Source organism: Notolabrus celidotus, chromosome 21, assembly GCF_009762535.1.
Source record: "Notolabrus celidotus isolate fNotCel1 chromosome 21, fNotCel1.pri, whole genome shotgun sequence".
Lineage (NCBI taxonomy): Eukaryota > Metazoa > Chordata > Actinopteri > Labriformes > Labridae > Notolabrus > Notolabrus celidotus.
The window spans coordinates 22595897-22884254 of record NC_048292.1 but is presented as its reverse complement, the minus strand read 5'-3'; the positions used below and the strand labels follow the sequence as shown (position 1 = coordinate 22884254).

General features: G+C 41.3%; 8 protein-coding genes and 5 long non-coding RNA genes across 31 annotated transcripts in view; 9 read left to right on the top strand and 4 right to left on the bottom strand.

The window, feature by feature from the left end:
- osbpl8 (oxysterol binding protein-like 8) overlaps window positions 1–11393 on the top strand; it is a 140720-nt gene extending 129327 nt beyond the window's left edge. For 4 of the 11 annotated variants that reach the window (XM_034673251.1, XM_034673244.1, XM_034673252.1 and 1 more), the window contains 6 exons: window positions 117–253; window positions 496–681; window positions 2610–2763; window positions 3958–4060; window positions 4855–4960; window positions 5978–11393. In XM_034673251.1, the coding sequence (XP_034529142.1) occupies window positions 117–253; window positions 496–681; window positions 2610–2763; window positions 3958–4060; window positions 4855–4960; window positions 5978–6107 (816 nt within the window). In that variant the 3' untranslated portion in view covers window positions 6108–11393. Of the gene's footprint in view, window positions 1–116; window positions 254–495; window positions 682–2609; window positions 2764–3957; window positions 4073–4854; window positions 4961–5977 lie in introns of all 11 variants that reach the window. The other 7 variants (XM_034673249.1, XM_034673242.1, XM_034673250.1 and 4 more) reach the window with 3 other exon arrangements.
- Window positions 11394–12520: 1127 nt separating this feature from the next.
- On the top strand, window positions 12521–23310 carry LOC117805410. The gene is made up of 3 exons (XR_004629422.1): window positions 12521–12755; window positions 17165–17271; window positions 21811–23310. It is a non-coding gene; the product is annotated as an uncharacterized LOC117805410 (long non-coding RNA).
- Window positions 23311–51099: 27789 nt separating this feature from the next.
- nap1l1 (nucleosome assembly protein 1-like 1) lies at window positions 51100–83315 on the top strand. Of its 2 annotated transcripts, none has more exons than XM_034674131.1 (15): window positions 51100–51245; window positions 59114–59152; window positions 60632–60720; window positions 64514–64616; window positions 68725–68866; window positions 70410–70490; window positions 70876–71004; window positions 71161–71232; window positions 71311–71450; window positions 72975–73120; window positions 73212–73231; window positions 75009–75131; window positions 75476–75508; window positions 76417–76467; window positions 81619–83315. In XM_034674131.1, the coding sequence occupies exons 1-15, from the start codon at window positions 51115–51117 to the stop codon at window positions 81655–81657; spliced, it is 1338 nt and encodes a 445-aa protein (XP_034530022.1). In that variant the 5' UTR covers window positions 51100–51114; the 3' UTR covers window positions 81658–83315. The 2 variants fall into 2 exon arrangements, with proteins under 2 accessions (XP_034530022.1, XP_034530021.1); XM_034674130.1 differs by having other exon boundaries at window positions 70410–70502.
- Window positions 83316–85508: 2193 nt separating this feature from the next.
- phlda1 (pleckstrin homology-like domain, family A, member 1) lies at window positions 85509–91100 on the top strand. Of its 3 annotated transcripts, XM_034674151.1 has the most exons (3): window positions 85509–87007; window positions 87339–87397; window positions 88162–91100. In XM_034674151.1, the coding sequence occupies exon 1, from the start codon at window positions 86199–86201 to the stop codon at window positions 86649–86651; it is 453 nt and encodes a 150-aa protein (XP_034530042.1). In that variant the 5' UTR covers window positions 85509–86198; the 3' UTR covers window positions 86652–87007; window positions 87339–87397; window positions 88162–91100. The 3 variants fall into 3 exon arrangements, with proteins under 3 accessions (XP_034530042.1, XP_034530040.1, XP_034530041.1); XM_034674149.1 differs by having other exon boundaries at window positions 87339–91100; XM_034674150.1 differs by having other exon boundaries at window positions 85509–87397.
- Window positions 91101–94874: 3774 nt separating this feature from the next.
- On the top strand, window positions 94875–108981 carry LOC117805223. Of its 2 annotated transcripts, none has more exons than XR_004629374.1 (3): window positions 94875–95141; window positions 106412–106493; window positions 108005–108981. It is a non-coding gene; the product is annotated as an uncharacterized LOC117805223 (long non-coding RNA). The 2 variants fall into 2 exon arrangements; XR_004629375.1 differs by having other exon boundaries at window positions 106412–106554.
- Window positions 108982–117447: 8466 nt separating this feature from the next.
- LOC117805480 lies at window positions 117448–190722 on the top strand. Of its 3 annotated transcripts, XR_004629435.1 has the most exons (7): window positions 117448–117548; window positions 118227–118402; window positions 142555–142673; window positions 163833–163960; window positions 190040–190126; window positions 190225–190306; window positions 190529–190722. It is a non-coding gene; the product is annotated as an uncharacterized LOC117805480 (long non-coding RNA). The 3 variants fall into 3 exon arrangements; XR_004629433.1 differs by having other exon boundaries at window positions 190225–190722; XR_004629434.1 differs by lacking the exon at window positions 163833–163960 and having other exon boundaries at window positions 190225–190722.
- Window positions 160427–161114, bottom strand: LOC117805481. Of its 2 annotated transcripts, none has more exons than XR_004629437.1 (3): window positions 161045–161114; window positions 160674–160936; window positions 160427–160559 (listed from the first exon to the last, which is right to left on the bottom strand). It is a non-coding gene; the product is annotated as an uncharacterized LOC117805481 (long non-coding RNA). The 2 variants fall into 2 exon arrangements; XR_004629436.1 differs by having other exon boundaries at window positions 160680–160936.
- Window positions 190723–190997: 275 nt separating the features above from the next.
- Window positions 190998–207614, bottom strand: LOC117805479 (cAMP-regulated D2 protein). Its single transcript, XM_034674208.1, has 9 exons — window positions 207294–207614; window positions 206257–206780; window positions 204802–205003; window positions 204288–204421; window positions 204041–204168; window positions 203736–203854; window positions 203103–203243; window positions 201979–202151; window positions 190998–191450 (listed from the first exon to the last, which is right to left on the bottom strand). The coding sequence occupies exons 2-9, from the start codon at window positions 206743–206745 to the stop codon at window positions 190998–191000; spliced, it is 1839 nt and encodes a 612-aa protein (XP_034530099.1). The 5' UTR covers window positions 206746–206780; window positions 207294–207614.
- A 492-nt stretch (window positions 207615–208106) lies between these two features.
- LOC117805478 lies at window positions 208107–220459 on the top strand. The gene is made up of 19 exons (XM_034674207.1): window positions 208107–208230; window positions 208312–208370; window positions 208459–208519; window positions 208882–209036; window positions 209122–209186; window positions 209279–209372; window positions 210032–210295; window positions 210571–210864; window positions 211192–211443; window positions 211834–212148; window positions 212369–212490; window positions 213345–213564; window positions 213647–213802; window positions 215029–215219; window positions 215980–216131; window positions 216236–216493; window positions 217413–217566; window positions 218644–218776; window positions 220315–220459. The coding sequence occupies exons 1-19, from the start codon at window positions 208199–208201 to the stop codon at window positions 220437–220439; spliced, it is 3102 nt and encodes a 1033-aa protein (XP_034530098.1). The 5' UTR covers window positions 208107–208198; the 3' UTR covers window positions 220440–220459.
- A 2243-nt stretch (window positions 220460–222702) lies between these two features.
- On the top strand, window positions 222703–233066 carry krr1 (KRR1 small subunit processome component homolog). The gene is made up of 10 exons (XM_034673641.1): window positions 222703–222841; window positions 224401–224576; window positions 224720–224854; window positions 225021–225146; window positions 226501–226584; window positions 228280–228336; window positions 230481–230651; window positions 230906–230983; window positions 232410–232506; window positions 232610–233066. The coding sequence occupies exons 1-10, from the start codon at window positions 222766–222768 to the stop codon at window positions 232750–232752; spliced, it is 1143 nt and encodes a 380-aa protein (XP_034529532.1). The 5' UTR covers window positions 222703–222765; the 3' UTR covers window positions 232753–233066.
- Window positions 233067–233352: 286 nt separating this feature from the next.
- glipr1a (GLI pathogenesis-related 1a) lies at window positions 233353–237646 on the bottom strand. The gene is made up of 4 exons (XM_034673642.1): window positions 237391–237646; window positions 234811–235044; window positions 234600–234718; window positions 233353–234333 (listed from the first exon to the last, which is right to left on the bottom strand). The coding sequence occupies exons 1-4, from the start codon at window positions 237559–237561 to the stop codon at window positions 234165–234167; spliced, it is 693 nt and encodes a 230-aa protein (XP_034529533.1). The 5' UTR covers window positions 237562–237646; the 3' UTR covers window positions 233353–234164.
- Window positions 237647–241241: 3595 nt separating this feature from the next.
- cmah (cytidine monophospho-N-acetylneuraminic acid hydroxylase) lies at window positions 241242–281937 on the bottom strand. 2 transcript variants are annotated; one of them, XM_034673094.1, is made up of 15 exons: window positions 281778–281937; window positions 268520–268730; window positions 268193–268284; window positions 258784–258893; window positions 254747–254937; window positions 252350–252430; window positions 252151–252217; window positions 251281–251362; window positions 250882–251019; window positions 248957–249092; window positions 248479–248622; window positions 246049–246223; window positions 243882–243998; window positions 242137–242252; window positions 241242–241634 (listed from the first exon to the last, which is right to left on the bottom strand). In XM_034673094.1, exons 2-15 carry the CDS (start codon window positions 268723–268725, stop codon window positions 241517–241519), a joined length of 1773 nt encoding a protein of 590 aa, XP_034528985.1. In that variant the 5' UTR covers window positions 268726–268730; window positions 281778–281937; the 3' UTR covers window positions 241242–241516. The 2 variants fall into 2 exon arrangements, with proteins under 2 accessions (XP_034528985.1, XP_034528986.1); XM_034673095.1 differs by lacking the exons at window positions 258784–258893; window positions 281778–281937 and having other exon boundaries at window positions 268520–268537.
- LOC117804748 lies at window positions 243266–244780 on the top strand. The gene is made up of 2 exons (XR_004629239.1): window positions 243266–243376; window positions 243874–244780. It is a non-coding gene; the product is annotated as an uncharacterized LOC117804748 (long non-coding RNA).
- Window positions 281938–288358: the final 6421 nt, after the last annotated feature.

The following is a 288358-nucleotide window of genomic DNA, read 5'->3' as shown; positions in this document are numbered from 1 at the left end:
AAACTTTGGGTCCGGTTGATTCTAAATTCTTGAAACACACAACAGCTGAATAGTCTTCTGATTTGTATCCAATGTGATTAAGCGATTAAGGAAAGCTTCTTTCTTTTCTCTTACAGGACAGTGAGATCTTCATCAACGACAAGAAGACGGGGACGTCGGACACATTTTGGAATCCAACTCCAGACCTGAGGCAGAGTCGACTGACGCGCTGCACCGTCCCACCTGAGGAGCAGGGAGACCTGGAATCAGAAAGGTGCAACTAGGATTACCTTTTATAAGAACATAACGTGTATAAAAGTCACTTTACTGTTGTTTTATGTTTTTATGTTTGTGTCCTTTTGATGGGCTCTCTGTTCAGTTGTTTTTTCACACGTCTGCTCCATCACTCTGGAGTATTTTCATATATTTTGAAGACTCTCCTGAGTTGACTGTATTTCTTCTTCTTCTGAATGTGCCGATAAACCTTATGTCGTTTGTTTCCTCTCAATCCTTCAGACTGTGGCAGCACGTGACCCGAGCCATCAACAACAAGGACCAGACCGAGGCCACCAACGAGAAGTTCATCCTGGAGGAAGCTCAGAGGAAATCAGCAAGGGAGCGGAAAGCCAAATGCGAGGATTGGATCCCCGCCCTGTTTGAGCAGGACCCGGTCACCGGGGAGTGGCATTACAGATATGCCGAGTGAGTGACACCTCTTTGAAACCGTCTGTGAGCGTGTGAGGTTTCAATCAGATCAGAGTACAGTGGCTAGGAAAGAAGGTAGTTTACGTCAAACCTAGGACCTCAGACAGACAGAACGTAATAAATGTTTTTTACATGTCAGATTAGCCTCCTTAATACCGGATTTCAGGGGCTGATACAGATTTATAAACAGACTGTAAACTGAAATTTAAAGAAACTTAATAATGATATAAAATCTTAAACTAGTTTTACTGCCACATCAAACATCGCCCTTCCAGATTGAGCGATTTGATTGAGATCTCTGCTGCACACATTTTGTAAAGGAGACAAAGTATACCCTAAAAAATGCTGTATACATGGTATGACTTTGTGCTTTTAAACGCTAAGATCTTTGTTATTTGTTGGTTTGCTGGTATCAAAAAGCACTGAGGCTAATTTTAAAAAAGCAGCTGGTTGGTCAACAGAGATAAAGTGAAGAAAGTGAGCACTGGTAAAGAAAAGAAAGCAGTGAATGTTAAAAATAAGACGTTTCACCTTAATTAACTTATAAACACGTCCACACCTCTGCACAAACATGTAAGAAGGTGTTCGTTTGCAGCTTCCTCCTGCCTGCTCTGTGTCTCTCTGCTCCGCCCTCCTTCACAGGCACCACACAGATAACTCTCGTCCTTCACATGTCGACACACCTGGTCCCTTTATGGGGACATTCACAGCACCGCACAATGATTGACGCTCATGAAATGATCACATTAATAAGAAAATTTGAAAATACAGACAGAGGGGAGACTCAGTGCAGATACATGTCCCATGAGAGACCTCCTCTGAACTATGACTGATAAATACAGAGATCAGAGGACATATTTTATTCTGGGTTATACTTTAGTTCTAGGAAAACTCTTTTTATTTTGTCTTTCTATTTTACTGATAACTGTTTGTTTAATGTTGATCTGACTTCTGTGATTTTTTTTACCAGCACTGTGCGCAGGCTGAAATTCAAAATTAATAAAACTAACCGTCTTGGGTGCAGAGGAGTCACAATATTGTTACCGATACCTCTCATTATCACTGGACCAAAGTTGTGGTATTGTGACAACTCTGGGCCGAGGCATCATTGGTGAAATTTCTTGTGTCTTGTTTCCTCAGTTTGTGCAGATACAGTTAGTTTTTTCAGCTTACGTTGGACATTAGTGTTGGTCTGCTTGTTTACTGGTCAGGCTCATCTTACAAGCAGGAAACAAAAACTCTAAAAAAATAGAAAATAATGATTTGAAATATCAAGTAGCAATTTGAAAACAAAGAACAACAGTGGAAAAAGATAGCATGTCATTTCATATTCACCAAACATAAGATGAATATTCCTCCCCCTCCTTTTTAAATCGAAATTCAGGACGTGTGTAAAAAGCAAATAGGAATAAAATTTGATGATTTGCAAAACTGAAACCCCAAATGCATTGAAAACAGCAGAGACAGCATGTCAAGTGCTGAGACTGAGCAATTGTTGTTGTTCTCTTCCTCTTGGGAACAGACAGCAGCACTTACATGTTTGATAAACTTAAAGAGTCTGGCTGATTCTCTCTTTAGAATGAAAGAATAACACTTCAGGATCTAAAAGACAAGTCTGCTTTTTTAAATCTTCTTGCTGACACCCTTACTAGGAGTCACTTCTTTCAAATGGTACTGCAGTAACCAGTGTGACAGGGTGTCATCTAGTGCTGCCTCTCTGTAACTGCAGCTTTGATAAATAAGCTGCCACAGGAGTGCTGACATGGCAGCAGCTTTTAATTTATAGTAAGAGTGACGGGTTGGTCTTCTACGTAACAGAATCTAATGATTAATGATGCCTGTGTACATCTTCTGTCTTTGCTGATTTATCGGCCTCTTTCTTCACACTGTATTCATCTTTCTTCTTCTCTTCCTTCTCTCTCCAGCACAAGGCCCTGGGATCCGCTCAACGACCTGATCCAGTTTGAAAAAGACGGCTGTATCCAGACCAAGGTCCGACACCGCACCCCTATGGTACGTTCTGGCAGTCTTATTAGTCTGAGTAACCAGGCGCCGCGGAGGGACAATTGCAAGTGCCAGGTAGGTCGTCCCGATCGAAAGCCGCCTAAAAAAAATCGAGCCCGCCGCCTCAGCCATCCTCCACGCAGCACTCACTGCTCCGTCTTCATTGTCGCCTCTTCTCTTTGTGTCGTCACCGTGTGCCGCCATCGCCACTGTCGCCTCTTCTCCTGTTTTGTCTCGTTTTCTTCTTTGTGTCTTGTTTTCTTTCTCCATCCTGGCACCGTCTGTTCTCTACGTATCTCACACTGCATGCTGAAGTAAGTGGATAACCAAGGATTCATCTTGCTTTTGCTAAAACCTCAGCAGTTATTGACCTTTTTCAAATGTCTTGTTGGCTTCATCCACTCCTGACGTACAGTCTGTGGGCTTCACCTGCAAACTCTCATGAAATCATAACGAACCACTGAGACGGTTCAGGAATCCTGCAAGACTGTGTTGCTTAATATTTCTGCTTTCATGCAAAGTCCAAAGTGAAGAAACAGCTCCATCCATCACTCCATCAAACAACCATCACTAATGCATGGTCACTCCAGAGCGTCAGCCACACCTTCCTCACCTTCACCTCTTCACCTCATCTTCATTTCTTTCTTTCTATGTGAATCCTTCAATCGCGATTTCCTCTGAGCTGTGGTGCAGTCCGTTTTGTCACTGCTCTTATATCTACTCATTTATTCACCTCTGTAGTATGTGTTTATATCATCCTGTGTGTTTGAAATAACCACCTGCCAAGTGCCCGCTCTTTAAAGCCTCTTACAGGTCAATGCATGAACCTTTTTGCATTTTGATGAACTTTAAAACCTTGTTCAAACCCTGAAAAATGGCATCACATCTAATAAAGCATTAGAGTAGGAGCTGCAGTTTAGTCCCTTTGAACTGAATGATTTTAATGACCCAGCAGCTCTTGGCAGGTATGGTTAATTGTGTGTGTTTTAAGTGGATGGGCTGACTGATGCAGCAGCATGCTTTGCACACGCCAACAAGCATGATCATGTTTTGGTTGAAAGTGTGTGTGTAATTATCATGACATGTGAGAGTTTATCATTTTATGTTGAATCTGAGCACTTGCTGCGTTATTTGAGTATTTTTGTGTGATTTGTGTTCCGCTCTTGTTTGTACCTGGCATCCTTATCTGACTTGTTTCTCTCTGTGTGTGTGTGTGTGTGTGTGTGTGTTTGCTCCTCTGTGCTGGTGCTTGTGTGTTCATGCATGTAGGTAACGGTGCCAAAGAGGAAACACAAAAGCGACAAGCCCAAAAGCCCGGAGAGCGGCTGCTCGTCACCTGAACCCGACCGACAAGACTCGTCTGGCAGTGAACGTGAGTTCAAAGGTTTTTCGGATTTTACTTCTCTTTCAAAAACACTACACACACCACACTTCAGTTTACAGCAGGTCCTGACAAAATATAAGAGACATGGACACTAATAAAGAAGCTGAATAACTTTCTAAATCTGTAAAACAGCACAATGTTTCAGAGTGGACTGAGACTTTTATTCTAATCTCTCAATTTAACGCCACTCTACAAGTGTCTGTTATTCCCTCTGTGTTTCTAAATGGTATAACAGGATTTTGCTTGCATTAAATATTAAATATAATTTGGCATCTTGTTTGTTAGTTTAAAACAACCCAGAATGACAAACTCCAAAGTTTTCAGGTGTTTTTGGAGGAAGAACAAGCTTTGAGTTGTTTCTTTATCCTGAGAATCAATGTGATCTGAAAAGTATGAAGAAGACACATTTTATTACAAGTACAGTTAGTAATTATAGTGGGACCACCAAGAAATGTCATAACCCTGATATGTTTATATTATATTGAAGTTGGACGTGGGTTATGAGGCCTTTGTTTGTTTGTTTTTTCCATCCCAACTCCAGCAAATCCAGTTACCGCAGCGAGTATCAGAAGTAGAAGTGTCCCTTTAGTCACAATGAGCAACAATGAGCAAAAACTTTGGTTACTCATTTTTTTTAATATTCTTTATTTGTCAGTTTCCTGCTGCTTATCTTTGTCACGGTCATAAAAAAACAGTTGATCTTATTATACCAGGAATATTGGCTCTGATATTTATGTCTAACATGTGGTTTAATGAGACTTGTTTGTCACACTTTGTTTCAGGACACAAAAGCAAGCATAACAGCCGTCTGAGGAAAAAAGGAGCAGACCTCAGTGAACTTCAAAGTGCCATTGAATCTATAAAGCAGACGCAGGAGGACATCAACAGGTGAGAGGGTTGATATTCACATCGTATATTGATATTATCTCCATTTACAGATTTTAAAACTGTTGAATTTGTAAGGTGCAGTCTGGATTTAGACATGGGCAAAAGGAGGATAGAAAGACTTCAAAATGTTTGTCGAACAGAGGTCGGATTTATCACTCCTGATGCATTCCAGGAAGTCACGAAATCTAAACCCTGAGGGGCTTTGACACTTTGACGACCAGATATGCTGATTCAGTTGTGATTACTACAACTATGATGTAGAGTGGATAGTTAGCTGCACTTGTACACTGATATCTGTTAATAGAGATGAATAACAGCCAAATTCCACCACATCTGTGTCCGGTCCGTCTCTGATCCGTCACAGCACTGGATCTGATAGGTTTCTATTCTAGTCAATGTGTTAACTTCCACTGGATTCACTCTGTTGCGTTCTGGCTGCGTCTCTGATCCGGCAGGTCAGAGTCCTCCGGATCAGATACACAAGACTTCTATTTTTGCCAGATGCCGGAGCACGACGCATCAATCTCAACAGAGCAGACGGAGCGGGACAGGAAGTCAGGCACCAAAACAAAATGAAACTTTACAGAGCTGACATTTTTACTTTTCATGAATTTACACCATGGTTTTTATTTTTTTATGTCAGCAAACTAAAGACAGATTGATTCCATAAAACACGAGAAAACAGGTCTCAAGCCAGAGTGAAGCCTCTGTGAAACTTAGTTTTTACAGTGAAACTGAGACTCATCAGAAATAAATGCTCTGGGACTTTTCCAGAAATGTAATGAGACAAAAATGAAGGTGTTCATTTTTATGAGACATATCTGGAGGGGCAAATTTGTCTTTGCTTTTAATCTGAACACACGGTCACTTCCCATTTTGTTAACTGGACTGTGAACAAAGCAGTGCACAGAAAAGGACTGAAGTCGTTTGTCATTACCAGCTGGCTACACTACAGTGCTCGAAAAAGTTCACCTCCACTCTCAGAGTGTAACATATTCTCTGTGTGTTTTCTTTCAGGAGCATCAGCGTGCTGCGGAGCCGCACAGCAGGCCGGGCGGAAGGCAGCTCTTTCCTCCAGCAGCGCGACTACGTCATCATCGTGTTCCTCGTTCTCCTTCAGGTCCTGATCAACTATGTCTTCAAGTAGCAGCCATACCCTGAAAGAGAGAGCGTGGTGCCCTCACACTCACACCCCCCCCCTCCTAACACGCTCGCACCACAGAGGGGGGACTTAGAGAGGTGAACTTTGACCTCCCATAACCACAAAAGTCTCCTCGAACTCTCTTCTTCTCTGTCCTTATTGAGTCCATCTACACACGTCCAGAAAAGTGGAGACTGACTCAGATAAGAGACTTTTTGAAACTTTATTTTTAACCAGTTCATTCCAAAAACTCTGGGGAGATCCACAGATTTCAAAGAGGAGACGAGCGGCGATAAGGAGGAAATGTGGGAGGTGTGATAAAGTCTCGACTGCCACTCCGGAGCTCACTGATTTGCCTTGACGTAAGAGGCAGAAACAGCAGCTGTTTTTAAAGCTGTTTGTTTGTTTTCTTTGATTCACATTTCACCTCAAACAACAGGGAACCTTTTAACACGGAGACGAGTGCTACGACTCAGATGGTAACAGACTTTTTAAAGAAAACCTTTAATTTTAATGTTTTTTTATGGTTTCGTTTCTTTGCTCTGTGTGTCCAGAGGTCTGCTCGGAACAAAAAGCGGCGATAAGGGAGATGGAAACAAAGTGGTCCAATCTATGTGACTTTTATTTTTTTATTATCTGATAACTTTCTTATTGGCTCGGGGTTTCCATGCGTGAAAATGAAAGAGGAAGACAATAACATAAGTGAAATATCAAAAGGAACAGAAGCTATAATTTCCGCTGTAAGTAAATCTGAAACTTTTGCAGTCGAGTGTTTCAAAGAGAAAACAGATGTCTGAAGCGTCATTGTAAACTGTAGGTAGCATGTACAGACAGAGGAGCCTTAGGACTTTAGCCCGATGTACAGTATTTTGTCTCAAGGCACAAATGCACTGGAAATGTTTGTGTTCTTTAAACAGTCATCATTTTGAGTTCCTGAAGTGGACACTGAGACACGTTCATGAAACATTAGAGGGACTCGTGCTGAGCTCAGAGACCGCTGCCCCGAGGTCAGGTGATGCGTTTTCATTCAAAGTCTGCAGAGCTTAGGGAACATACTGCCATCTACAGACCACAACTTAGAAAACATGGAAGATTACGTAATCACTTTTTCAGCTGAGAGTGAGATGAGGAGATGAATCTCATATACATCCATCTAATGCAGCAGGTAGCTGGTTTGCTCATCTTATATAAACACTGTGAACAGCCTGCATATCTAGAGCTCTCTGGTTAACACAGCTTCTGTGTTTGTCCACTTACTAGTTAATCTACGGTCTAAAGTGGACCATGGCTTACAAAACGAACACCACACTGCCATGAAGCTAGTGTTTGAGACAAAAAATAGTGACCTGCATTCATAAATCAGTTAGTAAGTCATTTACTAAACTTCTTTTTGCTACCAGTGGTGCTGCCCCCTGGTGGCAGTACGATAAACTGCAGGTTTAGAGCATTTCTACATTTTGAAACTTTGGGATAAGTCCACGTTTCTTAGACTAGCTCTTTAAAGTTGTTATGCTAAGCTAAGCTACCTGGCTACTGTCTTTGGTTTTACAGATACTCCCACAGACAGACAGAGTGCATCAATCTCCTGATCTGACTCGAGGCGAAGAAGTGATTCATTATTCCTGAATCAATCTCCAAATGTTAGTGTAAAATTTGTCAGCGATGAGATGTGCAGCCACAGAGTAACAGCGTCTACACGTGCTGCCTCACAGAAACATCTCCAAATTTAAAAACAGAGAACAAGCCATGAACGGGAACAAGCCTAAACACTCCCACCATCAGGGCTGATCAGAGTCAGCCATCACTTCCAGTGCTTTTGCGCCTCAGGTGTCCACCAGGAAACTAGAATAGAAACTTTAGTAAGCCACTAGCGGGAGGAGAATATAGACCTTTTCTAATTACTACTATCACCATAGTGAACCATTCCAAATGTACGCAAGTACCAGCCAAACTCAGTGTGTAGTATAGGAGACGGCCCTGTTCACTGTGTAAATAAACAACGGGCTGACTCGTTCCTCACTAAGAAATCTACAGCGATACAGACACTCCACGCTCTGTGCACAAGCCAGTCTTTACAATCTTGTGTGTCTTTCTGTCCACTGCTCTGTAGATACACATGGACAAAACTACAACATGTGAGCGGGGTACACCGTTAGACTTTCACACAAAGAAGTCGCTCTCAATCAGAAACAAAGGAAATGTCTGTCTTGGAAACGTTGTCAGTATGTTCTGATGTTCACGTTTGTTGCCTTCGTCTTTTGGAATGTGGATTCTTGAAGGTTTTACTCTCAGTCATATCTGGATATTAATATTAATTAGACTTAAAACAGAGCTTCAGCTCCATGGACTGTATCTAAGACTTGGGCCGAGCCTCTTTGACAAACCCAGAGTTTTAAAAACAATCTATCTGACACTTTGATTCAGGCAGCATGCCATCTTGTTTTTTAAGAGCCAAAAGAGACCATAGAGGGATAAACTAGTTACCTCTTCCTGTTTGAGAGGAGGCAGAAATGTATTTATGGCTTCTTTATAATGTTGCAGCCTCTTTAGGCATTCCCCGCTTCATTGTGTATTTAAAGAAGGTCCGACATGCTGCCTCCAAAAAGACCCCAAACTAGTGATTGAGCTCATACAATCAGAAGGACATTGTTTACTGAAAATAAAGAAGAAGAATAAAGCAGTGGGATCTGTTTTCTGTAGACTCAAACACCATGGTGGCTTTAGTTTTGATCCACTTCTTTCATACAGTCAGTCCTCCAGTGTCAGCAGACTTGTTTTTAAACTGAGTGTATCAAGGTTAAGTTGAAGGAAGCAAACCAGAACATCTGAACCACACGACTCAGAGAACTAAGAAACTTCTAATTGAGGCAATTAAGAAAAGAAAAAAAAGCTAACCACTCCAGGACCATCATCATGTCACGTCATGATGTCAGCCTTGTCGACGTTTACATATCTGATTGCCTCGCCGTCAGCAGACTGTTGAGCGATGAAATCTTTGTAGAGCTAACACCAGGTGTAAAGAGAGACTTGTAGCATGGTCAGGAGCCAGCTGTACCCCCTGTGAGTTACCCGGCTGGCCCGTGTGTATCTGAACGTGTATTTTTTGTGTACCCTCATTGCCTCGATTGCTCATCTTAAATCCAGATGTAAGAATGTGGAGAATTACGTATTAAACAGTGCCTTCTAGAGTCGGACTGAGGAGGGGGTAGATCGAGGGTTCAGGGGAGGTGAAGGGAGGTCAGCGGGGGCGAGATGTGGAGCGTGCAAACATAGCGGGAGACTTAAAGGGACGGTGTCGGTCTGTGAAGAGAGGTTGTATGAGGTAAAGCCGGTATACAGTAGTGGAGAAGCTTTGCCGTGTTTCTTCCTACTTAAGGAACTTAAAATTTCACACTTTAAAAAAGCATTGCATTTTAAGTTTTCAATATATTTAAGGATATTTTATCTGCTTCACCCGGACATAAACAGTCCTTTCCTTCTGCACTATGTATTCATCGGTACAGCAGCCCTCCTCCTGCAATGCATCAACCTGTAAGTCAGCTGTTTGAATCAGCAACTCTGTAATCAAGCTTCACTTTCATGAAGATACCACAGTTGGTGCATGCTCGTCTTTTTCAAGACTGTTAAATCATAAGAGATTTATAGTCACCACACAGGTAACACTGAATTCTGAGAAGATAAAATTACTATCTCAGCTCACAACTCCAAGTCTGCACAGATGGCTTTCTCTGGAGAAGATTAAAACAAACATCTGATAACAGAGAACTTTATTTATAGAGCACATTTCTTTTTACAAAGTGCTTCAAAACAACAAAAAAATACAGAAAGACAAAATTAAAGGACGCTTAAACCTGCACACAAAAGAGAGAGAGAACAAAAAATGCATGGGATGAGAGGACAGATGAAAGATGCAGGTGTTTAAAGGATGCCGAAAAAGCGATCCTGAAGATGAAAGTTTTAGAGAAGATTTAAAAGAAGGTAAAGATGAAGACGGACTTAATACGATCAACAGAGTCTTCAGGCTGAAACTTCAAAAGTTTGATCGTCTTTAAGAGCAAGCTGGGATCTAGAAACATCCAGCACAGATGCATCCACTGATCTGAGAGAACGCCACGGCACAGATCTGTGTTACGTTTTGAAGCAAGTCCTTTAAAGTTTAAAAGTAATCAATAAAATCTTAAGAATCAGAGTCCGTATTAACAAAATACAGCAATTCCTCGCCGTGTCTTGATTTGTGACTCCAGTGAATGCACTGAAATCTACTTTATGATGTTGACTTTTTGCACCAGAGTGGTCTTAAACCATGACTCAGAGATAAACAGCTTCAGACTGTTTCATCCAGAGATCTGTGCTGATTCTTTAAGTCTGAAATCACGCTCTGCCGGCTTTCAGATGTGGCTACCTGCCGACATCAGTCTGATCAGCTGCACCTGCATGCTTAGCTCCTAAGTGTTAGCTCAAACTTCAGGTACTCTGATGGTACTTTAATTTCCCCTCACACAAAGTTCAGATTACTTTTGACTCATCTGCTGTAGGTAACACACTTAGTATTGACAAAGTACCTCATACAACCTCTCTTCAAAAACCACAAACTGTCCCTTTAATGTGAGAAGGGAATGATCTGGATTATTATTGGGGGGTGTTTGACATGGTCGGGTCCCCTTGCGTCGGCGGCTGTAGTCACCGTAGTGTTTTTAGCAGACGTGCCATACGAAGCCTTAGAGACAAGTCTCCACAGCTCTCCCCCCGACCCGGCTCCCGCCTCCCCTTCTGAAGAGTCAACATAGCAGCTCACCTGTAGGTTTTTCCGGATGCTGAATCCTGCCACAGGAGGGAGAGAGAGGGGCGAGAGACCACCACTCCTCTGCATTGTTGTCCCCGTCCCTCTCTCGCTCTCTCACACACCAAATTCAGAGGGAAATAAACGTCTCTGCTGTGTGTTGTTGTTGCTGTTTGTGTAAAATACTTTTATTTATTCCTCTTTTGTATGTGGGTTCATGTTGTTTTTTCAGCTTTTAGCATCACTCTTCTTGTTTTTTCAGTTCTGATTTTAAAACAACACTCAGTTGGTTTTTACTACACTTAATGTCACACACCAAGCGACTGTCCTCAACTTGTGCACACCGTCAATGTCCCCTCCCTCCCCCCTTGGATTTTCCCTCCCCACACACCCCTTCATTTTTCCTACTCCAGTACCTGAATATATTTACTGTATCTCCTGGTTACTACAACTTCCTGGAAGTTTATGGTCACATGTAACATAACACAGAATAAAACAAATGACATCCCGGGGTCCTCTGTCTGTGTGTGTTCAGTCCTCTGCATGGAACATTTCAATCACTCTTCATCATAAAGTTTAAATTAACAGTCATAAAATAAGCAGGCATTACAGTTTGAGGTGAGGTAACTGCAGGAAGGTCAAAGCGAGTTTACATGGGAACTCTTCAGTCTGACAATTTAACAGAAATGAGGCAGAGTCTCAGAATGATGCCAGAGGAGAATCTGAATAACTTCAGAGAAAACAAATCAAGAAAAATAAATGAAAAAAGTTTGAGAACAAACCTCAGTGTGCATGAAGGAGAGGAATGGAAAAAGAGATTTGATATGTGTAAATCAAATTTTGAGTTTGCAGGATTTGTTTGTTTGCAGCTTATCATCAGTGAAAACGTTTTCAAAGATTTCTCATCTTTCATTCTACTTCCAAAACCATATGCTGCTCCTATCTGAAAAGCTCTGTGCTGACTAGATGAAAAACAAAGTCACTTTTTTTTATTCTCCTCTTTTGATCAGGTGGCAACCTCCAGCCACAAGAATTGAAGCCAATGAGGAAGTGTAATAAACTGCATGTTTACAGCCTGGTACAAAAACAAGTGTAGTCTGGATAGCTTATTTCTTGATCGGCACACACTGTACGGGGGGGACATTTTTTTCTAATGTGGCAATTTCAAAGATATTAAGATTACGAGTTTTCCATTATGAGAGGCACAGCTGACTTGATTGACAGGCGGGAACACTGTAGCTGTTGGCGAGGAGGCTCAAAGCCCGCCTCTTTTCATCACACTCATCAGAAGTTAGGTTGAGTTCAGCATTTCCAATATGGCTGCTGCTGACGATTAGCTTCAGAAACAGATGGGTGAGACTAGCATGCATTCACAGGTAATCATTTGAGCAACAGTAAACATGACTTTGGAAAATTATGCTGAAAGGTCTCTACAATAATTACTCTATCCTTCTGATGACATGTCATGTCTGCACCACTAGCTCCTTGTAATCAGGTTAATGTTATTAGAATATTAAAATCCAAAAGCTACCAGCTTTCTTTTGTCATTGATCGATACTCCAGAGCCTCTTCAGTGTTGATTGTAAAACATCTCGCTCACCTTTAGAGGGAGGTAGAGTCTTCTTCAAACTCAGCCCTCGTTACTCTGAGCTGATCTCACCTGTGACTGGTGTTACCTGAACCCTCTGTGTTTGTGTCTTCTCCTCTGAGCTATGTACCTCCACCCAGGTCGACCATCGTCTTCTGATGATCTCTCTGTGCTGTGAGGAGATTTAAGTCCTTCCAGGCTGGACTTTTTACATCCATGGATCACTCGTGCAGAACTTTTTGAATAGCCTGAGTGAAGCAGCAGTTACTGTGTGCAGCAACATGAGGTAAGAGAGCAGCTTGAGGTGATCACTGTCCCTCTTGGTTCAGTCTCACTTTACTCATCAAGTACTCAGTCAGAAGGAGAGGGAAACATTATGCAGATGACTAATAAGATAGAGGACACTCGGTCTGTGACATATTTGTTGGATCATCAAAAAATAAGTCATAATATAAACATTTAACTAGTTTTTAGCTACAGAGTACTGCATGGTTGTATTAAATAAGTAGAGCTAGCAGTTAAGATTAGTAACTCAGTAGGAAACTGTTCTAAGAGGTTAAAAAAAGTCAGAGTAGACAATCATTTCAAATCAGAAAAGTCTCCCCCTGCTGGTCAGTAGAGGTAACAGGTTTGAGACACTTCCTGTTTGGCATTGCTTTATGTTTCTGATTATGTATTTGCTCAATAAAAAAAAATACACACAAAAAGAGCAAAGATAAATAATATAATGTGCAGGAAGAGGCAGGAAACTCAGAGCTTATTTGAAGCCTCCATCCAAATATCAAAGTTCTAATATCAAGAGTTAATTTAAAAATACTAAATTGACACATAAACACAAAAAGTTGTTACTGAAAACAAAATAAATAAAATTAACAATTCATATAAATACAGTTATTACATCAACAGAATTCAAAAGAACAAAATATGAATATGATGTGTATGGACACATGTCTATGAGTATGTGGCTGAGCATAATGAGTATCATTGAATAACAGTGGTTAGAAGTTTTTTCAAGCATCCTTTATAACATTTTAAGACAAACAGTTTTTCGCCACATTGGAATAGATATTCCAGAATTTGCTGCCCCTGAAACGTATCGAGGATTGACTTCTGGTAAAACATTTTGGAGGATGAAGAAATAAAGTTTGACGAGTTAAGTTAGAGTGGACCTGTGAATTTAATTTGAATTAAGACTTGAAGAGATCAGGGATATTCCCTTCATGTTGTATTTTATACAAAGAAACACATATTTCAGAGATATTGATGTTATAGATATTAAGAAGCTGGAGTTTCTGAAACAAAGGAGCAGATTAAACGTGTGGCTTCGATCAAGTTTCCATCTTACCAAAACGTTTCTGAAGGAGCAACATTTTATGGAGAGTGGTAGGAATAGTACTAGCCCAAACTATATTACAATATAACAGATATGGACAAATGAGGCTGTACTAAAGAGTAAGAAGACGGTGGTAACGAGATGACTAATCCTTGTTATAATACCAAGAGATTTATTCGTTTTTCTGCTAACCCACTCAATTTGTTCTTTCCAACTCAGATTCTCATCAACAAATCTCTTTCAAAACTTAGAAGCTGAAAGGTCACACCGACTCTCCTTCAAAAAGTCATGGACTTTATTTTAATGATCACAATTAACTCTTCAAAATGAGATGATTTATTTTCCTGGGACAAAGTGAAACTCTTGAACTCTCTGCACATTTTTAATTTCATCATTTCTGAGAGTGGTGTCCAGGTGAGCCTGATCTGCTCCAGGCTGTGTAGACAGTAGTCTGAATCCGTCAGCAGGGCGATCCCCCTGTGTCATTTCCTCATCCCACGACTTTGACAAAGGTTGGCAGAGAAGAGCGGTCCTTCCTGTCCATCTCAGATAACAACCAAACATCTGATATCAACCTTCGCTCTGTCCCTTCCAGACTTTGCATCAACACTCTGCTGCTGCAGAGGTGGAGGAGGGAGAGAGGAGTTACTCTGAGGGAAGGAGGGAGAGAGGGGACAGGAGGGAGAGAGGAGTTACTCTGAGGGAAGGAAGGAGAGAGAGAACAGGAGGGAGAGAGGAGTTACTCTGAGGGAAGGAGGGAGAGAGAGAACAGGAGGGAGAGAGGAGTTACTCTGAGGGAAGGAAAGAGAGAGAGAACAGGAGGGAGAGAGGAGTTACTCTGAGGGAGAGAGGGAGAGAGAGAACAGGAGGGAGAAAGGAGTTACTCTGAGGGAAGGAGGGAGAGAGAGAACAGGAGGGAGAGAGGAGTTACTCTGAGGGAGAGAGGGAGAGAGAGAACAGGAGGGAGAGAAAAGGCAGAGCAGGAGGACGAATTACCAAAGGGATGAAGCAGTGAATTGTGACTTTTGAGTAGGGTGGTATGAATTCACACATATGAGAAATTATTATTGAATGATTATTATAATTTATCTTATCTTATTATTTATACAACGTTGTGCAATATTACCAAATATTATGCAAACATCTTTATTCTTTCTAAGTTCCCTATTTTGTCATGTTTACCTCTTTTTACCTGTGCTGTGCAGCATGTGTAACCTGCTTTACTTACCTTTTTGATTCTTTGCTGCTGTTGACAATGTAAATAAAATGTCCATCCATCCATCCGTTTTCTTCCTGCTTATCCGGGTTCGGGTCGCAGATGCAACAGTCCCAGCCGATTGACCCAGACATCCCTCTTCCCATCCCAGCTCCTCCTGGGGATTCCCAAGGCGACCCCAGATCTCTAGGGATATATAATCCCTCCAACGAGTTCTGGGTCTTCCCCGGGGCCTTCTCCCAATTGGACATGCCTGGAACAGCTCTAAAGGGAGGTGTCCGGGAGGCATCCTGATCAGATGCCCGAACCACCTCAGCTGACTCCTTTCAACGCTAAGGAGCAGCAGCTGTACTCCGAGCTTCTGAGCCTCTCTCTTAGGACTTGCCCAGCCACTCGTCACAAGAAACTCATTTCAGCCGCTTGTATCCGAGATCTTATTCTTTCGGTCAAGACCAAGCGGCAACCTCCAGTCTCAAAATATGGACACTTCCCATGCGGAAGTGTTAGAAACTGCAATACATTGAGCGTCCGCTTGAGGCTGGCTGCAGAAACACCGGAAACCACATACACACCAATTCAAAGAAGATGATCTTTGCAGCAGAAATAAACATGTTTACAGTCTGGTTCAAAAAACGGCTTGGCCCTACGCTCATTTCTCTATCAGCACACACTTACGGGGGTGAATTTCTTTCTAACGCAACGGTTCAGAAGATATTAAGATTACGAGTTTATCCCAAATGACTGACTTGACTGACAGGTGAGAACACATAGCTGTTGGCTAGGAGGCTCAAACCCGCCTCTTTACCTCACACTAACTTTGGTTGTGTTCCGCATTTCCAATATGGCTCCCACCGACGGTTGGCTTCAAAACAGCGCTCAGGAAAAGATGGGTGACATCACGGATACTACGTCCATTATTTATACAGTCTATGTTCATGACCCACAGCTCATGACCAGAGGTGAGGGTTGGAATGTGGACCGACTGGTAAATCAAAAGCTTTGCCGTCTGGCTCAGCTCTCTCTTCACCATGACGATCTGGTACAACGTCTGCATCACTGCTGACGCTGCACCAATCCGCCTGATGATCTCACACTCCATTTTACTCCGACTCGTGTATAAGACCCCGAGATACTTAAAGTCCCCCACTTGGGGCAAAGACTTGCTTACCACCGAGAGAGTCTTTGTGAAGAAATGTATCATATCTTATTTGCACAGTTAAAAATGTCTTCAAATACAATTAAAATTTTTAGAGCACAGAGAAAGATTGTGTTTAAAGTCATAGTGCAACATGTATCACACAGTTCATAAAGTGTCTTGCGGTTTTTGATCCCTCTGTGAGATCTGATCCACGTCCTCCATGTTTTTCATCTGTTTTTAATTTTGACATCAACGTCAGGAGATTTTATCGAAGTACAAACCGTTTAATAAAAAAGACAAAGTCTGGCATCAGCTGCTGAGCATTACCTCTCCTCACTCTCCTTCCCCTCCTCCTCCTCCTTCCCCTCCTTCATCCAAAAATTAAATTTGGTTCATCCTGATGCCGAATGGGCGGGATGTCACTGTTGCTAGGATACATCACCCTGATGGCTCGCTGCTTTCCTTCTAGGATGGAGAGGAACGAGGGAGAAGGAAATGAGAAAGGACACCGATAGAGGGATGGAGGATGTAAAGCAGCCGAGGGTACTAGGAATCAAGGATGTAAAGAAGGATGCTGGAACAAAAACAAAAGCTGAAGAGTTGAGGAGGGGAAGGAGGGAGGGGAGAAAAGAAAGGGAGGGAAAGATTTAAAGGAAGGAAGATAAGGGGAGGAAACAAGGTGTGAAGCAGAGAAGGAGGGATAGCAGAGTAGAGGACAAAGAAAGGAAAAGGGAAGAGGGTTGTGGTAAAAAAAGATGGAGGAGAGGAAGGGAAAGAAAGCAAAAGCTAAGTAAGGACAGAATAAGTGAGACACAAATCAGAAAGATGAAGAGATGAGAAGAAAGGGTCAGTGAGTTCAGGTACAGGTGAGGAAAGAGGAGAGAGAGAGGAGGAGCAAATAGTAAAGGAGAGTGACACACCACAGTGGATGATCCGGGAAACTCCTGGTGTTTGTTTATGATTATGTAACCTGCTCTCATCTCTGTTATGTCATCATCTGTTTCTCAGACTCCGCCCCCTTGGCATCATCTTGGCAACGGGCGTCGGACTGATGTATCCAGGCGTGACTCTTCAGCTGTGTTATTCAGCATCAGCAGCACGTTAGACATAAAGAGGTCAGTTCAATAAGCTGCATGCACAGACACAGAGAGGAGTGTGAGCAGAAACATGACATGGTTTCACATCACGAGGAAGAAATCTACGTCCGAGGCACATCAATATTTACATCCTTTATACTGTGCTTTCTCTTAGAAGCATGTGAGCCGTTACATAACAAGGTTGTGTCAAAACACTGATCTGCATTCAACGACACTTTACGTGAGGAGTCCCAGTTATCATGAGCAGAGGAACAAGGTTATTGAATTATGGAGAAGGCATGAAAAATAGAGCTGAAAGTGCAGTTAATGGGTTGCATAAGGTGATTGATTGTTCTGAGGTTAAGTTGTTATGTATCAGTGTGAATACATCTCTCCTTGAGAGCTACATTTAAAGACACTTTAGTGATCTGCTGTTATTAACCGACCCTCTTCCTAAACAACCAGCTATGTCCATACTTGTTTCATTCTTCAGTATATTTTTAGAGGACAGGGCCGAGGTTAGAGAAGGAAACTAGGAGAGAGAGTGGGTGGTGACATACAGTGAAAGGCCGCTCCCTTCAAGGACTGTAGCCTCTATACATGGGGCGTGCAATTTAACTACATGGCCAAACAGGCACCCTGAAATACTTGATTCTGATTGGTCAAAACCTGAACAGTAATGTTTCTTAACAGAAAATGCCAAATTAGGGACAACCTGATCACACACGTCACATCAAATCAATATGCAGAAAGGAGTCTGGCTCATGCCCCCTCTGCCTGTTGACACTGTGATGAAAACGTTACAATAGAATGTTCCGATTGATCAAAGCCAAATAAAAGCTGTGATTAATTCTAGAACCAAAATGTGACACAAGAGACAACCTGATCACACAGGTCCTATAGAAGCGGCAACCTCAGGCCACCAGAATTGAAGCCAATGCGAAAGTGTTAAATACTGCAGTTCCTCGAGTGTCCACTTGAGGCTGACTCCGGAAGTACCGGAAACCACATACACACCGATTCAAAAAAGACGATCTTTACAGCAGAAATAAACATGTTTACAGCCTCGTACAAAAGACGAGTGTAGTCTGGATACTGTACACTGTACAGGGGGAGAAGTTTTTCATAACGCTGCAATTTCGGAGATATTTAGATTACGAGTTTTCCAATGAGAGGCACAGCTGACTTGATTCACAGGCGGGAAAACTGTAGCTGTTGGCTAGGAGGCTCAAAGCCCGCCTCTTTACGTCACACTCCCTCAACAGAAGTTATGTTGAGTTCAACATTTCCAATATGGCTCCCGCCGACGATTGGCCTCAAAACAGTGCTTCAGAAACAGATGGGTAACGTCACAGATACTACGTCCATTATTTAGACAGTCTATGGTCATATCAACACAATGGGCAGAAAGTAGTTGGTCACATCCCCACTCTGCCTGTTGAAACTGTGGTAAAAACTTTAAAATAGAGCAGAATGGAATAGAGTGCTTCTGATTGATAAAAGTCCCAGAACAACTGTGATTAATTCTCAGCAAGACAATCAATGTCAGGAACAGGAACGGAACACAAAGAATAGGAAGCTTCTGTTTGGTCAAAACTCTATAACAAAAGTGATTTATTCTCAACATCAGAAGCGATGCTTGAAAAAGCCTGATCACACGTCACCTCAAATCATTCCACAGAAAGTTGTCCGTCTCATTCCGCCTCTGCCTGTTGACACTGTGGTAAAAACATTAGTGTGGTCTCAGGCTGGTCTTGAGAGTGGGGACATACTGACAGTTAGTGGGCACAGATGTGAGAGCAGCCTGAAGAGCTACTGGACCCCAACCATTTCTGATAGGGAAAAGAAGAGCAACATCCTGATCTCTATAAAGTTACTTACAGCAGAAGAGGCAATGCAGTTACCAGTGTGCAGTTTGTCAAGCACCATCCTCTTTTTAAGGAGCCAGAATGATGATATTTGGTGAGTGGGCGGAGGTGAGGAGCTCCAAGGGGGGCAGCAACCAATTAATTATTAACATAGAACTAGATTATGACTTCTGGAGCCACTGAAATAGACCTGAGACTAATCATTTAGACCATACCAATAAAAAACAAGAAGAGGGTTTTCTTCTCACAAACGTTTACACCACTGCATCTGCACTGACATGAAATCTTCTTCTTTTGCACTCTTCTGTCATGTTTCTTCTCTCCGTTTGGAGATTTGGTTCTATCCGTACTTCAAAGAGTATTTTTTCCAAGCGTATGAACGATACATTTGTGTGGAAACTAGAAAGCCGGATTCTCCAGCCTGACCAACAGAGGGTGTGTTACATCACCTGAACCCCTCTGCCCACTTTGGCAGCCATGTCTGGCTGCAGGCTTAAACGGGTTAACAGACATAACATGAGGTAATGTGCAGCGCTTGCAGTGCTTGCAGTGCAGCGGGGTTGGTGAGGTTGCAGTGGGTGCTGGCTCAGCGTTGTGTTTATCCCCCTGTGGAATCGACAGAGCATAAAAGAACTGCTGCAGCGAGCCGCTCTCATTCACAGACGGATTAGTGGAGCGTTTAGTCGTCGTTTTATTATGATTTTCTTTTCTTTTTCTCTGCCTGCCCTCCACAGCACAGACATGAACACTCTTATCGAGCGACCTGGCTGACTCTCAGGGCACTGCTGTCCATAAAGCCGGCTCTCTACTCTCCCTCCCTGCCTTCTCTCCTCCTCACAAACATCTGGGTCAGAGATAAGAGGAGTGTGACATGTAAAGGAGGGAAAATGCACCATGCAAGAGCAAAATCCAGAGTACAAACACCTCCTGTGAGGTGATTCTTTGGTTGATGTTATATACAGGTGTGTTGTAGACTTCAGGACAGGTGATTGTCTCAGTTTAATACTTCACAACATGCTAACAGCAGCTACAGTAATAGTTTGCAGAGAAACGTCTTCCCTCCTCTCTTCAGTCTAACATATGCCTCAGATGATGATAGGTTTCTCTGCCCTCGTCCAGGTTGGCAGAGCTGCAGCTATTTTTAGAAAGAGGAATTGCTTTGGGGAACCCCTATAAGTACAGCTGCCTGCCTCTCCGTCTTCCCCCTCTCTCTGAACACTGCACACACTCTCATACACACCTTGAATGCAGATTTGCTGCAGCTCAGGGTAACTCCTTCCCGGGTTTTCCTCACACTGTGCTGCATGTATATTTTTGTAGCCGGAGTCTTGTGCACATTTACATTTTCTCTAAAAAGCCCGAAGAATAGAACAAAAAGGAGAGCTGACAGCCGGCTCTACGGCTCCTACACACTCTTCAAACAATATGCATCTGCATGTGGAAATATATGCATCCCCTAAAGACCATCTGTTTGGAGGCAGCGCTGATTTTTATCCTGAATATGAGACATTTTTTGCAGAATGAGCTCAGAAGGCTGAATAGCTGTGTCTCTCTCAGAGATTAACTCTACCACAGGAGCTGCTGTGCTCTGACATTAACATCACCTGCTACACGATTTGTGTTTGAAATCAAAACAACCTCAGAACAATGCTCCAACAGTTTGTTAGAGAATCAATCACACATGCCAAACATGACAGGATCAACAAAGGAGGGCTTTTCATTTTCAGCATTGTGAGGGTTTCCTCGGTGCCAGACTGACAGAAATTAAAACATTGCTCCAAATGTGTCATTGAGATTGTTTGTTAAAACTTTGTGTCATGTCTCAGGTCTGCAGGTCTCTGGATTTAAAGTCATCTGAATGTTGAAGAACAGAAAGGTGAAGTCAATCTCAGTAAACCATCTGATCCACCATCCTGCCTTGTTACCATTTCAGTGACTTGCACAGTGCATTGATTCAAACAAGGTGGTGTTGTCCACAATCGAAAACTTCTGTGGTGCACTTACCAGACAGAATCCTGAGATGTCTTTGCCCTGATATTTTAAAGCATGACCCATATCCACACTTGATATTGTCTGGCCACAGTGTTGTAAAATGTCATATGTGGAGCACATCTGATCTCCAGAATGAGACCACTTTGATTCTATCAGAACAGGACTGCTGATGTATTTTGAATGCCACACACGTGACATTTCTGAGGTCAGTTCAGTGTTTGTATACTTCAGTGACAAAGAGTGATGATACAGTATGTTATGGATTTAGAACTACTGCAGCCAAATACTGAGTCCATTTATCTCAAGATATGGCATGGGGATATGAGAGAAGTTCTCTAAGTATATGTCCTGATATAAAGCACATCAATAAATCTTCATACATGATGTGGATATGATCCAGATTATTGCAGGAAGTTTGGGGTTTTGGTGCAGCGTCATCTTTCATCTTTGATTGATTTTACAAACTGAAAGTCAAAGGTGTGATGAGGTAATATTTAACCCCCTCCCACTTGATAGATGCTAGGATGACGGACTACTTTCTGTGTAGTGATTTGATATGATGTGTGTAATCAGGTTGTCTCAAGCATTGCTTCCGATGTTGAGAATGAATCACAGTTGTTCTGGAGTTTTGACCAATCACAGGCATTCTATTCTTTGTGTTCCATTTTGCTTTGATCTATTCTGTTTAATTCTAACATTTTTACCACTGTGTCAACAGGCAGAGGGGGAATCTAGCAGTGTCCCAATCCAGGGGCTGCAGCCTTCGAAGGCTGCATTTGAAGACCGATTGCGTCACATCGGCGCGTTGAAGGCTGTCCCAATTCGAAGGCATCTCCAGATGCGACCGACAAATCTGTCCTACTTTTCCACGGCTGCGAAGGACACATCCGGTGAATCCTTCACAACCTCACATATCCCAGCATTTATTGTGCGTGAATTCAGGATGACAAACAGGATGGCAGACGAGAAGGACACACCGGAGGATTTCACCTTTAAATGTGAGGATTTTGTTTAAACATGAATGAAACAGCTTGCGATACAGATTTTAAAAAGGAAAGAGGCATTTTTACTCAAAATACAAGATGTTACAAGTTACGTGATCTTAGTATTATTAATCAGATAGCTAACAGGAGCTACTACAACTATTGCAGTTTATAGCTTCAGTTGGATAAAGACACCCAAACTGTAAAACGTTAATAACGTTACAAGTTAAAACAAATAAGCTCTGTCTGGTTTGCATACAGTTCAATATCACCTAAATACAAAAAAAGATAGATTTCACAGGTAGCCTGAGCTGAATTATTATTATTTTTCCACATAGGTGTGTTTGTGAAGTGCATTGATTTGATGTGACGCTGTGATCAGGTTGTCCTTGACGTTGCTGTTGAGACGAATCACTATTGTTATGAGGTTTGGACCAATCAGAATCAAGCATTCATACATCCAGGTAATCAAATGAAAATATAATGTAACCATCGCAATCCTCTGGGCATCATTGCTATCATCACCACATGTCAGACAGTGCATTCAAAAGCTGTTAATGTATAAATCTGGGCGTACATTTTGTAATAATTTGATACTGTTATTGATCTGAAAAGAGATGATCAGTGTTTTTTTTTAGCTGTGACTCAGGTCTGTATGCATTAAACTACATCACCATCTTCTCCTCTTAATCCAGAAACATCACCAGACAAGCTCTCTGCATACACCGCCCCGCTCTGTATCATTAATAGACTCCCTGGCCCTGTCTCAGGTTTCCCTCACTTAGCTTAGCATTGCCATAAAAACAAAAGGCCAGATCATCAAGAGTACAGCGTGTTCAGATACAGTTTCACCCCTGCAGCAATTCTAACACAGTGAGGCAGGCCTTCCTTCACACCCACAGACGGGGTATTGTTTGTCTGGTTTGGTGACCTTTGACCCTTCATAGATGGTAGATTAAACAGAGATATTGTCAGGAGACTGTCACGTCTTGTGCTCTCGTTGTTTATTTTTGTTGTGTACAGCTCAAGATCAAAAGGATTCGTCTCTCAGTGCCTCTCTTCTGTTTCATTGTCCTGCGGTCGTCTCATCCAACTGTCTTTTCTTTGTTTCCTCCACACTGTAAACACGGACAGATTACAGATTTCATGTGGGTGTCTGTTGTCTGTTTCCTGTGAGATATACTCCAGCGTTACCAGCCAAGGACCCAATTAGAGTTTCTGAAATCTACCACCAAAACATTTCCAGAATAAAGCACACAGAGAGCTCCTCTGGAGGATTGTTCTGTAGTGTTTATCACACTCACAGTGATAGTAATATTAAAAATCAGCAGCTTTCATCCTTTAATTATACCTCTGTGATGATTACACTTCTAAACAAGCTGAATATCCTCACCAGTCCTTATTTTTACATGAACAAGGTGAGATTTATGAACTTGCTCACCTTGAAAATGTAACAGCAGCAGGAAGCAGGAAGATCCCCCCCAGCACAAATGACGTGTGCCTGAACTGCTTGGCCATGGCATGGGATACTTTTTTAAAGAATGCATTCATTTCTGACATTAACTGCACTGCAATTGCTGTGTTAAAGCTGACATCATTAGTTGTATTTCATAGACAAGGAGTTCCCAAACTTTTCAGCCCACAACCCCAAAAATATAGGTGCCAGCCCCCACTGTCCCTCAAAGTGATTTAATGTGGCTTCATTTAGCTGGTCTGCAGAAAATTAGCTTACCTATGTGAGCATGTGTCTGTGATTCCTGTGCCATTATGAATTAACCTACTGCTACTGATGCTTTTGATAATTAACTGTTCACTAACCCTAAACTTAGGAGTCATCTGGCAAAAAGAAAGGCAGAAAACTCATTACATTTTAAATTTTCATGGCTTTATTTAAATTTTAGCAACTATTTGTGTCGATATTTTTTACTATAAAGGGTAAAATGTGCTATATCTAGATAACTTAAAACAAACATTCTGGAAGACATCTCACAACACCCCAATAGTGTCTTGCGACCCCACAGGGGGTTCTGACCCACACTTTAGGAACCCCTGCCATAGACTGTATAATAAATGGATGCAGTCTCTTTTACGTCACCCATCTGTTTCTGAAGCTGAGTTTTGAAGCCTATCATTGATGGTTGAATACCATATTGAAATGCTGACTCAAGCTAACTTCGTACGAGTATGACTAGTATGACTCAAAGCTGTGGAGTTGAGGCCTTTAGCCTTTCACTAACAGCTACAGGATGCCCGCCTGTCAGTCAAGTCAGCCATGCCTTTATTTAGGCAAAACTTGTAATTTTAATATCTTCAAAAATAAGGAGTACTAAATCAGTTCACCCTGTACAGTGTGTGCCAATAGAGAAATTAGCTATTCAGACCTAAACCGTTTTTTGAACCAGGCTGTAAACATATTTATTTCCGCAGCAAAGATCGTCTTCTTTGAATGGGTGTGTATGGGGTTTCCGGTGTTTCTGCAGCCAGCCTCTAGTGGACACTAGATGAACTGCAGTATATAGCACTTCCGCATGGGCTTCATATTTTAAAGCCCGAGGTCGCTGCTTGTTGTAACCACAACAATCCAGAACAAATGTTGTGTGGAGCATCAGTGATGTTTTCAAATTAAGACTCATAAATATATAAAAGTCTGTACAATACTTCATAACTCAGTGACATAGTTTGAACATGGATTCTGTCCTCTTGTTTCTCGTCTGCAGCCAGATTTTTTTCTACACCTTCAGGTCATATCCTCACCTGTTTCCACTTTCCTCGTTAGCTCTGCTGCTCACCTGTCGAGCTCTGAGATATTTGAGGCTTTATTTTAACTGATGTTTTCCCAGACTTTGGACTCTTATCTTGGGACCAATCCTTTGGACAAACTGCCGGGTCGACCTGCTGACTCGTGTCTGGCTCATGCTGCTCTGCCTACAGACCTGCGGTGAGTGTTTCAATAACTTTGAATTCTTTATATATTCATTCTAACAAATGTTGGTTCGACTCATGAAGCAGACATTAATTGAAGGGCTGATGTGTTTGCAAATTTCTCAAAGTCAGCATGTTCTTGTTAATGCTACTCTACATATTTGATAAATCTACATGCTCTGACATTTCACTGAGAGCGAGTATCTGTGGTACAAACACCCTCTCATGTCTCCCTCTTTATTGTCTTCTTCTTGCTGCCATCTCAGGCTGCATTAGAGCAGCTATAAATAGAAGCCTCACTTTCACATCAACACTGAGTCCTTTTGTATTTGAGTTGTCGTCTTTTATGATCAAGATCAGGAGATTTTCGTTTCACCTGTACGGGCGTGAATCATCACAAATGCAAAAAGCAGAATTCTTCCTCTAATGTCCTGATTCATACTCCGCTCCAAGCATTTAGCCTTCTGCACCAGAGAAGCCCACAGAGAGTTCCCCTGTCGTGCAAAAACAGACATGAACTCTTCTCTTGCAGCTAATGAACCTTTAGAACGGCCTGGGTTGATGGAACTCGTGTGATTTTGGAGGTTGTTAGCTGTGTGCGAGAGCTGCCCGACTCCTCGCTGCTTTATTTGCATGTGCTGTCACAGAGACTGATGGCTGAAACAACAGAGGAGGGGATGAGGAGGAGGAAGAGGTGGAAGAGGAGGAAGAGGAGGAGGAGGTGGAGGAGGAGGGGGAGGAGGGGGGGGGAGGAGGGGGAGGAGGAGGAGGAGGAGGAGGGGGGAGGAGGAGGTGATGGTGATGGTGATGGTGAATGTGAAGAAAGGATGGGGTGGGGATAATCAAAGGGAGCTAGCGATGACTCAGAGGTTTTAAATCGTGTCTGTCTGTCTGTCTGTCTGCCTGCCTGCCTGCCTGCCTGCCTGCCTGCCTGCCTGCCTGCCTGCCTGCCTGCCTGTCTGTCTGCCTGTCTGTCTGTCTGTCTGTCTGCCTGCCCGCCCGCCTGCCTGCCCGCCTGCCTGCCTGCCTGCCTGTCTGTTCATCTGTCCATCCTACAATCTGCTGACTCCTCAGCTTCTTATCAGACACCTCTGTTGATCTCTGCTCACTGTGGTCGCACTCCGTCATGAGACACCCAAACAGAAACGTGACTTGAGGGTTTACGGTCAGATAAACTTACGCGAGACTGTTTCTGTTTAATCACACATATCCATATTTTGTCAAGCGTCATCAAAGGTGAAGGTGAGACTAACAGAGAGCAGAGTCCAAGGTCATTCCTGTTGTTTTACAGTCACCCTTTTCAGCCACTGCTCAGTCTGACATCTCTCCTTCAATCTGAACGTCTCTGAGGCGTGATGCTGTGACACAGTCGTCCAATCAGAGGTGGTAACAGAGGCGTTACAGAAGCGAGACAGGATCACAGTGAGCCAGCAGAGCGGGCAGGGTGGAGCAGCTCTATATGTGTGTTTGTGAAACGAAAAACTGGGACACCAATATTACGCCGATGCAGGATCAATAAGAAAGTCATGGTGATGGCAGAGCTGCATTCATAGCTCTGTTGTAGATATTATCTCTATAGTAGACATACATCTATGTAATCTGTTGCTGCTGTCCTTGTCTTTCTTGGCCCATGTTGTCACAGCAGACGGCTGTTCAAGATGAGTCTGGTACTGCTCAAGGTTTCTGCCTGTTTGAGGTAGTTTTACCTGCCGCTGTTGCCAAATGTTATCAAGTTCTCACTCATGTTGGGTGGGTGTATTAAGTATTACCCAGAGGGGAGCGTGTCTATGTTCCCACATTTCTAGGATTTTGTATGTATGTCTATGCATATATGCAGCGTGAGATTGTATTACATGTACCGTATGCGTATTTTTACTTATCTGGTTTTGTTTGTCTGACTTAAAGAAATGAAAACAAGGATCTATAAGCTCTGCTTCAGCCAAAACCCTTTTCGATCAGCCTATTTTATGTTTTCTTGTAATGATTGTGATTGTGACGATTTCTGCTGCTGATCGAAATAAAATTACTCATTCATTCATTAATTTATTCATTTATTTACTATAAAGTGCTTCCAAAAAATCTTGTGGGAGGATAGGGGCTAAATTGAAGGGAAATGTAAGAACACAAGACCTAATTTGAAAATGTCCTAGAACATAGGGATGCTCATGATGAGGCCATACCTCATCATAAGCTGAATGAATCTACGATTGGGGGTTAGCTTCTCCAGTGTGCAATATTTCAAATGTTTAAGATTTTATGTAGGAATATTTAACATATAACTGAGAACTAAAAAGTCTCAAACCCTACAACATGACTGTGACCTTCAGATCCTGCATTCAAATGCATCTATTTATAAAGACGTCTGTCTGTGTTTGCTCGGTTAGTTGTTTCTTCCTGCTTTAAATGTTTAAGCTGAACTGCGATCATTTTCTCTTGATGGTAGCTGCATTCACTTCTAACGGATTTGAATTGATCTTCTCAGCGTACGATTTGTCTTTTTCAGAGTGTTTACCAGAATGTTTCAGTGAGAATCAGCTTTAGTTGTTAAAGCATAAGAAGTATTGTAAAGGATAAGAGGCAGAAGGCTCTGGTTGAAAACGTGATTAAAATCTGTCTTGAAAATACAGCTTAGTTTTGTAATTTATCTACACATGCATTTGAAGTCTGGCCTTGAATGTGGCTGCCCTCTTTAACTACGTTTTCATGCCTCAAGTCAGGCTGTAAACTTGCACCAATAAGCAAAGGCAGGTGTAAACTCTGGCTGCACTCAAAGCCTGGAAATGTGCTGGATCCCCCGACTCACCATTTGTACATTTCTTTTTGTTTAAAGAACAAATGAGGGAAAAAACATGATAATAAAAGAGTTTCAGGAGTGTTAGCAGGCAGCTGATTTGACCTCTGGACTCCAGTGCTAGTCTAAAGGCTAAACTAAGCTAGGTTTTCTCATGCAAAGGTGTTGTGTGGATTGGATTGGAGACAAAAAAGGCAGGACCTGCATGGAGGTAAAAGGGTTTGATGAATGTTGTGTATAGTGTGCACAGAGGGAGATGGCTTAGCCTCCATGCAGGTTCTCAAGCTTGAGTATCCTAACATACGTCCATCACGTGCAGTTGGTAATCCACTCACTGTTGAAACAATCCTTGAACAAACCTCACTTCAATAAAAGTTCTGCAGCGTGTTAGCTGGATTGATGGGCGCCTCAGAAGATCACTCTTTGCTTCTTGATCATCGCTCTGCAGCTCAAGTTTCCTGAAGCGCTCAGATCCCCTGACTTCAAAATGAACGAATAATGAGGTGAGCAGTGAACCCAAATGTCAGCATCAAGGTTCCTTAAGCCAACGTGCAGACCACGTCACAGACTGCACGCCTGCGTCTGGCTCGTTCCACAATGAAAGACAACGAGACGTTTTCCTCCGTGTGTTTATTCACACCTCAGAAGCTCCAGCGTCACTGATTGAGTCGTGTTGTTATCATTTCCACCTCTGTTTATGTGACCGAGCTGACAACCTGTGAAAGCAGGAAATGGTGTTATTCTCAGCTCTACACAGAGGATGACATTTCATTCTGCTGTCTGAGCTGTTTAACAACAAACCCCTGCCCTCGTCTGCATCCCAAATCACAGAGGTTTTTAGAGAACTTTGCAATTAACAGGTTAGTGTGAGCGCTTGGTTCCACTTTCAGCTTCTCAAACTGCAAAACAGAAAAGAGTTAATTTAACCTTCCTCTGATTTACATTTTTAAAACTGTCAGAAGATTTAATGAATCTAATCTTTGCTGACTCTCTGCCGTCAGGCGATACATTCTGCACAAAGGATGAAAACACTTCAGATGTATGATCCGCACAGGCAGAGATAAAAACAGTCCATCAATGAAAGTGATAAAGAACTCAGGATGACAGAGACTTCACCGACTTTATTCTGTCAAGCTGCTAACTATCATCCTCACATCCACGATGTGTCACTCCTCTATTTATAGCAGGTGCTGTAGCCTTTGTGCAGGAGCAGCCTCAGAAACTTTACACTGCAGGAGGCTGAACGTGGTACAGTTTTAAAGAGGGTGGGGTGACCAGTTATGTAAGAAAACTGTATAAAACATATCAGGACATGAAGGGGAGCTGCAGAGAAGAAGGGAGGCAGCACAAGGTTATGAAAGTTTTGCACAGTTTCAAAACTAAAAAGACATTATTTAAACCAAGAGGTGCTTCATGCTATTTCATCAATGCACAACAGTTACGTAAAATGTTTGCTGTTAGCACTAAACGTGGGCAAAGTTTCAAATCTTTTGGTAAAGGTGTGTTGAAGTAATCCAAGGATGAGGCTGCAGGCTGCTCTGAACAGCTTGCTCCAAAAGTCACGTGAGAATTGAGCGACAGGGACACGAGATTTGCTTAAATCCAGACATCACCCATAAATGCAACATTTGGTAAACAGAAACATCCTGCTCTGTTCTTTGTCACTGGGTTTTTTTTTTAGTCCCTTTCCAAATGTTACAGGTCAGATTTAGGGTCCAAAACACACTGCCACAGCAAGAAGGTTCCTGGTTTGAATCCCGAGCTGAGCAGGAGCTTTTCTGTGTGAAGTTTGCATGCTTCCCGGGTACTCCAGCTCCCTCCCACAGTCCAAAATCCTGCTTATAAGGTCAATTGGCCACTCTAGATTATCCGTAGGTGTGAGTGTGTTTGTGGATGCTTGTTTGTCTCTGCATATTGGCCCTGTGATAGGCTGGCAACCCATCCAGGCTCCCAGCTAGCTGGGACCTGTATTGCTCAGGTCATACATAATAATTTAAAGCACATGCAATAAAGAAAATATAAATGTTTTTGGTTATTTTATGCCGAGGGTAAATGTTCTGGAATGCAGCAGCAACGTTGTGAATCAGAGACCGGGAGTTTGTCCGTAAAGGAGATTAGAATAAATTAGAAGAAGACAGAAAAGCATCTTATGTTAAAGACGGATAAACAAATGAGATGTAAAATAAGTCTCTGGCGTTGTTGGTGGAGCGCTGTAAGCTAACAATCGATGACAGGATGACTCAGTGGGATGGAGGAAGTCCATGTGGGAGGAAAGGTTAAGAGAGGACGCTGCTGAGAGCTTTTGGACTGGGAAAGCTTTTCATTACTGAAGCTCCAGATGCTTCTCATACGGAGCACACCGGTTACATACTGCTCCACCAGCGCCTGGATTAAAGAAACCAGAGATTCATCTGATTAAAATCAGCTTCTTCTTTTTTTAACAGCAGATGTTGTCGACCATCAGGAAATGTGTGTAGAGCGAGAGTTTCAGGTTGTATTAATCACCAAGATGGAGCTGATTAGAGGAAAGGTCAACACTTCCTGTGAGGGAGAGTAGATCCTAAAGACGTCCAAGTTTCTTGGAGCTGTTAAAAAGGCGGCCGAGTCTACGTCAGGAAGAGACACAGCTGACGTCTTTGGAGCAGCAGTGTTTGGAGGAAGTGGGTGATGTGTGCACGTCTTTAAATCTGTGTTTTAGCGGATGATGTGGGCTCTCATCTGAAAGGGTTCCAGGAATAAATATGGCTACTTCTATTATACTGAAGTCATTGTGGAGGTCTTAAAATAACAATATGCATGAACAGAACAAACATGAAAACCCACAACCTCCATGTATTATCTGTTCAGAGAGAGGATACATTCTGCATGTTGTATGGTGCAGTTCTTAAGCGTGTTCTTTTTCTTTTAGGAACGAAGTCAGTTTGCCATTTTTTTATGTTTTCAGTTTTACTATTAGCTTTTAAGTTGCTGTAGGTTGTAGAGTTGACATTCCCAGGAAGAATCACAGGAAGCATCCTTAATCCAGCTGTCGTAGATTCCCAGTGTTAGGAGATGGGAGATGTCTGCTGTGTTTGGAGTAAGCTGTTTCTATGAGTGACCTTAAAAGTGTGAAAAAAAGGAAACTGCCGAAGGCGTCACTTCAAACACAAGTGCAAAATTCACAGAAAGGACACCAAACAGACAAATCTATCAGTAAGGCTAACTGCAGTTACAGCTTGCTGCCACCGGTGGCACCAAAGAGAACCAAACAGATGTTTAACATTGTTTCGTCATAGTTAAACATAGAGGTTTTTTTTTTAATACACAGAAGATTTCTCCTCATCAATATCATTTTAGTACTTAATAACTATTATATTTTTATTTTTTCATATAAACCTTTTTATTTTTTAACTCCCCAAGGTTGATTATACGATTTATTCATTTATTTATTATTTATCATCAGATTGTCAGCTTCTTTATCCTCTTTTAAATCTCTATTAAAACACATTTTCATTCATTTGTTTTTACAGTAGATATAACCTGAGTGTGTTTTAATCAAGAGTTTTTTTTATTCTATTTCAATTAGTAACACTGACACTTTTATAATTTTTTTTATTTTATATTTCAATATATTGATATTTTTCAGATTTTTGAATTGTTTTAATTTTTTTTTATTTATTACATTTTTTCCAAAATTGTTTTATTTCCTTTTATTTGTCTTCCTCACATTTATCTTTTTATTGTCTTTTAGTTTTTGTTTTTTTTTGTAAAACACTTTGTAACCCTGTTTTGAAAAGTGCTATGAAAATAATAAATATTATTATATTTCATTATTAATTTATGTTTAATATTTCAACAGTACAAAGCATGGACTCACTCTTAGTAATCTTTTTCATACTGCCATTTAAAGGAGTGATATCTACACCCCTGTCACACCTGGCCTTTAATATGAGGCGTGATGATCAGTCGTCCCACCGCTTTGCTGGCATTCCCGGTTACAGAGGGGAGACAGGATCACTGAGAGCTTGATACACACACAGCTATGCCTCTATCCTGGTCCTATAGTCAGTCACACTTAGCCGCGCCCCTGTTTGATCATAATTGACTCCATATGGGGCCATCAGGAAAATGTTCAGTGATGTTTTAAATAATGTTTTTGTAGAGCATGTTTTAGTCATTGCATGTGTTGTATAGCTGCTTTATTAAACTCTTCATACTCTGAAGGCTGTATTATCTTCTACTCTGACCAATAATAACAGTGATGATTGTCCTCTCTGTTTATTACATGGATGATAAGAGATGTTGTTGTGAGGAGAAAGCCTCGGTGAGCAGCGGTGTAAACAGTGAATTATTTTTTCCACTTTGACTCTGGGCTCAGATCTACATCTCTACCTTTGTTTGTGTCTTTGTTGTTCATTGCGTGCTGTATTCAGTTTACAGTGTTTAAAAACCTGTGCCGCAGCCTGCAGGTTCTCATTGTTCAGCAGACACTCTGGATGTATCATGAGAGCGCTCTGAGAGCCAGAACTAGCGGACACAGGCGTGAAAACAGCTTCTGATGATGACCCCGCTCTCTCTGTGCCCAAACCAGCCGATGTGGCGTTTTTCATTGAACGTGAGGATTAGAAGCCAGTTGTCCCTCTTCTCCTCAGAGGCCCTGCCTGCTCTCTCTGCAGTCAATCGCTCTCACACTGACACACAATACTGCAATGTTGCAGTTCAGTTTAGGTCAAAGTCATAGTCCTGTGATGAAAAGGTTCAGAAGCTTGAGGTGCAGTTTAATAAGAGTAAGAGCCGTGATAACTGAGCATGACCAGTGAGCGTACGGTATATACTGACGGTCAAATTCCACCAGATCCGTGTCTGGTCCGTCACGGCACCGGATTTGATAGGTTTCTATTTCAGTCAATCTGTTAACTTCCACTGGATCCACTCCGTTGACCTGGCAGGCCAGAACGCAACGGATCAGATATGCACGACTTCTATTTTTGCCTGATGCCGGAGCCCGAAGCATGAATCTCAACAGAGCAGATGGAGCGGGACAGGAAGTCAGGCACCAAAACAAAATGAAAACATCCGGTTAATTTTCAGAATAAAACACTCTGTGTTATCACCAGATCGTATTTCACTTAACTACAACAACAAACTGTCATGATGAGCAGAGCCAGGCCTGGAGTCAACAGGTCAGAGGTTTTCAGAGGACCAGAAAGACAACATGGATGAGGAGAGGAGGAGGAGAATCCTTGATTCAGTGATTGCCGCAGGAAAACCTCAGTCACATGACTCCAGCTGTCCGGCGGTCCTGCTCAGTGCTGCGTTCCAAAAACGCAACCAGTGGGTGTTGATGGACGAGAGAGCACGTAGCAGATCGGAGATAGACCGGACACAGATCTGGTCGAAGTCCCATGTCAGGATGGAAGCTGACACGTAGAGCTGGACATCTCTTTGAGTCTGTACACGTGATGAAGCTGCTCCCACCGATAACCAGAACACACATTTAACTCGGAGCAGACACGCATCGTTATACAAAGCTCAATGACTCTTGTGTTAGCTTGTTACGTCTCCTCCTGCTGTACCTCCTCTACTCTGCTAACCTGGTGCACACAGCCCCACAGGAGCCCCATGTGTCGACAGAGCTGTCAGTCATGGCGTTATAACCCCTTTCCATAGCATCAAATTAATAATTCACACTACATTTCTCAGACTAATGAACACTTGACATAAATCAGCATGATTAGAAATGATCCACACTTTAGCTAGTCATTGGGGGAGTGCTAAATATTGTATCTTCATTTTTGGAAAGCTTTTACGTTGTCCATCTTTATATCAAGTTTACCTGCATAAAAGTATTTCCAAATCCTAAAACGTGTACACTCCAGTGTGCTGCACTTTCATGCACGTGGTGCTCTGGTGCATGCCCCTCAGCTTACCCTCAGCATGCACATCAAACACCACCGACACTATGAATGCATCATTTTATTGCAGAGAACTTTACAGCATGACAAAGTCTGAGTTATATCCTTTGAGCTGGACGTTCTGATGATGTTGTTCATGTTGTTCTCAGCTCGCATATATATATATATATATTTTAACTCTGGTTGAGGCTGTGGATGTGACAACATGACTGTTGTATGAAGCTTGTCCTCCTTGTCTTACATACTCTACTCAGGCACCACCATCACTTCCAGTTGACAAACATAAGATTCAATCTCTGACTGGTGCTGAAAGAGTAAAACCGGAAGTCCATACAGTCCGGGTTATGAGTTTGTGATTAGACTAACAGTTTCTGATTAACACTGTAAATAAATAAAACATAATTTGTTGTATTTAATCACAAACAAAACTATTGGATAAATTGAAATATTGACATGATATGGTGCTTGACTAGTCAGAGTTAGATCTCGTAAAAACATCAACAAAACTAGTGTAATTTTTGTAATTTTAAGATTTTTGTTCTTCCTGCCTTTATGTTTTGTTTGAGTAATGTGATATTAATGATTCAGGAATTATCCACATCCAGGTAAAGCGAAGGCCAGCTGCTGTTATTGTCTTAGAGGTTGTGAATGGATTCATGTGCCCGTGGAGCTGCCGAGCCTTGGCACTCCGGCGTTCACAGCTAATGGATTCACGAGTGGCTCTGTAAATAGGCCATGGCACAGGAGCTGGCCAACGCGGCCGCCAGCTCATGAATTATGCATGGAGGTAAATTCGAAAAATCACTTCTGGCTTGGAGGAGGCTTCACTGAAACTGAAAGCTTTGGAGAAAGTCAGACACACATCCTTCATCGGAGCAGAAATATTTAATTCAGCTGGTTCTTCAAAGCTCTTGAAAGGAGTTTGTGTCCCATGGCTTCCTGTCGTCAACAAATGATTCCTGGCTTCATTTTCTTCTTCTTTATTAACACTGACGGCTTTAGAGGGACAGACATCTGGAGACTGAACCTCCAGAGCTTTTTTTAATCCTCTTTGAGTATTTGCGACTCAATATTCCTGTTATATCTGAACTGGTACATTTTGTGCATTGCATTTAATGAAATACATTTTCATTCCAGTTGTCATTTTAGGAATCTGAAGAAGTCATTTTATGTTTTCATCATGTTCTGCTCTCGGTGACCTGCAGGCTGTGTTCACTCTGCAGCTCTAAATATCCTCACTTTGATTTCCACCCTTGAGTATGAGACATTCTGCATGTGTTATTAAGGTAACAGTCGCATGGATGACACATTTTCACTCCTTCATGTTGGAGGTGTATATGCATTTAAAAAAGGGAATCTCAAATGGCCTTTGAATATTTCCAGAGTCATCCTGAGCAGCCTGTGTCACAGATAATGTCAGAGGAGGGAGGTTTACAGCAGCGATGCTGGGTTACTCCACTGCTGGTGAGTGTGGCGACACATTGTAGTGACAGTGGTGAATTGGATTATGGAGCAGCTTGACGGCACCGACCAGAGCTCTGGAAGAGAACCCTTTTCAATTCACTGTAGAGCTATTTATAAGCGAGCACAGACAGACAGACAGACAGACAGACAGACAGACAGACAGACAGGAAAATTCAGATATTATTTTAAAGCGGTGAAAGAGAAAAATCAAGCCCCTCCTGTTTCTTACTCTCCGTTCCCAGCACAAGGTTTCACACACAGATTTTTCTGTAAAAGCTAAATTTTCCCTCTCATTAAGTCAGTTACTGTCTGTGTGTTCAACCCCGAGAGCTTTGTTAATATATACAGAACTCTCTGCATGTACCTTGTGGTATCCTTCGGAGGATCTGCTGCAGAAAAACTGCAGATAAATCCATATTATGTGCTCAAATTAGATCACGTGTTCAGTTGTTAAACGCCTTTAAACACAAAAATAGAAGTTAGTTTCATCAAAATGCAACAAAACATTGTCAGCAAATAACTGTACACTCTGTAAAGACTTTAAAGATGCCATTTTAAAGCTTCCACGAAGTACTGTTGAGATAGAGGACCGTGGAAACTGGGAAGAGAGGATGGGGAGTGGAGAACAACAGCCTTTGTAGATGGGGTGCATGCTTTCACCACTAAGCCAAACTGGTACCTCAGTTAAGTCATTTTATTGCAAACGTCTTGCATCTGCACGTCTGATAAAGACAAAATTAGATGTGAAGCTATCCTAAATTAATTTCTTTAAAGTATTTTTATCCTTTTCTTTATTTGAATTGATGGAGGCCAGTTTGAAGTGTTGTGTTTGCTTCAGTGGTCCTTTGAGCTGCAGGTTTCTCCTTCACTAAAGCTCAAGGCAAACCTTCCCCTCGGGAATAATGAAGTATATGTTATCTAATCTAATCAGAAAGGTTATATTCTTCGGATTGATTTTTATAGCAGGAAAACATTTAGAATGACTTTGACTCATCCTGCACTCCAGCTGCACTTTCTTTGGTTTGTATAAAATCTGTAAGTTACAGTTCAGAGTACAGTACCAGCCAGCAGCTGGTTCTTACTTCAGCTCTATTTCAGTGATATCTGCAGCAAAATGCCCAGATTAAATAAGAAGCCAGCTACATGTAATTTATTGCAGGATTATTAGAGCATGGCATTCTTTTAGTAAAACAAATAAAAACCGACAACCATGACATGTTTCACCAGTCATAGAGTAGAAACAGAGAGGAATGCTCTACAAGATCTGACGACCCAGACCTCTGCAAACTCAACCATTCTTGACGTCTGTGTTGATGAATGTAAAGAGAAAATAATTGAAATTGAAATTATACAGTACAATTCTGGATCTGAACCACTCATCAGATATATTTATGGTTATCAACAATATGTGCTTTCCTTGTCACATGTAGAGAGTCATTTGTTTTTATTTTATTCATCAAAACTTCCTGTGGAGATATTAATGACTGCAGCAGTTGAGTTCAAGACAAATCACTGCAAAGGGATGTTCACTGGCAAGGACTACACCATCAACAAGATGTAATTTGACAATGATTTATTGATTTAATTAGAATAGTGATTCTTCATTTGACCTAGAAATTCTTGCTGTTGCTGATTTGGAGAAGTTAGGGGGATCCACCGCAGCTCCCGGGCATGATGAACCCTCGTTAAGAGCCCTATGTATAGACGAAAAGAAAGAAATGGAAAGAAAAGGGGAGGGAGGACAGGTATGGAAACTGAGAACAAAGGGAAGGAAAGGGATATGTTTGTATGTATAAGAGTGCCAGAAGAGGTGTGATTGAGGTGTGATCCTGCTCCTGAAACTTTGCTATACAGCATCACAGAAGTGTTGCATCGTATGGTATCGTACTGTACAGTACACATCGCATTGTGTCGTGTCGTATCATGTCACATCGTATCATATTGTGTTACGTCATATCCTGTCACATCGTATTGTATCATATATCATCGTATCGTGCCACATCACATCTTATCCCATTGTTTAGTGTCGTATCGTATCGTGTCACATCGTATCCAAGCGGCAACCTCTGGTCTCAAACGATGAAGCCCATGCAGAAGTGTTATAAACTGCAATACATCGAGAATCCCCTTGAGGCTGGCTGCAGAAACACCGGAACCACATAGACATGAATGGGAAAAAGACGATCTTTGAAGCATTAATAAACATGTTTACAGCCTGGTTCAAAAAATGACGTGGCCCTACGAAGCTAATCTCTCTATTGGCACACACTGTACGGGAGTGAATTTTTTTCTAACGTGACGGTTCAGAAAATATTAAGATTCCAAGTTTTTGCCCAAATAAGGACATGACTGACATGACCCCGGTCGGGAACACATAGCTGTTGGCTCGGAGGCTCACACTACGTCACACTCTGCCTTGATTTCCAATATGACTGCCGCCGTCGATTGGCTTCAAAACAGCTCTCAGGAACAGATGGGTGACGTCACAGATACTACGTCCATATATTTTATCCATTTTATACAGTCTATGATCGTACCATATCATATTCCATCATATCCTATCCTGTCGTATCGTGTCACATCGTGTCACATCATATCGTATCTTATTATATCATCAAATCTTATCATATATCATATTTTATATTGTATGGTATTGCATTGTATGGCATTTCATTGTATTGAACGAATCTAACCAAATCCAATAATTTTGCATCATATAGTATCATGTTGCATTGTACCGTATCGTGTGAGATAATATTGTATTGTACTAGGTCAAATCATATTCCGTTGCATCATATCATATTGTCCTGTATGACATCATATCATATTGTGTTGTTTGTTATCATAATGTATTGTATTGTTAAAAGAGAGTGAAAAGTTCTTACCCCTTTTTAGAATCTCATTAATTTAACATGATGTTATAATGGGTTTATAATTGTATCTTCAGCAGATGTTAGGTTTTCACTCAGCCACCCTGATGTGTTGACTGTGTGAGAGAGAGAGAACAGAGTGCCACATCATCCAGGACACACATGAGGCTGTGACGCAACATCAGATTAATATCCAGAAGATCACCCCTGGAAGCTTCACACAGACAAACAAGAGAGGGAGGATGAGGAGGATGGGGGTGTCATCTCACAGATAGTATTACCCTTACCTCCATCCCTCCCCTCTGACCTGCACCCTGCTGTCAGCCTCCCCAGCCTTATTCACTGCTTTGTTACGCAACAGGAGGTTTGTGCCATGTGCTACAGGCTAGTTAAGTATTTATCAGACCTCTTGTGTAAGCTGGGGATGGCAGGCGGCTGCCCCTCGCCTCTCGCCTCTCCCTCTCTTCCTCTCTCTCTCTCCCCTGCCAAGCTTGAACTATTTTCTCTACCGTTTACTGTGTGTGTGCTCACAGGAAACCCAGATGTCACGACCAGCTCTCTCCTGCGTGTGTGTGCGTGTGCAAAGATTCAGGCGTGACATTTGGTGATAATGCTTGATTCTTATGCAGCAACATAACTTAGCCTCCTGTTGTCCCCTGAGTGATGCTCTTCGCTCCTCCTCATCCTCCTCCTCTTCCTGGGAGAAAACAAAACGAGTGCACATGCAGCCGTTTATCACACGAAGACACAGGCTGAGGCAGAAAATCAAACATGCAGTGATTGAGCTCCTCCTCCTCCGCCACAAAACACTGTCACAAGTTTTACAGTAGCACTTTGTGAGTAAAACCCCATCTTGCTAATTAAACTGAAATTCCCATGATGCATCGTGGTGGCAGACAGACAGCGCAGGCTGGGATCCAGTCTGTCCAGTATCTGGTGGATTACACCCATCACAGTGTTGTCAGCAGACACATTTGCAGGAGGGCTGAGCAGTGAGGGGAAAGGTAACTTACCACCTGGACACTTGTGTTTGTGACTCCAGCAGCCACTCAGGATGAGAGCAGGCTGTCAGGGTGAGTCGAAAGTGACAAATTGAGGAAATACGTTCTCTTATTCTTATAATGCAGGTATAACCTCAGCAAGATTATATTCTATGTATAAGAAAGAGCCGTGGCCACTATTACATTACCTATTACTTTGTGATCTCCCCTCTTTAAAGCTTTGAGTTCTGTTGCTCCCTAATTTGGTTGGGTTGGATTGCAGCATGAGGAGTGGTCTTGCTTTCATTTGTAGTATGTTTGTAGTCTAAGTAGTATTTACCGATACCCAGGTTTGGTGTCTGTAGGAAAAACAGTCTGCATGGAGAGCAAAAGCGGGCAGGATGCAGTCCACCATCATGACAGCCTGGCCCCCAATGACTGTAATCTGATGACACTTTATTTATCCCTAACATATATTTGCATGCAAGTGCAGCTTGCAACCTTACCTACAGTAGATTAAACATTTCAACTTTTCCAAAGCTGTTAGACACTGTAATGCCGAAGCCAATCAGGGCTTTGTCTCCCTGACTTCCTGGGATGCATTAGCAATGATCGATTCAACCTCCATTCAACAAACATTTTAAAGGTTATTTTCTTTTTCTTTTGAGGACACAGACAAAGATTGACTCTTAAATTCTAACAAATCTGAATCATGATGTTATTATTTTGGCAAACTGAAGGGAGGTCATTTCAGAGTACATCACCAGAAAATGTAACGCTTTATTTTCTTCACATCACCAGTAAGCCAGAGTGATGCCTAAGGGAGGAACTCACAAACAGTTGCACATCATTTGCGCCCACAATCAGTTCTGTCTCGAGATCCAATTCACAAAGCATCTGACCCTTATTATACTCAAGTGCAAAAACACCCACAAAGTTGGCTCTACTTATGGTTAACAGATGACGGTTAATCTTCATTCACAGATCTCTGCATGCAAGAGCTGCTCAAAATTTGCTTTAGATTCACACTTGTTCACTGACTCTTAATACAAATTTCAACTTGTGAAACATCTGCTTCCTGACGTCTTGGAACACAAAATTGGACCAGCCTTTTGTGGCCAGTCGAAGAACTGCAGTTCTCCCTTTTGAGTGCATAGGATGTAACTTTATGATGACGATGGTCACTTTAACGTGGCAGAGTCTGAGTAAAGTAGAGATATTTGTGGCTTACCATAACAAGGTGTGATACATTCTGGGAAAATGGCACTGATGAAATATCGAAACTAGTTCTGTGATGTTTCTACATCTTCTTTCCTTCTTATTTCTGGAGCATGCTGAGGAGGCGAGTTACAACATGCACACAGCTGGAGAATCTATATTTAAACATGTGGATTACATTTTTAATCAGTGCGTAACAAACCCAGTCGATTTGAACAAGGAAAACAAAGAATACACACAGAATCCTCTTTCGTTATCAGTTTCCCTCCAGGTTATTTTTCACTCTTGGGCTGCTGCTGAGCTAACATCGGCTAATATTAAACTGAGACACTGAGACGAAACATTGCTCTCCCTCCTCATTGCCTCCTGCTGTGCTCACTCAGTCATCAGAGGATTGCAAACACCTTTAGTCTGATTCATTTTTATATGAGAGCAGACAAGAGAGGAAACTTTGGAGCGCTCGTCCCTCAGGAAATGCTTAAAAAAGCACATAGCTGCCATTAATATTTAAATTTGGCACCTCAGCTGGTCATCTCTCCTTACAGCTTCTAAGAAGATGTCGAGTCACTGCTTTGCAGTGGTTGATGATGTTGTCATCAATTCTGTTCTGCAGAACCTGAGTGAAATACACTCAGATTTGATCCTACGTGGTGATGGGCTGTAGACCTGTTTTACAAAATGGTGTTTGGTATTTCACATGAATACTTTCTATGTTGGTACTTGAGCTTTTCTCATGTGTGTAAAGTGGGTGGGGTTAAGGATGAAAAAAGTAAATCCAATCTTCTGTGCGACCTTTAAAATTAAGTAAAATCCACAGTCTAACCAATCAAAACACATCCACACATCTCTGAAGAGGCTGATTGGCTTAGTTTTCTGCCTTGCTATTACTGTGCGCCTACAGGAGTGGCATTGTTGGTCACTTATGTACAGCTGATCAACAACTCAGTGGACTGGTATGTGATTCTGTTCACATAATGGTCCGTAGTTTTGAGTAAAATATCTTATTCACCACCAATACTCCATCTGGGCTCTTGTTTTTCAAGTTGTCTATACCTCACTGTAAACAAGAAGTGGAGGTAGCCCAATGTAGTGTCATCCATTGGTTTTCAGACCAAAGTTCAGGAGCTTCAAGTCCAGAAATTCTGTTGTCACTTTTTTAAAATTCAAACCAGAAGCAACTGTATTTTACAAAACAGTGTTTAGTGTTTGGTTAACTTTTAGTAGGCGTTATTTTTAAGTCTCCAAAAGAGCTGCATGATCATTCTCTTTTGCATAATGACACACTATTCGTACAGGATGAGTATCTGGTAATTTGTGAGTTATCTCTTGACGTCAGGTCGGTGATTTGCCCTGAAATTTTACTTCACAAGTTACAGACACAGTCGATTTTAAAGGATTAAAAAACAGACATCCTTGAAAATTATTACAAATGAACAGAGGTCGTCGGTTAACACTATTCCTGTGTGCATGGTGCATTTCGTTGAGAGCTTGTTATACTGACGTTAGCATTTAGCTAGAGTATGTCTATACCCTGGAGCAACCTTACAGAGCTGCTAGCATGACTGTGTGTGATTAGGCTGCAGTCAGACAAGCTGTTGCTATGCAGAGTCATCACACACATCCAAATGCACATTTTTCATTCATCACTCGGGAACATGATGGATTTTAGTCTAGCATTTATCTCATTCTATCATTACAGTAAAAGTATTTTAATTTCCTCATTTAGTCTTTAACGTTTAATTGAGAACAAAATAAATGTTTCCATGTTCTCTCACCGAGGTGTCCTTCACTGAGATGTGAAAGGAGGAATATTTTCCCCGGTGAGAGAGATCAGAGGGCTGAATCTGAGAGCAGACTGTGGCCAGATGGTGGATTACTGTGACAAGACTACTGCTAAATATTACAAATGAGAAAAAGCTCACAGACACGGACACATACACATAAGAAACAGTTTATGTAGCACCTCCGATTCCAGCTATCGATCAGCTGTACTGTGAGTCTTCAGTGATGGTAAGTGTGACACAGTGCTTATCAACATGCACTAAATTCCCCCTGTGACTCCCTCAGCGATCACTCCAGAGCCAAATGTTATGTCTACTCTTGAATGGAAAATTGCAGAGGTGGAATATTCACCCACACACGCTCAGAGGCTGAATGCTCTGCCTGGGCGCCCGAGAGTCACAACTGAGGTCCCATTAGCATTTGATGGTCTCATTAAACAGCCCATTAGGGAGCCTCGCTGTGAGGATGGAGGCTCTGTGTGGTGGTTTGCGGTTTGATGGCTACAGGGTGATGTTCTGCATGGTGCCCTTAAGAAATGTAACATTTCTACATTGTTTTTGTCACTGTTATTGAGTCTGAGGTGGTGTTTCGGGCTGCAGTGTTGTGTCAATACTGCAGCCTACTGAAGATGTTGTACCACCCAACCCACATTAGTCAATATGTTGACGTTATGGCTCCTTTTAAGGCTTCGGATTATAATTCTTACTCCTTTTTTCATACAAATAAGAAAAATGAACTTTTCCTAACTATTTTAGATTGAAGCCGTTATCAACAACACAAATAGATATAGATGGGTTACAGGTGAGAGGAAAAATATTAAAGGTTAAGAAAAAGTAGAGGCTGATGCTTTCTCAGAGGGACACCAAGGCACGATCAGGCAAAAATCGGAGTTCTACACAGTGTGCAGCGTGCAGAACTGAAGTCAAAGAAATATTTCAACATGAGTATCATATCGAACCATATTGTGCTATGCCGTGCCATCAGTGGTGGACAAAGTACACAGTTTAATCACTTAAGTCAAAGTATAGATACTCCCGGTCAAATATTACTCCAATACAAGTGAAAGTTGCTCTGTCAGATTATTACTTGAGTTAAAGTACTGAAGTACTTGCTTTTAAAAATACTTAAGTATTCAAAGTACTTCTTAAAAAATCTCAAAAAGTTGTATTTTCACAAAGTCTGAGTGTAGTCAAGAATACATAGGAGTACATTCAGTTACATTATGTTTATCTAGAAACCATTACTTGAAATCTCTAAAAACTATACCATGGAATAAAAACAGAAACAAAGTTACTCCAAGCACAGACAGCTTAGTTTGAAATGTTCATCTGGAATGAAACAAATGTTCTGTAGCTCAACACGATTTCTCAGGTTGGACTATGAATGTTTGTATGTTTGTGCAGAGTGGGAAACATGGAGAACATTTAAAACGATACGTATCATTCTTCATTTCAACAACCTCTAACACGGGCTGTATGGATATGGTCATGGTTGCTCAGGTGCAGAATTATAGCCATCATTACCACCTCTACATGAACTGCCTGATCTGAGTGAAATTTGCTCTGTGTTTGCTCCACGTTCAACCGTGGAGACGCACGATATACAGGTACGACTAAACCACTGAGACAAACAGAACTACACAAACACAGTTTACTGTTCTAGGATCAGATTTCAGAAAAAAAGAAGGAAATTCATGAGCTGACTTCAAAGCAAAGGTAGTGAGTAACTAGAGCATTGTTAGAAATGTAGTGGAGTAAAAGTAATAAGTTCCCCCAAAAGATAATACTCAAGTAAAGTGCAGAAATTATTTAAGTACGGTACTCAAGTAAATCTATTCTGTTACTGTCCACCACTGCGTGCCATGCTGTAGTGTTTCGTTTCGTTTCATATCCTATCCTATCATGCTGTGCTGTATTGTATGTATCGTGTCATGCCGTGTTGCATGGCATCTTATTGTTGTCTCTTCATTGACTGCTTCCTCAAACTATTTTGATTGACTTGAATGATGTCATGACGGACGTGGCTTTTAATAGTACATTAATCTTGCAGGGTCGTGGGAATGTCACCCACATACAGTAGTTTCTCAGTAAATTGGATTTACCTCTGCACATCAAGTATCCCTGATGTAAAACTCAATGGAACACAAACTGAGAATTTGTGCCATCCAATCTAGAACATCATATTTTTGCAGGATTTTGAAAATTGAATGACATGATATTTGCATGATTCAGCAAAATGTATTTTCTGTAACAGTAACTGAGAGATACAGTCCATACAAATGTCATGTTTGCACACAGGTGGAAATCATGAATGAGTGACCTGCTCAGAGATAATTTTCAGGCCGACTAATGTACGTGAACTCAGAGAAACCACCATAAGTAACTGTGAAGCTGGTGTCCAGAAAGATGGGAGAGATGTGATTGGAGGGAAAATGTCTTTAAACTAACAGGTCTCTCCAGTGTGTGCAGCCATTCAACAAGGAGATCTCCTTCCATAACAAAGTGTCACCTCTGTCTTCTGGGTCACTGCCTTCCAATGGATTCAGGAGCTGCTGAATCAACCACAGGGGTCAAAGTTCACAGAGGAGTCAAAGTGCACACCACAGGCGGACTTTTTAGAAAGCAAAATATCCCTCTCTGTCAGACTTAAATGGACAAACCGGTTAAAAATCTCAGGAATGGTCCTCCAGAAGCTTTTCATTTCAGCCAGAAGTAATTATATCCTGCTCGCTAGTGAGGAAACACATCACAGTTTTCACACGCTGTCAACAAGTTATTCTTGATTTCATGCTTAATTGGCTGCGGGAGCTCGCAGGCGTGTCTCTCCTCGGTAGCAGAGTGTCCTCCGTCTGTTAATAATGCAGAGGGATGGTGAAACTTTAATTTTCAACTCCAATGCATTTGCAGTAACTATCGGGTGTGCATTTCTCCTCCTCTCATCGTCAGGTCACTGTCTCACTGTGCAAACAAAGCAGCCCTATTTATACACTTCAAACCTGATAGCTCTCCTGAACAGTTGTGAACAATGTGATAGAGGATCCTTGAATGGGACCCCACGACTGCAACAGAAGGCCTGCGACATTAAAGATAACATTTAGAGGCATGGCTAATTAATATGAGCAGAAGTGTGTTTTCAAACCCAGACCACTTTGCAAATTCCAATTTATTTTCCAATTATTTCAAAATCACCTCTCTCATAATATGCCTGACTTGCTTTTCTGTCTGCTAACTCTCAACTTTCCTTTCCAGCACGACCCCTGGAACGTATTCAGGCCAATGAAGAAAGTTTGAAGCTGAAATGCTGCTTGTTTGATCTATCTATAACTCTATAACACTCGACTGATGTTCAACTCAACTTTACTTCAAAAGCACCTTCATATTTTTAAGCTTGTAGCTCAAAGTGCTTCAAGGATCACATAGACAGAAAATTGGCACCAATAGATAGTTAATATTTATGACTTTGTGTCTCAAATCTTATTTAAAGCTCCAGTGGGTAAATTTGGTTTGTGTTGGTTTTGGTACCCCTTGTGGATGAAGCAGATTTTGGTGATTTGGTCCGGTACATAAACAATCTCATCCTGTTTTCTTTTAACATTCCAATATTAGTTGGTACATTTCCCCTCTGTCTGTTGACACTGTGGTAAAAATGTTAGTATAGAATGGAACGGAATAGATCAAAGAGGAATAGAATAGAATGGAATGGAACAGAATAGATCAAAGCAGAATAGACTGGAATGGAACGGAATGTGTTATATCGAATTAGAATGGAATGGAATGGAAAACAATAGATCAAAGAGGAATGGAATGGAATGGAACCGACCAGAATAGATCAAAGCAGAATAGAATGGAATGGAACGGAATGCATTATATTGAAGTAGAATGGAATGGAATGGAAAAGAGTAGATCAAAGCCCAATAGAATGGAATGGAACCGACCAGAATAGATCAAAGCAGAATAGAATGGAATGCTTCCATCCTTGAGGCAACCTGATCACACAGGCACTATCAAATCACTCGACAGAAAGTAGCCTGTCATGTTCCCCCTCTGCCTGTTGACAGTGTGGTAAAAACATTAGTGTGGTCTCAGGCTGGTCTTGAGACCACATCATGGGGAAATAATGGCAGTTAGTGGGCAGAGATGTGAGAGCAACCTGAGGAGCTATCGACCATCCACCCATCCACTCATCCATCCATCCATCCATCCATCCATCCATCCATCCATTTTAGTGACTTTTAATGGAAATGATCACTGTAATTATAAATCAATGTGTTGTGTCAACTTCTCCATATCTTTAGTTGTTAGCTGTGTAAAAAGTCGGATTATGTATAGAAAGCAGGTTGTTATGAAAATAAGAATCCATCCATCCCACGTCAGGGTCTTCTCTCACCCTGTCTGGGATCTGCATAACTACCTGCTCACTATACCTGCTCCCTTACAGGAATAACTAAATATCAGTGAAATAAAAAAGGTTTTCTTTTTAACCTGAGCTGCTCTTTGACGCTATGATGATAGCTACAGCTCCCACCGTGACTGAGATTGCATGGTTAGAATATCCTCCCTGAAACCTCCCCTGTCATTTACTTCACCGTTTATTCCTGAGGTATGGGCCGTCATGACTCAGGGAAATATTCACTTTTGACTTTCTGACATGGAGACACACGTGGGAACGTTTCCTCTGATGGGGAAGCGTAGGATGACAGATGTGACCTTGGGGCTCGCGCCAGATATCAGAGCTCAGAGAGAGATGAGGGCGAGCAGCGCGCCTGGTGTTAGTAACACTGAGGCTGATGGATGAATCACACTGAAATCCTCACAGTCTCTGCCTCTGGCTTTGTTCAGGGTCAACACAGAGACAGTTTGTACGAGTCCATCTGAGTTTTTTAGATGTGTCATCACTGAAAATTGTATTTCTAATGTGGCTCAGGAGTTTTATCCATGCAGTAAAAACCTTTGAAAATCTGCCATAGTGTGAGGCTGAGCACAATGACTGCTACAGAACCCTGCGTGATAGACATTGATAATTATAGAAGTCAACCCTGACTCTACAGCAGTCACTCCTTTGGTTATGCTTGTTTTGACAGGTGAGAAAGTGCACTTCAAATAGAACCAAATAATGCTGTGATTTACCTGAAGTAACCTTTTGTGGCAGAGACTGAAACCTTCAAGAATTCAATAAATGATTACAAAATAGGTGAGATGTGATTTTGCAAAAAAGGATGTGTTGTGCTCCGTATCCTGCTGTGCCATCCTGGACGAACATTTTGTTCAACCAGATTTCTTAGTGCTCCGGTAAGTTTGAAATCACAAGTGTTGAACTAAATCCTCTGTAAAACTTAAAGAAAATATCTTAGTGTATCTTTTAATGAGTCTAAAGAGATCATGTGAAGGTAACAAGGTGTTAATGCAGAAAATGCCAGGACAAGGTGATGCTTCTTGTGTGGCCCTGAAGGGGTTTCTGCCTGCTTTAATTAACAACTTACATAAAATAATAAATTATTTTCATTGCAGTACAATTCCTAAGATATATATGGTTGCAACATCTCTCTTACTGATGGTCACCTCTGAAGCTTCTTTAAATTAGACTACCTATCCACTGTAACTTAAAAATTGCATGTTTTGGGCGTGGACTTAGCCTAATGGTTAAGTTGCGTGCCCATGAAGCCCGGGTTTGAATATAGCCTGTGGCCTCTTTCCGCATGACATTCCCCCACTCTCTCCCACTTTCCTGCACTATCCACTGTCCTCTCCTCTACAAATAATAATAAAAAATTGCACGTTTCAAAAGATTGGAAAGCAGCACAAGGAGACAGGTTGCATAAATATCACCTGATTGAAGTTTAAGTAAGTCTTTAAACTCTGTTATGACCCATGCAGGGTTTATTTCTTTCAGGTTTGCTGCTCAGTTTCCAACTTTGTATATCTTGTTTTCTTTTATGCAGCATAAACTGGACCAGACTTCTTCCTGTGGAGAGAATCCCATCAGGGTGTGCATAACCCTGACTCACGTTTTTGCCACAGTATCAACAGGCATGGTGAAATGTGCCAGACCCCTTTCTGTGGATTGATTTGATATAAGGGTGTTGCTTTTGCTGTTGTGAATTAATCACCATTAAGGGGTTATCAAGCTTTTAAAGGCCCAGTGCGTAGAAATAGGAATATTTAGTGATATCTGGCGGTCAGATTATAAATTGAAACGCTCCCTTGCTCACCCGCCTCATCAGTGAAGTAATGGTGGCCTTTGAGGATAAGAAGCTCCTGTGATGCATAATAAGTATGATCCTTCATTTGTCAAGGTTTACCATCAAAAACTCCTATCACTCTCTTTTTCTTCATCTTCCAATGGGTGTATTTTGCTGAGTCACAAAAACATGACTGTTACTAGTTTGTTAGTTAGTAAGACTTATCAGCTGTTTCTGTGTGTGAACATAATGATTATGTCATGACAACAGAATAGTATTTTTATGTCAAAGATTCATATGTCCTCCATGCTTGGGTAGAGGTGTAGTGCCACACTTGCCATGGATTCCCCGAAACAGAGTCCAAAAATGAGGCTGCTTGTGATTAAAATCGTTTTGGCTAAAGAACAAAAATACAAGACACCAAATTCAAAACAGAGAGTGAGCGGTTTGTGTGATAGCACCCAAGTTAATCATCGAGTTGGCTGTCAGCAGCTGGCACATGCAGCATTTAGACGAGAGCAGGATAATTATTTTACTATGTTTGATGAATGTGAGATGAGTAGCTTCTTTTAGACTGACAGGAAAATCAAACAAATAGACAATCACCTCGGATTAGCTGAATCAACTTAAATTTTACATGCCTACTGGTGTTTAGTGTTTCAGGGAAAGATAATACAACTTTGTGAAATGATGATGTCAATTCTGACATCTTGATGGATTTCACAGCACACAGAAGTTCAAATTGGTATTGAATATTTCCATATGAAAGCCATTTTATTGACTTCATTTCCCCATGATAATAAGATCAATTCCGCTGTTCTCTTGGGATCTTAAGTTAATGTCAGACGATCGTAATTTTTCCCCCCGGAACTGCAAATTCAAGAAAAGAAAACACAGGAATCTTAGTAGAAAATGAAAGTCCTGCTAATTATTGATGGCAATTGCAACATGGCATGTCGTGGCTGATCACAGCTACCAGTTATTTTGTTTTCTTGATCATCAGAAAATAATTGTGTTATTAAAACAAGCTTGTTATCCCAACATGAGATAATCATCCTTCATAATGTGAGCACCAGTTTTGTTGTTTTGAGATAACGAGACAAATGAGTCGAGATATTGAGCAATCACCTGGAAATTACTCATAATGACAGGCCTTGTTTTTGGAGACATGGAGATGAAGAAGTTGAGATCTTGAAAAAACAGCCAGAAAGTACTCATTTTGATGGTCAAACAGAGGATTGAAAATGTATGGATGTATATTAGCTTATGGCTTATGCATTTTTTCCCACAAAAGTGTGATTTTTAGTTGCATCTGAAGTTTAAATCTAAGAAACTGACTGAAAGCTGCAGAAATTTTGCAGTTGCAACTACTAATGATTGAAAGAAAAGGAGAAATAAAATCAACATACACACTAAGGAGTAATAATTTCTGTTCTTGTTTCATTAACATGTAAGGATGTGTTATATTTATACGTATGTGAACATAAGATAAGATAAGATACTCCTTTATTCATCCCAAGACGGGGAAATTCACATTATGTACAAAAAAAAAAAAAAAAGTGAATACGCCTGTATAAGTATGTCTATTCATATATATTTTTCCTTTTCTTGATTTTTTATTTTTCTTTGTTCTTTATTTTTTAATAGAAATCTTGGTATGGGGATGAAGGTGGGAGGGTCGATCGCCTTTGATTGAGAGAGTGGAAAGGGATTATATTGTGAAGCAGCTATACACAGATATAGATATGTCCACTCATGACGAAAATTGAACTGTCATGTTAACTTAAACATGAATTTCATAAATGTATATGCTGAATAAAACAATAAAAATAAAGTAAACAGAGTAAAATAATAAAATAGATAAACTGTGCTATATTGACTAATTATGTTTAAATACATTTTATTGAATTTTTATTGACTTATTAAAAATGAACTGAAAATATATATTTATTTATTTATTTTTAATCTGCTTTGGCAATAACTATACTGTTCATGCTATTAAAGCTATCTGAACTTGAGTGAAAGAAAGCAGGGGTTCCCAAATTGTGGGTTGGGACCCAATGTAGGCAAAATAGTGGTTACATTTGAAATAAAACCCTGCAATTAAGTACATTTCATTGGTTTTCTGCCTTTCTTTGTTGCCAGATGATTCCTAAAGTTAGGGTTAGCTAACAGTTAATTAACAAAAGGATTTGCAGCAGAAGGTTAATTCCGCTGTAGAAATATAAGTCCAATGCGAAAGTGGTAAAAACTGCAGTTCATTGAGGATCCACTTGAGGCTGGCTCCGGAAGTACCAGAAACCACATACACACCAATTAAAAAAAGCCGATCTATACAGCAGAAATAAACATGTTTACAGCCTGGTTCAAAAGACGAGTGTAGTCTGGATAGCTCATTTTTCGGTCGGCACACACTGTACGGGGGGTGAATTTTTTCACAATGCGGCAATTTCGAAGATATTGAGATTACGAGTCTTCCAATGAGCTGACTTGATTGACAGGCGGGAACACTGTAGCTGTTGGCGAGGAGGCTCAAAGCCTGCCTCTTTAAGTCACAATTGCTCAACAGCAGCAATATGGCTCTCGCCTACAATTGGCCTCAAAACAGCGCTTCAGAAACAGATGGGTGACGTCACAGATACTACGTCCATATTTTATACAGTCTATGATTTGAACTTGAACTTGAGTGAAATAAAGCCTGAAAAAGTCCAATAAAAGGATGAACAGTTAAGACAATTATAAGAAACAAATGTTGACATCCTTTGGGGTTTATATGGCTTTGTTTGCATACAGCTTTAGAGATTATTGACTGTGAAATGAAGCCAGTTAAATGAAAAGATGATTAATAAAATGTTGTTTTTGTTCTGAGGGCACTCTAGCTGTAGCCCCGCCCAGGAGGAGCGTTGCCTCGGCGACTGCCGGTTTACGTGATGACGTCGGATGTATATGAGCGCAGGCGGCGGGATCTCTCTCCCCTTTTACCGCCATCGGAGCGGACTCTCTTTCTTCCCCGGGACCTCTTCACTGCGCAGCGCCGCCACACCAGCCCAGCCTCCGGACACACAGCGAAGGTAAGGGGGGACAGGACTCGGACAGGGGTTCGGTGACAACGCCCCGGACTTGTGCGTCGTGTCAGAAGTTAAATATTCGTCCTGCTGGTTGAAGAATCAGAGAAGACGGCGGCGCGCTGCTAATGCTAGTGAAGTCAGACAGCAGCAGCAGCAGCAGCAGCAGCAGCCATTGAGCCTGTCTCCACCATGATGTGTGGCTACACGAGATTAAAAAAACTATAAAACTAGGGTTGACAGCTTAGCCCGTTCTCCTTGGATCGTGTTGGCAATCACTGCGTTTAAAAAAAGATGGATGATTTCGTTTCATGTCGGCGTTTATCCACATTTGTTGACACGTGTCTTGTATCTTGTATTTTTTGGAGTTGACCTTATTTGTTGGAGGATGATACTCAGGGTGGGGAACTGTGGGTACGAGGAAGCAACAAAACAAAACTATTAGTCTGACGAGAAAGCCTGTTCATATCCTGAGCATGGGCAAGTGGAAACTCGGTACCACTTCCTAACTGGCCCATATATCCGAGCCACAGCACCGTGTCTACAGAGGCTGTCTCTGCAGGGGCGCGTACAGAGGGGTGGCACGGACCCCCTTTACATCTCATTTAAGACCTCCAAAAATCCCAAACTAGGATTGACTAATCAATATGAGGGAATATGTTATAATTGGCTATTTAGCCAGGGTTGCAACAGGCTGCTTTCTTTTGCATTTTTAACATTAAAATCTAACCTTTTAGATATCTACCATATCAGACAGGTGTGTGTACCACATGAATCGGTCCATCAAAAATATAATATAATAATTTTCGCAAATGCATATCATAATAACATTTAATAAACAAGACCACATTTAAAATAACTTTATTTTAAGTTGTGCTAAAGGGGTCAAGTTAGGGATGGATGAACAGAAGTGGAGGTAGCCTCAACTGTGAGGACCTGGCAGGTGTCCACTTGCATCTGGTCCAGCATCCCCCCCTCCGGTTTCTGTGTTCAGAGGATGGGAGAGAGAAGAGTAGACCTGTGACGATCTTGAAAGAATTGTCTAGGATGACCTTAATACATACGCACAGGTGAAAGAGCGACAGGTGATTAAACTGTTTTCAGAGGCATGGCCGTGCGAGTGAACTTGTGTCATACTATCCTAAAAAAAATATTTAAAGTTAGATTTTTGGGCTTTTTTGCCTTTTTTATTTGATGGAACAGCTGAAGAGGGACATGAAATGTGGGGAGTAGAGAGTGGGGGAAGACATACAGTGAATGGTCGACCAGCCGGGAGTCGAGCCGGCGACCTCTGCAACGAGGACTATAGCCTCTATACGTGGGGCGCGTAGACCGTTGGGTCACCAGCACCCAATACTATCCTAAAATTTTGTAATTATACTCAAGTTAAAATCTAAAATTAAAAAGTCTTAAGGTTACTTTTACAGTGTGTGCAAGTTACCTTGCAATATTTATTTATTTATTGTTGTCTAATTTTTGTTGTAATTTGTGAAGTTATATACAAACATAGATTACCAAGGGTAATAGAGAATAAAAACCAAAACAACAAAACAAACAAAAAAATATATTTTAAGCAATATTTTAAAATGATGTTTGAATTTTTTTTTATTAGAGTTTTGAATATTTATTTTGTTATTTTGTTGGATTACTTTTTAAATGAATTAAATAAATCGAACTATTGTATGATACTTAAATGTTAATATTAAAAGTGGATATGATGAGTAGAGGCTGAATAAGTAGATAAATGCTTCTTCATGTGCCATGAGTTGGGCCACCCTCCTCAGAGAAGTCTGACGCGCCCCTGTTGCTGCTGATTCCGTGTAGTGCGCATCCATGTTGCGCATAGAGCTAACCGCACATGCTAGCTGCACTGGAGCAGATCTGTGACATTCCCGCGCTGATGTCGGGTTGTTTGTAGAGAAAGCTTGTGTTAGTTCCTGTTCCACCTCTGATGGTGGGTGTTTCGCTCACTTTGGTTGAATAAAGTTCATGTGGCTCCACAGTGAGCAGGCTGGAGTGTCAGCCTTTGATGGACGTGAGAGTGCAACACGTGGTCTCTGGGCTGGATTAGGAGGAAAAGCCTGTCCGAGGAGAGAGAAAGAGAGGACTATGGAAAAACTCCTCACATGTAGTCTGAACTAACATGAATGATCTGATGGGTGTTGTTTGTTTTTGCGGGATGATTAAGATTATTTATGTGTATTTCTCTATGCATAATCAGAGATGGAAGGTCGTAAATGACGAATATTAAACTGCATCCTCAACTGAATTTTCCACCACGTTGCTCGTAATTGACCTAAATACATATTTAAAGAAGAGTCAATAAATAAAATAACCCTCATTTAGTCAACCCTTAAAATTATAATCTTTTTATTGCTTCTCTTTCGCCAAAACTTGAATGAATGCCTAGAAAGAGTGATGCATTTATGAACTTACATCTGGAGAACATTTCGCCCTGTCTTTGTGCAACACCCCCACATGGACGCTTTCCTCTTTTTGTCACAGGGCTGATGACTTAAAGGTCTTATTAATAAGTATGATCAGTTATTAGGAAAGGAGAAGTAACAACTAGAACTGCAACTCTGGCTAATAGTTGGTCTGCACTTACATTGAAGGATTTTTCTCTACTGTTTTGGACTTAATTTGTGCACCTCTGCCCTGTTCTTCTATCCTGTGACGAACCACCCATTATTTTATTATCTTCACATTAGGAGAGCATGCTTTCGTATCCGGTTGAAGCACCTTGCTTTATGCAACACCTGTACCCTGGTTTCTGCATGGCTGACCATTTGCAAATCCAAAGCTGACATTCCTCACATTCCCTGCGGTTAGAGGTTCTTTTAATTATGGGGTCATTTCCTTTGTGTTGATATGACTATTGAAAACAACTGTATTATGTTTTCCAATCACGTGCAAATTTTAAGGTGATTATTTCCCCCTAAAGCAGTATGAATGTATTCTTCTAAGTAGATTTAGTTTGCATGCTATCAAGTCGCTTTTTCTCAGTTTAAATTCCTGAAGTGTGATGTCATTGTTGTCATTGATGTCAAGAGGCTTTCACTGCACTGTTTGGTAGTTACATTATGGACTGAAATGACCTGTCACCTTCAGATATTACATCATGTAATGCTTAAATGTGACTGTATTACTTCCTGTTTCATGCTCATGCACTCATGTCTCCGTAAAATCAGCATTTAGCTTTTTAAAAACGTATCAAAGAGGAGTTTAGTCCAAACTGCTTTGTCTACCCAGCAAATTTCTGTCCATTTGAAAGCAGCGATTGACCTTAACGTGAAAGAGCCTGTTATCACATTTTACGTAACCGTATATTTGAAGAATATGTTCTGCTGCTAAGAGCTTTCTACGGTATGCTCCCATCAATAATTTGAGAGAATAATGGAGAACACAAGACGGCCAGGGTTAGCGTTTGTCACCTTAGATTTTTGCAGGGTGATATGGTACATGCTTGTGCATTTACATTGTGCCACCATGGAAGCCTTAAAGTGTCTCCATATTTAAAAAAGGTAAAGCATGTAGGCTTTGTTTGAGAAATGCAGAATGTAAAGCCACAAATCAAAGTCAAAACACAGACAGCTCTCCTCATCAGTTATCCTCGTATGGAGGAAAACAATCTGATCTGCCACGTGACGCTGCACAGCTCTCGCTGAACTGTCACATCAGCTCTGTTGCTGAATAATCTTGCTGTATTAGCTAAATGTAGGCCAGCTAATATACATAGAGAGATGCTGTTGATATGATGGCTCTGTTGAACAGAGGCTCAGTCTGGAACAATCGGAGACCGCTCCACTCGGTTTCGGTTTTATCTGGAGCCGATTTTCTGATCCTGCGTTTCAGTCTGGGTCCGGAGGCCTCAGATCTGTGCATCTGCGTTAGTGGGATCTAATAATGGGCTGATATCCCTGCAGGAAGACAGGTGAATGCAATTAATGGCTCAACAGGAGGCATGTCAGCAGGAAGGTGGCAGTCAAAGACCAGTAATAGTAACCTTTGCCACATTGTTGAAGCAACATTTTCATATGCCGCAGCTGATTTCTGACAGACTTTGTTGTGGGGCGAGATCCTCGTAATGAGTGTCTAACTTTGAAGTAGGTAAAATCCTGATATCCTTACATGTGATGCATAAATGCAAAGGACAAATATGTGAAAAAATACCTGCAACTATTTAACTGAATGAAGCCTTTTAGTGCGACTAGCAAACGGATAGTTGGGGCTGCAAATTCAATTTTAAAGCATTAAAATGTCCTGATATGACAAATAAAAAACGCTGAATTAGCTAACTTGCCCCTGAATCATTGACTAAGTAAAGGGATGTCATGCGCTATGACACTTGTGAGTTTCTAAACATTATCCAGCCCTCCTCTTGGTAAAGGTCATCTCTGTTGTCCGAGTAGAGCTACCTTTTGTTTGGTTGAACTTACCTGCAGCATTTATCTGTCTCTGGTGTTGCACTTTTACCTTCCTGAAATATTCCAAGAGGATTGATTTAATGGTCAGCTGCACACTTAGTCGACTCATCCCTAAAGAAGGCTTGATGTTATGATGCATTCCCAGTTGTTTGCATACATGGAAGCATTTCTATAACTGCATTTGGATTGCAGGTTCCCAAAATTGAAAGGTCTAACTTTTAAGATCTGCAGCTTTAAATCGTTCAGTTATTGTCCTCTCCAACCAAGCAGTAATGACACCATACTTAGGATAAAGAATAAAGTAATAACGAGTATAAGTAGGTTTTTAGATTTGCATAATGTTCAAAAACATTGACCTTAAATGTGCAATTTAACAGGATACAGAAAGGATGCTGTTATGACTCGGTTGCAGGGAATATGTGCATTAATGGAATCTGCAGCTGCAGCCATTAAGAGTTCCAGGATGTTCCAGTGAGAAAGATCCTCCTTCATTACACAGTGTCTATTGTTCTTCCTCATGGTTGTGTATTTCCTTGTTTCCATGTCAGGGATTCTGGTGGTGGCTACTTCTCTGGTGACTGCAGGGAGTGACAGGTTTGGTGGTTTGATGGTGTTGTACTTGTCAGGTAGGGAGAGACAGGTGAGGCAGGAGAGAGCCAGACTCTTGGCAGGGGAGCTTTTTGGTGGTTTGCAGAGTTTTCACAACTTCTTCACTTCCATCCATCATCTTATTGCTCCATGTGCAACCTGTCACATGTGAGAGCCACCTCCAGCTCCCTATGTGAAAGACTACTACACGTATCCATCTCCTACAAAGTTAATTTTGTAAGACTTGAAGCTACATTTTGTTGTGATTTTAAGCTACTGTAAGGAACGTTTTTTAAGCAGTATTAAATGGTCTGAAATTAATACTGATGACCTTAAAATTCAAATCAGGCCATCAGTGACGAAGCTGATGATATCTGTCTTGTTATAAAGCATGAAACAGCTGCTGCAGGGTCGGTGTAAGAGGAAGTGATCAGCTGGATGCTCCAAAAACATCCTTTTTTAGAAATCTTTTACAGCACATATTCAGAATGAGTGATATATAAGACTTTATGAGAAAGAAGAAGGGATGAACCAAAGCTGCTTTTGTAGTCCCGATACAGATACCAATAACTTTTGTTCATAGACAATTCTAACTATTCTGCGCTTTTGTATACACTTTATTTAATTTTATTCCATTGATTTGATCTTTATTATTTTATTCTGTTTTATTTGATCTTTATTTAGTTTTGTTTATTACTCTTTATTTGATCTCTATTTTGTTTTATTCCATGTATTTGATCTGTTTTATTGTATTCCATTTTTTTTATCCTTATTATTTTATTTTGATTTCATCTTTATTTCATTTTATTGTATTTATTTTATCTTTTATTATGATTTTATTTTCTATTTATTTTAATTTTTTAAAATTGTATTTGTATTCAATCTTATTTTATTCCTTGTATTAATATTTGACCTTCTTACATACTGTTTATAGGAGCTCTGTAATGACCAATTCCCGTCCCCGGGATAAAGCAAATATTTCTGATTCTAAATCTGGTGTTTGGTATCAGAATGTGAGGATGAGACTGGGAATTGTGCTTAGGCCACATTGGGCTTTTCTTACTTTGTGAACTAAAATTAGAAAAACATATTTAAACTGACTGAATGACTGTTTATTATTACAATTCTAAATTTGCACCCACAATTTGGTCAGTAAATCTAAACTAGCAGGGATTATGATTCATTTGTAAACTTCTAAATACAGCAAACAAACCTCTGGTCAAGCATCGTTGACTGCAGACAATTTGATTCTGGATAACTACAGCTCTTGGGTTACTCTGGTGAGCAGTCTTACAGAAAATACCCTTTACAAACCCTGCAAGTGAAGTGAAGTCAAACAATGGATGACAGAGCTTAGATGAAGCATTATATTCCTGCTGTACCGCTCATTTTCAGACTTGGGTGTAGTTTGATCATCTTAAATGAAGTCTTCCTCACTCGTTCCTCTAAGATTTTTTCCTGCTGCAGCCCAAACTCCCCTCACATGTTGCAGCTGCTGATTTTCTCTCTTTACTGTTTCATGCACTCAGAGTCTCAGAGTCGTCTGCGTGGAGCTGAGTCAGGCTGCATCCTGGAGAAACCTTTTTATGGTGACAGCCTGATGTGTTTTTTTATATAGTAGCAGCAGCAGCGCACTTTTAAAGGAATGTTTCTGCACCGCTGACATGACATATAAAGTTTGTTGAGACGGTCTCAAAGAGTAACTTGTTCAGCTGCCTGTTAGGTCCCTCTCTCTTTTTTAATAAGGAAACTTCAGCTTTGATCTCATTGGACGCAGTGTTGAAGTGTTGGCGGCTGGATAGCACTCTATTTGATATGTTTTTCCTTTTCCTCTTTTGTAGGAGTGCACCCAGTTAATGCACACATTTAACACACGCTGTAACACAACAGGAACGTGTTCTCATCTCACGGTGGAGGCTGAAGTTGGTGCAAATAAACGCTAATCCCCTCACTGTGTGGATTGTGTATGTGGGCTCCTTTTTTGTTAATGGTGCCTCACATGCGGGCGGAGGTTCTAATGCATACTTTGAAATGTAATCCTTCTGGCTCCCCCTCTGTTTATCTCTTTCCTCTGCAGCCCCGTCCTCTCCTATAGGACACTACAGAAACATTGAAGCTAACGAGAGCTGCTCTGTTGCATGTTTTATGGGTGGCTGCTGTGTCTCACGCTCAGGTGGATGCCTCCTCTCTTTTTCAAATGCTGGAACACAGAGAGGGCGTGCAGCTGCTTTAATCTGCCACAGACTTAACAGTGGACGAGGGTCTTTTTGAGGTCAGATGCTGCTGAATCCAACATATTTCAGTGCTTCATTAAGGAAGAATAAACTTGTTGATGATGTTTTTAAGCAGGTAGAGCCTCGTTCACCTGTTCCTATCCCTCTGATATCAAGTGTCCAGTCTGTCTGTCGTATACAACTGTAGCACTCTTTACTTGAGCAGCTGAGTCGAGTATAGGGAGCATTATAATGGTTTCAGCTGCACAAACCATTGAAATAGGCCACTTTTGGCCTTAATATAGACGCGTATAATCAGCTCTGGACATCTCCAAACATGAGGAGGACTCTGGGAAGTAAAAGACAAACACAGTGTTAAAAACGAGCAAAGCTCTGCAGCACCCAGGAGGAGCTCTTTGTTGTTGTTGTTAAAAAAATGATGAGGCAGTGTTTAAACTGTCATTCTTATCCACAGCTAACTTTAGCATCACCCCGTAGTACTCTCTCTAAGCAGCTTAAAATTAGCAAGAGAAGTTATTTGCAAACGCTGTTTGACCCAGATCTGGTGGCAGTCAAATGTTAGTCAAAATTTAATGAGTTTGTGTCCTCAAGTAAACTAATTACTTTCTCCTCTCTCTCCCTTTAGCATCACTCGAGACTCAGCTAAGATGGCAGACATCGACAAGTAAGTAATCTTCTCCCCGTGCTCCCTTGAATCAAACACCCGGCTGCTCTCTTGTTTCCTCTGTAGGTCCAAAGCTTGTAAAGCCGGGGACGCCCTGCTGTGACATGACTGGTGTTGGCACGCTTAGATATACAACATGATTAAACCGATAGAGGGAGGCACAGCAGGCTCTCCCGGCATAAGAGAGATCGTTGTTTACTAACTCATAGGCTGTTTGGGACGCCACGCCCGGGGACGAGGTTGCAACTTCACTGTCACAACACTTCAAACAAAGCAAGAGAACACAGCTCCAACAGGAGTGATGTCCTCTCCCTCACTCTCACACATGTTCGTCCTGCGTCTGTGATTGATTCTCGCCTCGCTCAGCAGACAGACAGGAGGCTGCGTCTGCTGCACTACGTCTCCGAGCAGGGCGTCATGTTTCAGAGCTTTGAACAGCATCACAGGCTGGAAAACAAAGGGCTGCAGTTTTGATTACTGCTGGAGATACACTGGAGCCTATGGATGTTTAACTGCTGAGAGTGGCAGTATTGTTTGTAACTGAAGGAGGTCAGTCTTATTCCCTGCACAGTCAAATGTGCCCTCCAGTGAAGCTTTTAAGAAAGCTGCGGCAGAGCTCAGTTGAGTAGTGACGGATCATTCTTATGATAACTTTTTAAAAAGCTCTGAGTCTTTATCTCACTAATTTAAGAAGAAATTCTCAAGGTAGCACTCTTCTTGGACTTCCTTTCAGTCATCTCAGGTGATGCTGTGCGCTGTAACTTTCCCCTGCTCGGTTCAGCTCAACACCAAACTCCTGTATCAGCTTGACAAACTTGTGTTATGCCTGTAAGATACAAAAGATGTTCAGCTCACCATCTTAAGTGAAAGTGACGTTTAATTTCATCAAACAAAGTTTCAAAAGATCACAGAGAAGATGATGAACCCCAAGTTTGTTGCAGCTCAGCTCGTAGCCCCTGAAACACCACTTTTCTGCACACCACACATGACTTTCCTGGTAGTTTTGGAGAGAAACATCCCTGTAGATAATCTGTCTTTTGGTATAAATCTTAAAAATGAACAATAAAGAAATCCTAATCCTTAAATAATCTGAACTCTTGATTAAAGCTGGTGTAAGCTCAGTTTGCAGCCTCTCCTAACACCATCTGTCAGAGCATTGTAGAGGCCTAGAAGATGCTCTTTTGAATCAGTTTAAATCAGCATGCCTCTTATTTTGAAAGAACAAGAGAAAGTGGTCATTTTGAGGCTGATAGCAGCTGCTGCTCCTTCATTTTGCTAGCAGAAATGCAGCAGCAGCAGGTTGTAGATTCAGACTTGATGTTTTGGTGTCCTGTGGAAGCAGCTGGCAGGGGGGGGCAAAGATGCTCGCAGCCTCACACTTAACATGTCAGGATGAGTTTGGTGGTGGTATTAATTATCTGCAGTCATATCATGTTTTGGCTGACCTTCCCTCCTCCCTTGTTGTGTCTCCCCGAGCAGCAAAGACCAGGCTGAGATGGACCCAGCAGATATGGAGGACGTGGAGGAAGTGGAAGAGGAGGAGACGGGGGAAGACGAAAACAGCAAAGGTCAGTGTCCCATTACAGAAATCATTACAGATCTATAATGAAGTAAGACGTCACCGGTGGTCAACAGTTTGTGTTTGTACATGTGAGGAGGGGAAGATGATTTCAATCAATCTTTATTTGTATAGCACCAAATCACAACAAATGTTATCTCAAGACGCTTTTACAAACAGAGCAGGTCTAGACCACTCTGTCAAATTATGAACCGAGACCCAACACCAAGACAGGATAAGACTCATTCCTCTCCCACCTTAATCCACCATGAGCATTGCTCCTTGCAGTATTTAGCTCGTTACAGCGGCGAGGACAAACTTCCTTTAACAGGCAGAAACCTCGAGCAGGACCAGACTCGTATTAGACAGCCATCTGATGAGACCGTGTTGGGCCTGGAAAGAGGGATAGAGGAGAATAAGAGAGAGGGGGAGCGATGATAGTGATGAGACGAGTAGTAGTAGCTGTTGCTGCTGGAGTCCAGCACATCCGTATCAGCTGGAGTCTTGAATGTCCACAGTAGGAAGACGTCTATGGCAGCTCAGAGGAACCTACGAGACAAGGGAGCTCAGGGACTCCAGAAAGGTCTATGGTTAGTAACTTTAATGGGACAGGTAGAGTTAAAGTAAGTGATGGGGGGGGGGTTGGGGGAATCCAAATCAGAAATACTTTATTTATCCCAGGGGAAACTCAGTTGTTACAGAATGCTCTTATACACAGTATGAAAAGTCAAAATATGAATAGAAAGGAGGAATAAAATAAGATATAAATATGAATGAAATAATATGAATTGGATTAATAAGTATTTACAGAAACGTAGAATTGTTAGTTAGCTATGTACAAAAGCACCTGGAATGAAGGTATTGTATACAGGATGTTACAGTGTCAGGGATATTGCACAGTGTATTGCACGTTATTGCACAGAGTACAGGATGTAGTTCAGTCATCAGAGGGTGGAGTTGAACAGTCTGATGGCCACAGGCAGGAATGACTTCCTGTGGCATTCTGTGGTGCATTTAGGGGGAATCAGTCTTGCGCTGAATGTGCTCCTGTGATTCATCAGCACGTTGTAGAGAGGGTGGTGGATGTTGATGAAGGGGGTGAGACAGGATCCCAGTGTGTTTCAGGTGATTTCTGCAGGAGATTCATCAGTGCATGATATGTCTTTATTTTAGGATCTTGATGCTCCTTTTGATGCAGAGTTTAAGATCTGGACAGTTCCTCTCTCTGCTCATCGTGGATAGTTTATAGATAGCCGCTTGGCCGTCTTTATTTATAGCGGGTCTGATTAAAGACAGACTTGAAAGAAGGCTCACTCCGCCTGCCTACGACTGATCTGTCATCGAGACCACACTCTGTGTATTACTCATGCATTTATAATCTCCTTCCAGACCTCATGTAAGGCTTTCCTCGGTCACTGCCTGCCAGTGTGAACATGCAAACTCTGATTAAGAGGCCTTACGCCGCTCATTAGGGCTCACATTCAAACACTCTGACTTTAAAGCACCTGTCAGGAGGTTTTATCAGTGATTTCTCCTGATCTTTGGTGATTTCTATCGTGCATCTTTTTTACTTCCTGTCACTGCTGCAGTAGGGTAGGTGTCAGTAAAGACTATTTAAAGCATGCTTCACTTTCTTCACAGCCAATACAATAAGTGAGAACATGGCTGTTAAAAGTCAGCAGGAAGCACACCGTGTACACATGCATGAGACAAAAACAGCAAAGAGATGAGACCTGTGCTTTGTTCTCTTTACAGGAAGTTTAGTAAGTGTTATATTTCTTAGACCTCAGCCTCACAGGATTCATTATAAGCATATAAGTGCAAGGGGTGGTAGAAAACATTGATGCAGCAATATATCATTGTCCTGACCTGGTATTTTTAGGTTCTCAACATTAAATGAATAAAAACATACATGCTTTTAGAAAGCCAGAGTGTTTTCCAGAGTTGAAACTAAACTGATTCATTCTTTAGCATTGCCCTAACCCAGAGTTTATGTTGTTTACGAATATGGAATTAACTCCCGTGTCTTATCAGAGACACGCTTGGTTTTATTCCACCACAAATTTCTAGGTCGACACTGTGAAGGCTTAAAATGTCACTGGAGCAGGCTCGATTTTTCTGCCTCACAGATCAAAGTGAGGCGCTGCGTTGAGCTCAAATCCTGTTGCTATTTGGAAGCTTTTTTTTATATATATATACTGATTGAAACATTTTTAAGGGTTAATTAGAGGCAGAAGGGAGAAGCAGAGTAAGGCTCACATGGCTCTGTGGACCGTCACTGCTGAATCCACCAACAGAAAGATTTGCTCTCAAACATCCAGCACACAGCTTGTGTTGTGTGAATTCAGACGAGTGTAGGTGTGTTTATTTGACTGGATGCTGCGCCTTGGACGGCTGCTCCATGCTAGCTGATAACACATTACAAGCAGAACGCCAGCGGAGAGAAGTGACTTCCAATCTCTTTAATCTTCTCACCTGCCAGCAGCGATCTCACTGAGCTTTGAGAGGTGCGAGCAATGTGTCGGACGCTGGGATTGTACCATCTGTCACCTGTCTGCTTACAAGAAAGAGAGCAGACTTTTGTTGCTGAGTCAGTCGATGCGATTTCTAAAGCAGACTCTACATTCTGGGTTTATTTATTTACTTCAGATTGCACCACAGGCGAAATAAGAAGGAAACAAACATGTTTAATTAGAATAAGGAGATGAGTTAGCTCTTGTGAGCAGGGAGCTGCTCGTGTACTCTGCTCCACCTTACTCAAATGCTCTCACAAGAACACACTGCAGAGATGTGGTACGAATGTTATACATTACAGGATGAATGATGCCATTATAACACCTAGTAGAGCTTCAGATATCCTGTTCATGCTGCTTAATACAGAAGGAAAACATAAAAATGCCAGGTGAAAGCAGCCTGTGGTTATGTAAAGAAATTGAAAATTCAACCACAATCATACTTTGATTAACTCGGGTCCTGAAGTATTTTTCTTGCGGGGTCCAGCCCCAGACTTCACCTTGTGTGCTGCAGGTGTGGACCAAGCGGTAACCTCCGCTCTCAATGTATGAAGCCCATGCAGAAGTGTTATAAACTGCAGTTCATCGAGAATCTGCTTGAGGCTGGCTGCAGAAACACTGGAAACCACATAGACACCAATTCAAAAAAGACGATCTTTACAGCAGAAATAAAAATGTTACTGTCTGGTTCAAAAAACGGCTTTGGTCTATGCAGCTAATTTCTCTATCGGCACACACTGTACGGGGGGGTGAATTTTTTCTAATGAGCCAGTTCCAAAGATATTAAGATTTCGACTTCTCTCCAAATAAGGACATGACTGACTTGACTGACAGGCGGGAACACATAGCTGTTGCCTAGGAGGCTCAAACTCTGCCTCTTTACATCACACTTTGACTGGTTGAGTTCAAAATTTCCAATATGGCTCCCGCCGACGATTGGCTTCAAAACAGCGTTGCAGAAACAGATGGGAGACATCACGGATACTACATCCATTATTTATACAGTCTATGGTGTGGATTAATAAATGGAAATTTGAAATTCAAAGCCCATCCCTATTATGTATCTATGCATGTATAACACATCATTTAACTTCTCCCTTCCAGGATACATTTCAGAAAAGGGTATATCTGTTTTTTTGTGCAATAATGTGCAGCTATTCTAGAAAAGTTGTCGTCTTGTAAGGCCGGTGTTTCCTGTCCACAGCACAGTTTAAACCCTCACTCATGCTCCTGAATGTATCCCTCAGGCCTGATGAAGCTCTTCTAACCGTATTGTCTTGGTGTCCTCAGCTCGTCAGCTGACCGTGCAGATGATGCAGAATCCACAGATCCTGGCAGCGCTGCAGGAGAGGCTGGATGGTCTGAACGGCTCACCGTCGGGGTACATGGAGAGGTGAGACATGAACTACTCTGAAGTCATCATTCAATCCCAGAACACAGCTGAGTCACCCTTTATAGTCTTCATAGAGTGGATGTTCAGCCTCTGTTAGGACTCTAAAGCTGTAACTACCTGCATGTTTCAAACCCAGAGAGTTTCTGTCTCCACGATTACTCACAAAATACATTTTTCCACCTCTTTCAAACTGATATTTGGAATCCCACTCTCGAGCACAGTCTCTGTCGGCTGTCACTCATAGGTTGTTATTTACACACTCATGGTAGGTGGGTGTTTTTGCTTTCCAGTCTGTTATTTACATGATAATTAGTTAAAGTGGTACGTCTGCCTCGTTGAGAAGCAATACTTTTATGCAAATCAAGTTCAAGAGGAGTTTAGTCGTGTTCATATTTTTGTAGCAGGATGCTGGAATCAGACAAAACTGCTGCAAGGACGCAGAAAACTTTGCAACCTGACACTGAGAATCTACACAAAGATTTCATCCTGGTACTGCGAAACTGATCACATGAGTGTTGTGTAGTTTCAGCCCACAACTGGTCGGTTTTTTAGCATGTCAACAGCAAAGAAGCAAGAGGACAAACCAAGTGGGAACCTCAAGTCTTGAGAAATGAAGCTGATGCAGAAGTGCTCAAAACCGCAGTTCCTTGAGGGTTCGCTTGAGGCTGCAGAAGCACCGGAAACCACACACACACCCATTCAAAAAGCAGATCTTTACAGTGCAAATAAACATGTTTACAAAACGATACAGGTCTATTAGTGAGGAGGCTTAAAGCCCGCGGCCTCCAACAAAATTTCGGTTGAGTCATCACTTCCAGTATGGCGACTGCCAACGATAGCCTTCAGGAACCAATGGGTGACGTCACAGAGGCTACGTCTGCGTATTATACAGTCTATGGGAGAAACTGCTGCAGACTCACAGACATCACTTTGCACAGAACAGCAAATCAGACAGGCTGTTAGACACTCAGGCATTGTGAAGCTTCATTGGAGTACAACAGATGAACAACAACAATAAACATACTTTAATGTTGTCCTATGGAAGTTGCTTTATGGGGTGTTCACACCAAACGCAAATAAAATCCTTTGCAAATGAATTCCATGTAAAGTCAATATAAAGACATGAATAGAATTATTCGCAAGAGTTGAAGTATCTGAACTCCAGCAAATCCATCATGTCGCGATAGCCAATCAGCGTGCAGATCACCTGGTGACGTGGGTTGTGAGACATATGGACCAGCAGAGATTCATTCATCTGGTATATGTGGGACACTTGGATTCTATCTCTGTGTAGCTTCCCTAAACTCTGTGACTCTTCCTACTTTTTACGGGATCAGGAATAAACAGGAGCTCACTGTGAGGACAGAGAGTGAGGAGGATTATCTGCTGAGTTGTGAAAAACTTTGTCTGTCACTTGAATCCTGCTATAGGTTGTAGTAGGAAGTTGGCTCTGCCTCCTTTAGCATAACAGGCGTCCCCATTAAATGTCCGCGAGCTCAACCTTGTTTGATAACGGACTAGTGTGGCGTGGGAACCTCCCCCCGCCCTCTTGCGAAAATCTTGGGCACTAGTATACGCCTGATTTTGACGCGCGAATTGAGCGAGTAAATGCAAAACATTCATGCGTTTGTTTCGCGCAAATAGCGCAATCGTTCCCATCTTGTGTGAACGCGACATTAGAGTTTGAGGTGTGGGGTTAATTTATAAAGCCAGCAGGTTTTAACCATTTAACCATTTAGCCCTGAATGATCTGAATCTTTCACATGTAAAAGCAAAACCAGAATCCTCCTGGAGTTAACTCTGTGGCTGTAAACACCTGCTGTGTTTATCCTACAAAACTGCAGCCTGCTGGATAACAAAACAGCGACATAGACTTTCACTAATGGTGTGATAAAGGGTGTTTTGTCTGCAGCGAACCTGTTGCACTCGTCATGCTTTCAGAGCTTGTTTTCGAAAATGTACCTTTTGCTTGAAACTTTGTCAAGGAAAGACTCTCAACAGGCTGAGACCTCGAGCAGAACCAGACATCAGCACCTACTAAGAAGTGATGGGACAGTTAATTTTACAGAGGTATCTAGAGGCTGTTAGATTTAACAGAGTCTTGGTGTATCACCCTCCAGATGGGAACGGCCGTTATTGTTCCTCTCTCTGGTGTGATTCTTTTCCTGTAACGTTTACCGTCTCTGGAGATGAACACGTCCTGAAGGAGGGCAGCTTGGCCTTAATGCCTCTTTCCTGCCGTCCGGAGAGGTTTGGATCAGTCACCAAACAAGACAGGAGCAGACCGCAGACTGTGATTGATGAGTGGAGAACAGACTGGATCTCTGAGGAGTAGAATTAGATCAGCAGCTCCTCGGGCAGGTTGAACTTCCTGAGCTGCTGCACAGAGAACGTCTTCAGCTGGACGTTTCTGATGATTATGCTGATGCTGGACGCCCACCTTGTGCCCTGAGACTTGTTTCCACTGCTCAGCTGCAGGTTGTTGTGATACATTTCTAGCTCTTATGCAAACCTGTCATCATTCTGTAAACTTGAGTTCAGCTGACAGTCTAATGAGCTGCTGCCGTTCGTATCCACTTCTCCCTTTTTAAATTTAAGTTTACAGACTCCAGGAGGAAGTGTATATATGCCTCATATGATAATCCTACTCATGCATAAACTGAATGCATGAGATAAATGTTGAAATAACTCAAGAATAGAGGTACAGTCTCTGAGATTGTGTGTCTTGGCTGCAGGGCTGTGCCACCCACTGATTCCCCCCCCCCCTCCTCAAACCCATCACCATGCAGCTCTTTGATCAACTTGTCAAGAGTCTGGCACCGACCAACCCGCCCCTTACGACACCCCGGCACTTGGGACCAAACATGTATTCGCACGCCAGGATGGTGCGGGTGTTTTTATTTCCCACAGTGCAGCGGGACTTGACTCTGTGCAAGCCTGGGGAGCACCATCATATAAAAAATATACAAAAAAATAAATGTCTGCAGTAGCATGCAGTTCTTCATCAAATCTGGAGCCAACATGATGAATACTTGGAGTTAAAACGGTGAAGTAAGGAGTTATAGACCAGAGGACAAACAACTTTGCAATTCATGCACAGACTATTCCTGCACGGGCCACCCAGCAGAACAAAGCCTTCACCAACATGCCAAGAGCAGGGTCACCACACATGCTGAGGAAACCACACACGCATACAGAGATGGAAAGAGATGTCCTCTCCTGGATGCATTAATTCATGAGATGTGTTAAGTTGTAAATAAACAGGCCAGGGACAGTATTTTCAACGTTTTCGGTGCATCTGTTGGTGTAAGTGCAATTTAATGTCTTCTTAGTTTCCTGATTGGTTCCACACCCTTTTGTTAAAAAAAGCCTCGTACACACCTGACTCAAGATCCCAGGATAAAATGTTGAAATTGTAACGCATATAAATGCCCGTCAGTCGAAGGTGAATGATTGGTTAACTAGGGCTAGCGTGTTCGCCTAAGCCACACCCACATGGTCTGTAGAAATGATCTTAGAACTAGAATGAGCTGTTCGTTATCAGGTTGTCTTCTACTTCTGAACATTTACTTCACTTTAAGTTTTGTGGATGCTTAATGTGACTCATCTTTGACGACACCGTCACCTCCAGAGACTTCACCAGGAATCACTCTCCAAACCTCTTGATCTGACCATTAAATCTGTGTACAAAGTGAGATGTAATTTCTTCACTCTGCAGATCAGTGAAGTAGATCTGGATATGAGACCTGTTCCTGGCATGGTTAGTTTGTTTACAGTGTATAAAAGGCCACCCTGACTTAGTTTAGATCCTCTGGGGACAAAGCTGCTCTGCAGCGTGTTTCTCTGAACTAAAGCTCCCAGCAGATTAACCTCCGAGGTCCCCTCTGCTCATATTTTCTCCCCATTAAGCAGGTTATGTATTGAGCTTTTAAATCTAGAAGGCAGGAAGCAATACATAACAAAAAGATGGAATTAAAGTGTATCTTTATCTTTGTATGAAGAGCAAACAATCAGATGGTATTACTGCATATTGACTGTACTCCTGTAGCTCTGTTTGTCTTTCCAGGATTGTGCTCACACGTCTCTCTGTTCTGTTGTCGTCCCACAGTTTACCAAAGGTTGTGAAGAGACGTGTGAATGCCCTCAAGAACCTGCAGGTCAAATGTGCCCACATCGAGGCCAAGTTCTACGAAGAAGTACACGAGCTGGAGAGAAAGTACGCTGCCCTCTACCAGCCCCTCTTCGACAAAGTACGTCTGACTCTGTGTTTTGACTTTACATGCATTTAAGCATCTCTAGTGTTTCTGTGCATCAGTTTACAAAAATGTTTTTAAGATAAATAAAGAAATAATAAACCTACTACTACTAATAATACTTATAATATAATAATTATAATTATCATAATGATTAGATTTATATTAGTACTAATAATTATGATAGAAATTATATTAATAATATTAATACAAGTAATAATAATAAAATAATATAATATGGATAAAATAATACTTAAAAATAATACTTAATTATAATAGTAAATAATAACATATTAATGCATTTTTTTATATAATTGATTAAATATTAACAATGTAAAAAACTCAATACAGTTCAAAGGTTTTACAAGAATAAATGCAAATTAAACAGTAAATCATTGTTATAGAGGTAAAAAAACAAGAATTAAAGGACAATGAACATGTTTTAAGACATCACATCAGAGAGAATACAAAGATAAAGAACATTCAAATAATAACTGAGGAAATAATAAAACATTTAATAATCAAATGAATACAATCAAATTAGTTAAATTAAATTAAATATAGATTAAAAAGGTGATGTCACAGAGCAAGTCTGTAAAAGTGAGTCTTAAGAAGAGACTTTAAAGATGTCACTGACTCTGCAGATGTGTCGGTTATTTGAGTAATTAAACTCATGAACAAGAGGAATTTTATAAATGCATCGTCATTCAGTACACTATATGTTGTTGAATCATTCTCCCTCTAAGTGTTTCTCGAGCGAGCCGCCATCTTTAAGCTCTTATGCACTGCTTCAATGCCTCTCTCCCAAATACACAACATACCACCTTTGATCTACAAAGCAGCCTCAGGATTGTGCAGCAGCTTTACTGACTCCTCAGCGGTGTTATAAAAGTGTTCACAGTGAAGCAGAGGGCTGATTACACTTTAAGAGATCCAGATGATTTTTATTTTTGCAAGTCAATCGATACCTTTTTATGGAAATCGCTTAAATAAAACGAGCTGCTGATTTCACACTTTGAAAGCATCATCTCATGACCACCTGATAAAGGTATCCTCCTCAAACTTTCAGCACCTCCACCTGCAGGCTCCTACTAGTGTATCAAAGATGTTACCTCATCACTCCTGACATTTTTGCATGTGAAATAATTCTGTTAGGAGGGATGAGGTTGGAGCATTGGGTGCAGACACAATGTTCTCCTGCTTTAATAAACATTTCCGATCATCAAAATGAGGAAAAATGTTCTCTGCAGTTTCCCAAAAGCCAAGGTAATGTGAAGCAAAATTCAAAACTTGATTAAATCTGCTCCAATTTAAATCCAGTTTCATGCAGACATCACCTGCATCATGCAAACGTAACTCAATGTGCTGAGCTTTCCGTGCATCCGCAACAGCACAGGTTTTGTTTTCATGTAAACAAACTGGAACATGTTCTCGCCTGTCACTGGAGCAGCTCACACCTTTTTTAAGGAAAAACAAATAACAACAAAACAGTATTTTTTGATGCATGTCTCACCTTTTTTTTCTCCTCTCGTTCTTCCAGAGAAGCGACATAGTGAAAGCAGCATACGAGCCCACAGACGAGGAGTGTGAATGGAAGGCAGATGAAGAGGAAGAGCTGACAGTAAGTAAGCAGGTACAGGTGACGTATACACCTGCATGCTTCCCGTCTGACTCAGCACTTCGGTTTTTTCTCCTGGTGTTTCCTGCTAGTTTCAGATGTCATGCATGAGAAGCCCAGCCACAACAGAATTCTGCATCAAAGAGTCGCATGAAGACAATTTAGGGAGACTTAATTTGATTCACTGACCTCACTTCTTTCATATATTTGTTATTTATTTGGTAATTTTGGCCACTTTTGTTCAGATTTCCCTCTTTTTTTAATCTCCTCTTCTTCGCCTCATCTTTCCGGGTGTGGATGGTGAAAGCTCTTTGTGTCACATGAGATGTGTGGAAAGAAAAACTGTCGATCAAGCGTTATTTTGAAGAGAAAATGTCTCCCTCATCAGGATGAGATGAAGGAGAAGGCCAAGCTAGAGGAGGAGAAGAAAGACGAGGAGAAGGAAGATCCCAAAGGCATCCCAGAGTTCTGGTTAACAGTGTTCAAGAACGTGGATCTGCTCAGTGACATGCTGCAGGTTGGTTCTTCCACATCTCGGAAAATAGGTCACTAACAGTGTTTGCTCATATACTGAAAAATCAGGGTCTGCTTCCACCTGCTGGTGAGGCTGTGAAGTGGATTATGACAAAAATATGAAGGATGTTTTTCTGAACGTTGTTACTCTCTTCCTCAGGAACACGATGAACCAATCCTTAAACATTTACAAGATATTAAAGTAAAGTTCTCAGACCCAGGACAGCCCATGGTGAGTGAGCTCAACTGATGTTGAATTGAAAAGCAGTCTGTCTTTTCTCATCATCAAACCGTTCGTTCTCCTCTTCAGAGCTTCACGTTAGAGTTCCACTTCGAGCCCAACGACTTCTTCACAAACACAGTGTTGACGAAAACCTACAAGATGAGGTCAGAGCCGGACGAGAGCGACCCCTTCTCCTTCGATGGACCAGAGATCATGTCCTGCGCAGGGTGGGTGCAGATCATCACTTCGATTCTTTGCTTTTGTTGTTAACAGATGTTTTCTGGAAAGTGAGAGCAGAGAACACAGACGTTTAAGCTTTAAGGCTGATTTATACTTCTGCGTTGCCCCTACGCAGCAGGGGCTGACGCGGACATGAGCACCACATACTTGTGCACCGATGTGTCTGTGTTGCACAGCAATTCTCCGCCGAAACGCTTGAGGGCAGTGTGGTCTCTCTGATAGCCGGTCGCCTGATAAACAGCAACATGTTGCTGCTGGAAGCAGACAGAAGATGAAATACATGGCCGATGAGCGTCTGATGAGCGGGGTCCCCGGAAGTGTTGTAACTGCGGGAAATACAATGCAGCTGAGCGGACCAATCACAGGGCTTGCGGTCCGAGTCGATTCTATGCGTAGTTACATTTTGGAGGAGTTGCACGTCTGCTACTATGCATAGGCCTCTGCGTAGGTACGGGGGCTACATGGACCCCCGGCGTAGGCTACGCCGCCGATTCGACGCAGAAGTATAAATCAGCCTTAAGTCTACGAGGAATCTGAGCCACTGATGTTTCTATAGGGTGCACTGTCCACCAAAACTAAGAGCCAATGAGTTTAATCGTGGAAAATTAGATGTCATTCTGCAGGATTTCACGCTTTCAGTGGACATATCTGAGAATTGAGCATGAAAAGCAACCAGGAAGTGACTAAAATACAAAACAAAGCCAAATAGTGACGGCTGATGCAACACCATGAGTCCTAAAACTTCCCTGCAACATATTTAAAGCTGACCTTGGAAGCATGTCGTTAATGCACGTTGGATGTCTCTCTTTTAAAGATGAACTAAGACATTCAACTTAGCAGTCCAAATTTATAACCATGCTGTGTGATTTTCAGACCCTCGCTGTAAAAAACATTCCCCCAGAACACTTTTGTTTTCCTTCTTGGCTCTTTTTCTCCGTACTCATTTCAATGTAGAGGTGGGATGAAGTATCGATACGGCAGTGATGCAATCATTAATCCACTGGGGCAAAGTATTCTTTTAATCAAGTAGATAAGGCGCCCTGCCAAGTAAACCGTATCAGTTCTCATGATGGCAAGAATAACATGAATGAGGGCAATGTGAACAGCAGCTAGTTAGCAGAAAAGTTGATGTCTGCATGATATCAGAAGAAGAACGTGGGATGACAGAGGTCAAAAGATGCTCAGAGGTGTGGAAGTCACTTTAAAAACAAAACAGAATAAAGAGAGAAAAGGAGGAGGATTTAATTGGTCCCATTTAATATACAAACACTGCAAACTCTCAGTTCTGTAATTTCTTAGAGTGGAAAATATTCAAACCACCACATCCTCCCCTCAGTATCTCGACTATATCTGACTCCTTCCCTCTGAATCATCTCTGAGTGGATATCAGCGGCCTCCCCGACCTTGCTCTGAAAATAAACTTCAGTTGTCGTTTAGATTTGACATTTAAAAAGTTCAGATACTGACCTTGCTTTCTCCTGCCGCTGCCCCCTCCTCGTGTTTCACCACAGTTGCACGATCGACTGGACGAAGGGCAAGAACGTCACGTTGAAAACAATCAAGAAGAAACAGAAGCACAAGGGCCGCGGCACAGTGAGGACGGTCACCAAAACAGTCCCCAACGACTCCTTCTTCAACTTCTTCACCCCACCAGAGGGTAAGGATGAGCAACTACCCGCTTCATTTAGCATTTCCTCAAACGATGGCGTGCTGTTTCACTGACCTGAATCCTCTCTTCTTGTTTACAGTTCCAGAAAACGGAGAGTTGGTAAGTCAGTGCACTTTAACACTCACTTATGCATTTCAATTTTTCATCAGCTCATTAATTAGTCAAATCAACCAAATGCTTTCCTCCCCCGGTTATCTATCATTCAGTAATTAGTAGCTGAAGGTTTTTATCCTGACTCACTCTGAAGATCCGTCTTTAAAAAGCTTCATAATTTAAACGTCCAAACATTTCATTATCTGGCTCTGAGAGTAGTTTAAAGGATAACTGTGGTGTTAAATAAGCTTTTGTTCTTGTCAACCAAACCCATGAAAAGACTAAAATACCAAGAAACATGTTCTCCTAATGAACACTGTTTATACAAGCTTAATACATATTTCTCCTCTGGTTAATAGAGCCATTCAAAACACATCTGTGAGTCACACCTCCTCTGACATTTTGCTGCAAACAAAGAAATGGCATAGCAACTAATTCCTGGTGGTTTAGATGGAAATTAAAATTATGACTAACTGACGAGTCTAAAGATAAGAAACCGCTGAAAACCGTCAAACTGGATGCAGAGTTTGGCTACAGCTTGCAGGTCCAGATGCCTGTGCTGGTTCCTCATTGCTCCGGTCAGGTGGTTATGATGTATGTCTCAGCCTACGCACAACTTTATCTCCATTTACTTGATCATCTGTGTGTAGTTACATTCAGGTAGTAGAGCTTTATGGAATTAGTAGACAGTAACCAGAGCTACAGCCCCACCTAGTGGTAGATGGCTGCACTACAGCTTATACACAACACATAACGGCATTTTGGGCCTTACAGAGAAGTAATTCTGGTGCCGACCAAGCGGCAACCTCCGGTCTCAAAATATGAAGCCCATGTGGAAGTGTTCAAAACTGCAGTTAATCAAGCATCCACTTGAGGCTGGCGGCAGAAACACAGGAAACCACAGACACCAATTCAAAGAAGACAATCTTTACAACATGTTTACAGCCTGGTACAAAAAACGTCTTGGCTCTACGTAGCTAATATCTCTATCAGCACACACTGTACAGGGGGTGAATTTTTTTTACAACACAATGGTTCAGAAGATATTAAGATTTGCCCAAATAAGGACATGACTGACTCGACTGACAGGTGGGAACACATAGCTGTTGGCTAGGAAGCTCAAACCCCCGCCTCTTTACCTCACACTAAGTTTGGTTGAGTTCAAAATTTCCAATACGTCTCCCGTCGACGATTGGCTTCAAAACAGCGCTCAGGAACAGATGGGGGATGTCACAGATATTACGTCCATTATTTATACAGTCTATGATTCCAACTAGTGAAGGAGACAACATTTGATCGTTTGTTGATTAATTGCACATTTTATTTTCATCCATTCATGGCCCGAACGCTCTAAAGAATCTGTTGTCGAATAATCTTCCCCAAAATGTGCCCCCTACTCTCCTGTTTGAGGGTTGTTGGATTAAGTAATATAGATTCCAGATGCTTTAGAAAAAGACTGAGCAGTAAAACAAAAAGCCTGTGCACTACAAAGGGTCAGAAAATCAATTAAAGACAAACACATTACTATAACTTTTTAAGGGGTTTTGAAGAGAGAAATACAAAGTAAGATCATCATCTTTTCAGGCAAGTGAGATCCCAATCTTTGTTGATTTTTAGAAGGCCATATAGAGAAAATAATGTCAAGCCTCAGCCATATTCTAAAGAAGAAATAGTCTATTATAAATCTCCATAAAGATATTAGTTTGTTTTTTCATTCGGACTCGGTGATTATAAAAGGACAGCGATGAGTAAACTGTTCACGTGTTGACCTGTGTGTTCCCAGGATGAAGACTCGGAGGCGGTCCTGGCTGCAGACTTTGAAATCGGCCACTTCATCCGTGAGCGGATCGTTCCTCGAGCTGTGCTCTACTTCACAGGAGAGGCCATCGAGGACGATGACGATGATGTGAGTGTTGGCGTCTCGGCTCCAGTTTGGCAGCCTCTGTAGTTTAGTAAACACACGCCAGCAACTTCTACATTTCACATCACGCTGCCTGCTGTAATGTTAAGATGAGTTACCCAGAATGCTTTGCTCTCTTTGATTTTAAGGAACTTTCTGCTAATGTTTTGGAAGACATTTTTTTTGTTGCTTATCATTTCTCTGACTTCATCACTAAGATGATGATGAACTGTTCTAGAAGAGGTTTCTTTATTTCTTAACACTGCAACAGTCAGGATTGTCCTCAGGAAAAAGATGACACTTGTCATGTCTGAAGACTTGTTGCTAACCTTCATGTTTGTGTTTTGCAGTACGATGAAGAGGGAGAGGAGGCAGATGATGAGGTGAGACTATTTACAGCAACATTTAACAGACGACACACAGGAGATGTTTGCAACAATTTTTTATTCTTATTCTGCTGTTTTTTTATTTTTATTTTATATTTTTATTTGCTCCTGAAATTTCTGCAAGTTAATCTAAAAGGTTCTGCAATAAGGTGCTCTAAAACTTCACAACATGAGTTATTTTTACATAATACCAAAAGCACAGAAGTTAACAAAAATGCAGATCTACACTCAAATGTTGAACCCTAAAGCTGCCACGAGCAAAAAAGAGAGGAGTGGTGATCGATAGCATTAAAGACGCAATTATGGGTACATAAAGTGAGAAAACTCAGAGATGAGATGTAATCTGTAACTGTGTCACGGTGGTAATTGTCTAATGAACTTAATTTGAAATTCACAGCGCCGTGCTAAGATGTTGGATTCTATTTATTTACTTTTTTTTTTCTCCAACCTGGGCGCCGTGTGTCTCTGCTCCGCTCTGCTCCCCTGTCACACCTGAAGCTCTCAAACACAGTATTCAATCTACTGCTCGGTTAATGCTTACCTGCCCGTTAGGTTTCTGTCTCTTGCAGAACGACTAAGAGCAGAGGTGAGGGACAGTGACATCACCTCATCCTGTTATGTTACCTATCCTGACCTGCAGACTGTCCAGAGCTTCACTCCTCTGCTCGATGATTGAAACTGCAAAAGATCAGAAATATAAAACTTTGAAATGCCGAGAGAGCACCAACTTTCTGCAGACACAGAACACTCTTCACCTGACTCATCAACAATAACTAAGAGGGAATAGGAGTCTTTAAGTTATTGTATTTATTACATCTCTCTTTACTTCATCAGCAGGCCGGTTGTTGCTCTGGTTTGTTCGTGTTGAGTTGTCAGTCTGAAGTGTCTCTGTGCTGTGTGTGCAGGAAGGTGAGGAGGAGGCTGATGAGGAGAACGACCCTGACTACGATCCCAAGGTGAGATCACCTCTCACACTTACACACTCTCTCACACTCACTCACTCACACACACACACACACACACACACACACACACACACACACACACACACACACACACACACACACACACACACACACACACACACACACACACACACACACACACACAGCCCCTCCCCCTTTAAAGATCTCAGTTGTCTGTATAAAGACCTGACTCAGCTCTTCTCTACTTGGTCGGCTCAGGATGTTTCCTTCACAGAGTAAAGCGGCTCCTCTTGAGGTCGTTGATCTCAGCTGAATTTAAATGTTTTCAAACTCTTCAGGAGTCTGAGCTGCAGGCAGAGAACAGCTGTCAGAAAATACTTTTAAGAGTTCAACATACAGAATACATACTGTCAAATGCATCTCATTCTACACCAGCTTTGGTTTGCTTCAGCTTTTATTTGATTCTTGTGATCTTAATTTGGCGTCACGACCAAAAAAACTCAGTTAATATTTTCCTTCTTCACCTTTTCGTCCCGAGATCCTGAACTGTGTTTGAACGGTGAACTCTGACTCAGCTGCATGTTACTAAAATTGAAACTTTAACCTCCACCCTGCATAATACACAGATCTCGTAACCCTGAAGCTACCTTCCCACGGTTCTCTCTCTCTTTTTTTTTTAAACCCTTGAACCTTCCTGAGTTTAAAATTAGTGTTTACACTGTTACTGTATTTAACAGCCTCGAATTGAGACCTGTGAAATCACTGCGGACTCATTTAATATATCAAACTCTTGTTTTTGTTTCAAGTTGCACCATTTACTATAAAACATGAATGTTGTCTCAGCAGCTGCAAAGTCATAAAATAGACTATCTCAAACTAACGTTAGATCAATATAGAAACAAAGAGGAGTTAAGGCGTGCATTAAGCCTCCTATGATGTCCAGCTAACAGTCGGTGCCCCTTAGAATGCACAGTAATACATAATTCTCATGACATCCACACCTATCTGATCATTTGTTTACGTTTTCAAAGAGATTTAGGTCACTGAAAATGGAGATTCCTTCCAAGGTGGAGTTTTTTGACAACCCAGTTTTGTCTGTGCACAGCCTAAATGGACGTTTCAAGAAACACTGACGTACCTGCACATGGCAAATGTTGATTATGTAAATGGTGCATGCACCAAGATAGCAAGCTACCGGTTTGATTAAGTCTGCTCAGTGCTGTTAGGTTTAAATGAAATTTAAGAAAGTAACCCTTCTGTTTTCCATCGTATTACCGCGGCATGACGGCGAACAAATATACCATGCTCAATAGTTTTTAATTCGCCAATCCGTGCACAGTTTAAAAAAACAAGTTTTACAATTGCTGCTTGCTCAAGAGGACGCTCAACACATGCACAATGTTGCTTTACGGTGTTTGACGTGACAGACTGAAAACATTTCATCACCACATATCGGCTTGGCACGCCTATGCAGACGTTTTCAACCATTACTGCAATGTTGTGCAGACAGAGAAATACTCATAAACACCTTCAGAGCGGACAGGATTATATATTAATACAGAGGTAAAAATCTGTTTGAGAGAATCTGTAAACACGCTGACGTAGCATTCATCTTAATATCTTATCCTTTATCTCTGTTATTTTCTCTACTTAGCAATATACGTGTTAAACTCTTTGGTAAAAATGGGTGATTTAAAGTTCGACCTAATAGTGATTCTTGTGCTTTTGGAGCCAGTCTCCATTAGACCCTCTAGGGCCTGCAGGTCTTTTCAGGACACATTTTGAATGCCGTTCATATTGAGCTTTCAGGAATCCGATGTTTTGGACTCATTCAAATAAATACGTTTTGAGGATCTTTGGCATTTTTAACTATAATATGAAGTAGTTTGTTTAGATGAAAACTTGTCCACAGATTCCAAATCTGCAGAAGCTTATTTATCACTTCACATCCTCCTGATTGAGGTGATGCACCAAGAGTAGATATGGTGTACACAATAAGAAAATTAAAAGTCTGTTTGAACATGACGCAGTTAAAGCGTTTTTACTCTGATACTCCGGTTCAGCGCTAGTGTTCAGCGCTAGTGTTCAGCGCTAGTGTTCAGCGCTAGTGTTCAGCGCTAGTGTTCAGCGCTAGTGTTCAGCGCTAGTGTTCAGCGCTAGTGTTCAGCGCTAGTGTTCAGCGCTAGTGTTCAGCGCTCGTGTTCAGCGCTCGTGTTCAGCGCTCGTGTTCAGCGCTCGTGTTCAGCGCTCGTGTTCAGCGCTCGTGTTCAGCGCTCGTGTTCAGGGCACATTTATCAAGTCTTTTCTTTCCCCTCCCTGGAGCGGCTTCGTCAGTTTGACACTCTTCCAGAAAAACAAGCATGACCTTTTTGCTTCTTTGCTGAACAGAAAACGCCTTTGACATTCTGTATTCTGCTAGTTTTTGCTTTTTTTATTTTCTCCTATTCATTAATGTTTCTTCATCTCCGGTCACTTTGGCATCTTTTGTCAGCTACTTCTTTAAATTTTTCCTCACTAGGTTTAAGTGGTGACTGTAGAAAAATAACCCTATCCTGGTAGGTACAGCTTGTGACTTTGTCAGCTTACTACCATCACAACCCCGCCCTCCTCCTCCTCCTCCTCTTGTTTTCCACCCCTCCATCTTTCTTTCTGTATCTCCTTCCCTCAACATCAGCACCTTCCTCTTCTTCCTCCTCCTCCTCCTCCGCCGCCGTGCTGCACCTTCCTCAGTTACTAACTCACCGGTTTGTTGTTGGTTTTTTGCAGATTAACCCATAGTGAGTTTTGCATTTGCACCTGTATTTTTTCTGTATGTTGAAGCTAGTCCGACCTTCCTTTTCTTTTTGTCTCCATGTCGACGCCCACAAACTCAGCCTAGTGTCAGTTTGTAGGATAAGGATGTCCTCCCATGAATCCTGTGATTTGATGTCATGGATGTTTGTTTTTAAAAACCCATTTGAACATTTTTTGTCCATTTGTCCATGACTCTTCTCCTCCTTCCTGTTGACATTAGTCATCTTCAGCTGTCCTCTCTCTGTAGTTCTGCTTTAAAGCTGACAGGACGGCTTTTAGTGTTTAAAATAAGCTCTAACCTAAATCTGGCCAACGATCAAAATAGAATAAAAGCCGACAAACTGTGATGTCTCCCCGCGGTGCCGTCTTTGTCAGCTGGAACATATTTTGTGTATTTCATGAGGAACCTGACGGCCTCTGCAGATAACGATCAGAGCTGTTGAAGGGGTCTCTGCACAGATGCTTCATTACAGCTGAGCCGTTACTTCTCACATTTTGGTGAAAAATCATCTCGCACAGGAAACTATTTTTAGTCTGCAGCCAAACGTATTGCACAATGACCAAAACGACCTTACGCTGCTCAGTCAGTGTGGCATCAGGCCATGGAGAGCAGCTGCAGCGTGCCATCACCTTCAGAAGTGTCTAATGTCTGCTGGAAGGACGCCCCCACCCCCTCCACCCCAGTATGACGGGCTGTTAATGATCTCTCTGTGCACCTCTCATCCTTTATTTACTCCACTGTTTCCTTTGTTTTTGGCAGCTAATTGATTTTAGCACAATAGCCTGAGGTTCTGTTTGAAGTGGTTCCATTTATTCTCCTGTAGCAGCAGCAGCAGCAGCAGCAGCAGCGTGATATTAAACTCAGTTAGTCGGCTGGTGAGCAACAAAATAATAACAGCACAGAAAGTGAGAGGTCTGAAACGCTCTCTGCAAACTGAACTGTTCAGAGGTTCAGCTTGACCTCACTTGATCACATAGTGCTCTCTAACTTCAGCTTTAAATTGTGGATTTTAATGATTAAAGGAATAGTTCGATAATTTGGGAGCTGCACTTCATTGATTCGTTGCAGATCATGAGATCAGTCGTACTTATGTCTTAATAACAATGCTTTAGCAATCTTTTTGGAAGCTTATTTCAAAAGCAAAATGTCAAAGTAATTGTTAACCTGCAACAAGGAGTGAGAAGAAGCTCATGAAATTAGAATGCAAGAATCCTGCACATTGTCCAACTTAAAGATAAACATTTTGATGGCAACATCTGGAGCTTCATCAGGCAATCTGCAAAGACATGCAGAACAACTTAAAAGGGTGTGGCTATCAGTCTGCGCATAATCATTATTGCAGCATCTATGAGGTGAAAAAAACCCAAAACAGCTGTTTACTTAATTGAAAGAATAACTAAAAAAAAGACAAGCAATCTTCTCTGATCTGTCACGGCACAGGATTTGATATTTTTCTATTCCAGTCAACTTCCACTGGATCCGCTCTTTTGCGTTCCGGCTGCGTCTCTCATCCGGCAGGTTTGAACCCTCCGGATCAGATACACAAGACTTCTATTTATGCCAGAGCACGATGCATCAATTTCAACAGAGCAGATGGAGCGGGACAGGAAGACAGGCACCAAAACAAAATGAAAACATCCGGTTAATTTTCAGAATAAAACACTGTGTTATCACCAGATCATATTTCACTTAACTACAACAACAAACCGTCATGATGAGCGGAGCCAGGCCTGGAGTCAACAGGTCAGAGGTTTTCAGAGGACCAGAAAGACAACATGGATGAGGAGAGGAGGAGGAGAATCCTTGATTCAGTAATTACCGCGGGAAAACCTCAGTCACATGACTCCAGCTGTCTGGTGGTCCAGGTCTGTGCTGTATTCTGAAAACGCAACCGGTGGGTGTTGAAGAGAGAGCAAGGAGCCAGACTGCAGTGGATCAGAGATACTGATTGGGCACAGACTGGTAGCCACACCCATTTTAAGTTATTTTGCGTGACTTTGCAAAATGTCTGTTGGATGAAGGTCTAGTACCAAAATGTTGCCATCAAAACATTTATTGTGCAAGTTGGACAATGTGCGGGATACTTGCAATTCTAATGTTTGTATATGTTAAAAGAAAGGATTTTAAGTATTTTGAAACTGCTTACACAAGCTTTGTTCTGACGTCTTTATTTCAACATGTAAATAAAAACCGAAGCTTGAAGAGGATGCTGATGTTTGTGTTGAAAGTTGTCTGGAAACTTTCAGGTGTTCTGATCTTGTTGCAGCTTTTGAAACGTGTTAGTCGTTGGATTAGCATTGCTGTGTGTACACCTCCTTGGTCAGATTTGTGTATGCGTGTGTGACCGTGTGTGTTTTTGTTCTAACTGCCCCTGCGCTCTCTTGCAGAAGGATGCAGCCCCCCCAGCTGAGTGTAAGCAGCAGTGAAGCCCGGCCCGGCTGCCTTGAGGATCAACTGCACTGTAACAGCTTCAAAAATTACAACAAAAAAACAGATTAAAAAAATAGTTACTTACCGCCTTATAATGTTTTGTATTTTTCTTGGTAGAGAATTTGAAGAAAAAAAAAGTTTCAAGATTTTTGTTACAAAAACTCATGGTAATATACTGAGAGCTGTGTCGCTCGCTATACATAGTATTTTACTAGACCTGTTTTTCCTTCTCTTCCTCCTTCTCTGTACAATAACTAGATAGAATACAGGAAAAAAAAACTCCCTCAAACAGCATGAACTTGTTTCTTCACTGCTAAAAAAATAGTTTGGGTTCTTGTGAAGTCTTTTGTTGTATTTGCTCTTAGACAACAGCTGTGGTTTAGACTGCATCGTGTCAATTCATAATAATCCCTCCCTCCTCCTCTCCCTCTTTGTCCTCCTACCAAAGCTCCGGGTTGATCTGTTCTGGTTGTGTTTTAACTCTTAGCGGGGCCTTTAAGCACTTGTGAAAGCACTGTAGCATTTCCAGGTCGAGTGACGGAGGAGAGACAGACGGGTGACCTGCCGCCAGTCGTCTATTCCACTATCTAATCTTGCTGAGCATGGGATCTGGAGTTGGTGTTTTTGGCCACTTCCTGCAGCACTTGTGCTCAAATACTTTCCGCTCTTGATACATTCCAGTAAGCAGACTGGCTGGCTCTGTTGTTATGGATCCACTTCTCTATAACTGGACGTTTAAATTGACAGTCAAAGGATTTTAACGCTCCCGGGGCTTTGGCACAGCCTGGTCGAGTCTCTTTAACATTCCGAAAAAAGCAGGTCGACAAAACGGTAACTTAGTGCTTCAGGCTCCTCGTAGGCTCGCAGTGGCATTGCTGTCGTCTTTTATAGCACCTTGTACTAGCGCGTGGTGTACCAGTGGCGTCCTGTCATCGGTTGGCTGTCTGAGTATTCCTTGTGAGCAGCACTTTTGTTTCACGCCCCCTTGTGTAAGGGGGGGGGGCGGGGCTGTAACTGCGCTCTGTGGAGAGGTCAACTTGTGCTCCCTGGTTTTTGAAGCAGCGGACGCACACTTGGCCTGTTCAGAGAGGCTTCAGAGGGCAGATGTAGCACAGCAGAGACGAGGAAAAACAGAACCCCCCGTATTATCAGTTTACCTCTCATGTCGTCAGTGTGACTCACATGGACCCCCGACGGTCTCACTCATTATTAATCACTGTGAAAGAAAGAGAGGGGGTGTGTGATAAGGCCATCATGTTGGCCAATGACCCACCACCCTTCCTAAACCCAAAACCCCTCTTCCTCTGTTACCCAGAAGGCCACAGAGAAGCATGTCAGAGCAATACTTAACGCCAGGAGGGGGACCGAGAAGAAACCGTAGCCTGCCCTCCTCCCTCCCTGTCCATCCTTCAATGCCTTTTTGTTTTAAGTCTTGAACACAGCCACGTGTTGGTTGTCCACAGTGGAGAGCAGGGTACTTCTCATTCTGCAGGGAGTATTCACATCATGTTCATTGGAGAAAAAAAAAAAGGACGAGAGGGTTTCTGTCGGGTCCTTCTGAGCAGCTGTTGTCAAGGCAAAATGCTATGCTACAAAAATACTAATGTACTCAATAACTGTACGTGTATGTTCATGAATAAATTGGTTAAACATGTCTGCCGTGGTCGACTCAGTCTGTCCCTCATCTCTATAACACTCATGATGCTTCACAGTAAAGTTTTAAAGCATCAGCATGAAAGTATACTCATGAATAACTTTTTGGGAAGATTTGAAGCAATGATTCAGAGTTTGGTAGCCTTTAGTTACAGCTTTAGGAAAATCTGAAAACCTCTTAGAGAATATTTAAGAAGGCTCTTCTGGGTTTAGCGGACCTTTGAATAATTAAACATGGTCATGTGAAGCTCCTGAATGTTAAAGTTTAAAAAAAAAAAAAAAACAGACAAAAATTAAATTAGTTGATTTGTTTGATGAATCTGTGATTATCATTGCAGTAACACTTCAGACAACTGAGAGCTTTTAGGAAATCTAGATGAGACAAAAGAGAGGTGTTAGAGAATCATTGGAAGAAAGATATTGACATAAAAATGAATACAACCAATTATTCCTCTCGTCTTGGTCTTCAGATTTAGTTAATCACCAGCTCCTAAACTGTGGATCCAGGGGATTCAAATATGTCAGATATTGCATGCAAAACAATGTATTTCATGCAGACTATTTTAACTAGCATTAAAATCCAAGGTACATAAACGCCTGGATTATTTAGACACAACAAGCTGTTAGTCTAGTTTTATACATATTTTAATTCAACCACTTGCCATTAGAGGGCGCCATTGCAGTGAGATTGTACAGCTCTTGGCACTAAATGACCTCCATGAGGAATATGGTTTGTAATGTTTTAAATAGTGACCACAATTAATGACACACACACACACACACACACACACACACACACACACACACACACACACACACACACACACACACACACACACACACACACACACACACACACACACACACACACACACACACACACACACACACACACACACTGAGAGAGCCGTTTAGTGAACCTGACCCCAGAGAGGCCAGCAACAGTGGTGCAGGATAAAAATACAACATTAATTCTGACATAGTGATACTGCAGTAATTATAACAACTAATGTATGATTGTAACACGACTATTAAAGAGGTTTGTCTGATAGAAGCTGCCTGACTACAGAGCTGTATGCTGTTTATATCTGCAGATATTTCTTCTATGATGCTGATCTGAAGATAAAACTTCCATGAGTGATGTTTTAATCCTTTATAAATTTAAACATGTAAATGAATCTGCTTCGTAGATGTAGTGGAAATTAAATGGAAGTGAAAGTACGCTGACGCTTTATAAAAATGGTACAAATAGACTTATGTAAGGCTTAACTGATGCATGAGTCATCGTTATTAGATTCATGAATTAATGCAGGATGTGATGATCAGGTCACCTTCATTTAATGTGAGTGGTTCTGTTCATGGATAATACTTTCAGGAAGGTAATTCAGTTCATACATGGACTCATTCATAAACTTGAAGAAAGGTATGTAAAGGACTATTTGTGCCTTTAAAAAAAATATATGATTTATTGTCTGATAAGTGCTTGATTTTAACAAAGTATCGTATTTCAGTGAAAACATGTTTTTTATTTTGCTTTCAGAGATCCTGAGTGAGTATTAGTGTTTACTGTAGGGTGGACTCGAAGGTTGACCGCAACATTTCTAAAATACATTTAATCATGAATAAACATTAAAGAAATCACATGGTGCAAACATGTTGAATGAAATTAAATACAAAAAAATGCAAAAGTATTCCATTATGCACAACAAAAATAACAATGCACAAAAGTATTTCATGAGACAAAAAGAATGCAACATATTTCCAGAAACTCAAATACAAATTCGCAAAATATGAAAATATTTAATGACAAAAATGACATTTTGAAATAACTAATGCACCAAAAAAAAACACACATTGTAAAACTAAAAATGAAACTCAAAACCTTTTAATACGTTTTTTTTTTAAATTTCATTATGCACAAAATAATTAACAATGCACAAAAATATGAATTACACAAAATGCAAAAATGTTTTCAGAAACCCTAAAAATATTCACAAAATACAGACATGACAAAAATGGCATTTAAAAGTAATGTATGCACCTCAAAAAATCACAAAATGAAAAAAAAATAATTGAAACTCAAACATTTGATTAACCGCAACTATCATTTCATTTTTTTTCAAAAATCATGGAAAGTAAAAATATTGTGTGTTATGTGAAATGTCTGGGGTTTAGTTTAAAGTATCTTATGTTTATTAAAATGCTTTTGTATATTGTTTTATTGTGCATAGGTTAGCAGTATTCACATGAAAACATCAGGACTTGATCTTTTGTAAATGTGTGAAGTCTCAGAGGTCCCCAGCTTTGTAACCACAGCTGTGGAATATAGAGTCAGCATAATATAGAGGTTATCCAGTTCATCAAATGCCAGAAAATGCAGCTTAAAATAGAAATTGCTCTAATCTCTCTCAATGAACATGGTCATCATCTTTATTTGGAATCACATAACATCATTACTGTGACTCCCTATAAACCGGTCCTACAGTCCCCATAATAATAATTTTAAAATCCTCAAATCTAATTTTATAAAAATGAAGTAGCTTCCTTTTATAAGTATGATCTTGTTAGTGTGCAGTTCTTGTTGTTGGTGTCCCAGGGGGCTGAGTGTCACTGAGGGGGGCGGTGCACATCTCCTTCAGACCCCTCCCGCCCCCCTCACACACTGAGACCAGCAGCCAGACAGTCAGACAGGCAGGCTGCCTCCTCACTACAACCAACGACACCGCTACAACCACAGCATCACAGCAGCGGCTCATGCCTGCACCTGCTCCGGGGTAAACCAAGCTTCATTTTCCCGTCCCTCCATCCCCCCGTCCTTCTATCCCTCCGCCCGCTTTGTGAGGCAGCAGCCGGGAAGCTGGAAGCCTGACGCGTCCAGGTGAAAATGCTGGAAAACGGCAGGAAGGTTTTCAAAGAGGGTCTGCTGGAGAAGCGGAGCGACGGGCTGCTGCAGCTCTGGAAGAAGAAGCACTGCGTCCTGACCGAGGACGGCGTGCTGCTGCTGCCGCCCAAACAGCACGATCCGCCGCAGCACCACCACCACCACGGGGACGCGGGGAAAGTCAAGGAGCTGCACTTCGCCAACATGAAGACGGTGGACTGCGTGGAGCGGAAGGGAAAGTACGTGTACTTCACGGTGGTCATGACGGAGGGGAAGGAGATCGACTTCAGGTGCCCGCAGGACGAGGGCTGGAACGCGGAGATCACCTTGCAGATGGTCCAGTACAAGAACCGGCAGGCAATCCTGGCCGTCAAGTCCACCCGGCAGAAGCAGCAGTTACTCGTGGTGCAGATGCCCGGACAGAAGACGATCCGCAGCGCGCCAAACGTTGCGTGACCTGCGGCGAGTCCCGTGGACGTTGGTGCGCCATTAGCGGTAAGACGGCTACAGAGAGCGCGTGATCGAGGAGGGGGTCCCCAGGTCCGGGGACCACCTGGGGATCCCCTCGCATAATAAAGGACCCCATTTCTTCTGGTTCTATTTTACTCCCTGGATAGCTGTGCCATGAGAGAGGACGTCTGCTTCCACCACAGCGTTCAGTCCCTACAGATCAAACACTGATATTCTTCCAGGAGGGGACACAATGTGGATTTACCTTACGAAAAGAAAAGTTTGGGACCTTTCTGTATGTTCCTACTCATGGAGGTGAAGTCCTCTTCAGGAAAACATGCCGGTTACCCATCCTGAGGCAGGTGTGACATTTATCAGAGGGGGGCTCCTCCATATCAAACATGTTTGGTTTTATGCACAAATTAGTAGATCCAGAATATAAAGGATAGGTAATCAGTGGTGAGGGGTTTATTTTTCTCCTATAATCCATTTGAAGTAACATTAAGTAGACATTGGACATGTTTAAGGCACAATGTCAGAGCCTAGATCCGAAAACAGGTGAAAATATGCATAAGGGACTCAAATGAGGCTCAAGACGCACAAAAATTGGTTGCGTCCAAAACAGTTTGGATTTATATACATTTACGCAAACATGTCTCTAAATGACATCTCACACTCTAATCTGTACTCCAGCCTCAGCCTCATCACAGGCAGTGTATGCAGAGCCACACTCCAGCTGAACACCAGAGCAGGTAATCACTCAAACTCGAGTAAATTGGTGGAATGAGCTGCTTTGTGTACAGATTTCTGTGCACGTGGTTCTCTGTGACACGTGTTGATTTGTTGTCACCCTGATGTTTAACCCAGTAACTCAACAAAGGACTAATAATTCATTACATTACAATGAGGTGGTTGTGAGCATAAGTCCCCAAACATAGTGGAAACACTGGATGATTACCACTCTGACTAAATATGACTGTTCCTTTAAAAAGCACAACATTTCCATAAACAGGTAGTTTGAGGTAGATGTATCAGTTTAAAGCTACTTTAACAGAAACAGGCCGTGGGAAGTGTCCTTAGTAAGAGGAGTTTTCTGAAGTCTAGGTGAGCAGCAGGGCCGTAGCTACACTCGAGGTCAGAGGTCATGTCTTCTAAGGATTTAGAGGATTTGAGCAACTCTGAAATCTGTTTTATCTTCAGCTCACACTTGTTTAATTTCCAGCTTTTATAAAAACAAACTCTTATTATCACCTGCTCTCAGTTTGCGGACTGTGCTCAGATTCATTCTGGACATTTGGACTTAAAACTCAATATGAAGAAGATCCTGTGATATATTTTATTCTAAGCACAGAGCTTCTTATCCCTTATTCTTCATTCGGGACTTAAAGCTCCTCTGTGGGTTCGAACTTTGAGGAGGTCCCAATAATGCCTTCATGCTTCAGGTGACTTCAGATCACCTGTGCCCCCCGTGTCAGGCCCATCAGTCTGCGGTCCATCTAATTGAATGCATCTGCAGGTTAATGGACACTCAGCAAGAGGACGAACATCAAGTTGGGCTGCACATCCCCTCCTCCTCTCTCCAGGAGACCTCCCTCTTCCATGTAGTGGTTTCCACTGACCAGCGCCCCCTTCTCTCTTTCCAATACAGAGACTTATCTCACAAAGACTGACGGACTGAAAGCATGTGAAGAGACGCCTGTATTCCACCGTGCGATGGGTTTATCCCTTATTTATTATATGTGTATATATATTTTCTATATAAAACGTTAAACTGTTGGTGAATGTTCAGTGTGGTTGTTGCTAGAGTGGAACAAGAAATACTCATGTGGAGGTTCTAGATTATACGTTAGACACAGAGTCCCCTGAGGAGGAGCTTGCATACAGTATAGCTGGGAGGCTTCATGTCAGATCATTTAATTGCAGGTGTAAAGTGTGTCAGTGTTCACATTTCCATTTCCAGACTGAACCAAAGAATCATTTCCTGACCTTCTGTCTGTTGCAACGTGACAGCTCAGAAGATTAAGAACTCAAACTGTATACATATACAGTGTGAGGAGTTCTCTGCATGACCTCTACCTGCTCTGTTTGATCTTTGATTTGAATCATAGCTATAATTTTACATCATTTTATTTGGTTTTGATTGTTACAAGCCATCTTCTTTATTATAGAGTCTTAAATCTGAGTGAGAGGCCTTCATATTACCCATACTGTTTGATTTCTGCTGTCATAGGCTGTCTGTGCAAGCAACCTCTTAGGAACATTGACCGTATATAAAGATGGACGACATTACTCCCCCTCCTACCATTGTTAAAAAGTGAAGACAAAATACCCCCACAACTGGTGCTAGTATCTTGCAAATCGGAGCCTTTGTGTTCAAGCTCAAACTCTTCCACTAAAATATTTAAGTTACCAATGAAGCAACAAACAACCCTAATGTCGGGACGGTTTACAGCAGAACAGGTTCTTATGTTGACTTGAACCAGACTCTCACAGTAATAGCAACAAAAGTGTGATGACTCTTATGTCATTGTTTCTCCTTTACTCTTCAAAACTGGTGAACAAATGGTTGCAGGAGCGTAATTTGCCAACAGAGCTGTCAATCATAATGTTATACCTCCCTTTTAAAAGCATTAAATAACTAATTTAAGCTAAACTTTGAGGGAAAATGAATATTTGAACAAGAATCCGCATGATGAGAAGTAACTACAATGACAGACTCCACATTTGAGAACTATTTTGTCGGCCTGTATTTTGATTTTAAAGTTTGATCCATGTCCCATTGGTTTCAATGGAGGAGGCAGGCTTTAAGACCTACGCTGCAGTCAGTCAGGCGAGGGAGCTCTGAATGTTTCTGCTTCACTTTAGGGTAGCTCTCATGACGTCCATCTTTCATGCAGTCTATCATGATGACATCAGTATAAACATACTGATGTTTAATGTTAGACGAGGACCTCTAGTGGCCACATTTATAATGATATGAGCAAAACAGTACTCAGCCTATTTAACCTGCGTTGACCTACTTATTTCAAACATAATTAATTAGTTTTATCAACCAACTTCATCACAATGTTAACGTGCAGTTACATGTTTTACACCGTCACTAGTACTCCCTGATGGTCATACTGTTTTGGGAGTGATTGGTAGTTGACCTGATCTAACATTTAGCTATGAGGACATGCTCCAATTTCAGGAGTTCAGCTATAAAGATGATATAATTTCTTGACTGTTGACAACCCAGTTTACTTAACCTTTAAAAACCTTTACAGTTTAAAGTTTGTTGACATTCAGAGACTGTTTTTGGAGAAGAGGAAAGCTGACATGTTGGCAAACTGGTCGGAGTATTTTCCTGACAGTCTAACCTGTCAGCTACAACACTCTGCTATCTAGTGCCATACATAGTCCCAATGTATTCAAGCTTAAAGAGACATATTTGGTGACAGTGTGGAGTTAATTTCTGCATTACTTCATGTGGAGCACGAGTCCTCCTTTTTGATTATCTTCATTCCTGTTGTTGACCTACACATTAACGGCACAGTAATACTTCACCTAAAAAGCTCAAATTTTTGAATTCCAGAACCAGCTTCAGAGTTGAGGTGCTAAAGGAGATATATTGATCTTTTTTTAAGGTGTTTGTATTCTTTAAGTCTCCCTGGCTGTGTCTGAATGCTTCACACTTGAACAGACCATTAGGACAATATCTCTTCTCAGTAATGAGGCTGTTCTTGGCAGTTTTGTAAAATTGTGAAAAGGTTACTGAGCTACCTCGGCTGATGTTGTGATCTTTAAATTTTGAATTGCAGCAGTTTTCTTGTTGAAGGTTGGAAAGTTAAAACTCTTCATACATTCTGTTAGTTTTGCCATTCTTACAAAGGTTGCATCGTGAAAATTCAGGCCTTCCAATTTGCTAAATTAAGCTAATTTAGACTTCTCTCCACTTTTTGATATTAACTCCAGTTGATTTTGTCCTCAGTAGCAGCCCAGCCTTTCAGGAACTGTCACAAATATCGCAGTTTTCTCACTCATGGGCAGAAAAAAACGGATTGTACAAAGGACAGACTAAAGTGTGTGATTACTGTGAAGCATCTAAAGGTTCAGGAGTGGCCTCGGCATTGTTGTGTTCATTATGGAGGACGTCTTGCTGTCTGAAGACGTTTTCTCTCTCTCTGGTTCATGCTATTTCTCGTTGTCTGGAAGTGTTTCCCACCGCTTTCTCCTCTTGCCAGTGTATCACAGCCATCCAACACATGCCTCAGTGTTGTTGTCATCTCCCACACAGGGTAATAGCTGTGCCCTTTATCTAATGCGACTGGTGTGATGCTTCTCTGACATGCCTGCCTGTTGCCATCATTACACACACAGTTATAGCTCTGCCCTCGTCCAATTTCTTATTTCAATGTGAGATCTATTTTCATACCTCAAAAAGAAACATTCCATTAAAAAGAAACAAAAACAGCACGCTGTGTGGAGTGTTTTTTTCCTTCCTGTGCACAGATGGATTTCTCAGCCCTGCAGGGTCAGCGGGGTCATTTCAGCGACCTGTTTAAGTAGCTGCTGCTCTGTCGGCCTCCAGCCTTTCATGCTCTACAACCACTGAACCTTTCACCTCCTGTTTCCTGCTCTAAAAGTAGCCGCAGCGTGTAGAATTGGGTTTCACTGCCAGTTGTTGCCGCTCAGATAAACTGCCAGCACGTAATGTCAAATGCACGCGTGGCTCCGGCCGCTCTCCTGTCTAAAGCCGAGCTAATTCAATTAAACGCGATGCACATGATGGCATCCTCTCTGACACATGACAGGCTCACTGCTGCAGGAGAGAAACATCACTGTGTCAGGAGGCAGATCGTCTCTGTGAATATTAAAACCTAGACTACAGAGTCACGTTCTTCACGAGTCCTTGGATGATGCTTCTCCTTTTGTCTGTGCTTCACAGAAAATCACAGAGGAAGGAGCGAGAATAAGAACGCAAAGATATTTGAGACATTTAGCAGATCTGCCAGTATTAAATGTTCCTCTAACATGCTTATAACACAGCTTTAATACTGAGAAATGCATGTACTAATAATAAAGGCAAAGGCCCTATTGGAGGGGTGAGTCCATGTTATGCTTTAAATGTGATTTAAAGTATCTTAAAATTGAAATATATTTCAAGAAATTACACTCATTGTAAGTCGCACTGACCTGACAGATGATTCTCCTTTCAAGATATTACAAACAAAAAACAAGGCCTAAGTATCTGCACAAAATTATTTCACCTCTCAAGGAAATTATACCTGCAGATATTTTTACTCTTTACAAACACTTAAAGGTACAGTGTGTAGAAATGGGAATATTTAGCGATATGTAGCGGTCAGATTCTGGATTGAAACGCTCCCTTGCTCACCCCTCCAATCACTGAAGTGATGGTGGCCTTTGAGGACAAGAAGCTCCTGTGATGGTTGGTAGGATCCTCTGTCAAGTCTTTACCATCAAAAATGTCTATCAATAGCAAGCGGCAACCTCCGACAGCGAGAACGGAAGCCAATGCGGAAGTGTTAAAAACTGCAATTCCTCGAGTGTCCACTTGAGGCTGGCTCCAAAAGTACAGGAAACCACATACATGCAAATTCAAAATCAAAAAGCTGGTCTTAAAAGCAGAAATAAACATGTTTACAGTCTGGTACAAAAGAAGAGTGTAGTCTGAATAGCTCATTTCTCTATCGGCACACACTGTACAGGTACAGTGAATTTTTTCATAACGCTGCAATTTCGAAGATATTAAGATGACGAGTTTTCCATTATGAGAGGCACAGCTGACTTGATTGACAGGCAGGAACACTGTAGCTGTTGGCTAGGAGGCTCAAAGCCCGCCTCTGTACGCCACACTCGCTTGACAGAAGTTATGTTGCGTTCAACATTTCCAATATGGCTGCCGCCGTCGACTTAACAAAGTTAACAAAATAAAAGAATTGTCAGGTCAGTGTTGTTTATGTGAAGTCTAATGACATATTGGGATGCGCTGTTCTAGGAAAATTTCATAATGGACCAAAAACAACATGCGGTGACTCCATCTCCTCTTTTTTCATCAGCACATGAAGTGAAAACATGTTTAGGGTCATCTTTAATGTGTTCACATGGACTCATGTAAGAGGAGAAAGGCTCAGCGAGGACATGATTGAGTTACGGCCTGTCTTCTTGTTGACACTCGTCAGTCATGGCCATGAGTCTCTTTGAACTCCAGCAGCTGCTCTTCAGAGGTTACATAAGAGTCCTCGCCCGGTCCGTCTTGGTATGCATGCTGACCGCCAACTTATTCCTCACATCTTCATCTCTCTGTGATCAGGAGGAGGAGGAGGTAAGGACCTGTGAGAGCAGGTGTGTGTCACTTTTGAAGAGTGGGATGTTAGCTGAATCCTGACTTCATTTCACTATCACAGAAAATAATCAGTTTGGTAAATTGACCACCGAAAAGAGAGTCAAGATCAATTCAGGGACTTGTGCTCTTAAAATTGTTATTTTCTTTATTATTTTGAGGTAAGAAGGAACTTTACTAACTACTCTTGAATTTAATATACCAATCATCTAACATTTTAGCACCTTAATCTGAATGTTGACTTGTTTTAGATTAAATACAAACATCCTTTCTTTTTTTTTATATACTTTTTTTATACTTCAATATTATACATACATGAGATACATTTCTTACAGGTTCAAACCTTTTTAACACAACATTTTGTGACCCTCCATCCATACATCATGAGTGTTAATTCTGAGACTTCGCGTTGACCGGCACATGAGTGATGTTACTGTGAGAGAAGCTCTTCACAGAAAACCTTCATACGTCTCAAAAATTGAGCTAAATTAGGGTTGAAGGATGTCAAGTTATTAAATAAATTTGTGGAATGATATGAATCTGAGATCAGGAGTGCGCACGCAAGAGCTCCGGGGTAAAAACTAGACAAAGAAAACACACGTGTCAAACAAATCACAGCAAGAAATGGAAGTGAGTAGCCTTGAACAAACCCGGAAAATTCTGCTGATGGACTTCAAAGAAGATATCTCTAAGCATATCGGCGAACTGCGACTGGGTTTTGAAAACTTTCGCTGAAATTAAAGAAAATACAGGAGGATGTAAAAGAAATCCGCTTCAATATTGGAGAGGCTGTCGGTAATATTGAACACGCCGAGCGAAGAATTCATCAGCTGGAAGAGAGAGAGAGGTGAGAACAGTTAAGAACCAAAAGCAGCAGCATGTTTATGACTTGATACTTCTCGCCTCATCTCATTGAATAAACTCTCTGAAGCTGTCTCCTCCATTTAGATCATTGTATCAGACCACACTGGGGCATTAATGCAACTTTTACTCAATCAAGACACAGGTATGAATTGCTTGACACCATTAATACCAATGTAAAAGTCAGCACTTGTTCCAGCTTCACGCAGATGCTCAGGCTTCATTACCGAACAAGTATTTTTGACTTCCCTCCCTGCAGCCTCTCTGGATGGATGGATGGCAGGCTTGTTACGTCAGCTGTGGCCGGTCTGGGTGACAACAGGCCATCATGATGAAGTTATGCTAACAGACATGCCTCCTCTGAGCCAGTGTGTCCTGCTCCTCTCTGGGCACACTTTGTTTGCATCAAAGTCCCCGTGCCTCATTCCTCCCCCTTCTGTCAGTGACGTCACACATCACCTCGGCCTCCCTCTGTCTTTGAGTTACTTGATGTTCAATTTTTAAGTATTCAAAATGAATCCAACAGAAGACGCTGGATAAAATCTGAGACAAAGTGTGTGGTGAATGAAGAAATAAACCCATCCCCATAAACAGGTCATTTGTATGTACGGCACAGCTCCGCCTGTCAAACGGTGCATGAAAGTTGTCATGCCTTGTTGATTTAATAGCACGGCATTCATGTGTTTAGAAATCTCCCGATACTGTCAGTGGTCAATAACCTTCCAGGTCCCATTGTGTCTGATTAGGCTGCATGACATTATGAATGCTGCAGTACAAAAAGCCTCAGAGGATTATTGATCCATAAATGAATAGAATTGAAAGGTGTTAAGGTGCAACAACCTTTTCTTGGTTTCGACTCAAATGCATCGAAGGCTAACATTAAGAGGGTGTTCAGGCGCTGCTTGAGTTAGCATCAGACTGTTAAAGGCAAACAGTATGCCTATCAGTCTGTATGCTAGGTTTTTACTGTTTGAACATTACAGCCTGGTAGATAAGAGTCTCTGCATGGAGCCGGTCTGTCTCGTTAGCCTCTGATGCAGCACACCTGGGAGAGCAGACCAAGTGAGCTTCTCCATGCACAAGCGTTCCTGTACGGTTGCATTGGTTTGTTGTTTTGGACGGTGTTACAATCTAGACCACATCTGCACCATTTTTCATCCTGATGAATAAAACATAAGCTGCCTACAGTGTGGAGTGGGGGAGCGAGCCAAAGCTAGAAGAAGCCACAACCACCAGCTTTGCAGGAAGACGTCATGTGGGTGATAAAGAGGCCCTTCATGCAGAAACAGGTGAGTCAAATGTTTACCTTTTAGGATGAAATTAAGAAGGGAAATATAGTTCAGGGTTAAATTTCAGAGCTTAGGCTAATCTCAGAGCTTGCAATCAATACTGAAGAACATCCATCTTTTTAAATTCTGCTCAGATTTTCCAGCCTTAAAAAAACAAATCAGATATCACAAAGACAAGGTATGAAATGTGAATGCTATATTTGGTTCTGTGAGTGATTTACATTTTATTTTGTTAACTATTTAATGTTGTTCTGAGGCTGCATCATTAGGAGGTTTATGAGGAAAAAGACTGCAAACAAATGTCAGTTTACACAATGAGCAATATTGGCATTTGTTCTGAGTCTTGCTGGAGGGTTACAGTTGAACCTTTATCCTCCTCTTACGGCCGATCAGTGTCCGGTCCATCTACGATCTGTCACGGCACCGGATCTGATAGGTTTCTATTCTAGTCAATGTGTTAACTTCCACTGGATCCACTCTGTTGCGTTTCCGGCAGTGTCTCTGATCCGGCAGGTCAGAGCCCTCCTGATCAGATACACAAGACTTCTATTTTTGCCGGATGCTGGAGCACGACGCATCAATCTCAACAGAGCAGATGGAGCGGGACAGGAAGACAGGCACCAAAACAAAATGAAAACATTCGGTTAATTTTCAGAATAAAACACTCTGTGTTATCACCAGATTGTATTTCACTTAACTACAACAACAAACCGTCATGATGAGCGGAGCCAGGCCTAGAGTCAACAGGTCAGAGGTTTTCAGAGGACCAGAAAGACAACATGGATGAGGAGAGGAGGAGGAGAATCCTTCATTCAGTGATTACCGCGGTAAAACCTTGGTAACATAACTCCAGCTGTTCATTGGTCCTGCTTCGTGCTCTGTTCTGAAAACCCAACCGTAGGGTGTTGATGGATGAGAGAGTACGGAGACAGACCGGACAAGGATCTGGTAGAAGTCCGATGTTGGAGAACTTGCAGCACGTTTTGTGAATTGCAATCATGTTATCCTCCAACAACGAAAAACATCCACACCAGCGATGCTATTTCAACACTCTGGCAATCTGCATACTACCACCAATGTGTGGGCTTGTTAAAGTAAATAAAATAAATGTTTATTGGTTGTTTTGATTGGACAAAATTAAGTTATATGAATAATATTAAAACGTTTGGATTATCAGCCTATTATTTATAAGTCTGCCCTTCTTTAAGCACCATCTTATTTATTATGCTTTAATGGTACTCTTCATAAGAGTTAAGATAGTATAGCTTTATGGTGTATGTATACAGCCTCCTCCAAGCTCCCATTTAAACACACCACGCACAGCCGGCTCTGTGGAAACCTCATTATTTCCCTGGAGCCAGAGCAGAACCTCTCAGCTACCTGGCCCCAGGTTTTCTGCGTTTGAGCTGAACCCGTCTGGTTCACAGTGATCCTCAGGTTGCCTGGTTGGAAATCCAGCCTTGATTAGAGGCTTTACACGGAGAGCTGAGCATACACACTTTGCTAATGTGTTAGCATGATGCATGAAATGTGTGGAGGAGTTGTGTGTGAGGTATGAGCCTCATTTATTAGACATAGAGCTTCATGCAGCATGTGCTGAAACATGGAGGTTATATTACACTCTGCTGAGGTGTTAGCTGTATCTGACATTTATTTCTCTGTTTCTGTTGTAATTTTTTTATGCAGCTTATTGAACCGAGCAGTGTGATGGTCAGAGATGCCCTCCTCTCTGCTAATGCATTGCTTTCCACATGCATGATTGGTTGCAATCCTGACTTTCGGAGAGACTAGCAAGATAATGGTCTGATTTGTGCTGGTTTTACACTCTTATGTTTGTTCTCTCTGTTTTATGAAAGTTTTCTGACAGCACACGAGTGTTTTGAACCGCTGCATAAAAGCTATAATCATCTTCAGGATGTTCATTACTGGGATTACAGGGACTCAGCTGCTGCTCTTATCGCCATCATAACCGTAATCATAGATGGCTCAGAGATGTGGATGTAGAAGCCCCTCAGATCTCATTTAAAGAGGCTAGCAGACAGACAACAGGTACACCAAAGAAAAGGAGCCATTATTCAAGGACATCTGGTGTCAGTGTGACTTCACGGACTCCATCAGACGCTGAAGCAGCTCATCAGCACAGAGAAGAAGAGCAGATTGTTCTCACTCGCGCTGCTTTGTTTCTTCCTAACTGTGTAGGCGTAAGATAGCTGGGTGTAAAATCGCTTTGTGGTGCTTTATTAAGGCTGTGCCACAGAATCAAATCCAACTTGTTTGTGCATTTTTTGTGAATATCTGATTTAAAAAAAAGAGCATAACTGTTTCATTATGCTGCAGTCGAGGATTACAGGGCTCATGAAAAGAATAATCCCGTACTTCAGTCCTCCATTCTCACTCTGCTGCATTATCTAACCATTATACTTCACATAGTTAGCCATTAGCCGGCTGTGCAGTGTGATATGAGGATATAAAAATCCACAAATACTCAGCCATCTGCTCCGTAGTAAAGCGTGTTGAATACTCTCAATGTAAACGACCCAAATGGAGAAACAAACTGAATGTGATGAGAAATGCAAGCTGGCGTTTGGAGGAAGTACTTCACCTTGTCGTTTTGCCAGTTTCACTCAATGTTAGTGTGTGTGTGTGTGTGTGTGTGTGTGTGTGTGTGTGTGTGTGTGTGTGTGTGTGTGTGTGTGAGGTTGTCGACTGGAATACAAACATGTCTGGGAGGCAGAGCTGCTCTGGTGCACAAGGTCATCATCCACCATCTCTGTGATTCACGGACGCAGGAGCTTGTTTTCAATTTCTCGGCTACAAATGAAAGAATATTCGACACAGTCTTCGTGATTTAGAGACTTAATAGGTTTTCAAAGTGGTCAATTTGAGCTCCTGTGAAAAGGAGGAGACCGGGTAATTGTTACCGACACCTGGTGCTCTCGCTAATTGATGCTAAAATTGAAGCTGAGGGGCTGCTGCACAAACAACGCTGAGATTCATCTTTACATGGACACTTTTTGTACTTTCATTATTTTACTAGATAAAACAAGATTTTTAAGCAACAAGGTTAGCATCAGCCTCACGTCATCTCTGTGTGCAGCATGAAAAGGGTCACTACCAGAGTTGAAGTCACACCCGACTCTACAGCTCCTCTCAGCCCTCGAGTGTTTTAGTGTCTTTCAGCTTCCAGTTTTAAGATTTCCCTCATTTTCAAACTCAACTCATTTTCATTTATATAGCACTTTTCATATATTCAAGCATGCAGCCCAAAGTGCTTCACAAAAAAAGACACTGAAAACCACAATAGGTTAAATGATACAATGATAAAACAAGATAGTGGAAAGTAATAAGTTATAGTTTAAGTTTAAAAAATTAAATCAATAAAATAAAATCAGAAAAATACTAGAAAAATAAAATAAATTCATTACGATAAAATCAATCAAATACAATCAGATAAATACCAAAAATATAAAATAAAATAAAACAATAAAATAAAAAAAAACATAATAAAATCAATTGAATAAAATGAGATAAGTACCACAAATATAAAATAAAATCATTACAATAAAACCAAATCAGAAAAATACCAGGAAAATGAAATGAAATAAAAATAAAATATTAATTAAGATAGAATGAAATAAACAATAAAAGTGATGCTAAAACAATGATATAGTATAATGGCAATACTGCAGTCCAGGCTATAATTACTCCAAATTAAAAGCAGGAATCAAATTGTAAGTCTTTAGGTTACCTTTAAAAACACCTAGAGAGCTCGCCATTTTAATGAGTTTGAGTCGGAGCGTTCCACAGTTTAGGGGCATACAATGCTTTTCTTCTTATTCTATATCCTTGACAAGTATTTGTTGAATAAAGTCAAGCTACAAAGTACGTTGTGTTAACTGATCCTGTTACAGGTGATACTTCCTCTTGTGCAACTCCTCCTCTCACTCTCTGCCTCTCTCTTTCCCTGCCCTACTGGTCGAAGGACTGATTCCTGGTCCTGACATGATGTGGTGCATGTCATTCTCTCCTTCTCTCTTTCCCTACACTTCCTGTCTCAAGCTGTCCTATCAAAATAAAGGCATAAAAGCACATGAAGAAAACATGTCTTCAGATGTTGAAGCTTGCAAATTCATCCAATCCCCCCCAAAAGAAGAGTGATCCCATTTTTTCAGTTTAAGGATCATGTTTGTATTTCAACATCAGCCCTTAGCAGTGCTACAGTTACAGTTTTCTGTGTGTGTTAAAGATTATGTGTAGGGTCTGGAGTGTGAGTGCGCTGTATGTAGTTCTGGCTCTCCTACATCCCTCTGCCCTCTGACCCTCACCATGCTTACTGGCTTTAGTCCTAGACCACCTCCTGTCCTTCTACACACACACACAGACACAGACACAGACACAGACACACACACACACACACACACACAGACACAGACACACACACACACACACACACACACACACACACACTGCAGCACCTGTTGCCAACCCTCGCAGCAGAGGTGGTGCTGCTCAGCTGGCTGATTAGAGCAGGAAGTTGTTGATAAAAGGAGAAGTGTCACCTTGGCTCTGCTGGCTCTGAAACTCCATAAACCCCTCGCAGAACGCTCACACGCAGCACCGAGCTCTCTGTAAAATTCTGATTTATGAGACTACATTTTATCGCCGACCTCTCTTTGAGAGTTTATGAACGTAGTTGATGTGAGGTGAAAATCCTCTCCACACAGGTTGGGATCCTGAGTAATGAAAAATTAGCCACCAAGTTTTTTGCCTCATTAGACATTTACACACTGACTGATAACATGTGCTGGAATGACCTCCTGACTTTTAGAGCACAGATTACACAAATTAGCCAAACCTCAGCTCAGATCAAATACTTTGACCATGCGTGCAAAGTTTGACTTCTGTTTGAGGTATTCAGTGGTCTCTATCTCTCTTTCTGTTCAGGGTTTTAGTGTACTAATTTGCATGATTGGCTATAAAAGCACAAGACTTCTTAAGATTTTAATAGTTTTTGATTGGAATGAGCAATATAAGAGGTGCTGGGTGAAAAAATAGATAACGATACCAGATTACTGAAAGGGACTGTTCCTGGTTTGAAGAGGGGTGGTATGAGGTGCTTGTATTCAATTCAATTCAATTCAAAGGTTTTTATTGTCAATTTTCACTGAATATACGAGACATACAGGAAAAACGAGATGCTGTTTCTCTCTTCCAGCTTTTAAATATCTAAAATTTAAATATAAAATACAATAAAATATAATAAAATACAGTTTTATAAAATTGTATTGCCCTTTGTTAAGAAACTGTTTCGAGCAGGGGTTCCCAAAGTGTGGTTCGGGACCCCCTGGGGACTCACGAGACACAAATGGGGGGTCGTGAGATGACTCTCAGAATGTTTTTTTTTTTTTTTAATATCTATTATTATTATTATTATTATTATTATTATTATTATTATTATTATTATTATTATTATTATTATTATTATTATTATTATTGTTATTATTATTATTAATTAATTAATTTTGGTTGTTGACTTGTTTTTGTATGTGTATCTTCCTTTTTGTTTGTACTGTTAATTATTATTATTGTTTATTATTATTGCTATTATTGTTTTTTTTGTATTTATTATTTTTTTCTTCTTTCTGTTGGTTTTGGTGTTACTTATATATAATATGTTAACTTGGGTTGAACAAAGAGATACTTAAAACATGCAAAAAAAAAAGTTGAATGACAAAATCTAAAAATAGTCAATTTCACTGATTTATTTATTTAAAAAAAAAAACCCCAGCAAAATTAGAAGCTAAACCTGAAACAAAACCTTGAAAATTGAAGATGTAATGAGTTTTTTGCCTTTCTTTTTGCCAGATGACTCCTAAGTTTAGGGTTAGTGAACAGTTAATTATCAAAAGCATCAGTAGGAGTACAGAAAAGAGCCACATGCTCATATAGGCTAATTTTCTGCAGACCAGCTAAATGAAACCACATTAAATCCCTTTGAGGGACAGTGGGGGTCGCGAGTCTTTGGCAACTATATTTTGGGGGTCGCGGGCTGAAAAGTTTGGGAACCCCTGGTCTAGAGAACCAACATGGAAGCCTGGCTACAAACTGCGACCTTGGGTTTCTTGAAAGGCGCTATAATAATCCCAGCTATTGTCATTAATATCATTATTATAATTGCTGAAGAGGGGGTCAACTCCAACACATGATTTTGTCTTTAAGAGCCAGTTAAACTTGTTACTTAGTATTAAACATGTGGAAATCAGTTTGTTTTTGGTTTATACCACTGAAGTAAGCCAATTTGAAGCCTCTGTGTACCATACCATTTACACTGAAACTGAGAATCCTCAAAAACAGATAAAAGGGCGCTTCTCTGAGGATGCAATGAACCAGGAAATGATGGCATTTATTTTGCAGCGATATCCAAAGGGGAGAATTTTGCAACGATTTTTATCTAAATTAGGGATGCAAATTTTAAGTATTCTCTGTGATCAATCTTTGGAAATGTTAACAATCAATTAATGATTACTCAAAAAGAAACTAAAAAAAGTGTATTTTCCCCCCTAAATCGTATTTTCCACAGCAACAAAATGCATATAACTGACAGTATTGAAAAGTTACAGATCATATAAAGGCATACAAAATGTTTAACATGCTGAATATCAACGTGTGGAGCAGGTTCTTAAAAAGTATCTCTGCGTTTATAAAGTCAAATAAAGTGAAGGCTCAAACTACAATATGTGGATTTGCTGCAACAAGAGAACTAAACAGAAACATATTCTAGACTCAGTGTCTAGTTTTCTGCCTTCTTGTTCCTAATAAGTATGTGTATGTGCTGTGGTCAGGTGTCAGTTTGGAGCACAACCAGGTTATAATCAGTCCGGCGGCAGAGAACACGCTCAGATGGCTCTGATGTTTCTGCTCTGCAGACATACAGTACTAGCCTTCCAGCAACATCAGTGCCATCTCGCAGTCTATTGGCTTTGTACCTAAAGATGGGGAGAAAGTCCTGTGTTAAGGACTCAACCTTAGTGTCTGTGTTGTTGTTGGTGGTGGTTGTTGTGTATTTATGTTTCCCTTAAAAAAAGACGGGGGGAGAACTGGCGCACACCTTAAACTGATTCATCTTGCAACAACTTAAAACACCTTGCTGATAGCTGAATGAAATACTGTATGAGACTTCTTGACTTGAACTGTAAACAATGAAGCACACGGAAAAACGAAAGCTTGGCTCGGAATGATTTTTATCGTGAATTGCTGGCTACAACGGAAGCTCTGAAAAGTTGACAATCGCTCTAAGAGGATTGCTGATGAGTTGTGGGACTAGAATTATTGTACCTCAGCATGTAAAAAGATCTATAACTCAATAAGTAGTTACGATTGCTAAGCTATAATTATGAACTCATTGTTCGGGGATGTTGAGTTTGAGAGCGAAAGCTGACGTTTTTGTGCTAGCTTGCATTCAGAACATTTCCATCTCTTCACATCTGCAAAGTCATTTAAAAAAGTCATTAAAAACATTATTTTGTGATTCTAAGGGTAGCAGTCTTATTTTCAAGAATGAATATTAATCAATTCCCCAAACAATCTAAAGAAAGAAAGTTGTGCCTGTATAGAAAAAGAGCAATGAAAAATGTGTGTTTAGCTGGAGGATACTTTGCAGAAGCGTCTATTAACAACCGATTGAAAGCATACAAAACAGCTCATTAAATGTGCAAAGTGGGTGTAGATTTGCATGCATTCCTCAGGCTGTTTGTGAGAGCACAGCGGGTATGAGAAGCACCTCACACAACTTTTATTTCCCTCTGTTTTTCTCCCAGAAATGTTTCCTTTGTTGTCAGGAGTTGAGGTCGGCAAACCAGGAAACACACCGTGTGTATTTATGACCTACAAACTCCCTTTCTCAAATAGAGGACCAAATTTACTCCCAACACACACACACACACACACACACACACACACACACACACACACACACAGACACACACACATAGAATATCCTCTCCCCTATCAGTATGAATATGCAGGTGGTGTATGCTGTAAACTCAGGCACGTAGACAAGGACGCACACACATCCAGATATCCGCCCACTCGTCTGCATACACACACACACACACACACACACACACACACACACACACACACACACACACACACACACACACACACACACACACAGGTGATACTGTGTCTGCTGATGATAACAGCAGCCGGACAGCTCAGTGGACTCGACTCTCCTGCTCACTCAAGGTCACCGATAGGCCGCAAGCAGCAGGGACAGCTGTCTCTCAGCCAATCAGTGACCTCCCTGTGTTTGTGTGAAAAGCTCAGTTCCTCTTTTGCATGAGATAACACGCTGCTGTTACACTGGGATTAACTTCTCCCAGGAGCCAAACAGCAGTTAAAAACAATGCAAATGAAGAAGGCGAGACACTTTGCAGACAATTTAAACAGAAAATGGAGTTTGTTAGGACTCTTTATTTCCATTTATTTCTTTCCAGCAGCAGCAGAGTTTAGTCCCAAAGAAAGGACCAAGAGAGAAAAAAGTTAAATCAAAGTTAAGTGGGATTCTGGGTTTTTCTAAATGCACTAAATCAAAAGATTCTTCATAATTCATCCTCAAAGTTTATTCTGACTCCATATTTTAAGGCTGAACAGCAGCTTAGGAGATCTTCTCTCATGATTTAATAGACTTGAAGATTTATTTAGTATTTTGCTACTGATCTCAACAGTTGCATGCACACTTTTACGGTTTTATTCATAAAGTGTCACTAGAAATATAAAAATAGAACACTGAAGGTCTCGCTCAGTTTCATAAACATGCACTCAATGCTGCATATACACATGGATATAAAAGACAGAGAAACTTCACTTTATCAAGAGTTGGAGAACAAGGGCATGAGTCACTGTTGCAAAACAAAAGTATAAGAACTAAAGGCTGATTTATACTTCTGCGTCGCCCCTACGCAGCAGGGGCTGACACGGACATGAGCACCACAAACTTGTACGTCGATGTGCCCATGACGTGCAGCAATACTCCGCCCAAATGCCTGAGGGCAGTGTCGTCTCTCTGATGTTGCCTGCTTCCGGCCCCGCTATGATCTCTGTTTACTTTTCCACAGAGATTCAGAGCGTGTTATGTTAATCTACAGCTGATACATGTTGCTGTTTATCATACAGACATGATTACATGAAGAATAGAGAGGAGGAGATGAAATACACAGCCAATGTGCGGGGATCCTGGAAGTGCTGTAGATGCAAGAAAAACAGGCTTGCGGCCTGCGTCGATTCTATGCGTAGTTACATTTTGAAGGAGGTGCACATCAGCTACGTGCGTAGGCCTCTGCGTAGTTATGGGAGCTATGTGAACCTCAAGCGTAGGCTACGCCGTCAATTTGGCGCAGAAGTATAAATCAGGCCTAAGCCTTTAAAAGAGATCACCTGTGTAGAGCTTACCTTTAACAAGCATGATGAACAAACAGCCTGAGACAAAATGGGGACATAGAAAGGGGTCTGCCCAAACTCAATTTAAAAAAGTGAGGGAAAGGGACACAACTAAGTGAACCTAAATCCTCCTCATGAAACTGCAGCACTTGTTAACTTCCAATCATCTGCACCAGCCTTAGCTTTCAAAACCCTTGGTCACAACTTTCTCTAAACTAGTAGTTTCATTTTCCTCAACCAAGTCATTTTTTCACTCATCCATACTGCAACCTCTGGTGTTGACAAATGAAGCTGGTGTAAGTGCAAAAAACTGCAGTTCCTTGAGTGTCCACTTGAGGCTGTCTCCGAAAGCCAAGAAACCCCCTTTAGCTCCAGTGTTTCAGAGCAGATTTTCACAGCAGAATAAAACATGTTCACAGCCTGGTATAAAACACACTATAAGTCATGTATTATCTGTTATAGAATGCATCCTGTCATGAGTCACTTCAGTTTTATATTCCTTTGCCAGGTCCTGTTTTATTTTTAATTTTTTTGCCTTTGCTTCCTGTCTTGTATCAGGGGAATTGTAGGTGCTAAATGACAGATTGTTAGGATGCACAAACAAATGTCACCAATATGATGAATATATGAATGAATAATAATTATATTAAGAGTTTTACTGAAGAAGGATTTGTTCACTTGTGTTTCCATCTCACCTTTAAAAAGCGTGCGTAGGTCTAGACCAAGAGTTGATCGTTCGAGCTCCACTTCAGTGTATTTCAGAGTTTTTATATTTTGCTGCTGTATGAGCACATAAACTTGGGAGAGCAGACAACCTTCAGCCTTAAGCTGCCTCAGAGCGAAAACTGCCTGAGCAGAACGGACAGAGGCCAGTTTTATGACTCCAGCTCAGGTGGCTGCAGGATCACTTCAGGTGAGGACTAGACGGGAGTGAAGACTACAAGAAGTCAGAGGGTGGGGTGCTGGTGGCCTAGTGGTCTAAGCGCCCCACGCAGAGGTCGTCGGTTCGACTCCCGGCCCGTTGACCACTTGCTGCATGTCTTACCCCGCTCTCCACTCCCCACGCTTCCTGTCTCTCTTCAGTCTCTTCTGTCCTGTCATAAAGGCGAAAATGCCCAAATAACATAACTTTAAAAAAAGAAGCCAGAAGGTGGTCTGGCATCAGTCAGCTCTTATTTCTGAAGCTATATAAAGGGTTACAGTGGAGGTACACGCAAGTTGCTTCCTCCAAGAAACCAGCCTTGGCACAAGAAATAATACTTTAACTCAATTCATGTTAAAGCGACCATGTGTTGGAATGGCAGTCTGGCCCTTTAGCTCTGTTTGTATAAGAGTAAAACTGAAAAGAGCTCGAAGCACTTGATGCAGAAGGACAGATTCTTATTCTGATTGAGTGTTTGTGCAGGAAAGAGCTCGCTCAAATCTCCACCTAACACATAAACGGATGATTCACGTGAGATTTCTCTGGTAGTTGGTGAAATGGTTGAGCAGAGAGGTGAATTTCTAGCCTTTACCTTCCTGCTTAAATATATTTTACACAGAAAGAAAATGTTTTATTTGCTAACCTTTGATTTATTCATGTTTCTATTCCCTGCCTGCGTGTGTTTGACCTGGTTCACTTAATGAAACGTGTGTTTGATCAGACAGATTCACACACAGAAGGATCATGTGCTGACGCGTCCTTTCCTCTGTGGCTCAGGGACAACAGTAGCTGACATGACATTTGCAAAATCTGCACAAATACACAACCCTTTGTCCTTGAAAGGCAACTGACATTTTCCACTCAATCCTCTCCAATTACACATAATCTTTATCTCCTTTCCCGACAGGAGGCTCCTCTCTGTGATACGCCCCCCAAGATAGACTCAAACACTGTTCAGTCTGCAGGAATGTGAACCAGCGATCGACACAGTGAGTCAGCACCCGGCAGATGTAACACAAGTCAGGCTGCGGCTTTTATCTGCGTATGCAGGTACACCTGTGATATGGGTGTGTTTGTTTTGTGTGTGTGTGTGTGTACTGAAAATGAGACGCCTGCCTTTGACATTGTCGTGTGCCGGTTAAACAATGTGGAGACAGAAAAAAGCCTCAGGACACTTTTTATTTTGTTTTCCACCTCTTGTTTGCTTTCCCTCCCTGATGAAAAATATATGATGGCAATTATCGCTGACATTTTCATATGAATACACGTCCGTTAAAGCTGCAGCACGCCAAGAACAAAGGTCTTTAAAGCTCAATGCTCTATTTAACTTTTAGAAAGTAAAAACCTATTCTTGGTCAGGGCCCAGTTTTTCAGAATACTTCTAAAAGGGGGTTGATCCAATAAAAAGGATTAAATTACATTTGATAACTCACATCATCCAGCTTTGGTTTTGATCAGGGACCTTAAGACTGTGTTGTTCAGAACTTTCAATAAAACTAGATTCAGGATTAGGGTCACATTTGGGTTGGAATATTAAACACAATCTATTACGTTTCAAAACTTGTAACAGTGACTTGAAGGAGAACAAGTTTTGCTGGTTGATTTCCAGTTAACAGCTGGAGTCTTTCTTGAACATGCAGAGGTGCAATTGCGTACGGGCCTAACGCTGTGTCCGCATCCAGGTGCTCTTGTAGAAAGGCCCCAAACAGGGATGTGTCCCTGGAACCTTTTTGCTGTGGGGCATAAATGCTGGACCTGAAGCCCACCCTGTTTAAGTCCCTGCATGGATGGTGCGCCAGAATACTGCATGTGGACCTGAATATCTATTGGAACAGTCATGTCACCCTGAAGAGGCTATATTGGATTACCATGAACAAGTGAGACAATAGCATCCAGGAAGACGAGGCTGGCCGGTTACTACAAGAGACATCGGAGCTCCCAGCTAGGATACTGATGCTGCAGGAGCCAAGACACGAGCACTGACCATGAACCACATCACAAATGAACATACATGGAAGTTCTCAAGAGAGATACAGGGGCAGAAAGCTTGCCAGACATGGAAGATCAGGATGTCTGGAAAAGTCATGTGATGGTGTTCTGGCCCATGACCGCAACAGCACTAGCCAGCACTTGGTGGTGAAGAACTCTTGCCTAGGACCTCTTGGTCCATGTGTTGCCGTTGTTCACAGTCCGACTGACAACTTGAATAGTGTCTAAGAGCAGACCGTTAGCTGCATTATGTACAGATATCTGTTTCATAGAGATGGATTGAAGCTAAAATTACCATCACATGATCACTGGTTGGTTCGCATATTGCAGAACAGCCAATGCGTTCCAGCTCTTCAACACAGACTGTGTTCCTGTGTACAGCCAAATCCTGCTGAGACCTGCCAGTGGGCAACAGTACTTTGACTAATAGAAACCAGAACACATCTAATACTGAAAGTTTTTCATGTAATTGCAGATTCATTTGATGCCATTTTCTGTCTGACTTTTGCAGGAAGAACTCTCCGGCACACAGCAAAGCAGCACCGAGATATAATATGTTTTTTAAGGAAAAAATGACATGACCTCTCTCTTCAGTTCAGGCTGTCATACATCTGTCTAAATCTGCCTTTTAGCCAAACTAGTAAAGTTACTCTGAGGCCACATTGGAGGAGTTTCAAACACTGCAGATTGACTGAGTTCAGCCGAGCAGAGCACTAATGTTGACAAGTAGATTAGCTAGTGTTGACTGTAAACAGAACAATCCTCATCGCTGATCCCTCTGACAGTAAAAGGCAGCACTTTCCTATAATGAGGTTCAGTCACATGTTATTAAATTACAAACTGGATTAGTCATGTGGTCCTGATGTCAAACAAGTTGATCTTTGTGGGCGGAACTTTGTTCGAACACTGGCACCAAATTTGCCAGGATGTTTGTTCCATCATGTTCATTTAAAAACATAAAAACTTACACTAAATAATTTAAATGATGAAAGTACATTTGTTTATTGTCCATCAAACCTCCATGTGGTTTGCACGTTGATGAGGTAATGTGGTAAACACTTGAACTCCATCAAGGTGAGAAATACAGCTTGGTTCTGCTCGCCCTGTCAGGATTGTAATCTGCATTATCACCTGCTCCCTCTACATTATCCCTGACATAGAAAACTGTACACTATTGTTGTATTTTCACCGTTAATTTACAGTAAATGGCATCTTGGCTGACTGACAACACTATCTTTTCAAAATGGCTTCCAGAATATAATTTTGTTTCCGTTGCCGCATCCCATACTCAGTTGTCAATTTTGTAGATTTTTCCATAGTAGTTAACTTTTTTTGCTGTCTCTAACCTCTCCTGCCTTTTCTCTGCTCATTCGTTTATCTTCTTTATTTTTCACCTGAGTCTGTGATGAGAGCCGCATTCCATCGAGACATTAGACACTGTTGCTACAAATTGTCCCTTTGTCCAATCAGAGTAAAGAAATGAACCCAGCTTTGTGATCATACATGTTATTGCTCCATTCTCTTCACCCTTCCTTCCCCTCCATTATTGTTTTTCTGACCTCCTTCCATTTTTGCCACTCCCTCCCTCCTTTCCTTGAGTCCTTCTCTTCTCATCCTCCCTTCTTTATCTATTCCATCCCTTTCTTCATCTCCAATTGACCTTTTATTTATCTCCTTTCCTGGCCTCTTATCTCCTCACTCAACCATGTAACCTCTCTCCTCCTCTCCTTTCCTACTTTCTCATTTCCTCTTCTATCCTTTCATTTCCTCTCCTGTATTCTCCTTTCCTCCCCTCTCCTCCTCGTCTGTCAGCTGTCCTCTCAAATTCAATTCACAGCCGTCTTCTTCTCCCTTCCCCCGTCTTCCTCTCCCCGCTGTGCGGCGTTGCGGCGAAGGACAATCATCTCATTCACATCCGCCTTGGGAAAATGTTTGTGACACTCTGGAGCGCTGACGGGAACTCGTGCGCTGCCACCAGGCGGCTGGGGGACCCTCACAGACGTGGGCGGGTGGGTGGGGGAGAGTAGGGGGAGGGAGGTGGGTGATTTGTGGGGGGTGAGGAGAGCAGTGTGAGTGAGTAGTAGAAGAGAAGGCTGAGCAAAAGAAAAGGGACAGGGAGGCTTGTTTCAATGTCACCCTGTAATCTAACACACTTCATCACTTCCTCTTTCTGTCATCCTCTCCCCCTCCTCCCTCCTTTATCTCACTCCCCCTCCTCATCTCTCCCTCTTTTCGCTCTCTTACCCCCTGCCTCTTAATATTCGTTCTTGCAGACAGGTACATGCATTTTTCTCCCAGGAACGATACTGTCACATTTATGAATGTTTCAGAGGCTGCAGAGAGAGAAAAGAGAGACGGAGGGAATTTAAATTCTGTGATTGTCGGTTTGGTTTGAGTTATAGCTTACCTTTTTTACCATGCAACCATGAACACAACTAAAGAGTAAGTTAGAATGAATGTATGATGTCCACTTCAGATGCCGTCCCAAGCAGCAGCCAAAGTCTCTTAATGTTGATTTGTCTTTTTATTCAATTTCTTTTAACGGTGTCTTTACTTTTAACCTTTCTCCACTCAATATTATTATTGTGCACATTCATGTTTTTGTAGTTCATGTTTATTTGATGCTCTTGTACTCATATTTTGTAATGTTGGAGCAATCTGGCACCAGTATTTCTTTCGGGAGTATTAAAATTTGTTTATGTCATAGGCAGAAACCGGCTCTTTCGATTAAAGTGATGAAGACTATCTGGTCCAACATTGCAATATTTAGAGCTGCACCTTTTTAAAGTGTGAGGTTGATCTTGCTTTGAAAGACTCACAAAGGCAAAGCTAAAATGCTACTGACCTACTCTGCCTCGGATTTGGTTGGGCTTCAAGGGTCAGGTTGGTGTGACTCATGATGACTGATGATTGGCTAAAGTAGGTCACAAGGTAGATGTTTCACTATTTCCTTGACGTGCATCGACAGGAGACTATGGTAATTGTTGATCCAGAGAGAGGCTGAGATGCCGCTGAGATCTGCCCAGCCAGAGTGCCTGTAGAGCAGACAACCTTCTTGGGAAGAGCCCCTGTCAGTATGTTTTCTCTCCACACTTGACCGCCCATGACCACAACTGGTCTCAGAATGAAAAATACCCTGGTTTTTTTCCATTTCTGTCTCTTGATAATTCTATTTTTTGATAATCTAAATAGAAAATGAAATTAAGTTTTTGATTGTCAAACTTGTTTCTGAAAGGAAAACCCAATGACCATAAGATATACACGCTGAAAATGCATCCCTAGTCTGAGCAGTTGCCAAATGGGATGATTTTGTCCTGTCAGGTTTTTTACAGCTATTGGTGTATGCTTTCTATGGCATGATGGCAAACATTCTGAACCTCACTAATATTTAAACCCTGGTTCCAGTCCTGCTACCGCTAATGGTTTAAGTGACTTTGTCGAGATCACTCCATTCCATTCTCTTTTTTTCCAATCCATTCTATCCCATTCCATTCCATTTCATACCATTTCATACCATTTCATACCATTTCATTCCATTCTATTATCTTTTATTCCATCCCATCCCATTCCATTCTATTCTCTTTTATTCCACTCCATTCTATCCCATTCCATTCTATTCTTATTACGGGTGTGAGGGTGAACCCAAAAGCAGCACACTGGAGCCCGGAGTAAACAGCAGGTAACAGTCTTGACCACCCAGGTAGCATAAAGTCTTTTGAGATGCTGGCTCTCCTCAGCAGTAATGTGATGCATCTTCTCAGGCTGTGTGGAGGAACAGGCTGGAAACAGACGAGGAGCAGGCAAATCTCTTGGTCGGGGACAGAAGGCTGAGGTAGTTACCAGGGCAGAAACGAGGAAGGAAGGTCGTGGACGGGCAGGGTCGAAACTGGGAGATCAATCCGAGGAAGAGTGCTGGAGAGTCTTGCATCGCAGAGAACAATCTGGCACTGAGTGAGCTGAGACCGGGACTTAAATACTGTCAGCAGGTAATGAGGAACAAGTGATTTGAGTTGGCATAATGAGGAGAGTGTGGTTCAGGTAAAACAAGGGAAACTGAAGGGGAGTGGAAATGTACTGGGCTGAGAGGCTGAGCAGTTGATAATTGTGACAATTCTCTTTTATTCCATTCCATCCCATTCCATTCCATTCCATCCATCCTCACCAACTGTGAGTACTGTTACGTAGCAGGGACCTCAGGGACGACTGATAAATGACCTCTTGTAAACAATGTGACAACAGGTGAAGATTTTTCCAGTAGAGCTACAGCGCTATCTCACAACAATGTATTTCCAGCAGAAATGAACCACCTACAGAACTACATGAATCAAAGAGAGGCTCGTTTTTTGAGTCAACAATTACACATGGGCTGAAAATCTAAATAGTTGTAGAATGATTCCCTTTCTCTTTCCTTTTAATGGAAAATGTCACGAGCTCAGTGAAAAATGTGCAACAGAAACCGGAAGGAACAATGAAACACTGAGCTTAACCTACACCACAACCATTAAACAGTCTGTATCAGATGTTGAATTTTGTGTCGTCTTTTAAATCTCGTAGGAGCAATGAAGTGTGGGACTGCAGTGTCTAATTTCTTTTCAAAGATTGTGCTGAGTAATACAGAATAAAAGACAGAGGAAGTGATGCTTTTCTTTCCAGAGTTCAAACATCACTTATCACAGCTGACACTGGGACAATGCTCGGTTAGAGGCATTCACAACAAACCAAAAAATTGCATGCCAAAGTCTACAGCAAAAAACTTGATTCATCAACCCTCAACAAGGCAAAGACAGTCTCTGTAATCTTCAATCCCTCCCCAGAAAACATTTCTGTTGCTTTCAACTCAACAAAATACAGAAGAACTGCAGTTCACATATACACCCTCAAATAAATGCCAAACGTCCGCCCTCGTGCTGAGTTTTTTTCTTGTGCTGTAACCTTTTGAAACAGTGATGACTCTAAATGGTAATGGCAATTTTCTTACAAAATCTGAAACATTTGGGAGTGGGAGACACACTGTGATGCAGTCAGCACGCACACGCTGAATGTATAATTTATCATCTCTCCTCTGAAGTCTCTTCTGCGTGTTTCAATCCAAAATGTTGCAAAGCTCAGAACATCCTCAAACTCTGCCTTAATTCTAAAACATGCCGTGCTGATGAAAAGTCAACTGCGGCTTTGTTTCAAACATCTTTGTCTTATGATTCACATCACTGAAAACAGAACCATGGATTAAAAATGAACGATAAACACCTTTGATGATAAGTATTTGGTAGTAAGACACAAATCTGCCGCTCCTGTTGAATCCATGTCTCTTTCCCACCGTTGTCTTTGTTAAACTGTCCACAAAAAGCAGTCAGCATCACAGAAAACTTTTGTTTCAACACTCTAAATGATTCACTAAGATGAAGTCATAAGCCGTATTGAAAATAGAAAACCTCAGGGCGTCCGTGGCTCAAAGGTAGAGCAGGTGGTCCGATCAGAGCATCAAAGTTCAGCAGTTCAATCCTCGGTCCTTCAGAGTGCTTTCAAATTATTTACAGGTAAAGTGCGGAGCCGCAACTCGCTCCTGAAGACACAGCCTTTAGTGTGTGAGTGTTTATGAGGAAGAAGCAGGTGATGATTTTGCTTAACATTGCTCTTAATTCCTGTAAGTATGGATATGAAATTTGTGGAAGTTTCTTCTGGTTGGAGTCGAACTCAAGCCATCCGCTCTGAAGACTGTCGACCGGTTGGCTCTAAAGCCTGGTTCATGCTTCTGCATTGAATCAATGCCATAGCCTATGCAGTAGGTCCACTTAGCTCTTTCCCTATGCAGAAGCATTTGCATGTACCCTGATGTTTACCTCGTTCAGCCATGTCAAAACGACGCAGAGTGCAGACCCTGTGATTGGACAGCTGGGCAGCATCGCATCGCAGAGTACAGATGTAAGTTCAGTCCATTTATTGTCTACTGCATGTTGAAGGTCTCAAGGTTGGTTTATACATCTGCGTCACCCCTACGCAGCAGTGGTTGACGCAGACATGAGCACTCCAAACTTCTGCATCGATGTGTCCGTGTCATGCAGAAATACTCACCCAAAATGCTTGAGGCCAGCGTGGTCTCTGATAGTCACCTCGTCTGTTTCCAGCCCCGCTACATTTTCCGTCTACTTTTCCACAGCAATTCAGAGCGTGTTATGTTAATCTACAGCTGATACATGTTGCTGTTTATCATACAGATATGATTACAGGGAAGAATAGAGAGAACAAGTCGGTGGAGATAAAATACACGGCCAATGTGAGGGAATCCCAGAAGTGCTGTAAACGCGGTAAATACAATCCTGCCGAGCGGACCAATCACAGGGCTTACGGTCTGCGTCGATTCAACGAGTAGTTACATTTTGGAGGAGGTGCACGTCACCTACTTACATTGGTCTCTGTGTAGGTAAGCAAGCTATGCAGACCTATGGCATAGGCTACGCTGTCGATTCGACACATAAGTATAAATTTAGTTGGTCTATACCTGCTCTCAAAGTTTGACCCATGTGACTCTATGTTTAATTTCCGCGTCTTGACTGGGTCTCCTTCAGTTGCATTTACCTTTACATCTGCAGAGGGGGTCTGGATTTTTAGATTAGTAAGAGCAGCGTTCAGGCCTCTGCATGAATGATGTTAGTGGTCCTGCTGGTGTTGACCAATTAAGTCTCTGTGGGCTTTGGTGAAAGCAGGAAAAACAGCATATGACTGAATGCCATCTGTTGTATTGATATTTTGTGATGGTGACTATCAATGGTACTTTGATGACATGTTATCTATCTCTATAAATGGATGTCTTCATGCAAGAACAGCTAACAAGCCTCATATACTTGAGTCTGTGGGAAAAGACCAATTTGTCTTTAGTTTTCAAGACTTCTAGGAAAACTAATCTTTATACATTTGATTCAGTAATATAGTCCAAGTAGTGTTAAGAAAACCATGTAGCAGACTTGGGGAAAGAGTTCTTTTGGAGAGCGAAAGGAGGAGGAAAGAAATCCACTGTAATCTGACAACAGTTTGATTAACTCTATAAATATCTGCATGCAAGTGCAGCTAACAATCTGTTCAACAAAGCTGATCAACGCTTAGATTTCCTGACCTTCTTGAATGCATCAGAAATTTGTAATCCGTTTGAAGAGTTGTTTTGCTCTCTGGTAAAAGTTGTCACAGGGTTAGACGCTCAAACCAGAGGTTGAGCTTTGATACTTGATGATCTTCTCCACTTTTGTTGCTGTAAATGTCTCGACCCATTGTCATGTCTTCACTGATTGGCGATTGGAGAGTATGTCTGTGATCACATAGAAAGAAGACACTCGTTATAGAAATTGGGACAGCTGACGGTTACATCACAACTTCACACGTTGGAAAATAAAGCTCCAGGGAGGACAACAGCATGCGAACTCTCTGCGGCGCAACAGTATATATGGTACCTTTTTATTTTTTGTAAATTAGCTCTCAGGCTACAGCTGCGCTACATCTGTGAACGTGTGATCAAGATGAAACCAGCCCACTCTGAAACAGGGGCAGAACATTCATTATTGATGACCAAATCCCTGTGAAGATGCCCTAAATAGACTTGTGTGGTTGCATAACAAATGTGTAGCTTGTTGAGCTGTTGATGAGATTTCTCTGTCATTAAGGGATTTTATGAATGAGAGCAACATGTTACACTGAGCTTTCAGAGAGTCTGATGACCTTATGTTTGAAAAGGAGCTTATTAGATTAAAAGAAGTGATTAGTTTCAGCTTTGTTTGTCTTTAGCTCCCTGCTAGTTTCTCTTCTTTGAAAAACACATTTTACAACACTTGAACATGAACTTTCTTCACATTTAGAATTCACTTTGCTTTTATACTCACTGCACTTCTCCTGAACTTTCCCTGCTTTCCTGTAAAGTCATGTTTAATTGAAGGAAAACAAAGCTTTTCTTCTCGCTCAGATAGCTGACAGGTTGATAGGTACCGTTGCTTTGATTGAACTGCAGCCTCCTAAAGAATCCAGATGCCTGCAGCATGAGGATAAATACACGACAGCATGGTGTCTACCGTTGCACTGTGAAGCCTGCAGTTGCTTCACAAGAGATTTCATGACTCACAATGGAACTGTTTTCATGTGCTCTGAAAATTAGCAACAGAGTTAAACTTGCTCCCTGTGTTTTAATACAACAGGGGAAGGAAGGCCTGTAGGAATGTCAAGATTAGAAACGGCTTGGACTGAGTATTTAGACCACTTTACATCATGCAGCGGGTACAGAGGGTGAGTCCTGCTTTGGAGTTCCCCACAGCTCCAGAGCAGGTTATTATCAAGATACGATATCGCAATGTTCTACCCCAGTGAGAAGTGAGCCACCTTTGTAGTACAGGTGTTTGAAGTTAGCTTGTCTGATTAGACCCTGTATCACTCTGATGGTGGGCTCACGGCCAAATTCCACTGCATCCATGTTCCGTCCATCTCCAATCTGTCACAGCACTGGATCTGATAGGTTTCTATTGTTGTCAATCTGTTAACTTCCGCTCCGTTGCGTTCCGGCTGCGTCTCTGATCCGGCAGATCAGAGCCCTCCTGATCAGAGACACAAGACTTCTATTTTTGCTGGATGCTGGAGCACGACGCATCAATCTCAACAGAGCAGATGAAGTGGGACAGGAGGTCAGGCACCAAAACAAAATGAAAACATCCAGTTAATTTTCAGAATAAAACACTCTGTGTTATCACCAGATCGTATTTCACTTAACTACAACAACAAACCATCATGATGAGCGGAGCCAGGCCTGGAGTCAACAGGTCAGAGGTTTTCAGAGGACCAGAAAGACAACATGGATGAGGAGAGGAGGAGGAGAATCCTTGATTCAGTGATTACCGCGGGAAATCCTCGGTCACATGACTCCAGCTGTCTGGCGGTCCTGCACCGCAGTGGATCGGAGACGGACCGGACACAGATGTGGTGGAAGTCCCGGGTTAGACCGCTCTTAGATGAGGTCATGTAGGTGGAATAACTTAAACACCTGGGTTCACTCACAAGACTTTAAACAGGAGACAATATGATTGATCACCACTGGCACTTCAAGATAAGATAATACTTTATTGATCAACAAGGGGAAATTTGTTTGTTGCAGCAACACAGACATAGTAGCAAGAGTAGTAAAAGAATAATAGAGCACAAATAGAGAAAACAATTCAAATAAAGTTAAAAAAATAGATAAATAAAAGAAAATAGAAATGTAAAGGTGTATACAAATGTTACACATGGTATAAACAGTTGTAATTATGCAGGCAGTTAGGACATGTAATACAGAAGTGACAGGTTGACATGGTGTGATTATGACTGATGGGTCGTTCCAAGGTGATATAAATAAAGTCAAATATAGTGTGCACTGTGAGGCAGTTAAAGTGTAATAAGCGATAGGAATAAATACATAAATATATTTAATATGTCTGTATACAGAGAGACTAGGAAAAGGTATTGCATAATATGATCAGCTGTCAGTTTGACTCTTTATTTTCCTGCTTTGACGTGTTGAACATCTAGTATGAAAAAACCCATGTATGTCTAAGATGTGAAGCCTTGTGAAGATCTGAAGCTTATTTCAGAGATTTGTTTTTGATGTAACAGCAAAGAGAAGCTGCACATTTTCTTCAAGCCTGAGGTTATACTCAGTTCCTCTGAAGTAACTGTCATGAGTGGCTTTGGTTTAGTTTGTATTTTCTGTGTTTTGTAGTCTGTCTTTGATTTTCTGTTTTTATTTATTTTTCTCTCTCTTCCTGTATTATGAGTTAGATCTTTCTTGTGTTCATGCCTTGTGTTGTATCTTGAGTCAGTTGTTTTTCCTGTTTTATTTTGAAGTTCTTGCTCCCTGTGTGTCCAGTTAATTTTACTTCCTGCCCTTGTGTGTGTGATTACCTTCATTAGTTTCACCTGCGTGCACACCTGTAGCTCGTTACCTGGTGTGTATTTAGTCTGTTTCCTCCCTTGTGTTGTTAGATCTTCAGGTCTTCCCTCCTGTTTTCAGTTGGACTGTTTGGATTTTATTTGCTTGGACTTTTTCAGTAAGTTTAATGTTTGTCTAAATATACAATGAATATGAAAGATATAAGCATAAACGTTGTTCTATATTGCAAAAATTGTATCAGATATGACAAATAACCAGGCACACATATTAAATCTTCTACCTTTCTTTCATCCCATCCACATGTGAGCTCCTTGTCTTGTATCTGATGCCTGTTTGTTTCACCTTCTCCAAACTGTCCTCTTCCTGCTTTCATTTCCTTTATTTCCTCCCAGATGAACTTTCGGCTCTTACTTTTTAATGGGCCATTAACATCTGAAGTAGAAGCTGATCATGCAATTCCCCAAGAGTCTTCCACAGACTCTTTAAGACGTGACATTTCCTCTTAATTTGCCCTTCTTCCACAGTAAAGTGGCAAAAATAAGCTCATAACTTTAAATGCTGCAGACTTAGTTTCAGCTCTTTGTGGACTCTTCAGTTCCTGGCTGTTTAGTCGTCAGTGTTTTTATTGTTGCTGACTTTGGGGAAGTTGCATGACTAATGAATCTGTTTTTGGCTGTAATTACTTCATGCTTCAAAGCATTAACAAACACAAGAAGCATCAGGATGTGACACCATCCCATAAACCCGACCTCTGCAGCATGAAACAACGTTCACCTCGCTCCCTCAGAGAACACAAACATCCTCTAAAGCGTGTCTTCTGTCTTTGTTTTTGCAGCTCTCGCGGGTAGGTGTGGCCGACCATCATACCCCTCACTGTCCTCTTCCTTTGCGCTCGCCTGTACTTTTCCATGGCTGACGGTTTCTATGGCAACAAAAGTGGATGAAGACGAGGCCGGGGCTTGACAGAGCGCTGTCAGGCAGACAGCACAGGGCGGCTGGGAACCTCATGAGGTAGGAAAGAAAACCCAACAGGAAAGAGATGGGAGAGTAGAAACCAAACTGCACAGGCGCTGACCCAGCTTTATTCTTAGCTCTACAACTTTTTCAGACATTATGCTGTAACAGTTATAAATATAAGTCTTAGCAGTTTGTACTCCACTCTCCTGACTTTCTCTACTCTAAAGTATATATAGATGAACCCCTAGTTCAGGTACAATCTAACCCACAGATTAGTCCGTCAGAAGAGCAAATAACTTGAGCTCTAATGCTCACACTGACATATTCAAACTCTTTCACTCAGTTGTCGTTGTTGTTGTGCATCATACATTTGTATTAATGCAATTCCTTTCCAGTTGTCTTTTCTGATACTGTGTTCATGGCAAAATGGTGTTGTATCATCTAGGGATGGTCAATGATTTTCGAATATTCGATTATTGGTTCACTTTGTAAAAATCAAAGAGTTACTTTGAATATTCTCTCATTTTAAAAGTAACATTTTTCATCATTTTTTTACTGGCGTCTGGTTGTAAAACAGTATTCCCACCAGACGGTGGCTATAGAGCGTCTTAAAGCTGTTTGCTAACCGCATTAAATAACAGAAGAAGAAGAATGCTAACTGTATGAAGTAGCAAAAGAAGAAGAAAACATTAGCAACAGTCACTGTGATTTTCTCCGTTTCTGAATCTCACACTACTACACACGAATTTCCAGAGACTGAGCATGACTGGGGGGGGGGGGGATTATTCGAATAATTGTCGTATAGATGCCAATGATTATCGAGCAGTATTTTGGCTTGAAATGCCCATCCCTAGTGTCATCGTGGTTGATTTATAGAGATTAGAAGAAATCTTATGATCATCTTTTGCAGACAACTTGTAGTTTAAGAACAGTTTTACAAAAGTGGCTCTCCAGGAAATGTTTGAAAACCCTCCGGTGTGTCCCATTCCTCCGTCGTGGATCATTGCAGCCATCAGGGACTAACCAAGATTTGGATGGTGCTCCTGTTTACCAGTTTTACAGCAGCAGGATGGTCCCTCTCCATGGCAGACAATTTGGCTCGTCTTAACAGAAACAGCAGAGGGGGAACAGTCTTCTTTTTGATAATGGCTCAGTTCCATCGAGTGTCCCGTACCCAGCTTGGTGCCAGGATGCCATCGTGCAGACTTCCTGCACCTTCAAGCTAGAACATTTGTTTTAATATCATCAGTTAAACCTGAACTTCTCCTGCAGAATTCAAACTGTGAAAAAGTTATATTTCCCGCATGAGTTTCCTCCAGGAGAGTCGGCCCTCGATGATACAAGTTCAGCTGCTCAGCTCAAACTCTAAACTAAGTTGAACTTGCAGCAGAATCAAACCTATCGGGTAAAACACCTGTCCATCTGCTGAGCTGTCAAACTAACCTCAGATCTGTTTCTGCAGTGCAGTGAGGGAATTATTTTTAACACCGTGCATATGGTTGTGACTGAAGAAGCAAGTAAAGAGTGTGAAGCTCTGCAGGAAACCTTTTATCTTTCACACAAGATAAAACCTTTTAAGATGTCCGTAGTGTCCACTTTGCATAGCATGAGAGTCTTTTGTTCCCTGCCTTTAGCTTTATGGAGGTACACTCCAAAGTCTTTGTAAACATCAACCAAATGCTCATCCTGCACTCACAACCTTATCCTAAAGCCTGCACATCAAAGAACATAAATGATCTTCATCAAAAAGATCTGAGAGATTCAGAATTCAGAACCAATTACGCCGTTAACTCAGAGGCTGCTGAGACATCACATTTTTTCAGAAAACCACTCCATCATGTGAGTGTCTGCATTTAAAATAAAAGTCACATCCTGCTGAAGGATGGAGGGCAAGAGACGGCACTTAATGCAAAATGACTTACAGGCCTTTTCCATGTCCGCATTTCCATTTCTTACGTAATTCAGTCGCAAGGACGGCACAACAGGTTAACAGTTTATGGTGTGGTATGAAGATGATGATGCATGATATTTGAGGATTCAGACTTCTTGTTTTCAGCATTTTGGGGAAGCTTATAACACCTGGGCTTTTAGAAACCCCTCAGGGCTCTTCCAATAGGAGGACAGAAATGAAAAAGGTTGACAGAGGGGGGCAGAATGTGAGAGCCGAAGAGATGCAGAGAGGATAAGGTTTGAGCTTTCAGCTGTCGTCCTGCTTTTGAAACTTTGCTCATAGTACGTATGGCAAAAGCATCATCAGGTCAGAAATGCTTTGCATTATGTTTTGAATTCTTTCACCTGATAACCTGTTCTCAAAATAATGAGGAGGCTTGTTACTGAATAATCACCAAAAAATCTGAATATCAGGATATTAAAGCTTGCCAGCAGTCTGAAAGCTCTATTCTACTAACATTCACGCCAACATGAAGATGAAGCCAGCATGCATCCATCACACACTGCACATGCAGCCAGAATGAGACGTATGAGCAAGTTGCACGATTCAAGACACGACACAAACAAAGTGACTTAAATGAAATCCACTGCAACAAATATCTCAAAGACAGAAGTTGTGTTGCGTTATAATCTCTGTCATGAGTTTCACACACAGTCCTCCAGACCTGTCAGCCTCTGAGGAGCTTTAACATGAACAGGAAGAGAAGGCAACATGTGACAGCCAGCGGGCAGCGGGCGGCTGTCAGAGAGCAGCGCTGAACTCTGTAGAATTAGATCAGAGAGAGCCGACACACGCTCATACTTGTGCAGCAACACACACGCATACACAGAGAAGAAAGGAAGCAGAGGACCGGTCAGATCATTTCCTCTCTTGCTGAGTGGGCTAATTGGGAAGTGAAGTCGTTAATCTGCTCTCCAGCTCTGGTTTCAGCCTCTATAAAAAGCCTGCTGTGTGTTCACTCAAACGTTTTGTATTTCCACCGCAGCTGTCTCTGTCCATCAACACCAACCAGACGTTTGTGTTGGCTGGGAGCATGGTGTTGCAGTGTTTGACAGGTAGAGAGGGAGGGAGGAGACGGCAGATCTGAGGAAGCCGTCCACAGACTGAACAGTCAGTGAGATTATAACCCCGGGCGCTGGAACACAGCCTATAGCGCTTCACTAGCAGTCATGAATGCAGCCTGATACATCATAGATAAGAGTTAACATCCCCCAGGCTATTGCCGGCACTTAGTTCTGGCTGAGAGACGTCAGAGATCTGTTCTGAAGGAGCTCTTCAGGGATCTTATTGAAAGATCCATCATTTAGTTACTGTAGCTGTGCAGCGGTCAACAGAGGCCGCGCTCCGATCAATACTTCACCACAGTCCTCCATGAAGCAAAGTGTGGGTTACTGTAATAAAGAAGCAGTTTACTCTTTTCTCTGAGCTTTTGTCAAATGTGATCGTGATCAGAATCAGTCTGGTGCTCACCAACAGGATCAAGGGTTCAGAGATAAGAGAAGGAGAGAACAGAAGTATAACCTGGTATCACCCTTTCCTTTCAAACATACTGGTTATTATAAAACTTTGAGGAATGCATCTCATGTGCCGTTAAAGGGATAGCTGTTTTTTTAAGTTATATATTTGGGCATTTTCACCTTTTATTTGATAGGGCAGCTAAAGGGAGAAAGGAAATATGGTGAGCAGAGAGAGGGGGGATTACATACAGTAAATGGTCGAAGCTGGTGGTTGCACCAGTGACATATGCGACAAGGATTGTTGCCTCTGTGTATGGGGCACACTTAGACCCCTAGGCCACCAGTGCCCCAGATAGTTTTCCTTTAAGTGTGGTTGTATGAGGTATTTGTCAACGGTAAGTCTAACCACAGGAAACTTGGTCAGGTCAGCCCCTTTATTGAACAATGAGCAGAGGTGAAGGTGTCAACCTCCAAAACCTAACCCTTTAATTCCTAGTGAAAGTGTACGCTTTTTTTAGAAAATGTACAAGTTACTTAGTTGTCAGAAAGACACTTTGTTGCACTATTTTTCGGGCGTAACCAAGCAGCAACCTCCAGTCTCTGAAGCCCATGCAGAAGTGTTATAAACTACTGTTCATGGAGTATCCGCTTGAGGCTGGCTGAAGAAACACCGGAAACCACATACACACCCATTCAAAGAAGACGATCTTTACAGCAGAAATAAACATGTTTACAGCCTGGTTCAAAAAATGGCTTGGGTCTACGTAGCTAATTTCTCTATCGGCACACACTGTGAGGGGGGGTGAATTTTTGTCTAAAGCGATTGTTCAGAAGATGTTAAGATTGCGAGTTTTTGCCGAAATAAGGACATGACCTGACTTGATTGACAGGTGGGAACAAGCAGACATCACGGATACTACGTCCATTATTTATAAAGTCTTTGTGCATAACACATTTGTTTCCCTCGTCAGCAAAATTTAGTGAGATGCTGAAGTTACTTAAACTGTTGATAAAGTTTCTGTAGCAGCAGATGGGCTGCAGGTATTATTGTGTTTGAGTTCACCTGCAATGATCCCACCACATTAGAATCAATGAGTGCGTAAGTTTAGTTTTGTTAAGAGAAGCGTGGTGTTCCCTCATGTATCTTGGTTACATTATGAATCGATACTTTATTGCAAACCATGTTTTTCTTCTGCATCAATCATTTTTTTGGTTCATTGCAGGCAAATATTTAAGATTTTAAAAGTCAGTTAAAACTTTCCGTTTTAATTCTTGCTTTGTTGACATTTTATTTATTTCTTTTAAGACGTTGCATATTTCTTAACACACACCTGACCTGAGAGCATTGCATGTGCAAAACTGATGCTGCAGAGTACCTAAAGTGTCCCATCTTGAAGTATGGGAGCACTGACCAAGCTGCTGAGGTAGAACATGTTGCACCAGCAGATATACGATCATTATCAACCACAGACAGATCTGTGTTGTCAGCAGCGCAGGCTCAGAAGCTTCTCAGTGTTTTTATTCGTGAACAGGAGAGAAGATAACGGAGACTGTAATGAGACTGAAACTGAATCAGAGTGGGTTTTTTTTATCTCGGCAGTGTCTCAGACTCCATAAAACCAGCAGCAGAGTGTGTGTTTATAGTCACTGTCAGCTGGAGTCATAAAACATGTGGACAGCAGGCGTCCTCTCCCCTCGCCAACACTCCCCCACGCCTCACAGGGTGCAGACGGCTGGGTGCCACATTGTCAAAACATGTGTGTACAGTATGTCAGCGTGGAACCTGACCTGATGCACAATATGTTTAGAGGCAGATATCATTTGTCATGTGATATCAGAAGTATAGATGACACTCAAGCAGATCTTTTCTTCTTTTTCTTTGAGGTAAAACCACAAACCTAGAGTCAGATTTGACTTGATAAGATCTGCTTTATTCAGGAGACTCTTCTAAGTTTGACTCATTCCTTTGTTCTGAGCATCGACTCCTCCACAGAATTTTTTTTTATGCAACAAACTCCCCCAAAATGTGAAGAGCGTGGCTGACAGACTCATGGAAATGCTGAGTGTGCTGCTCAGAAAGGATGAAGGCTCCCTCTGACTCACCCGAGCACTCATCTCTCGCTCCTTTGATCGCTCAGGAAGTACGCAAGCCTACACTTACTTTATCACCCTCATTAATTTCTTATCAGACGCACATGCGGCCACCATAAATCCCTCCGTTTTCCCCGCAACAGAATTACAGAGCAGGCGATGACTGATGAGGATGTGGTCACTGCTGCACTTGTGTGGCAGAGTCCTGTGAAGGGGTAGCGCTCAGTGATGGACTGCAGGGGACAGATTGGGAGGAGCTATCAGTTTGGCCTCAGTGAGGAGCAGGGGACCTGGGGGAGACCTGTTTCCTGCCAGAGGTCAAAGGGCAACTGGAGAGAGTGAGGAAGTGACAAGGACGAATGATAGTGGAAGGTTATATGTTATGTACAGGCTAATACACGCTGTCCTCTGCTCGTCATATCAGGTGAATCACAATGACTTAATCAAAAGATGAACGAAATTGAAACCTGCTGTGACATGTGCTGTCATCAGAGTCCATGCAGCACAGATCAGCTGGTGGAGCCGCCATTACCAAAACAAACTTTCAACTTCCCTGAGGTTGATACAGACTGAAGTTCCTTGTTCCTTGAGCATCCACTTGAGGCTGTCTACAAAACCCCAGGAAGCCCCATTTAACCCTATAAAGCCTGAACCATCAAATAATTGCCAGAAAATTCAAATTCTTTGAAAATAGTGTTTATTGGAACTTTTTGATAAATAATAAAAAAAGAGAAATGAAATATCAATGTTCATGAATTTGTATCATATGTGATACATCAGGTTTTTTGGTGCAAATGTTTTGCACAAAGTTTATTTTTTAAACATACATAAAAACAAAATTTTAAGACTATTAAACTTTGTGTTTCCTTCAAATTTTAACCCAAGTAATTTCAAACATAGAAATGATCTTATTCCATATTGCATGACAATGTCATACATATTCTGTATCTGCTACACAACAAAAATAACTAATTAATTGTATATTTCTTCTCTGAATCATTCAATTTTTTGAGTAAATCAATGAGCAAAAGACTATTATTTACTAGGGAGTCATTGTAACATTCAACCAGTCATCAATCATCATGATACAGCAGGTTGCATCTATAAAAATACAATATACATTATAAATATCTCAATTTCTACTCTAAATTTGCCTAATTATGACAAGTAAACATGTTCTTAAATAATAAAAAGACTGTATGTTGCTTCATGGAATAAATAATGTATGAAATGTAATAGAATTATGATTGACAGGTCTCCAAATAAACAACCTTATATACCTGCTGTAACAATTTTAATACATACATTTTCAACATGGTTTGAGTATAAATTAAGTAATGAAATATTAATTAGTTTTACATTGCATCAATCCAGTAACTATTCCTCTTGAAGTTTCAGGAACAATTTGAAAGTTTTTTCATCCAAACTTTTTCAAAATTGTCAGAAATATCCCTGAAAAACCTTGAGTGGGTCTCTGATCCACAGCTGACATTTTGGATGTCTAAAGTGACGTCCTTCTGGTGCATGAATTACTCACACCTGGTGGATTATCCATGCACTGCATGTATCTGATTGTATAGATCATTTTTTTTCGAAAAAAAAATATCACACTGATGATGTAGAGGTCTCAAAAACTGATGTATCAAATATGATACGCTTGGCATTATAGGGTATGTAAAATGACCTAACTCACAGCAGAGTTACACATGTGTAGTCTGGTGTCACAGTTTTAACCTCATTTCTTTATTCATGCACACTGTTCAGGGGGTAGTTCTTTAAATAACATCTGTTTTGATCTTATTAAGACGTAGAGTTTTGCATACATTTGCATGATTAGACATGTGACTGAACTGACACACGCGGGTGCGTTGTGGCCTTTTACCAGGCGGTTTTAGGCCAAGAGTTGAAGTGTAGTATAAAATATGTAAAGGATACTGGTGGAGGGTTATGGGAAGAAGAATCTCAACAGGCTGAGACAAATCCCTGACTCAAAGTAGAAGCAGATGTGACGGTTGGTATGCTTTCAACACAACAGCTTTCTTATCAGCCTACTTGGGGGTTGAATTAATATTAAATTCAACATTTTAATTCACATTTAAGTCTACACATCATTGTGATTTATTTTAATAAATAACATTAAACTGAACATCTTTATTTAGGGTAGAGTCTAGTTGTTGTATTCACAGTAAAGTTGATTTGATACGTGTGACATGTATGATCTGGTTTTCCCTGGCGTCTCTATGCTATTCAGAATTAATTACCACTGTTAAAGGGGTTTCAACCAATCAGAATCAAGCATTAAATAAGCTGCATGGTTAGTAAGAAAGCTGGGTAATAGATTACACTTATCAGTATCAGTGTCAGACTTTTATCACTGCCTAGAAGGCCTGCAGTATGTTTGTGTGTGTGCATGATGAATAGCATTTATATACCCCTTCCATCTTCACTTATAGTACTTTAACTACTGGCATTTAAGTATCCAATGGATGTTATAGTCCGGGGTATATTTCGTGATGAATTTAAAAGGTTGCAGGACATCGTTGCAACGTTTAAATCATTTTAGTCTCTTCTACGAACAAACAGTGGTGGATAAAGTACACAGCCTCATTACTTAAGTCAACGTATAAATCCTCCTGGTCAAACATTACTTTGACTTATTACTACAATACAAGGGAATGTTGCTCTGCCAAATTATGACTTGAGTTAAAGTCCTGGAGCACTTGCTTTTAAGAATACTTAAGTATTCAAAGTACTTTTTAAAGTATCTTGCATGCATGGGTGTACATTCTGCTCCGTTCTGTTTATCTAGAAAACATGATTTCATATCTAAAAGGTAAACCATGAAATATTAACTAAGTTACTACAAGCACAGACAAGTTTCAAATGTTCATCTGGAATAACCAGTGTGTTAGCTCCAGACCTCCACATGCTTTCTCAGGTTAGATGCTGATGTTTTGTAGGCTGCGATGAAGTTTGTGTGGTTAACAGATCAGAGATTTACAACAATACAAACAATCATTCTTTATTTCAAAACCTCAAACGTGGGTTTGAAATATGGCCGTGGTGCTCATGTAGAGAATCATCATCCTTCTCAGTAATAGCCATCATCACCACGACTAAATGAACGCACTGATCTGAAGAACGTTTGACCTACGCTCAACTGAGGTACGGCTACACCACTGAGCCAAACCAAACACAAGTACACCAACAGTTTACGGTCTTTGGGATCTGATTTCAGAAAAGAAAATTAATCAGCTGACTTCAAAGCAAAAGTAGTGAGTAACTAGAGCTTTGAGAGAAATGAAGTGGAGTCAAAAGTATATCTTCCTTAAATGTAGTGGAGTAAAAGTAAAAAGTTCCCAAAAAAAATAATACTCAAGTAAAGTACAAATACTCAAAAACTGTACTTAAGTAGATTTATTTGTTAATGTCCACCATTGCAAACAAAAGGAAAATATGCAACATTGAAATAAAAAGAAAGCTGCAAGCATGACAAAAGCAAACTGCCCATCATTGTTTGGGATTTGTCGGTGACCACTGGGGTGTCCAATCAGATTTGAAGGGGGGGCCATGACCACTCCCTGGACCCAACCCTGCTTATATTCACAACCAGTTTCCTTTCCTTTAAAAATGAGAGCAGAATAATTCTTGAGAGAGAGAGAGAGAGAGCGATAGAAGTTGACAGCTACTTTTATCAAAGTTTCAGTGTCTGCAGAGTTTTGGTGACTCAATTCAGGAAAGTTTTTGACACTAAAGACATCCTTCTGTCTGGTTTTGGTGTCCGGTGATGTCATTTCCCATTATCTGCCTTTAAAGTCTGTTTACTCCGTGTGTTTTCCTCTCATTCTCTGCCAGCCTTTAATTTTGCTGTCATTTTATTCAGCTAGCGTGTTGATGTGGACTTCAATCCTTCCCTCCCAGCAGAGAACAGGAAACAAAAGCCGTCTTTGTGCGTCGTGAAGCTCAGCTTTGATGTTCAGGCTCTCGAGTTCTGTTCAACAGCTGCCGTTCTCTCTTTTCAGTCTGTCGAGGGTTAAATTTTCTCCATTAGGACCAGTTTCACAGACTGGTTTTAGAATTTGGCAGATTCCAGATCCATAGAAGAAGAGGATTATTATGTCTCCAGTCTGCAGAAATGTATATGCTTTACTGACAGGAGGAAGTGACATAAAGCGTCAACACAGAGATTAATAATTTGATGATTGATGTGCAAAGATATAAATGCTTTAATAATTCAATGGTGGCCATGTTTCAAAGAGTCAAAAGGGTTACATACACACCAGAGGGGAAGTTACCAATACAAACTCTAAAGTTAAGAGATGCTATGAAGTTTGAGCTTGGAATCCTTAACATGAATGTGTGGTTTGTTTAATTTAATACCATGCTGTGTGCACTTTTTAATGCCACTGACAATGAACACAGCATATTTTGCTGCGTACGAAACTGAGGAAGGAACAGCCTGCTTAAGATCTTCAGCGAATGTACTTTGACGGTCTGTTCTTCACATCATACATCACTGGCGGATCTCCTTGCTGATTGGCCATTGTGACGCAAATGATTCCCTCAGGAGCAAATTTGTCCAAGTCTCAAGAATAACTGAATGAGGAGAGTAGAACGTTGAACATGTTGCAAGCTCACTCCATTTGCTTAATTCACATCGCCTGACAAGAACTCATCTTATCGTGTCTTTACATTGACTTTACATGCTATTCACTCACAAGGAGGAAGGGTATTTGTGCGTGGTGTGAACACTGCATTAGGATTGATTAACATTAAGTAAACTTCCAGGTTAGACAGAGCAGATCATGACTTTGTATGGATCTAATAGTGAAGCAAAAACTATTTGTAAGTGCCCAGATAGATCCACAAATGCACACACAAATTGAAAAAGATTCACAAATGTGTAAGCAGATTTACAAAGGATACCCACCTCTGCAAACATGCAGACCAGTTTGTAAATGCATACATAGTTAATAATGACTAAGTGTTTTTGCTCCAGGAGACTACAGTAGGCAAGGCAAGTCTATTTATAGAGTACTGTTCATACACAGAGCTATTTAAAGTGCTTTACAAAGGTAAAACAAAAACTGTTACATGAGTTAAAGAAATATGTCATAAAATATGAAACATCTGTAAATATAAAATACACAAACATCAGTAACAGCTGAGGAGATTCCCTCGATTGGAGCAAAAGTCACATGTACACGGACAGTGAATCCTGCCTTGTTAAGATCTGCAACAAATCTGACACAATCCACAAATGTGTGCAGTGAGGGTTTGCTCGCCCTAAGCTCAGGCTCACCGTGTCTTACTTTAGTCCGCCCAGCATCACTGGTGACTTGTTGGCGTGAACTGAGCAGCCATGTCATCACATCAGCTCCCTACAAGGTTGAATGATAGGGACATCATGAGAAAGCTAGTTACAATGAAGCATCAAGCTTTTGGTCTCTCACATTCTTCCAGAATATGCTAATGCTAATCTTACTAATCACATCTGAGAAGTTTCTTTAATTCTGGTGCTGCAGCTTCTGCTTCATTGGCTGTTTTCCCAAAACTCTACATTCTCTGTATCTAATATTTCACCATCCATACACTCCTTGCTTCTCTCACAGAAGACCTGATGAGACTGTGGAAGTTTCCAGAACAGTTTGTGCTTGTGGGATGAGCCATGCTGTCTCTGGTTAGTAAATCACTGCCTCCAAAAAATCCACAGAGCAGAAACGATGAAGCAAAGAGGCAACGACAGCTCTCCAAGTGTGTGTGTGTCTGTGTGTGTGATGTGTGTGTGAAGAGTGTCTGAATGTGGCTGGCGAGGTAATTAACATTTCCCTAGCATCAGCGGCTGGTGCTCAGGGCTAAAATGATCCGCGGAGACCTCGTCAAAGCTGTAATGAAGTCCTAACACTTCTGCACTGACAAAGAATAGAAAAGAACAAAATGAAAGTTGAAGAGGATGAGCAGACAGTACGGCTCAAATCATCGAGTGTGTGCTGAATACTGCAGGGAAAAAAGTTTGCCTGAGAAGATGTAGAAAAGTTAGGCTGAAAAATGAGATGGGTTTGTTCACATCATACTTTTCATTTCATTCTTTTCACAGCTCAGTTAAAGGAAGCAGAAAAAAAAATGATATTAAAAGTGTTGAGTCTGTGAGAGCGGCATGTCCATACTGAATCTGAAGCCGAAGAACTCACTCACTGTCAGGACAGTGTCACTGTAGTGGAAGAGAGCTCAAACATAAGAGCAGCTGTGACAAAAAGATGCTTCTGCTTCATTACTCATTTAACTTTTGTCAATCAGTAAATTATTCTTTATTGTTGTAGCACCGCATCCCAACAGCAGCTATCTCTGCCTCACAAACACATTTTGCACACTAGTAGGCTTGAAGGCACCATGGTGGCAGTTATGGTCAAACCATAGATTGTATAATACATGGACACAGCCTCTGTGACGTCACCCGTTTGTTTCTGAAGCTGAGTTTTGAAGCCAATCTTCGACGGTTGCCACACAGGAAATGCTGACTCAACTTAACTTTTGGTCAACCTAGCATGAGGCAAAGAGGCCGAGTTGAGGTGGGCCTTTAGCCTCCTCGCTCACAGCTACAATGTGCCCACCTGACAATCAAGTCAGCCATGCTCTTATTTGGGCAAACTCGAAGTTTAAAATTGTATTCACCCCCTGTACGGTGTGTGCCTATAGAGAAATGAACTATTCAGACCTAAACCGTTTCATGAACCAGGCTGTAAGCATGTTTATTTCTGCTGTGAAGATCGTCTTCTTTGACTGGGTGTGTATGTGGTTTCCAGTGTTTCTGCAGCCAGCCTCTAGCAGACGCTGGCTGAACTGCAGTTTTTAACACTTCCGTATTGGCTTCATATTTTAAGACTAAGAGATTCCTGCTTCGGTCAAACATGTATTAAAAGGAGAGTTCAGCTCAGGTACTGGTCAGTATGTAAGTTGAATACCTCCCGGTCAGCTCGGCCCCTTTGTTGGGAAAGTGGTCAGAGACACAGAACGGAAGTTAGGCTATCAACCGCTGCAGACGTGATCAACTCTTCTGTGTGATTTAGCTAATTTTAAGAAACTACAACCTGAAGAGTAATGTTGAGGTGAGTGTATGCATTATTCAGAAAAGTTTTACCAGAAGAAAAGTCTATTTTTGGATGCAACACATATGAAATATAGTGCCACTAGTGTAGGGTGGTAGGATTAGTCGAATCGCTGTGGACAGTCCGGTAAGAACTCTAGCGTTGCTTTCTCAGAGGTAAATCCAATGACCAGGCCTAGCTGTGGTAAAATTGTAAAATTGTTTAATCATTGAAATTGTGAGTGGTTTCTGGAAAACAAACAATACATGTCAAACTTACTTATTCTATCTTTAAATAACTGTAACATCTTACTCTATCTGCTAACGTAACTCTACAAGCATGAAGCCTAAATGTACGAACACAATACAACAACCTCAGACAATTCTGACTATTAAAACAACTTACTGTTCAATGGATGCACAAATCTGAGATAAAACATTGCAACTGAGAACAACTGAATAAACTCTCTATCATCGATGCAGCAGACAGGCCGGTGTGAGAGATGTGTCTGTGCAGCTCTCTCTGCCGGCCACCGATTGGCTGATCACTCTCTACCGTCTTAAAGCGACAGGCAACACGCAGCCTTTTTTACAACATATGTGTTCCTCCGTCTGACTGTGCACTGATCAGCTCTTCTGGTCTGCTTTTGACAATATCTCTTCAAACCCACTTCAAAGATTAAGTGTCTCTTTAAGGTGTTATTAATGTAAAACAAACACCAGGAGCATGATGAGAAATACTGTCAGTAATGTCAGTGAGCTAATCGTAGTCACATTTATGACCCTGAAAGGGAGTCAGTCATATTTCAAATGAAAAAGTCCTTCACCTTGTAGAAGATACTAATCGGCTTTTGTCTTAGATGGCTCACTCTGCAGCTCCACACTGACTCAAACATTAAAAACCCTTCACTAAATCAATAAAGTCAGCTGAACTATTGATCTGTGGATATGTTTAATTTTAGTTAACACCAGCCTGAAGTAAGCACAGAAGAAAGAGGGGAAACAAATGAACCATTAGAATGGATCCATACCTGTTAACACAAACTCATTGAGCTGAAACTTTCTCTATAAAAACCTGTTCAGTTCCAAACAGTTTATTTGTGATGTGCTGAGGGTCTGTGTGGATGTGTTTTTGTCACACTATCCAATTAAAATGATTGTGTTTATGTTGGATTTGACTTTAACATTTATAGATTTACTCCATTATACTCTTGTGTTTTTTTTGTAATGTCAGTTGTAAGTTGCTGTAATTTAATATGGACTGGGCACCCTTTTGTGTATATCACATTTCAAAATAAGCTATTACTACAACTGCTACTGTACCTTTTAATGTCTAGCTTTAACCAATCTCAGAGCCCATCAGCTATTGTGTGATGATGATTTACGCACCTGGTAAAGTGCGAGAGCTTTCCTATAGACAACGTCAAGCTAAAGCGTCCTTCTCAGTGCACCACTTTGTTTACAGTCCGACTTGCAAATTGTAAACTTGTGTGTTAAGATCTAAAGCAAAGCCAAACTCACACCCCTGATCTGTCCGCAAAAATAAAAACCCTAATTTCTTGGTTCATTTTACCCCCTGAGGCTGCACTCTGGCACACCAAAGGAAGAGAAACATATCTATTGAGCTTTACTGTGTCATTAACAGGTTTTAAGTTTGCTGAAACAAAAACGTCATGATGCAGATTTGTAAGAAGTATAATGAAGAAGAAACAACTCTTAAAATGTTTGTTAAACGGAGGTTAGATCTATAATTTTTAATGCATTTTAAGAAGTGAGAAATCTGAATGCAAAATGACTTTTTGATGAATCTGAAACAACAACCAAACTTTTATTGAAATATTTAATCACTATAAGACTAACCTGAGAATTATCCAACATCAGCTGGATGTTTTTTTTTTTTTCTGCAGTACTTGTTTTTTTTTTTTTGGCAGTTTTCATTTATTCTGCTTATCTGTTTGTCTTCAGGTCAATCATTTCTGGACAATGAATTTATTCCACAGCAACAATAATCAAAATCTGTCAGCTGACAATTCCCTGTGACTCCAGGCCGTTTGCTTGGTTTTGGCCGAGAGCTCCACTCGTGTGTTTTTCCAGCCGCGGGCCATGATTCCCGTCGTCGAGGTCTCACTTTCACATCTATCATAGTCTGTGATAAATTATTTAGCAGGGCTTAGTTTATCTGAAGGTGACCTCGCCTCACAGTTTCTGCTCTTATCAGCCTGTCAACTCGGGGATCGTTTTTCAGTCTGCAAGCTGGCAGCAACAAAGCTTCAGTCATTTTTCACCCACTGTTGTTTTAGTAATATTCTAACAGTTCAAAGAGAATTTCAAGATAAATACTTTCTTCTCATGTCAAAGTAAAGCTCAGCAGGGTGCTACGGTGGCTCATGAGGTGGCTTAGATTACACAAAGGAAACATTGAGTATTATAGTGAGTTTTATCATTGGTGCAGCTTGGATCATTCTCACTACCTTCACAACATCACCTTATTTAAAAAGCTGAATGTTCTACTCAGTCAGAACTATAGTCTGTTTATAAAAAATGGTTGACGTGACAACTGCCCAATAGTGAAGCCAAACAGTTTGGAGCTTCCTCTAATGACTAGCTTCAGTACAGGTCATAAATCCTGCCTCCTCTGCTAAACCTCCTGAGTTTACCCCAAAATCTTAGGGGCACGGGTAATATCTGAGAGGAGCTGGAGATATTGAGACTTTTAAATTTAAACTGAAAACATATTTATTCTGTCTGGCTTTTATGTAGGGTTTAACAATTTTATTCCTGCTTTTACTATTATATTGGTTTTAATGTTGCTTTATCATTTTATTAATTTTTAGCCTTTATTTCATTTTAAACTCTTATCCCTACCCTTTTTAAAATGTATTTATTCTAAATATTTATATTAATAATTTCTTTATATCAATATGATGCTTGAACTTATTTGAATTACACATATTTTATCGTTGCCGGTGTGCATTAGTCTCTATTTTAAAATCCATTTTTGTTTTTACTATGTCTTGCCATTTTTTAAATTCTACTTCTTTCTTGTTTTCAATCGCTGTAAAGCCCTTTGGGTTGCATTTGACTTGTATGATAGGTACTATATGAAGAAAGCTTGATTGATGGATTGAATAAATAGTTTACTTTTTTGCATTACAGTTTTTGAGTTGCTTCAGTGTAATGTGCTTTGAGCCATGTTACAGGCATCTAGAGAAACATTTGCTACGGCTCCTCTGATTTGGGTGTTAACTCTTATTATTATTACCTGGTTTGAAGACGCTACATCGTTAGTTAAAAGTCCCTTTGAGTCTTAATTACTTAGTCATTTCATGGCCTCTCAGTGTCTGCTTATTGCTCCTCTCATGGTTTTTTACATCCCTGTGGTTTAATTGGCACATTAAAGGGATCAATAATAGATGACAGTGATTATCAGTCTGCGTTTGGGAAAGGCAAATTATTCAACAGGTTAACATTTAATTTCCAATGTTTGATGGATGCTTTAATATGTAGAGCAGAAAGAGGGATGTCTGGTAATGGTCAATCTGAAGGAGCCACAGCTGATTGATACATGCCCACATACAATCTCCCTCCCACTGTAGCATGAAGCCAGCCTGAAAAAAGAGAGCTGGGTGATACACCCAGTACACTCCAGTATACACCCCAAACATTTCTTAATTTCACCTGTTAGTGTACCCAGACTTTATACCAGCTGCCAGTATCCTTCCATGTCCTCTCCATACTACAGTTTCTCTTCTAAGTAGCGCCAGAAATACATTACCAATGGTGCACTACTACCAGCATCCATCCCCAGGCATCACGTGACACTCTCATGTCTGAAGCAACATCAAATGGACACAAACTTGCAAGTATCTCTGGACGGTGTTAAATAAACAAAGAAAACTGGAGTAAAAAGAAGACGATAGCAGTGTTGGGTGGGTTCCAAAAAGACACATAGAAAGATGCAAGCTAAAGAAAAGCTGGATGACACAGCTCTTCTTTTATCTTATATTAACTGTAGAATTTTAAAACTTTATATTAATGAGTTACTTATACTGGATGCGAGATATACAAGTCAACAAGTGAATAAGGGGAGTACTGGCACTCATTTTCCCCCCTTTTAAGCATCAGAGGGCATCCAATGGTGCAACTTTTTGGCATCTTATCATATAAACAAGTTACGGCATGTAATACAAACACAAGAAACTGTAAATCTGAAATTAGAATAAAATACAATTCTGCATGAAGTGGGCACAACATTTCTGCATTTGCTTGCTGCAAGAATTCAGGATGAAACACCAAGTAGGGTGGATTATTTGTTGCTGACTGTCTCTCTTGGGGGAGTCTGCATTCCTCTGAGAAAGCATGTTTACTGCTGCCTTGTTCCCAAAAGGAGAGTGATCAAAAAATCAAAAAGGTAGAAAAGGAACAAAAACATAAAAACAAAGAGCTTGGCTGTTGTGAAAGTTCTGGATAAAAACTGTCACCAGGGTTTCAAAAATTTCCACCACATTTCTCTAACACTCAGCATGCCCTGCCTGCACTCTGCATTTCATACACCTCAGAGCTCTTTAATTAACTGCAACACCGCCTCAACCACAAATGCAAAACAGCAAGGCACTCTGCTGCCGATGTGTTCGACAGTGACTCGGCTGCAGACACGCGACTACATCCATCTCCCCCGAGGCCTCGCTGCTGAGTTATCTAGCATCATCGATTGGGCACGGGGGATGAAGCCGCTGGGGGACCACCCATTTGTTTCCCTGCAGCTGATGTTTGCGATCAGTTCAGTCCCTCACGCTGACACACATGCTCATATCATATTCACACACTCACAGGCTTCTAGTCCCCCTGAGGAGTGTAGATAGAGGCCTACTCCAGGATAAGTGACACTGAGCACTGAGCTGGGATCCGTGAGTGTGCATGAGTTTGAATATATGTGTTTATATACCTTTAAGTGAGCACCTTACAGGATTCTGTTAAGTAGAACTGAAGTTCAGTCCTAGATTTGCTGAGAAATTACATTTACAACACCCTCTGTGTTTCTTTTGGCTGATGTACTTCATGGCAAGGCCCTCATGATGCGATGCATGTCACGAAACATGGAGGAGTGATCTTTTTTCTCTCTTGTGCTCTTGGTCGGTCTGCAACAGGTGCAAAAATAATAAATGCATCTTGATGAGAAGGCAAATGGGACTGTTTGATGTCTGCATTTGCAAACCTGCTGTGTGAGAGCTGCAGGTCTGACGGAGAGCAGAGCAGAGACACACAGCAGGCAGTATGAAGGGCAGAAGCATACAAACACAACTTATCTCCTTCTTTTATGTTTGTTCACCGCTATGGACTAGGGATGGGCATTTTAAGCCAAAATACTATTCGATAATCATTACCCATCCCTACTGTGGACGTGTGTATTAGTTCTTCAGATTGTAACTGCTGTCAAAGAATCTAAAAATAATGTCTTATTTTTTTGATTCACCACTTTGTTTTAAGTAGAGGCGCTAGCTTACTGCAGCTTTATGCTAAAGTAGCCAGCATATTAGCCAAACAGCATCATCTACGGACACAGATGTTGTTGTGGTTACAGAAATTTAAAGGACTGAAAAATACTTTTTTAATTCATTCGTGTACCAATGTCACGTGTGTACATGACTTTGCTCTATCAATATCGTTGCACAGCCCTAATGTGTGCAAGAACTTTAAGTGCTAAAGCTAGCTACTTTCCAACAGTAGGTAATGATTTGTCATGTTGTTTTACTTATTACTATGGTCTCATATCTCTCTGTATAAAATAGTTGAACTTGACTGCAAAGCAACAGTTAGTGGAATTCCAACTTGCATTCTGGAGAGCAGCAGTTCATCATTATCCTTAAGATAAAGGGAATAACTTTGATGAAAATATATTAAAGTTGAATTTTGGCGGAAATGTGGGATGTTAAGGGGCTTAGGTGTTCACATTGACACTTGTGGCTTATCCCATCTCTGATGTGAGGATATCAATTTGCAGGAACTGAAAGTAAAGTTGAATTAGTGTGAATCAGTGCAAACATAGCAAGCAACATTAACTAGCGAACACTTTCAGAGGGTTATCTAGAGAGGGTTTTCTAGATTCTTTCAATTCTAGTGTGAAAACTCTGATATCCACTCCCTTTTTCTGTAAATATTAGGGGTGTAGTGTCATCTCTAATCTATTGTCTTTCCTTTCTCATACTTGATTCTTGTCTCATCTTTGGTCGAGCAGACACAATACTATTTGCAGGGTTGGAGTAAGGCATGTTTCTTAGACGTATGCACTCTATTACCCATCAACAACTATGAAAAAAAAGACGGGTCACATGGAACACAAAACAAAAACGACAACCTACCTGCACACCTGTTTTACTCGGGGTGGCTCTAACTCAGATGCTGTTTCACAAATATGCCCAAAGCAGTTTTACATAAAGAAGGACAAAAACTACAGAGTCATCTTCACTTCTATGATCGTAAATAAAAAGTGAGCAGAATTCGAATTTCAGATGACTTAAATCTGCAAGCATGTGTTTAAGTCTTTATCCTAATGTGAAGCTTCCCATATGAATCCCCGTGGGTGTAACTATATGGGTATTTTGATTATTTCAATAGACAGGTTTTACATAAATGTGTGAATGTGAGTAACATGTTGAGGTCTTGAGTCTGTGTATGCATGCATTTGTTGTTTTTGCCATATTGAAATGTCAACGGTCTTTCTCTGCCTGTGTGCATGTCCGTGACTGTTCATATAGATTCTGTGTGCACAGAGTGTGCGTCTCAGAGGACTGACAGGAGAGCGAGGGCTGAATTTAAATGCAGGTCATTGTGCAACGTGTACATCCAGGTTTTGTCTCAGTCACTCTGTGCTCAGGGTGGAAATCCCTCCAACACGGCACACATACCGATAAAATCTAATAACCTCCTCCCTCCTGCTGTGATCGAAGCTCGTCAGCGTCGTGGGGACTGATGGTGCACCCAGAGGAGTCATCAGGTGATGCTGCACGCTGCCAGTTCCCACACTTTGATGTCTTTGAGGGGGAGTGGGCTCCACTTGTTTTGTCCGTTCCTACAGGGACAAAACTGACAAGGACAGCGGGATAATTGGATTGATGTAGGAATGTGTGGCCATCAGCTTCTTATTTAATTCCTCTGACTCACTCATTAGACTTGGAAGAAGGTCTTTAATTAATTTCAGCACCGGCTAATTAAGGATAGAGGTACGGTGTGAATGAAAATAAATGAAGAGCAGGGAAGAGCTGGTGCTTGTTGATGGCGCAGTAAATTTTCCATTTCAAAAGAAGACCTGGGATGTGACTTCTTTGATTAAGAAGTCAAATATATGGAAACATTTCCTCATCTGTATACATAATGCAGGAAGACAGTGACACAGAGGTGCAGCACGTCTCGCAGGAACTCAAAATGAATGCAGCAGCGAGTGAGATAACAACCAATGGGTCTCTATAATCAATACAGATCAAAAACACTGAATCCTACACTACCCATAATGCAATGCTCTCTCCTGGTTTCAGATTCAAACCTATGCCTCCAGGATGTATCTCAGGCTTCCTGTTAATGATAAGTTTGTCTGCTTGATTGTCTTTTGGTTGGTTATACCATAAGATCGATGAACATTCACTCAAAATAATTCCTCCAGGTTTAAATATCTTAAGAAGAAGTTACTAGCAGTGTCCATAAAGTTGAGCTATAACTACTCATGATAACACCAGGCTATACAGTCTATTTCTTCCATTATGCAGAGGACTGTGGGAAGGAATCGTAGCCTGTATCACCCACTGTTTTTAGGGAGATGTGTCGACCTGTGCAGCAGGGTCTTGTCTCACCCTGACACTTCCACAGTGGCTTCAGTTTTCTACACCACGGTTTGCTGCTTAGTCAGAATAGCCCAACGCTTGCAAACTACAAAGTTTGGCCAGGGGCTGGAAGATACGTACATGTATTGGCACATAGAAATTTCTTCTTGTTTCACAGCTTATAAAAGTTACTCGTCATGCTACAAGATTACTGCCTTGAAATAGAGACATATTACGCTAGTGAAAAGTACCAAAAGTGAAAACCCCTTAGACTTACAACTCATTACACATATCGGTTATCTTGTCCAGATGTTGTGTAGCCTGCTGCATTGCGTAACCTAGTTTAATCTAATCTTAATCTCTAATCTTTACTGCTCTTTATAATGGTGACAATCTAAACAGGTGTGCTTAACACTGTATGCCTCTGCCCAGTTCGCTGTCAATGAAAACATTGATAAACGGGCTCCTAATAGTCTCCAATCATGTTTCAACATGCAACCAGTGAACCCGTTAACTAGGCCACTACTTAAAAACATTAAAAGTTCAAATATGAGTAAAGTGCATCAGCTTTTTTAACACATACCTGAATACAGACCATATACAGGACAGGACATATTCCATCCTCTGTACATGCAAAAGAGTCTCCTCAGGTAACTGATGCAAGCATTGGTAGAGCTTGCAATTCCCCAGCAGCGAGGGCACGGCACTCAGCATCTTTTCTCCTCCCTATAAGCTGAACTCAAAGCTAGCCGTTGCTGTTTTGGAAACCAGCATCTCTCTCCTCCTCAATGGACCTCCCCACCGGTGATGTGGATCTATGTTTGGTTTGAAGATACTGCTTCATATTCGGAGTAAAGTTCTGAGCAGTTGATAAGCTCTTATCCTCACCGTGATTTTGTTTTTGTTTCTTTCGTGCAAAATCTCCAACTAAAGGGATTGTTTCCATGACGTAAACACTGTCCTCTCTGTCATCTCACTTTAGCATGAGTTGAATCAACTAGCTACGCATGCGCACTCACATGACTGTAGGTTTATTTTCTGCAGCTGCCTACCATGAAGTAGGATGGGGACAGACACTGTGCAAATGCAAATTTCAGTTTTGTGGTGACAAAAAAAAAGTAATGGATCACTTTTATTGCAGAAGTTATGCATTAAAAATATGACTAACTGATTACCTTATAATGCATCACCCTCAACACTGCTCTGACATAGAGTAAGCAAAGGTTAGTGTTCAAGTTAGAAGTTTGTTTGTCATTTAAGGAAATTTGTTGGATGTCATAGATGAAAAGCCCAACAAGCATCACCTTACACCTTATCTTTGTGTTCTCTGGATTACATGCCCCACTCAAAGTCGACATTTTGTCAACTTTCAACAAACTTCCTGTCTTCCTTCTTGTTTTACCCAAACTAATCAGGAGTAAGGTACTTCTAGTCACGTCATTTATAACCTGATAGTTGCCCAATTTCTCCCCTGCCTGCTTGATATTGGTTCCTTCTTCACTACAGCCAAGGAAACATCAATCACTTTACTGCATGTAGTATTTCATTAAAGAGTATCAGGGCTCAGTTGGTTTTCTTATCTTCTTTCCTGCCCATGTCCTGCAGTGACATTGTGATCTCAGATTCAAAAAAGCTCCACCGCTCCTTTTTTTACAAACACAAAGAAATCACGTTGCAGATCCTCTGTTCCCACAGTGCATAAATCCACAGACTGACACTTTCAAATCCCTTTTGATGTGATATTCACATCTGCTAAGAGTAATCCTCTGAGCAGTATCTGCAGAATCTCTCCTCCACAGACGTGCTTTTATCCAGTCTGCTGTTCATAACAAAACCTCCTCGCTTTGGGCCCCCTATTAGGCAGCTTAACTGGCCTGTGGCGAACAAATTACAAATTACCTTCCATGGTCTGGACGGATTTTAATTTCTGACTGTGCCTTGGTGGTTTCAGCTCAGCGGAGGCCTCACAGATTAAGTCCTGCTGCATTACACTGATGAATAATGGAGGCTGTTTACCCACCAGTTTGTTTACTTTAACCTCAAACGCCTCTGCAAATATCTCATTGTTTGTTTCGACCCAGCAGTCGGCTAAGTCTCGTGTTTTTTTACGTAAGACTCGAAATGTAATTTTGCACGGTCAGTGTGGCAACATGAGGACACACACTGACAAGTAGAAGGTCAAACCACAGGTGTGAGTGTGTGTGCACAGGCTTTTATTTCTGAGGTTAGTGAGTTACTGGCTGAATCCGTTTGGTCGGACCTGAAAACGTTCAGCAGATGGTTTAACTGTACTCTGCAGCCTTCCCTCATTTGAAGTGCTACACAGAGCACCGCTCACCATTTGGCCAATCTGCCGGAGCTGTTGATCAAGCTGCAAATAAGAGTCTTATTGTCCTCTGAGCTCGGTGTGTATGGAGTGTTTCATCATGAAGGCTGCATCTGAAGACAACTGGGCTTTAATTGCAGCGATGTGAGGTGTGGAGCTGTTCTCACACCAAGCTGGAGGGAGTTTGTTATCAAATGATGCTGTGTATGTACAAATCATCACCCTCCTTTGTTAATGCTCAGCCCCTCAAGAGCCCTATGACTCACATAATGTATGCGTAGCACTATGTGACTAACAAGTAAATATATGCATAACATTTTTATTTGCAGTATTTAGTCTATTCATCTTCATAACACAACAGATAATGTATCACTGAGGAGGATCCTCGTCACGAGCTGATTTGCATCGGTGGAGCTGCAAACACACAGAACCATCAGTAACTTTAAATTTGGACACTTTATAGAAATTGATACAGAAAGTGTTTTCTCAGATTGTGTTCTTATTTCACATTCGAGCCATCACACCTACATCTGCTGTTTTGTAACCCAGCCGTGGGTTACTCCCACAGAATCTTTGTGAGCTGCATTTTCAGACATTTAGATACAGATCAATTGTATTTCTCCACCTGCAGGCATTTCAAATGCTTCATTTTGTCATTTTCCTGCATAAACACTCGTATCGTAAACCGGTTAACCACATAAAGTTCTGTTTAGTGAGTATGAAGCATTTTATTTTGAGCCACCATTGTTTACAGATCTGTAACTTTCTAGCAGACTCCTTAAATGTTGCTTTAAAACTGCAACATTTTGTGTCCTTGAAGTACTTGTATGAGCACCAGATGCTAGCAAAGAATAGTGTTCAAATTTACAGAAGTTGTAAAGACTCATGCAACAAACTCTTATAAACATCCCCTATTTCTGTGCGTGTGCATGTGTCTGTGTGTGAAAGCAAACAGGAGCAATTTTCACCTCAACTTCACCCAAATCTTTTCCTGCCACCCTTCTTGTAAAATTTCTGCAAGAAGGTGTGAGCTGATGTGGAGAAACAGCAGGAAATATTCAGGAAAATTCACCTTGAGCTAGCTGTGGGCGGGGTCAATGACACTTGTATCATGCACCTTTTGCAAACCTGAAAGAGTGACACGTAATAGGAAGAAAAAACAGTATAAGGAGAATCATTTCATAGATGAGAACAGTGAAGCTATCTGCACCTCCGTCCGTTTGCATGTAGAAGAGATATAAATGCTAAGAGATTACATTGTGGCTTTTAAAGCGTACTTTTGACATCATGTCTCTTCAATGTGTGACATTTTTAAGGGCGCATTTGTGTAAGAGGCCAAAGTTGAAAAAGGTGTCCCATATCTGAGGTACTATGAGGTTTCAACATTAAGAGATGGAAAATCAGTTATAACAAATCTGCATGAGGCTGAGCAAACAATCGACTGGCTGAAAAATAGTAATGTATTCTTTCCCTTTTATTACAGATGTAACAAAATGTATCCACCAAACTCAGCAGAGTATTTTACAGCATCAATGGATATTTCCTGATCTGGAAATGAAGCCAGGATGATCTGCATCAGCAGAGTAACCAGTCAGCTCACAGGTCAGTTCTTCTGTTTGCATCTAAATATGCACAGAAGCTACCACCTTTACTGTGGAAAATTGCATGTCATGGTTGTTGTGAAGGCTGCACAAGATGAACACTTCAGTTTTAAAGATTTGAAAGCATGCCTGAAGCTTTCTACTAAAAAGACAGCAAGGAACACATCATTTATATTCAAATGTAGAAGAAAACTACTAATTCTTATCCAGGAAGTCAAGTTTTCAAGCCTGTAGGTCGTGTGATGCACCTCCTGGACAGCAGCTTGATGTAAAGGTGTCTGAAGAGAAATTGCTGCAATAGACCGCTGTTTATAAAGTTGTTCCTTCTTTGAAAACAAAGCTGAATTGAGCCACTTAACAATCTTTTATTCTGAAGAACAGAAGTCTAGAAACCTGTCTCCACCCTACAGTTAGAGTTTGATTTAAAGTTACATTACAATTTGCCAAATATGCCAAGAGAGCATCTCATCATGTCCCTGAAGTTGGCCGTCTGTCTACCACACAGGTCACTCTGTTGCCTGATGTTGTTATGCCATCTCTGACGTCTCCTCTGCTGAAGTTATAAACCCTGTGTTGGATTTTCTGCTGATTCCTCCAGCTGTGTGCTCTGACGTCACGCAGATTGTGGGCGACCCCCTGAGACAAACGCTAATGGAAACACTCTCCCTCAATGGCCTCTTGTTGTATCATAGCCTGAAGTTAGACATGATACAGTAGCTTGACCGTGCCTCTTATTTTGTCCCATGACATAAACACAAGCTGCTTTCAAGTCGAGAAGTGATTTAGTGGAGCTGTTAACACCAACGCTTCATGGGATTCTGCCAAAGAGGGGAATGAAATTGATATAATTAAAATGATATGAGCATCAATCAAATAGTGACTTAAGAACTAACGGCTCACTCGTCGCCTCTGTCTCTGCTTGAATATCAGACTGAGAATATATTGTCAGCGTGTGTGTGTGTGTGTGTGTGTGTGTGTGATTTCATCAGATCTGCAGCCATAATCATCTTTGATATATTATGGATTATTTATTCGATTGTTCAGTCCCGGCTGGCTTGGCACAGTTTTAACATGATTTGGCATTTAGACAGAGGAGAGATGCAGAAAGCTAATAATAGATACTGTTATTGGAAATGCACAAACCGAGCGCTGTTTGGTGGCAGCGTTTGGCGAGTTTAATGTGTTTAAAGAGCCTCTTATCCGTGGAAATCATGATGAGAGATCCACATGAGTTTTATTTTTCCTAGAGCAAATATTAAGCCAAGAAATTCTTCAAGTTTTGCATGCTCATAACAAGTTTACTGGTAAATGGATCTACAGGAAAGCAGGTCTTATCTTTCTTCTAGGGTCTGCAGTTTTTAGATTTACCAATGGTCATATCGTACTTTGCACCTCAACCTCCAGCTAACATAAGTAACCAGTATACATTTTTCATTTGCATGTTTGTCAGATGGTTGATTGGTTTATGCAGAAGCTCCTTAAAAATCCTCCTGCAGCTAATTTCAGTCTGAGCTCCATGTTCCTGCTCTTCAAAGCTTTTGTGCCTAATATTTAATTTGTTGCTGCTTATCAAAAGTGTCCCCACTGTAGCCATTCAGCTCCGCTAAATTATGGCTCTGTGCTCCTTCCAAAAGACTGACAGCGCTGACAGCTTGTTGGTTGATCCCTAAAAGACGTCTCTGAGGACCGAGCTTAATTATAACCTCTTTTGATCCACAAACTCTGGCAGAGTCTGGCTCTCGGTGGAGGAAGAGTCATCCGTCTCTCCTGCCCACGGTTTGACTCTCATTTGCAAGGCAGATTTTCTTTCTATGACTTTTGTAGTATTTTCAAATGTGTAAACAGCCCTCAAGAGGTCCTGGACGGGTTATCATAGTAAAAAACTGTTCATAGATATAATGTAAACACCATCTCTTGCTTATACATATATATTCTTTAATAATCCTCCAGCCCAGCAACCTTGAAAATGTTGAAGCGGTTAAGCCTCTGTATTGCTTCTGCAGCCCACCGACTGGGAAAACAGCTTCTACAAGGAGATTTAGATCTAGTTCAGACGCCAACTGTGTGCACAAGTATCTGCAAAAACGACTGAAACATCTAATATGCATGTCAGGCCAGTTATTGGCGGTGTGGTGCATGCACATAAAGACGTTCTTCAACAGAGCGGTGAGTACAAACTAACAAGGAGATGATGGTTAAGACAGCAAATCTACACTTAGCAGAAGAAGTGGAGTTAGCAGAACAAGCACCACTCAGTCAGCTGCATGTGTTTTAATTGTCCGACTTGTCCACAGCTATTTGTTTGGGAATGTGATTGCACACAGAGAAATGTCAACATTTCTGCTGCTTTTTTGATAAAGAAGGTGGCTGAAGGAAGATAAAGAAAGGGTGAGAACGGTGCTAAATTGCGACAACCACTGGATTTGGAAAGTTGCAAAGTTTCCCTCAGATTTCCTCTCTTTCCTGACACTTTTGTGAATACTTCTAAAGACGCTGATACACTTAAACCACTCATGCAAAAGTTTGAGCCACCATTACAGTGATGTATCAGTTTAAGATGAGGATGACGTTATTATTGGTTTCACTGGGTGGAGAAATGAGCAGCACCATCAGAAAGGAGGGGGCACGCTGCTGCTGCTGAGAGTTCTCTTTCCTCCGTCTCAGTCTCAGGTCTTTTTTTAGAGTTTGGGGCCTTTACCTTTCACCGTGCCCCGCCATCTTCCACAGACATGTAAGCAGCAACGATGCATGAAATTGTGAAATCGCTAATGACATTTTCCTTGCATAATGGCGTCCCTCGAAATGGTGCTTACAGCTGCCGGTGCTTTGATTGAGGAGTATAGCGTGTGTGTCTTTTGTGTGTATGACGTGTGTGTGTGTGTGTATGAAGTGTGTGTGAGTGTATGAAGTGTGTGTGTGTTGGAGGGGCATGCCCGAGGACACACGTCCCCCATTTTTCAATCTCTGCAACCCAGACTGCCAAATGTCCTTAATGCAGGTTATAAATTTAATTGGACGGTTAACTATGACCTTTGCAAACGCCACCTTTTGCCATGTCCTTTACTTCTTTTACACTATCTATCCATCTATCCATCTATCCATCTATCCATCTATCCATCTATCCATCTATCCATCTATCCATCTATCCATCTATCCATCTATCCATCTATCCATCCATCTTAATGGTTGTATTAATTACCTGATTCTGATTGGTTGAAACCATATAATGGCAAATAATAGCAGGAACAGGGACAACCTGATCACACACGTCACATCAAATCAACCTGTTGAAAGGAGTGTGTCACATTCCCCCTCTGCCTGTTGACACTGTGGCAGAAAGGTTAGAATACAACTGAATAAAATGGGACGGAAAAGAATGGAACAGAATACATCAAAGAACAACGGAACACATAAAAGGAGAATGGAACACGATAGAATAGAACACTTCTGTTTGGTGAAAACCCCATAACAACTGTGATTCATTCTCAACGTCAGAAGCGATGCTGGAGACAACCTGATCACACGGCATATCAAATCACTCCACAGAGTGCAGTCCAATCACATTCCCCCTCTGCCTGTTCACACTGTGGTAAAAACGTTAGTGTGGTCTCAGGCTGGTCTTAAGAATGGGGAAATAATGACAGTTAGCGTGCACAGATTTGAGAGCAGCCTGAGGAGCTACATCCTGTCCTGCAATCCAGGCAACGGCAGCAGAGCTGGTGAGAACATCTCTAAGCTGCTGCTCTCTACAAAGTCACTGAAACCAGAAGAATAGAGTGCTTGTTGTGTGGAAAAGAGTCAAATGTTGTCAGGATTAATTTATTTGAATTGTAGTATTCTAAGCAATCTAGCATCCCAAAATATCAGATAAAATCCTGACTTCCCAGAAAAACAAAGACAATACTTAAAATGTACTGTCATATCTTACACTTGTGTATTTTGATGTTGTTTAAAAAGATCATATGCTTTCATATTGAGTAACATATCATAGCAAGATGTGGATAAATACAAGCATTAGTCTTCACAACTCTGTTTATACTGAAACTTCTCCCGACCCTAAGCATAGCTAGAAGACATTCAGACCAATATAGGGACCTGTATTGTGTCAGAAATAGTAAATATTTAGTGTCCGACGACAGCGCGTCGTTCTGCCCGGTACAGCATGTTTCTATCAGCGCTCACACACTGTGGTCTTTGTTGATCAAACTGTGTTTTGCGTTAAGAAAGTGAACAAAGACACTAAAGAGCTGCGAAATCAACACCATAAAAAGACAGTGGAATATAAAAGTTTCATTCACTGACAACTTTAAATGCTGCTAATTCAGGCCCAGCACGTGACTGAGTGTGTTTGTGTGTGCCTGATGTGTAGGAGTGTGTAGGAGTGTGTGTGTGTCAGTATTGATTAGTCTCGGTTTATATTTAGCTGCTTTATGTTTGCCGATGAAGCCATACAATGTTGATGCTGTTAAGATAAGAGCAACGTCGTCTCTGCTGATACTCCACCTTTATAACGCAGTCTTAAATTTGAGGCATGGAAGGTGTGTGTGTATATCTGTGTGTGTATATGTAAGTGTGTGTCTCTAGCAGGGAGAATAGCTCTGTTGTTTTGCAGTGTTTTCAGGGTCAGTCTTGGCCTTGCCTCGGGCCATGTCGGCCAAAGCTATCGGACTCAAAGAGGAGCCTCTCTTCACACGAATAATAATTAGGATACTCGGTGCCAGTTCACAAAGAAATGGACCATCTGGGTTCGATCCCTCCAGCCTCACACAGTCCCTCCTGTCCAGTGTGTGTTCGTCTGATGTGCCGCAGACTTTGACCATGTGGCAGAAGTCCTCTTTTTGTAGACAGCATAGCCCGTGTCCGGCTGCAGAGCATTATACTCTGCAGAGAGCCCAACATGAGAGCTGAAGAGGAGGCTGTTTGTCTCTGAAATGAGTAGTCACAGTCCATGTGTGCTCACCAGAGTTATTTCAGTTCCAGATTTAAACATTACTCTGACTAGATTTAATGTAGGTTTAGTTTTCTGAGGTACAGTTCGGACAAAGTCTGTATCCCTGACTTTCTTTAAGAGCCTTTTTCAAACTATACACTAACTTTTGAAGAAATTAACCACACCACAAGTCTACTTTATTGCCCTCTTAACGCTGATTTATACTTCTGCGTCGCCCCTCCACAGCAGGGGCTAACACGGACATGAGCACCACATACTTGAGCGTCAATGCGTCCGTGTCGCGCAGCAAGTCTCCGCCGAAACACTTGAGGGCAGTGTGGTCTCTCTGATAGCCGGTCGCCTGCTTCCGGCCCGCTACGATCTCTGTTTACTTTTCCACAGCGATTCAGAGCGTGTTATGTTAATCTACAGCTGATACATGTTGCTGTTTATCATACAGACATGATTACATGAAGAATAGAGAGGAGGAGATGAAATATATGGCCGATGTGCGGCCGATGAGCGGGGATCCCAGAAATGCTGTTAATGTGGGAAATACAATGCCGCCAAGCCGAACAATTACAGGGCTTGCGGTCCCTGTCGATTCTAAGTGTAGTTACATTTTGGAGGAGGTGCACGTCAGCTACGTGCGTAGGCCTCTGCAGAGGTACAGGAGCTATGCGGACCTCCGGCGTAGGCTACGTCGATTTGACACAGAAGTATAAATCAGCCTTTAGGGAGGTATATTTCAGTGGTTCCAAAAGTTGGGGTGTCGTAAGATGCCTTCCAAGAATCAATAAATATTTAGAATGATTGAAAATTATCTTATCCATGGCAAATACAAAAATATCAGCTTTCTACTCGACTTTGCTGCTACTTTACCCTGGGGAGATGATGCTGCTACTAACCTTTTTAAATACATAGACATGCAGATCTTTGGATTAGTCTGTTAGTTCTTACGTGGTTAACCAACTCTGTGCCAGAGACTTGAGACCTTATGCTGTTCTGTTATTTTTGGGGTCATGGATTAAAAAGTTTTTGGAAACCGCTGGTATATTTTACCTCAGCCAAGCACCGAGCCCACAGTTTGATTACCTCACATACCGGAAACTCCTATTCACCCAATTTCTGCCACCTGTCTTGAGATCTTGAAGACTTCACAGGCCAGTTGGAACACAAAATGTCCCTTGCTGATGATGTTGGTGCACTTTTAAAGAGCTATTCCAATTCAGGGCTTCTCACTGATCAAATTAAATACTCAACATGGAGTAAAAGCAGTATCACCACATGCACAAATATTTGGTTTGAACTGCGTGTGTGAACACAAGAAGCTTCTGTATTCACCCTGACACAATCCAGTATTATTCCTGCAACCTCAGAGTAAATTTTCAGCATAGTTGGGGTATGCTGATGTGAGCATCCAGGTGGAATTTATTCTAAAAAAGGTAACACAGGCGAGTAGATCAAAAGAACAAAATAAAAGTGGGACACACATCCACACATGGAGTATTGGTGCTGGAAAGAGACAACAAGAGTCGACACAACTTACAAATGAAATTCCCCATGTTTACAACGTCTTAGTCACCTGATAGGTAATGTACGATGATGCGTACAATCATAGTGATTGATCTAAAATAATAAACGTAATGACGCAGGGTTCTTCTCCACTTACAGCAGATTGCTTCAAAGTCAAAGTGGACAAAGACAGAGAAACACGAGTTGTTGCCCACTATGCTCTATCCTTGATTCACACAGTTTGTTGTGCATTTTGTACCTTCCTACCGTCCGAGCGCTGATTGAGTTCTATGAATGTTTCTACCAAAAAGAAACTCTGCCATTGAACAGATTCATCATTCAAGATACTAAAGAAGCAATAATTCCAGTTTCACATTCTTGGAAATGAATTCTTCACATTTTACCAAGAGTTCTGGGTCGTTGCTTCTTGATTTGATTCATGCTTCATTTACCTTTCAGTGTCCTTTTGACCCCGCTCCTCAGAACATTTAAATATGGACTGATCTGTGAAAAGTGCATCCTCTCCTGCAGCTGCACAGTGTTGATGTTGGCATTAAACACACAGATCCTAAAAGTCTTCTGTAGTAGCAGTTTAAAATGTGTTTTCCTCCCTTAATGCCAAACTTAAAATGGCAAAGCTATAAATCAGATCCTCTGAATATGTCAGAGTCAAAAAGTTGAATCAGAAGCGGAAGGTGTGAAGTCATTTTAAAGATAATGTCGGCTTTCCACCGAGGAGCTGCTGCTCATCTTCTGCGGTTAGATAAATTCAGTGTGCCTTCTCTCACCTTGTCAAGCTGCCTGCTGGCACCAGGACCAATAAATTAGCAGAGTCTAAGCCTGTCTTCTGTATTCCTGCCATGCGTCTCCTCATTTAGTTCCCCTAAAGAGAATCCCCTGCTGAAATTCTCGACCCACCCTCTCCGAGAGGTCTCCACCGCAGACGCTGGATTTGAAATATTAAACTGTATCCAAGCCTCATTCATATTCATATATGGACATTACATTCCTCATTAAGGAGCAGTCATTTATCAGCGTTCAGCTTAAGATCTAGATCCACCTTACACTGTGATTTCACCGTAACACAGAGCAACACACCGGAGATCCGTCACAGTACACTCTGCATAATCTCTTTAATTTTGCAATCATGCTCAGCCATACTCGCTCTGCAGCCAATGCAAGCAGAACAGATTGAAACAACACATTTATATAAAATATAAATTTCTCTGTGACCTGACCTTTTAATAAAGATTCTAGATGCTGTGAAATCTGAGGGAGGAGAGAGGGTGTGAATATTCATAGATGTGACATGCAACAGGATGCAGGATTTTTTCATTTCTCTCGTCAACTATACGTCTGTTTGAAGTGGTGGGTGTTCCTCACCACTTACACTTGTCACAAGGAGATTTGAACATATGATTACCTATGAATATGGTCTTGAATATGTCTTTCATTTTGTTGTGAAGATGCAACATGTGCAGCGTCAGTCTGATGTTTTGGGTCTGACAGTAATAGCTTTGCTTTTAGCGATAAACGACCACCTTTTTGTGCTGCCTCGTTTACAGTCCAATCAGCTACTAGCGAAGCCACCGTGTATGCAGATCAAAATATCCAGATACTTATAATCATCCTGCAAAATAAACAACATAATTTCTTGATTGATTACATCCCAGAGTAACCTATAAGCTTAGCTGTGTCTGTTGAGTCTCAGTTTCACTGTTAACAAGTTACACAGAGGCTTCACTCTGGCTTACCTCAGCGACACAACCCTTCAAAGAAATGGATCGTCTTGTGATTAACCTTAAATTGATAGGTCTTACAATTTCAAGGACAGATTGATCATTTCTGATGCATTCAAGGGAGTCAGGGAATCTCAATGCTTGCTTTTACAGCACAGCATGAAGTAGGTTTGTCCCCGGATGAATGGATGGATAAATTGTTGTCAGATTACTGCCTATGAGAGCCAGGGCATCATTACAGCCGATTGCATTTCTCCATACGTAATATATTTCCTGCACACACCAAGATTTGCTTTTATTTCAACATTGCATTGATGCAAATGCTTCCTTTCTTTCTCTCTCTTTTTTTTGTCATTAATGTTGAGAGAGGCCAGCATACTCAGTATCTCTCCGTATCAGCTCAGCTCACTTGAAGCCTCGACCAGGGTGATGCCATGAAACAAGAACATTCACAAACAAGTTGGCTCATGTATTGGAGTTAAAATATCATTCATTTAGCTCATGCTTGGCTTTATTTCTCCTTTTCTGAAGTATTAGAGAAAGTAGGGACTAGAAAAACCTGCCTTGCAAAGTGCAGAGACCTTCTGAGCTTGGCTGCAGAGTTATCTCAGGTCAAGGGAAGGAAATGAAATAAGAGGGAAACGCAGAGAGAGGATGACAGCAGACCATTAAATAGCCTATGCATTTAAAACTGCTTGGACTGCAGGAAATTGAAGAAATCTCTCCACAATCCAACCGCTGAGGGACCTCCGTTAGAAATGTGACCTGGCCATGGCCGAACACGGTGTGGAAATTATTTTGTTGCACTGTTTGTTATCGCTCTCTCAGGACGGTGCAGAGCTTTGAAGCCAGCTGACTGTTAGAAACTTCAGTTCTCTGACAAAGCAGGGAACAAAGAAAGCTGCTACAGTAAAGGTTATGAGCAGTAAATGACATAGAAGTTAGAGGGTTGAAACCCTGCTGCAGGCTGAAAGGAAGATGTTCTCTGCTGAAGCACTGTGGAGCAAGACAGTTTAACTCAAAGTGTAGCAGTGGAACTGAAGACGAGTGTGTGAGCAACTCCCCGCTGTGGAAGCCAAGCTGTAAAAGAGCATATATTAACAGTTAACCTTCCTCTGATAAATAAATATTAGAAAAGATCATTCTCTGAGAACATCTGCTGCCAAAAGCTGCAGTCTGTTAACTTGGCAAATGGAGATGAAAATATTTGAATTCATCTTTCTGGGGTGGTGACGACCTCTCTGCAGGCCGGGGTCTCTGATTGATGGAGGCTGCTGGTGCCTGGACCAGTCATCCAGTGGATAAAACTGGATCAATGTGACAGTGATGGTGTTTTATGGCGCCAATAAGCAGCTCCCTGCATCTCTCCGTGCCATAAATGTCGACACTCAGAGGCTGGGTAATGGACTGGGCTGGTACTTGTAAAGCCAGAACACGCTCGCTCTTAAGAAATGGGATTCTAGTGTCTCTCTCTGCTTAGGGACGAGTGGGATTCGACTATTTTGCTGCTTTTTGTGATTCTACATGGCGAGAATGGATTCCACATGCTGACCTAAAAACATAGCTATTTTCACTTCCTGCTACATCTCTCAGATACATTATAAATAATGGATGCATTTATATCTTGCTAGACTATTTCCATCTCCCATGGGCTTTAAGTGTGCATGCTGGTGTGTAGGATGTGAGTGTGTGTGTGAAGGGCTTTTCTGATGTACAGTTAAAAAACTCTCCAAATTAACATTGCTCTTCTGTTCTGTGATGTAAAGGTACATTAGCACTCCACGGTGAAGTGGACCAGTGAATTACTGAGCAACTACTTTTGAGATTTAACAGTACAGCATTGACAAGCACACCCTGTAAGTCTGTTGGAATAGAGTGATTGGAGGATGGAGGGATTTCTTGTGTCTCACATATAAGACTTAAAGGCTGATAGATTTTTATGGCTCTCTGCAAAACAAATTGCCTATCAGGCCAATAAATACGACATAAAAGACAGCGGAATAGCAAAGTGTAATGGACAATAAATGCATCAATTTAAAGAACGAATGTTTCTGTTATTTTAGAGATCTGAAACCAGTTTTGGAGGAGCTCTGACATTTAATAACTCAAATTCAGTCTTTGCATATTGATGTCAGTGCTTCTGGATCTACATTTATTTATCATCTAATGTTTTGCTCATGAAAATGAAAACAAAAAGAGGGAGCTGTTTGTTATTATTCAGCTGATACATTTAGTATTTCATTCATTTCACTCTCTTTTAACGCAGCCAGAGTTTGTAACTCTCTTGGATAAACTGACATAGAAAAATACAGACACAGAAACGTTAACAAAAGAACCTGAAAGAAAGAAACATCTCGACACTGACCTGATCGCTCAGAGGGGATCTAACCGACTACATCTATATTTCCTGATCTGTCCCTCCACAGTATTTATGGATTAAGCTTCTACAAGCACAACTGAATCACTCAAATCTATTTCCAGGGTGTTTGTTGTTGAAGGAGTACTTTCTCTTTCTGTTCAACCATCAATACACCAGGGCCACAGAGTAGAAAGGAAACTCAACCCTGCAAAAGGGGGAGATTGTGGGTTAAAACATTTCTCCTCCTTATGAGAAATGTCTTGTTACCCTGAGAGCTGCAGCGGACTATTCCCCCATTACCATCCAACAGTGTTTGGAGATTAAATATTCTCTTTGTATGAAAGAGAGAACTTCAAATGTTTAGAGCTTTATGGACACTGCTCTGGAACGTTGTAGCTTCTCAGGCTGCTTTTTATGTTGGATGTTTGATTAAGAATTAAATATATACATTTGCACATGCACACAGAATCCCTTAATGTATCACTCTCCTCATTAGCTGCGCTTTTCTTCTCTCTGTTTCCCTTTGTGATTTGTCCATCTATGACTTAGCAGAGTGTGCCCAGCAGATGTCAGGAGGTATTGGTGGTGTCAGAAGACCTTGATCTCAGAGCTTATGTTTGCTGCAGAGAAAACAGAGCACGGGGGCTCTGGGGAAATAACATGGCATCAACAAATCCCACGTAATGTCAATAGTTCCTCAGCACTTCATTCATTCATGTGCCGGCTGCAGAGATCGCTGCAAAGCTGGGAAACCGACACCTGTCAAAACATCCTGACAACGTAATGGAAGTAGCCAGTATGTTACCTTGCACAGCAATAATTAGAGCCTGCTCTGATGGAGGCAGTGAGCAGGCTGTCAGGTGATGTTACAGAGACTTTGGTTTAAAGAGCTGGTTATGTTCCAGAGTGTGCAAACTGACCAGGTCTACAGCCACGCTGGATGTGATAAAGTGATGCAGTCATACTAACTGTGCAAACTGTGCAGCTGGTATTTATTAATGTCACTCTGCTTCATCCTGCATGCAAACTTCAAGCAGATGTGGAGGACAGATGTTGCAGTCACTCATCAATCGACTCTCTCACATTCACTGGTGTTATTGTCATATTCAAATTAATTGGCATATTAAAATACAAGCTGTTTTAAGTAGGCTGCTGAAAAGGGCAAATGTGCTGCATGGCTAAAGCGGTGCTGCAGGGGACGATGGGTTGCTGCAAATACATCAAAGCTGCAGAGTAAATTTAAAAAACACAAACCCAGAAGAAGAATTAAACCTGAAGGTGTGAATACATTTGATTCCTCAAATGGCTCCAGCCCTGTAGGGGGCAGCACTACTTTGAGCTGGATTTTGGACATGCACTCAGCACTTTGCTGAGTTCTGTCCTGGGTTTGTTGGCTTTGATTTTGCATTATTTATTTACTTGCAATAACTTGTTTTCACTCTCTTGCAGAACGTGTTGTTGCATTTGTGTTGGATTCTGTCTTTTTTTTTTCATTTTTGCATGATTTATTTCTGAAGGGAAGTCATGTAGGTCAATCTAGAGGTTGGGAATGTGTTGACTAAGGCAAAAGAAACGTTGTACTTCTCTTTCGTGGAATGATATGGCGAATGCATTTGATTTTATTTTGCTATAGGAATCCTGGGTCGATATACAAGAGGTGTAATGAATACAGCTCTAGTAGTGCAGCGTTGAAAAGTCTACCCCCCTGAAGGCCGACCAGGAACACCTGAAGAACAAAAACAACACAATATACACACTCATTATCAGAAAGAGATGTAGGAAATATCACAGGCTCAGAGGGGAAAACATACTTATTAATGCAACACCAACTCACGGATAAGGGAAGTAGAGTATTTTCTGTCGAAGAAGTCAGTGGAAAACAACACCATAACAAAAGTTAGCAGTGCAACATGTTCAAAGATTTAATTCCCACCCTCAGGGAGCCCGCGTGGACATCACGCTGTTTTTCCTAGCCTGCTCGGTTGAATTTTTAAACTCTTCTGCCCATCATCAAATTTCCAAACGGGGGTCACACTATGAGTCCATCTCAGTTCAAGCTGATGGTGAGTTTTAGCAAATACTGGGTGGATACCTGTGAGTTTGGAACCAAAATCATGTTCCACTCCAACTGAAGTAAAGTAACTTTGGTGATTGTCTGTTTGTTTATCTGGTGCCGTCATCAGATCAGTATTTCAGCTTGTGCATCACTGTTTGAAGATGATACTTCACCAGGAAGCTAATATGCCATACTAAAATTGTGGACATCATTATAGAAATAATAAACACTGCCTTTTGAACAATTTCTGTAAATGTCCGGACATCCTACCTCGAAACATTCCAGAGTTTTTTATTCTCACTTGTCCCTCTCAGTGTCAAGGTTCACCTGTCAGTTAAGAGAGGGGATGGGAGGTGTCTCAGGAGGCTGGGCATGACTTTAAATGGACACTGCAGCTGTCACTGTGAATGGTTTACAACGAACCCAAGATGGCGGGCGATGCAGAGTCGGACACTATGATTGCATATTTTTGCCGTCACATTAATGCAGCATCTAAAAGGACATATTCGTATCAACAGGAGAGCAGAAAACAGTATGAAGCAGCTCCATGCACAAAGATAACACTGGTTTTGTACCACTTATATGATATCAATGTAATTTTCCTGATTTGTACCTGAAGCCTCTGCACATCAGCTCACCCTGACTTCTTGAGGAAATCATACCAGAGACTATAAGGAGGAATCACGCATTCCCATTCAAACATGCAGGTTGCTTGTCAAATTCCATGAAATTTTCAGGACTTCAGAGTGACTATGAGTACAGGTAGAGAGTCAGACACTTGGATTTGTTGCTCCACTAAAGAGAATGGCAAACCTGAAAGAATTATTTAGTTTGTGTGAATGTTGGTGCATAAAAAATGTATGCCTTGAGTCATTTAGATGAGGCTGTAATTACAGATTTATTCACAGCACATTTGTTAACCTGTCTCTGCAGAAATGAAAAGTCTTAATCCTCCTTGTTTTCTCTGTTGATGAACATGAGTGTTGTCTTCCTCCTTCATTTTAAAGTTATCTGTAATGCTCTGCTTCTTTTCCTCCGTTCTAAAAGAAGAATATTTCCTTGGGTTGAAATCTTAGACTGCATCTATTATTCATCCCCTGGCCTGCTTCTGGTCAGACATGGCTAAAGTACAACACTCTACATTTTGTAGTGAACTCTTTACTTCCTGGTTATTAGAGGGGGAACTGCCAACTATCGACCGCTTTCGTGCTGCTCGCTTCTCTCTGTGGAATACAAGCTCAAAGACCAAACAGAAAATGTGGCTACACGTCTCATCAAGAAAGTAAAAGCAGACTTTGAAAAGAATCAGATGTCTGATGCTGTTTGTGTTCCTCACTTTAACTAATGATAGCGGGTGCTGGGACCTCTGCACAGACTGCTCCCAGAGAGGATTTGGACGCACTTCACAGCACACTTCAGAGCCTGCCTCACTTCATCAAAGGAACTCATAGCCGTGGCAGATTATTCCCTATTATTTTTCAAAGAGGAAACTAAGTCAGTTTCAGGTTGTACAGTCCTGTTTGTTAGTCCAAGCGCTCAGTGATCACTTCAATTTTTGTGAGACAAGTCTGCTCCTGTCCTCTTAATTGCACTGAGTCTGCACTGCAAAGTAATGAGAAGAAATACACAGGTTTGCTGATTTAGAGAGCTGTGTTATCTGCAGATATCACATTCACTGTTATTTGAGGATATTATCTACCCCAACAACAATGATTTGTGGTTGGGGAAAGAAAAAGGGGTGCTAGTGTCTTTAATGCATCCCCCAAAGTAACACTTTGTCTGTTTTACACCTCGTCTAGTGCAACTTTATTTCTATGTTCTAGATCAAATTACTGCAAAACCACACAATGCTATGAAATGTCATCTGTGCTTGTTTACATCTGGGTAGTGGAGCATTTTTAGACATTAAACAGAGCTGCAGCCATGGCTAATGGCGGGTGGCTGCATTAAACACAACACCATATTTGTGGTGGCTAACTGTTGCTAGCATGTTAGTAATGCTTGATTACTTCAGGCTGACAGTACCTTGAGCGTTCTGTGGCTCCTCTTCCCGCTGCGCTGCTTCCTTCTGTGACAGAGCCCCAAGTCCGCGTTTAGACTGACCACAGGAGAACAACTGTCCGCCTCAGGGTGAACCAGCAGAGCTAATGTGGCTGATGAGAGCTGACTCATCGAGACTTTGACTCTGGGCTGTGTCTGCTGGTCTTTTATGACACAGCATTGTCTTTTCTCTCTGAAATCATGGATGTGTTTCTCTTACTAGAGTCCGAGATTGTGTTTCAGCTTCTCTCTGGCAACCAAGGCTCTCGGCCTAGGTATTTGCTAAAGGGATTATAAGCTGTTGAATGCTGACCAAATATTTTTACAGATATTACTGATTTTGCCTACAGATCAGGAAACACATCCAGCAGATAAATCTGGCTTTTAACCAGATGCTCCACTTTGTTTGCCAGCTGACTGTTAACTGTGTCTGTTTAGTGTAAACAGTAATGTTCAGTCTGTTAATCCATCAAGTTTTGTCTGAAAATTGTGATAGAGACTTCAACACTTCACAAAGTCTTTTCTCTGACAGACACGCCTCCTTATCGAATACCTCTCACTGATTGGACGATGCAGCGGCTCAGACTTCTCTGAAACTTAACATCAGCTGAGTTTAATAATAGAGAAAAGACAGACCTTAAAACAGTCACTAAGGGTGCCCTGAAACAGACCTTAAAACAGTCACTAAGGGTGCCCTGAAACAGACCTTAAAACAGTCACTAAGGGTGCCCTGAAACAGATCATAAACATATGTCGGTTTCTAAACAATCTGTGTGTGATTAGCTGAAATTACTGATTGTTGTCATAGAGTCTAATATGATAGATAGAATATATATTAATGATCAGTTATTCCTCCTGGTAATTTCCCCGTTTGTTCTGGTTTTCTTCATGAAGAGAAGTCTGACAGTAAAGTTTGTCTGTTAGTAAAAACACTTGTTATATTTCCTGTCAGGTTAATAAAGGTTAATCTAAGGCTATACATTAATGACCACGGGGTTTGAAAGAGCATTTAATAATGAAGCATTTTACCGGTGAATCGATCCATAATGCTTTTGGACAGAATAAACAGAGAGCAGATTCACTTCATGTGCAGGTGTTTGTTAAACAGGTAAAGCAAAAAGACAGAGCTCTGTTACTGTTTATATCTATCAGAGTTATTACCGTGAACATGTGTACAGACACAAACAGCTGTTAGAGCCTTCATAGAGGCTTCAACACTTAAGTATGTTCGCCCCTGCTACAGTAGGTGGTGATATGCCTTCCTTCAGCCAGTTAATGGTGCTTCCTCCAGTTGAACCTGGAGCAATCACCAAAACAATCAACAAGTTAGCTAGAGGCTAACTGTGAACAGTGAAAATATGGACAACTTTACAGCTCTGAACCTTTACGTATTCTTCGCTTTACTTTTGGTACAAATCACATGCTAGCTTTTTCTCAAGTTATGCATTTACCAGTTTTGTTTATAACCCGTCTTTCTTCTACTCATACATACTGTGTGACCTCCAGGTCAGAGCCCAGTGTGCAAACTAAGGTGATAGCATGCAAGAACCAATCAAACCCTATAAATGTATCATCCAGATACGCAATTCCAACATAAAAAAATTAGATTTTCCAGTGCGTTTCTTTTTTAGACTCACATGTTCACATGAATTGTAAAAGTCCAGTTTCAGTCTGACTAATGGAATAAATCCATTTATTTTTGAACATCATGTCAATGCACTGACCATGAGAGGTTTAGTTAATGACCCAATATTGATAATTTAAAATAAAACTTGAGTTACTCAAGCTGAAATAAATAGGAAAAATAACTGAGGGCCCCTTTATACATATTTAGAAGGTAAGCAAGCTTTATTAACCTTGTTCGTTAAAACTTTTGTTATGTAAGTGACTTGGGTATTGATTTTTTCCTTCTGGTCTTGCATTGCACTCTGTTCTTTAGTGTCATCTTTTATAGTTTATATATGAATTTTGACGTTTCCATCAGTAAAAATGTTCTTCATTAGTAGTTTTTTGGGTTATGTCCACACTTGGCTACAGTAACGATAAGAAATGATGCAGCATCTGTAATTTTATTGTTAATGATAATATATTACTGGAGCCTGTGATTGAAATCTGTACATTAGACGTACCGAGATGAGGTAACTTCTTTGTTTTTAGATTTCTGACGTCTTATTTAATTTGTGGACGCCGTGAATCCTGTGACTCACTGACTGACAGACATAATCAGATTACAGAGAGGAGATCTTTGCTTGGCGCTCCTCCTCTGTGGATATAATCAATTTAGAAAAGCATTTCCATTCCCTGAATATTGATTGAAGCGTCCCACTTTGGGTCTACATTCATGTTTGCTTAAATTCAGCAATCTTCTAATCCATAGTAATTGAATGGAGCTGTGTAACAAGGCTCCACACATGGGATCCTCCTGATTTTATCTCCGTTTTCTGACTTGGAGATAAATACGAGAACGACGCTGATGGAAAAATTCTTCATGCATGAGATGTTTGCTTTTTGAAATGACTTCTGGGCCAAGAAAGGCGCTGGGCATCAACTCTGCATTCATCTACTCGTCTGATTCATAGAGGAGATGTTTTTCATCAAGCCTCAGTCGTTTTTATTTTCAGGGTTTTTTAAAGACTCTCTGGTGATTTGAGAGTCTCTAATCTCTGACCTCAAGCTTACACAACAGAGATGGTCCACCAGTGCCTACATTTCAAAGTGTTTGTATTGAGATGTCATTCTTTCAATGTTTATAAATGCTTTTTATCTCTAGAGTCTGCACAATTTAAATCTACTGTGAGGAGAAACAGGAGGTTATGAAACAGACCGACATTAATATTGAAGCCTCTTTATGACGTACAAAAGCAAACGAGACCATTAGCGACAAGATTGACTATTTTATAGTTATTTAAAAGGTCTAAAACTGCTTGTTCATGGTGGTAGGTGTCTGTTGAATCTTTGCCTGTATTCATAGCAAAGATCTCTGATAAATGTTAAAAAAAAGCAGGATGAGATTCTTTGTTAGAAACAGAACTTACACCAGACTTCCATCAGATTTGTGTCCGGTCCATCTCTGATTTACTGAAGATTTACTCCTCTCAGGCTGGGGTCTTTGAAACCCCTAATTTCAGCTTCTTTCCGAAACGCTTAATTTTCGCTGCTGTCTCTTTAAGGGCCCCCAAGCATTCCAGAACACAACAATCTGGAAGCATCTTGCACTGTTGCCATGCAACAAAGTTGTGTTCCTGTATCTGAAATGAAAAATTTGAGAGTCACCAATTAGTGATGTCTTGATTTGAGAAATCACGTGTTGATTATACTGAATTCTTGTGTGATTTTTGGACAACCAGATTATTCAAACACACCTTTACCTCACAATTTGAGACTTTTTCCTTAAACAGTCTGCAGACTGAGTTCAAACTGCAAAACGTAGTGAGACTGAATGTTGTTTAAGCCTCAGAGAAATCTCTTGAGTCTATGCTTTTATATGCAGATGCTTTATTGTAGGTCATGTGTCTCATATCTCCTGAATGAGGCTGAATGTTTGTCCTTGTACCTGCCGCTGCTGTTATTCTTGCTCAGGCACCCTTTGAAAAACAATTCTCCTCTCTCTGGGGGGCTGACCTGGCTATAAAAGGGTTAAATAAATAAAGGATAATGAAATGAAAAATTAATAAACCTTTTTCCCCTTCCCATTAAATCTGCCTTTTGAGATGAGGCATGCTGTTCTTCTTACATGCATGTCCTCGGCTACGCTTCAGTGTGGCCCTCGCTGGAAATCTGGGCTGCATTCACAAACCTTATGGCCACGGTACATGTGGTTGCCATGGAAATTGCAACACTCAAAGGTTGCAAAGAAGCCTTTGTTTTATTAAATGGCTGCGAGGAATGACAAAACGCACGTGGGCGTCTGGCATGAAGGATGTTCGATCACAGTTTGATTTATTCACAGCGGCTCCTGTTGAGACGATTCTTTTTTTAATGGAGACAAATTGCTCAGAACGAGGTTGTTGTGTATTCCCTCCCCAGAGTGTGTCCTGTTCACGGACACAGCCGTGGCTTTCATTACCTCTGAATCCTGCAATATTAGATAAATTCATGAAAAAAAACGAGGCTTCCTGCCCGCAGTGTTTAGTGTGGCTGAAAACCTTGAGTCGTGTGTGCAACAGTAAAACCTCAACCGTTTGTCTGAGCCTGTCAATAACTCTTTTGTCTTCCTCGCTGAATAAAGAGAAAGAAAATGCTTTTGTTCTGCAGCTCTGCGTTTGCATTCATGTTATCTACATTGTGGCAGAAAAAGGCGTCTGAACACAGTCCTTGTGTGAAAAATAGCAGCCGGCTATGAAGTCTTTGTTAGTTGTCAATTGATGCTTAAAAGAGTCTCCTTTGCTGCAGCTTGAGATGAGGTAAGGCCGGAGAATAAACTCTCAGCCACAGAAAAGACAACTGATGTCGGCCATGAAGGGAAATCTATAAGATGAAAAGTAATGCATGAACACTTGCAAATAAATCTGTTTGATCACGGTCTGTTACAACGTTAAAAACCTGAGGATAGAAACGTTGTATACTCGTAGGAAATGTTCATGAAGAGTGGATGAACCTTTTACTTATTTCAGCATGAAAAGGAAGAAGTAGATACGTTTCTCTGTGATCATAAGACTCAAGTGATGTCCAAGGTCGTCTTCACAGAGGCTGCGTGTTGTGAGTTTATGCTGTCAGCCTCGTCTTTGTAGTTTACCCAAAATAAGGGCGCAGACTATTATTAAAATGTCTCTGCTTTATAAATGTCATCAGGATCAGTTTTCTACAGGAGAGTGTGAAGAGGATGAAATATGATTAAAACACATGCATAGATCCAACATAACATTATCACCACCCGCCAGTGTGTTGGCCCCCTTTAACAAATATCAGGGCCAGAAGAGCCCTGACCTGATGGGACGTGGACTCCTTTAGACCACTTTTGGTCCTGACCCCTGCAGACCAGGAGCACCTCACAAGTGCTGCAGCTTTGGAGATGTTCTGACCAACTCATCCAACCTTGTCAGAGTCGCTCTCATCGTTATGCTCGACTGTTTTTCCTGCACAACAGATCCCTCCAGCTGACAGGTGCCATTGAGAAAGTCATTGTTATTCACTTCAAGGAGACAAGAACAGGTCTTCTTTAAGGCACTCTTTCATTTTATTAAGAAAAATGAACTCAACTGTTAGGCATTTTACATCTGAGCTGAACAGCAAGCAGAAAAAAAACTGAACTCTTTTTAATTAAGAAAATTACTTCATGCAATTTTTAGACCTTTCATTCTGCCAATTTGCAACCCATTAAAAACAGGCTGGCACAGTGATGGTGCAGGGCAGCAGAGACAAGGACGTAGCAGAGGCAGTGATGGGAAATCCTGCAGCTGAAATAGACCACCGAACTGGGAGGATATACTGTATGTTTGTCAGGTGATTGTGATATGATGCATGTCAGAGAAATCGTGCTGCAACATCATATGGACTGACATTGACTTACACCATACCCTCAGTTGTAGGGAGCATGCAACAACTGCAGAAAAACTATCTGGATGTATTCTGAGAATTTAAATATGTGTGCCAGGGTTAAAACCAGGAGTAACACATGCAGACAGAGGCTGAACTTGTAAGCTCTACGTGTGAAGACCCTTTAGATCTAAACACAGCACTCTCCTGTTGTGAGCTCACAGTGCTATCGCTGCACCACTGTGCCTTTTGTAATAAAATAATTTACATATTAATTAAAGTATCGCCACACACAGGGAGAGCCATGGAAAATAACTTCCAACACGTAGTATGACATATTGCTTTTATTAGGATTTAACAGACATCGTGTGAAAGCTCAGTTCGCTCTGGGTCCAATGAATAAGGTTTAACTGAACTATTTCACAAAAGTGTCAGCACAATCTTAACATAAAGGCCCTCCTTTCCTACGTTCTTGCACCATTGGTTTAAAATGAAAATTCATCAAACGGGCAGTGGATTTACTCCGTATGGAAGGATCTTATCATCTCTGAAACACAATACGAGCCTGATTACAGTCAGAGAGACAAACAGCGTCATACAGTGTGATAAAGGACTCTTTCTCCGTACTAATATCTGTGACACTGAAGAACCATAATCACTGTAAAGAATAACCCCGGGGATAATCAGTCTTATACAATCATTAATCATAATGATTCTGTCCTACATACAGTACATGCTGAGAATAAAGGGGAATAATAAACACCAGGGAGCTTCTACTCATGGAGAACCACTATAGGAGCTGATGAAAGCTAACAGGGAGTGAAGTACTCACTGATGCAACATGTTTGTAATTTTTGTTTGTTCCAGCGTACTTTAGAAGTGTATGTGTTCATAACGTAGCCAAGGCCAGTTATTGTTATGAAAGCTGCTTCATTTTTCTGCCCATGTGCCGTTAATTGCATTTAAAATTCATGCTGCTTCCCACCATGAACACAGCATGTGAAGGTAACAATTCAGCAAGCCCTCTCCTCTTTCTCCCCCTATAGGTCAGCTTTAAATGAAAAATGCAAAGCATGCTGGAAATGACAGTTCAGAGAGGCAGCATGGGATAAAGAGGAACCTACAAGAACTCATTAAACCTCCTGTGTTCATACTGTTATCATGCATCTCCTCTGTGAGTAACATCATCAACAAATTATCAGATGTTTATGAGCATCCTGTGTGTCTAATGTAAAAGCGAGTCTATTATTCACCATCAGAAGGTGATTAAATATGACAAGTTACAGACCTCTCTACGGCTGAGATCTTGATCCTTTAAAGATTGATGAATTTATGTCTGTTTATCAAAGCTTCCCAATTTGTTCACGCCTAAGTGTAAGACCGTCTACACAATCGTTGATAACATTTTTGTTAATGTCAAACAACTCCAAAAAAGCTCTGACTACCTTATTTAATCTGTGGATGTTAGCATGCTGCCTTAGAAAGCTGGTGTTAAAATTTAATTGAAATGAAGTTGCAAGCAAACTTTTGAAATGTCCCAGAAACAGGTGAAGGATCATGTTTAGCAAACAGGTGCTTATGCAAATTAGAATCCCGATAGGGTGAGGAAGACCCCAAAGTAAATATTGATGCATTCAGCTCTTCTCCTCCTCAGCACTTTCACTCATCTTTGAATATAAATGAGGCAAATGTCTCAGCTTTGAATATTGCCGCTCTTATCTCTACCTCTTCTGGTTTAAGTAACTTTGTAAAGATCAGCAGCTTAGAGATGCTCTCTCCAGCTCTGCTGCCGTTGCCTGGATTGCGGGACAGGATGTTGCCCCACGGAATCGGTTGGGGTACTGTAGCTCCTCAGGCTGCTCTCACATCTGTGCCCGGTAACTGTCATTATTTCCCAACTCTCAACACCAGACTGAGACCACACTTACGTTTTTACCACACGGTAACAGGCAGTTGAGCCGGACTCCTTTATGCAGATTAGATTAATATGATATGTGTGATCAGGTTGTCTCAAGCATGATAATTGTTGAGAATTAATCACAGTTGTTATGGAGCTTTGATTAGTCAGAAGCATTCCATTCTCTTTCATTTAATTTTAAAGCTAGGGTTGGTAGTCACAGAAAACTAGCATGAATATGAATGTAGCATTTCCTCAGGACACCGTCTAACTATCTAAATCTGACTACCGACCCCAGCTTTAAGGTTTTTACCACAGTGTTAACAGGCAGAGGGGGAATATGCCAGACTCCTCTCCATAAGAAAGCTGTTTAATCCATTTGAACAAAGCATGTTTCCATCAAGTCGCTTTGAGTGACTGGACACGTTGCAAAGTTCAGCGTTGTGGGCTAAGCTAATGCACGCTCAGTGTAGTCTGTGTTTTTGGCAAGGCTGGAATATGTCAGAGGTCCAAGTAGAAGACCTAAAGGTCAGGACTTTTGTTTTTGGCAAGTTTTCATTATTCTTTATGCTATCCAGAGTTGTCAGGTTTCCATGTTGTCTGCCGATGAAGATGGAAGTCCACCAAAGTTGAGCAACTGTTTGGATTTTGTCTTTCTCCTAAAGAAAAAACAGCCAAAGGGAGCACTGCAACATTTTTCTGCAGCTCTTGGAAGTTTTTCCACAAGTTCATTGTGCACAAAATGTGTCAAAGCATTTCAATCATTTAACCTATCATGGTACATTTGACTGAAAATGTGCTGTATTCAAAACAGAGTCATCTGTAAGTTAAGCCATCAGTTCTCCTGAAGTTTTCCAAACATCTTTCGGGGGTTTCATGTGCTAACACAAGTGTTTGGATTTGTCACTCCAATTTCTCCAGACTTTTTTGCCAGCCCTGTGGTAAAGGATTGACATCAAGTCAGATGTAAAAGCAGCAGGAAGTCTTTAAAGGATGGCTGGTTTATAAACCCAGAAGCAGACACCACTAAATAAGTCTCCATGTCCTCCGCCTCCTCCTCCTCATGCATGGCACGCTCTACCCAGACACCCCTCTTACCTTAACTGAACGTAGTTATCTGTAGATATAAGAGAAAATAAGAAATGCATCTTCTTCAGGACCTGGATGTCTGAACGTTTTCTGTATAATGTCAGGAGTCTGTGAGTGTAAGGGGCTTAAAAGTAAATGGCTTTAAACTGTCCTTGTATCTCACTCAATCTGCATCTTGAGCGTGTATCACTGCCAAGATGGCTGCCTCTCTGCTGTATCTTCTTCAAGATGGAGCCAAAGAGACGATAAGTCCTTCATCAATACAAGGATAGACAACCTGTTCATATTCCTGACGATGTTGTTGTGCCCAGAGGATGATGCTAAGTTAACAAACATCTTTAATCGAGCATCTTTTTTGAGGATTTGCTCTTCAGGAGAGTGTGAAGTGTCTCTGGGTCAGGAGAAGCTGCTGTATCTTTTTCTAAACACAAACATTCACACAGTTTATCTTCTCTCCCACTGAGGAAACACAGTAAACAAACTGATTCTGCACTGTCAACATCTGTATGCATGTGTGCGTGTGTGCGTGTGTGCGCATGTGCGTGTGCGCGCGTGTGTGCGCGTGTGGGTGCGTGTGTGTGTGTGTGTGTGTGTGTGTGTGCGTGCGTGTGTGTGCGCGTGTGTGCGTGTGCGTGTGCGTGTGTGTGTGTGTGTGTCCACCATGTTTACAGAGACAATTAACAGATTCCCTGTGTACAGGGTTAGAGGTGAAAACGCGGCAGAGAAAGGAGTAGCCTGATGAAGCTCCTCATGCGGTGGGCTTTCAGTGAAGGCCACTGCCAAGATGACGCATTGCTATGCACACAACATCCCTTGGTTTTTAATTAAGAGAAACTGCATTGGAACGCGGCGTGCATCCAAACCCCGGCCGGACTGCATCCCCTCGCCTCCTCCCCTGTCATCGGGGCAAGAATGATGCAATTTGTGCAATTTTATGATCCACTGAATGCAATTATGGGAGCTGTCAGTGTTTTAGGTGTCTTTTGTCTGTGATGTATGCAGTGTGCAGACTCAGCCACTGTTTACTCTCGAAGTGTGTGTGTGTGTGTTTGTGCAGAGAGACAGTTACTCAGACATATGGCGGTGCATACACTGTAGGGATTAAGAGTATGCTATACACCAGCTATGTCTGTTTGCTACAATTAGTGTCTGTTTTGTCATGTTGTCCTTCTTTTAGTGATGGCTCTGACAGAGGTGGAAGTGTTTCTGAGTAAGAGCCTTTCATTTATGTCAGAATAGTACAGTTGAAGGTCAATTTACACTTCGCACATCACGAGGAGTACTTATCATCCAGTGGAAACAGCCGTGTAGAGTATCCTCTGTGTTTAGAGGAGCTTTCAGATGACCAAAATACGTGAGTGCTTAGGCTTGAGGTTTCCATCTGAAATACCGGTTTGGAGTTTGAACTATGTGGAGAGGAGGAGGACAGTCAGGACCACTGGATGATGATACTGAAACATACTTTGGGAATTGTAGAATGAAGCGTTTTGGGAGAGAAGCTGTGCAAGACTTTAAATAAGAATGACTCAAATTGAGGAGGAGATATTTTGAAGCCAAAGGACGGTAGGCGCCATGTTGGAAGTGCTGACTCAACCTGATTCTGTGTATGGCTAAATTATTAAGCAACATACCCTAAACATGTTTAATTTTGCTATACAAACAGGAGTTTTATAATAGGACCCAATGGGGATACTTTGGCTTTTGCAACCAGCTTCAAGCTGACACTGGCATTTTTTGCACTTCTGTATTGGCTCAATAACTATGTGGAAGAGCAGGACCATATTTTTGAAGTCTTTTAAGGGTGAAAATCATCATATAACTTTGAATTTGTGTGTGTGTAGTGATAAGACTTAGGTCCTAGGTTAAAGACCTTACATCAAGACTTCATTAAACTATCATCAAACATTCACCAAACCTTTAAATAGACCACTAACAAACCCCCACAATCATTTATCAAACCTGTACCATCGATACCCCATCAAGCCCCATCAAACACTGATCACTCCTGCCATACGCCTCTTTCAACTCACTGTCCAACTGACAGCAAACTTTCATCAAACTTCTACCTAACCTTTACCCAAGTTCCTCAAATAAAACTCCTTCAAACCACCTCCTAACCTACACTAAATTTCTTCAAGTCTTCATCAAATCTCACCAAGGGTCTTTACAGACCATCCTCAAACCCTCATCAAAGCTCCACCAAACTTTAGGCTATCCTCCACCTCACTCAATCAACCCTCTACAAAACTCTCATCAAGCCTCGACCAAACCTTCTTCAAAACACCTCCCAACCAACGCCTTACCTATACTTCAAACCTCCATCAAAGGTTCTTAAACCTCTTGTCATCCACCACCAAACCTCCTTAAACCTTTAGCAATCCTTCATCAGACCTATCAAACCTTTACCAAACCTCCACCTACCCTTTGATTAACACCCACCAATAAACCTCCTCATAGCTCCAACAAACCGCTGCAAAACCTCCTCAAACTGCTGCAAAACCTTCTGCAAACCTCCCCCAAATCTATACCAAACTGCCCCAAAGCCTCCACCAAAACTTTGGCAATCCTTAACTTCACTCAATCAACCTCCCCACAATACTTCCATCCAGCCTTCACCAAAACTCCTTCCAACAACCTTGAAACCATCACCAGACCTCCTCAAATCCACTTCAAACCACCATATTGGTCCTTGAACCTCTTGTTATCCACCACCAAAACTCTTAACATTTAGCAATCCTTCATCAAACCTCTACTAAACCTTTACCAAATCCTCCACCATCAAACGTCCTTACAACTCCAGCAAACCCTCACAAAACCTTCTGAAACCTTTACCAAACATCTGCAAAATCTACTGCAAACTTTCACCAAACCCCAACCAATCTATGCTAAACTGTTGCAAAGCCTCCACCATTCCTCCACCCAATTCAATCAACCCTCTACAAAACTCCCCTCAAGCCTCAACCAAACCTCCTCAAACCATTTCCCAACCAACACCAAACCTCCTCAAACCTACTTCAAACCTTTTATCAAGGGTCCTTAAAGCTTAAGCAATCCTTCATCAAAGCTCTTCCAAAGCTCCACCACCAAGAATCCACCACACCTTCACCAAAGCAGTACCAAAGTGCTTCAAAACCTCAATCAAACCTTTACCAAACCTCCACCTCTCACCATCAACCCTCCACCAAACCTCCTACAAAACTCAATCTGGTCTTACTGTCCATCCAACCTCAGTCAAAGCGTGGCCAAACTTTTCTCAAATCTCTATGAAACTTTTCACCTTCATCAAACGTCCAGCTGTTTCATTAAAGTCAGTCAGTGTCGGGTTGTTTGCATTGAGGCCACAGAGTAACCCCTTCTCTGATCCTCAGCATCCCCACACCTGCTCCGCTCTTCTATGACATTGCTATGGAAACGGTTTGATAGGCGGAGGCAGTGGAGGCTGCCCTTCTTACACACACACATCTACTCCTCCTCTGAAACACACACACGACACATTACTCTATCCCTGGAGAGGCGTGAGGTGATCACACGGAGGAAACTTGGAGGAAAAGGGGGAAAGGAGGAGGGGGGTGCAATGGAGGAGGAGTTGATGGGGATTTTTCTCTTTCTTATTTCTCTCATTTTCACACAATCTGAGGTGTGAATGCACTTGGAAACAGAGCGGGCCAAAGCAGCTGCCATAAGCTCTCGCCATTTTCTCCCCCTCTCTCTCTTCCTCTCTCTTCTCTACTAGCGAAGGTGAGAAAGAGAAGTGGATAATGAGGAGGTGGGGAGAGGAAATAGTCTGTTACCGTCCATTAGGGAGACCAGGGAAAGGGAGATGAAAAGGAGACTCAAGAGTGAGAGGAGAACCCAACATTAACATTCAACAGTAAAGATCTGTCATACCTTCTCTGGACTTATTCTATCTATCTATCTAGCAGTACGATAACATTCATCAAATGGTCAGCGTTCTTTAACATTCACATCAAACACCTGATCTTGCTTGTCTTCTGTTCACCTGAATATCAACAATCCATCTTTGCCAAGTGTGTCACTATCTGAGCTCTCTGTATGTTTGCTAGTTCTTTGTGTTGACACCTTGTTCTTTAAGCTTTTATATGCTAGCTCCCTGCAGAAACATTTAACTCCATACTCTTGTATGATTTATGTTTGACCTCTTGTGGTGTGTGAGTTATGGCTTTTATCTCTGACAAGCAAACATAAAAGTATTGTGATTGGGGATGTAAAGATTCAATGACCTGAATCTGTAACAGATCTTTGCCAAAGATCTGAGTTAATCCGTCTGCTGCCCCCTGGATCGGTTAAAAATGGGAGCCATTCGATGGCCCAGTTTCAAAGTTGTGACCTTGTTGACTGAGGTTTCTCTGTTTCCTTCTGTGCTCTGCATCTCAAGTCTTGTAAGGGATTTACAGTCTTCACCTCAGATATGAAGGCATGTGGACTTATAATATGGACTTAATATGCAGGATGAAAATTATCCAAAAGTCTGCTCGATTGTGTGCTTTTGGCTGCAGGATTAATTTCACCTGATACGACCTTATAGAGAAACCTGTGCTAGGATGCTAGCATTAGCAAGCAGCAACACTTTTCCCAACCTTAACTCACTGATTTATCACAACATACAACAGCGGTTTAATCACTAAGGTTTAAGAGCTCCCAGTGGCGTACTCAGGCTGTTTGAGGGGCAGGGGCGAGAACAAAAAAACAAGTGCACCTCCTTTGAAACTCCTGGTACTCTCAGTTTATGGTGGAGAGCAGAATGAGGAGCATGATGAAGTCCATCCTCAGTAACAGTAGTCACCCCCTGCATGACACTGTGGTCGCTCAATAAAGCAGCCGCAGTGACTGACTCCTCTCCATGCGCTGCAGAACTGAGAGGTTCAGGAGATCTGCCTGACTTTGAGAGTGCTTGGTTGTGTATGGCACACACTGTATGCTGCTGGACACCCGATTTCCCCCGTTGGCGATGAATAAAGTATCTATCTGTCTATCTGTCTGTCTGTCTAATGGTGAATTTAAATGTATTGCAGCAACGTTAACTAGAGGGGGGTCTTGTGTGACCATTTGTGCTAGAAATTGAATTATGAAAAAGGAAAAAAACATAACTATTTATTTATTGCTATATTATTGATTATAGCACAAAATTAACATAACAGAACATAATGAACTACTTGATATCTAGAGGGCACTTATTCTACGTTTTATACACTTAAGGGGCATCGAGAGGGCACTTTTTTTTTTGTTTTATACATTTAAGGGGCATCCTGAGTATATACCAAACAGGCAGCGTAAAACCCAGCGGGACAGAATTTTTTTTTCAAGTGCAAATCAATTAGAAATAAATTAAGTCCTATAATATGTACAATAATGGAAAACACACTTTTGTTATGAGTAAAACCACCTTGCACGTTCTTTAAATATTCCTCTCAGTGCTGCAGCATGCACATCAACATCCCCTCTCAGTATTGTATATCAAGCTTTACATGCCTGAGAGTTTAAATCTAAGTCTACACACTTATGTTTCAGGGAAGGTAATTGTGTCCTCTGGTCTTCATGACAAAGTCAGAGCGCTGCAGGTGTGAGAGTTTAGGTGTTTAACCTCCTCTACACAGGACATTTAAAAAGACTTTTGCATTTTCTTCATTCTTAGTGTCGAAAGAATCTACCAAAGGGGTTTACTGTTGTGTAGGTTCCTCTCTTGTCTTACTGGTTTCCCACCAGTATAATGTCTCTGTTCCCAGCCATCATTTGTGGGGGTGGAGGTATTGAGTAACAAGATAATTGAGCGTATAGAGAGTAGGTGACTTTAGCTGAAATCATTATCCTCTGTGGTTTTGTGCAGAATTAAAGGAGGCTTTATATGTGAGATGCTAAAGGTCATTCAACATTACATTTCGAGTGAGAGAGCAGCTTTTACCGACTGTGAGAGTCAGGCCACAAAACACCTTTGAGCTCTTTGGATAGAGAAAGGAAAGCAAGGGAAGAAATGAAGGGTAACGCTGAGACATTATTTACTCAGACACTTTCATGTACATTTTTGAAACTTGGAAATGATAGAAAATTCAACGATATTCAAGAATGACTTTCCTCATTTTAACACATTGTGTGGGTGTTCATACACAAGAGAAAATAAGCCCTAAATGACAGTAATGGGTGCTTGCTGAGGAGCTGTAAAAGAAGGTGCGATCAGGTAGCAAGATGTAAAGACAGTGGCGTGCAGTTGGTGGCTTCCTGTTACCCCCGGGGGGGACGCTCCTCTGTGAGTCAGGATGTGTGGGCAGGAGACACAGGACACGCAGAGAGGAGAGGCTTTTGTTGACATGAAAGGGGACTGTTAGCAGAGGAAACTTAACACTTTGTGCTGCAGTGTTTCACCTGTACTGAACCTGACAAAGTTTGAGCCCTGTGAAAGAAATGCTGCACAGCGAGAGAATGATGAGTCAAACTACTGTAAGTTATTCACGTCATGTTGTGAAAGCTTCAACAGTTTTAATGGTGTAAAATATCTGCTGCTAACAGACACACTTGTGTCGACATTTTGTGTCCTAGATCTGGACGGAGTATCTTAACTTCACCTGAAAGTGTTGCTTTTGCTGACCTGCAGTGGTTCCACTTCTAAGCGAATTAGACAATCAGAGTATGTCTGCTAAAAGTTCTTGTTTTTGCAGATACAATCTCTGAACATGATTCCTAATGTTTGGAAACACTGCTCAAATAGATCCATACAAAAAGACATATTACCAAAGATTACATTTTCTTTAACCAGAAAGATTTATTGCTTCGCTCTCATGAAGAGCCACCAACCTCCTTCAACAAAGACGGTCATTTTCTAGAGATAATGGGAGATGCTTGCCTCTTGTTACATATTGATTTGTTTGTGTTATTAAGCTCCTTCATTACAAAAACGATATTGATGTTGTACACAAAGCCAATACTGATAGAGATGGCATGGACGAGCAACTTCTTTGTGCCCCAAAGTAAAATTCTTGTGTAGAAGCTCTGAAGAAAGCTCTGTAAGTATTATAATGTCTCTATATAGTTTCCAAAAAGCTGCTTCATTTCTCACATAAAGAGCACTCTCTGTTGGGATCCTTTCTGTGATGTTATCAGACAATGAGAATAACAATCAGAGGCAACAACAGGCTACTTCAGTTGGAGCGCTTTAACTGGGATCATTGCTGTCTCATGCATAACTGTGTTTGCAGAATGTTGCAGCTGCTGGCTCCAGTTTAGGACTTTTTATTCCTTGAAATACATTTGAAGAAGTGAGATCATCTTTTTATTTGAGGTCCAGTCCTTTGAATGCCAATATTTGGCGATGCCTCAAAGTAAGTGCACCCCTTATGACTGAGGCTTGCCGTCACTCACAACCACAGCACCAGAGGAATGAAAGATGGAGCGACACCATGATCGTCCAGGACAAAGTGGCTCAAAAGTAGGCGGGGTTATTCAGTTATAATGGTTAAGAGACATTACACAGGGTCATCTTGTATTCAGACCATCATAGTGATAATTAAAATGCCTAAAATATTAAATATATATATTCTTAAGGCAAAAAACTCTGAAATTCCTTCTTACATTGTTGTTAAATCGGCATATGAAAAATAAAGAAACAAGAATTTATTCAAAAATCAAATCTCCGTTACATCATGTAGACGGTGTGGCTTGCTTGTATTTCATCAGGCTTGCTCATCTGAAAGACAAATGACATCTATGCTGGTTTGACTATAAAGGAAATCCCCTTAATGATCATTCTCGTTATAATTAACAACCTCTGATCAAAGCAATTATTTAAAAATCTGTATCGCTTAATAATATGTTAAAATTAATGAAGTGATGATTTATGGATGATACTCTGCAACATGTAACTGCTCTGAGGGATAAATCTGAGGCTCATTAGGTAGAGGAGGAAATCTAGTAACAGATATTTTCTGCTCAGAGGAGGAAGCCGGAGTTCAGATGAGGTTTATAAACTGAAATAGAATCCGGGGGAATGTTGGAAAGGTTTGAATTTCTCCCATCAGCTTGCAGCTTTACGGCTCAGATTTATTACGAACCTCAGGTGTAAAACTGTTACAAAACACACTGTGTGACCTTGAAAACTGAAGAAGAAACAAGCCAAGAGAAGCTTGTAAATGTGCGTGCATGTGAGTGTAACGTGTTCTCTAACAGCTCAGACCTGTCAGATTAATCATGTTTGTTTAGTGGCTCAGTGGAAGATTCTTGTACAGGACGGAGACGTGACGTGTTTATCATAAATGAGTCAGCTCTGAAAGTGGATTTTTTAAAAGCTTCGGTGAGGACTGTTAAAGGTGACATATCACACTTTATTCATCAATATATATTGGTCTAAGAGGTCCCCAAAACATGTCTTTGAAGTTTATGCTAAAAAAAACCCCTCTTCTTCAGCCCTCCTCAGAACACTCTGTTTTCTCTCTGACCACGCCCCCTCAGGAAGTGGATGTGGCCTCGGCTCTCCAGCACGCTGATCTAATGTTTAAATGTTGGCTGAATATACACGGCTGCTCACAGACCGTGCTACTTCAACCCTCTGAATCTGATCCTGACGGAGAGGCGCCTGTAGCAGGACCTTTCTGAACGATTGGTCACAGATTTAGTGTTTCTTGTTGTTTTATTTATCAGTATGTAGACGTGTGTCTTGGTACACAGCTACGAACATGTAGCTATGTGGCTATGCTAACTAGTGCTAGCACTTATCCATGATAAACAAAAATCATCCACTAGATCTTCAAATCTGCAAACGTGGGGAGTAAAACCGACCTCTGCAAGAAAGGCAGCAGGACCTTTCTGAAGGATTGGTCATAGATTTAGTGTTTCTTGTTGTTTTATTTGTCAGTATGTCGACGTGTGTCTTGGTACACAGCTACAGCTACGACATGTAGCTATGTGGCTATGCTAACTAGCGCTAGCACTTTTCCATGACAAATAAAAATCATCCACTAGATCTTCAAATCTGCAGACGTGGGGAGTAAACCCGACCTTTGTGTTTATTAAGACAGCCTACAAATAGCCTGCGTCCCTCCTAAGCTCCTTGTAAGCACACATTTGTGCAGGTAATGAAAATGTAGGAGGAGTTGAGTTGTATTTTATACAGTCTATGGGCTGAACAAGCTCCGAGCTCTGACTTCCGTTACAGACCAGATATTGTTGTGACGTAACAAAAACACAGAAGTCTGAAACGGCTCGTTTCACACACATTTACAGAAAGGTGGAGAAATCAGAACAGGGGCAGAATGGATTTTTTTCATTTTCGGGGGGTTTGTAGACATGCCAGGGACACATATTTCAGGTAGAGAAGCATTAAAAAGTCGATTTTGCATGATATGTCACCTTTAAGCTGCTTGTGAAACAGACTGAAATCCACATTGGTGTCTCTTTATGAGCAAAACAAGATCACTAACCAGAGTCGTGACTAATGTCAGACAGAGTGATAAACTGCATGCTACTTAAATAGCCTTTATTTCTCATGGTCCATGGGAACTATTTATCTGACCATTTAAAGGAAAGTTTAAATTAGTGGCACCGCATTGTGTAATTATTTTCTTATGATATTATATAGTTGTGCATTTTATTTTTATTTTTTTCTTGGACAGCTTTTTACTCCAGAAATATCTGAATTCTCATCAATAGCACGAGTATCTTGATTTATTCGACATAAACAATTTTGTTGCTGGTATTCATTGAAATACTGATTTGTTTTTGCAACAAATAAGAACAAATACCACAGATATTTTGCATATAATATGTGTATTTATTATTGTTGTTATGTTTGCTGCTCTTGCTTTTCTTTATTTGGTTTTCTTCTTGGCTTCTTTTTTTTCTTGTTCAGTTTTAATTGGGACTTGAGTACAATATTTTGTTCCACCTCTGTGACAGAATGTGTTGGCATGACAATAATCAACCTTGAATACTTGAAAGCAATAATTCAGCACAAATGTGGTAACTTTTGACTTATTTATTATGGATATTTCTACCGTTGAAATTTAGTTGATTACCAAGTATTTACAGGCAGAACTGTGACAGATAAAATGATCAGTCAGGTCAGTACTTTTACATATGAATTAAAAAAATTAGAATACCCAAATAAAGAATAGGAGTACATTCAAGAGAGAAAGAAAAGTATAAAACTAAATATGGGATGCAGTGTGGGTGACTAACAAGAAGTAGAGAGTCCTTCCCACTCCTGCACAGCCTGTCCAGCATGCAACATTCAGAGTATGGTATCATGTGGCAACAAGACGCTCGCTGTAAATGGGATTGAGCAAAAGTCGTACTTTTTGGTAATGTTGGCTGTTACATCTCTCACTCCCTCTATTACCTGCAGGGCACTACTCATGAGGTATGCATGAGGTACAGAAGGGGGAGAGATATCATCCACTCATTTATCTCAAAAGGAGGTTAAAGGGGGAAATGATAAAAATGATATTCATCTGCCAAACTACTAGCTGAATTGAGGCTTACAGCAGCAGGTACAGACATAGGAGACATGATGCCAAACAACTGAAGTCAAAGACAGATAGTGCCCTCTGCTGTTTTAAAAGGGCATTATGAGTAATTTTTCATGTCATCTCGTTTTAAATCGTTCCTTTTTAATTGAATCGTCCGTTTTTAAGTATCTCTTTAAGCACCTCAACATCCTTATACTCTTCCTTTTTCAGTCTGCACACCTCTATCCCACTATTCCTCTCTCTCTCTTCTCCTCCTCCTCCTCCTCCTCCTCCTGTCCTGCAGTGAGGCCCTGAGGGTTTTTCAGGTCCAGGTGCTTCAGCAGATTCTTAAAACACCGTCAGCAATAATTTGACAACTCAAAGTTCAGCATCATCATTTTGAAAACTATTGATTAATTATCGGTTATATCTCATCCTGGTGATTGTGTGGTCATTGCTCGTGAACTGGATGATTAAACTCTAAAGTGGTGCTCGCTGAAATGCAACAGAAGAGCTTTAAAAGCCACCTCTTTCCTCTGAGTCAAACAATCCGGCTTCATTAAATGAGCCAGAATCCTCCTCTCTAGTCTCTGTCCAGTTTAAGAAGAGTGTGGTGACGGGTCAACAGCCCTGGAGGTGTTCTGGTTTCAACCGTTGCCCACAGAGAGTCGGGGGGAGTCAGAATAAACTTAGACCCACCCTGAGGAAACACACACTCACACACACACTCGTACACACACAGTGTGTGGCCTGCATGATGCTCAGGGTGAGGGCACCACAACAAACAGACTCTGGAGAGCAGACTCAGGCAGGCGGTGGCAGCGCTGACACAGGGGAATGTGATATGTTTTGAAAGATGCTCACAGCGAAGCAGGAAAGAAAGGCGAGCGGTTGGAGGGAAACACACAGAGACTGTTGGCTGGTTTTAGGATAACAGCTGTCCATTTGGCCTTTTGTCAATGTAACCGGGCCCACACGCACCCCAGCATTCACGTTTCAGGGTTTAAGAGCTGAAAGCACCAAGTGATATTTACTGACCTGACACTCAGAGGGGCTGTAATATATCTGGCAGGAGGGTGACAGGAGTGATAATCAATACTTCACCACCGGGAGGCTAATAATTTATGAGTGCTGGTGGCCAACTTCACAATGCTCCAGAGTCAGGGCCAAACAGGGACATAAAGAAAGCAAGAATATTAATACCTTTGTATTCTGCTTGATTTTCTACTCAACACATTAATCCTGGGCTATTCTGGGCTGGATATGAATACTCAGACGTCTGAGCAGCACTAAAACTCATCACCGAAGCTGACTTTTTCTAATCAGTCCCAATTTCAACATGAAAAATATTGTGTTCACTGCAGGATCGTCTCTTTGAAGTCTGTGAAGTAAGTTTATCTGTATGCTTTGGTAGGAACCACATCTTTACCAAAGAGGATGCTGGTGCTCATGGGAAATGCAGTCGTTATCACAGAAAACCCTAAGGGGTCACCAGAATCAACAGGACATGACGTAGGGTGATGGGACCATGCAGTCGGCCACAAAAATCGATCATTTTTTTTATCATGTAGTGTGTCATAGTGAACACCAATCAATCCCAGCCTCACGACAGAAAGTGCAGCATGTTTGGTTTATCTTTCTGCCTTCCACAATTTGTTCAGTCATATCAGTGACATTGACCAATGACAGCACAGAGCGCTCTGCATGTGTAAAAGTCAGGATGAAACAAACAATGGCAAAGCGAAAGAAGAATCATGAAGTTGGTGCTACGAGATGAAACTATGAGACAGAGGAATGTTTGCAGCATCATCCCTGAATTTATGATGAGTCGGGGAGGAACGACCACCACAGACATGTTGGTTGGGAAACTGCAGTTAGCATTACCAGGAGTTGTCTCCTCCAGCCCTTCCTTTTTCCAATGTAGTCCGTCATGCATGTGGGTCAAGTTATGGCACTTATTTATAATGCTGATGATGATGGTATGACTTTATTGTCAGGGTCTACATTTTGTCTTGCATCACAGAAGCTCCATTTATAACATCATTTGTGATCACCTAATCTGACACAACGACCATCATAACAGACAAAAAGATCGTGTGGTCTGACCTGTGTAAGTGCTGCTACCTACAGACAAAGTTTGTCAAGAAAAATAATATGAATCGATGATGAATATGTTGATTGTCAAGATCTGATCTGGAGTATGTGCAGTGTTTATTTGCAAGTCAGAGACAATCAGGATGATCTGCTCAGTTCAGTTTGATGCATGCTGGACTCTGCCTCCATCAAAGATAGACCCGGCTTGTATGAGGACAGACACTCCAAGAAGGCATCTGAGGTGGAACACGGCACACACTGTATGCATGCAGTGACATCAAGGTGTCACACCTGTTTTCACAACAGTCCAGCGATCAAACCAACATCTTTACCCTCTTTGGGCTTTTCTTCCTTTTGCAACCTTTATAATTGATTCCCTGATCCAAAGAGTTTCAAAGATGTGAGCATAACTCATGTGTAGACTCTTTTTAACGAACAGCAGCAATGTGAACCTCTATGTAAATGCATTGCTGCTTATACACAGTAAAGGTTCTCATTCGATATCTTCTGCATGGTGCTGCAGTGGCTAGCGCTGTTGCCTCACAGCAAGACAAAAGCTTTAAAAACTCAACATGTATGGAGAAAAATGAAAATAATGCAACATTACCGGTCTCCTTTATGTCCTCAGTTTATAATAAAACATACATTAGTATAAGGTCAGCGTTGCAGGTTTCGCCTGCAGCCAATATTTGAGGTTAATCATGTTTTGAAATTGCTGCTTGAAAGTGCAGCAACAAAATTGTGGGATAAAACTAAAATAGTCATCTTGTCCTCCCTCCTCTCTCTGCCCCCTCTCTCACACACACACACACACACACACACACACACACACACACACACACACACACACACACACACACACACACACGTATTTCCTCCTGGGAGTGACGACAGCCTCATCTCCGGCACACAGCAGCGTCCCTCCTGCTGTGATGCGAGTAATTAGACGACCTTCCCCAAGGCCGGAGCTGTAAAAGTGAAACATGAAAACAACCGCCGAAGTAAAAACACCAAAGGAAAGGAAGGGAAACGGTTTTTAAGGATAAAGCTCGGTTCTGCAGTTACTGCATCACCACATTGATCTAGTGTCTACAGTTTTTTAACTTCATTATGGTCAAAACTTGGCGTCAGACAAAGTTAAGAGTCCCCTTCAGCTAAATGGACAGCGTCTGTCCAGCTGACGCTCTGAGTGTTTGCATACATCAATCACTTCATCATGTGCTGTGACTGTCAGTCACTTCAAGCTTCAAAACATCCTGTGGCTAAGATGTATGGCTGTGCATCAGAAACACTGAATCAGAAAGGCTCATTTTTCTAACACAAGTTACGCTCTAAGCGACATCACATGGCTACACACTACATTACCTTTGAGCATTTACAGAATCAAGTCAGTGACATTTAAGCTAATTGTTTAATCAGATTGTTGTGCAACAGCTTCAGACCTTTATTAAGTTTATAGTTATTACGACCAGAAAAAAAGTCAGAATCAGGTTACTTATTAAAGAGACTTATTACTGTGTCTAAAAGGTGGTCAGAGGAAACGGACAAGTCTAAAACACACAAGACTTCCACTTAGGAGACTGGAGTTTAGGTAATTTGAGAATTAAGGAGAGTATTGACTTGTTTTGCTTCAGTCAGCATATCCTTGGGCGAAATCTTGTTTTTATGTATGAACATGATGAGATTGGAATTGTGATGCTAAAACAAGTACATTTTTGTGTCCAAGACTCGTAGTTCAGCCAGGACCAGTCTCACCACACCACCAGGCTACAGAACAGGGCAGGCATTAGTGAAGCCTGAGGTGGGGAGAGCACACTTCCCCCTTTCATGTGATCCATGAAAAGCCAAAGCAGGCAGAGCTGCAGCACAGACCCTAGGGATGCAGAACAGAGCAGGCATCAGTGACAATACATATGACACTTGTAAAATCAGACACAGCATAAAGGAGGAGCTTGGGTGGAGGTGGGTTGCAAAGCAGGAAGTGTAGGCAGGCAGAAGAAGTTTAAATATGATGCCCATTTTGACATTTGCCAATTGCATGTACAGAAGGTAATCAACTAAGCTGTCCGCTAATATGGGCTGGATATGATCAGCTGATGCTCTATGCACTATGCTCACCTTTCATTTGCTTCTTTTCCAAACTTCTCCTTTCGCTTCTTGTTGTCTTTGTGTTGTCTGCAGTCTGGAAAGCTGTAACTCTCTGGCTGCACAGACAGATTTTATCGTATTCTATTGGGCCTGCAGGGATAAGGCACACATGCTCATGTAAGGTCTCAGATTGCTTGATGTGAATGACTTGACAGCAGGGTTTGACAAGGCCTGACATAAACTCACCATGAGGCCCTTTGGTGCACAAGATGGATATGCAATCAGTGTTAGAAGCCTGTTAGCAAGAAGGGCTAGTTTGTGTTAAAGGATGCTACAATGCTGGTCTGGATGGAGGGAGTTTGTTGTTGCTCTTAAATAATGTATGAAAGTGAAAAGCCAGTATTTGTTCTCTGCACACACACTTGTGAGAACGGAGAAAACATTTGTCATGGTTTTAAATTAATTCCTCTGATAGTAACCGGCCTGTGGAAGCTTTTTTGGGCATGTCTTGAATATAAATGTGTGAAACCGTATAAATGTAGCTGTAGTACTCTGACTACAGCGGACTTGATGAGTCACTCCTCCTCTCGGGGAGGAATCCTCTGTGTGGTCTGCAGGATGATAAGCCGACGCTGCCTGACAGACTCGAGCCTTCGCAGGTCATTTTCATTCAACCTCAAGGAGCGGGCTGCAGCTGTTCAGACCATGCATTAAAATTCTGAGCTGCTTCAAGTGCTTACTGACACGATTATTCCACATAAAGAGGAAATAGCCTCATAAACTAACTTTATTTCAGGCTCCATAAAGACGCCGGCCTGTGGGACTGTGTCTGATGAGCAGAGCTGTTAACTTAAGGAGCAGACAGGTGCACCTTGAACTGTCTCAGCCGTCAGTGAAGCCGCTCTGGGCTCACAGACAGAGCGATAAATTTGCCCAACACAGCTGCCTCGATGGCTGCACTCATCATCTGGAGGCTGAGACTGTGTATTGTTAGTCCTGAGCTGTAGTTTGATTAGCTGCTAATAAGAACCATTAAAACAGCGCTAACCTCCAGGCTGTGTTAAAGACCTGGACCCTGAACACCTCAAACTTACATCCCTCACATTGTCGTAAAGCAACTCAACAATCCTCACCGGGTTTCTGACTGGTTCTTGGTTTAATGTGCTGTATTTAGCTATGTCCTTATTGAAATATAAAAGGCAATGAATCAACTTGCTCACAAAGATAGATGTAGTTGGTTAGAGGAGTCATGGGTATGAATGAGTGCTAAAATCTAAAACCTAAACCTTGATTCTCAGTACAACAAAATCTCCTCCAGGTGAACTTTCACCAGGACTCATAGGAGGAGATATAGAACCTGAGAAAGTATAGATGCTTGTTATTGTACCAAAGTGGTTATTATCAAGCAACAGCGAAATATAATGTGGAAATTCCAATAAAACATTGGCTCAATTTCATATGTATTTTGGATACCTCATATTATTTCTAACCCTTAAACTCTTACTAAGAGCTACGTCACAAAGTGCTTCATATGAACAGAATATCAATAGAAAAACACAACAATACTAACTTCCCTAAGCCGACAATCCATGCCAAAGATTTAAAATTGTACACAAATGTTATAAATAGGCCTTGTAAAAATGTGGTACTTGCAAACTGAGGAAATGTTCTCATTAATTCATATTGTAAAAACAGGAGGTTGAATAATAATGTTAAAATTCAAGTTACCAAAATAAGAAAGAGGAAATAGATAAGATAATAAAACAAATAAAGTCAAAAAAGTAGATTAATTCTAGAGTCTGAAAGGTCTCTTAAATGGGAAGTAGAGAAAAATAGCTATGGTGATAAATATATACATCTTTAAAATCAGGGTCAGCGGACCTCCCTATTTTACTGGGATTGTCCTGTTTTCATGCTCCACATCCCAAGAACCAACAAATATCCATTAAACACTGGTTCCTGGTTGTAACTAGTGGAAATACCAAAACAATGCACCATGCTTGTTACACTGATTTCTCTGTATATACAGTATGCCAATCAATGTCGTTGCCAAGGCTGTTGCTTTGTTAACCAATAGAAAAACATCCCTAATGATGCACTGTGAGTAAAGGTTCAGGGCTGATTGGTCTGTAAATGCATTTATGGATTGCATAGTGTGGCTGTTTCTTAGCTAGCCCAGCTTAGAATACTGACTACTTGCTGTGAAACGTTAGGTTAGCTGTCATGCAGAAATGAGGAGCTCCAAGAGAGTTCCAGCTTATTTTAAAAGTACCATGAAATGAATGTTGTGCACAGTGGAAATGTAGACATGCAAAGCGAAACTAAAGCGAGCGAACACAAACGATGTGTACAGGCTGGAAGTAGCACTGCAACCAAGTTAAACAGGCAGCTAAAGAAGACACCTTCGCCTATCGTCTTGAGGCACAACTAAAGCTTTCATTCAATGGACCTTACAGCCAGTCTTGTTCACATTTTTTACAACAAGCATTTTATTGAGCTTGCACAAGAGCTGAGGTAATTGTGACCAACATCATTACCTCTGATGCTATTGAGTTGCAGGAGACATGGTTAAGCTGATGAGACACTTTCCATGGTGTGGATAGTTCCAATTGTACCATAAGCTCTGATGTGTAGGTTTGCAATAAAATTAGTGTGTCTCTATTTTGAGGTTTAAAAATATGGTCACTTTGTTTAAGATTCTGCAGCTTCTCATACTTTGGGATATTCTGCAGACTTTCAGCTTGTTGTTTTGGCTCACATTTATTTTCTCATCAACCTTTAGCTCCCAGCAGCACCCTGAATGCTCCATCAAGAGCTTCAGTTTCATAATCCTCTCTTACTGTCCATATTTTTTAAACACAGCTGCTCCTGTCAGTTCAAACAGGGTGGAAAAAGCTCTGGGGCTGTAATACACACGGGAACTTCCTCGCCCTATCATCAGCGTTGTATTTTTGCAGTAGGTGTTTGGCACAGGACAGTGAAAATACGCTCTCATGTATTATTGTTCCAGTAAACTGAAGCAAACTGGAGCCTGAATGCTCGGCTATCTCTCCCCTCCCACCCACACATTCAGCCCACATAAGCCTCCTCTCAGAAATACAGCACTTTTTGTGATTTATGGGCAAATTGCGCGGCAGTCTACCCTCTGAGTTTACGCTGATGGCTCATGGGACCTATTCAATTCAGGTTTGGGAGGGGAACAAAAAGGCTCGGCTGCTGCTTTCCCATTACATGGTAAATCTCCAGAGAATGAGACAGAGGCGTGCAAGTCAGCAGAAGCCTGGCTCCTCTGAAAGCAGCAATTTATATGCACATGCTTTCTGTATCATAGAGTAATAAAACAGCTGATTAAGTGACTTTCTCGCTTTTAATTGCCACTTGAATGGGCCTGTGTGCCTGTAGGCCTGCTGTGCTCGTGTCACTGTTGTTCAGAGCATATGGAGGGGCATGACTTTGAGGTATAGAAGATCTTGTTTCCCAGTAGATTAAGAATATAATGGGAAAACTGCAGCACAGAATGATTGTGTCGTAGGAAGTAGTCCAAAGTTTAAAGGAGCAATACGTAAGTCTGACACCTAGCTTTTTAAATGGGTACTGCAGTCAAAATACAAAACATTGGAGAGAACTATCTCTCTCCAAGGCCAATACATACAAAGGTTGCACAAGTGTCACTTAACCTACCGTGTGTCCCACTGCCGTGATGTGATGCCCATTTCTACTAGTAGCCATGTTGAAATAAAAACTAGATCGCTTTTTGCTTACCTTTGCCAGCCTTATGTTGGTCTTGAAACCTCTCTGCACTGTAATCTCGCTCTAATTTTCAAAAGTATCTCTAGTATTTACCTTTTTTATTCCACATTTCTGACTGTGGAGCTTTTTAAAATAATGCTGAGGCTATTCAGGTCGAGTAGAATCACTTACTGGTGTCTGAACCAGTTGTCTTCCAGTACTGCAGCACCTGTTGGTTTGCTGTGGTTACATATCTGACAACCTGAGGGGCGTCCAAAACATCCACTTGGAGGTGCCTTAAACCCGTCTACCCTCTCAGGCAAACTTATTTATCCCGGGGGGTAAATTCAGTCACTACAGTTACTCTATACATGATAAGTTATACAAATACACTAATAAGCTATGTAGAAAATAAATCCATGGTTGAAGTCCCCAGAGATCAGGAAGAGGGCACTCTGGTGGTCTGTCTGGAGTCTGGCTATGGTAGCGTTGAGAACGTTGGACGCCGTAGTTGGGTTGGCAGAGGGGGGATGTGAACAGCTCCCAGTATGACATGTGAGATCTCCATGTGCAGATAATATGCTTGGAGGCCCACAGCACTCTCTGTGCTATCCCGGTCTGCCCGGACAGTCTGGAAGCCGTCAATGGAGACGCTGTGGTCGGGAATATCCTGATGTAGCCACTTTTCCGCGAAGCACACAATGCTACATTCCTGAAACTCTGTCTGACTCCTGGCTAGTCCTGTTAGCTTGTCCATCTTGTTATCCAGAGATCTCGTGTTGCCCATGATGAGAGAGGAGAGACACAGCTTCTATCTCCTCTCGATAAACCTATCAAGGTCATGCTATGATTTAATTCGTTAGACATCTTACATATTGCTCCTTTAATTCTTCTCCAGATGAAGTTCATAATGCAGAGTAAATTCTGATCACTCAACAGGAAAGAAAAGATTTCAGTGGATCATTGAATTTTTCGATGCTTGTAATCTGATATTTGGTTCACTGATTACAGAACCTTACTGATTCTCATGACAAACACATTCAGCCCCATGATGCATCTGAGCTGTAATCCATTAGCGTGGTCATTGTTGAAGTTAAAGTAAACAGTTAACAGATGTATGCCGCTCTGCCATTAAACAGAGATAGTTTGACTTTGCAGAGAAAATGTCAAAACTGATAACACAGCTGTAATTATTTTTAAACCAGCTGTCCTCCTCTCATGAGACTAATAATCTTCAAAGAAAGCAAATAAATGCTGAATGATTCCTGTTTTGTTATTCGATGAGTTTGCATCATCATTGCAGCACAGAGTGAGAAGTCTGCACTTGTTTCTTTCAGTAACATGTTTGCTAACTCTGCAGCACCACAGAGTGAAAGATGAGACTTTGCAGCTGAAGATCAAGCAGCACAATTAACGACACACCCTAAAGCAGGCGTCTGTCCTCAATGATATTCACCTGCAGCACTTAAATGTAATATCAGACAGAGTCTCACTTTGGGCTCATTCAAGGTGAAATAACTGCAGACATGATGTGCTATTTGTGCCAGGGGCCTCTCTGCTCTGTTTTTAAGTTTTGAAATAAACAACAGCAGTCCTAATCTCATCGCAGCTCTCATATCTGCCCCTGAGCCCTCGCCGTGTTGAGACAAATCTCAGCATATGTGCTGGTGCTGCTTTTCATTCACGCAGCCAAGAGCAAAGAAGGAGAAAACAAAATGTGCTTCATTAGAGGAAAAATCTGCACCACTTGTCTTTGAATACTAATCCAGCTGCAGTGGTACTTTATTCTGAGCCTCTCACAAAACAACACTGAACCCATCTGCTAGATTTAAAGATGTACCAGACAACTTAACGGTTTCCTCACAGCCAGTAGGGGGAGCTCTAAATATTTTGGCTTCACCTGTAGGGGAATGCCATGACGTCAGTCTTCTTTTGACAGATGAAACAAAACAGATTCAACATTTAATGCAGGAGTTTTTATCTAGTTATGAAACAGCCTGAAATCAATACTAATGCCTCTTCATGACCCACAAAAGCAAAAACGAGCATGAGCAACAAAAGGGATTGATTTCTGCATTGTTATTTTTAACGCCTGCAGCAGGTGCCACAAGGTCTGTTAGACGAGGTGATTAACAGCATGATGCCGAAGCAGCCTTTATTTACCTTCTCTGTGGAAAAGATTTACAGAGTGATCATTTTAAATGTTAAAAGAAGGCAGGAAGATTTTTCTCAGAAAACGTGCGCATGTGTACGAAAGGAGATTAGCAAAGAGGAAAAATGTACACACATGTTCACAAAGGTCATCAAACTCAAGACGAAATGAGCCCAGCTAGTTATTTTCTGCAATGCTATGCTAAGCTAACAGCCTTAGGCAGGTAGCTAAATATCAGCCTTAACCCTAGGACACTAACGTTGGTTGATTTTTACCCACGCAATTGTAGTCATGTGATTTTTATTATGTTGCTGCTGTCTGACTTGCATGGGTCCTTAGGTAGCTGCAGTCTGCCCTCTGACGTCATCGGAGGTAGGTGTGTTTTCCAGCTCCTATGCCTGTTTTTTCAGCAGCCCTGTGTTTGGAGATTTTCAAGAGCGTTAGTGGTTAAGTATACAATATTTTCGGGTGTATTTTACCCAAAGTCAGTCTTTATGTATAAAATTTTGGCGATCTTATTACTTTTCAAAGGTAACAATGTTCAGTCCCCCATTATTTATTGCCCCACATCATGCCCAGCTATCATCCCTGAGGTGTGCTGACTGTCCCAAAGGCTCAGACAAGAAGGCACGACAAAGGTGTCATGTCTTCTGACCTGCCTGTGCTGACTGTGTGTAAGGCATAGGGTAAGTTAGAGTGGTCCTGGAATTTGCACGTAATCCTCATTTAGTGTAATGGTTATGAATAAATAACACTTAATGGTAATTTCCAAGTGAATTCATATGGTCATATAGTCAGCTGTTCATTTTTCCCCTTTAAAAAAAATATATATTTCTGAATTAATTCTCCCACACTCGTCAGTGATGCAGAGAGACTGTACCTTCACAGGACACGGCTCAAATGTCTCAGGAATGGGTGGACCGAAGAACCAGCTCCATTTTTTTAGGAATATTTTCATTAATGATTCCCTAATTTTTCACACAAATTAGAGCCTTTTAATAGGGTCCCCAATAACACCTTTTTTGTTTTATGAGACATTGTATTCTGGGAAATAGAAGAAGAGTATTTCAATTTGCCATGTATTGTTGTACTTTAATATATTCTGATGAGAACTATTTTTAATCAGGTGTATTAGGTAAAATATACCCAACGTTAGTGATGGTGTTACTAAAGCTATGTTAGTGTTCTAGGGTTAAGGCTCATTTATGTTTCCTTTATGTTTGAAAGTAGATCCCTACATATTAAACAATATAAGCCTTCACCCTTCCTTAATCTTAGGATGGATGTTAATCTGTGCATCCATTAGAGGGCGCCCAAACAAACCCGTCTTTCACAGTTCTGTTGGAGTTGTTTGTGCCTGAGCGTGGTAACATCATATCGATGTTTATAGTTTCTAACCAACTCACACTATTTTCCAAAGTATTCCTCTTTGTCGTGTTTTGCTGGATTTGCGCTAACTGTTTGCTACACTGCTCAACACTTCCCCCTCTGAATCCTGGTGGTACTGCAACATTTTGTCCGAGCGTGCAGAAATGAGGACAAAATGAACACAGAGTACAAGCAGGCTCTGTCTGTATTAGTATGCATGTCGGACACAGAGCATAAACAAACATTTACCTTCATAAAGTATTCTTTGGGTGATAGAAAGTAAAGGTATAGCTTTGATTTAAATGACACCAATTCAGATGATAAAGATGTTTTTTGTTCTGTAGACAACAGTGCTCCCTCCTCCCTGCAGTATCCTGGCTGGCCTGAGCAGCAAGCCGGGCACAGCATGGAGATGTCATCTGATTTTTAATTGCAGCCGCAGTGCCTATAATCAGATTTTATTGGAATGCACCCATGCAAAGCCAGCAGCCGTGATTTAGAGCCAGAGACTGACGGCCAGACATTGATTCCATAACCTTTCCTAAATTATCCAGGCAGCAGGGAGGGTTGTCTCTCTCCTCTCACTCTCGATCATTCTCCCTCTTATCAGTTGTCGCTATAACGAGCAGCAGGATTTCGGGGGGGTGGTAAGAGGGACCTCCTGTGAGCGTCCAGCAGTGGCCACAGAGCTGGAATGAGCAGAAATTGATTAGCTGTGTTGATGTCTCAGACAGCTCTGTCGCACTGCGTGTCGTGTTTTGATGTCCAATGACAGCAAAGTGAATGTCTGCAGAGATAATGAGGTAGCCTCCATGAGCCCTACATGTTGAACTCCACCAATCAATGTGTGTGTGTGAGCAGCCAATGAAATCAGTTCTGTGTGTGTGTGCATGTGTGGCGGTGGTTCATCTTTAGTTTGCCGGTATAAACAGGACAGTTAACTCTGGTCTTTGTATCCGAGGCCTCAGCTAAAGCTGCTCAGATCCTGGAGGTTAGAGATACAGGCTTATGACTGGACTGCTTCCAGTTGAGCTTTCAATTCAACCGGACAAGTCTGGACACCTGAGGAAACCAGTCCCAGAGCTACTGTTGAGTCATCCTGAAAGTAAATCCTGCAACTCAGAGAGCTTTGGAGTTTGGAGGCAATCTGTTCTATCTACGAGTTGAACAACTCAACTCAGGATGAGTCTGATTTTTGTGTGTTGAATCCGAACAAAGCTTATACCAGTATGAGCAGTCATACATTGTACTTCAAACAGTGACTGGCTGCTGTGAGGAGAGAAAGCTGATTATGGAACAAACATAAATTACCATAAAGCTTCAATTAGTAGCCCAAGCCTTTATTTGCATTAACCTGTAAACAGCTTTTATTTGGGACAGGCTTCAAAAAGAGTCAACACAGAACTATAAAAAAGGCTGAATGCTGATGCAACAGTTGTCGCAATACCACATACAGTGTCTCAATACTGTTACAGAATGAAGAGAAATGGGAACTACAGGGACCGTCATCCCATGTGTGCCCATCATCCTTTGCACTCTACTTGCTGCCTCAGGTCTAGTACATCAAAAAAGGCAGACACCAGCATTGGTGGTGAGGGACAGCAGAGAAAAATTGTGGATGCTCCAGCATCTTTTAACACTTGAAGTGTGGACGCAAAAGCAATATGCAGACACTGTGGTGATCTTCATGTCAGGGAATATGAGTAATATGAGAAGCTACTCGGCAAATCTGAAATCTGAAAAGATTTGAGAAGATGTGAGGAAAAAATCCTGCCAGGCCAAAAGACTCAGTTCCCCTTAACAGTGTGAGAGCTCAAGAGATGATGCATCGCAGGACAATCCCTGTAGTCGAAATGGAAGGATTCAAAAAGCTAGTCAACATGCTGGAGCCAAAGTTTAATCTCCCAATATGGCTATACGTTAGTCAAACATTAGCACCTCCCTATGATGATACAAAGCCTGAAGGTAGAACTTATAGAGGAATTTGGGTTGTAGCTTCATACAAGTATTAACAACATGCTTTCTGGTGATTAGTTTTGCAGGTATTGGAGCATTAAATTAGGTCTTGGGTGAATCAGAATTTTGAGCTGAGGATGATGAAGCAGAATGAAAAATATGAAGGTTTCCAGGGACACGAGTAGCGTGCCAAAATATCCTGCTAATGGAACTGTTAGGGAATCAGAGTCTGGCCCAGAATGAAATATCTCAAAAACTACTGAGCGGATTACGTGTGAGAGACACTGACATTCTCCAAAGTGTTGGACCAACACGCTACCATTAGCATCCACAGATGTCAGTAGCATCTGTTTAGCTCTCAGATGGAAAAACAAACTGAGTGTTTGTGTTTACATTTGCATTCAGTTGGAAAAATCTTCTCCCACACAGGAAACGATGAGGCTTCTTTGTATGTAAGAAAATAAAGGGACAGTTGGCACGAACAGCATGGCGAACTTCATCAACAGCAAATCCAAGGTAAACAAAGCGTCTCTGTGACTCAGTGGAGACATCTTTGAAATAAACACAATGTCTGCAGGGTAAAACTAAAGCTGAGGACCACTTTCACTTTACAGGAACACTTGAAAAGAAAGATTAGATTAAAGAGCGGTGGAAACCTCATGGCTGCAGTGAATGGACAACACGTCTTCAGCTCAAGTACTCAGAAGAGCCAGCTATACCAAATAACAAATATTCACATTATCCTTGCATATATAGCAGAACTATTACCTCAGTGTCTTTATTCAATGCCATGGAGATAATTCCCAGAGTAAATGTACTGCATTAATTACAGCGGCTGCAGGGACGTGAGATATTAAATTCTGATGATAGAGGAGCAAGAGCATTTGTGTGTAAAATATTTGCCCTCTTCTCTTTCAGGGTTAACATCCATTGGGGAGAATAATTCAGTGTTACATCCTTTTTATTTAGTTTTCCTTTCTGTTTCTTTATACTGCTGGAAGGTAACAGTATGAATGCGCCTTTTAAGAGTTGAGTGTTTTGTAGCATTTCACCCTGCTGCTTCCAAAACTGCTTCAGCAAGAGAACCCATTAAATCCGATTCTGTAGATCTATATGATGTAAGTTTCCTGGAGGGAAAACTTCAGATTTTAATCATTTATGTTAAACCAAAGCTCTAACAGCAGATTAATATAATGAAAGGTTTTTGTAAATGATGATTGGAGAGCAAGATACTAACTTAAGACTACTCTATAGCTCTAATTGTTTCCATATCCTCTTCTATTTAAATTCTTAGTTAGAAAAAAACAGCATGTTTGATGTAACTTCAATGCACAGCTACCCAACACCCCCCCCCCCCCCCCCCCCCCCCCCCCTTGCTGTTCCCCCACTAGTATATCCCCAGCTTGTCCCAGAAGTCACACACGTGGTTCCTGGTTCCCACTTGTGCATGTGACCGAACAGTAAAGTTCATCATCAGCCAGCCGCTTGTGTCAGAGTAACGCGGCCAAACAGGAAGACGCTGCTCCCGACAGAAAGTTGTCTGTTGGGCCCGAGAAGACGGATCACCAGTGTGTGCGAAGGCGCCCCAGTAACACAGCATCCGATTGGACATCAGCTTCTCAGGAGGTGACAGGGTGAAGTTTGCCACCGAGGCAGAGTTGAAGAGAAAAGGCAGCTCTGCTCCGTGGCAGACGTGCTGGTAGCAGAAGGTCAGACCGGACCACACGCGGTGGTCTGACGCCACGTGGTCGAACACATACATCCACACCTCGCTGCCCGCTGCTGTTCCTGCGCGCGCCGACCTCCTGGATGGACACAGGAAGACGTAGTCTGTGACGATCTGGAGACAGAAACAGAAATGTTAAAGCTTCAAACTGAATAAGCAGTCTGCAGCTTTGCTCTGCAGAGGCAAATTATCTTGTATATTCAGCTGTAGGAAGTGAAGAAGTGTTAGCAAAACTGCAGTCAGCATGAATGCTACACATCGCATTCATCTTTCCTCCATTAAACCCATAGACTGTATAAATAATGGACGTAGTATCTGTGACATCATCCATCTGTATCTGAAGCGCTGTTTTAAGGCCAATTGTCGGTGAGAGCCATATTGGAAATGTTCAACTCAACATAACTGAGTGTGACGTAAAGAGGCGGGCTTTGAGCCTTCTAGCCAACAGCTACTGTGTTCCTGCCTGTCAATCGAGTCTGCTGTGCCTCTCATTATGGAAAACTCATAATCTTAATATCTTTGAAATTGCCGTGTTTTGAAAAATTGAGAATCGATCGAGAAATTAGCTATCAAGACTACACTAGTTTTTTTTACCAGACTGTAAACATGTTTATTTCTGCTGTAGAGATCGGCTTTTTGAATTGGTGTGTATGTGGTTTCTGGTATTTCCGGAGCCAGCCTCAAGCGGACACTCGATGAACTGCAGTTTATAACACTTCTGCATTGACTTCAATTCTCGCGGCCGGAGGTTGCCGCTTGAGTAAACTTCTGTTACAGCCTCTGACAGAGCATCAGAAGCAGAACGACTTTGCCCCACAATTATGCCTCCGTGCATTTCATGTTGCAGACACATTCGTAAGAGGGGCACAAGTATCTCGCCTTGTATTGGAGCCTTGTGACTTAAACTGGAGTATCCCAGAAAACACTGAATTACAGCCGACAATGTGCAGCCACCATGATGAAGACATTTCTTGGACTATTTTTGGGAAAGGCAATTTGTAACCCAGAGGATGAACCCTAAAAACATCTACACTCTAACATTTTACGCAACGCCACCTTGACCTTTGTAGTTTTGATTAAAAAAGACAACCCTTAAATATTGAATAAATTTCCATGAAATTTGGTGTCATATTTCATGCACCATTTAGGCAGATTTGAACTCACTTTTGCCATCTTCTGCACATTCCTGTGTACTACTTTGATTTGACCAAATTATGACTTACTTTTTCTCAGCATGCTAGGCGATCCTAATGTTGATGACGATTTACATCACCAGCTATGCATCAGTTCATCTCTCTGCTCCAAACATCCTCACAGAGAAGCTTGTGTCAGACAGGATGCTAATTTAGACCTCATACGCCTGTGTTGTCAATTTTTGTTATCAGTGCCCTTCATAAACAGATGTGACTCACTGCACACAAACAGCCGACGTGGACTCACAAAGGATGTTCTTTTCATTGTGCTGCTCTTCCTACCAATGCATTTCCTCATCTTTTCACATCACTTACATGATGTCTTTTCTAATCTGTGGAAGAAAACTCCCACATTGAATCACTTTTAATGTCCACTTTTTGTCTTTATCTTTTTTTTTTTACAGCATAATAATATACTTAAATACTTATGGCTCTTTTCATAGCAGCCTCTGCCATCAGTGTGTGAATGGGTGAATCTGACAGGTAAAAGCGCTTTAAGTGATCAGAACACTAGAGACAGTGCTATACAAACACAGTCCATTTAAATCACCTTTTAAATACATTTAAATTAAATCAGCACATTTAAATAGAATCAAATTACACGTGTCTAAATGAAGCATTTCTGTTGTCTGTATTACAACAACATGACCTGCAGTCAATCAGATGCATTGCTGGTCTGGTACCCGGTATCTCTTTGGTCTGTTTCAGGCGCACTTTAAGACGATTCTTTTTTACTTGCTATCTTCGGACATCCTGCTCAGTGACACCATATTTTTTGTTTGTTTGATAGTTGCACGATGTCTCTACTCGATTGCAGTCATTTTCTTGAAAAATTGCATCACAGCTCCGCCTCAGGGGTCGGGGAACTTCTCCTACTCTTGTGCTACTTTGCTCCGGTCACTGTGTCTCTTCCTCTTTCACCCCCCTGGCGTTAACACAGTGAGTGACAGCTGACTGACCCACTTTACAGATCAGTGGAGATGTCCACTGTTGAAACAATACTGGTATTTCATTTCTTAAACCCTGAATTCAAGACAATCCCACTTTTTTCAGATAAAAGTGTTAAAACTGTGTGAGACTTCTTGGATGATCTGTTGGGGGATAGATTTGTCATGAACAAATCTCTAGCAGACAGCTACTAACTCCCACCTGTCAGTCAAACAGGCCACGCAATTATGTATCACTTTAATCTCTAGTAAAATTCAAACAGGTGAGTTATAAATAAGGTCAGCTTTGTAATGTTGCCATGAATAGAGAAATGAGCTATAGAGACTAACTGTTTTAGTCTTCTATTCGGATCAGTACATTATGTTATAGAGGGTATGCTCGGATGTCACTTTCCCCCCAGGAAACGCACTCATAGTGGGACAGAGCGGCAAAACATCCTGCAGCACGACGCCTTCAGGGAGTAAAACAGACAAATATATATCAGCTTAAATGAAGGTCAGTCTGACTTGACTGATATCCCTTCGGTTATCAGAGACACAGTGATCTGTGGACAGAAATCAGGTTTCCTGACATTTATAAAAATTTGATTTATACGCCAGGGACGTTCACGAAGCGAAGCCTCCAGTAAATTATTGTGACCTCAAAAATCCACGTATTGATTTCAGCATCTGATGCACTGTTGTTGTCTCTCGCTTATTTCTAATTGGACAACTACAAAAAGTACAAATCTTAAACTTTAACAATGATACATGTGATTTCAGCATGCAGCAAAAGCGCTGGGATTAGGTTTGACCCAGACATAACTGTATTTCTGTAATTCATTTTTTGCTCTCACTGTAAATTCGCCTAAAACACACTTAGCAGGATATTGGGACCTAACTTAAAAACACAACACCAGTGTCCTCAAGTTGCTGTGATTATTCTTGTTCTGTACAGGTGATGTGAGAGTTCACTTTACCTGAAGCAAACAGGTAAAGATGAGAGGAGGGAGACGGGAGGAGGGATTATACCCATCACTAGCTATATGCAGAGGCTCTGTGATTCTGCATACTGTCTGTGTTACTGTGACTGCACAGCTTCGTTCTGGAGGATCTACCGCCCACACTGAACATTGTCATGTAATAATTACTGAAAGGACAGCGCTCTCCAGCCTACTGAAAGTCTGAACTGGACGTGACTGCAGGTACTGGCATCACGTGCATACCCTTTAATCTCCTGTAAAGTCATGCATCTCTTATTTATTGCAGTTTTTGTTACTTGTGATACAAGTCCTGCAGACAGAGTGCACATTTGTGAACATTTCTTCTCTTTTTCAACCTCACATGAAATAAATCACAGATATTTTTTGTTTCTAACAGCTCATAATCATGACAGATGAAAGAAAAGGTTCAATCTGACAACACTTTCCTGGATAAAACACCTCCCTGGCCTTCAAACAGGCGGATCACATTTTATCCTGCTCTGGGAATTCTTCCCATGGCTGCAGATATGTTGCAGCCTCTTGCACCAATTGTAAGCAGAGCAGCAGTCAGACATTTCTGCAGAATAAAACCTGAAACATAAAGTATAGAAGGATTATGCTTTTCAGTGCATCCTCTTGTGTCTGTTTGTTTTGTTTGTGAAGAAAAGAAAAAGAATTAACCTAATTAGCGTGATATCTACAAAGAGCCGGGCCGGGGCAGAGCAGCTTAAAACTATTGTTACTCTCAGCTGAGAGGAAGCAAGAAGAGAAATGAGGCTGAAACGTCTTCTTCTGCTGTTACCTGGAAACCAGTGTGTCTTTCAGCAGCACATAACCTGCACCCACACAGCCGCACATCTGACACCTGAACACAAACAGGCGGGCTGTAGGCAAGTGATGGCCACACACGCTCACAGACTCACTCGTATTGACACACACACACACACACACACACACACACACACACACACACACACACACACACACACACACACACACACACACACACACACACACACACACACACACACACACGTTTGTCTGTTTTACGTTGAAATAGATTAATAAACAGACAGCTGATGTAACTGAAAACTGTCATGGCTAATGCACACATACAAGTGGGAAGAGATAGTTATGTGACACACTGTTTTTTTAAGGAAAGTGTTTCGTAATTGAACTTGTTCTCTGCTCTCTCCATCATCTCTACATCCTTTCAGCCCCTTTTCTCTGCCTCCTCTTTCTTTTCCATTTCTTACTTTGCTAAAATCAAGGCTCTGAATCACAGGGTTGTCAATTATCAGGGAAGGTATTTTAAAGTCCTCGGGCCCACATGGTGAGGAATTGTACCTCTGAAACACAGACAATCACATGGTTTGAACCCTCTTATACAAACCATCTGTGTTAGCAGGGCTTAAGCTCAATTATTGGCTCATATGCTGAATATGAGTACACTTTATTGACTTCTGAATCAAAGCTTTGAATTTGGCATTTTGCCCAATCTGAAGTTGATGTTTATATTACGCCAGAAGAGATGTGGCCAAGAAAGTGAAAATGTATTGGTATACCTCTATCCTGATAATCAGAAGAGGAGGTAGAAACTTCTGCATCACGAAAGCATACACCGCTTTGTATCTGTTCTACTCTAAAGTGAGTCTTAAAGCTCCTGTGAGGAGGTTTTATCTGGCAATGAAACACACTGAAATTAATATGATGCCTCTTAATGAATCTCAAAATAAAGACGAACACAAAGAAGACCGACTTTTGTAACCGTAGAGTTATTTGATGCCTTAAACTGCTACGAGGTAGCTCTCAGACGAAGTGACTGCCGCTGCTAAACATTCATTTTTTACATATTTAGGTTCACGTGACTAAATTTGTATCTGAAGGTAGATTTGTTTTGAAACAAGTTGATAACATCCACTTACAAAACAACCACAACATGAAAGTCCACCAAACAATCAGGATAAAAACTCCCCAGAAATGCTTTCCAACTCCTCTTGTGGGATCCCCAGGCATTCTCAGACCAGGTGAAATACAGTGCATAATCCCTACAATGAGTTCTGGGTCGACCCCAGCCCCCAGTTGGACATTCCTGGAACACCTCAAAAGGGAGGCGTCCTTATCAAATGCCCGAACCCCATCAACTGACTCCTTTCGATTGCGAAGGAGCAGCGGCCCTACTCCGAGCTCCCTCCAGATGACAGAGCTCCTAATCATCTCTGTAAGACTGAGCTTATTTCAGCCGCTTGTACCTGCAACCTCATTCTTTTGGTCAGAACCCAAAGCGGAGGTGAGGTTTGGACATAGACCGACTGATAAATCGAAAGCTTTGCCTTCCAGCTCGGCTTCCCCTTCAACACTAGGTAAGGTACAACACCCACATTACTGCTGCTGGAGCACCGATCCAACTGTCAATCTCACAATCCTTTATAGTCTATCCCAATATTCAGACACATTCTCAAACGAGGTGAACCACATGGATTTTCTATTTATTTTCTATTATGACATAAAAGGCTTTCGTAATGGAGTCAATTTGTGTTGTTTACTCTGCAATTTTTCAAAAACCTACATGATTCATTCAGTTTTGTTCCCCAGTTCTTGATCAATCCATTTGTAGATTTTTCTTTAGATACGTGAACCTGTTTTGACCCCCAAACCAAAATCGCTTTAGAAGCTACATATCACTACAAGTAGTCTAGAATCTAACCAAGATACTGTGAGTGAAAATAACACACCACAGACCAGGAAATGTTACAAAAGGCTCAACTCTGAGCTCTCCACATCAGCTTCCTCTCTGACGGACTGTTTGACATTTGTGCTGAACCTTCAGTCCTCTGGAGGAATGCCCTTTATGAAGAGATGCAGGGGGAAGGTGTGTGTGTGTGTGTGTGTTAGGTTACACTATGGTTGTGACTCCACTGTCTCCCTGCTGCTCCATGAACTGTGACTGAATGCTAAATATGTCCAGGAGTGTCACCTCCTGACCTCCTGCTGCTCCCTGAGGCTGCCACCTCGCACTCTGCATCAACAATCCTGAGGAAAAACTGCTGAAGGATTTTTTTCTGTGGCATCATGAACTATTCCACCTCCACAGCTACAAACTCAAAATAAATCTCTACAGGGAGACAAAAACACAACTTGATTTAGAAGAATGGATAAAAACTGTGGGCTACAAGAAGAGATGAACAAAGATGATGTGTAAAACAGGGTAAAATATTAACTACCTTACTTATAAATGGGACTCTGACCTTAGTCTTGATGTTCATGGTTGTAGATATGGTCCTAGAACATGGATGACATGACACTCTACTTAATGCTATCTTCTATCTACCTTCTACAGCCTGTTGGCTTCAGCTCGAATTGAAACTGCCAATTTCAACGTTAAAAAATAACAGAATGAGATTTTTCTTCAAAAACCATGACCAAATGTAGAGGAGTTCAGTAAGAGATAAGCAGTATCGCTTTGTCCACAGGGGGCGCCAAACTCAAGGAAAAGAGCGAGAACAGTGACATTTCTTCATGCATCTTATAAAACGTGAATGCAAAGATTCCAATAGGAGTGAATCAGCCGAATTTTGTATTTGCATGAGTGGGATCATGCATTAAGACTCTTGCATCGTGCTGAGGTTGCATCAGAATTGGCCGAACCAGCTTCCACTCAAAGAACCAGTTTGAAGTTGTTTGTCTCGTCTTGCAGACTGACTCAAAAAAAAAAGGAATGAAATTGTACTGTTTCCAAAAGATCTCCATCATGATGAAGTTACTTTGATGCACTTTACATGTTTCATGCAGAGGAAAGTAAAAATCTATCATATTGGGCTTCTTATACGACTGAAGTGAGAGATTTCTGCAGACATGTAACATGCTAGATATTTAGAACTGGCTCCAACTGGAAACAGATGAACACACTCGTTGCTGCAAGATCAGACAATGTCAGTTTGATACCAAGTTGAACTAGCTAACAGGTCATGAGTCTCGTCACCAATCGTCCACAACTAGAAGTGTTGGTGTTTATCTTTAGGCACAGCCTGAGGATGATGACATGACAACCTGAAGTTATTCAACCTTTGTAGACCTGAGTTGAGCTGCAGGATCAGAGTATGAACATTTACATGTGAGTCTGCGTTTCATCATGAAGTGTTCCGAGTTATGTTGGTGTACATTTGTCGTCTAATTAGTATTGACCAATCACACATCAACAGGCTTTAGCGCATGAAGGAAAAACTGTCCTTATGACACTGGGCTCCAATCTGCATGTGGTCTAACAACAACCTCAATCCTAAAGATATGTGCATGCAACTGATGCTGACAATCTGTTCTAGATTCTAAAACTTCAGTCCAGTGACGAGCTCAAGAATCTAGAGCAGCTCTAGAACTTCAACTACAGCGACCAATCTGCTTGATAGTTTGTATCGTAAGCCAATCAGCTGTTTGGTGGTCTCTTCTTCCTGGAGTGCATCAGAAAAGACATTTTTAAAAAACAAGCATTTCAAGCATCTCCTCCTCTTGAGGACAAACCTGACAAGGCTTTTGTTTTTTACAAATCTACACCATGATGGTGTTATTTCAGCAAACTTAAGACCAGTTACGTGCAAGAAAATCAGCTTCTTTGTCAAGTTCATTCTGCTGAAAAAACAGTCTCTTTTTAGGTCACTATTTACAGTGAAACTGAGACTCTGCAGAAACAGACTGACAGATGCTACTCTGGGGTTTTTAACCAACCAAGAAATGACCATGTTTATTTTGCAAACATATCTGAAGGATGAGTTTTGCCTCACTTTAGATCTGTGCTTCTCACTGGACTGTACATGACGCAGCGCAAGGAAAGGGGATTCTGAGACTGAAGCTGAGTAAAGACTCCCACATCAAGAATAGTCATCAGATTCATTCGTCACACTTAATATTGTTCATCATCATTGTTTAAATCACTGGGTGGCTTTATTGGGTACCACCCTGCCGGTAAACATGCAGCTTAAGACAACATGAAATTCAGCCGTCATAGAAGCAGCCTGCCCTCTCCGTCTGACTTGTTCTTGCTAGAGCTGCATTATAAACAGACCAGCTCCCTGACTCCAGTCGGTCCTCGTGCTTCACAAATACAAATGATGAAGTAGAAATGAAAAGGTGAGGATTGTTCTGGAGTCAGAGAAAGAAAAGAAACCTGGAGTCGTAGCTCCCTCTGTAGGCGAACAACTGAATGTGTTTGAGAAGAGAGGAGCAACTTTAGATCTTTAAAGTCTGCTGAATGACGGTGATGGTTTTAATAAAGTGTGTCTTGACTGCTTTGATCAAATGTTACGATTCTTCTCAACTCCTCGTCGGAGTGTGAGACGTAGAGAAGCTGGAGGGAGCACAGAGACAGCCCGGTCCTCGCTTCACGCTGCGCTCTGACTGGGTGGGACATTGATCCATGCACGACTGCCTGCCTCACTAAGCCACTGAATGGGTGGTTATTGATGTGTGAGTGTGTTTTTGGGTGTAGGAGGCTGTGTGTGTCCTATTTTAGTTCAAGCCTGAACATAGCATAAAAGAGAACGAAGCCCTTAAAATGCAGATGTGTCCTGATTTATTTCACTGTCACACTTCTTTAAACACATGCAAGGGTTCTCAACCATCACAGGTTAATGTCTGAACATAACCTGCAGCTGTGTGACAGCTGATGAGAGGATAAAGCTTATTAATTATGCACAATTTGCTGATCAAAAGCAGCGCACTTCACTAACTTTGAATTTATAAACTGAAGATTTCTCTCTGAAATATTCATCTCTGAAGGTTTCATTAGAGTTTTCTCTAGCAGAGAAAATTCAGGCGCTCTGGTGACTTCTGATAATTAGCCTTTAGCCTCTTAAAATACTTTTAATCATATTTTCTTCTCAGTTCTAACATATGCATGATGAATCAGCTGCCCATGGTGAACAAAGTTTGAAGGAAACAGTCTGAGGTCATGCTTTTGGTAAACAAGGTGTAAAAAACAATTGGCTGTTTTTCAACAAGACTGAGAGTCTGTGCAGGTCGATATCTGTGCTGCTCCCCTCCTCGGCCCTGTGGAGAAATAACCGTGTGTGTGTGTGTGTGTGTGTGTGTGTGTGTGTGTGTGTGTGTGTGTGTGTGTGTGTGTGTGTGTGTGTGTGTGTGTGTGTGTGTGTGTGTGTGTGTGTGTGTGTGTGTGTGTGTGTGTGTGTGTGTGTGTGTGTGTGTGTGTGTGTGTGTGTGTGGTTGTCCACAGTCTTCTCACTGCTGTTAACTGTGACTGAATACTAAATATGTGCAGGAGTTTGACCTCTCGACCCCTGCAGCTCCCTCAGGTCGTGACTTTGTGCTTTGCATCAACATGAAAAAAATACTGGAGAAGTTCATCCCTCTTGAATGTCACCATGAGCAGATCCACTGCTATACTGTCACAGCTTATCAGATCAAGACATATAGACAAAAAATGTGGTAGAGAGGCGGATATAAGGCGTGCCTTTAGCCTCCTTGCAAACAGCTACAGAAAGTAACCTCAAAACTAATGAGCTATAATAAAATCACCCCTTTGTGCCAATAGAAAAATGAGCTATTCAGAGCTATATTGTTTGTAAGCAAAAACCATGACCATGCTAAAAGTTAACATAAGCATGCTAATACACACACATTGACACTTAGCATGCTAATATTAGCTACAAAGCACTGAACAAAATATCCAGCTTTCTTAGGTTGATGGAAATGTAATTAATTTTGCAGGTATAGGGCGATTATACTCACTGATCTTTTGTTTTTATAAGCCAAATTCAAGCAAATGTTTAAAAAAGAAACCCAACATTACAGTTTTAGTTTTATCCTACTGTAAATCCTACTTAGAATAAAAAATATGTGAAATACAAAGCATTTTGTGATCACAAAAAGTCATATTTTAGGGTTATTTGATGATCTGCCTTCCCTCTTTTTTGGTCTACCTTGTCTGCTCTGTTAGCTTGCACTGGGTCAGTTAAAAGCCATTGAGACATCAATCACTGGTTTGAGGACTTCGTTGTTGAAGCATCAAGTTCGGCTGTTTTGCGGTCCTTCCTTTTTAGTTTTTAAGTGGGACAATTTTTTACAAAATTGACATCTAGTTGTGTTGAACAACACTTAAAAAAAACAATGGAGACCATGATGTCATTAGTAACATGGTTGCTGATTTAACAAATCAAGGGATGGCAGAACAGTCATCATCAAGTAGACTTACAGACAACCAGACTTCTTTTTACAAAATGAGACTTTCAGGAAACATTTGACATTTGGAAAAGAAGAGGCTTAAGACTTAAAATAGAGAGCACAGTGAGTTAGTTTTGGTAATTCACTTCACAAAGATTGTTCTTGGCCTCGTGAAAGCTCTCCTTCTGAATTTTTCACAAGCGTCTGGATTGATGTTTGTACAAAACGTGGCTTTATGTCTCCGGAGTGGATTTTTTAATTAGTTATGTTAGTGTCAGTGAGTTTTGTGCTTAGGCTGTTTGTTGCATTTGTTATAAGAGTATGTATGAATAAAAAAAGGTGAATCTGTGGACTGAGCTCCTCTTACCTGAGCGAGCATGCCCCTGCGGTCAGCGTCTCTGTAAAGAGGCAAGTATTTGTGCAGGATCCGCAGAGCGTGCTGTTTAAAGATGGCTGTGATGTACACTGTGCTCTCTATTGCAGACACTGGCTTGTTGAAGACTCCATACACAAAGATCACCCCCTCCTCTGAAGTGGTACCTGTGGGACAGAAAAAACAGCCTCAGTCTCTACTAACAGGTGAACCAGATCTCGCCTGCAGCTCTCTTGTCACACGTTTACACAACCTTTAGTCTCATTGTCTTTGATTCCTCTTCTGCGTGTTTGCCTCTTGTTATGACTGCAGGCAGTTTTACACAAAGAAGTAATTAGGCTGCAGCTTTCACCTGGATTCATTAGGCTGCCGAGTTCCAATAAAGGTCTATTACTCAGAGTTTGTAACATTGCCTTTAGCTTTTTTATATCATCAACAAGCTCAAAGTACCGCTCTGTTTCTCTCTGCAGAAACTCAAGCCTACAACATCTGATGGTTGTTAGTGATTTTGACACATTGAATACTTAATGTACAATTTTTAGGGGTTTAAAGGGTTCCTGCATTTAAATAAGCGATGCAAAACTATGCATTAAAGTCAAACAACTGTTTTTTCAGGCAATGGTTTGAAGAAATATTCAGCTTTTTCCTGCAATTCAAGTAGAAACTGCATCAAAAACATGCTCTAGGGATGCACCAATGTTTTGATTGAACATCGGTTTCAGACCATATTTGCTCTGTGACAGAAATCGAGCCAACGACACCAAAGATGTCAGTACCTGATGTTTAGCTCAGTATTTCTGTTAATATCATGCTGTTATTGTGCATGCTCTGAAATGTTGCATTTGATCGATTGCAGTGTGCATCCTCTTTGTTTCTCACCTGACTTAATGCTTATCAGAGGTTTTTGTGTATAAAAACTTTGCAAAGTTTGATCTGACATTAAAGGGACAGAAGTATGCAGCAGTGTCAACATGTAAATATCTAAAGTAGGACCTCATAGTTGTCCTTAAAGATCCTGTGAGGGACTTTCTGTTTGTGTCAATTTTGGCATTTGTTTGATAAAATAAGATATATAAATACATATTTTCAAACTGTATGTCTGCTTTGTTTCTTCTTACCCAGCAGCACTTGCTTCTCTTTCTGCCAGTGGCCCTTCAGGAAAGCGGTGACAGCTTGCTCCTTTATGAGCTCTCCATCGATGTGCGGACCCCATGTCTCAAAAACCTCCAGGAACCTGAACGGATTCACAATCTTGGAACCTAAGGTCACAAACAAACATCACATTTGATGGTAAATATAGTCTGATTTTCACAACAGAGAGAAGGGAACTTTATTATTTAGAACATAGCTATTGTAATTTGAATTAAACATGAAAATAAAACAAAAAAGCTGTTTCTGTTTATTATTATTATCTTTTTTTTGCCTCTGTCCCAGATTTTTGGGGCTGAGTTCTGACAGAGCTGCAGCTGATGGTGTAATCATGAGTCAGTGGTTCTAATACTGTCAATAACACTGTCAGCCCTGCAGATATATGACAGTCATATTGTGCTGTGAGGCAATCAAATTCCTCTAATTACCCCTCCAGGACCATTTTTTCCAGCTTTCATGATTTTGTTTTATTATAAAAATAATCTTTTTCATCATCTGCTTCAGACAAACCTACTATAGCAGCCTTCTTATGTAACTGTGTGGGCAGCCCTGAGCGCTGCTCTAAATTTGGCGAGTGTGGGCTGGTGTTTGCGGCGCCCTACTTGTTTTCATCTGGGCGTCCAGGACAGCCTGTGGAGAGAGAGACAGCAGGCAGACGACGTCGCTCACGGAGCAGTTGGTCTGTTTGGCAAAGTCCTTCCCCAGCTTCAGGGCATCGTGTCTGGGGAGAGCGGTGGATAAAAACAGAATAACAGTTCAGATGGAAGTTGTCTGTAACTGTAAGCATGCTTGAGGTGGTCTCAGGAGATCTGAATACAGCCAGGCTCGAGAAAACTCTGATCTGAAGACTAATACCTTTGAAACCACCTCAAGTGGAAAACATTCAGTAACTCAAATCAGTCCTCACCTCGTCTTGAGAGGGATGGAGAAGGGCAGGCTCTGCAGCACCGCCTGTTTGAACAGAGGTTTGCTGCTCTGGATCATTAGGTGAAGACTCACTGACTGAGCACCAGCACTCTCCCCAAATATTGTCACCTGAAATAAATAAATGCACCACAAACTGAAGCATCCATTTCCATGTCACAGTTTCCTGTTTATTAAACAAGGGGGACATTAACTCTAAGGTTCTTAGGATGTTGGGTGTGTTTGCTTACCTTGCCTGGATCACCTCCAAACACTGCAATGTTTTGTTGCACCCAAAGAAGAGCCGTCTGCTGGTCCAAGATCCCATAATTTCCTAGGGCTGAGGTGTGAGGCTGTTTTCCGGAAACAAGGAACCCAAAGGCACCTTAAATCATGCATGAATTCACATGATCAGCGAGACATAATTGACTCCATCAAGACATTCATTTCCTCGCTGCTCTTGTTTCCAGTCTTACAGGGAAACAGAGTAATTACCAACAGGCTCAGTCATTTAAAATAATGTCCCTCACGCACGTTATCTAGCTTCATGCACACACAAATGTACTCTTCAACAAACACACTATTATTTCAACCATGTGGTAAATGTCCTCCACAAGATGCCAGCTTGTTATCTCTTAAATTAGCTCCATGCTCTGTCTGCTTAAGTTTCTAGTGCAACAAAGATAACACCTAAATAATAATAAATACACAATGCATGATGGTAAAAGCACCGTAAAGGCCCCCGTATCAATCAAACTTCCTCACCTAGACGGTACTCCAGGCTAACAACAACACAGTGTGTGAAGTTACTGATGAAGCGTCCATCATACAGAGGCTTGGAGGCAGAGCCAGCGATGAAATCCCCTCCATGGATCCACACCATGACGGGCAGCGTGCTCCTCAGGGGGGAGGTGAAGTCCACGTCCAATGGGACAAAGATGTTCAGGTAGAGACAGTCCTCACTCACCTTTGAGGGGACAGATAGGATGAAGAAATGTTCATTTACCGTGTAGATAAAAAACCAATGATGCATTATGTCAGGGCCGGATCCAGACTTTTTTGGTTGGGGTAGCCAAACTGGGGAACTGACTTTTGCAGGAGTGGCGGAGATTTTAAAAGTAACACAACAGAAATTAAACTTCTGAGCTTAATTCTTCAAATTTTAAATAAGGTGTTTGTGTCCAATGTCATTACTTATAGTTAAAAAGAAGCTCATTTTAACAAAGTCCCGCCTCTAACAAGACAAACAGCCAATCAGAGTCAAAGATTTTGGGTCTGCAACCAGGACGGCAAATCAGATTTCAAGGGGCCCATGCCAGTACTCCAGGCCCGGACCAAATTGAGGTCTTTAAGATAATGTAACTTTGAGGGAAATAAAACTACATTTTTGTACTTTACATATTAAATTTGATTTGGATCAGGAGTTAATACTATTTCGTCAACCTCTAGACAATCAAACATCCTCCTTTTTTTGATATCTGTTTACAAATTTGCAATGTTAAAAAAGACATTAGGCTAGTCTGCTTTCATTGTGTAGCTTTTGGCTTAATATTCTCATGAGAAATACTTTTTTTTTGGATTAATTAAGCATATGATGTGGTAGATAAGCCTCTATCAAATGTTGGAAGAAATTTCTAGACTTGGCATGGCATCCACATACTTTTGCAAGATGGCCACCGCAACTGCCACCTTTGAATCTACATTAATATAAACTATAAATTGACTATTATAAATGTAGCAGTTTAAAACCCTTTGACTTAACATTATATTTAATTATCGTCTACTTTAAACAAGATACATACACTATGTAGCTCTCTCAAATAGGCCCAAAGATTGACTACACATGGTTTGTATTTTATAGGCTGATCTAATTGCATCATTATTTCTCCAACCCTGCATAAGCCCTGCAGAGAGAGATGGTATCGGAGAATAATTCAGGGGGAGAAATCATCAGGTGTGTAACTTCTGTTGGAATGAGTCATTTCTCAAATTCTATTTAGCACATGATCAAAACCATGCTTTCTCCTAAGCTCTGTCATCTGTAATGCATCCATAATATCCTTGTATTTAAGAAACATCTATAATGTAAAGCCAATAAAGTCATTTTTTGTCACATTATAAGTAAGTGTCTCTGTGCCAGAGTACTAAAAGTGCAAAGAGGTTATTTCACCCTGAAGTGAAATATCACAGCATTGAAATAAGTGTGAAGTTACTCCTTACCACTCGTGGACACTCTTCTGTGATGGGTCCACTGCAGGCCTGCATGCATGCTGCTCTGGGAGAAGAGGCATCATAAACCCCGGACCAAGGACTCACAGGTCTGGGGGGCTTCCAGCGGTAAGCCCCTACAGGAGGGTCTGCATACGGTACCCCAGAGAATATATGTGCCTTATCCGCTGTCACCCCCTTCATTTGGCCATTCTTGGTTACCACCACAGGTCCAGGAGCTGCATTTGTATCCCAGCTGACAGGTTTATCCTTGGTTTGTTCCGTGATTGAGAGGTCTGCAGGGCGTCCCAGCTCCTTGAGGGAGTTTATCTCGAAGTCTCTGTTGATGATAAACGGCTTGTCTCTCACCAGCAGCCCGGAGTAGATACTTCTCAGAAAGCTGACAAGGTCGATGTCATCATCATCATTTTTCGTCTCGTCTCCAGAGGCAAGCATTAAACTTAGTGTGCACAGCAGCAGCAAACACAGCCAGCTCTCCATACTGTGCCAGAACACTCTGTTGTTTCGCTCTGCTGCTAAGGTTATAATTTGTTTGGAATAAAACAGAAGTAAAGTAGAGTTTCAGCCTGAAACTGTCTTCAGACTGTGCACACTTGTGACTCCAATTTAGGTGGTTGCTTGTTAGATTTCTCAGACAAAAGCTGCTCTGTGTGACTGCAGAGGGCCGTCCAGTAGACCCTGAGAAGACTCTGTGATGCAGGACCTCTAATAAGGGACAAGCTGTCTTTCCTTACTATAATGTAATCACAGAGTCACACAGGAGGTATGTGAGTTCAAGTTATACAGAAAGATTCATGAAGGAGAAAATGTTTCTTACATTTTAACCCCTGCATGAATGTTTAACAGTGACCTGTGTTGTAATAAACAGTACATCTGTCTGCTTCTGAATTTCATCTGCAAATTTCATAAAGATGGACATCGCCACCTGCAGGCCTTCTGCAGCAAAACCAGCAGCAGTGATTCCCATGGGATCATTTTAGAAATCATGGAAAAGACACAGGCTCAAAGACATGCACAACTTATTTGACCTTTTTACTTGTTTTTGCTTCTGAAGCTGAATCAACTCCCCTCAAAACCACTGCGTCTAATGAGAGGATGTACACACAGGTGTAGTTTTACATGAAGGGTTCACAGTCACTCACAATCTCCAGGTTATAAGCCAAAAGTTATATTATGCAAAAATGGTTACACAGAAGGGTCGTCACCAACTTTGGGAAATTTATTTCACCAAAAAAAAAACGCGAGTAGAAGTTGATATTCTTTTCCTCTATAAAAAAGCCCTCTTTAGGTTTAAATATGTTGTCTATACAAGCACAATTTTAATTTAAAAATTTTGTTGTATTAATCTCTGTACTTTCCGAGCTCAACCTGGTTAATTTCAAGGCTTTATCTTGTTTAAACAAAGTGTTTGCCTGTCACTGGGCTCCCCTTTGAATCTGATTGGCCGACCCAGGTGCCACCCAAAAATCTCTAAGCTGTGATTGGCTATTTGCCAGAGAGGCGGGTCTTTGTTATTTTACTTTTAATCTTTGTCTCAAAAAGCTGCTTGTAGCTTTCTTTACATTAAGATATAGCACACATTGTTATTAGTACTTGCACAATGACTAACTTCCAGAATACATTAACAGTTTCTGTACTCAATACTTCTAACTCTTTCACCTTTCTTTTACTGTGTTTTTTTTTTTTTTGGATTTAAAATATTTATTATTAATGCAGAAGGATGTTAGTATTATTCAAACCCTAATGTTAGAATTAAGCATCAAATAAATATGTTAGAAAAAGACTGAAAAAAAAAATGAAATACGGACCCATCAGTGAAGAATCAAGGGATTCCCAGGATTTTTTCCTGACTCTGAGCAGGTACTTGAACGCAGCACACACCTGTCGCTCATTATGTCTCTTCCAGTTTAGCTCTGACGTTAACAAACACGATATGCTTTTCATCGCTCGCGTTTTAAAAGAAATGTAAGAAAATCTAAACGTTGTGTTTTTTAATCATGCATTTATCCATTAATTGAGCAGATAATTCACCTTTTCTATTTTCAGGAACTCTCCTAAGTTTTCGATCATCTTTTTTATACTGGTGTCTTTTTTTATTTCGTTTGGTGAGTAGAACAACATATTCAACACATTAGATTAGCCCAAACAACAGAATGTTGCATTTAGAAATAACCCTAATTCATTATACTCCAGGACATTGTGTCGATATTTCGTTCTCAATATGCTGGATGGCCAAAGGCAAAGTTCTGGAAAGGTGAGCACAAAGTCTTCAGTAATCCAAACAATGCTTAATTAAGGACTGCATCTAATTAGCAACTTCCGGTTTGGATGTAATGAAGAAAGTTAACCAAAATGCTGGATCAGATCTGGACTAAGGTATCCTAGAGAGGCTGCAGACTTTTAAAAACACAGTTTCAGATTTACATAACTTTCATTTTATTCAAGAAAATGCAAGAAAACGAGGATTTCACAGCTTTATTCTACCTCTAGACCATATTGGACCAGATCTTGATCCAGAACCACTACATCAGACTATTTTGTCTAAGAGAACATGTTCCTTTTGATTCATGTGGCAAAATGGGCTTTACTGATGCTGCATGAATGTCTCTCCTGTAGGCAAAATGGGAACATATGGCTGAATGATACATCCATAAAATACACCAACAAGGTGGGTAAATTAACCTCGCTGACAGTTTCCCCAGCCGTGGAAACGAAACTAACCCTTCAGTATGGAGGCTCTGTTCAGGCGTGGACTTTCAGAATCACTCCAAGTAAGCATCTTTAACTTTATTTTCCCTTTAAGCCATAAGAAGCATCAGTTATCAGTGACATGAGATGTTTTAACTCGCTCTTAAGGCACAAGGTTCACTCAAATCAAAGGCCTGCAGGAGCCAGAGAAGATACCAACAACTTCCACCATGGTGATCATGATATATGAATCAGACGGTTGCTTTTTTATATCCAGTCGCTCTCCCTTTTAGCTTCTTTCATCATCTCCTCATTCCTTTTCCAGGAGTTCTTGGACACGATGAACGCAAACGAGGTGTTTCCATGTGAACATGGGACGGTGTTCTTCCACCAGGATGAACACTTCTTCCTTGCAATAGGTACGAGTATGTTGGATTTTATTTCGCCACTTGTTTTAGGAAACACTGGGGCAAGCTATGGCAGATCAATCCACTCCAATGTGATGTTTTAAAGCGGGGGTTCCCAAACTTTTCAGCTCGCGACCCCCAAAATATAGGTGCCAAAGACTCTCGACCCCCACTGTCCCTATAAGTGATCTAATGTGGTTTCATTTAGCTGGTCTGCAGAAAATTAGCCCACCTATGTGAGCATGTGTCTGTGTTTCCTGTGCTGTTATTAATAAACCTACTGTTACTGATGCTTTTGATAATTAACTCTAAACTTAGGAGTCACCTGGCAACAAAGAAAGGAAGAAAACTCATTACATTTTCTCTTTTCAAGGTTTTATTTCAAATTTAGATACTATTTTTGTCTATATTGTACTAAATCAATGGGTAAAATTGCTTTTAGATCACCTTAAAAAAAACCTTCTGGAAGACAGCTCACGACCCCTCCATTGGTGTTTCGCCAAGGGGGTCCTGACCCACACTTTGGGAACCCATGTTTTAAAGAGTACTAAATTAATAAAAAAGACCAAGACTGAATGGTCTAAATATAAATAAATCTGATCTCATTCATGCAAGTAATGTATTATGGCATTTAATTACCAATTCAAATATCAGAGTTTTTCTCTTCCTAGGCCACACACAGCGTCACCCCGTCAAGCTGGACTCCAGGACCCCCTTCTCACTATTGGTGTCCTGGGTGGACAAGAGGCGAGCTGTCAGCAACAGCCACACTGTGACGCTGTACCATACAGAGCGGGGTTCCTATAAGGCCCTGAGCATGAGCACAACCACCAACAACAACTACAACTTCACAGCTCTGAGCTCCTGCAGCCCGTACATAGCCTGTGTGGAGATAGCAGGCGCTCACTCCTTTACCTGCCTCTCTACTATTACAGGTGTGAACTTTAGGCAGACAGCTGATATTTGTGAGTGATGAAAAGCAAAAATGAAAGTTAGATACCTTTTCTTAAAAATAAAACCCCACATGTTTAGAGCAGGGGTCTACCTTGTCGTCAGATTCAACTCCTGATGCATTCACTATTCGCTGCATGTCATCCCCTCTTTCCCTCCTACACTCCCACAGCTGCTCTTTTAAATAAAGGCAAGAAGCCCCAAAAATATCCTTTTAAAAAAAAAAAAAAATACTTGTAAAATCCTTCTTACCCTTCAGACCCAGACGTTCCCAGAGACTTCAAGGTTTCGTCTTTGAACAACCGCAGAATATCTCTGTCCTGGAGCTGTCCCGAGAACTGCAAGTACTCCCTCTTCCTCCTCACCGCCTTCTTCCTCAACGGCACAGACCACGTCACAGAGGAGGCGCTCTGGTGGCACAAAAAGGAAAACTTTGTATTCACCCTGTCAGACCTGGATCCCTGCAGGAGGGTGAAGTTTGGCCTGCAGACGGTTTGCCAGGCAGGGATGGAGTCCCACTACAGCAAGATGATCCTGAATGATGGGAACTCTGGTAGGCCTTTCATGGACAAACTGAATTGAGGTTATGTAACTTATTTTCACCACAAATGTTAAACCAGGGCTTTATTGTAACGTATTTTAGGCTTTAAATGATGAAAAAATTGTCTTCAAGTTGCTCCAGATGATTGCCTCAGCTAGCAGAAACCGCTGCAATACAGTTCTTGTAATCCTTGCACGTCTTTTAGTTTTAAATTATGATAATGATTAAATCTGCAGCACACATGTAATTTCTGAGCACTGCAAAGTAGTCTGTTTCTGGGCTCTCAGACTTACAGAGACGCAAAAGAGTTAACAGTTTAATCCCCTCTCTGCTCCTCAGCTCACTCCAGCATCGAGGCCTTGAATCAGACATCGTTCGGCCCAGACAACTACACCCTGAGCTGGCATGTGAGCAACACCTCATCCATCTCCAAGTTCAGAGTCTACCACGAGGGGGTGCTGCAGGGCTCCACGCTCCTCACCAACTACACTGTGGAGGGGCTTCAGCCATGCCAAGAGCACCAGGCCAGGGTGGAGGCGCTGTGTGGAGACAGCGTTATCATGAGCACCAAGACTGTTGCCACACACACAGGTGACGCAAAAAACATGGAGCGGTCCAACACACACTGATCTTTACACGCAGCAAGAATCACTGGGGTAGATGCAGTTTTAGGGGTCATGCAAAGACCTAAATGCACCACTCGTGTTAACCCATATTTTGGTAGCATGATACAGTGTGGAGCAGCTGTTTGTTAGCTATGCACGTTATATTTTATGGACCTGATAAAGATGATAAACATGGTGACACTCTTTCAGAGACTGAAAGGTGCAAAGACCCCAGTGCTGTCCGTGGTGCTGAAGTTGCTAAAAGCTTTGAATGCACATTTTTCTTATAACCCTGCATGTTGTCATTTCTGCATTGTTCTACATCCAGGGCATGTCCCACAGTGATACATCTGTCACCTGTTCTACCTGTATGCAGGTCCTCAAGGCGTGTCTGAGCTCAGGTATCGCTCTAACGACTCCACTGCCTTGTGGATGTCCAGCACCATGAACCAGAGAGCTGTGGCCTTCTTATACGAGCTGTCTCTGGAGAACGGCCCCACCGTCCAGAGCAACCGTGTGAACGACCCTGAGCTCCATCTCACAGGGCTGGAGGAAGGGAAGACCTACGTGCTGGATGTTTGGGAGGAATGTGAGGGACAGTGGGAGTCTGAACGATCTCATGTGTGTTTTGAAGGAGCAAATTCATCCTTTGGGGCACTTGTGAGGGCTGCTGAATCTGCGCTGGGTCCAGGTCAGTCTGAGGAACCGTTAGTAGTCTAAGTAGAATCAAACTGCTGCACCTTAATGTGACAGCAGCTTTTTATTTTTTAGGTGATTAATGTGGGGAAGTAAACATTAAATACATCGTTAATAAAAAAAATTAAAAAAGGCCTGACAATGATGAGGTGTGATTTTTATGTCTTGATAAATCTAAAGATTTGCTGATAGAGACACTCCCCTGTGTTTCTCAGATGTGCAGATTGATATTTCTGGGATGGGTCTCACCATGGTCCTGCCCTGGTCCCTACCTGAGGATCTGCTGGACGACATGTCAGAACCAAGAGCTACGATGGGGGAAATATTCAAAGATAAGGTATGAAATAAAGATTTATTTTTACCATTAAAAACCCTTCAGATCGCCTCAGTTTAAGTCTGCTCTTGTTTACACTTTGAACTTTGCCATAATTTGAATTTAAGGAAGAAATATCTTTTGATATCTGTGATTTTACTCATGATTTTATGACGTAACTTTGTTCTTTTTGCTGCCGTTGTGAAGCACTTTGATGCTTAGGTTTTAAATCAAGGTTATTATTTCTTCCACCAGGTGTTATAGGTGAGAAGCTCAAATGCCTTTATGTTTTCCTGTGTCTCAGGTTTGCAAATTTTCTGCACAAAGACAGTCAGACAGATCTTTACAATTCTGCCTTCTCTCAGTTTATCAACAACTGGAAGTAATTGAACAAACGCATATGTCCGGTGGTTTATGAACTACTTTAACAAACAAGCAAATCAAGCACGGTAGGCAACAAAAATGACCCCAACATGGCAAGAGGCAGCGGGACAGTGCAAAGGTGTAGTTGAAATTAAGTCTGTCTTGTAAAACCACAGCTGAGAAGAAACAGAGAAAAAAGGGTAAGCAACAGAGGTGCTAAAGGAAACATGAACATATAAAAGTAATAAGGAAAAGGAAGATACAGATCTATAAGCTGTTAAAAGATGTAAGGAAATAAAAATTATGAAGAGACATAATATATTTACAAGCAAGAAATAGTAGTGAAAGGAGGGAAAGCATCAAGATGAAGGGCAATGAGAATATAAGTAGAATAATGTATCCCTGTGTGTTTTTATCTCTAATTTACAGATTTACTATTTCACCTAACGGTTACTTTGTTGTGTTGTGTATTTTGCTTGTTTTTAAAGCATCATATCTTCATGTTTGCCCTTCAGCTGCAGGTGCTTCTCAAGAACTTCACTCGGCCCACTCGCATTGAGATCGCCACCTTCGAACCTGCAGACGAGCCGCACAAAACAGAAGTCCTGTTCATGTCTTTTGATGCAACGAAAACTGAGGAAGACGTGCCTCTGTCTGTGGGAGAGCAGCTGGATTACCTTCGCTCCCTGAACAACACGCACGTCGCTATAACAGACGGGGTCATTCAGTGGGAGGGTAGGTGCTGCTGAAATGTCTCAAATCTTTCACAGAATTCAAACTTTGAAGCTTCATCTTTTGGTTTGATGTTTTTTATCAGGTCCAGATCTGTGTGCCTCCTCTAAGCACACTTTGTGTCCCCGTCACTCCCTGTGCATCAACACTCTTGGATCCTACATGTGTGTGTGCCAGCATGGCTACTATGATGTGAGCTCTGTCACCAAACCTGCAGCAGTCTCACGTCCACACTGCAATGGTACGTTCTTTTTATAATCTCACGTATGCAAAAAAACATATCCAAAGCTCTCTCTTACTGAAGCAGTGTGTCAGATTTAGTGCCCATGAACTAACTAACGTAACGTGACCTATTATTTTTAGGATCATTAGAAGGTTAAAATCCCCATTTTAACATTTAACAACTAGACTAGATATCTGTTTACGGATATCTGTGGTTCAGTTCCTGCTGGTGAAAATGAGTGATTCAAATATCCCTAGTTCCATTCTTAAAAGCGCAAATGATTTCACTTTTACTAACTGACATCTTTGCAGCGATTTCAGCGATTATTTCATTGAATAATAAAATATAGAAGTTGTTGATCTTGTCACTGACCGTCCTGAGGGCCTTTTCTTCACATCTTTAGTGAAAAACAAAGAAGTATTGGATAATTGCAAATGTCCAGAACTTGACGTGAGTCAGGGGGGCTACATTTTATGTTGGTAGCTTAACTCTTAACCCTGCTCCAAAACCCGCCTCTGTTTTATTTTTCTTTAGTTTTTTTCAGGCGTAGAGAAGTTTACACACTGCTCAATTTTCAGTCATTTCAAGGCTCAGACAAGCCAGCATCTAGTAGACACCATGGTCTGTGTATAAAAATGGATGGTATAAATGGTCACTGACTGTGAAGCCAAAAGATTGAGAGCTCCCTCTGCTGACTGGCGGCAGTATAAGTCAGCAGCCCTGCCTCCTAAACGTTAACAGAGGGAAAAGAGACCAAACCTTAAAATTCAGAAATCATTTTCTAAGAAGCTTCCTTTTAATTAGTTATTTAATTAAACCAAGAGCTGAAGTTACATCATGATTGACCGCTCTGTTGAGCAATGAGGCTCCTGCAGCACTGTGTGCACCAGATTATGAGAGTAGAGGAGGGGTGGTGAGAGAAAACATAACAAACACTAATACAAGAGTTGTTGAACTTTCCAAAGCCTTGAGTGTCTGCCTCAAACCAACACATGAATCTGTTCTGCTGTGAACTGGACCCACCTGAGGGATGTTAGAGGTTTTATCTGTAAGTTTAATGCATGTTTTCGTTAGCGTCGTGGGTATGACGTCAGTCCTGTGATGCAACCAGCCACCTCGCTTCTGTGCATGCTTTAGTTACACCAGCATAAGAACGAGAAAAAATGCATGTTGAGGTGCAGTCGTGTTACTGGTCTGTAACAGACTCTCCCCTGCTTTGCTTCTGACCTTTTATTCTGATATAGAGAAAGGCCTTTTCAGTCAGTGCATGGAAAAACTGCTGACCGGTGGAATAGCTAAACTCTACCTGACCTCTCACATGGGCGGAAAAGTGGATGTGCAGCTGAACGATGGACGGTGCACCACGGAGGAGAGCGAGATGTTCTACTTCTTCAATGCATCACGTAAATCCTCTGAATGTGGAACTGAGAGACGGGTGAGTCAACCTTATTCATACAGCACATTTAAAAATAACTAATGGTGACCAAAGTGCTTAAAAAGGTCAAAAGTACAACAAAAAAATACAACATCAAGAGAGAGAGGTCTTCAGCAATGATTTAAAACATTCAGTAGTGGGGGCAGATCTTATTTGGATCGGTTTCCACAGATTAGGAGCAGCTACTGTAAAGGCTCGATCATCTTTAGGCACTTCAGGATCAGCATGTTAGTTGACCTCGGTGCTCGAGCTGGAGTATGGACGTGATGATGTTCAGCTAAGTAAGGTAGAGTCAATCCATTGAGGGCTTTTTATAGGGTGTAAAATGTCACAATTTCCGTCATCTTCAAGATCGAATTAAAGTTTTTTGTTGCTTGTTAATTGTGAAGCGTTTGAGACATGAAAAATGAAGCAGATCGTAAATATCAGTGGCTGTCTTTAGAGATGTTTTTGAAGCATTCCCCCTAAAAGTCAAGACTAGATTCTGGTAAAGATGAGTTATTCACAAGGCATCTCAGCCCTTAAGAGAGCTTTTGAGGTGAGACACTGTTTGGAGAAGTGAGGAGGACTTTTAGGAGATTGAAGAGTTTCTCAAGCTGAGGAGAAAGACGGAAACAGGAGAAGAGTTCTCCAAACAATGAATGACAGGCACTGTAATGCTACATACTCAATCAAGCAGGAATCATGTTTGCGCTCACATCTTTGTCATGCTTGTCAATTCAGTCTTTTATCTGTCTGACTGAAGCACATGTCCATCCAGGTAAACAAAACCCACATTGAGTACCAAAACACTCTGGCTGTGTCCCTGACTAAAGAGCAAACCATCAGTCGGCGGGATCTGAAAGTCGTCTGGAAATGCGTCTACCCTCGACATTACATCCGTAATGCTCAAGTTGCCGTGGACATGGAGTGGTGAGACGAGAATCTTTGTATTTTTATCTTTGCTTGAATTAAAAGAACAAAGCGATGCAAAGACAGGACGGTGAAAAACAGCTAAACATCACCTCTGTCTGCAGGCTCTCATCTCTCTCCCTGGTGGCGTTTAACTCCTCCGTACAGCTGGGCCTGACCATGAGCCTGTTCACCGATCTGTCATACACATACAGCTACACGGACACCATCAGCCTGGAGCCAGAGGACACTCTGTTCTTCCAGGTGTCCCTGCAGACCAGGAACTCTTTTGCCTCAGACGTGCTGCTGCAGGTGGACTCGTGCTGGGCTACTGAGAGCAACAACCCACAGGACAGCGTGCAGGGTCTCCTGATCCAGGACGGGTAGGAGGAAATATTTACAAGTAAAGATCAGTAAGGGAGGAGTCAGCCTTCAAAACTATTTTCTAGCGGTGTCATTAAGTACAAAAGCTTAAAAAAATGAATATAGAGTCATTTTTGTTTCTCAAAGCTGCAACGAGTGAAGAAGAGGGAGCAGCCATCTTTCAGCAGCCTAAACAAAGCAGTGACTCAGACTATCAAATGTTATATTTAGCCCAAACTTTGATTATTTGCATCAGCTAGTAGCGAGTTAACAGGATCATTACAACAGTCCAAGTAACTTCAGCATCTCTCAAACCTCCCTGAGTGCTTCTTGGACAGATGTTTGTGAAGAATTGAGCTCGCTCCCATATTCTCCTCCTAGATACATTTACATATCAGACATGTTTCACTTCTCTTGCTTGCATGGTTCATTGCATCCCTTTCAACATCCTGGCAGGAAACATGCATGCAGGTGAACATGTGCCAGCCCTTGCGTGAAACTGAAACACTTATAGGGCTCTTGCACACAAAAAAAAACTAAGAAAAACCATCAAACTGTCTTTATTATGTATATATTTGAGTTCTCCTCTCAAACTTCTGAGTCCAAATTCAATCAAAGCTCAAGTCCAAGTCTGAGGTCCTGAAGATCAGGACTCGAGTACTACAACACTGCCTGGTTGCTTGTCTTTTTTAAGTCCTTACATGTGGCTAAGGTTTCATCACTGATGCCCAACAATTAAAGAGCAGATATGTCTTCAATAGATAAAACAACATCAGGACGGAGTGCAGACTTATAGAGTCATTAATTAACGATGAAGAGCTGTGTTATGATCATCATCTTTCATTGCTGCAGGAAATATTAGTTACAGTAGTGTCATAAAAGAGAATCAGAGAAATGTGCATGTACAAAGTTTTAGACCTCCTCCTCTCTCGCTCCCAGCTGTCCTGTTGACCACACGCTGCACTGGCTCTCGGTGAACGGTGCGGCCCAGCAGAGCAGGTTTTCAGTTCAGATGTTCTCCATGCCTCAACACCAGCCCATCTACATTCACTGCCTTGCCAACATCTGTGCACATGATGAGGACTGCACCAAGGTAAACATGAGGGATCTCGACTGACTCTAACATTTTGAATCTGTTTTTCTGCTGGTTATTTTCCTGATTCTGATTCATCTTCAACCCATCAACCTACCAGAGTGGTTGCCACTTTTAATACTGCTGCCTGCAGACCAGAAACCAGCTGAATTTCCAGAGTTAAAACAGTAGATGGTAATGATGAAGCAGGAGGTTAAAGTTACCTTCATAGCTTCTTGAAGAAACCAGAGACGGTGAATGTTTGATTTGTCTGCTTGGAATAAAGGCTCAAATGATAAAGTAGTTATTAGTTTGGTGTTTAAATATTTCCAGCTCCAGAAATAATAAGAAATTGGTCACAGCACTTGATTTACTGGTGAGTGTCCGCCATGATGTTCCTGCAGTCTTGCTATCTTCATGTAGTTTTTCAAGGTTCATAGTTGAAAAGCTGTAAAGTTGCATATACATAGCTTTAAACAGGATAACTCTCTCTGGGCAGGAGGATTGACTGTCTTCCAACCAAACAAAAGTAACCACACACATGCATCTGTTTGCATCCTGTAGAGAGAAGCCCTGAGAAGGTTTTACAGATGTAACTAAAGTCACTGTATTCTTCTGTAAACTGTACACTGTATTTAAGAGGTGAACAAAAAGTGCAAACCTGCAATCTCTCAACGTCCAAAAGGGGGCGACTCATCTGGTTGCAGGAAGAAGTTGAATTTTATGGAGGCTTGTGACAAAACAGCCCACTTCTTAGTTGATCTAAGAGCTTAATGGGCATTCTCGCTTTGTTTTTATCATGTCAGATATGGGTTAGAGTGCACTTTTGGGCACCCAGATCTGTTGCTGAGATGCATTAGAAATACTTTGCATTGATCTACTTTGGAGTTTTGCAACCAAAAGTATTCAAATAATGCACACAGGATGGTTACACCAATACATGCTGTTATTGGTAGCTGCAGATTTTATTCATTTTACACAGACTACAGTTTGGTAGCTGTAACTTTCTCTGATGTATATGAAGCCTAATATGTTTCTTTTGTGAAATCTAAATTAAAATGTTTTAAATGAATGAAACTAATCCACTTATTGATGCAGAATTGCAGCCGGCCACAGCGCACAAAGAGGTCGGCAAGCCACATTGACCGACCACGGAAACCAGCTGCTGTCGTGTCTGCTGGACCTCTGCTCATCAACAGAAGGCTGAAGTCTGGAGTCACGCCATCGTACTGTGAGTTTGTGTTACAGATGGTTAACAGAATACAAACCTGCTGTTTTATTATCAGTCTACATGGTTTTACTTCTGAGTAAAAGCTTGATCCACAAAGGCAACTGGACTTTTGAAGATGTTTCATCTCTTGTCCGTAAAACTGGTGGACAGAGCTAAAAGTACAAGCCTCTGTGGGACATCAGTTTACTGATCATAGCAGTTGAACGATAAATGGTGACCAATACTGACCAAGTGTAGACACTCCATAAACTAAAGTTTAATGTTGTAACCCGTACAGACATAAACTGCTTTTCTTCAAATAAGAATAATACAATTATGAAGACGTATGGATCTAAAAGTTATTATATTCAGGATCTAAAAAATGCCACTAAAGAAGATAGAAAGTATTTCTCTCATACTCTAGAGCAGGGGTTCCCAAACTTATAGGGTAACTTAACTTTGGCATCCTAAAATATAGGTGCCAAAGACTCGTGATCCCCACTGTCCCTCAAAGTGATTTAATGTGGCTTCATTTAGCTGCAGAAAATTAGCCTACCTATATGAGCATGTGTCTGTGTTTCCTGTGCTCTTATGAAATAACCTACTGCTACTGATGCTTTTGATAATTAAGTGTTCACTAATCCTAAAGTCATCTGGCAAAAAGAAAGGCAGAAAACTCATGACATTTTCTATTTTCAAGGTTTTATTTCAAGTTTAGCTACTATTTCTGTTGACATTTTTCACTATAATGTATAAAATGTACTATTTTTAGAGAACTTAAAAAAAGAAAAAAAAATGGGGGTCGGGACCCCCACACTTTGGGAACTCCTACTTTAGAGTGAGTTTGTGAGAACTCTAAATAATTAATTATGCAAACTGCTTATTATTTGTGACATGTAATCATTGCTACATAAAGTACCTGTGAGAGATTATTTCCAAGCTTGCAGCAGTCTCTGATACCTTCGCCATGACGAAGGGTGCGTCATTAAGCAGTGGGCGTGGCTTCAAATGGAGCAGTGGAGTGGGAGTTAGGGGTTAGCGGCCTCTGGAAGTCATCTTTGTTTTAACCCAAGATACAAAAGCTGATTTTTGACTTTTTGTACATGTGAAACATACCATATGTCTGCTGCGATTATTTGTATACCTGTGACCCACAGAGGCTCTCATTCTTACCTCCTGAGACTCCTCAGTGTAAAACTGAAGAAGCCTTTTAGACAGGAGTGGAAATGTCCTCGAGAGATTCAACCAAGTGCAGTTTTAATTTTGGATCAAGCCTTGTATAACCGTGACCTTTACAGAAACATCATGCACATTGAAGTTTATATACTTCCTTTTAAATCACTTTAAAGGAAGCTATTTTAATCTTTCACAGACTTTTTTACCCTTTTGTCATGACACAAGATCCGAATGATTGAACTCCTAACAGGAACAAAATACCCTTTACACACTTTCATTGAACTTTTGTGGGTTTCCTTGCAGTAAGTTTGCAGACAGTTTAATGTGAGGCATACATGTGCAGTAGAAACAGCTGAATGAAATGAGTGTCCTTCTGTTTGCAGGGGCGGATCACAGGATGATGGTATTCGTCGTGGCTGGATCGATTGGAATTCTGTTGATTACAGTTCTTTCAGTGAGCGCAAGCAAAGCAATCATGACTTACTATGAAAGACTGCGCCTGAAATAAAGTATTTGTTTCACTCTCTGTCACTGTGTCAGGTTTTTTTATTTAGTTAATTCACGGTAATGATGCAACACAGTTTTTTAAAGACAGTGTTTGAGCCATAGAGTAAGTGTATGCCTTTAATTGTCATGCTGCAGGTAATGTGTGCTGAGCAGGACAAGGAGCAACTTATTTTCTAACCGTTCCAACATTCTCAGTTTGTTTGATTTTAAACGGCATCAATTTCCTTTTTGAGTAAACCTGTTTTTCATTTTTGAGTAAATATCACGTCCTGCAGAAGTGGCTAAGAAGCTTTTTGCTAAAAGTTGCCACTACACAGAGGATTCAACAAGTAAAGTTACTCTGCAGAACATGGAATGGAACAGAGATGGATAAAAGGCGGAGTCTGATGTGGGACCATGTCCTGATGCTGCTCTGATTGGATGGTCTGTGACCCTTCTTATTTTTTTGTGGAGGAATGTGAAGAGAAAATATTTGAAACCAGTGATTCTGTTGAGGAGCATGCTTTGTATTTAGAGGAATATAAAACCCCATTTCCAAAATAGCTGGGAGGCTGTGTAAAATGTTGATTTAAAAAAAAAAAAAACTATATTTCATTAAAATAATATAAAGACAACATATCAGATGTTGTAAATTAAAAATTGTACTAATTGAAAATATATGCTCATTTTAATTGTACGCCAGCAACATGCAACAAAACACTGAAAATGTTCTCTGCGGTTAAGACAAGAAGAGGTTCACTGCTCTGTGAGACTGCGAGAGCAAATAGTTCAACAGTTTCAGAATAATGTTCCTCAATGTAAATATGCTGATGACCTCTCCAGGCCAGAGCTCGTTTACGTTTTTGTAAATACTCCTGACTTCTACTTTTCTTTGAATACTGTAAACAGGGCCGGCCCGTGGCATAGGCAGTATAGGCAAATGCTAGGGGCGCCGGCCGTCCATAGGGGGCGCAGCTAAATGAGTGAGGAAGTAAATTTGAAGATAATAGGAAAAACAATATTGTTTTATCTAATTTAATTTTGGGTTAAATTGAGGACTGATGCCAGTAAACATTTAAAAGCTTGTGATTCACTTTTGTTTTTTAAAAATAATCATTTGCAAATCAGTTTTTTAAGGTTATAAGTGTTCATGATTTACTTGTTTTTGTTGTTTTTCTTTACACTTTGGAATCTGTTAGCTTATTAGATAGAAAATGTAGGCTAAGCTTAAATAAGCATTTTGCCTCTGGATTTTCAGTCATCACTTAATACATTACTGTTGCTTTGTTGAAAGTGTCTATACTGTGAAAATGATTGTGTTATAATGAATGAATAAATTCTACTTATACTGCTGTGCTTTGAAATTGTATTTTTTTCCCCTGCTAAAAATCAGCGTTAATGCCATTTTCTTAATATTCTTTTAGAGGTCATTTTTATTTCAAAACAAAGGAAACCTGTAAAACATAAAGCTGGCTGTCAGTTGTCTTTAAGTGTACACAAAGACCAATTTAAATGCAACCAAAGGCAAGATGCTGGAATGTGATGTTATTGTTTGTGGAGTTGGTTACAATCATAGACTGTATAAAATATAGACGTAGTATCCGTGGCGTCACCTATCTGTATCTGAAGCGCTGTTTAGAGGCCAATCGTCGGTGACAGCCATATTGCTGCTGTCGAGCGAGTGTGACGTATAGAGGCGGGCTTTGAGCCTCCTAGCCAACAGCTACAGTGTTCCCACCTGTCAATCAAGTCAGCTGTGCCTCTCATTGGAAGACTCGTAATCTCAGTATCTTCAAAATTGCAGCGTTAGAAAAAAATTCACCCCCGCACAGTGTGTGCCGATCGAGACATGAGCTATCCAGACTACACTCGTCTTTTGTACCAGGCTGTAAACATGTTTATTTCTGCTGTAAAGATCAGCTTTTTGAATTGTGTGTATGTGGTTTCGGGTTCCCTGTGGAGCCAGCCTCAAGCGGATCCTCGATGAACTGCAGTTCTTAGCACTTCTGCATTGGACTCATTTTTAGACCGGAGGTTGCCGCTTGGTTACCATACAGTTAAAATCTTGCCTAGGGCACCAAGTTGGTTAGGGCTGGCTCTGGCTGTAATAGAACCTACCCTTGTTTTACAAAGACGAAGAAAATCAAAGGCAGCCACCAGGAAGCTTGGAGAAAAGATGCACACTTTATTAGAAACTCTTTGTTCATTTATTTAGCTGTAAGTACCTTTTATTTCGTTCTATTTACGGGGAAGGTAATAAATCACGTCCATACTCCAGAACACTAGGTGGCGGGGAGCTGGGAGCGACTCTGCAAGAGACTCTACGTAACTTCCGCTTCTGAATAAAGATGGCGTCCTCCAAGACGGGAGACGGCATGAGTGAAGCCCAAACAGCGAAAAAGTCTAAAAAGACTACAAACCAGGGTGAGTTGTGATTGCTGTTGATGTAAAAGCTCTTTATTTGAAACAAAATACTCGTTAACTTCGAGGCAGGGCTGAATTCTGTGAGTTTATCAGCGTGTTTACATGTCGGCAGCGAGGCACGCATGAACTAGCCCCTTAGTAGCAGATGAGCTTCATGTGTTGTTGACTGGCTTTACTCAAAGTTTCCATCTACAGTCATTCTCTTTAAAGGACACTCATGGACTTATCACGGAAATTAAAAATGAGTATAAAAAGAGAATAGTTCAGTAAGATCTTCGTGATAACTTTTAAAGAACGCATGGATCCTGCTCCAAAGTTACAAATCTAGATCCTCCTCACATCTCCAAGTGTAGACTATAGACTCATGGAGACAGCTTTTCTTAAAACAAACTTTACCGACTTGCTTTCACAGGATGTCGTCTTCCTATTGCCGTTTTATCTTATTCCTACTCTTCTGATCTATTTAATTGTTTTATTTACCTGATATTTTTAATCCCTTAAATTTTTCATAGCTCTTTTTTTATCTTATTTTTGCATTTATTACATTAATTTTATTATTATTTGTACCTTATTATTATTATTTATTTATTATAATTAAATCATTATTAATAATAATAATAATTTGTATTATTATTGTTCTTCTTATTAGTAGTAGTAGTAGTAGTATTATATATTTTAAATAATTTAGTTATTCATTATTAATTACTTAATTATTATTGTTGTTCTTATTAATATTGCTGTGAATTATGAAAATTTTTAAATTATGAATGTTCTTATTATTATTATGATCATAATAGTTTAATTTTGTATTATGTTATTGTTATTATCTTTTCTTAATTTTTAAGGGTTCTCTATCTACCTCGCTGGTCCTCATGGTCTAAACCTCACTCCATGCTGTTTGGTTCTTAATCTTTTTTTAGCTTTTTTATCCCTGTGCACTTTAATCATACATTTCAGAGCAGACCTCATAATTTTTTCATTACAGTTTTTTTTTAAGTCTTCAAAGTCATCAAGAGCAACAGGAAATCATCAAATCCCCTTTTCCTTTGCAGCAATATCTTTTGATTTACATTTGGATTATTTATGTTGATTAAATACTCCATTGGGTTCTGTTGTGGGACGTTTCTGTGTTTGTTTGTTTTGTATAGTTTTTGCTTGAATGTCAAAGTACTTTGTAAACCCATGTTTTTAAAGATGTGATATACATCCCAAATTCTTCTTCTTCTTCTAATTATTATTATTTATTTTTTATTATTATTATTATTTTTTATTATTATTATTTTTATTTATTATGTGTCATTCACATTTGTTCAGTGTTTTGTTAAAACAGTTTTGAGTTCACAGGAAAGACAACAAAATAAAAATAATATTCCCCTGTTGAAGTCTGTACATTTAGTAGCACCTGTCAAGCATTTTGTTTAACTAAATCTCCTTTCTGAAGAGAAAACGTTTAAAACTCATGTGACAGGTGTAAATCGGTTCTCTGATGTGCTGTTATTGTTGCATGAGACCACAAACACTTCTTAAACCTCCAATATTCTGGTTTCTGTGTCTCGTAGTGGATGAATCTGAACTCCTGACTGTTCCGGATGGATGGAAAGAGCCCTCATTCACCAAAGATGACAACCCCCGCGGTCTGCTGGAGGAGAGCAGCTTCGCCACCCTCTTCCCCAAATACAGAGAAGCCTACCTGAAGGAGTGCTGGCCGCTTGTGGAGAAGGCTTTAGGAGAGGCAGTGAGTTCCCTCTGACAATACCAACTCTTTGAAAGCAGATAAACAGACTACTAAACTTTTATTACTTATGATGTGTTTGCATTCCCAAGAATTACTGCTACATAAATAACACTTGTGTGACATGGATTTATGCTTCCTCTTAGCACGTCAAAGCTTCTCTGGACCTGATCGAGGGAAGCATCACCGTCTGCACCACTAAGAAAACATTTGATCCGTACGCAATTGTGAGAGCGAGAGATCTCATCAAGCTGCTGGCAAGAAGTGTGCCGTTTGAACAGGTGACCATCTCAAACAAGAATCTGATTACTGTCTGTTTGAACTCCTCCCTGAGGATTAAGCAGCACATGCCATGTGTTGAACTTGTGACTTGACCGTAAAGCTGATATCCTATAATGAGAGTGATTTGTTTCTTCTCCTATCTTTATTTGTCCTCTCTGCCTCCAGGCTGTGCGGATATTACAGGATGACATGGCGTGCGACATCATCAAAATTGGGACACTTGTGAGGAACAGGGAGCGGTTTGTGAAGCGCAGGCAGCGGCTTATTGGTCCCAAGGGCTCAACCCTAAAAGTAAGTATCAAACCAGAAAAAAATAACAGAGCACAAACCACAGAGGCACTTCATTTTCACAGTCCTTGACTGTTTGAGCCTTTGACTGGATCAGACACACATGCTCCTAAATGATCAATGCAGGACACGCTTCACTTTTTGGTTAAATCTCTGCAGAAGACTTACATTAACTCACGCTTGGAGCTTTTAAGTGACATCATTGAGCAAATATTTTAAGAGTTTGAACATAAGATAAGATATACTTTATTTGTCCCCTGTTGGGGGAAATTTCTTTTGTTACAGCAGCTTACAACACAGGACAGGGGAATACAACAATGTACTAACATAGTTAAAAAATATAATAACAGTAATGATAGCAATGACATGGGTTAAATAAAATAAAATAAAAATAAAATAATGTAAAATAGAATAGAATAGAATAGAATAGAAAATAAATAAATAAATAAAGTAAAAATAAAATAAAATATGGCAACTATTACAGATATATACACACTATGTACACTTCCATCTGATAAATAGAAGTAGATAATAATAGATAATAGAAGTTATTGCATGATAACAATTTCACCAGGTTATTTAAAAACAAACATACACAGTATGAAGAACATCTGATACTTTCTTTATGATTCACCAAAAAATAGACAATTCAATTTAAATAACTTTATTTGTTTCATGGGAGAAGAACAAGAGAATGAAACCAGCAGCACAAAAAGAAGGAGTGCTGTACAACTTACATAGAAACATCTGTGCAATAACTTCACAACGACCAAGACTGCAACACAAATATTAACCAAAGCATGTAAACAAATGTATTGATTGAATTAAATATTGCAGTTCAGCTGCACATATTGGGAGATTCAATATTATTGGGAGGTTTGGTATTGCGGCCAAATTCCACCAGATCCGTCTCCGGTTCGTCTCCGTTCTGTCACGGCACCGGATTGGATAGGTTTCTATTCAAGGTCATAAGAGCCAGAAGAGTTCGAGCTTCCCAGAATCCGTCTCTGGCAGGTCACAATTCAGTAAACATCCTTTTTTGGCAAATAGCATCACTTTACGGGAAACCGGGAAGGGAGCCACAGGGTGCTCTAAAGAAATCAGCATTGTCAATGGACCAGGATGTTGCCAAATATTGACCTCACGTAGCCGAGATTGTATGAGGTACATTGTGAAGTGTTTAAAAGCTGTGCGATCTATGATTAAACAAGCCTTAGACCATCAAGCCCTACTCTGTCGTTTTGTTTAAGAATATGCTACAACACACACAAGCAGCTTTGCTCATAATCAGTCACACAATGAGTCTTTGTATCACTGGAACAACGTCTTCTCTTTTCATCCCTCTCTCTCTTTCCAGGCGTTGGAGTTGTTGACTAACTGTTACGTGATGGTGCAGGGAAACACTGTGTCGGCTCTCGGGCCCTTCAACGGCCTCAAAGAGGTGAGATGTGCAAAGGAGTTTTCATCTATCAATCAATCAATCAATCAATCAAGCTTTATCTATAAAGCACCTTTCATACCAATCAAATGCAATTCAAAGTGCTTTACAGCAATTGAATAAAATATAGAATATATAATGACTGAACATGAAATAGAATGGGATCGAGAAGTAGAGATTAATTAGACCAATTTCAATGAAATGTATATACATGAACAACAAAGGAAAATAGTTGAGGAATAAGTAAATAAAGATAAAACAGGACTAGTTTAGACAGTTGGAAAGGTTAAAAATAAAATTCAAAAAACTGTAAAAAAAATTATTATTAGTTGGATAAAAAAAAATGAAGAGTTAAAAATGAATGAAACAATGGAATATTAAAATGAATTTAAAGTGATATTAAAATGATTGATTAGATGAAGTTATAAAAAACCTTACATAAAAGCAAGACTAAATAAATGGGTCTTTAATTTACTTTGTAAAGGCTGAATATTCCCGGCCCCTCTCAGATCATCTGGCAGGCAATTCCAGCATCTTTGAGCGTAGCATAATTTTATGACTTTAATATTTAATATTGATTTTCAAGTTATTTTGTTTATTTTTTAACAAATTGTTTTTTTTATTATTGGTCAACCCATTGTTGATCTTTTTAGTGCATTTATTTTATCTTCAACGTTTATCCTTTCCCTTTTTTAAAATGTTTTTATTCTCACTATTTATTTTCTTATTGTCATTTTGATGCTTTAACTTAGTTTAATTAAATAGATATAGTTATTGTAGAAGTAAATTAGTCTCCATCCATTTTTGTTTCTTAATATGTTGTATGTTTTGCTATTATTTTATTCCTCCTTTTCTTGTTTTCAGTCTCTTTCAAGCACTTTGAATTGCTTTTGATTTGTATGAAAGGTGCTCTATAAATAAAGCGTGATTTATTGATTGATAATGGCTGAAAGCAGCATATCCAAAAGTTTCTGTTCTGCTCTGAGGAACAGCTGAAAGAGAGGAGCCGGAGGATCTGAGAGGCCTTACTGGTTCATACACTGAAAGCATCTCTGAGATGTAGTCTGTTTCGAGGCCATGCAGCGCCTTGAAACTAGTACAATAATTTAAAATCAATAGGAAAGAAACAGAAAGCCAATGTGAAGACTGTACTCTCCTTCTGGTCTTTGTTCAAACTTGAGTAGGTTTTTTGTTTTTCTTTGGAAGACCAGTAAGGAGAGTATCACACGTTCATCTCTCTCTGCTACCTGGGCTGGGATGCAACACTCCCCTCAGATTTAACTGGGCGTTGTCGTTGAAAGATGTAATGAGCTCTTCTGGGAATGTGAGTGGGTGCAGCAGCAGGTCATGTCTGGATGCAGTGAAACAAAATATTAATAAGTCACAGCATCCAGTTTTATATACAGTTACTGGTTATGACCTTGAACCAGGAACTTTTTTTACATGCAGCTTTTAAATTTCATAAGTTTACCTGGTCAGTATCAAAGAGCAGAGAACGTCTTAGAGGCTGAAAATAAAGTTATCAGGTAAACTACTTATGATGTCCCACAGACAGACTCAGCACCTCTTGAAGGGAGGAGTTTCAGTTTTCCTCTGATGATAAAATGTTGAATAAAACATCTTAATACTCAATTTAAAAATCAATTTAAAAAGCATTGGATGTTTCTTTTCTTCATGTGTCTTTTTTCTGTCACTCAGGTACGAAAAGTGGTGATGGACACGATGAAGAACATTCATCCCATCTACAACATCAAGGTATGTTCTAACAGAGAGCTCATGTGACTCTGCCCTGCCTCTGCTCTGTGGTGTGAGTCATGGAGCGTTTCAAATGTTTCTGCGTTCAAGCCCCATGATGATGCTTTCCATCCTTGTTCTGGACCTCGTGACTGAAATCAATCTCTCTGGGTTTGAAGCCGATGCTGGCTCAACCCGGAGCTGAGGGCATGAAGAGTAAAGTTTTTCAAGACTACATATTTGAACTAGTCACAATACGTTTCTTTGTTAATTGTTGTGTCTGAGCAATTCATGAAAAAGCCTCATTTTGAAGGAAAACTAATGTGGACAGATAGTGAACGTACTCCACAAACAGCAGCAGAGAGCTCTCTCCTCTGGATACAGAGAACATTTCACATGTTCAGTTACAGTTTGTCTCGTTATTTCAAGGCCACAACCAAACTATGGAAGCACATTTCTGCTGGTAAAACAATAAGACAAAAACTTGGATACCTTCATTATATATTAAAAAATACACTCATGTTGCGTCATAATTATGAGATGAGTCCGATGTGAAAAAGTCAGTTCGTACATCTTAATAATTATTTTATATCTCACTATTTTGACTTCAAATCTCATAATTTTTATGACTCATTCTTTTTTAATTATCACATAAACTTTATTATCTCATAATTAAAACTTACTGTCTCAATTGACCTACCTTTCTATCTCATACTAATGACTATCTCGTGATTATGACCTAATAATGCATCTTTATGACCTTTTCTACTAAGAAAATTAATAATGTGTTATCTCATGATTTTAATTATTTTCTCCTGTATTTGACTTTCATTGTTTCGTTTAAATTTTTTAATTCAGTTTTTCAACTTTTTATTTTTTAATAATGTCTCTTTACTTCATGATTTCAAACTTTAAGCTCATAGTTTCAGCTTTTCAATCCCACAATACCTTAAATTAAGCTAATAATTAGTAATTTATCTCACACTCATGATTATTTTTCTTTAAATTTTAACTCTTTATTAAAAAATGTAACATTTATTTATTTTTCCCACCTAATTTTTTAAACATTTTATTGTCATAATTTTACCCTTTTCTCTCATATTTTTTTGTAAAATTATATCATTATGAAATGTAACCTGAGAACACTAGGATTTTTTTTCTTAATTTCACCTTTTAATCTCATATTTTTATTCTTTAAATCTCATTGGTTTAACCTTCTTTGAATATTAATGACCTACGTTTTGTATCTTGTTTCATGAAGGCTCCATTTTCTCGTTGTTTTCTTTTTGTCCGAGCGATAATGAGCTTCCAGACAAACTTCAATAACCACTTAACTCTGAGCTTCTTTTGTATCTGTGCACTTTAATCATCAATTTTGGAGCAGACCTCTTAAATGCATTATTGCATTTTTCTTAAAAAGTCTTCAAAGTCATCAAGAGCAGCTTGAAATCATCAAATCCTTTTTTCCTCTGTAGATTTCCTCTCTGCATTGTTTGCACTATTTTTTATGCTCCTTTTTTAGCATGCAGATAAGCTCTGACGTCGGCTTATTACATCAAATGAACTCTACAGAAATGGAAGGAATACTGTGCTCTGCTTGCTGTTTCAATGCACTGGTTGATACCTTTAAATGAAGCACTAACATGTAGGATGTCATGCATACGTTTGCAATGGTGGCTCAATCCAGAAAGGGAGCCCGGCTGATTTATGTGCACTATAAAAGTCTGTAAACGACTGAATGTTGGGGAGCATATGTTAAAAAAGACCGTTTCATAAGTGAGTCGGGTTCCGTCATTGAAAAATGTCCTCTTGAGACCATCAGCTCGAGGCTACAGCTGCCAGTGCACAAACGCATCCTTAAAAGAGCTGTGAGTGTTCTTGTTGCATAAAAACTACATTTAATCCTGAGGTTGTCAGCAGCCCTGACAAGAAGTGTAACTGAATGACTTTCAGAGTATTTACACACCAAGAAATAGTCCTTATTAAATTGCTACCCGGACACATCTTACCATCATGCGATCACATGTGACCTCTGGAGCAGGAATTTCCCTGTTTGACACAAATATCTTGAAGAACTTTCTCCACTAACATCAAACTGTTTCCACTAAATTAACAACAGCATCACATTTAATAATTTTTACTCCATCCACCCCCCCCCGGTTCAGACTCTGATGATCAAACGGGAGCTCTCTAAAGACCCCGACCTGCGGGTGCAGAGCTGGGAACGCTTCCTGCCAAAGTTCCGACACAAGAACCTGACCAAGCGGCGAGAACCGAAGAAGAAGAGCGTGAAAAAGGAGTACACGCCGTTCCCTCCATCGCATCCAGAGAGCCAGGTGAGGTTATTTTATTGTCCCCTATCATACTTGTTTTAGGAGTTCAAAGTACTGAGCAGGAAGTCGAACCCTCTATTTTCAGACACTCAGCAGATAATTCTCTGAAGCCTGTTCTGATAAAAGTTTTAACTTAAAGTAAACAACCTGAAAACCAAGAGGACACTCCCCATGTTTGAAACCATCTATTGGCAGTAATTTAAATATTGAGACTAGATTTCTACTTTGATTTGAACTCTTCTTTATTATTCTTGAAGGTTGACAAGGAGCTGGCCACAGGAGAGTTCTTCCTGCGTGAAAGTGTGAAGAGGAGGAAGAAGATGGAAGAGATCAAGGTAAGTCTAAGTATAACCACATCCTGCTGCACACTTTGTCATCCACAGAGTTACTTTTTTAGCATCCAAACTAACCTGGATTTATAGACTTTAAATCACTTTAAATCACACTCTTGACCGTGGTTGGTTTAAAATTCTACGATCAGGTTTTTCACCTTTTCGCGATCACACTGATCTATACATCTTCCTCCACTTATCCGGGTCGCAGGGGCAGCAGTCTCAGCAGGGAAGCCCAGACACTCCTCTCCCCGGCCACTTCCACCAGCTCTTCTGGGAGTATACCGAGGCGTTCCCAGGCCAGCTGAGAGATATAATCTCGCCAGCGTGTCCTGGGTCTTCCCCGTGGCCTCCTCCCAAACGGACATGCCCAAAACACCTCCCCAGGGAGACGCCCAGACACCTTGCAGAGAAAGCTCATTTCAGCAGCTTGTATTCACGATCTCGTTCTTTAGGTCACTACCCACAACTCATGACCATAGGTGAGGGTTGGAACGTAGATTGACCGATAAATTGAGAGCTTTGCCTTCTGGCTCAGCTCTCTCTTCACCACGACAGACCGGTACAGCGTCCAATCACTGCAGACACTGCCCCAATCTGTCTGTCAATCTTGCACTCCCTCTTCCCGTCTCTCGTGAACACGCCCCTGAGATACTTTATTTCCTCTTCCTGGGGTAAAGACTCACCTCTGACCTGGAGTGGGCAAGCCACCCTTTTCCGACTGAGCACCACTGCTCCTCTCTTAATCTTTTCCCAGATTTGATATGTGTCTGAATCTGTTGGCGGGGTTTCGGATTTCAGTTTGGCAATAGTTTTCGTTTCCATTGATTTATCACAGAACAGCAGGCTTGGTGTGTGCAAGATTAACGGCTCATACGGAGAGCAAAAGCAGGCAGAACACCATCTGCCATAATGACAGACCTGACGCTTCGTTTATTTAACATCTGCATACAAGTGCAGCCAACAAAATGTTAGATCAGAAGTTCAAACTTGAGCAACCGATCAGCGGTAACATTTTACAGGGGCACAATTACAAAAATATTAAGAATTTGTCAAATCAACTCGTAATTCTGGTGCCGACTAGCAAGACATTAAGTCGACTAAAAGCACACACCCCTAACGAGACAAATCCCATTTTATCCAAGATCTTCCTCTATTTGTTCCAGTATGAATATGCACATATTTTTAAGAATGAGGTGATCTGAAAAATATGTTCATGCATTGTAAAATGCAGATTGTTGTTTGTTCAGCTGTGGTGCACTGCTGGTTTATAGATACTGTTCTGTTAAAGAGCAGCATGAATACCGTGAACTAATTCTTGGTCGCTTTATAAATGCTCAAGACTTTAAAAACCTGTTGTGCCCACATGAACCACTGAGGTGTTGCATCGTAGGAAATGACAGTTGTGACTCTTGTTCCTTTTTCTCAGGTTAAACAAGCAGAAGCTCTGACCAAGAAGCAAGAGGAGAGGAACAAAGCTTTCATTCCTCCTAAAGAGAAGCCACTAATGAAGAAATCCACCAAAGGTAAAAATAAAGGAACAAGCCTTGATTTAAAGAGCAAAGTCAAACTGTGTAACACGACTCACCTCAGTCACACCTTCCTTTCTCTGCTTTGTTTCTGTCTCAGCTCCTGCAGAAGGTAAGCTCGACATCAACGCCATCAAGGAGAAAGTGAAAAAGGCCAAAACAAAGAAACTGGGGGCTCCGCCTGTGAACCCAGCTCCTCCTGCAGGCAGCAGCACCAACAAAAAGAAAAAGAACAAAGGCTAACACAGACTTCCACCACCACTGACATGATGTGTCCATGAAGGTGGAGCTTGGATCACAAACTGTCATGGTCACTTTTATTGAACAATTCATGTCGCGTGGACTCAATGTCCATATTTGCTTGTATCGCTTTCATCCTCCTGGAGACCAAACATCAGTCAGAGGACGAGCACACCGCCGTTGACTGATATCGTACATTTTCCTCTCTTTCTTTCTGCAGAATATTTATGTTTCAAAGTGTTAACAGATGCATGTTTAGGAGGATGCAGACTCAATCAGCTGAAAAGTGTGAAATTAAAGATTTTTAACAACTCTAATCTTATTTTTGTAGGTTTTACATCATTCCTGCCACTTTATATCACAAGTTCTATTATAAAGAGAAAGTATGGAGCTCTGTCGACAGCTTACAGTTAAGAGCTGCTCAGAAAGGTGTGGAATAATATTTTAGTTGCTGATAATTATGCTTAAACAAGCAGGTTTGGACAGAAGCGTGTTGCATTCACATGCGGGAAAAAAAATCTGTTTTTCTGAATTGACAGACCGCTGCTGTAAAATTCCAACAGCACCTGAAGGCAATACAAGTAAGTAAACATGCCCCGGTTGTTGAGTTTAATCCAGTTTTATTTTACTTTGGGTTTAAGACATGGGGAGATACTCGTGTCTTTAAGTAACATAGATGGTATTAGTCCATCAACCTTATCAACGTTGTTCAAGTAAAAGTGGATGAGGGGGACAACAATTTTCTGAAAATACCAGAAGAGAGACTGTAAATGAACAAAAGAAATTGTGTTTATTAACAAACTAAAAGGATAACAAACTGAAATTTAAAGGCACATGAGGCGATGAACAGGCCTTTGCATCGTTGTCCTCATGGGGCCTGATGCAGCTGCAGGATGTGCCTGTGCTGCAACCAGAACTGTGCAGTAATATGCGGGACAACCACCATGAGGTAAACTGATCTGTAGATGAGCTCACATGCACCAGTAGGCAGGGATAGGACTTTCACAAAGTTATCATCTGTAGGATAGTTCATGTCTGTCCGTTAATCAAACTAAGATTGACATCAAATTCAAAACTGTGTCTGTTTGAAATACGTGACGTTATTACTATGATAAAGATGTATGTGTAGATGAGTTGAAGCTGTGACTGTCATCAAACCTATGAAATATGGAGCACATTGCACATTGCATGTAAAAGGTAGTACCAACATTCCCACTGGGGGGCGCTACGGCTAAAGTTGAGAAATCAGAGTATATATTTGGAAGCAGGTGTTCAGCCTGCAAAGTAAACTGTCTTTACATGCATATTTACATTTGGAATGATATTTGGAATACTTCTAAGCTTCTAAAGCTTTCATTAGATATCTCCTCTGCACACACAATGAAGTCCGGGTCCTTGAGGTCTCTGCAGGAGGTCTATTCATAGCAGAAGACATCAGGGTAAAAGTGTCGGACTGCATAAGCTGCGACGAAGGTAAGGATGAGAGCGATGGGCCGGACAACCAGAATCCCCACATAGCTTGATCCGCTATCTGCCGTGGTCCAACCGGTGGATTTATACGGTTTCCTTCTGTTCATGTTACCCCTGCAGATAAAACCATAATCCAGGTTAGACCACAACCCTGTCATGATTGTTCTGCAGGTCATCTTTGCTGCAAACCTAGATCCATCATATGCATTCGTTACTGAACTATCTGCTGTTTAGTTTTAAAAGATAAAGTTATTGGTGGTTTAGGTTTCAAAGGACACTCAGAAAATGCTACTTCCTTTTTTTTACTGTGAAACCAGAATTTGTGTAACCTTCACCATTTCAAAACTCACAGACTCTGTATTTGAAGATGTGAAACTTACGCTGGAGAATAGTTGCATACAAAAATGACGCTTTCTTTTCTCCCAAAGTCAGTTTCCTTGATTCCGTCGGGGCACAGATGAGCGGCACACCCAACCTTGTTGCTGCTTGCCCACACAACCTGGAGACAACAAGAGGGTTCAGCTGTGCAGTGGAGACTACAAAAAGGCTACAGCGTATTGTCTGAGTGTAGTCAAAGAAAAGGGTGCAGACCTGTGTGTAGTGGCCACAGACTTTTGTGCAGGCCTGGCTGTCGAAGTCGTAATATTGTTTTTCATCGTCCCAACTTTTTATTGAACCCAACACATTAAAGAATGATGGTGGGTAGCCCACCCAAAGGTTTTCTCCTACAGAGTTGGAGTTAGGACGCCGTCGGTTGGGGTTGTGTTCAAACAGACATTTTGTTGCCCACTCTCTTGCAGTGATGGCCAAGTCCTCATCCCATGACTAAAGGAGAAGAGAGAAAGAACATGAAACAGGTTTAGTTTTTATTTGAAATCTTCTCACTTCCTTTCTTCGTTATATCTGAGGAGTGAGTAAACAAATAGTTCATTAGATTGTAGTTGAAGTATTATCTCCCATTGACTGTTTAAAGCTGGGATGTAGTCTCAGTGACATCAACATTTGGTTTCTGAAGAGGCGTTAGATGCCTGTCGCAACACTGGAAATCCCCTGTCAGCCAGATCAGTAACACCTCGAGTTATGCCTAATATGGACAACTCATAATCTTCATATAATCAGAATGGATGAGTTATGAGTTATAAATAAATCATACAGACACATCCTGTCTCAGAGAGACACAGAAAAACGAGTCCATGCATTTGTTACCTCCAGGTTTGATTACTGTAATTCCCCTTGATCAGGCTGCCCTAATAGGTCTCTAAAGACTCAGCTGTTCCAAAACGCTGCAGCTCGAGTAATGACTGGAACGAGGAAGGGAGAACACTTCTCTCTCGTGTTAGCTTCTCTACATTGGCTCCCCATAAAATCTAGAATAGAATTTAAAATCCGTCTTCTCACCCACAAATCTGATCCTATTAAAGTTACTGACCATAGACCTTTCTGGAGTCCCTGAGCTCCCTTGTCTCGTAGGTTCCTCTGGATCTCTACTGCTGTGGACATGCCAGACTCCAGCTGCTACAACTACTACTATCAACTTACCATTATCATCTCTCTCTCTCTCTCTCTCTTCATCTCCGCTATCCCTCTCTCCAACATGGTCTCAGCAGATGTGTGTCTAACATGAGTCTGGTCCTGCTGGAGGTTTCTGCCTGTGAAAGGAAGTTTGTCCTTGCCACTGTAACTTGCTAAATGCTGCAAAGTGCTCTGCTCATGGTGGATTAAGATGAGATCAGACTGAGTCCTGTCTGTAAGAAGGAACTGGATCTTACCCAGGTCTTTGTTAATGATATGGGGCAGCAGTAGCTCAGTCCATAGGGGCTTGGCTCGAGTCCCAGCATGGACGAAGTTTGACAAGTGAACTGGTGGCTGGAGAGGTGCTGGTTCGCTTGCCTGGGCACTGCAGAGTTGCCCTTGAGCAAGGCACTGAACTCCCAAGTGCTTGGGGTGCGCTGGTTGATGGCAGCATCCTCACCCTGACATCTCTCCCTAAGTGCATGTCCACTGCATGTTTGCAAACTGTGCGTGCAGCATGACCAAAAATAACACGAGTGGAAAAAAAATGTCCCCCTGGGGATTAATAAAGTACGTTTCTTTCTCTCTCTCTTCTTATATAATATAGAGTACGGTCTACCTGCTCTGTTTGGAAAGAGTCTTCAGATAACATTTGTTGTGATGGGCATTGTAATACAGACTATTAGGGTTTCCTTTGGTTTTAGATGCTGCCTCAAGGGACACCAAAGGAAATGCATTTTTTTGCACCGCCACCTTCAAAGGGCACCTACTGGAAAGCTTTTCATCTTTTATCCAGGAGACTGCTGCTCTGGTCTTCTAAGATACCGGTGTGATATTCCACATAGTTTTGTGTGGTTTGGTTTGGGCGCTAGATATTCTTGTGTTGGTTTAAAATAAAAGTGACATATCAAAGTATTTCATCTTTGTGGTTTGGACTGAGTCATGATTTTAGGACTCTTTCAAATCCTACTCTCATGCTGGGTTGGGATTCGACTCCTTCGTCAAAATGTCCCAGAATCACATCTTTTTATGGAGAATGATGCAAATGAAAATATGATACCACAGCCACAGTCTCCAGCTCTTTGTTCACCCATAGCTCGTCACTATTGAGGTGTTGGTTATCGCTCAATGTGGCAAATGAATGCATTGCTGCTCACTCAACTTAAACCTAAAGCAAAACATCTATGCTTTATTGCACTGTTTCTGGGAGTGGATCCATTAATAACTAGACTCTTTCAGTATCTGATTGTGTACGCTGGTGTGATCAGCATTTGAACAGAAACTCAGACTGATTTATCAAAACAAGGACTTCGTGACAAGGTGCTACAAAAGGTAAGAGGGACTCTGTGGAGAAACATCCGTGAACTGACCTTTAAACATTGGCCTTTCTCAACAGGTGTGCAGTAATATACTAGAAGTCTCAGACTGCTACGTCACCCAACTTTAACCATCAGAGGATTGACAAAGTAATCACTTGTTGAGGGAGAACTTTCTTCTGACCGTTTCTCTGCATGAGATTTCTCAAAGTTAACATTTTCTCATCTTTACCTGCGGTGAGACATGGTTTTGTGACCCATTGAGGTGATTCTAAGGTCCTTTTTTTAATGCACTTTTCACAAGAAAGAAAGTTTTCAGAGTCAAAGTGCCCACCATGCTTACCATAGGCATCATGTTGCTTGCAGGCGGGTTGACAGATGACCGCGCCCTGTTGTGTTCCTTGACACATTCATCAATGAACGTCCCATCTGTTATTTCTGGCAGCATAACCGAACGCACATCCGAGATCAAGATAATCCAAGTCCACAGAAACCACCTCGAAATTTCCCCCATAATTTATAGGTTAAAACTCCACGACTGGCAACACAGAGGCTGTGGTTCTTGAAACTTCCTTGCATCTGTAACAGGAAGCAGCACTCTGAAGAGGAACAGGATGTGGTGTTTTTAGATTTCTCGATTTCTTATATTCAGCCTGTAACGGAGGTCTTGTCAGACTCCGTTACGTTACTATTTAACTGAGGAAATTGTTACCTGGACCCTGTTGATGTGAGCCAAAGTAAATAAGTACAGAAATTACATAGCATTATTTATGAAATGATATGGCAGAGAAGGGATGCAAAGTTCTTTATTGTATTCTGCCTGTAATCATGTGTGTGTGTGTGTGTGTGTGTGTGTGTGTGTGTGTGTGTGTGTGTGTGTGTGTGTGTGTGAGAGAGAGGGGGCAGAGAGAGGAGGGAGGACAAGATGACTATTTTAGTTTTATCCCACAATTTTGTTGCTGCACTTTCAAGCAGCAATTTCAAAACATGATTAACCTCAAATATTGGCTGTGTGTGTGTGTGTGTTGTCCCCGCAGGCGATCGGTGTGTCCGGTTGCCGGGTGCGTTATTTGGCCGTACCAATCTATGGGGAATAAACAGTGAACGAGCGTGTGTCGCGTAATGGAGGGGGCGTTTCCATGAAGCGCGTATCGAGCATAGACTGTAAAAAATATGGACGTAGTATCCGTGACATCACTCATCTGTTTCTGAACGCTGTTTTGAAGCCAATCGGCAGCAGCAGCCATATTGCTTCTGTCGAGCCAGTGTGACGTAAAGAGGCGGGCTTTGAGCCTCCTAGCCAACAGCTGCAGTGTTCCCACAGGCAGCTGTGCCTCTCAGAAGACTAGTAATCTCAATATCTTTGAAATTGCAGAATTAGAAAAAAATTCACCCTCTTGCCACTGGCTTCTGACGATGATGTTGAACACTTCCTTACCACCTCTGAAAGGATGGCCCATGTCTGTCATTGGCCTCGATATGAGTGGGCTGTCCGACTGGTTCCCCTTTTGACTGGTAAGGCACGCAGTGCTTATGTGCTGATGGACATTGATTCTTCAGAAGATTATGACCAGGTGAAAGAGGTGATTCTTGCCAAGTATGAAATTACTGCTGAGACCTACCGAAGAAGGTTTCGGGCCCTTGACATCCACTCAGGAGAGACACCCCGGGAGCTGTATGTTCGCCTGAAAGAAATGTTCAGTAAATGGGTCAGACCGGAAACCACCACCATCAAAGACATTCCAGAGCTGCTGATCCTGGAACAGTTCCTGAGAATGATGAATCCAGAGATGGAAGTTTGGATTCGGGAGCATGACCCAAAGACAGCTGAGGTGTTCCAGTCACCCCGCAGAGGTCACAGGTGCTTGGCAACCAGCCAGAGCAGCAGCCCAGGTGGGAAAAATAAATCCTTTGGGGGTAACAGGGGTTATAATCAGGCCCAAAGCAGAGTCCCAACTACTAAACAGGATTTTCAGAGTAGACCAGCCCATGCAAATAAGCCTTCTAAGTCAGATGTAAGGTGTTATCAGTGTAATGAGTTTAGTCATACCCAGTATACATGTCCTGCCGCGAGGCAAAGCAAGCCATCACTCCTCTGTTCTGTTCCCAGACCCACAGGGAAGGAACCCGTCACTCAGAAAAGTGGTAGGAAGCTTCCAGTGCTCATAAATGGTCAGCGCGAGATAGCTCTGGTAGACACGGGCAGTTTTCAGAGTGTAGTGCTGGCTAGCTTAGTTCACAGGGAACACTGGACTGACGAAGAGGCTAATATTAGCTGTGTGCATGGAGATGTTAGGGCCTACCCCACTGCAGAAGTTTATGTAAATAGTAGGTGGTCAGACCTTCCTCCTTCCTGTGGCTATAGCACCCACACTTCCTTACCCTGTTATTTTGGGATTGGATGTTCCGACCCTTTTGGATTTGGTACAAGAGCCACAGATCCCAGTGCCCATTGACCTAGAGAACCAGAGCCCCTTCCTATTGAGTCAGATGAGAGCGCAGGGAAACAGGTAAAGGACTGTAATGTCATCACTAGGGCACAGAGTGTAAGGAACACCCTTAGTGAGCTGCCATGTTTTGAGGCTGAGCTGGAGGCAGGTATGGAGAAGCCAGCGAAGTCTAGAGCCCAAAAGCGCAGGGACAAGTTTTTGGGTGCCCCTCGAGGAAAGGTAGAGCTTCCCGAACCCAACCCCCCCTTTGACATTGAGATTCCCCCTGATGTAGGTGAGTTGCAGAGGAAGGACGCTACGCTAAGCAGTGGTTTGAAAAGATTTCAGAGGTTGATGGGGTCAGTCAGGCATGTGCAGGTGGTTGGGAGGATGTCAGGTACATCCTTGAGAAGGGCCTCCTGTACCAGTGTCAGGGCAAAGCTCAGGCTTAAGCAGTTCCACAGTCACTCAGGCACACCATCATGGAGCTAGGCCATTCAGTTCCATGGGCTGGGCACATGGCATTTCACAAGACGTGCAGAATCGGTAGCCGGTTTGAATGGCCAGGCATGTACACCCAGCCGTCAAAATTTTGCAATTCGTGTTCAGTTTGTCAGGTTACCTCAGGAAAGGGTGTAACAAAAGCTTTGTTGCAGCCGTTACCACTCATTGAAACACCATTCGAGAGAATAGGCATGGATGTAGTCAGGCCCTTAGAGAGGAGTGCTTCTGGTAACCGATATATTCTGGTTATTTGTGATTATGCCACACAGCCAAATACCCCCTAAGTAGGTGGTAGTGTGATGTGGAACAGTCAGAGGTGACAAACAGTTTTGCAGAAACAGTTGGTGTCAACATTTTAAGTTGCTGTTTGCATTTCTTTAGAGATTGCAATCTGCTGATGAATGAACCACCACTCTCATGGAGCTCTTGCTCTCAGTACCTTGTAGTGATACGTCCACACAAATCAACTTACATCTATAAATGAATCTCAGCAAGGTTGAGAACACATTGTATTGTTTAGAGATCAGGTCCTTGTGTTCCTGACTCGTCCAAGAGACAAACAACGACGCTTCCCATCCAAATATCTTGACTTTACGTACAAGAGGCAAGTTACAGTGACAAGGACAAACTTCCTTTAACAGGCAGAAACCTCAAGCAGAACCAGACTCATGTTAGACACACATCTGCTGAGAACGAGTTGGGGAGAGGGATAGAGGGAGATGAAGAGAGAGAGATGATAGTGGTGAGACGAATAGTAGTAGTTGTAGCAGCTGGAGTCTGACACGTCCACAGCAGCGGGCAGTCTACGGCAGAGATCCAGAGAAACCTACGAGACAAGGGAGCTCAGGGAGTGTTAAAGTAAGAGACAGGCAGAGTGAAGAGAGAGGGAAAGACAGGATCCCAGTGTGTCAGTCTAAGCCTATAGCAGCATAACTAAGAGCTGGTTCAAGCCTGAGCCAGCTCTAACTATAAGCTTTATCAAAAAGGAAAGTTTGAAGCCTACTCTTAAAAGTAGAGAGTGTGTCTGCCTCCCGGACCCTGACTGGTAGATGATTCCAAAGGAGAGGTGCCTGATAACTGCAGACTCGACCTCCCATACTATTTTTAGAGTCTAGGTACGATGAGCAGGCATGTTTGCTGGGAGGGTAGCTTTCTAGAGGGGTAATGTGGCACAAAACTATGGTCTAGGAGGTATAAACGTGTTAAAATATATCGTTTTTGTGGTGGAATTCATCAAGAAATTTGACTCAGGAGACTCTGATCGCTTATGTTTAAATATTTTATGTAGAATTTGATCAAGGGGAGATAAAATATCAATACAAAGGCAGGATAGAGCCGTGCAATGCCAAGTTGGTCACAGGCGATACACAATGATTCACACAACAGTTGGTAGAGTGTGTTCTAGTGTTCTAGCCTGGTTAGTTTTTATTTTACATGATTAACACAGAACATTAAAACAACATTAGTCTGATTTCCTTCTCTTTTAACCTTTGATTGTTTATCAGAAAACAATCCGTTTGATCTTCTTCTTCATGTTCATGAAAGCACACAGTCACTCTGCGTCTCTGGCTCCTCGACTGGAGGAACCTGCTGCAGGAACTGGTCCCAGTCTGGCCTGCGTAGTGGCAGCTCTGTCTGGAAGTGGTTCCAGAACCTGGAGGCAGACGGGACAGAGAAACTTTAGGACACAAGGGATACATGTGGCTTCTGTCTCTCAGGAGGCAAGGCTCCAAAAGTTAGATGATATAATACTAAATATTTCTACAGACACTCAGTTTTTTTCTGAATGAATGTGATAATTAACCTTTGAATCATGAGAAACGTTTTTATGAAACCATACATATCTGCTCTGATTTTTGGAATAGATGAAATACTGGTGGCTTAAAGCCCTCAAAGAGGCTTTTGTGTGAGGACATTTAAAGTTGCAGTGAGCAGTTTGTGTTGATAAGGTGCCCCCTGTGGATCAAGATATACATCTTATCACTCTGCTGGTCTTGTCTTGTGCATGCAAAGACGGTATCTTCTGACTGAAAAACTTTTCTTGCTTTCTTTTGTTACATTTGAAAATGTACACCACGACTCAGCCTGCTGTGAAAGTGCTTTTTGTTTGATGACAAAGTCCTTGTGTGTTTAATGTTTGATTAAAGGGTGTGTACTTGTGGTGGTAGATATCTGGGTCTCGGCTTATGCGGTTCTGGAAGCCGATGTAGAGGTCATCCCAGAGACGGCCGTGCAGCACCATCGATCTCATCACTCCTATTCTGTTTTTAACCTGCAGAGAAGAAAGGACACATCAGGGGTATCGGGCGCCGTTTGTAAAGTTGTGTACACTGAAAATAACAGCTACAATTCTTCACATTTAGCTCCAAAACGTCATAAAAATGTAGTGAATTTAAAAAAAAATTAGCTTTTTTATCACATTTAGAGCAATATCTGTGATCTTCTTCACATTTAATTTTGTGAAAAATATATTAAGTTAAAATCATTGTTAAATCCAAACGTTAAATATAAATATAAACGTTAAATGTTGCTCCGCGATCCTAAATATTTAGCTAATATGTAAATTCATGCTGCCGCCTTGTGGAAATACCAAAATAAAAGCTTCATAAAGCGATACAGAGTTAGCAATAACAACTTAGCTTGTCTGTACCATAGACTGGGTCAGTTCTGTCTATTGGCGTTGTGAAATCTCTTTATGGCCTTTAAAACATTTTTATGGCAGGCTGTCCGACTATAACCCGTAGGAGTCAGTACTGACAGACTATGGTTAGGATATCTGTGTTAGAGCCATAGAGTTATTTGAGTGTGTGTGCCTTTAATTGCCATGCTGCATGTAATTGGTGCTGCCAAATGGGAGCTACTGAGCATGTGCGAGGCAATGTGTGCTTTCATTCGAGCAGGACAAGGAGCACCATATTTTTCTAACCGTAGCTTTGTTTGGTTTGTGTGGTTTTGTCGCTTTTGTGGAAGTGTAGGTTAATAGCCACGAGAGAAGTGATTTTGTTTGTCTATATTTTTATTAAATTCTCGGTTTGTTTAATTTTATACGGCATTCATTTCCTTTTTTAGTAAACCTATTTTACAACGCACGAGTCAGAAAGATCACGTCCTGCAGAAGTGGCAAAGACGGTTTTTAAAGTTGCCACTACAATCTGTATCGCTTTATGAAGCTTTTATTTTGGTATTAACGCCGTCTCATACAAATTCACAATGTCCCCTAGGGGAAGTACCAAAAAAAGGCATCATAAAGTAATACAGATATCCCAGCCCTAGTCTGTCAGTGCTGACTCCTACGGGTTACAGCTGGACTGCCTGCCATAAAAATGCTGGATAGGCAGTTTGGGAGGCCACAAAGAGATTTCACAACGCTCAGAGACAGAACTGACCCAGTCTATGGTACGGACAAGCTAAGTTGTTATTGCTTAGTCTGTATGGCTTTATGAAGCTTTTATTTTGGTATTTCTGCAGTGTGAATTGGAATATCAGCCAAATATTTAGGATTGCAGAGCAAATTTAACACATTTAACATGTATATTAAACATTTAACATTTAGATTTATATTTAACATTTATTTATATTCAACATTGATATTTATATTTAACGTTTGGATTTAACAATGAATTTAACTTACTATATTTTTAGCAACAAAATTAAGTGTGAAGAAGATCACAAATATTCCTCTAAATGTGATAAAAAAAGTGATTTTTAAAAATTCACGCTACATTTTTATGACGTTTTAGAGCTAAATGTGGAGAAATGTTGCTGTTATTTTCAGTGTGCACAACTTTACAAACAGGTCCCCATATAGGGGTACTGCTCTGTCAAAGAAAAAAAAAACCCTTCCAGCAGCTTCATGACGTTGCTCAGTTTGTTTGTTTTTCTTGCATCTACAGTGTCTCACCTCCAGGTACGAGTGCTCTCTATCAGGCCGCTTATTTGGGAACGTCAGATCCATGAAGTCCACCAAGTAATCGTAGCCGTTGGTGAGGGGCTCAAAGTTTTCATCGGTCTCAGTCACCTTGAACAAACACGTTTGCATTTCATCAAACAGATATCTGATATGAACGGGTGGCAACAGAAAGGAAGAAAGGAACAGATTTCAGTCCATACCCAGAGAAATAGAGGATAGCTGTTAAAGAGAGCCCAGGAGGATAAAAGTAGTACAGAAAGAGAAAGGTAAGGTTGCTAGTTATGATGTGTACACATTTAGGACTTCTTAAATGTGCTTTATTTAACCTTGCTTTTCCTCAACACATTTTTAGAGTTACTGCATAAATATTCTATATTGCTAACCCAGCGTGCTTTTACTTGCAAAAAATGTGTGCACAGGATTTACATTGTGCATGCAGGATATTGTCCTCTGCAGGATGTTGTTGGTGTGCTGCAGTCATGTCCACATGTCCCTGCAGCTTTTTCATGTTCTGCTTTATCTCTCTGTTATAGACAGACTCGGCAGCTGCACTGAATCGGTTGTCTGATTTGAATTTTCATAGGATTTCATGTTGTGTTCATTTTGTTAGAAATGCTAGGTAGTGAATGTAAAGTTGATCGGATCATCAGCAAATACACCACTTTGTTTAGGAACGAATTTTCTGGAACATCTCCTGGAACATTTTTAAATCTTTTTCTTTTAGCAACAACACAAGTTCACTATTTTCATTAGTCGAATTCTTTTACCACAAAATACCACTGAAGTATGCCACAGCTTCAGCTCCCCTCCCCACCTTTTTTTTAGCACTGCCAGGCAAACATCAGCATGTACACTTTCAAGGACAAATAAAATGTACCTGCTAAACCTGATCATGGTTGTGGTTTTGGAGCATATTTGCATCTTCTCATTTTCTTTCAGACAGCTATGCCCAGCCTGACAGAGACGCTAGTTTGTCTGTTGAATGTTAATCTTGCAAGTCTCAAACTATTTCTACCTGATGTGACTTGTTCCGGAACATTTGATTAACAACTTTCAAATCGTTTTTAGGGGAAAGGATCGAGGCATTTTGGAAACAGTCGTCCACCGCTCCCTAAATTAGTTCACTGTGAAAAGAAGGAGTAAGAAGCTAAATAAGGGCACTAAATGTTTCCGTTAATACTATGATATCATAATGATTAGATTTAACTAATACGTTGGGCTGCTCTGGGTATACAGAGCACTTTTTTAAACTATCCAATGACACTAGTTTCTCGTGTCTGTTTCTCTGTGTGCAGAGTGATGATGAGAACCTAAAAATAGCCTTGAATGTGTAAGGGAAAAACCCACCCTGTGGGTGTTTAGAGAGAGTTACGCTTTGTGTGACTTCTGTTGTTTTGGAGAGAGTTTTTGTAGAAATGTTAAAAGCAAGAACGGCGAATTATCCAGAGTAGTCATCTGAAAATCAGACGAGAGAAAAGTGTCAGAAAGTGAGCAGCAGCAGCAGAAATCTCTGGCTTGGACTGAAGTCATTGCCAGGACTCTTCTCCTTAGGAAGAACACAGCTCAGTGTCTCACAGGGATGTGCACAGAAAGACCCTTTAGGGGGTTTGATCAGCCCGTTTTTTAGGGGTATAAAGTTACTATCAGCAGTGTTTTTTCATGCATATAATAAGGGAAGGGACAATAATGCAAAGGAAAATACAGACAGAATTAGACTACTAGGTATTCCCCATAATCACATGAGGCCAGTTTGTCTCGTATCATGCTCAAGGGAGGCAGCCAAAGTGTAGTTATTGAATTAACTGCTGTATTCCAGGTTTGACTGAAACTTGGTCATCTAAAACATCTTCCTCATGTCCTTATTCCCTTCATTTATCAACAACTCAAAAGAAGCCTCTGTGTTGTCTCTTCAGTAGCTTAACTATCGAGAAGTGCCACTTTGTGAAACCTCTTTACAGTTTTCAAACATGGAACACAGCAGAACAATATATGGGCCCCCGTGACAACATTTATGTTCTTCATTAAAGGCAGAGTCCCTTCCCCCTGAAATGTCTGTGCACTTCCCTGATCCAGACGAAAGGTTAGAACCACTCTTAGAGCCGGTTCAGTGCAAAGAATAGAAAAACCAAAGATGATCCTGCTTCTCAGGTTTATTTACCCGCACAACAAGGTTGTAGTTCTTAAAGCCTGCCCACTTGTAATAAAACTGGATCCAGCTCTGATGTTTAAATATCTCACAGTGGATGGTACTGTTCAGTTCATCCACATACAAGCCGAAATCCCAGCTGTCCTTGTAGATTTTTGCACCGGCTGGGGGGTCGGTGATGGCCGCACTATGTTTGATAGAGCAGTGAAGGAACATGAGTGAGGTTACATTTAGGACACACAGGTCTTCTTATGTGCAGAAGTATAAGGGTTTAAGGTTATCACTGTTTTCTTTGATGTAGTTTGGTGCATAACAACATTGTTCTCACCAAGTAAGTCGACCTTCTGCAGAGCCTAATTTGTAAGAGACTAGTAATCAAGACACCTTGAGTAATCTATGCATATTGTGAGGGCTGTCTGTGATCCTAAAACTGCAAAATCTGTAAGATAGAGGCGAATGAGGAGAGGAGGAGAATCCTTGATTCAGTGATTACTGCAGGAAAACCTCGGTCACATAACATCGGCTGTCTGGCTGTCCTGCTCTGTGCTGCGTTCTGAAAAAACAACCGGTGGGTGTTGACAGACAAGAGAGCACAGAGCCGGACTGCAGCGGATCGGAGACAGACCGGACACAGATCTGGTGGAAGTCCCGGGTGAGGAGATGACAGATGAAAGCGAGGTACTCTACCCTAGCTAAAAAAAAGTTTCCGCACCACTTTAAAGGTTATTTGTCTTTTGCAAAAAATACAGGATGTTTATTAATATCGAGAAGCACACAGTGAGTTTTCACTTCATTCGAGGTTCCTGTCACAGGGTTGGTGACAAAACATAACTTTAAACATCATTAGAAATGGAAGATCAATCAATAAATCTGTTTTACAGCGACAATTCATAACAAACGTTGACACGTTTCTACAAGTAAGTTAATTGCACTTTTATGAAGTAACGTGTCGCTCCACCCTGCCTTGGTGTTGCCTAATTTTTTTCCATAAATACCGTCATTGTTGTGGAATTTTCATAGTCTTATATATGTATGTAAGAAACTTTTTTATCTTTCTAGTCTGAGTGTCACGGGCAGAGTAACTTCCTTCCAATGTCAGCCGAGGGTACTGGGTTGTAGACGAGACAGGGTCACTGTAGTAATCAAGGTCTTTCTCTCTGTTCCTGTCTTTGTCTATGTTGTTCACCGACTTAGTGTCTCCAGACTAGAGCACCGCCTTTCTTCCCAAGTGTTTTGTTTCTTATTGCCCAAATATGGGTATCTAGCTTCATGTCGTCTTTGGGGATAAAATACCACGCCTGAGGGATTGTCTGACAGAACTGACTTGGCATTGCACTGCACTCTCCTGCCTACGTATGTTACAACGTAAGCCATCAGAGTCTCCTGAGTCTTCCGTGTTCACTGTCCAGTTTATTGATGAATTCCACCACAGTCATCATATATTTTTGTTTTGCCTTGATAATCATGAGGGTGAAATCTGATTCCCAGACAGCCCTGAGCTCAATAACTTCACTCGGCATGACAGATGATGAAAGGAACACCTCCTGTAACACAGATGTGTGGATTATGGGAAATTGTGAATCAAGATGTTGTAATGAGATTTATAGAAGCTGCAACCATAAATGAGTTCATGGCTGAAACTCAGGAAGGCGATTATTGCTGCACAGCAGAAACAGATCTGCAGAGAGTTTAAATCCATCAGACAAGCGTGCAACAATTTGATTTGTAAGTGGGGGAGTTTAAGTATCTCGGGGTCTTGTTCGTGAGTGGGGGTAAAATAGAGCGTGAGATCGACAGGAAGATTGGTGCAGCGTCAGCAGTGTTGCGGGCGTTGTACCAGACCATTGTGGTGAAGAGGGAGCTGAGCTGGAAGGCAAAGCTTTCAATTTACCAGTCGGTCTACGTTACAACCCTCACCTATAGTCATGAGCTGTGGGTCATGACCTAAAGGATAAGATTGTGGATACCAGCAGCTGAAATGAGTTTCTTCTGAAGGGTGTCTGGGCTCAGCATTAGCGAGAGGGTCAGGAGCTCAGACATCCGGAGGGAGCTCGGAGTAGAGCCGCTGTTCCGTTGCGCCGAAAGGAGTCAGCTGAGGGGACTCAGGCATCTGATAAGGATGCCTCCCGTACGCCTCCCTTTAGAGGTGTTCCGGGCACGACCAACTGGGGGAGGGCCCCAGGGAAGACCCAGAACTCGGTGGAGGGATTATATCTCCTGACTGGTCTGGGATCGCCTCGGCATTCCCCAGGAGGAGCTGGAAAGTGTTGCTGGGGAGAGGGATGTCTGGGTCAATTTGCTTGGACTGCTACCTCCGCGACCCGACCCCGAATAAGTGGAAGCAAATGGATGGATGGATGGATGGATTTAGTGATTGCACCTCATATGTAATGTACAACCACACTCACACACACAGAGAGAGAGACATAGTACTTCGGTAACCTGTTAGTGGGGTCTCTCAGAGCAAGGCCGAGGTCCAGCACAGCGCCTGGCTTTGGTGTCCAAGTCTTGATTTCTGGTGCAAGCTTGTTGATGAGTGCGTTCAGGTCCTCTGCACTGTTTTTGTGATTTGTTTCCTTGATGTATCTATACACACACACGCACACAGGCACACAAGCACACACACACGCACACGCACACGCACACAGGCACAAACACACACACACGCACACGCACACACACACACACACACACACACACACACACACACACACACACACACAGAGTAGTGTCAAAGTCAATAAGATGACTAAGTTATTCCTGCATATCAAGTTCAACTCTAAACCAAGTCAAACACAAACCCAAGGATAAAGGTTCATCAGCTGCATTTTCATCCAACACATTTCCTCTTGACTGTGAATTATTAATCATCCCCAGGTATTGAACAAACCCTCGCCAGCCTCTCTTTACAAACCCTCACCTGTCTGACGGATGAGCCTCCACAAAGTAGCCAGCAAACGGGCAGTAGATCTTTGGCTCCAGGGTCTTCACCAGTGTAGCTTTGTAGTTCAGCAGCTTCCTCCTTTCATTCTTGATGAATTCTGCCTTCCAGGAGTCTGAAAACAGACAAACGCGTCATCGAAACTGTTCCAAGGGATCGTAGCTGAAGGTCTTTTTTGCGGTAGAAGCCCTAATTCTCAAGAACATCTTGTGACGAAGGATTAAGACCCTTAAAGAGGTGTGATGGCTGTGACAGGAGGGTTGCTAATGGTATTTCAAACTAGATTACACTTCATGCTCTCGTCACATCAATCAAGTGCCCCCCTGACGTGCATCAGATATACCTGTAGCACTAAATCCTGCAGGAATAAGTTCCATTCTTGGATGGTGTTGTGCAGTTGCAATAAAGTCAGGGTTAAACTTGTCAGCAGCAACACAACAAAAGCCTTCTGTGCCTCAAGCCATCAGGTTTCTCCTCAATAGGACGCAGACGTGAGCATGACCTAACACAGCATGCTGCTACAGAGACGCAGCCAAGACCATGCTAGCAGAAGGTGCGAGCAGTAATGGCTGTCACAAAGAACCACTTCAAGCTGTCAAGAGCTGTAAGAAACGGGGTTGGATTTATCTTATATTTATGTTAAGGTTTCTAGTAGAGGTTCTCAAAGTGGAGTCCAGGGACTGTGAGAGGTTAGTGGAAGTTCCAGGCAGTTTTATCTTTAAGTAACACAACGACAGACAGCTCATCCCTCACTGTCAGGTTTGGTTCTGCTACCAAATCAAACATGAGGAGGCTGCAACAGACAGTCAGGACTGCAGAGAAGGTCATCGGCACCCCCCTGGCCTCCCTCCTTACCTGTACTCCTCCCGGATGTGGAAAGGGGCAGGCAAAATCCTCACAGACCCCTCTCACCCAGGTCACCACCTCTTTGACCTGCTGCTTTCCGGCCGGCACTTCAGAACTCAGCACCAGAACATCCCGGCACCGGAGCAGCTTCTTCCCTAAGGCCGTGTCCCTCATGAACAATCAAACTGTAAACCACTAAAGACTCCTGTGATATATCACATAAATGTGCAATACCTCAATAACCATGTGCAATATTGTAACTTATTCCATAACATATTTTATTATTATATTCATCTACTACATGTGCATTCTGGCTTAGGCTAATTTAACTTATTGCATGTCTTTAAAAGTACTTCTACACCTTTCTTTGTACAGATAGTATTTTTATTTAGAATTTTTATATTAGATTTTAGGTTTCTATATTTATTGTCCTTACTGTCTAGTTAAGTACCAGTGTTCCAATCACGGCGTCAAATTGTTGTGTGCAAGCTCACTTGGCAATAAAGCTTTCTTGAATCTTAAATCTTGAAACTTTGATTCATGTTTCTGTGATAAAAATATCTAAAGCTATTCTCAGATGGTGGTGTGTGGTATAATATGTCAATTAAGGGGTCTTCTTTGGGAAAAAAAGGGAGGTTTATTGACATGAACTTAGATAATTATAAAGTTTTAGTAGATCTTCAGATCAAATAAACATTTATTGCTCGAACACAACGTTCACACATCACACCCGCACCACTGTGGCACTGAGCTGCCAACAAAATATTTAGTTTGGCAGTCAACGGTGACTCCCTGGCATTTACTGAACTTTACGTAGGTAATCTGACATTTATTTTATCATATGACAAATATTTGTAAAACCAGCCGAACTGGAATCATGATGCAGGTATCAGAGCTACAATCCAAATCAAAAGATCTATGCTTCTTCCAGCCACTACATTTCAGTTCACAGTACAAACTATCAAATCCTAACAACCTCTGTGTTTCAGTTTTATAATGACACTTCCAGCAGATTTGAACTCTGCTGTATTGTGGTGTGTGAGTTGAAGGGAACCCACCGCTGTATTTCCCTCCACAGAAGGTCATGGGGAATCCAGATGCCCCCCCAGCAAAGTCGCTCATCATTAGATCCACTTTCTCTGGCAGTCTGCCCCCGTTCGGTCTGGTGCAGTCCACAGTGTTCAGGATCATGTGACCTGAAGACAAAATAAAAATATATATATAATTTAAAATGAAAAATCTTGAGATCAATACTTGTTTGCACGTTTAGGTAGTAGCTAGATAGTCAGCAGGATAATGTGTAGTCAGCTGGTTGTTCTGCCAAATAGAAACCTGCCTGGACCACCAGCGAACTCTACATTATCCTTCACATTGAAAAAGGTTTGAAACTTGATACAGTATCACAACAATACTAAGTGACTGTTTTTAAAATAGGAAAATCCTCCAAAGTCATGCACCTTTATATTCAACGATGATGCAGGTGTCCATTTCAGGATGTACACCGTCCATCAGGATCATGAATCTCAGGTGCTCGTCAATCTGTCGGGCGCCACAGGACAGGTTAGTGATCAATGACAGTATTAGCAGTGGCAGAGCCACACAGTTTTGACTTGGGTGGCCCAACTGGGGCTCTGACTATTGAAGTGGTGGCCAGGCGTGGAAAATATTAGGGGCTTACCCCAAACCTAGGAGGGTTACTTATAATAATTATATTTAAGAAAGGTCACATTTTTGTAGATCTGCTGAACTGAACTCTTTAAGGACTCAAAATGAAGATGATTATCCAAAGTCAAAGCATCAACAAAAATAATATTCAAATCCACAGAAACTACTGTCTCTGCAGCTTGCTGAAACGCAATAGCTGATTTGAATATGAGTAATGCCTCTGCCATGGCAAAAAGCCAATCATGTTTAAGAATTTCAGGGTGGCCACAGGGTTGGCCAATTAGTTTTCAGAGGTGGCCATGGCCACCCCCTGGCTCCGCCACTGAGTATTATTCATGATAGAAGTTTGGTTATTTATGTGTTGCTGTTTTAATATATGTAGTATATAAATGCATTACATACGGTGGCCTGAAAGGTCAACTGCACCAACATGCAAACTCATTTCATGAAACAAATAACATTTTACGAAAACATTTTTTTTACAAGATTATTAATCTTGCGTTAACTGAAAAGTTTTTGGCACTGAGTAAAACAGTGACATATTTTAGGTATTTATTTAAATGTTTTTAGCAGTCATTAAAGGTGTGCACAGTTGACCTTCAGGGCCACCGTAATCACGTCTTATTATTTAAAGTGTCCATGTGTGAGCAGCATTGACTCACATTCTGCCAGATGCCAAAAGGAACAACGTTGATGTTGGTCAGCTTTACTTGGCTTTGCTCCAAATACCTTTTGCGTCAAGACCAACAAACGAAGAGAGAGAGACACATTTGGATTACAAATCATAATTTTAAAGATTTATTAAGATTAAGATTAATTAGATACATATACGATTCTACACAGCTTCATCACTTTACTAACCAAAAGACGGGTCTCGATGTGTCACCGACATAAATGGGCATATCTGGCCTCCGGTCTGAGAGGACCTTCAGCGTGGGGAAGCTGGAAAAGAAGCAGAACAGTTCAGATCCCTGTATGAAAACCACATTAATATACATGATTATAAAAAGAAGGTGTACAATTTTGGCAACTGAAGTTACAATCTGTGGTCTCCCAGAATGATGATTGCATTTGCTTGGATGGTCAGGGGGAAAAGTTGTGTTAGGTGGCTGCATCATTTCAGCAAGTAGACTGCACGGCTTTTAGATTAGACTTTAAACTCTCACTGAGAAATAATGGAGTGAAAAAATGCCACTTTTAATACAGTGCACTTGTGTTAGTGTGAAATTTGAAGTAGTTCCCCCTCTGAACAAGCAGGGAGGGAGAGGATTAGAAAGAAGAAGGCCCTTACTGCAGACGCAGCAAAATGCAACAAAATAAGTGATGTTTGCTGGTTAGGGAGAAGGTTAGCACATCTCTCTGTGGACAAATGAAATCCTAACGAGTGCAACAGATAACATTCCAGGCGCCCAAAAAAACAGAGATGGTCCTGATCCTGACAAAGATGCCATCCTTTTAGGAGTCAGTACCTGGACCTGATGTCAAATTTTGGTGAGCTTGTCTGTTCTTACCAGCAAAGCTTTCCTTGCCATTGGCGGAATCTAATGTAAACCCCTTCTCTTGCCATCACCAACCAGTATGTTTGTTGTATATCATCACACATGATGCAGATGAGCCAGTCAAATCTTTAGTGGCATCAGCATAGCAAGTGATTCAGACAGATATACACACAGAGGAGCCGCAGAGAGGACGGATGCAGAGGAAGGAAATAAGTGAGTGAGATAAAAGTAGACTTGCTCTAAAGTTAGAATGACTTACAGCAAAAACAGAGCATTATATCAAGAATGGAGCAACTCATAATATTCCTTTAGGTAGTTCAAACTAGTTTACCTCTCATGTTTGGTGCTATGGGGAAATTTAAAAGTGGCAATGTCAGGCGTCACTAAAGGTGCATTTTGACCAAGGGTCCCCTGAACTAAAAGGTTCCTGTACCCCCATTGTTGTCTGTGTTTCGACCGCGGGCTGAAGACCCAGGTAGATTGTGCAAATCAGGCCAGTGATGTATGGAGGAAATAAAAAGTAAAGGCACTACACCACCAGACCAGTAGAGGGCAGCAAAACAAAGATGAATGCCAGTCATCACAGATGACAACATAGAAGCAGACGGACAGGCAGGTATCATTATGAGCAACACAACAGTTAGCCTGTTAGCATAAAGAGACTCAGATCGGGCTGTTTTAGATCGTGCTATATTTCAGCACAGATGGATTCACTCAATCAACATGTGAGAGGAGATAAGCGCGAGTAGCAAAGACGTTTCAACACGACTTTAAAATCCTTTTTAACTCAAAAAGCTGTGGCGGAGATCCGCCGGTGTTTTGGTTTAAACAGCGACCCTGTTAACTGCCGACTTTCAGCCGGATGCATCCCTCATAAACGTCTTTAGACGATCATTAAATATCTGATGAGGATATTTTGAAATCTTAATAAAAACTAAACTAGTTTGCAATCCCAGGAACTCCCTCTGTATTTCAACAGCTGTGTAAACTCCACAAACACTGACACGTTCAGCTGAAGGTCTCCAATTTACAGGGTCACTTTTAAAACCGTAACACCGGGAGAGACGCATTCACGGTGGGCTGAGAGAAGACTACTGTTACAAGCTGCTAAATCAAGTGAATCACAGCTTCTTCTTTTGAAAAGTACACACACATACAAAGAAGATAGAACAAATAAAAACTAATGAAAGAAAGATAAATCAAGTGAATCACAGATGTGTGTGATGTTATTGTGGATGGCAGTTCGGAATAAAAACACTGCGGTTAATCTACCAATCAGACACGTTCAGCATTGCTGGCCCTGCCCCCCAAAAGTCCCAAAAAGTACTACCCCCCAAGCAGGGGCTTTTCAGGGGAGAGATTAACGACACCTGAACTAAATTTAGATCCTGGTTCCTCTGCTCGAAACGCATGTAGCTCAGGGGTAAAGTCCCTAGTTCAGGGGTAAAGTTCAGATGTTTCAAACGATCATACTAGTCTCAAATCTGAACCTAGATCACAGAAAATACATCAAATAGAGACAAATATAATCCACCAGGCTCCTGAAACAATCATCCACAGTCCAACAGCATGCAAATGTTTGCTTGACACAGACAGAGACAAGCCCAGACCAGATTTAAAATGTCGACATGTGAAGCTCTCTGTCCTCACCTGAGTCAGAGTGAGAGAGAGGGAGAAAAGATGAGAATGACACAAAGAAGAAAAAGGGAGCGTCATGAACAAATAGAGGTGATCATGAGCGTGTCTGTGTATACTTTACCTGAGGTGGTCAGAGTGCATGTGACTGATGTAGACCAGATCCGCTGCACACAGCCGATCCAGAGAGTCCTCTGGAGGCTCATGGAGAAGCCACCAACCACGAGCGAACGCGGGACCCATCAGCCAGGGATCGGACATGAACCGCTTCTGGCCCAGCTGCAGCTCCATGCAGGCGTGGGTCAAGTAGGTTACCTGTGCGTCAAAATAAAATCAAATGACTTCAACTTCAAAGAGCGTTGTTCATCCATTTGGGACGTGGTTTGAGTGAAAGCATTGGAACAAACACGACACAAAGACAGACAAACAATGAAAGCAGACAACATGTGCAGCTTTAAACAAGGAAGCAGTTTGAGAAGTCACTAGTAAGGAAAAAGTCAATGAATTAAAGCATTTGAAGTGGGTCAAACTAGTTCTTAATTAGTCTGATGAAAGCTGGCATGTTTAGTCTTAAATTGGAGGATCTGTAACTGCGTCCTGAAGCTAAATAGCTGAGGACGCAGTTACAGATCCTGTGTGTGAGGCTATTTGTAGTCCTTTATTTGTAGTCCTGCTGTAGATGCTGCTTGGTGGCTTCAGGTCCAGTCCAAAGATTGTACTGCTTTCTGTAATGATTTTGTTTTGAGCGCTTCTTAAACTTTAAACGTTGCTAACATTTTGAAAAGATCATTTCACTGTCATTTGACAACGTGAGCGTGTTGTTGATAGTGGTGCTGAGGTACTTGTGCACCTCAGTCTTCTCAATGGATGGGTCGCTGACGTAGACTCTATAAATAATGGACGTAGTATCCGTGACGTCACCCATCTGTTCCTGAGCGCTGTTTTGAAGCCAATCAGCGGTGGCAGCCATATTGGTAATGTGGAACTCAACCAGTCAAAAGTATGACATAAAGAGGCGGAGTTTAAGCCTCCTAGCCAACAACTATGTGTTCCCGCCTGTCAGTCAAGTCAGTCATGTCCTTATTTGGGCAAAAACTCATAATCTTAATATCTTCTGAACCGTTGCGTTAGAAAAAATTCACCTTCGTACAGTGTGTGCTGATAGAGAAATTAGCTACGTAGAGCCAAGCCGTTTTTTGAACTATGCTGTAAACATGTTTATTTCTGCTGCAAAGATCATCTTTTTTAAATGGGTGTGTATGTGGTTTCTGGTGTTTCTGCAGCCAGCCTCAAGCGGATCCTCAATGATTTGCAGTTTATAACACTTCCGCATGGACTTCATATTTTAAGATCGGAGATTGTCGCTTGGTTGCTGACTGTGGGTGTGTGACTATCTAACACTTCATACTCTGCATTGTGGTGAATATTTTTGTGACCAATTGTGCTGGAAATTACATTTTTATTATTCATATTCTTATTCTCTATAAGTTATATTTTTGGGGCTTTTTGCCTTTATGATAAGAGAGACAGGAAATGTGGGGAGTAGAGAGTGGGGGATCACATGCAGCAAATGGTCACGGCCAGGAGTTGAACCTCTGCGTCAAGGACCATAGCCTCTGTATGTGGGGCGCGTAGACCGCTAGGCCACCAGCGCCCTGAAATTAAATCGTTTAAAAGGAAAAGGATTGATATATTTCAATATTATTGATTGTATTACATAATTAACATACACTCAGTTTATGATGTTGAACATAAACTCAAAATATCACATCAGTAAGAGTGATGTGTTGATCTGTCACACTGCAAATTAGACGCTGACATTTCCCTGACTCAGTGTTAATTTTGGTGGCTATTTTAGGTTTAGTCTTAGTCTTTAGACAAAAATGCCTGTTAGTTTTAGTCACATTTTAGTCCTTTCAGCCCTTTATAGTTTTAGTTTAGTTTTAGTCAACGAAAACTCAAGACATTTTAGTCTAGTTTTAAACGGCGGAAACTCAAAACATTTTAAGTTAGATAATTAAGCCTGTCTTTGCTAAAATGTCAAAAGAAAACATTCTTGATTTGACCTCTGTGAATGTATCTTGATTCTCTAGATTCACAGAAAAATGCCATGAAAGGGCTGTATTGCACATTTACGACGGTCCCTGAATGCACCTCCCAGCGACAGAGGCACTGGACAGTCAGTCTGATTCAGATTCAGATTCAGATTCAGACAACTTTATTGATCCCAAGAAGGGCAATTCGTTTATAGCTTACCATACAACAACCATACAACATTTAACATCTACAACACATCCATCATATATGCATGCTACAAGTAACAAGTCAAGGTCTGTATATGGGACTAGAGGGTCTGTGGAGGACAACATAAGTTAACGTAATAAATAAATAACAGTAAAATACGACAACGATTAAAAGACAATATAATCTCTTGTCATACCAATGTTATTTAAAATGACTAGAAAGACTGCCCTCTGAGTTTAAAAGCCCGATAGCAGACGGGATAAAAGACTTTGAATACCGATTAGTTCTCCTCACGGGATCATAAAAACGGCGAGCTGAAGGCATCAGCACAAACTCGGTACGAAGGACATGTAAGGGCTGGCCGATAATGTCTTTTGCTTTCTTCAGCACCTGGTTCTCCCAGAGGGAACACAAGTCTCACTGTTTAATTCCCGTAATCATGGAGCAAACTTTTAGAATGCTCTGCAGGCTGTTCTTCTCTTTGATGGGTAAGCCCTTGAACCAGCAGATAAAAGAAAAGGTTAAAAGGCTTTCAATAAAAGAACAATAAAAGTTCCTTAAAATCCTCTTACTGACATTAAAAGAGTTCAGCTTCCTCAGCAGGTAAATCCTTTGCTGGCATCTTTTGACAATAGACACTATGTTGACATCAAACTTCAGTTTGGAATCAAACACAATTCCCAGTGAAGACCAGTAAACAAGTGTCCTTCACTTCATGTCTGAATTTTGCCCAGGCTTCCAGCTCATCTAACTTGTTGCGGATAGACTGAGCGTTAGAAAGGAGAACTGAAGGAAGGGCAGGTAGCTTGCAGTAATCATGGGGGCTCATGTTCTCGAGTCTCCAACGCAACCCACCTCTTCTCCCTCTTTTCCGACGTGTGGATTTAGCGATCGGTCTGCGAAGCTCTGGTGGAATATTCACCGGGGCAACACCATCCATGGTGGACCGAAATGACCGGAGAAACTCACGACTTAAGATGATTCTCCCAGTAAAGGCACCATAACAGGTACCCACTTCATATCCAACCTCCAAACTGGTGTAAAGTCCACAAAATAGTGCACAAAGCAGCATAAATAGGTCCACAGACAGATTCATAGTTGATGTTTTCGAATCGGTGCTTGACATGCAAGTTTAAACACTTACAACACTCAAAAAACACTCTCACGCTGGTAAGCTACACAAGTCGCACACTGAGGAGCGCCCTCGCCACCATGTCCTATCCGGTCAGTTCACGGCACTCTGAAATGCATCTGCATCTTTCAACAAGGAGTTCATCAAAACTTACTAAATGTGTCTAATGTTTCACCAAACTGGGATAAATCATTCTGTAGACGCGGAGCTTTTCACGGTGATCAACGTCTATTGACAACGTCAAATAGTAAACAGACATCCCCCGGTTGCGTCTTTGTTACTAACGCACACCTGGGGTAAAAAATCCTGAATGAAGATGAGACAGATGCATGGAGGTGAGGAGAGCTGGTTCATGAAGCACACCTGCTGCAGGTAGAGACCAAGCTAACACTGAGCCCCTCAAATAATAACTCTAATAACACAGGAATGAATCACTTTTATTTCTAAAGATTAGACGCACAGTGGGGAAAACATGGATTTTGAATGTCCGATGATCCGCCACTAATGTTTTCGTCTCGTCAACGTCAACGAAATCAAAATCTACGTTCGTCTTAGTTTTTATTATCAGTGATGCAGTTTAGCTCGTCATAGTCTCATTTTCGTCATGAAAAAATTAGTCGTTGAAGAACATTTATCGTCATAATTTCGTTGACGAAATTAACACTGCCCTGACTTTAACCTGGCTGATCGTAATAAGGTGATCCATCACAGTAACTTTGTTCAGGAGACCTGGATGGTGCCGCAATAACAATAAAAGGAAATGGACGGATGGTAGGAGTTCATACTTTCACTTCTCCTTCCTGGAGTTCCTGAGGCTCTCGTGGGTCAGTCAGCCAGGGGTCAACAGGGCTTAACTCGACCAGCTGAAGCCCTCCATCCTCCAACGTCTCCACCTCTGTGTGTGAAATAACATTTATAAGACTGACAGTCAAGAAGAAGGAGTAACTCTTCTCGGCACAAATAAAACACCAACTTTTTACTCTGGCTTTCACAAAAATAAGAATATTTAATTTGGAATGATTTCATTAAAGCTGTAGGCTCCTATGAAAAACAATACATGTAGGTTTAAAAGGATTAATTCAACTAACTCCCTCTGACAGGCTGTAACTGCTGCATGATAAGGACTTATCAAAGAAGGTCCTCTAGTTCAGGGGTTCCCAAAGTGGGGGTCGAGACCCCCTGGGGGGTCGCAAGACACAAATGGGGGGTCGTGAGATGTCTTCCAGAATGATGATTTTGCCTTTGAAGGGTTTCTTGCCATTTTTTCCAAACTGTCTTGCAACATAACTGAACAGGGTCCTGAGAAATAACTGTTCTTCTGATGAGGCAAGATCCTCTAACGACTAACAACTCTATTTCAAGGAACCAGACTCTATTTGAATAATCCGTTTTTGAACTTCATAGAAAAAAGAAGTGTTTTTTCTGCTTCTGCTCTTTCAGCGTATTAGTCTTTTTGCTGTTGTGTTATTTAAAAATAGGGTGGGGAAGCACAGGAATACCAACAGCTTATATGTTCTGCAGGGTGAAACTTCTGTTTCCGTTAACAGAGTCTTGTGGCTAAACAGAGCGCTCCATATCTGTTGCTTATTTTGCAAAACATATTTTACTGGCAACACATTTCCATTGCTGCACTTCTGAATTTGCAACCTGACCTTAAAATGGAAATAGTTTCGGTTGTTGCATTTTTGCAATCAACAGCATCCTTCATCTCTGTGTCTCCTTTTGTAATTCTAGTATTTGCAGAGCAACATAGGCCTTCTTTGAGGTCATTTGTTTGTCCATTTATCCAAGACCAATATTCTCCGTGAAAGAGGTCAGTAGCCTCTGTGGCAAGAGAAACACCAAAGTCCTCTGCTTCACCAACGATTCGGTCTCTGACATCTATGTCAAAATTCTGGACATTGTTGCTGACCACACAACGGTGAAATCACTCATTCTTCACACTGGGGCCTTGGATGTTGTGAAGCAACAATCTGAGGTATTGAAACAAGATTTTACTGATCTGCTGCACAAAGTCAGATCTGTTGATACTGTGGTGTTTATCAGTGGCCCCCTACCGACTGTCCGAAGAGGGGACGAGAGATTCAGCAGGCTGTTGATTTTGAACAAATGGCTCAAAGCTACATGTGCTGCTCAATCAGTGAACTTTATTGACAATTTTAATATTTTCTGGGAACGTAGACACTTTTTTAAGGCAGATGGATTTTGCCTCAACAAGTCAGGAGTAAGATTGTTCACCTCCAGGGGCGGAGCTTATGGGGGGGCGGCGCTCCCCCGGCCCGGGGTGGAGGGGGGCCCGGGGAGGCAGGCCCGGGGGTCTGGGGGAGGCGGGCCCCTCCCGCGGGCGGGCGGACTCGGCAATGGTGCTATGAGCTCCATTGGTAGAGCTGGATATGTTTTAAAATTTGAGCAGAGCTGTGGTGTCAGTGTGTGTGGGCTTATATAGGTTTCCCCATTCAGGATAAGTCATGGTTGGTTAAAACCTAACTATAAGACTGACTTGAGTCGTGTAGTTGAGTGTAAAATATTGAATAAAATGTCTGCTGCATGACTGGATTCACTTTCATTCTCACTGTTTGAATTTACAAGTGGATCTCAGATATTTTCTCCCAGTGTATTTTGGGTAAAACAGTCATCAACCCAAACGTCATCAATCGTCCACCAACGTCATCATCCGTCACTTGTCAACAAAGTGCAAGCTAGGTGGAGCATTTTGATAAACCAAACATGAGTGGCAATTTGTATAAACATAAAAGTGGAGCGACAAAGCGCAAAGAAAAGGAAAAAAGAGAAGAAGGAAAAAGCAAGTTACAAAAACTGGACACATATTTTGTTCGTCCTACTGGAGATGAACCTGGCGTTGTTGGCAGCGGTTCAGGCCCGCCAATACTGGCAGCACAGTCAGGGAGCCAGATTTACAGGTAGCAATCTAACAATCATTACACTACAGTCTAAACAATGTGTGAGTTAGTTGTAAACTGTTGATTGTTATTGTAGTAGCCCAGCCACCTAGCTTATATCCCCTTCTTTCTCTCTCGGCTGTATAGCGGTGATGTTACGGACTCAGCAGTTGCTAGCTGCTCCAGGGTAGAGCCAGACCTAGTAGCTGACCAGCAGCCCCCCTCCTCACTCGCGCTGGAAACTGGAAATGAAAGCAGCAGCAGGTCTCCTCCTCACGCTGCAGGTGACACGCAGATCACGGCGGATGAAATCCCTTCTCCGGAGGGTTTTCCGACTGATCGGGCCAATTTTTCTGAAAACATCCTGGACGCCAACATTAAAAGATACATCCTTAAGATGGGCCCATGCAGACCCAAAGGTCCATTTCCCACTGATAAAGACAATCAGTGTTTTTCTGAAAGTTATTACACCTCTACCACTAAAGTTGGGATGAAGCTTCCCCGCAGCTGGATGTGCTATTCCCCCAAATTAGACTGCTGTTACTGTGAGCCTTGCTGGCTTTTTGCAAACCGAAATGCCCCTTACTACAGTAACGCATGGGTAAACGGAATAAGAGACTGGAAACATCTTTCTGCCAAAATTGAGAAGCATGAATCCACGCAAATACATCTTGGTGCATGCATAGTCTATGAGCAGTGGAAACTCAACGGCACGATAGACGCCGAAATGGAGAAGAATGTGCGTAATGCAGCCTTGTTTTGGAGACAGGTCGTGGAGCGCATTGTAAACGTGACTCTTACACTGGCTTCGTGCAACCTGGCATTCAGGGGGCACAGGGAGATTCTTGGCAAGGGTAATGCTGGCAACTTTTTGTCAATAATCGAATTATTAGCTCGCTACGACCCTGTTTTGAAAGAGCTAATCAACCGACCAGAAGGGTCAGTGAAATACCTAAGTCACCAGATTCAAGATGAGATTATTTACATATTATCTCAACGTGTTAAGGGTGGCATAATTAATGAAATAAACGAAGCCCCGTTTTATTCCATTATCATGGACACAACTCAAGATGTGTCAAAGATAGACCAGCTGAGCCAGGTTTACCGTTATGTGACTGTTGTTAAGAACGACAGGGATATCGCAACAGATATCAAAATTAATGAAGTGTTTATGGGTTTTGAAGCGACTGTGGGCTCATCAGCTTCAGAGCTTGAAAACCAAATCCTGGGCTCAATAGAGAAAAATGGAATAGATCTGTCAAAGTGCCGCGGACAGGGCTATGACGGGGCCGCGAATATGAGTGGTGTGTATTCAGGCGTGCAGGCAAGAATAACAGAGAAGGAGCCCCTTGCCCGCTATGTTCATTGCGCTGCTCATAATCTCAATCTAGCTCTCAACGATTCTGTTAAAAACGTCCCTGGAGTGAAGCAGTTCTATGACACCGTAGAGATGCTGTACAACTTTTTTGGTCACAGCATCAAACGATGGGCGCTCCTTGATAAGTTAATGATGCCAGAGAGCAGAAATGTCACATTAAAACGCCTCTGTCCCACTCGCTGGTCTTCTCGACATGATGTGCTTTTTGCTTTAAAGCACAGATATGGAGACATTATGAGAGCCCTCGTCAAAATATCCCTGACCAGTGACAAAAAAGATGAGCGTGGTGAAGCAAGTGCGCTCAAGAATGCCATGAGCAACTTTTCTTTCATATTTCTGGTCAACATGCAAACCAAGATTCTGGAATGTATAAACGCTGCCTCACAGTTACTGCAAGCTAAGGACGCGGATATTCTGAAAGCATCTACTCTACTGAAAAACGCCATCAGTGTGTTGATGGAGTTTAGAGAGCAATTTGATGAGGCTAAGTCTGCCACTCTTGCTCTAGCTACTAAATGGGGAAGTCAAACGCAGTTTGAAACAACCAGGGCCAGAAAAGTTAGGCGTCACTTTGATGAACTTTCTGAAGACAGTCGCCTCACTGACGCAGAGAGCAACTTTCGGGTGAACGTCTTTAATGCCTGTCTTGACATCATCATCCAGCAACTGTCCCAAAGATTCATCAGTTTGAATGGAACTGTGAACATGTTTGAGGCAATTCACCCAAACACACTGCTGCAAGCACGGGACGAGGAGTTACATCAAGCTGCCCTGCGGCTTAGTGAGCACTACAGTCGGGACATCGACCCCAGCTTCGCTGGCCAGCTGCTTTCCTTCAGAACATCTTTCAGGGACCAGATACCAATGCAAAAGTCTGTTGCGGATCTGGCAAAAATGCTTATTGTCAACCACCCAGCAGTAACTTCTGCATTCAGCGAGGTTTGCACCGCCCTGCTTTTGTTTTTGACTCTTCCTGTCACAGTTGCAACCTCGGAGCGCTCATTCTCCAAGTTAAAACTGATCAAAAACCACTTGAGGAGCACGGTGGGACAGGAGAGACTAAGCGGACTTGCAATGTTGTCCATTGAGAATGTAAGAGCAAAGAAAATGGACATACAGCACATCGTAGACGAGTTCGCGGAGCGCAAGGCTCGTCGTATGCCCTTCAAATAGTGGTGAGTAGGCCTAGTACATATTGATTTTGTGTTTGTAAGTGAACATGTGGGCCGCTGTGCCAATTTCACTAAACTGTATAGCTGTTGATACAGAGACCCACTGTACCCTCATTAGCTGAAAGAGTTAAAGTGGGTGTCAGAATGATGCGGTCGCTATCCGTGGTGCTGAAGTGCTTTGAATTTGTGTTGTTTCATTATTTGGGGCCAGGTAGCCTAATGTTTTTGTTGTTCTCTTGGTTTGTTGGACTTCATGTCCGTTTGATTGACTTCAAAATGACATAACTGTGTGTAAAAAATGTAGAAATGCTTGTAAGCCCCGTTGTTGCGGACATGTATGTTGTAAAGCAATGTTACGATGAGGGTTTTAAGGGCCCGGTCATGTGCCCCGCCCCCGGCCCGGCAATGATATGTTCCGCTAGTGTTCACCTCCAACCTATTTTACTCTGTGTATCACACACCAGCTTCCCTGGCCAAGGACAAGAGACAAGACAAAACAAAACAGATCCCATATTTTCTCCCCTAAATCTACCCCATCGCCCAGCCCCCAGCCCACCACCGCGCCCGAAACCACCATCACAGAAACTTCACAAAGCCCCTTCACCTCAGAATCATCATCATCATAACAATTCTGATATGGGCCGGGTCCAGGCTTCAAAGCTGATATCATTAATGTTTTCAACCAGGAAAAGCCGGGGCCCCGTGGAATTCAGGTAGCCTCCTCAATTCCTCTGTTGGCAGGGAATAGAAAAAGGGTAAATCTGCTAAGAAACAGAAGATACTCGACTAAATCTGCCAACTTGTTAAATGTAGCTCCAATTCCTCGTCAGCCACAAACAGCTGTAAAAAATAACACAACTGGTTTTAACTCACTAAACTTAGCTTTATTAAATATCAGGTCTCTGGGAGGCAAATCTTTTTTAATAAATGATTTTATTATTAAACATAATCTCAATTTTATGTTTTTAACGGAGAGTTGGTTAGACCAAGATAACAGTGCAGCTGTACACATTGAATCATGCCCTCCAAACTTCTCTTTCATGAGTGAGACTAGAACGCATAAAAAAGGAGGAGGTGTTAATATAATTTCTAATGAGTTATTCAAATGCAAGCAGGTGCTTTATGGAAATTTCACTTCTTTTGAATATGTGGCTCTTCAGTTAAATACATCCTCTCAGTCTATATTTCTTAATATTTACAGACCACCTAAATACTGTACTGATTTCTTTGATAACCTTGTTGAACTACTGTCTCTTATCTGCACTGACTTTGATTCTGTTTTAATTGTTGGTGATTTTAACATCCATGTTGACAAACCTGAGGACAGAGTGACTGAAGAACTGTTATGTCCTTGACAACTTTGGACTCACTCAGCATGTGACGCAGCCCACACACAACAGGGGCCACATCCTAGACTTGGTTATCTCCAAGGGTCTAAACATTTCCAAGGTTCTGGTATCTGATGTTGCTCTCTCTGATCACTGCTGTGTTTTCTTTGAAAGTGATTTATCTGTGAACACTAATGTTCAAACTGAGGTTATCTCAAAACGTTACATTACTGAAAGTACCAGTGATTATTTATTCAGGCTTTCTCTTCCATAACCCCCTTCTCTAGGTTCTCTGCAAATGAACTTGTAGAAGATTTCACTTTAAAAATTACAAATATTATTGATTCCATTGCACCAACTAAAGTAAAAGTGGTCTGCAATAAGAAAAAATCGCCTTGGAGGAATACCATGCAGGTCAAACATGAAAAAAAGGAATGTCGAAAAGCTGAGCGCAGGTGGCGTAAAACAAAGCTTCAGGTTCATTATGACATTTATAAAGAAAGACTTCACATGTTTAATCTAGAACTTAAAAAGTCAAGGCAGACCTTCTTCTCAGACATTATCACCAAAAACAAAGATAATGCATGCGCCCTGTTTGCTACAGTCGACAGGCTAACAAACCCCCCTGTGCCAGTGGCCTCTGAACACTTATCTACCAAGGCCTGCAATGAATTTGCATTCTTCTTCACTGCCAAAATTCAGAAAATCAGACAAGCAGTCAGCACTACTGTACGAGGTACTGGGAATGTGTTATCTGTGTGTCCACCAAAAAACAACTCAATCACTATGACACAATTTAATCCAATAAATTACAAAAACCTACAAGATATAATACAGCATTTGAAATCCTCATCCTGCTGCCTTGATATTCTACCATCACCATTTTTCAAAAAGGTTTCAGACTGCATGACCTTAGATCTGCTTCAAATTGTCAACATGTCTCTTCTTTCAGGTGTCTTCCCCCAGGCCATGAAAACAGCAGTAATTAAACCCCTCCTGAAGAACTATAGGCCGATATCAAACCTCCCTTTTTTAAGTAAAATTATTGAAAAAGCTGTTTTTCAACGATTGAACAATTATCTAATGATAAATGACTGTTTTGATGTCTTCCAATCAGGATTCCGATCACATCACAGCACAGAGACCGCTCTAGTCAAGGTCCTCAATGATATTCATTTAAACACAGACAATGGCAAAATTTCAGTTTTGGTATCACTTGATCTTAGTGCTGCTTTTGACACAGTTGACCACAAGATACTACTGGACAGACTTGAAAACTGGGTGGGACTCTCTGGTGCAGTACTAAATTGGCTTAAGTCCTATTTAAATGACCGGGACTATTTTGTGTCTATAGGTAAATACACATCTGAGCGGATGAAAATCGTATGTGGAGTACCTCAGGGATCCATTCTGGGGCCTCTACTATTCAACATCTACATGCTCCCCTTAGGTCAGATAATAAGAAACAACCAAATAAAATACCATAGCTATGCAGATGACACACACATTTACATCACCATATCACCAGGGGATTATAGTCCCATACAAACACTGAGTAAATGCATTGAACAAATCAATGACTGGACGAGCCAGAACTTTCTTCAGTTAAACAAAGAAAAAACTGAAATGATTGTTTTTGGAGCCAAGGAAGAAAGGTTAAAGGTTACTGCTCAGCTCCAATCTGCAATGATGAAATGTTCAAACCAAGCCAGAAACCTTGGTGTAGTCATAGACTCAGACCTTCATTTCAGCAGCCACATTAAGACAATTACAAAGTCCGCCTACTATCACCTTAAGAATATATCAAGGATTAAAGGACTTATGTCTCAGCAGGATGCAGAAAAACTCGTCCATGCATTTATCTTTAGCAGACTAGACTACTGTAACGGGGTCTTTACAGGACTCCCTAAAAAGTCCATCAGACGACTGCAGCTCATACAGAATGCTGCTGCTCGAGTCCTAACAAGGACCAAAAAAGTAGACCACATCACTCCAGTTCTTAGATCCCTACACTGGCTTCCTGTCTGTCAGAGAATATACTTTAAAATCCTGCTGATGGTTTATAAAGCACTGAATAGTTTAGGCCCAAAATACATTGCTGATCTGCTACTACTTTATGAACCACCTCGACCTCTGAGGTCATCAGGTACTGGTCTGCTTTCAGTTCCTAGAGTCAGAACGAAACATGGTGAAGCAGCGTTTAGTCATTATGCTCCACATATCTGGAACACACTCCCTGAAAGCTGTAGGTCTGCTCCAACTCTCACCTCTTTTAAATCAAAGACTAAGACTTTTTTATTTGCCACTGCCTTCCTATCTTAGATTATTTTAACCCACTTTAAATTAAAAATGTAATGTAATTTTTAATATGTTTCTAATTTTCCTTTTCTTTTCTGTTTTATCATATTTGTCATTTTAATTGTGTTCTTTTATGCCTGTCTGAATGTCTCCAATGCTTTTAATGTTTTAATGTAAAGCACATTGAGTTGCCCTCGTGTATGAAATGCGCTATACAAATAAAGCTGCCTTGCCTTGCCTTGCCTTGCCTTGCCTTGCCTTGCCTTGCCTTGCCTTGCCTTGCCTTGCCTTGCCTTGCCTTGCCTTGCCTTGCCTTGCCTTGCCTTGCCTTGCCTGTGCTTTGCCTGTGCTTTGCATGCATTTGAATGGACCAATTTGGCTTCCTCTGTGACAACAAACATTGCAGACTTAATCTAACCACAAACCTGTGGTTTGAACTTTGAAGCTCTTTTTGTCTCACTGGAAACTGGGCCACCATATGATCATCATCATCATCATCACCTGCGCCCTGCTCCTCTCCCTACGCTCCACCTTCCACCTGTGGCTGCATGATAGTTTTTTCTGCTGCAGCACATGTTGAAGCTCACGTAGCTCATTTTCATGATTATGGGAAGCCAAGATGATGAAATTTGATGAACTGCCTAGCACTCAGGGGATGCTTTCCAGGAAGTGTTATGACTGTTTCAGTAGCTGGTCTCAACAGGATGTGATCTTGTCTACATTAAAAAGAGATGCTCGATTCACACAAACACACAGGGATAGATGCAGAGGAGACAATGTTGCACAAAATGTTATATGAATAAATAGCATCACTGACCTGCAACCAGCTTGATTTATCACAACCTTTCTTCAACTGAAGTTCAGCGGACTAGAGAGCTGTGCAAGTAACTTCATCCACCAAGTACTTTAACTTTCTTGCACCTACTTTGGCGTCCTGCAAGCCGTCTATTCTCTAGATCCTAAGCCTGTGAGACTCACGGCTCAAAGCTGTGGTCTTAATGGTTTATTCTGCCAACATGCACCCCACAGTAAAAATGAAACCATCATTCAGCCGATATTCTTCCTGTGTGAAGCCAACATAAAAGCAAGTACTTAACAGAAGCAACGTCAGAACTCACCAAGCTCATCCTGCAAGAAGCTGTCCGGTGGATTGACATACTCCATCGATGACACATTCAGTTTCCAGTTGTGTTTGGTGCATTTAACAGTCCTGCAAGAGCAGAGAACAAAAAGCACTTTAGCATCTCTGAGGCTAAGAGCAGTTTTTAGAGAAGTAGAAGCAGAACATCACAAGAAACATATCCAGTCTGCATCACGCTTTTCCTTGTTAGTTCTTTCTCAATAATTCATTCTGATGGCTTTATTCTTTGACTTTGACTACTTCAATCTAAGTCAGCAACCATGACGCAGCTCTCATGGGTGAAAGCTCCACCTTCTGATCTCACCTGCCATCCAGGTCTTCGATGTCTTTGATGAATAACCCTCCCTGATGTTTGCATTGGTTCTTGCATGCTTTAATGCCATCGTCGCTCTTGTAAATGATGAAACATTTTCCGTCCTCCGGGCTTTTCTTGAAATTGATTCCTTCTTTGAGCGTGCCGACTGCTTCAGCGTCCAGTGTCAGCAGCGTCTTTGCTCTCTGAGAAGTCATTTTACCTAAAAGCATCAGAGCAATCAAACACGTTGGCACAGAGAAGCTAGGATGAAAACACATCTTCTAGAGCTGTTGATCTATTTTGCATTTCTGAACCAAGACTAAAAAGCAAAAGGCGAAACCCGTCACCACTTTCGACCTCTTAATTCTTGCTATGTTTATTCTTCCGCTCCTTTCAGGTGAGCCATGTGAATCTCATTGTGACCACCATTATTTTTCTGAAGTTGGAGCCATGATTCTTGCCCTGAAATCTGAAAGGATATTGCTGTTTGCCATAGATGTGTTTGGTGAGCAGGAAAGTTTGCATAGGGTGGGGCTGCGTAGCTGTCTGTAATCCAAACCATTTAGATGGTGAAAGAGCAAATGCCTCTACTGAGTGCATGCAAACTTTAATATCTTCCGGGATATTTGGCTCCAGACTTCTGTTACCATTCGGCCCTGGCATTTTGATATTTGACTTTGGACTCCATATTGAGTGCCGTAACGCTATAATGTCAACAACCCTATAACAAGTCTGTGGGAAAACAGCAGGGTGGTTTCTGGATACAAGATGAGCTTCTGAGGCACAATGCATTCTCAAAATATGAAGCCCATGTGGAAGTGTTATAAACTGCAATTCATCGAGCATCCACCTGAGGCTGGCTGCAGCAACACCGGAAACCACCCATTCAAAAAAGACGATCTTTACATCAGAAATAAACATGTTTACAGCCTGGTTCAAAAAACATCTTTGGTCTGCGTAGCTAATTTCTCTATCGGCACCAAGCGGCAACCTCCGGTCTAAAAATTTTAGTCCAATGCTAAAGTGCTAAAAACTGCAGTTCATTGAGGATCCGCTTTAAGCTGGCTCTGAAAGTACCGGAAACCACATACATACCAATTCAAAAAAGCTGATCTTTACAGCTGACATGTTTACAGCCTGGTACAAAAGACCCAAATAAGGACATGACTGACTTGACTGACAGGTGGGAACACATAGCTGTTGGCTAGGAAGCTCAAACCCCGCCTCTTTACCTCACACTAAGTTAGGTTGAGTTCAGCATTTCCAATATGGCTCCCGCCGACGATTGGCTTCAAAACAGCACTAAGGAACAGGTGGGTGACATCACGGATACTACGTCCATTATTTATACAGTCTATGATTGAAACATGAGTATAGAAATCTCAACCATCATCAACCCATCTATCTTTATTTATATAGCTCCAAATCCCAACAAACGTTATCTGAAGACGTTGCAGTAGCAGAAAATAATGTCATGGATTCCAGGGACGAAGTGAGGTACAGTGAGCGCTCACCTTCATGTTGTGTGTGTTCTGTAGGACATTTCCATTCATTTGGAGGAATAGGAGAATATCTGCTCAGATGGAGATTTGATATTGTGTATCAGCCATAAAGAGATGAAAGTACACTACCATTCAAAAGTTTGGGGTCACTTAGAAATGTCCTTATTTTTGAAAGAAAAGCACTGTTTTTTTCAATGAAGATAACATTAAATTAATCAGAAATACACTCTATACATTGTTAATGTGGTAAAAGACTATTCTAGCTGCAAACGTCTGGTTTTTAATGGAATATCTACATAGGTGTATAGAGGCACATCACTCCAGTGTTCTAATGGTACTTTGTGTTTGCTAATCGTGTTAGAAAGCTAATGGATGATTAGAAACACCTTGAAAACCCATGTGCAGTTACGTTAGCACAGCTGAAAACGGTTTTGCTGGTTAGAGAAGCTATAAAACTGGCCTTTCTTTGAGCTAGTTGAGTATCTGGAGCATCACATTTGTGGGTTCGATTATACTCTCAGAATTGCCAGAAAAAGGGAACTTGCATATGAAACTCGACAGTCTATTCTTGTTCTTAGAAATGAAGGCTATTCCGTGCGAGAAATTGCAAAGAAACTGAACATTTCCTACAACGATGTGTACTTCCCCCTTCAGAGAACAGCACAAACAGGCTCTAACCAGAGTAGAAAGAGAAGTGGGAGGCCCCGGTGCACAACAGTACAAGAAGACAAGTACAGTAGAGTCTCTAGTTTGAGAAGTAGACGCCTCACAGGTCCTGAACTGGCAGCTTCATTAAATGGTACCCGCAAAACGCCAGTGTCAATGTCTACAGTGAAGAGGCGACTCCGAGATGCTGGCCTTCTTGGCAGAGTGGCAAAGAAAACGCCATATCTGAGACTGGCCAATAAAAGGAAAAGATTAATATGGGCAAAAGAACACAGACATTGGACAGAGGAAGATTGGAAAAAAGTGTTATGGACAGACGAATCAAAGTTTCAGGTGTTTGGATCACACAGAAGAAGATTAGTGAGATACAGAACAAGTGAAAAGATGCTTGAAGAGTGCCTAACGCAATCTGTTAAGCATGGTAGAGGTAATGTGATGGTCTGGGGCTCCTTTGGTGCAGGTAAAGTGGGAGATTTGTACAAGATAAAAGGGATTTTGAATAAGGAAGGCTATCACTCAATTTTGCAACGCCATGCCATACCCTGTGGACAGCGCTTGATTGGAGCCAATTTCCTCCTACAACAGGACAATGACCCAAAGCACACTTCCAAATTATGCAAGAACTATTTAGGGAAGAAGCAGGCAGCTGGTATTCTGTCTGTAATGGAGTGGACAGCGCAGTCACCAGATCTCAACCCCATTGAGCTGTTGTGGGAGCAGCTTGACCTTATGGTACGCAAGAAGTGTCCATCAAGCCAATCCAACTTATGGGAGGTGCTTCAGGAAGCATGGGGTGAAATTTCTTCAGATTCCCTCAACAACTTAACAGCTAGAATGCCAAAGGTCTGCAATGCTGTAATTGCTGCAAAGGGAGCATTCTTTGATGAAAGCAAAGTTTGAAGGACAAAATTATTATTTCAAATAAAAATCATTATTTCTAACCTTGTCAATGTCTTGACTATATTTTCTTTTCATTTTTCAACTCATTTGATAAATAAAAGTGTGAGTTTTCATGGAAAACACAAAATTGTCTGGGTGACCCCAAACTTTTAAACGGTAGTGTAACTGTTCCAAGGGTTGTTACTGAAGGGAAGGTGACTGAAGGAGGAATGCGCCACCATGCTATGGTTCTGGAGTAGTGTGTTGCATAGAGAGGACAGTTGGCACCAACAAACAGTAGTGTTGGAATGAAACGCCAACTCCAACAACAGGGAAGTAGACCCCTTATTGCTAACATAGTGCCAACATCTGCATTCAGTCAAGCATGCTCGCCTAATCAGTGGCGACCAACTGATGTTCACGTTGACATGAGCAAGCGCAAAAAAATGGAGACACACCCCTGAATGAACAACTGTCTCTAGAAGGGTTGTGGAATTTCAGTTTTCTGTCTGTCCCTCTTTCTTTGTGAAGTAATGACGGTCATATGTCAGTTGTGTGAAGACAGAGAGAGAGAGAGAGAGAGAGAGAGAGAGAGAGAGAGAGAGAGAGCACACACATCAAAGCTGTGCACACACGCGTTGAAAATAAGCACATAGACCTCGAAAGTGTGCACATTCAGATCAAATAAGCGATGAAAATGTGCACATACACATTGATTGAAAGGTCTTCTAGAAAGTGCCCTTCTAGCATCTAGTGGGCACTTTTTTTTAACATTTATACATTGGTTGGGTATCCAGAGGGCTCTTTTTTTTTAACATTTATACATTGGTTGGGTATCCAGAGGGCTCTTTTTTTTAACATTTATACATTGGTGGGGCATCTAGTTGGCACTTTTTTAGGTTTTATACATTTGAGGGGCATCCAGAGGGCAATTTTTCTGTTTTATACGTTTGAGGGGCACCTAGGGCACTTTTTTTTTTTTTTTAACATTTATACATTAGAAGAGCTTCTAGAGCCTGAGTCTGCACAGGAGGTGCAGAAGTCTCTTTCAGCAGCCTTCCTGTTCCACTGATCTTGAGGAAAAAACTTTCAATGTCTATGTGCATATTTCAATTGTGTAGTGAACACAGTAGATGGTTCTGATGTGTGGGTGGGACGTAACTTTACCCCAGAACTCTACAAGCTGGGTTGACTGTTTTTTTTAACAGCCATGTTTTTTTGTTAAGTCCTCTCCATAATATAAACGTCAGCAGGGCTTTTGTCTGCACTGCATCGTCAATCTGACAGCCCGATGGATGGGTTATGTGTATTGTGTCAAACTTTAATTTTTCATTTTAGCTTGATGATAAGGAAGAAGTGTTTCAAGTTAAAGTCCTTTATTCATGACTGGACTCATCTTTAAAGTGTTTGATCATCACTGAAATCTTTGCATCGCATAGACAGTATGGGTAAGGTACTTGTCTGTGTATTGAAGTATCTGATAGTTAATAAGTAACTGACGTAAAATAAGTCAAGGAGAAACCTATGCTGTCCCAGACGTTCAAGGAATTTTGGTTGAGACCCCCTTCCAATTTAGTGACATGCATGGACAAGTTTTGTAACCCTTAGGCTAGCAGAGCCCAGGAGAGTATAATAAATAACTAGAGGTTGAGATAAGTTTGGGCTTGGTAGTAGGCTATGTCATTGGTTCGCAGACCTATAAAAGGTGCTGGTCAACAGCATTCTGGGAGTCAGCAGATTTGCAGAGCTGTTCTCCCAGGCATTCCGCGGTGCTTGTTCGATACTGGTATTGTTTTCTTGCAATAAACGTATTACTATGCAAGCAAGCCAGTGTCACGAAGATTCCTTCTGCATCTACACATCACGGGCGGTCAAGTTGGCGTTTTCGGCAAGGATCTGTTGTGGCCTCCTCCAGCGAGCGCTGCAGTCTCATCACATCTATTCCTCTACCACATTTGACGTCAGGGCGAGTGTTTTACTCACAAAAATTGTGGCACTGGTTCGTGCGTTGGGACTGTGTGTTCGTCTGGTAGGCTACACTGTACTAAATTATCTTGCGCGGGTATACTGTGATGTGTTGATGTTTGAAGCTATACTTTGTCTAAATTTGGGGTAGAGAAATAAATAAAAAGAAGTTATAATGATAAGAAGATTGAGAAAAGAAGATTGAAATAAGAAGATTGAAGTGATTAATATGTAGAATAGCAAGAAACGAGTAACGGAGAGTGAGCTAAATAATCATGCAAGATTAATGAAGAACAGGGCCCGTATCTTCTTAACGGTAAGTCATGTATAAATTAGTGACTTCCTGAAAGTTTGGCTAAAAGATATAGTTAAATTTGTGGTGAAAAAAGTGGAAATGACAGCCCTGGGCCCAGGGAAATTGGCAAATAAAATATAGATAAAAGGAAAATGAAGATAGAAGATAAAATATAGATAAAAGGAAAGAAAAGATAGAAGATAAAAGAGTGACAAGAAATAAGTGAGATGACCATTTGCTTTTGAAGAAGCTTGGCCAAAGTTTAAAGATGTTTGATGAAGATAAAAGAAAAGGAGAAGAATTCAACTTAAGGTAGGATTGAAAATAAGTCAGGGAAAGATAGAAAAAAGAGAGGGAGTTGACTTAATGGTAGGAATAAAGTTTTAAGAGTGTAAGCCAGGGAAAGATAGACAAATTAAAGAGATACCTTCCTTTTTGATAGGAATGTATAGTGTGAGCGCTTTGTGAGGAGGTAGGAGAAGCATGCTGGAGGACTGTGTGTGAAGAATGTGTGTGTATGCATACCTGTGTGTGTGTGTCTCTGTGTGTGTGAGGAGTTATAAATCTCTCACTCTCTCTTTCTGCTTCTTTCCTATTTTTTTAAAGGGTTTTCTTGTTTCTTTCTAAGGGGTATAGAACTAGTTTAATAGAAGTGGACTAATTGAAGGTGTTGTGCTAAAGCTTGAATTGAATTGCATATATATATATGTTTGAATTCAGGTGGCAGCATAATACTGGCAAATTGTCCAGGGATTTTTTGTCTCTAAATAAGTCATTGTTGCAGGAAGATTTGAATTGTTTTTGAACGTAAGTCTGTTAACCTTTTGAGGAACAAGCAGTTTGAACATCACTGAAACTGGAACCTTGCATAAAGACAAAAATCAGGTCTGCTGGAGGTCATAAAACTTTAGTGGTCAATAAAACACTTATTGATACATAGACGTCTTAATAAATAAATATATAGATATAGGAGATTGAGTAAAACTATATGAGCCTCTAGGATAAGAGGACGTTTTTAAATCTAATAAAATGAGCCTTTGATATATGAGGACGTTTGTACATTTGCAATGAGCCTTTTGCTGAAGTCTAAAGGCTGATTTATACTTCTGCGTCGACTCGACGGCGTAGCCTACGCCGTAGGTCCGCGTAGCTGCCGTACCTACGCAGAGGCCTACGCATGTAGCTGACGTGCACCTCCTCCAAAATGTAACTACGCGTAGAGCCGACGCGGACCGCAAGCTCTGTGATTGGTCCGCTCGACGGCTTTGTCTTTCCCGCATTCACAGCACTTCCGGGATCCCGGACATCGGCCACACATCGGCCGTGTATTTCATCTCCTCCTCTCTATTCTTCATGTAATCATGTCTGTATGATAAACAGCAACATGTATCAGCTGTAGATTAACATAACACGCTCTGAATCGATGTGGAAAAGTAAACAGAGATCGTAGCAGGACCGGAAGCAGGCGACCGGCTATCAGAGAGACCGCACTGCCCTCAGGCGTTTCGGCGGAGAATTGCTGCGCGACACGGACACACCGACGCACAAGTATGTGGGGCTCATGTCCGCGTCAGCCCCTGCTGCGTAGGGGCGACGCAGAAGTATAAATCAGCCTTAAGGAGTGATGAGATCAGAAAAGGATGTTTTGTATAAACAAACATGAATGAGAATCTAAAAGCAAAAAGTGAGGAGAAAATCTACTGCTGAAGTCTATCTTGGCTGTAAAGTCAGTTTTGATTCTTTGTGTGAAGTTGATAAGGAGAAATTTGCTGAGGTGTGGTCTCTTTTCTCTGTGCCTGTGTGTGCTGTGCCTTCCCTTGTACGATAAGAAGGGGAGGAGGTAACAGAAAGCCCATATCAAAATAAAATAACTCTTTAGAGTTTTAAGGTGTTAGACCATTAAATAGATAATTAGATATAATACATTTGAAATGCATGTAAGTGAAAAGTGAGAAATCTGTTATGAGAGTAATATGATTGATATAATAGATTTGTGTCTATTGTAATAGAGGAAAGTCCTAAGTATTGGCAGATTATGTGTGAAAGTTTCACTAAATTGTATATTGCATTGTTTATTAAGATTTAGATGATGATAAGTTACTGAACTTTTGTTTTTTCTTGTTCTATGATGCATGAGAGTTGAGGAAGATGGAAAAGATGGGATGTGTCTGAATTTGGATTCTCCAAAGGACAGACAAGAAGATAATTGACTGTTTTAAACCAAAAGGAGGTTTGCGGATGACGTGCTGACTTCAACTGAACAGGCTAGTACGATTTTATCCACAAACTCTTGCAACATGTGTCTGTGTCCACCCATTTGTGCACACACGCATTTATAGCTGATACATATTTAGCTTGTTTGCACATATAAGCTAGAAGTTTTTTCTTTTATCTGTTGCTGCTGCAAATAAGATCATTTTTTCGTTTTGCGTTACTGCAATACATATCATAATTATTTAGAAGACAAAGCTTGGCAATGGACTGACCAATTAGAATATTTAATTAATTGAGTTTAATTTACTAAGGGGGGTATAAGAGAGTTGCCACCATGTCAAAGATGAACACTAAAAATCTAAAAGTGATAACCCCAGTTGATGTGGTACAACAGAATAATCCTCTTATTAAAAGTATTTCAAAGACATCGAAAAAGTGGAGTAAACATTGGCCTGACATTGACCAGCCGTGGCAAGTGGAAGGTACTCGTAATCCAGATGTAGTTGAAACAATGCATGTGCTTGTATCTACTTACAAGACAGGACAAAAGAAAGGTAAAAAGGGACAGAAACGCAAGGAGAAGAGACAAACAGAATTAGGCATTTTGCAGTTGTCTGAACAGGAGGGACAGAAATAGTTGAAAGCTAGAAACGAAAGTAGGGAAAGGAAAGCAGAAAAAACAGAGAAAAGTGTTAAGGAAACAGAAAAGTTAATGGCTAAAGTTAAAGCGCCCTTCTCACATACGACCCCAGAGAAAGGGCCCCCACTTTACAAGAAGGACGTAAAGTTTACTGATGTTTATCCTCAGCTCCCAGTGATAAGACAGGAGAGTAATAATCACATCAAAGATCAGGATGAGGCTTTTGGAGGATATGACTGAGCAGTGAGACGGGTGTTAGCCAAGGCAGAGAAAAGCTCAGAAAAGCCAGAAACTTCAAGATATGCATTATGCTCAAGAAAGAGAGGAAAGTTACCCAATAAGATGTGTCCAGTGATTGTTCGAGGACAGAATTTGGAGTATTAACCTTTGCAGAACACGGATATATCAGATATTCTTGAAAAGTTATCTACTCTTCAGGATGGAGCACATCCTTGGATTTCAAAGCTGGAAGAGATGATGATAGGATTGCAGTTGGCCATGGGAGATATCAAGAGACTCTTACGTAGCTAACCTTTTAGGGGTTCCAGCTATGGAAGAGATCTTACAGAAGGCAGGACTTAACCGATATGTGATGACTGCAGTGAATGATCCAGAACTGTTTGCTGCAAGCAGAGGACGAATGTGGAGAGCCCTGAGAGAAACGTTTCCAACAAATGTACATCCTGATAATATTTTCATTGAGCCGTTAGGGTCACAGGAGAACCCTAGAGCTTATGTGTCAAGAGCTCATCAAGTGTGGAGAAATGTGACAGGAAATAATCCAGATTTGCACCAAATGGAGCAATCAATTTTGTGAGATAAGATACAGAAGGGGCTGCCTCAGCCAGTGAGAAGCAAACTGGCCGAAGTGGTTGGTCTAGGAAGCATGACAAAAGGTGTCTACACAGATCATATAGCTCATCAAGTGGAGCTACAAAGGAAGAAGGAGTATGATCAGCAAAAACAAGATCAGGAAACTCTTAGGAAACTTAATCAAATGCAATTAAGTAAATAATGTTAAAAAGGTGGAAAAAGTGACAATATATACAGATTCTGCGTATGCACATAATGTTTGTCACTTGTTTGGAATCAGTGTGCAAAGATCGAGGGTTTAGGAAAACGGATGGTTCTCCTATACAACATCACGCCCAGATAATGAAATTGTTGCATGCAATGAAGAAGCCTAAAGAAATAGCAATAGCTAAGTGTGCAGCACACAGAGTGGATATGTCAAGAGTTACACAAGGTAACAGAGCGGTTGCGGAGGCTGCAAAAGCAGCTACAGGAGCAGATGAATTAAACAAGATTCTTCTGGTCACTCATGAAGTGAACCAGGAAGATAAAATTACTCTCAGAGGTGTGATCTCAATGCAAGAAGCACTCAAGATTTTACTGGTCTGTGACAAAATCATGAAGGACTGCTGGTAGCACCCTCAGACCTGCTAAGTCTGATGATTTAGGAGGCACATGGTTAGCCCATGTTGCAAGGGGGGAAGTTAAGAGAAAGATCACAGAGGAGTACGGTTTTTGGGCAACATATTTGCTTGAACAAATTGATTATGTCATAGGCAGGTGCACTATCTATCTAATAAAAAACAATGTTAGGAGGGATGTAATGGTTCCTGCTGAATATATTCAAACTCTGACAGGTCCCATGTGGAATTTTGTTGATGTGATAAAACCAGTTGGAGGCAAAAAGTACATGATATTCATATAGTATAGATTTTGGCGATAATCTGAAGCTTGTCCAACGGAGCGTTAGGATGCTCAGTCTCTTGCCAAGTTTTTGTGTCGTGAAATCATAAATAAATGGGGATTTCCAGATCACTTATCCTCAGATAACGGAAAAGAGCTTGTGGATAAAACAATCATCAGTGATTCTAAAAACTAGGAATTAAATTAAGATAAAATGAAATTTGGGAATTAAGTAGCATTTAGGAGCCATGTACCATTCGCAATGCCAAAGATAATTCTGAAAAATGAAGTGTGATAAAAAACCACCTTGTTAAGATCTGCCAACAGGTGTGGTAATGCCAGGAGATAATATCCAGATGACACTACTACATAAGAATGACCAAAGCAAAGACGAGGAGGAAGTGATGGTAGAAGGAGTGATGCTTGAACAATATCCATTTTAAATATTTAACTTCCTTATAGTCTTCATATTTGATTTTGATGTTATCTTTTGACTTTTTGACGTACGATAAATTGAAATAATGTGAAAAAATGAGTATGAAGTTACTTTATTCCAATATAAAATACAACATTTGATGTTTGTTGTTTTTGCAAGATATTGGTTGGTGATTTTTCTTCCCAGGACAACAGTTGGGAGATTGAGTCGAGAGGGCCTGCTTGTCCAGAGGTCCTACAGCTTACATGAACTCAAATACCCAAAAATGGACAGTGGACTCTGAACAACAGTGACAATGGACAGAGAATCCTGAACGAAGACATCGTGTCTGACCTTTGTTGTGGAAGTTTTTGCCGTTACTTCCCGTTACTGGTGAATAATGAAATAGAGACTTCTGCCGGCCGACAAGGTTTTATTTTCTTTGCAAGGAAAAGGTCAGTCAACACCCGAGCGGTTGGAATGAAGAAAGACCTCGAACATGGGGAAAGGTGTGTTTCACACCCTTTGTCTGTTGCAGGTATCTACATCAGGGCGGGGTCCCTAAGGTGTGTTTCACACCCTTTCACACCCTTTGTCTGTTGTAGGTATCTGCACCAGGATGGGATTGTTTATTCATCAAGGAGGCTTCAGGGTCTAGACGTCACAATTTAAAACACAATGGGACCTAGTGTCTTGATGAGGGGTCAAAAGATGGGGCGTCTCGGGCAGTTGACCACAAAGAAACCGATTTTACCATTACACCTTCTGATTTGGAATAATGTTGGGAGTACATTACAATGACAGCTTATGCTGCTGAAGAACAAAAGTTTGATGTATTTGTATGTTTTCTTATTCAATTTTACGGTTTTGAATTTTGATTTGTTAGGTTGTAATCTGTGATATTGCTATTTCCGTATTATACATTAATGCATGGCAAATGCTAGTAGAATGTTTTTGATATCAATCTTAGTAAGCTATAATGTTTTGGTTTAGTTTTCTATAGCTACATGAATTACATTTGAGTGTTTATTACGGGGGATATGGATAATGAAAAATATGGGGATTTTCTATTTTTTTATTTACTTTGATAATGATGTTTTCTGATATGATGTAAATATATTGGGATCTTAGGTGTTTTCCTTTGTTCTCGATGCCTAGGGCCAGTGGTGTTAGGCAGGGCTAGGTCCAACGAAAGGTCAGATGGGATGACCAGCCTGACTTTGGACACTTTCATTTTTATTTCTGAGATTCCCAAATGTATTTGCTTGTCGTACTTTTAAATTGGTTTAAAGTTCTATAGGTGGTCGCCTTGGGCAGAGGGACCGCTGAGTGGTTTTTCCTGTCTTAAGGCTGATTTATACTTCTGCGTCGCCCTACGCAGCAGGGGCTGACGCGGACATGAGCCCCTCATACTTCTGCGTCGGTGTGTCTGTGTCGCGCAGCAATTCTCCGCCGAAACGCCTGAGGGCAGTGCGGTCTCTCTGATAGCCGGTCGCCTGCTTCCGGTCCCGCTACGATCTCTGTTTACTTTTCCACATCGATTCAGAGCGTGTTATGTTAATCTACAGCTGATACATGTTGCTGTTTATCATACAGACATGATTACATGAAGAATAGAGAGGAGGAGATGAAATACACGGCCGATGTGTGGCCGATGTCCGGGACCCCGGAAGTGCTGTGAATGCGGGAAAGACAAAGCCGTCGAGCGGACCAATCACAGAGCTTGCGGTCCGCGTCGGCTCTACGCGTAGTTACATTTTGGAGGAGGTGCACGTCAGCTACATGCGTAGGCCTCTGCGTAGGTACGGGAGCTACGCGGACCTACGGCGTAGGTTACGCCGTCGATTCGACGCAGAAGTATAAATCAGCCTTTAATTGTTTGACGGAGGTGAAAAAAACTGATCACTGCCTGACAGGTTTTTCAGGTTTTTTTACTTGTTTTTTTCGAGACAGTGTTGTCTCGAAGGGGGGATATGAAGTATCTGATATCTGATGATCTCTCCTGAAGTATCAGGAGAGTATAATAAATAACTAGAGGTTGAGATAAGTTTGGGCTTGGTAGTAGGCTATGTCATTGGTTCGCATACCTATAAAAGGTGCTGGTCAACAGCATTCTGGGAGTCAGCAGATTTGCAGAGCTGTTCTCCCAGGCATTCCGCGGTGCTTGTTCGATACTGGTATTGTTTTCTTGTAATAAACGTATTACTTTGCAAGCAAGCCAGTGTCACAAAGATTCCTTCTGCATCTACACATCTGCACTTTTTTAATATTTATGCATTGGTGGGGTATCCAGAGGGCACTTTTTAAACATGTATACATTGGTGGGGTATCCAGAGGGCACTTTTTCATGCATTTTCGACTAAAATGGTACCAGGGAAGGTAATTGTTTTATATGATGTTTTATCCTTTGTGCAGCGTCTTTGAGTTTTTAGGAAAGCGCTTTATAAATAAAATGTATTATTATTTTTATCATTATTATTACCATGACATGGATGACTGACAGTAAAGATTTATTCATCTTGAAGTTGTTGCCAGTAAAATCGCGTGTAGTTATTTTTTGTTTTATCAGGTTCACTGAGTCGCATCAGCACCCTGAATAATGTATCCACTTTATTTAGCAGAGTCCTTACATTAACTTTGGCACACACCCATTTAATATTTAGCCTATTCCCTCCATATGACGAAGTGTTATTGATGAAAAATGATATATTTCAAGTATTGTCATTATGAAGTTATGAGGAAGGAGGAGATCAGAGGAGCCTGCATGCGCAAAAATCAAGAACAAGAATAATTCAAATACTCAATTTTACTCACATACTCACACATCAGCACTTCACTGTCATACGAGTGGGGATTCTGAATAGCTTGTGCAATCACAACCTCACATTAAGTCTTCCTCTCTCATAAAAGCACAGCTTATTTAATATTATTTAAATCTCATTTATTCTGGTAAATGTGCGACCTTCCTGTAATAATGACCCAAAAAGCAGACTCACCTCCGAACAGACGAGCTGTGATCCCAGGAGCAGTCGTGGTGAGATGATCTGCGCATCGGCAGGTGCAGTGCTTTAAGTGTGGTGAAGTCAGTGGGATCAGCTGCCCCTGCGCGTCACGCTAGGAGATGCGTGCCCCCCAAGCGCCACACTCCTACTTCCCGTCTGACCTCATGGTGAAATCTAAAGTTTCATCTTTCAAGACATCTTTTTAAGATTATGTGATCTCTTTTTCCCATCATCCTCTGAAATATTTAGAATTTATTGTGTCATAGTTTAAATCAGTAGATTGTACGGAAGAGGATTAGGGCCACTGAAAAAAAAAAAAAGGGTCAAAAGATTTTTTTTATTATTATTATTCTGAGAAAAAAGTCAGAATTCTGACTTTAAAGTCTTTTTTCTGAGATTAAAGACTTTTTTCTCAGAATAATAATAAAAAAAAATAATTTTTGACTCTTTTTTTTTTTTTTTCCAGTGGCCCTAATCCTCTTCCGTAAGATTGATTGTTTGAAGTTTGAAGTTTTAATTTTATTATTGTGTCATGCATACAATCATATGCGCAGCCCGCATCTACAAGACACCATACATTCGTCCAGTCCAGGGTCAGAGCGCACAGCACGATCATTTCTCGTAAGGAAACTGAGGGAGAAAATTATAGCAGAATAAAAGATAAGAATGCACACTTCTTAAAAAGACTACCTTGTCTTCTCTTCCAGGCTTTTGATATAAAATTAGCAAGTTTTAACACGTCAAAATTAAATAACCACAATATTTCAGGCTTTTTACGGGCAATTTCTTGAAACAATATTTCTCTGAGGTCATCATAATTTGTACAGTAGCCTACAAAATAAAATGGGACTCTGTTTCCACTTCATTCAAATCGCTCAGAGTCTGTTTTCTTCTAGGATATGTGTACAAAACTGCATAAGCATCAGAGTTCTATCTGTTATTCGTTGCTTCATATTCAGTAATTCCAAAACGTGATTGGTTAGATATCTGTCAATCAAAGTAGTAGACCAGTGGTTTCCTGCAGTGTTTAAGACCCGCCCCCTGCAGGCGGGAGATTGGAGACGTGAGACGATCGCTAGTTGTGTGTTCCCTAGAGTCAGAAGTTTAGTTGTCATCATCTTGTGCCTTTTGGTGTGCGTCCTTTGTATAAAGTGAGTAACTTGTTTAGTTTCATACATTTATCCTGTTCTGTTAACTTAGTAATTTGTGTTGTTTCATACACCAAGCTACGTAGAAAATAATCCTATTTCTGTACAAAAGTTGTTGCATATGTTCTTTACGTTATAGTATTACTGCAAGGATTATGATTGTATTGTCCGATTTGGTCGGATTGCCTTCCTGCATCACCCGTGGTAGATGTGTAGCGATGGTGAGGCACGTGTCTCATGGCTGCGTTTTCATGTTGCTGCTGGTGCAGTAGGATAGATAGCTACAACAGATGCTATGATAGATAAGTTGGTAATAAGATTTCAGTTTACAATTTGTATAGCCTGTGTTAGAGCCATATGTGTGTCAATATTATGTGTGGACTGTTTGTGTGTTTGATGCACTTGTGTGGACACTAGGTGGCGGGCGTGTCAAACCAGGTGTTAGAAAGCATATAGGGAAGAAGTCTCGATCGTCTCGAACGTCTCGTTCCGTCTTGTTCCATCATTGTCATCGTATTGTCTACAATAGACGTAAGCCTGTAATTCTGCAAGTTCGATTAGGTGCAAGTGTGGATTGATCGGCTGTGCGTATATTGTGTGTCTAATAAACCCGTTGATGTCAATGCACTAGCGGACTTCATTCATTCATCCTGACGAGGAGGACGCGTCAACTGAGTCCCGGTAAAGCAGCCCCTCAGTGGCTTATAGGTGTTTGTTTCGTTTGGCAAAAGCAAGCCACTACAGGCTGTGTGAGCTGCTCATTGTCCAAGTGGTTATTTGAAGAGGTGCGTTTGTTATTAATATATATCCAATTATTGTGTGTAATGACAGTGATTTATGCTTGCCAGCAGAGGGCACTATTACACCATAAATAATGCTTGGTAACAAGACCAGAGAGGGTCTTTTCCGAAATCAGAAGGAGATACTGGGTGTTGCGGGGGAGACAGGCAATCCGTCACTACCAACATAGCTGCCGGGGATGCAAACAATGGCGCGCTAAAAGCTATGGAACCTAAGATGGCAGATCTGCCTCCTGCTCGCCTTCGCCTCCTGAAGCCAGCCTTCTATTCCACAGGAGTAGATTGTTTTGGGCCCTATTTGATAAAACTCGGTCGCAGAGTTGAAAAAAGATGGGGCATCATATTTAAATGCCTTACAACGAGGGCTGTGTATGTGGATCTCCTTCACAGCTTAGATTCTGACTCCTTCCTAATGGCATTGAGGCGCTTCATTTCAAGACACGGAAAGCCATTTGAGCTCATAAGTGATCAGGGGACAAACTTCCGAGGTGGAGAGAGAGAACTACGAGAGGCCTTCTCAAAGCTTGCTCCAGATCTTCAGGCAAATCTTGCAAAACAGCAAATCCGTTTCCAGTTTAATCCACCCAGTGCACCACATTTTGGAGGAACTTGGGAGCCAGAAATACGTACCCTAAAAAACGCCCTGCATGTCACACTCGGTGCACAGTCCGTGAGTGAAGAGGTGCTTAGGACTGTTCTGATTGAGATAGAGGCCATTCTCAATTCCAAACCTCTTGGATACACCTCGTCTGACATTGCAGACCCGGATCCGATCACTCCAAACCTTCTCCTAATGGGGCGGCCTGATCCTTTGCTTCCACAGATGGTCTATGCTGACACAGAGTTACTGAGCAGGAAAAGATGGCGCCAGAGTCAAGTCATCGCTGATCAGTTCTGGACTCGCTTCACAAAGGACTACCTCCCATCCCTGCAAGCCAGACAGAAATGGTGAAGAGATACTCCCGATCTCATCGCAGGCAGCACAGTGATGATAGTGGACCCTCAATTAACCCGGGAACTGTGGCCCGTGGGACAGGTCACTAAACTGTAGCCTGGCAGTGATGGACGGATAAGAGTTGCAGATGTGAAAGGACAGAACATATACCAGACCTGTTGCCAGACTTATTGTGCTACCTCAAATCCCAGAGGATACAGTTTCCAAGCCTTAGTGTACACTGTGTTTACTGCACGCTGTTTGACAAATTAATCCTCAGTTTGTGGGGCGGCTGTACAAAACTGCATAAGCATCAGAGTTCTATCTGTTATTCGTTGCTTCATATTCAGTAATTCCAAAACGTGATTGGTTAGATATCTGTCAATCAAAGTAGTAGACCAGTGGTTTCCTGCAGTGTTTAAGACCCGCCCCCTGCAGACGGGAGACTGGAGACGTGAGACGATCGCTAGTTGTGTGTTCCCTAGAGTCAGAAGTTTAGTTGTCATCATCTTGTGCCTTTTGGTGTGCGTCCTTTGTATAAAGTGAGTAACTTGTTTAGTTTCATACATTTATCCTGTTCTGTTAACTTAGTAATTTGTGTTGTTTCATACACCGAGCTAAGTAGAAAATAATCCTATTTCTGTACAAAAGTACAGCAGGATGCAGAAAAACTCGTCCATGCATTTATCTTTAGCAGACTAGACTACTGTAACGGGGTCTTTACAGGACTCCCTAAAAAGTCCATCAGACGGCTGCAGCTCATACAGAATGCTGCTGCTCGAGTCCTAACAAGGACCAAAAAAGTAGACCACATCACTCCAGTTCTTAGATCCCTACACTGGCTTCCTGTCTGTCAGAGAATAGACTTTAAAATCCTGCTGATGGTTTATAAAGCACTGAATAGTTTAGGCCCAAAATACATTGCTGATCTGCTACTACTTTATGAACCACCTCGACCTCTGAGGTCATCAGGTACTGGTCTGCTTTCAGTCCCAAGAGTCAGAACGAAACATGGTGAAGCAGCGTTTAGTCATTATGCACCACATATCTGGAACACACTCCCTGAAAGCTGTAGGTCTGCTCCAACTCTCACCTCTTTTAAATCAAAGACTAAGACTTTTTTATTTACCACTGCCTTCCTATCTTAGCTAATTTTAACCCACTTTAAATTAAAATTTTAATGTAATTTTTAATATATTTCTAATTTTCCTTTTCTTTTCTGTTTTATCATATTTGTCATTTTAATTGCGTTCTTTTATGCCTGTCTGAATGTCTCCAATGCTTTTAATGTTTTAATGTAAAGCACATTGAGTTGCCCTCGTGTATGAAATGCGCTATACAAATAAAGCTGCCTTGCCTTGCCTCTCTCCCCCAATTCCTCTCTATTTATTTCCTCACTTACTCCCTCTCTCTCTCTTCCTAACTCTGATTTCCCTTTCTCTTTCTCCCCTGCTTCCCCCCTCTCTCTTTCTCCCATCCCCATTATTTCTCTCCATTCCGTTAATTACCTCTGTCTTTCTCCCATTTGTTGTTTTCCCTCATTATCTTTATTTCCCCTCTCTCTCTCAATTCAATTCAAATTTGCTTTATTGGCATGAACAACGAGATATTATTGCCAAAGCACATAAATTCATACAGTACATTATATATATTCACAACACTACACTCACCATATATACATTAATCACACAACATATTCATTACATATTATATTCATCACATACATATCAACCATATATTACATATTTTATATGCATTAATGAACAATGGTGTCACCCATACAGCATATCTCAATGTCCTCACCCTATGCGGCGCGCTCACAAAACCTCCACCCAAAATCAAACACCATGGGATGGTGTGTCCCTCAGGCTGTGACAGGCAGACACATATTTAGCAGCCAGAGGAGCTGCTGACCCTTTCCCCAGGAGAACTGACAGTTTCTCTTCTGGGGTTAATGTTGGGAAGTTTGGTACCATTTTAGTAATTTTCCTGTAGTGGGCATCTCTTAGAAAAGAGAACTTGCTGCAGTGGAGGAGGAAGTGCATCTCTGTCTCTATGTCCCCTGTAGAGCAGTGAGCACATAGACGCTCCTCTCTGGGCAGCCATGTCTGCCTATATCTCCCTGTCTCTATAGCCAGCTGGTGGTCACTCAGCCTGTATTTGGTCAGGATACATCTTTGTTTTGTGATCTGACACTGTACAGATATTCAGATAATTTATAATCACGGTTTAGGGTCAAATAACAATTCATTCTACTTTGGGTCTTTGTTTGGTTTCTCCAGTGATCTAAATACAGATCTTTGGAGTGCTTCATGATGAGTTTAATTTGGTTGTGTTTTGGATCAGTGCTGATTGGAGTCTGGCTGATTAGCTTCCTCACCAGCTGACTAAGGGGACAGTTTTCAGGGTTCAGCTCTTGGGTTTTTAGTGCTTTATATTGAAGTGAGTCTTTTGGGCTTAAATTTAGATGGGTCCAAAATTTGATTGCCCGTTTCTGAATGTTTAACAGTAATGGGAAACGTCCCAGTTCTGCTCGGCAGGCGTTATTTGGAGTTTTTCTTTGAACATTTAGGATTCTTCTACAGAATTCAGTATGGAGAGCTTCTATTGGGTGTTTGTCCCATGAGCCATGCTCCAGTCTACTGAGGGGGCCCCAGATCTCACTTCCATACAGAGCTATAGGTACAATTACACTATCAAATATTTTTGTCCAGATCCTAATTGGAATGTTAATCTTGAATAATTTGGTTTTTAATGCATAGATTGCCCTTTGTGCTTTTTCTTTAAGTGCATTTATTGCCATGTTAAAATTTCCTGATGCAGATATGTTCAGACCAAGGTAAGTATAATTCTTTGTGTGTTTAATTTGAGTGTTATTCAGAGTAAAAATATATTTATTTTCAAGACATCTGGGCTTTTTTGAAAGATCATTATTTGTGTCTTCTTAAAATTGACCTCCAATGCCCAGTTCTGGCAGTATTGTTCCAGGATGGTCAGGTTATGTTGGAGACCATCTCTGGTTGGAGACAACAGAATAAGGTCATCTGCATAAAGCAGGTATCTAACTTCTGTGTCTAAGAGTGTGAGGCCCGGAGCTGCTGAACCATTCATGTTTGTTTGTGTTTTTAACTTTCACTATGATAATGTTTTGGTGAGGACCGGTTTTGAATCAGTCACGATCATATGGTGGAGAATCAGCGGCGCTCGTGCATGTGAGCGGGGGGGCGTCGTTTTGGAGCAAGCGGCAACCTCCGGTCTAAAAATATGAGTCAATGCGGAAGTGTTAAAAGCTGCAGTTCATCGAGGATCCGCTTGAGGCTGGCTCCGGAAGTACCGGAAGTCACATACACATGAATGGGGAAAAGACGATCTTTGCAGCATTAATAAACATGTTTACAGCCTGGTACAAAAGATGAGTGTAGTCTGAATAGCTCATTTCTCGATGTCCTCTCACTGTGAGGGGGGTGAATTTTTTTCTAATTTGGCAATTTCGAAGATATTGAGATTACCAGTCTTCCAATGAGAGGCACAGCTGCCTGTGGGAACACTGCAGCTGTTGGCTAGGAGGCTCAAAGCCCACCTCTTTATGTCACACTGGCTCGACAGAAGCAATATGGCTGCCGCAGCCGATTGGTCTCAAAACAGCTCTTCAGAAACAGATGGGTGACGTCACGGATACTACGTCCATATTTT

Coding starts and splice junctions, on each gene's coding strand:
- nap1l1 (XM_034674130.1), top strand. CDS start 51,115: ATGTATATGAGCGCAGGCGGCGGGATCTCTCTCCCCTTTTACCGCCAT. Junction 71,451..72,974: donor GAGATCATGTCCTGCGCAGG/GTGGGTGCAGAT, acceptor GTTTCACCACAG/TTGCACGATCGACTGGACGA. Junction 73,121..73,211: donor CTTCTTCACCCCACCAGAGG/GTAAGGATGAGC, acceptor TCTTGTTTACAG/TTCCAGAAAACGGAGAGTTG.
- phlda1 (XM_034674151.1), top strand. CDS start 86,199: ATGCTGGAAAACGGCAGGAAGGTTTTCAAAGAGGGTCTGCTGGAGAAG.
- LOC117805479 (XM_034674208.1), bottom strand. CDS start 206,745: ATGGAGAGCTGGCTGTGTTTGCTGCTGCTGTGCACACTAAGTTTAATG. Junction 204,169..204,287: donor TTGGAGGTGATCCAGGCAAG/GTAAGCAAACAC, acceptor TATTTATTTCAG/GTGACAATATTTGGGGAGAG. Junction 202,152..203,102: donor AGAGAAGCAAGTGCTGCTGG/GTAAGAAGAAAC, acceptor TCTGTCCCACAG/GTACCACTTCAGAGGAGGGG.
- LOC117805478 (XM_034674207.1), top strand. CDS start 208,199: ATGCTTTTCATCGCTCGCGTTTTAAAAGAAAT. Junction 211,444..211,833: donor GACTGTTGCCACACACACAG/GTGACGCAAAAA, acceptor ACCTGTATGCAG/GTCCTCAAGGCGTGTCTGAG. Junction 212,491..213,344: donor GGGAAATATTCAAAGATAAG/GTATGAAATAAA, acceptor TTTGCCCTTCAG/CTGCAGGTGCTTCTCAAGAA.
- krr1 (XM_034673641.1), top strand. CDS start 222,766: ATGGCGTCCTCCAAGACGGGAGACGGCATGAGTGAAGCCCAAACAGCG. Junction 222,842..224,400: donor TAAAAAGACTACAAACCAGG/GTGAGTTGTGAT, acceptor TGTGTCTCGTAG/TGGATGAATCTGAACTCCTG. Junction 225,147..226,500: donor CCAAGGGCTCAACCCTAAAA/GTAAGTATCAAA, acceptor CTCTCTTTCCAG/GCGTTGGAGTTGTTGACTAA.
- glipr1a (XM_034673642.1), bottom strand. CDS start 237,561: ATGGGGGAAATTTCGAGGTGGTTTCTGTGGACTTGGATTATCTTGATC. Junction 235,045..237,390: donor CAAGCAACATGATGCCTATG/GTAAGCATGGTG, acceptor CTTCTCCTTTAG/TCATGGGATGAGGACTTGGC. Junction 234,719..234,810: donor TCTGTGGCCACTACACACAG/GTCTGCACCCTT, acceptor TGTTGTCTCCAG/GTTGTGTGGGCAAGCAGCAA.
- cmah (XM_034673094.1), bottom strand. CDS start 268,725: ATGACTTCTCAGAGAGCAAAGACGCTGCTGACACTGGACGCTGAAGCA. Junction 246,224..248,478: donor CTGAGAGACCCCACTAACAG/GTTACCGAAGTA, acceptor TATCAAACATAG/TGCGGCCATCACCGACCCCC. Junction 243,999..246,048: donor ACTACAACCTTGTTGTGCGG/GTAAATAAACCT, acceptor TGTTTGTTCAAG/GTGACTGAGACCGATGAAAA.